The sequence below is a fragment of the Nycticebus coucang genome, chromosome 15, assembly GCF_027406575.1.
Source record: "Nycticebus coucang isolate mNycCou1 chromosome 15, mNycCou1.pri, whole genome shotgun sequence".
NCBI classification, from domain to species: Eukaryota; Metazoa; Chordata; class Mammalia; order Primates; family Lorisidae; genus Nycticebus; species Nycticebus coucang.
Window position 1 is genome coordinate 538,632 of NC_069794.1, and position 225,989 is coordinate 764,620.

The 225,989-nt window shown below is 47.4% G+C and overlaps 6 protein-coding genes and 1 pseudogene across 16 annotated transcripts; 5 read left to right on the plus strand and 2 right to left on the minus strand.

Annotated features, from left to right (window-relative positions):
* Positions 1-3,661: 3,661 nt before the first annotated feature.
* Positions 3,662-56,961, minus strand: TMCO3 (transmembrane and coiled-coil domains 3). 6 transcript variants are annotated; one of them, XM_053563027.1, is made up of 13 exons: positions 56,581-56,961; positions 50,302-50,846; positions 48,251-48,430; positions 46,727-46,918; positions 44,945-45,073; positions 41,825-41,917; positions 32,902-33,088; positions 25,694-25,811; positions 17,531-17,726; positions 13,432-13,582; positions 7,178-7,257; positions 6,105-6,254; positions 3,662-4,355 (listed from the first exon to the last, which is right to left on the minus strand). In XM_053563027.1, the coding sequence occupies exons 2-13, from the start codon at positions 50,743-50,745 to the stop codon at positions 4,242-4,244; spliced, it is 2,034 nt and encodes a 677-aa protein (XP_053419002.1). In that variant the 5' UTR covers positions 50,746-50,846; positions 56,581-56,961; the 3' UTR covers positions 3,662-4,241. The 6 variants fall into 6 exon arrangements, with proteins under 6 accessions (XP_053419002.1, XP_053419003.1, XP_053419005.1 ...); XM_053563028.1 differs by lacking the exon at positions 56,581-56,961 and adding an exon at positions 56,132-56,552; XM_053563030.1 differs by lacking the exon at positions 46,727-46,918.
* A 139-nt stretch (positions 56,962-57,100) lies between these two features.
* On the plus strand, positions 57,101-94,487 carry DCUN1D2 (defective in cullin neddylation 1 domain containing 2). Of its 5 annotated transcripts, none has more exons than XM_053563040.1 (7): positions 57,101-57,239; positions 62,107-62,323; positions 64,058-64,226; positions 74,946-75,076; positions 88,484-88,566; positions 90,944-91,040; positions 92,380-94,487. In XM_053563040.1, the coding sequence occupies exons 1-7, from the start codon at positions 57,237-57,239 to the stop codon at positions 92,439-92,441; spliced, it is 762 nt and encodes a 253-aa protein (XP_053419015.1). In that variant the 5' UTR covers positions 57,101-57,236; the 3' UTR covers positions 92,442-94,487. The 5 variants fall into 5 exon arrangements, with proteins under 5 accessions (XP_053419015.1, XP_053419013.1, XP_053419017.1 ...); XM_053563038.1 differs by having other exon boundaries at positions 57,102-57,239; positions 92,931-94,487; XM_053563039.1 differs by lacking the exon at positions 57,101-57,239 and adding an exon at positions 57,246-58,211 and having other exon boundaries at positions 92,931-94,487.
* Positions 94,488-97,052: 2,565 nt separating this feature from the next.
* On the plus strand, positions 97,053-114,254 carry ADPRHL1 (ADP-ribosylhydrolase like 1). Its single transcript, XM_053563034.1, has 7 exons — positions 97,053-97,386; positions 102,054-102,218; positions 105,739-105,864; positions 109,819-109,959; positions 111,264-111,391; positions 111,529-111,661; positions 112,836-114,254. The coding sequence occupies exons 1-7, from the start codon at positions 97,173-97,175 to the stop codon at positions 112,991-112,993; spliced, it is 1,065 nt and encodes a 354-aa protein (XP_053419009.1). The 5' UTR covers positions 97,053-97,172; the 3' UTR covers positions 112,994-114,254.
* Positions 114,255-120,523: 6,269 nt separating this feature from the next.
* Positions 120,524-134,194, plus strand: LOC128566978 (uncharacterized). Its single transcript, XM_053564113.1, has 7 exons — positions 120,524-120,618; positions 121,223-121,410; positions 124,117-124,301; positions 126,058-129,480; positions 129,517-129,768; positions 129,949-130,680; positions 130,981-134,194. Exons 1-7 carry the CDS (start codon positions 120,524-120,526, stop codon positions 131,743-131,745), a joined length of 5,640 nt encoding a protein of 1,879 aa, XP_053420088.1. The 3' UTR covers positions 131,746-134,194.
* Positions 134,195-148,271: 14,077 nt separating this feature from the next.
* Positions 148,272-154,733, plus strand: LOC128566979 (cytochrome c oxidase subunit 4 isoform 1, mitochondrial-like; annotated as a pseudogene).
* A 12,408-nt stretch (positions 154,734-167,141) lies between these two features.
* Positions 167,142-195,374, plus strand: GRTP1 (growth hormone regulated TBC protein 1). 2 transcript variants are annotated; one of them, XM_053563037.1, is made up of 8 exons: positions 167,142-167,274; positions 167,556-167,707; positions 174,526-174,684; positions 177,678-177,802; positions 181,022-181,118; positions 192,384-192,556; positions 192,631-192,816; positions 195,024-195,374. In XM_053563037.1, the coding sequence occupies exons 1-8, from the start codon at positions 167,228-167,230 to the stop codon at positions 195,111-195,113; spliced, it is 1,029 nt and encodes a 342-aa protein (XP_053419012.1). In that variant the 5' UTR covers positions 167,142-167,227; the 3' UTR covers positions 195,114-195,374. The 2 variants fall into 2 exon arrangements, with proteins under 2 accessions (XP_053419012.1, XP_053419011.1); XM_053563036.1 differs by having other exon boundaries at positions 167,155-167,301.
* A 2,230-nt stretch (positions 195,375-197,604) lies between these two features.
* Positions 197,605-225,773, minus strand: LAMP1 (lysosomal associated membrane protein 1). The gene is made up of 9 exons (XM_053563033.1): positions 225,245-225,773; positions 214,514-214,632; positions 210,430-210,649; positions 210,140-210,298; positions 201,178-201,365; positions 200,424-200,549; positions 199,641-199,707; positions 199,385-199,555; positions 197,605-198,558 (listed from the first exon to the last, which is right to left on the minus strand). Exons 1-9 carry the CDS (start codon positions 225,291-225,293, stop codon positions 198,419-198,421), a joined length of 1,239 nt encoding a protein of 412 aa, XP_053419008.1. The 5' UTR covers positions 225,294-225,773; the 3' UTR covers positions 197,605-198,418.
* Positions 225,774-225,989: the final 216 nt, after the last annotated feature.

The following is a 225,989-nucleotide window of genomic DNA, read 5'->3' on the forward strand; positions in this document are numbered from 1 at the left end:
AAGCCCATACTTTAAAGTACCTGCTAAATAACTAAGTTCAATAACAATGTACCTGTGTGGTTTGACTGTTTTTGTCATCTTGTAGACTCATGTCAGAACTTAAATCTCCAGGGTGAGTGTTGGGCCCGGCGGGTGTATAGCCTCAGGAAGGGCTCTCCACTACCCTACAAAGGGCAGTGTAGGAGGAGGTCACTGTCTGCCCTCACCACACAGGGACCACCAAGCCTATCCTTGATGATGCAGCATTCCAGGCACCCTCTTAGAAACTGCCTATACCCCGGTGTTGGACTTCACAGACTCCAGAACTGTGAGAATAAATTTTGGCTCTTTACAAGTCACTCAGTTTCAAGTGTTCTTTTCTAGCAGCACATAGTGCACTACAGCTGTGCCCCTAGAAAAATCCCCTTAGGACCACATCTTTATCTGTGTGGTTTTCTATATAAATGGGGCACATTATAGCCAAGATTCACTTTTTAAATGCCAAAAGTTAGAGAACTTAAGCTTTTCAAATGGTAATGTATTAATCTGGTGTCCTGGAGAACAGTATGGTAACACAGAAATCATCTTAATAAAAAAAAAATTGGCTATACAATCAGGCAAGAGAAGGAAATAAAGGGCATCTGAATAGGGGCAGAGGAGGTCAAACTTTTGCTCTTTGCTAACATTATGATCCTACACTTAGAGAATCCCAAAGACTCAGCCACAAGACTCCTGGAAGTGACCAAATAATATATTAATGTCTTAGAATATAAAATCAATGTCCACAAATCAGTAGCCTTTTGTCTATGACAATAACAGCCAAGATGAGAAGCTAAGCAAAGACTTAATTCTCTGCATAGTAGCTTCGAAAAAAATGAAATGGGAATGTACCTAACAAAAGAGGTGAAGGACCTCTACAAAGAAAATTACAAAACCCTAAGAAAAGAAATAGCAAAAGCTGGGTGCAGTGGCTCACATCTGTAATCCTAGCACTCTGGGAAGCCGGGATGGGTGGTTCGCCTGAGCTCATGACTCTGAGACCAACCTGAGCCAAAGTGAGACCTTGCCTCTAAAAATATAGCCAGGCATTGTGGTGGGTGCCTGTAGTCCCAGCTACTTGGGAGGCTGAAGCAAGAGAATCACTTAAGCCCAAGAGTTTGAGGTTGCTGTGAGCTGTGATGCCACAGTACTTTACCGAGGACAACACAGTGAAACTCTATCTCCCCCCCACCCCCCCCCAAAAAAAGATGTTAACAAATGAAAGACAAAATACTAGGCTCATGGCTGGGAAGAATTAACATTGTCAAAATGTCTACACTTCCCAATCTATAGGTTCAATGCACTCCCCATTAAAATATCATCTTACGGGCGGTGCCTGTGGCTCAGTGAGTAGGGCGCCGGCCCCATATGCCGAGAGTGGCGGGTTCAAACCCGGCCCCGGCCAAAAACTGCAACAAAAAAGAAAAAATGGCCGGGCATTGTGGCGGGCGCCTGTAGTCCCAGCTGCTTGGGAGGCTGAGGCAAGAGAATGGCGTAGGCCCAGGAGTTAGAGGTTGCTGTGAGCCGTGTGACGCCACGGCACTCTACCCAAGGGCGGTACAGTGAGACTCTTGTCTCTACAAAAAAAAAAAAAAATCATCTTACTTTCAACATTGGAAAAAATAATTCTTTGTTTTTTTTGAGACAGAGTCTCACTATGGCGCCCTTGGTATAGTGCTATGGTGTCACAGCTCACAGCAACCTCAAACTCTTGGACTTAAGTGATTCTCTTGCCTCAGCCTCCCATGTAGCCAGGACTACACGCACTCGCCCCAATGCCTGGCTATTTTTGGTTGCAGTTGTCATTGATGTTTGCCTGGCCTGGGCTGGGTTGGAACCTGCCAGCTTCAGTGTATGTGGCTGACGCTGTAACCACTGTGCTATGGGCACCGAGCCTCTTCGTTTTATATGGAACCAGAAAAAAACCCATATAGCCACGGCAATTATTAGTAATAAAAACAAAGCTGGGGGTATCACCTACCAGACTTTAAGCTATACTACGAGGCCGATACCTCAAAACATCATAGTATTGGCACAAAAATAGAGACATTGATATTTGGAACTGAATAGAAAACCATGAGATGAAACTAACATTTTACATTCACCTAATATTTGATAAACCAAACAAGAACATACACTGGGAAAAAGAATTCCTATTCAACAAATGGTGTTGGGAGAACTAGATAATCACATGTAAAAGACTGAAACTGGACCCATACCTCTCACCACTTACAAAAATTAATTCAAGATGGATAAAAGATTTAAATCTAAGGCATGAAACAATAAAAATCTTCGAGGAAAGTGTGGGGAAAACACTTGAAGATATTGGCCTGACGAAAGAAAAAAAAAATTTTTTTTTTTTTTTTTTGCAGTTTTTGGCCGGGGCTGGGTTTGAACCCGCCACCTCCAGCATATGGGGCCAGCACCCTACTCCTTTGAGCTACAGGTGCCACCCCTGATGAAAGATTTTATGAAAAAGACTTCTGTGGCAATTGCAACAACAAAAATAAACAAATGGGACTTAATTAAACTGAAAAGCTTCTGTACAGCTAAGGAAACAACCAAAGCAAAAAAGATAACCTTCAGAATGGGAAAAGATGTTTGCATAATATGAATTGGACAAAAGCTTGATAACTAGGATCTACAGAAAACTCAAATTAATCAACAACAACAAAAAAGTCAACAAACCCATATATCACTGGGCAAAAGACATGAATAGAACTGTCTCTATTAGAACTGAACTAGAAGACAAACTAGTGGCTAACAAATATAACAAAAAACGCTAGTCTCTAATCGTTAGAGAAATGCAAATCAAAACTATCCTGAGATATATCACCTAACCCTAGTGAGAATGGCCCACATCACGAAGTCTCAAAGCTGCACATGCTGGCGTGAATGTGGAGAGAAGCGAACACTTTTACACTGCTAGTGGGACTGCAAACTAATGCAACCTTTTTGGAAGGAAATATGGAGAATCCTCAAAGTACTCAAATTAGACTTCCCATTTGATCCTGCAATCCCATTACTGGGCATCTACCCAGAAGAAAAAAAAAACCTCTTACCATAAGGACATTTGCACTAGACTGTTTATCACAGCTCAATCTACAATCAGCAAAATGTGAAAACAACCTAAATGCCCACCAACCCAGGAAAGGATTAACAAGCTGTGGTATATGTATACCACGCAATACTATTCATCCACTAAAAAAAGATAGAGACTTTACATCTTTTATATTAACCTGGATGGAAGCAGAGCACATCCACTTCCAAGCATCACAAGAATGGAGAAGCAAGAATCCAATGTATTCAATTCTAGTATGAAGGCAGTAGATGAAGTAATACAAGGGGTGGGATAGGGGAATGAGGGAGTGGGGAGCGGGGAGGACGATGGGGGTCATGATGTATGACACACCTCTTGGGGGAGGGACATATTATAAGAGAGACTTTATCTAACAAATGCAATCAGTATATCCTAATTCTTTGTACCCTCAATGAATCCCAAACAATAAAAAAAAAATTGGCTGAGATTTAAAGCAAAGACACAAAACTTAATACAATTTTTCAATAAATTTTATCAATTACTTTTATCAAAGAATGTATATTCTTGTGATTTAAAGCCAAATATTAAGTGATATACCTAATAGAAATTGACAGGAAAGTATTTTATTTAAAATAGTCAAAATAAAAGGCAAATACACATCTATATTCATCTCATTTTAGAAAACATAGGCTTTAAAGATAAAAAGCTTCCAAACTCAAAGCCATAATTAAAATTCCATCTCACAGCAATGTTTAATAACAAATATTCAACCAACAGATCGAATAGTTATTGTTATTGAATACTGAACATATTTTAAAGTTGTACAATAAATTTTTAAAAGCTTTCTAATTTTTTCTCTTCACCAGAAAAAAAACATGAACTGATGAATTAACAATAGGAAATCAATAATTTCAGGAAAAAAAGGCACATCCAGGCAAAATAGTCAAGGCGATTTGTAAAATGCAGTGTTACAGTTCTACTGTGAATAATGAATTGACTGCAAATAAATTACTCTGAAAAATTTTACAATATGACAGAAATATTCTGATAAGCCAGGAAACACCATGTCTTTGCTAGAGTGTTTTTCTGTTCCTAAGGAATAAGGCTCCAAGGACTGTGTAACTGGAAAAGCTCACTTCTCACCAAGCTGCCCTTCCCAAGGTCCACTGTCACCTCTGTGCCATCAAAGACTGGACCGTCTTTCTGGTCTCGGCACACATTTCATAATTGCAGCTCTCCACAGCACTGGGGCAAGTAAGAGGCTGAGTGTAGTCACACTTAGTATAAGGAGGTACACCTGCAATAGGGAAATGCAGAGAGGTCACATAGAGTATCAGCAGGTGCACCTGCACAGTCCAAGGCTGAGTGTTCACACTAAGCACCAGCAGCTGCACCCGCACAGTGAACACTAGGAGGTATCCCTATAAATCAGAAGTTCAGTGCTATATTTAGGACACATCAAAGTTCAGCCAGAGGTGAGATGACCCTCGGATGTGGGATGGACTGAGATCTGACAGTCATCGCGTGGTGTGGCCAGTCTGATGAATTACAAGGTATCATCCTGGAGTCTGTGTTTGCACAAGGGCCTCTCGGGAGTCCCACTACAAACAGACTGACCTGCACAGAACACATTATAGGAAGGGCACAGCCATGGTCAGTCTCAGATGGAGCATCTTTTACCTCACCCTTCTCTTTAGCAATCACATCTGCACCACTCACCACTATAATTGCTCGTGTCTTTTTCACACACAAGATATAGGGAGACGACCATCTTACAGCCTTATGGATTTCACAGTGTATTAACAGGAACCTTTATAAAGCACTCAGCCCACATTTATGCTTCATGTTTCATAGATGCTATTAACATATTAAATAAGTTAGCAGTTTATCTTTTTTTTTTTTTTTTTTTTGAGACAGAGTCTCACTATGTCACCCTCGATAGGGTGCCATGGCATCACAGCTCACAGCAACCTCAAATTCTCAGGCTTAACCAAGCCTCTTAGCCTCAGCCTCCCAAGTAGCTGGGACTACAGGTGCCCACCACAATGCCCAGCTATTTTTTTGTTATAGTTGTCATTGTGGTTTAGCAGGCCCTGGCCTGCTTTGAATCCACCATCCCCGGTGTATGTGTGGCTGGCACCCTTACCACTGAGCTACAGGCGCTGAGCCAGCAGTTTATCTTTAAAAAATTAGTCTTTTTTTTCCAGAGTTGATATCAGAGTGGCTTAATATAATTGTTGTAAAAGATAATGATAACAGTTGAAGCAGTATTAACAGGTAACTTTCTTTTTTTTTTTTGAGACAGTCTCAAGCTGTCACCTTGGGTAGAGTGCTACAGCATCACAGGTCACAGCAACCTCCAACTCTTGGGCTCAAGCGATCCTCTTGCCTCAGTTTTTCTATGTTTAGTAGGGATAGGGTCTTGCTTTTGTTTAGGCTGGTCTCAAACTTGTGAGCTCAAGCTATACACCAGCCTCGGGCTCCAAGAGTACTAGGATTACAGGCACGAGCTGCTGCGCTTGGCCAACTTTCTTTTTCTTCTTCTTTTTGAGACAAGGTCTTGCTCTGTCGCCCAGGCTAGAATGCAATGGTGTCATCACACACAGCTCACTGCAGCCCAGGATCTTTGACTTCTGGGCTCAAGGATCCTCTTGCCTCAGCCTCGTTGGTTGCTGGGACTGCATCACTATGCCCAGCTCAATTTTGTATTTTTGGTAGAGACAGGATCTCACTGGGTTGCCTAGGCTATTAACTGGTAACTTTCATCTACAGAATTCCCCATCCTGCGTGAGAAGAGAGCAGCAAAGCCACACTATGTGCTCCCCGTGAGATAGACACTCCATCCCAGGCCAGGCTCTGTGCTGACTGGGAGCCAGAGAAAGCTGCTACCACTGACTCTTGGACCTTCTGTGCCTGGATATCTAACTCAAACCTGGAGCAAGGGTTGTGAAACTTTACCAGGGACCTAGCACTGTGGTCCTATGCTGACCTCTGCAGGACTGCACCCGAGTTGTGCTCTGGACACAGAAAGTGGATGGGAACTCACCTCCCGAGAGATGATGCCGGCTCTCCGTGCTCGGCTCCCCAGGACAAAGGAAAACTCGCTGACCTGCGCAAGCCCTGCAGAGACGATCCACTTGATGTACCGGCTGCTCTTCGGCAGAATGAGTGACAAGACCAGCACTGCCAGAACAAACTGCAGGAGTGGTCATCACACCAGTGTGTAGACAGAATCCCAGACATGAAGCAGCACATAGACAGAAACATCAGAATGCTATGATCATTCTTGGACAACATACAGAGAAAGGAAACACACAGGGGCACTACCAATACCCAGAAGGCACCAAATAAATGCAAAATATCTTAAATAAGTCCACACAGAACAAGAAGGCAAAATCAGTGTTTTGGCAGAAAATGAGCCTTTACCCTAAACTAAATTAATAGCACTAAACATTATACAGCGCTCAAGATGGAAATTAAAACAAAACATGGCAGAGAGATGATTGTCTCTGAGGCAAGCAGCCAGGAGCTGGCGGGGCGCCCAACAACTAGTCGTGATCAGGTTCTTGAAAATGGAAATTAAGTCAAGTTTTGTAATCCAGAAAGCCAGATGCCTCCCAAACAGGTTATCATGCCTTAAAGTAAATGCTAACACAGGCAGCCTGATGACCTGCAGTCATCAGAAAGAGAAGAATGGGAAGCATCCAGTGTTTTCAGGCATTGGAGGTGCACATCTGCATCTGTCATAAGATCAGAATCACACCATAAGGACCCATCTTGCGGACCCAGAAAGGGGCTTCTCCCATCCCAACTTTTAGGAATTCCCAATTTTCAGCATCCTCAATTCTGAGACAACAGATCACATTAACAAACCAAACCCCCCAGACCCAGAACCGCCGAGCAAGCACCTCCTCTGAGATGAGAGCAGGCGGCCAGGGGAAGAGGCAGGGTCCCCTTCAGCCAGACCCTCTTGAGATGAGGCTGGGCTGGACTCCCTACAGGGGATGTGCACGCTGGCTGGAAACCAGGCCCTGGGCAGGAGCCTGTGCCATGCAGCATGTGAAACTCAGAGTGTGTGTTTCCTGCCAGGCAGTAACGACTAGAAGGGAAAGTCAGTACCTTCATGACCACCACTGACAGAGTGAGGAACACCAACACTGTGAGCTCGTACAGTACAAACGTGGGGAAGACGTGGAGCCCTGTTGGGAAAACGGGACAAGTTACTCATAGCCACAGGAACGTGCTCCCACAAGCTCACATCCACCCCTCAAATACACATCTACAACTCCAGGGTGCATGAGGCTTGTTTCAATAAAATAATTAAAATCCTAAATTCTTGGCTGGGTGTGACAGCTCACACTTACAATCCCAGCACTCTGGTAGGCTGAGGCAGGTGGATTGTTTGAGCTCAGGAGTTTGACACCAGCCTGAGCAAGAGTGAGACCCCATCTCTACTAAAAATAGAAAATTTATCCAGGTGCAGTGGCAGACACCTGTAGTCCCTGCTACTCAGGAGGCTGGGGCAGGAATTGGAGGCAGCAATGAGCTATGAGGACACCACTGCACTCTATCCCAGGCGACAGAGCAAGAGCTTATCTCCAAAAAAAATCCTAAATTCTCATTAAGTATCCTTGTGAAAGCACTAGCAAATGCTCGGTAACCCAGGGAAAAAGCCACCCTAAGGAGGCCACTGGGATTGGTGCAATCCCAGCTATACCCCCCTCAAACGGGGAGAACACAGGCACTGCAGGGGACACAGGGGACGTAGGGAACCACCTGGGAGGCACTGGCCGTTCTCCTTCATGGAGTATTCAAGCCCAAATGCAGAGGAGCCCCAGAGCCTGTCTACACAGCCTGCCAGTGCCCAGAGTACCACATGCAGAGGACATTTATTGTCAACATTCTTTTTCACTATTTGTTTGGCTCATGAATTTTGGAAATCAGGAAATATTTTCCCTAAATAAGTTTCCTCTCTGCTGTCAAAGCTCAGCTACTCATTCTGAAACCACATGTGGAATATGTATGGGGCTACGCGGGCCCTCTGTCCCACCAAGTGACAGAACATTACCTCAAAAAAGCAGATTCAAGATTATAGGTATTTAAGGTGTTTAAAACATACTACCAGAGAAAATCACAAACAAGGGCAGAAGCTTATTCACAGAAATAAGGACAAAAAACTTTCCAACTAGAGAAAGATATATATATATATATATATATATATATATATATATATATATATATACACATACATCCATGTACATACGGAAAAGTCTGAGAACACCAAACAGATCTGACCCAAAAAGAGTACCCCAGGGCATTTAATAATCAAAGTCTCAAAGGTTAAGGACAAAAAGATCTAGAAGCAGTAGGAGTAAAGTAGCAAACAACATATAAAGGAGATCCAGTTAGTTTGACAACAGACTTCTCAAGAGAAATCACACAGGCTGAGAGGAACTGAAACAACATGTTCACAGCACTTAAAGTAAACTTCTATCCAAGAATACTGCATCCAGCAAAATTATCCATCAAACAGGAAGGAAAGATAAAGTCTTTCCCAGTCAAATAACAGCTGACAGAAGTTGCCACCACCAGACCTGCCCTACAAGAAATGCTAAAAGTTCTTTAATCTGATTTTTTAAAAAAGTAATGTACAAAAAGAAAACTTTAAGGTATAAGACACCCTGTAAAATCAAGTACACAGACAAATCCAGATGTCCAAGGAATGATGTGCAATAGGGCCCCCCAAAACAAATCTATCAAAGATGGGCTTAAATCTACAAATCAAAGTAACAGTTGGGCCAGGCGCAGTGGCTCCCAACAATTAGGATGTCAAGGCAGGTGGATTGCCTGAACTCACAGATTCAAAACAAGCTTAAGCCAGAGTGACACTCCATCTACAAAAAGAGCCGGGAATTGTGGCAGGCGCCTGTAATCCCAGCTATTTGGGAGGCTGAGGCAAGAGAATTGCTTAAGCCCAGGATTATGAGGTTGCTGTGAGCTATGATGCCATGGCACTCTAATAAGGGTGACAAAGTAAAACTCTGTCTCAAAAAAAATTAAAAAGTAATAGCTACAACAACCCATTAGGAGAGAAGCAATATAAAAATATGTAAGTTGAGATAACCAAAAGTCAAATGTGGAAAGAGATGGGCTTAAAGTATAGAATATTTGTTGGGTTTTTTTTGTTGTTGTTGCTTCTTTATTTTTGGCCTTTGTTTCTACTCTTTTACTTGTGATCTAAGATAAATTATCATCACTTTCAAATAATTTGTTTTATCTGTAAGATGTTTTTTGTAAGCAAAAACATGCAAGTTAAAATCTTATTAAAATAATTTGTTTTTTCTATGTTTTTTGTAAGCAAAAACATGCTTAGGGTAACCACGGTGAAACATACCTATAATAGATTCACCTAAAAATAAAAACCAACAAATTAAATCATACTACCAGAGGAAATCATTTAACCATAGAGGATGATACTAAGAAAGGAAGAAAAGAATCTCAAATTAACCAGAAAATAAGCAACAAAACGGCAGTAGTAAGTCCTTCTTTACCAATAACACAATGTAAATGGACTCAATTCTCCAACAAAAAGACACAGAGTGGCTGAATGGATAAAGAAACAAGACCAAACTATATGCTGCCTTCAAGAACACCACTTTACCTATAAAGATACATACAGACTGAAAGTGAAAGGATGGAAAAAGATATTCCATGCAAGAGGAAACAAAAAATGAGCAGAAGTAGCTATACTTCCATCAGATAAAATAGAACATAAATCAAAGACTATAAAAAAAAAAAGACTAGGAAGTCACTATATAATGAGAAGGTGGGTCAACTTAGCAAGAAGATATAATTATAAATATCCATACACCCAACACAACAGCACCCAAGTATATAAAGCAAACATTAATAGATCTAAAGGGAGAGATTGACTATAATACAAATTGTAGGGACTGTGACACCACATTCTAAGCAATGGACAGATCGTCTAGACAGAAAGTCGACAAACAGTGGAGTGAAACTACACACTAGATCTAACAGGTCTGACTGACATATACAGAACATTACAACCAACTTCTATAGAATATACCTTTTATTTTCATCAACACGTGAAATGGTCTCCAGAATAGACCATATCCTAGACCACAAAACAAATCTGGACAAATAAAAACACCAGAAGTCATTTAAAGTATCTTTTCTGACCATGACAAAATAAAACTTGACTTGAAAATATACTACAAAGTTGTACTAACCAAAACAGCATGGAACTGGCATAAAACAGACTGACAGACTAATATAAAAGAACAGAGAACCCAGAAATAAATCTACACATTTACAACCAATTTATCTTTGACAAAGTCACCAAGAACATATTAATACAATGGGGAAAGTATAGTCTCTTTAATAAATGGTGCTGAGAAAACTAGACCAACTATATTAAGAAGAATGAAACTAGGCTCGGTGCCTATAGCTCAATCAGCTAAGGCACCAGCCGCATACACCAGAGCTGGCAGGTTCAAATCCAGCCCGGGCCTGCCAAACAACAACAACTACAACCAAAAAATAGCCAGGCATTGTGGCGAGTGCCTGTAGGCCCACCTACTTGGGAGACTGAGGCAAGAGAATCGCTTAAGCCCAGGAATTGGAGGTTGTTGTGAGCTGTAATACCACAGCACTCTACCCAAGGGTGACAGCTTGAGGCTCTCCCTCCAAAAAAAAAAAAGATTGAAACTAGATATTCCACCTCTCACCATACATAAAAATCAAATCAAAATGGATTAAAGACTTAAATCTAGACTTAAAACTATGAAGCTACTAAAATAAAATATTGAGGAAATGCTCTAGGACATTGGTCTGGGATAAGATTTGGGGGGGTAAGACCTCAAAGCACAGGCAACCAAAATGAAAATAGAAAGGATTATATCAAGCTATAAGCTTTTGCACAGCAAAGGAAACAATCCACAAAGTGAAGACACAACCAACCCACAGAACAGGAAAAAAAATCTTACAAACTATCCACCTGACAAGAGATTTTTTTTTTTTTTTTTTTTTGAGACAGAGTCTCACTATGTCGCCCTTGGTAGAGTGCTGTGGCATCACAACTCACAGGAACCTCAAACTCTTGGGCTTAAGTGATTCTCTTGCCTAGCCTCCCAAGTAGCTGGGACTATAGGCACCGGCTACAATGCCCAGCTAGTTTTTTGTTGCAGTTGTCCTTGTTTAGCAGGCTGGAGCGGGGTTCAAACCTGCCAGTCCCAGTGTATGTGGCCAGTGCCCTAACCACTGGGCTACGGGCACTGAGCCCTGACAAGAGATTAATACCTGGAATATACTATAAGGAACTCAATAGCAAAAAAAAAACACAAAATAATCTGATTAAAAATGGGCAAAAGATCTGAACAGACAAAAAAAGACATACAAATGGCCAAAAGGTATATGAAAAAATGCTCAACATCACTACTCATCAGAGAAATGCAAATCAAAAGCACAATGAGGTATCATCTTACCCCACTTAGATGGTATTTGTCAAAAAGGCAATAAGGAGTGGTCACAAGGATGCAGAGAAAGGGAACCCTTGCAGACTGTTGGTGGGAATGTAAATTAATACAGCCTCTATGGAGACCAGCATGGAGGCTCCTCAAAAAACCAAAAGTAGAACTACCACATGACTCAGTAATCCCATTCCTGGTATAAGTCCAAAAGAAAGGAAATCAGTATGTCAGGGAGATGACTGCCTTCCCATGGTCTCTGCAGCACTATTCACAATAGTCAGGATATGAAATCAGCTTGAATACTCATTGATGAATGGTTAAAGAAAGTGTGATACACAGACTCACTGAATATGATGCAGCCATAAAAAAGGACCCCTGCCATTTGCAGGAACATGGATGAAACTGGAGGCCATTGTCCTAAGTGATAAGAGCCAGGAATAGAAAGACAAACATCAAGTGTTCTCACTAAAATTGGATCTCATGAAGTTCAAGAGTAGACTGGTGGTTACCAGAGGCTGGAAGTCAGGGGATGAAGGGGATAAAAAGAAAGTAAATGTATTTACTACCATGAACTGTACGCTTATAAATGGTAAAGACAATGAATTATATATATATTTTATCTCAATTAAAAAAAGGAAACCAGAACTGGTAGAGCTAATTTTGCACAATGGGGGAAGTCAGCAGGGGCATGGCTGGGGCACAGGAGGAGTTAGCAGGGGTGGAGCAGGAGGGGAGCTGGGGTCAGCAGGGGTGTTGCTGGGAGGGTGAAGGGGTTAGCAGGGGTACAAGCTAGGGCGTGGGGGTCAGGAGGGGCACAGGAAGAAGACAGCAAGGACTAGACAGTGAAAGGAAGGTCAAATGTAAGTGGAGGTCACAATAGACACAGCCACTATCTTACTCACCAAGAACTGCCAAATCCCAAAAACCCTGGTGAAATAGGCTTACTTCATTTGACACAGGCACAGCCCAACTCTGTGCCACCCTCAGGGAACTGCACTGGACATTCACGGCCACTCACACTACCAAGCACGTTTCAGACTCAGCTTCTCAAGTTTTTAGTCTTTGGGGACTATGCTGAGTCTGCGGGGCCATGGACAGAGGCCAGGTGGACACGTCATGATGCTGGATGCCCACATGATTCTGTCATTTTCTTTCCTTTATTTTATTTTGTTTTATTTTGAGACAGAGTCTCATTTTCTTGCCCCAGTAGAGCAGAGTGCTATGGTGTCATAGCTCATAACAACCTCAAACTCTTGGTCTCTGGCCATCCTCCTGCCGCAGCCTTCCAAGTATATAGCTAGGACTACAGGCGCTCACCACAATGCCTGGCTAGTCTTTCTATTTTTAGTAGAGACAGAATCTTATTCTTGCTCAGGCTGGTCTCAAATTCTTGACTTCAAGCAATCTACCCACCTTGTCTCCCAGAGTGCTGGGATTACAGGCGTTAGACACCACGCCGAGCCTATTCTGTCATTTTTAAGTTACTTCTCTAGACAGTGCAGACACCCTCTGAGACAGTCAAGCATCATAGGTGGACCTGCCAAGGAGGTTTCCAGAGAAGCTACCTGGACATGCTCCAAAATTCCTACTTCCTCACTACTCTGAGTGCTCCAAGATGCCTGTCTCAGTGCCCTATAGTGTGAACCTCAGCATTAATCGCTCCGGGAAGCACAAAGCTAATCCCTGGGGTCTCAGGCCTCTTTCCTTCTTTTAAAGGTCTTAGAACAATAGTTTCTGCCTACCAGCAATCCCAAATGAGATATATGGAATACTTCTAATTTTTAAGGTAACTGTTTTTGCCATGCACACATATAAACAGACTGTAGACCTAATCTACATGTGTTTAACAAATATGATCATAACATGAAGAAGAAAGATGACCTATCGATGCAAAGAAAACGATGGCCAGGAAGTCACGGATGGGCTCGATGTAGGAAGTGATCTCCTCGGTGGCCATGTGGCCTTGTGAAGAGATGAGCGCTCCAGCCAGGAAACAGCCCAGCTCCATGGAGACGTCCAGCAGCTCTGTGACCTGAGGAAGAGGAGGGCCTGGACGTCACGTGAGGACACAGTGCAGACACCCTCTGAGACAGTCAAGCATCATAGGTGGAGCCCATGTTTCCCAGCAAAGCCCCTAGGAGGGGCCTTAGTGAGGTGGCCTAAAAGAACTGGAGGAAGCCCCATGCTGTCAAAATAACCAGGAGAAAAATATTACTTTCAAATATTTGAAACATGCATGTAGATTGCTATGAAACTTTTAAATGAGAGTATTTTCCAAAACTTATTTCAAACATTTGTAACACATAGTCTTTACCCTGAATCAATGACCAGCCTAAGGTACCCTTAAAAACGCATTCCCATCGCCAACCTTAAACTACTGAAAGCAAGTAGGCAAAGCAAGCGAGCAAGGTCCTGGAACCAACAGAAACCAGAGAAAAGCACCAACAGATCCAGAAACAACTAACTTAATAACTCATATAAGTGGGCCAGATCAGAGAGAGGGATGGACAGATCCATCAGGTTTTGAACTACAGTTAACTTGAACTACTTGTTAACACAAGCCTTCAGGCACTTTTTTTTTTTCCTTTTTTGAGAAAGAGTCTTATTCTGTCATCCTCAGTAGAGTGCCATGGTGTCATCACAGCTCACAGCAACCTCGAATTCTTGGGCTCACGCGATTGTTCTGCCTTTGCCTCCCAAGTAGCTAGGACTACAAGCGCCCACCACAACTCCTGGCTAGTTTTTCTATTTTAGTAGAGACAGGGGTCTCATTCTTGCTCAGGCTGGTCTTGAACTCATGAGCTCAAGTGACTCTCCCTTCTCAGTCTCCCAGAGTGCTCGGATTACAGGCCTGAGCCACCGTGCCCAGCCCAGGCATACTTTTTAATGAGGCCTTTTAACACAAAACTCAAAAGATAGTTTTTATTTTAAGAAAATAATACTATAGAAGAGAGCAATAACAGACTAACAGAAAATGAACTTTAAAAGAAAAGACCATTTATAATAGCATCAAAAAACACTGAATCCTGGGAAATCAATCCAATGGAAGTGCAGCAAGCCACTGCTAAGAAATCCAGAAGTCTGTAATACACGGAGAAAAAGGCTCCACTTCACACAGGGCCCAACTCCCTCAACAGGAGTCAGATTCACTGGGGTGTCAGTGAAACTCCTTGTGTGTAAAAACTGGCAAGCTGACTCTAAAACCTCATGCAGAATTTTGAAAGACTATAAATATAACTATAACAATCCTGACACAGAACAAAGTTGGGGCCAGAATGTAACCAGATACTGAGCTATGGTGCAGCTTAAAGGCAGGTGAGTAGATGCAGGGGACAGAACAGAGTCAGAAACATGAACGCATACACACCACACACGCCACACACACACAACTCACAAAGCATACAGGAACATGGGCTGTGCACACACACATGCACATATATACACACACTACAAAGCACATACCACACACAAAAGCATACACATATACATGTACAATGCATGGGCACACACGGCCACCTGGTTTTCGACACGTGGAAATGCATGTGAAAAAAGAATTCCTGTCCTCTGAACACCACACCCACCTCCAGGTGGACTATAGCTCTAGAGAAGAGAATGGAACAAAACTTTGAGACGATGACACAGAACTTCCTCGTGGCTAGAGTGGGGGGACTAAGATCTTTTCTGCAGAACACAAAATGTGCTAACCAAAAAGAGAACAAGAACTGGATTACATTAAAGTTAAGAACTTCTGGTTGTCATAAAATGCCGCCAAGAGAGTAAAGAAGCCACAAACCAGAGGACACCAGCAAAGCTGTATCTCACGTAGAACATTGCCCAGCCACGGAGAGGAACGGGGCACTGGCACCCACTGCAACAAGGACACAAGCTGCAAGATGTCCTACTGAGCGAAAGCACCAGACACAAAATGCCCACAAGAAGCAAATCCACAGGGACAGTCAATTAGAGGTGATGCAGATGGCAAGGGAATATGGGGAGACATGGGGTTTCTTCTGGGGTGCCGGAATGTTCCAGAAGTTGGACAGTGGTGACGGTGGCATGGCACCATGAATATGCTGAAAATCACTAAATTGCACACTTCAAAATGGTTAGAATGAATTATATGTTATGTGAATTTCACCTTAGTTAATAAAAACTGCCAGAAAATATAAAGAATTCTAATAAATGAGTAAGAAAATCTCCACCTTGTGGAAAAACAGCCTGAAGATTTTATCAGGCACACCCAACGGTAATACCCAGACATCTCATGAAGTCAGGAAGATGAAAGCTAAATACCCAAGGCACCACCACACCCAAGAGCAAGTGCTGGTGCAGGTACCGGTGACTGAACTCTCCTGAGGTGTCAGTGGTATGAATTAGCAACAACTACTCTGGAGAAACAACCAGTAGTCAGCAAAGTGTGTAGCACACTCTGACCCAGCTGCATCACATCCAGGTATACTGTGTACGTACACCAGAAATGATACGGGGTTTCAAAAACAAGTGTGAGAATGTACCATGGCCCTAAATGGACACAAGCCCTAATATCTCACAGTAAAAATAAATTATGACACATGCACAGTGGAATACCACATGGCAGTGAGTGAGAAAGGGAATCTGACGTGTGAGTTACGAGAATATCTGGTCGTTGGGTGTCCAGTAAATGCTGACAAATGAGGGAAGTGAGAGCTAGTGAGGAGAGGACATCTCAACTGCATGGAGCTGACTGGAAGCAACATGGAAGTGTCCAGATAAGACAGGTTTGTTGGAAGTTATTTTCAAAGAGAAAAATACTCTGCAATGGTAAAGAAGGGTAAGCATTTAAGTAAGTCACATTCTTAAAACAGTTAAACTCATATCAGCAGCTCTGGGCAGAAGCGAATCAAGGTTTTCTCCCAAGATTATAAAATACCAGCATTTAAAAATGCATTTTGTTAATTTACTTTTTTAAAATTGAAAGTTCTGATTTTGAGATAATTACGTATTCATGTACAATTTTAAGAAATAATATAGAATTCTCCCATGCCTTTCACTTTACTTCCTCAGTGTTCTCTAACATCTTGCCAGTCATTGCGCAGGATCAGAGCCGGATACTAACACGGACACTGTGAGGATACAGAACGCCCATCCTCACAAGGACCTCCCCATTCCAGCCCCTCTCCAATTACTGCCCACCACAAATGTTCCCGCAATCCCTGAAATGCTGTCACTTCGTAAGTGGACTCGTGTAGTACACAGCCATGGGGATGGCCTTCTCTTTCAACACCCTTCTCTGACGTCCCCCCATGCTGTGTGCTCCAGAAGTTACTGCAAGCAAGGGTTCCATGATGTGGGTATCACACTGTTTGTCCAACATTCACCCTCTGAAGGGTGTTTGGGATGTTTCTGGCTAATACTAATAAAGGTGTGAGCATAAGTGTTCACATCTGTGGGGTAAATATCAAGCAGTGTGGTTGCTGAGCTGTAAGGGCAGAGTGTCCGGTAATGCTGTCCCTGGATCTTCCTTGGGTGTCTCAAAGCATCTCTGGATCTCACAGAAAGCTCATCCTCTTTATGAGGGGAGGCTGGGACTACTTTCCACAACAAACTTTCTTTAAACTGTTCACATTACAACAATAAAAGTTATACTGTTAACTGGCTTGTTATCAGCAAGGCATTTTAAAAACTTAACCTCATATTTCAGTTACAAAGCTACTTGAAAGTTTAAGACACAGAAACATGGTATGACACTGGTGTTTATAAGGCTCTTCATGACCATAAATGACATTTTAGCAAAGTACTGAGGAGCAGGAGTCAAAACAGGTTGAGCTCACCACCGTATTATATATCAGTGGGTAGAATAAATCACATATAAAATAAAAAATACTAGTGTCTCATATATTATAACCACTATTAAAATGAAAAGATTAAGAACTGATCACAAGCTTTCAGTGCAACAGATGATAAATGAGATTATACAAATAACACATAATTTGAGAATTACCGTTAACATTAAGAAGATGAAGGCAGATATTCCCAAAATAAGAATTTCTTTGTTCCCTTTGCTTTCCATATGCAGCTTTCGGTAATATGGTCCTATGAGGTAAGTCTTTATAACAAGACATAAAAGGAAAACAGCAGCTAGCGACAAAAGAACTTGGCCAACCAGAACCAGTATTCGCAGCACTTCCATGGCAATGCTAGGAGAGAAAAAGGGGGACATGTTAATTCGCTTCCAAAATACATTTTGCTAAAACTCAATAAAATGATTTTCACTTTTTTCTTTAACCTGTTACAAAATAAATTACCCAAATCATATTTATTCTTACTTTCAAATACTAAAATAAAACCCATGGTCATATTAATTTTGGAAATTAAGTCACTCGAATCAAATAGAGAAGGAGGACTGTTTTGCAATCAGTATTTGAAGAAAACACATTTTTTTCCAGATGTGAAACCCCCTAAGTGAAAGCTTCATGTGTCAGTCGATGCCTGATGACAAAATCTCCACAGGAATCAATTCCTTCCGTGTCCTTCCCAGGCAGCTGCCCTGTTACGGTCACAACGCAATCTCAACGTCAGAAGCACCACTAAGAACCCCAGTGACTTGTAGCAGAATGTTCCTAATCCCAATCTAGAAAGTCTAAAGTTTAAGTCAGGCATTTAAACACAGGGAGTGATTCTTTAATAAGCTCTGTCTATAATATGCCATACCCATCTCAGGATGTACTAGGATCTCAGCCTACAGATCTTCACAAGAAAGGCACTGCTGTGTATCTGTCACCTTTAAACACACAGGCCTCTTTTTACTGTAGCTATCCACCACTTAGTGCCTACTGGTTTCTTCAGCAGGAGACAACATCACATTCTCAACAGCTTCTGCACTGCAGTCAAGCATCAGCCCGCTGGAAAGATAAATCTCAAATTGCCAAATTCCAGGGGAATCAGAACAGAGTCAGGCCTGACGCAGAAAGAGAAGGACCAAAGACTCATGATGGGTGTGTCAGAAACCCAGGGGAAATTCCTTGGGGTTCCTCTGTGACAACAAGGGGGGGACAAATCTCTCAGGGTCCCTCTGTGAGAACAAGGGGGAGCGAATCCCTCAGGGTCCCTCTGTGACAACAAGGTGGGGAAATCTCTCAGGGTCCCTCCATGGACTGGCAGGGAGAATGGTTTTGTGGATCCCCATATGGAAGGAAGACAGAACAGCTAGTAGGCCTCCCCCAGCACCTGCCTATCCCTCTCCTGGTAGCCAGGCTCAGGTCCCCAGCTGTCCTCCCCATGCCAGCCACCTTGGTGTGGTGAGCTAAGTTGCTAGCCACTCCCTCCACGGGTAAGTGATGTTCCCATCCACCTTGTTAAGCATGGACCTGCAGAGGGGACCAGAGGCCCTACTCCCCCCAGCCACAGAGTGGGCTAAGCAACCTCACTGGAATAGCCAATGAGTTATTTTTCCACATAACAAATTTTGAAGAAGGTTCTGTATTAGCACTAGCCCCCTTTATTTGAGCACTACATAAGTGTGCCTGAAATGTGTCAAAATTTACTTAGCCAGGCACAGGCTAGTGTAGGTCCTTGCTGTATTGCAGTGATGTGTGTCCTTTGTCATGATGGACACTGTCTGAGGGGCTCTGAGAGGGAAGTGTATCTTACATCATGGTAACATCTGTCTGAGTTGCTGGCAGGAGGAATTTGCTCCAACTCCCACTACCAATCAGGACTCAAGAGCACCCTTCTCTTTTTACTAGGCAGCAACAACTTTTAATAGTTCACAGTCTGAAAGGTAAGAGTGGTGGTGTGAAGGTGAGCATTTTGTACTTTATTTGTTTGTATATTAACTGCTCATTTGCTTTGCTGCTTTTAAAATGTGTCATTCAGGCTCGGCGCCCGTAGCACAATGATTACGGTGCCAGCCACACACATCAAGGCTGATGGATTCAAAACCGGTGCCCACCAGCTAAACACCAGTGACAATTGCACCAAAAAATAGGCAGGTGTTGTGGCGGGTGCCTGTAGTCACAGCTATGTGGGAGGCTGAAGCAAGAGAATCATTTAAGCCCAAGGGTTGGAGGTAGCTGTGAGCTGGGATGCCACCTCACTCTACGGAGGGTGACATACTCGAGACTCTGTCTCAAAAAAAAAAAAAAAAGTGTTATTCACACACACACATACACACAAATGCAAATTAAAAATAAAATACAGTATTCTTTTTTCTTTTTGAGACAGAGACTCAAGCTGTCACACTGGGTAGAGTGCAGTGGCATCACAGCTCACAGCAACCTCCTACTCCTGGGCTCAAGCAATTCTCCTGCCTCCTCCTCCCAAGTAGCTGGGACTACAGGCACCCACCACAATGTCCAGCTATTTTTTGTTGCAGCCATCATTGTTGTTTGGCGGGCCCAGGCTGGATTCAAACCCACCAACTCAGATGTATGTGGCTGGCACCTTAGCCGTTTGAGCCATAGGTGACAAGCCAGTATTCATATTTTTAATTGCAGCATACATCTTTATAAAATAAGAAACATAACTCTGTTTAATATGTGCATAATCTTTTTTTTCTAATTTTCTTTTTCATTTTTTTTATTTTAATTTTTTTAGAGACAGAGTCTTGTTCTGTTGTCCAGGCTGGAGTTCAGTGATGCAATTAGAGCTCACTCAAACTTCAAAATCCTGCCTGGGCTTAAGCAACTCTGTCTCCTCTACCTCCCAAAGTGTTGGGACTACAGGACTGAGCCACCCTGCCCAGCCCCAGTTCTTTAGCCTTCTATGTTCTATTCTTTACCAGTGAACTATTTTGAGTGAAGCAGTTGATTCTTTCCTTTAGGAAAGATCAAGATTAGTTCTGGGCCAGATTGCTTGAGATCAGGAGTTGGAGACCAGCCTAACAAGAGTGAGACTCCGTCTCTACTAAAATTAGAAAAAACTAGCCAGCTCTTGTAGCCAGCACCTATAGTCCAAGCTACTTGGGAGGCTGAGGCAAATGAATGGCTCAAGCCAAAGAGCTTGAGGTTGCTGTGAGCTATGACACCATGGCACTCTACCATGGGCAACAAAGTAAGACTGTCTCAAAAAAGAAAAAAAAAATGATTAGTTCTAACTAAAGGTTAATAAGGAGGCTACTAATTTTATTTCTTTGATTTTTCAATATAAATATCCCCTGGTTATTAAAATTGGAAGATGGGTTCTCCTAAAATACTGAAAAATTATACATAGCGGGGGAAAATTACCATAAACCTACTAGTCTCCCAGTAGGAAATCACTGACACCTTGTTGAGATTATTTCTAATCTCTCTACTCATTTTTTTGCATGTGTTTAAAATAATATCATACCTAACTTTTAACAGCTTGGAGAACAGATTCACATAAAACTAAAACTCATTCATCTAAAATACACAATTCAATGGTTTCTAGTATATTCACAAAGTTACACAACCATCCCATAATCAATTTTAGAGTGTTTTACCACCCATAAGAGAAACCCTGCTACTGTAAGCACCCATTCCCCCTCATCCCCCATCTCCCAGCCCTGGCAACCACTAAATCCACTTTCTGTTTCTACAGACTTGCCTGTTATGAATGTTTCATATAAATGATAATATGACATATGGCCTTTGTGACTGGCTTTCTTCACTGAGCATCATGATGTTGGGGTTCATTCATCCACACTGTAGTATGAATCAGCAATTCACTTTTAACGAATTGATTAATATTTCATTGTATGCATATATCATACTCTGTGTTTCCATTTATTAGCTAACAGACATTTGAGTTCTTAATACTTTTTAACTATTATGAACAATGATGCTTGAACATTCATGTAGAAGTCTGGCTGGCAGACCAGGGAGGTTGTTCATACCAGTCACCAAACATATGAAAGGCACACTGTGCCATAGCACCATGACAGCCGTGATGTCATCAGCTCCATTATAATCTATGGAACCACCATCATATACGTGGTCTGCCATTGACTGAAAGGTCATGCAAAGCACAACCATGTGTAAAAAGTAGGGAAGGGGGAGTTCTTTCACAATGGCTTCCTGCGCCCAGCTCAGTGGCTCAGTCTGGTGCCCCAGACAATGCCCAAAGTTCTCCCCACTCATGCTCAAGCTCTCTGCAAGGCAGTTCAACTGAGTGCCAAGTCCAAGAACACTGAAACAGTTCACAGGGCTGGAGATAAGACACAGTGGAGTTGTATTCTCATCCGTTTTGTTGAACAGAACAATACAAAAGCAATATGGTAGGTGGTAGGAAGACCATCAGATCTGGACTCAGGCAGATAACATATCACATATTATTTTGGGGAAAACATAACGCTGACATGAGCAGCAGATGCGTGATAAGAAGTGATTAAGAAGAACTAAAAATGTGTGTTTTGGCGAAGTGATTTCCAATAAAGTCATTTATGTGAAAAAAAAAAAAAGTAGGGAAGGGGAAAGGGAGCTTTGGAACCTATGGAAATAAGGTTTCTTCAATTCAGACAAAGTGGTAAAACACTGATTCCAACAAACTCTGATAAGTTACGTGTGTCTACCATAATACTCAGAGCACTAAGAAAATTATACATGTCAATATATGCAAAACATTATAAATAAATCTAACTGGAACCCTAAAAAACATGCAAGTATCCCTTAGAGACATAAGAAAACAGAAAAAGAGTAAGAAGAAACAGAAAAGAAAAAAATAATAGAATGCAGGTTTAGGTCCTAACTTATCGATATTTACCTGAAATGTAAGTGGTCTAAACACATCATTAAAAGACAGAGATTGGCTGATTAGATTTTTAAAAGTCATCCAACAATATGGTGTCTATAAAAAACTCACCTCAAATACAATGGTGCAAGTAAGCTGAAAGTAAATACAGTAGAATCTCCACAGCTGACTTCCTCCCTGTGCTGACCACCTCCTTAAGTTGACCTAATTTTCACTAACTGGGCATGCACCACATGTACAAAGCAGTACAAGAGACCTAGTTCCTTATGTTGACCACCTCTGCATGTTGACCAGTTTGTTTCAGTCCCTTGGGTGGCCAACTTACAGAGGTTCTAATGTATAAGGAAAAGATATACCATTGCACACATTAATCAAAATACCAGGAATGACAATATTAATAATAGACAAGTAAATTACAAAAGAAGAAAAATTACAAAAAACAAAAAGTATATTATATAATACCCAGATCAATCCACCAGGAAGACAAAATGATTCTAAATGTGTATGTACCAGCAAGAGTCCCAAATACATAAAGCAAAAGCTGACAGCTCAAAAGAGAAATAGACAAATATCCTATTATAAGTGGAGACTTCAATATCATCTCCCTCAACAATTAATACAATTACTGCAAGAATGTAGAAAAGTGTATATATTACAGCCGTGGACAGTAGCTCACGGCTGTAATCCCAGCACTCTGGGAGGTCAAGGTGGCGGATCACTTGAACTCACAAGTTCAAGACCAGCCTAACCAAGAGCAAGACCATGTCTCTAAAAATAGCTGGGTGTTGTGGCGGGCACCCATAGTCTCAGCTACTTGGGAGGCTGAGGCAAGAGAATCGCTTGAATCAAGAGAGTTTGAGATTGCTGTGAGCTATGATGCCACCACACTCTACCAAGGGCAAAAAAGTAAGACTCTGGCTCAGGAAAAAAAAAAAAAAAAGAATACAGAAAAGCAAACAATGCAATGAAACAACAGGATCTAACTGACATAGTTTTTTTTCCCAAGTGATTTTGGAACATTTATCATAGACCACATCATAGGCCATAAAACAGACCTCAACAAATTTAAAGAACTAAAATCACACAAAGTGTTATCTGACCACAGTGAGTGGAATCAATATAGAAAGCAGTAACAGAAAGACAAAAGGAAAATCTCCAAATGATTAAAAATTATGCAGCACTTATAAGCAATCCATGGGTCAAAGAGGAGGCATCAAAGGAAATTCAGAATAAAAATAATAAAAATATGACATATCAAAATACATGAGATGCAGCTGAAACTGCCAAGAGGGAAATTTATAGCATTAAATGCTTACGGTAGAACAAACATATCAAATCAGTAATCTAAGTTCATACCATGAGAACCTAGAAAAAGCAAAATAAATCCAAAGCAATTAGAAAAAAATGATAGGGTGGCGCCTGTGGCTCAAGGAGTAGGGCGCCAGTCCCATATGGCCAGAGGTGGCGGGTTCAAACCCAGCCCCGGCCAAAAAAAAAAAAAAAGAAAGAAATGATAAAGATAAGGGTAGAAACCAATGAAATTAAAAACAGAAAAACAATGGAAAAAAAAAACAATGAAACAAAGAACTACTTCTCTGAAAAGATTAATAAAATTGCCAAACCCCTAGAAAGACTAACAAAGAAAAAAAGAGAGAGAAGATACAAAGAAACAAGGGACATCACTCCAGACCCTGCAGATATCAAAAGGGTGGGAAAGGAACACTACAGACAACTCTACATATAGGAAATCAACAATCAAGACAGAATAGAACAATCCTCAAAAAGCTAAACAACAGCTCTACAATACGAAAAAGATACTTTTAATAGCTCTTTTAACTATTAAACAAATTCAATTTGCAATTTAAGAAAATTTCCTAAAAAGAAATATCATGACTCAGATGGTTTTACTGAAGAATTCTACCAAACGTCATGGAAGAATTAACATCAATTTTATACATTTTCCATAAAATAAAGAGGAAGTAATTATTTCCCAAATCATTTATCAACCTAGTATGACTATTAATACCCAAACCAGATAAAAAAATATATAAAAATAAAACTAGATACCAGTATCACTCATGAACTTAGAACCCAAATCCTCAATAAATTAGCAACTGAATGCAGCAATGTATAAAAAGAATTATATACCTAGCCCAGATGGGATTCATTCCAGGTATGCAAGGCCAGTTCGACTTTCAAAACTCAATGTTATCTACCGTGTCAACTAGCCAAAGAAGAAAAAGAACACGATCATATCAATTGGTATGTCAAATAAAAAGTATTTGACAAAAATCCAATACTCATTCATGATAAAAACTGAGTGAACTAGGAACAGAGGAGAACTACCTCAACTTGACAAATATTTACAAAACCTTACAGCTAACGTCATGCTCAATGGTGAGAGAGTGAACACTCCCTGAGGTCAGGAACAAGGCCCTCACACATGGTCTTATCCAGGAAAGTGCTGGAAATTCTAGCCAGCGCAGTAAGGCAAGAAAAAGCCCAAAGCATTTGGATTAGAAGGGAAGAAATGACGTACATGAGACAGGTCTTAGTGTTCAAACTGGTTCCAAAAGAAATTTCCAAAAAAATCTAACTTTTGACAAGTTGTATCATTAGTGATAAGACTAAGAGATGTAATAAATGTAGTCTCTGAAGATACCTAAAGCACCATATTTATACGCATCAATTACAGCATATTTGCTTAAAATAAATCCAAGCTTACAGTCCTACCCCACATACAATCTACCCTCACATTTTATAGGGCTCCCTAGATTTCCCTTCCCAATTGTGTTCATTTTCTGGCTGGTATTCTGAGAATCTATTTTTACATGCCGCATAACCTACACCTAATTTCTCCCACTTGGATTCTTTCTCCACGTGAACCCCAGCAAGTGCAGTTTAGGTTTGGCATTGTTTTATTCGGAAAATGAAAAAAGGATCAAAGGAAATAGCAGTGATGGCAAAGGCAATAATGACAACCACCAAAATGACAGCTTGCATGACCCACACCACATATGCATGCAGATACATGCCCACTTACTCATGAACATAATGTAAGCACACATGCCACACATATCACACACATAAATATGCCCCCTCCATACACACAGACCTATCACAAACACAGCACATGTACAGATTTACACCCCACAGACACACTTGCACACATCATTACAATGTTCCAGGCATTGTTCCAGCTTGTTTACGTCTTAACTCATTTAATCCTCCCAAATGCCCTAGCACCACGGCCGCCCCCACGCATGAAGGACAGACTGAGGGTCAGTGAGAAGAGGTGACTTGCTCAAGTTGCCAGGATTTGTGCCACACAGGTCTCTGTGGGGCCTATGCCCACAAGCCTGTGAGCTCTGAGCATGTCTCTGGAAAAAGGCACTGAATTATGTTTTCATAGACAAAGCATTTTAAAGTAGGAAAACTGTGTGTACCAAACATTTACCTGGAAGCTGTGCCTGCTCCTGCCTGGATGAGCGTCGGCATGATGGCCATGAACAGTCCCATCTGCACGTCCTGCATCACCAACACCCCCAGAAGCACCATGCTGTAGTCAATGTCACCTGCTCAAAAAAAGAGGTCACTGAAGACCCAGGTTTGCCACAAGCTAACATACCCTCCATCAAAATATACCACTCTGCACATTCCCATAATAATTCAAATAATTTGGTACCTCAGACTTTAAAATCTGAGAACAATGAAGCACTTTAAAGACTAAAAACTTTTTGTAAAGCAAATCACCAGAATATTTTTATTACTAGTACTTGTTATTTATACAATTACAGAAAAATACCATTATGAAACGATAACATGGGCGAGTAAGGAGATAATAGGCTTGGACCGTCATGCCCATCTCATCTGTATCCCAGCAACATACAAAGCAGCTTCACTTCTGACCTGAGCTGCTCCAGGGAGACCTGACTTTGCCTGCCTAGGACTAGTGTTTGTATTCCACATGTTCAGCCTCTCCCCATTAGACACACAGGTTTGGTAGACAGACAGATGGTTGTCACCATGCCTGGCTGCAGAGGCCAAGCAACTCTTCTGGTAGGAAGAAAGAGAACTGATATGTTTTGCACATATTTCCCAGTATCTCCATGTTTAACACACAACTCTGGCTTTGGACTTTTTGTTGTTGTTGTTGAGACAGTCTTATGTTGCCCTTGGTAGAGTGCCATGGAGTCATAGCTCACAGCAACCTCAAACTCTTGGGTTTAAGTGATTCTCTTGCCTCAGCCTCCCAAGTAGCTGGGACTACAGGCACCCACCACAACATCCGGCTGTTTTTTTGTTGTAGTTGTCATTGTTGTTTAGCTGACCCGGGCCGGGTTCGAACCCACCAGCCCTGGTATGATGTGGCTGGCAACCTAACCACTGAGCTACGGGCACCAAGCCTGGCTTTGGACTTTCTAAATGTGCCTCTGAAAATTAAACTGGCATTCCACTACCCCACAAAAAAAGATTTTTTATTTTTAAAAAAGCTATTGGTATTAAAAACAAAACAAAACAAAGCTATTGGTACTAATAGATTTTTAAAGACCAATCTCATAGCTTTATATAAGCTTATATAAAAAGAATCAGACAGAACCAAACAAAATTTTCCATTCCTTTAATCAAACAGTTTAAATGACCAAAAAAAAAGAATATAACCAGGCTTGGCACCTGTGGCTCAAGCTGCTAAAGCGCCAGCCACATACACCTGAGCTGGTGGGTTCGAATCCAGCCTGGGCCTCCCAAACAACAATGATGGCTGCAACCAAAAAATAGCCGGGCGTTGTGGCAAGCACCTGTAATCCCAGATACTTGGGAGGTGAAGGCAGGAGAATCGCTTGAGCCCAGGAGTTGGAGGTTGCTGTGAGCTATGATGCCACAGCACTCTACCCAGGGAGACAGCTGGAGGCTCTGTCTAAAAAAAAAAAAAAAAAAAAAAAAGAATATAATCAATGCTCACATATCTAAAATTGAATTTTGCTGAATTTTAAACTTTTGACATGGTCACTCCAGATTTTTAGAGAAATAAACCACTCCAGGCACCACCAAGGAGCTGGGAGTGCGTTCCTCCACACTCCCAGCCATCTTTCAACTTCCAGTGTTTACTGTCCCCTTGAGCACATTTGTCCCTTATCATGACATCTGTGTATCTGAAAACAAAACTGAGTTCATTATTTCATAATTTTAAATTTTATACAGTCAACGTTTCTGCAACTTGCTTTTTGATTACCATGGTATCTGAAAATTATCCACATTATACCAAAAGCTGACTGATTTTTTTTTTTTTTTGCAGTTTTTGGCCGGGGCTGGGTTTGAACCTGCCACCTCCGGCATATGGGGCCGGCGCCCTACTCCAGTGAGCCACAGGTGCTGCCCTGCTGACTGATTTTTAAGACTGCGGCAGAATTACCCCAATTATCACCTTTTTATGGACATTCAGGATTTCAATTTTTCCACTATTTCAAATAATGACACAATGAAAATTCTAGTATATTAATTGGGAAAACCTCCCTTCCCCTTGCTTATATTTCCACAAGAAGGGATTTTCCTAGCACTTCTGGCCTCACACGCTGCTCAGCAGACAAGGGCACTCTGTCTGGGAATGGTCAGCAGTGCCTCTTCCCCTGGCCAACCACCCCAAAACCACTTGTCAGGGCATTCACTGGCAGATCCGAGTCTCTCAGGGCAGGCTCTGCCCAGGAGGCCCCTGCAGGTCAACACTGCATTCAGCTGAGTGGGTAAGCCTCATTCTGCAGTGAAGGAGGAGATACACAGAGCCCAGCCCTGCTATATACAAGCCACAGCTTCTATACCATGGTCAAGCTATTTTCACCCCCAGCTGCTGGCATCCTGTTTCTCTTTCTGTGGGTTTTTAGTACAAGCTGGGCAGAGTGAAGTTATTTATCAGACCCCTTTGGGATTTGGGCCCCAATATCTGACATACTGGCTAGACATCCTGAAAAGTAGAAAAGGAATAGAATTTGGACCCAAACCTACATAAACAGTGACTGAGGCTTCCAGTGTGTCCAGGTAGGTACCTCTAAGCTTTGGTGGGAGAATATCAAAGGTGGGCTACGTAGAAATTTTTAGTAAGAATTTCGAACTATGGGAAAATAGAAAGAATAATACAATGCATCATCTCCAGGGACAAATAATCCAGGTTCAATATCAACTCAGGACTAATCTCACTCCTCGACCCTGTCCCCTTGAGGGAACTCCCACACATCCTACTCCCATAAACCTCAGTGTGCATCTCTAGGAAATGAGGCTGGTATCTAAATCGTAAGGAAGAGTTAAATAATGTCTATAATAGAAGACATCACTTCACATGCAGAAAATTTAAGATTTAATACACAAAAAAACCTGTTAGGGTTAACAAACCAATTCACATAGTTGCAGGGTACAAAATTAACACACAAAAATTAGTTGCATTTCTGTATACTAACAATGAGCAATCTGAAAAGATTAACAATTCCATTTACGATAGATCAAAAGGAATAAAATAGGAATAAAGCTAAACAAGGAGTCAAAAAAACTTATAGACATTGCCAAAAGAAATGAAAGAAAACACAAATTAACGTAAAGATATCCTATGTTCAAGGGTGGAAGACTTAACACTGTTTAGATGACAATATTAGCCAAATTACTACTACGAATTCAATGCAATTCCCATCAAAATCCCAGCAATTTCTGAAAAATTGAAAAACACAGCCTAAAATTCACATGGAATCTCAAGAGACCCCCAAACAGCCAAAATAATATTGAAGGAGAATACAGTTAGAGGCTCACACTTCCTGACTTCAAGACTTACTATGAAACTACAGTAATATAACAGTTGGGTTTAGAAACAAACTACAATTACACTTCTTAGTGGTTCTCTCGTTTTTTTAATAACAGTCACAAAACACCTTCGCTGAAAAAGGTACAAAGCATGATGTAATGGGCAGCGCTCACCATTACGTGGTTTCTGATAGAGAAACATCCAGCTGAGCCACATGCCCCTTCCCTGCCAGCACACCTGCCCCGTCCACTGGGGCTTTCCACTCCTATTCTTCATGCTTTTAGTGTGTAAGAACTTGCAGGCTTTCCAACTTTACACACCCTATCACCTTGTACTTTTTCCTCAGTACTGTAAGATTAATTCATGCTTGCTTCTGTAGTATTCCAACATGCCTCCACCATAGTTTAATTATCCAGTGTATTACTGAATACTCAGGTTATCTGTCAATCTTTTTTGCTGTTAAAAATAATGCAACTATCAATATTCTTATACATTTGCAAGAGTTTTCTAGGATATGTATCTAGAAATGGAATTTTCTGTTTACAATACTCAAGGGCCTTGAGCTCCACGTCTGCCAGTGCAAAGGGCACAGTGCAGACTCTGCTGGCTGGGCAAGGTGAGCTGGCCCCTCCAGGCTCTCAGCCTGCATTTTCCTGACACCAGCAAGGTCAGTAGAGTTTCATGTCTTATTAGTCATTTAGTTTTTTTTTCCCTAAGTCATCTGCTCAGACATTTTGCCTATTTTCCTACTGGGCTACTTTTTTGTTTGGATTAATATTAGTTCTTTCATGCATTCTGAACATGAATCCTTTCCCCACATACATCTATCCATCTTCTATCCCAGACATCCTACTACCATAAACCACAGTGTACATCTCCGCCTAGCCTATGGCTTCTAAAAAACAGCTTTTAATAAAAGTTAAGAGTTTCATCTGTCATATCACTATTTTCTCTTTTGGATTCTATATTTTGAATCTTAAGAAATTCTCTCTATCCTAAGGTTATAAGACTATTTTGCCCCATTTCCTCCCTTAGTTCTAACTCTCCTTCCCTGATTAGCACATTTCTGCCACCTATTTACATTGCCTGGCCTGTCCATTCTCCTCCACCGACCCACCTCATCTGTGGTAATTCTGGCTGCCTGACCACTGCACTGTCACTACTAGTCTTGACATCTGGCAGTGCCACTCCTTACTTCAAATTAAAATTGGCTGTTCTTGACTTTTTGTTCTTAAATCAATTTTTTTTCTTTTTGAGACAGAGTCTCCCTATGTCACCCTGGGTAGAGTGCCGTGGCATCACAGCAACCTCCACCTCTTGAGCTTAAGCGATTCTCTTGCCTCAGCCTCCCAAGTGGCTGGTACTACAGGCTCCCACCACAATGCCCAGCTATTTTTTTTAGAGACGGGGGTCTTGCTCTGGCTCAGGCTAGTCTCAAACTCATGAGTTCAGGCAATCTACCCACGTCAGTCTTCCAGAGTGCTAGTTAAATCAATTTTAGAAACAAGTTTGCTGGGCTTGACACCTCTAGCTCAAGGGGCTAGGGCGCCAGCCACATATACTGGAGCTGGTGGGTTTGAATCCAGCCTGGGCCCACCAAACAACAATGACAACTACAATCAAAAAATAGCCAGGTGTTGTGCCAGGCACCTGTAGTCCCAGCTATTTGGGAGGCTGATACAAGAGAATTGCTTAAGCCCAAGAGTTGGAGGTTGCTGTGAGCAGTGACGCTACGGCACTCTTCCCAGGGCGACAGCTTGAGACTCTGTCTCAAAAAAAAAGAAAGAAAAAAAGAAACAGTTGGCTTCATAAAAAACTGTCCCAGATTTTTTACTGAAATAGCTGTGAGTTTATAAACCTGGGACGAAATAACATCTTTATGTATGGAGTCTTTATCCGTGAATATGAACTCCATTTTGTGATTTTATCCACAAAGGACACGCCTATCTTTTGAGAGATTTATTCTTCTTAAGTAGTGTTTTTTTGTTATTATAAATAAGCTTTTCCCCCATATTACACTTTCTAACTGTGCTGTTCATATATTACATTTTAACACATTTAATAAAAAAAATTTCCTATTGAAGTCTAAGTCCCTCCTATGCCTACCTACCCACCAACACGCACCCATTGACAACACTGCCTCTCTTCTACTATCTAGAGTTTCAGCATGGTCTTTTAAAAAAAAAATAACCAAAACTCTCCTTTTCTAACAGTCTCTTGTTAATTAAATGCTCCTGTTTTCACTTTCCCTCTGCTTCAGTTTCTTCCTGCTGCCACCACCTGCCCTGGCTCTGTGGAGGCCTCAGGGTGGTTAGTGTCCCCATCTCCTTGTAAGTCAGAAAAACCTTCGTCTCCTCCCCTCCTTGGCAGTATTTTTGCTGGGCACACACAGATTATTTTCCCCCAGTGTGTGGGGGTCTCTCCTCACTGTCCCTATCGCCCGGTACTGCTCGGACGTGGATGATCTTTTTAAACCACCTGTCTTTTCTAATTAGTGTCAAAATTTTACCCTTATACTTGAAGTTCTGCTGTATTATGACATGTCTAGGGTGAATTTAATTTCATTTTTCTACTTTTGGACAGAAAAACTGTCTGAAAACTTGCCAGGTGTTTTCTCTGGTCTCTCCCAGGACTCCTCTTCTGACCTCCTGTCAAGGCTCCCAATCAAGTCCCCATGTATCTTACCTGTTCCTTCCTATTTCTTCTGTCTGAACCATATTGTGTCTAATCTCATTAAACAGACATGACTCCTGCATGTATATCCCAAGTGCTTCCAGCATGCTCATCTTGAAGTCTTTATTAAGCTTTCTCATAACAAGGGGTATTTACATCGTGAGTGCTGAGTTTGGGAGCTGTCTTTTCTAGCAAGAGATCTCTTCACAAGTGTAAGTATTCCCGGGTGTGAACTGCTTTCATACTTGGTCCCGTGCGGGTCAGGCCCAGGTGATCCTCGGGCCTTGTCTTGGTCTCATGATAGGGTTTTGTTCATCAGGCCAGGAATACTTGGACCATCACAGATGGGGCCCCAAGGGCAGTGGCAGCTGGTCCAGAAACACCGAGGGGGCCTGTATCCACATCCCACTGCTCCCTCGGGTCCAGGAGGAGACAGCCACTGTTTAGAAGGGTTTCTCGGCCTCCTTTCTTCAGTGGGAAGTCTCCTAACCCCAGGTCATACAGTGCAGCTACCGCAATGCCTCTTCTCTCCTCCTCCTGTGTTCAGTATAGGGCAAGTATCCGTGTGAAGCTACTGAAATCTCGACCCTGTAGTTCACTGACTTTAACAACGTGAGAGCAAAATGGGGACAATTCATCTAACAAATAAACTGTGATGCTGCCAAAGCTCCATCATGATGCCCCAGGTGCCCGTGACCACCCTGAGATCCCAAGCAAGTCTGACTCCACCACACAGAGCAGTGACGTAGAGACACCAATGTCTTGTGAACACAGGTGAAACTACAGCCAAAGAATGAGAGTAGAAATGCCTTTAATCACCAAACACCTCAATTTTATAGTAAGAAAATATCAAAGTGTGTCAATAACACTTGCCAGCTTTAAAGCAGTGAAACAGTGGCCATGAATCTCTCAAACCCACCAAGAAACTCTACAGGACACTTGCTGCTCAGTGCAGACCAGCCCACTTTCTTTCAGGCCCTCAACACCCTAACTGTGCACACACCTTGCAGGCATTTTTGTCAATCAAGTGGAGAAATGGCATCTGGAGAAGCCTCCTGGGAGGAGGCGTGAGTGTCCGTGACCATTAGCAAGGTCCTAAGAAGGAAGAAAAACCTGCAATTCTTCCTCATAGGCCTACAATTGTAAATTCAAAGTCAGTCACAGATAAGCACTACTCACACACACACCCAGAACACACCTTCACCTACCTTCTTTCTCAGCCCGAGTGCTGCCCACAAGGAACCTGGACACTAAGGGTGTACTTGATAAGGACAAACAAGTAGAAATAAAGACGCTCTGAGTGGGTCTGATCTGCAGCAGGTGTCCCCACAACAAGCCAAATGCAATCATCAGTAGTGTCATATAACAGGGTCCTTGTAAGGAAATCTTCCATACCTTGAAGAGAACACATTTATTTATATACATGTTAATACAACAGGCAATCACTTGACCAGCATCACGCAGATTTCATGTATTTACAGGTCCAATAAAAGGTTATATGCCCGACCTTCAGGGAGCAAACCCAGGATTATACACTCAACATCACACTCTAAGCACACTAACATGCCAGGCATTGCTACAGGGGCTATACCCATGTGCACACACACCACACACACACACCCATCATTACATTCTAGGTTCTTCCCCATATATAGATAAATAAATGCCACAGCCTAGAAGTAAACCTTGGGAATGTGACTGATACTCAAATAAGCATGTGCCAGGTACCCTAGAAGGAACCAAGTACTGGGCCAGGAGGGACAAAGGTGTGGGAGAGCCCAGCTTTCCAGCTTGAACCTCGAGGATTTTCACTCTATCTGCAAAGATGAGGTAATAAAAGGCACCTTATTGGTAAACATGATCACATAAACATGATCAGTCATCCTATTCTATCTGAGTGCTTGCTTATTTCCTCTCTTCACTGCACACTCCCAATCAAAGCACCAGCTCCCCACTTCCAGGCCCTCTATGGAAGGGAGCAGGAACCGCCAAGGCCACACACAGCTGAGTAGCACAGGAGTCACACACGGCAAGCATAGGCCCTGCCTGCTAGCTGCCCACCTCCCTCCACCTCAACCTTGGGGTATGCAAGCTTTCCCCTGGCCCTTCTTAGTTCTTGGTAAAAAACAGTACTTCTTGCCAAATTACATGTTTTTTGAGAATCAGAGAGGTCTTCCTACTGCAGCCAAATGAACAGACTCCCCCCAGCCCTCTCTGCAGTTTGACCAGCTGCCTGCTAGCCACCCATCCACCAAGGGCATTTCAAACTCAGGTAGGGAGTCGTGGACACCTCGCCTCCCCAGGGATCACCCTGCAACCCCAGGCTCACTCCACCTGTAAGTCAGAGGCCGAGTAACAGGAAACCAGCACAGGCTGAGAGCTCCAGCTCAGCAACATTCACCCAGTTCCCTCCTCCACGGACCTCAGACTAACCCTGGCCATGCTCTCTCCTTCCACAAAGAGAAAGAACAGCTTTTCAAATGTTCAGGTTTCACTCTTCCACTTCCTGTATTTGGCAATCCTGATGGTAATCACAAAGCTGATCTCACATCCCTCCTCTTCTGCAGAGCACAACCAAAGGCCTAGGCATCAGCACCTGGGCAGGCTCCAGGCCAGCAGCGTCCCTGAGGTGACACACTGGACTTGGAGGTTCACAGGTCTCAGGGAGTCATTCCTGTGAGAAGTGTTAACTAGCTCTGGTTCAGGGTCTTCCTAACCTTGAGGGACAGCTGGCCTTGAGGTTGAGTCTGTTCTAACTAGCTGACACCTTTGGTAGGTAATAATCTCACTAGCTTTAGTTTCCACATCTGTAAAGAAAGAGACCACGCTGTTTCTGAGGTCATCACCAGAGTGGACCTTCTCTGACCGTTTTATGAAGTGTGTATCTTTCCACACCTTGGTCAGAGGGGCCAAGAAGCCCATTTAGCCCAAGAATCCAGGTGTCGAGGTGCCCATGGTGGAAAATAACTCAGGAAAAGACCACACAGAACTGGCAAGAGTTAACTGAAAACAAAAGAATTATACAACAGATCAATAAATCAAAAAGTTGGTTTTTTGAAAAGTCAATAAAATAGATAAACCTTTGGCTAACCTAACCAGGAAAAAAAGAGTAAAATATTTAATTTCATCAATCAGAAACGACAAAGACGAAATACCAACAGACTCCTCAGAAATTCAAAAAATCCTTAAAAATACAAGAAACTTTATTGTCAGAAATATGGAAATCTGAAGGAAATTGACTAATACTTAGAAGCATGTCACCTTCCAAGACTTAGCCAGAATCAAGTGGAAATGTTGAACAGGCCTATATCAAGTTCTGAAATAGCATCAACCATACAAAATCTCCCTAAAAAGAAAAGCCCAGGACCAGATGGCTTCACGTCAGAATTCTACCAAACCTTTATACAGGAACTAGTACCTATATTACTCAACCTGTTCCAAAATACAGAAAAAGAAGGAAGACTATCCAACATGTTCTATGAAGCAAACATCACCTGATCCCCAAACCAGGAAAAGACCCAACAAGAAAAGAAAATTATAGACCAATATCACTAATGAATATAGATGCAAAAATATTCAACAAGATCCTAACAAACAGAATCCAGCAACACATCAAACAAATTATACATCATGACCAAGTCGGTTTTATCCCAGAGTCTCAAGGCTGGTTCAATATACGTAAATCTGTCAGTATAAATCAGCACATGAACAAATTAAAAAACAAAGACCATATGATTCTCTCAATTGATGCTGAAAAAGCTTTTGATAATATCCAGCATCCCTTCATGACCAGAACACTTAAGATAATTGGTACAGAAGGGACATTTCTTAAACTGATAGAAGCCATAACCCACAGCCACTATCGTATTGAATGGAGTTAAATTGAAATCATTTCCACTCAGATCAGGAATCAGACAAGGCTGCCTATTGTCTCCACTGCTCTTTAACATTGTAATGGAAGTTTTAGCCATCGCAATTAGAGAAGAAAAGGCGATCAAGGGTATCCATAAAGGGTAAGAAGAGATCAAACTTTTGCTCTTTGCAGATGATATGATTGTATATCTGGAAACACCAGGGATTCTACTACAAAACTCTTAGAAGTGATCAAGGAATACAGCAGCGTCTCAGGTTACAAAATCAACATTCATAAATCGGTAGCCTTTATATATACCAACAATAGTCAAGCTGAAAAAACAGTTAAGGACTCTATTCCATTCACAGTAGTGCCAAAGATGATGAAATATTTGGGAGTTTATCTAACAAAGGACGTGAAAGATCTCTATAAAGAGAACTATGAAACTCTAAGAAAAGAAATAGCTGAAAATGTTAACAAATGGAAAAATATACCATGCTCATGGCTGAGAAGAAATCAACGTTGTTAAAATGTCCATACTACCCAAAGCAATATACAATTTTAATGCAATCCCTAATAAAGCTCCACGGTCATACTTTAACGATTTTGAAAAAATAATACTTCGTTTTATATGGAATCAGAAAAAACCTCAAACAGCCAAGACATTACTCAGAAATAAAAAGAGAGCAGGAAGAATCACGTTACCAGCCTTAGATTATACTATAAATCGATAGTGATCAAAACATCATGGTAGTGACACAAAAACAGAGAGGTAGATGTCTGGAACAGAATAGAGAACCAAGAGATGAACCCAGCTACTTACCGTTATTTAATCTTTGACAAGCCAATTAAAAACATTCAGTGGGGAAAAGATTCCCTATTTAACAAATGGTGCTGGGTGAACTGGTTGGCAACCTGTAGAAGACTGAAACTGGACCCACACCTTTCACCATTAACTAAAATAGACTCTCACTGGATTAAAGATTCAAACTTAAGACATGAAATTATAAAAATACTAGAAGAGAGTGCGGGGAAAACCCTTGAAGAAATCAGTGTGGGCGAGTATTTTATGAGGAGGACCACCCAGACAATTGAAGCAGCTTCAAAAATACACTACTGGGACCTGATCAAACTAAAAAGCTTCTGCACAGCCAAGAACACAGTAAGTAAAGCAAGTAAACAGCCCTCAGAATGGGAGAAGATATTTGCGGGTTATGTCTCTGACAAAGGTTTAATAACCAGAATCCACAGAGAACTCAAACGTATAAACAAGAAAAGAACAAGTGATCCCATCGCAGGCTGGGTAAGGGACTTGAAGAGAAACTTCTCTGAAGAAGACAGGCGCAGGGCCTACAGATACATGAAAAAATGCTCATCATCCTTAATCATCAGAGAAATGCAAATCAAAACTACTTTGAGATATCATCTAACTCCAGTAAGATCAGCCCGTATCACAAAATCCCAAGACCAGAGATGTTGGCGTAGATGTGGAGAAAAGGGAACACTTCTACATTGCTGGTGGGAATGCAAACTAATACATTCCTTTTGGAAAGATGTTTGGAGAACACTTAGAGATCTAAAAATAGATCTGCCATTCAATTCTATAATTCCTCTACTAGGTATATACCCAGAAGACCAAAAATCACATTATAACAAAGATATTTGTACCAGAATGTTTATTGCAGCCCAATTCATAATTGCTAAGTCATGGAAAAAGCCCAAGTGCCCATTGATCCACAAATGGATTAATAAATTGTGGTACACGTACACCATGGAATATCATGCAGCCTTAAAGAAAGATGGAGACTTTACCTCTTTCATGTTTACATGGATGGAGCTAGAACATATTCTTCTTAGTAAAGTATCTCAAGAATGGAAGAAAAAGTATCCAATGTACTCAGCCCTACTATGACAATAATTTATAGCTTTCATATGAAAGGTATAACCCAGTTATAACCTACGAATATGGGGAAGGAGGAGGGGAAGGAGAGGGAGGGGGAAGGATGGGTGGAGGGAGGGTGATTGGTGGGATTACACCTGCGGTGCATCTTACAAGGGTACACGTGAAACTTAGTAAATGTAGAATATAAATGTCTTAACACAATAATTAAGAAAATGCCAGGAAGGCTATGTTAACCAGTATGATGAAAATGTGTCAAACGGTCTATAAAACCAGTGTATGGTGCCCCATGATCGCATTAATGTACACAGCCATAATTTAATAAAAAAAAATAGGAAAAGTTAAAAAAAAAAAAAAATATCACATGTACCCCCCTACATACAGACACACATTATTGTAACAAATAAAAAATAAATACATACATTTAAAAAAAAAAAAGAACTGGCAAGAGTTCTTGCTCAGTGTAAGACTTGTGGGTTCTGTAAAGGCAGTACAGGACCACCCAGGCCAGAGTCTGTGTCTAGTAAGACACCCAGGTCACCCTGCACACATCACATGCAGGAAGCAGGCACAGTGCACACTCGGCTATGGTTCTCTGTCCTCTGCTCTGGGATCCTGGCCTTAAATAGTGCTTCTCAGGTTGTTTTCTTTTTCCTTTCCTAAAACACATTGTTTTGAAATCCCAAAATGTCATCCATGGGGTAGGGGCATGTCTGTGTCACCCTTTATGTCATATAGCTTCTGGAGGGTCTGGAAGACAACAGGTACTCAACAAGTATTTGTTGGAAGAACAAGTAAGATACGAAGGACGAGAAAACTTAACTGTGCCCTCGGTGACTTCGTAATCTATTTAGAGAGAGGCAGGAATGAACAGACTCTTCAGAGAGATTCGAGAAGAGTCATGGTGAGCTAGAAGGGTGCTGGCAAGGTGGTGTGTGCCAACTCCCACACTGAGACCCAGACACAGGTAGGACCAGCAGCCGGACGGGGCTTCAGCTTTCCTCGCTGTCCAGCAATGTGAGGTCAGTATTTGAGTCCTGTGTTCCAAGCTGGTGCCATCAAGACCTTCAGGAGATTCCACTGCAGTCCAAGAGGGGGTTTCCAGTAATTACTAATATATCAAAAAACCTAATGAAATAATTTGACTGCCATGGTTGGAGTTCCATCAGTTCAGAACAATGACCCTGGCTGTTTCAGGCTGTTTTAAAGCTCTGCCAGTTATTTACACCTGAGCAATAAATAGACTACTTAATAATGTCACTTGTTAGGTACATATAAATCTTCTGCAATCCAAGTCCTTGGACTAAAAAAGCAGTAATATGTGCCCTTGGTTAATCTAAGCACGAGCTACATTTTAAGGGCTACAGCTAGGTGACAGGAGCAAAGACTCAAGAACAGGTGACAAGAAGGTCCTCCTTCACAAGACAGTGTCTGCTCCACCTTCCAGACTACATGTTGCCTAAGGCAGAACACACACTTCCTTACAAGCCTCCCTAAGTCGACACCAAAAAGTACAAACTTAAGTAACTGGATGTGAAACCGTCCAAAGCATTGCATAAATAAAACCAACATTGACAAAGCTGGACTGCTTTATGTTGTTTAAAGTTATTACAGAAATACTATGTTATATAACATTACACTATTTAACTATAAATTCTATAGAGGAAAAAAATACAAATTACTTAAATTTAGGGCCAGAAGAAACTTTGCTTGTCCAAATTCCTCACTGAACAGAGCAGGAAAGTGATGGCCAGGTGGTAAAGCATCTTGCTGCAGCTCCTACTGCCCACAGAAGCAGCCTCCCTGCCATCTGCTCTCTGCCCCGGCTTTAAACTTCCCTAGATTAACTCACAGAAGCCCAAGGAGTCCACTGTGCCACAACATGCCTACTACCCTAAGCCTGTTCCCCCCTCAACAACACACACCTTGAAGTCACAGGAAGGATGGGGCCCTTTTCCTCATCTCACAGGTAACTGGCCAAAGTTCTTTAATCTCTACATTCAGAAATTAATACACGGGCACTTATAACACCAGAAACAAAAAAAAAGATGTATAAGTACATGGAAAAAACATGAAAGTAATTCAGAATGCCTTACGAAGACACCTAAGTGAGCGGTGTTCCAAGGGAGAGTGAACAACAGAAGGACAAATGGGGGCTTTAATGGAAAAAGGAGATGGTCAAAGAAAACAAAAAATCCTAAATAACAGATGAGCCAAAAATGTAAAAACTGATTTTGGTGAAATCAGAGCAATTAGTCTTAAAAGCAAACTTTTAACTCAAGACTTTAAAAGTTTATTTTTTAGGCTGGGCACAGTGGCTCACCTCTGTAATCCTAACACCCTGGGAGAACAAGCTGGTTGGGCTCACAAGTTCAAGACCATCCTGAGCCAAAGCAAAACCTCTGTCTCTAAAAAAATAGCTGGGTGTGGTGGCGGGCTCCTGAAGGCCCAGCTACTCAGAAGGCTGAGACAAGACAATCGCTTGAGCTCAAGAGTTTGAACTTCCTGTGAGCTGTGATGCCATAGCGCTCTACCGAGACTGACAAAGTGAGACTCTGTCTCAAACAAACAAAAAAAATTATTTTTCCTTATTATAACAAAGTACTGATTACTACAGAAAAATTAAAAAATATGAAGAATTCAACCACGATATATTTATTTGCTGTGTTTTCCCCACATATTTATGTTTCTTTTAGACTGCTATGGTCAAATTACGCTATGCTCATCTTTTTTCAAATTTAGAATTATAACAAATGTTTTTGTTATTACATATTCATGTAATATTTTAATAGCTACTTAATGTCCCATAAAGTAGTTATGTCACAGGTCAGCTGACCACTGGCTACTCAAGATTGCTTGTAATACATCTTGAAAATGAAGAGCTGAAAGTATTTGTAGGCAATTTTTTTAAACTTATATTTGATTCTTTTTTGGATAGAGACATAAAAGGTTCTAATCTTCTAAATGTGAACAAAGCCTATAGGTGTTCAAACAAGATGTTCTACGAGACCCTGTTGGCAGGGTTAATTTCTGAGTGCTCCACAAAGGGTCAAGTCAAACCACTGGATGGCTGTCCAGAAAGGGTACGTGGCTGTGCCTGGCACCAACCTGGTCCAAGACTATTTTATCACCCTCATGGTCATCTAGGAACTTCTGCTAACCTTATACTAGTATTCCAGTTAGTACTAAAGGCAAAACAGTATCTGATTCTAACTCACAGGGCTTTTGTTAACCAGTCATGTTCACTGTGTCACCCCCAATCCCTGCTTTTAATCAGCCATTTTCATCTTTTGTAAGATGTCTATTAAAAAGCAAAGTACCTTTTTTAATTAACTCACTTCTCTTTTTTTTTTATTTATTATTATTTTTTTTTTTGTAAAGACAGAGTCTCACTTTATGGCCCTCGGTAGAGTGCCGTGGCCTCACACAGCTCACAGCAACCTCCAACTCTTGGGCTTAAGCGATTCTCTTGCCTCAGTCTCCCGAGTAGCTGGGACTACAGGCGCCCGCCACAACGCCCGGCTATTTTTTGGTTGCAGTTTGGCCGGGGCCGGGTTTGAACCCGCCACCCTCTGTATATGGGGCCGGCACCTTACCGACTGAGCCACAGGCGCTGCCCAAACAGAGTCTCACTATGTCACCCTCAGTAGAGTGCTGTGGTGTCACAGCTCACAGCAACCTCAAACTCTTGAGCTCAAGCGATTCTCTTGCCTTAGCCTCCCAAGTAGCTGGGACTACAGACACCTGCCACAACGCCTGACTGTTTTTTTTGTTGCAGTTGTCATGTTGTTTGCTGGCCCGGGCCAGGTTCAAACTCCCCAGCCTGGGTGTATGTGGCTGGTGCCCTACCCACTGAGCTATGGGCGCTGCCAATTAACTCACTTCTAATTTAGGAAGTTTTTCTAGGGTAAAACACTTGACTATTCAGTTGTTATATTTCACCCTCTTGGCTCGGTGCCTATGGCTCAAGCGGCTAAGGCGCCAGCCACATACACCTGAGCTTGCAGGTTCGAATCCAGTCCTGGCCCGCCGAACAACAATGATGGCTGCAACCAAAAAATATATTTCACCCTCTAACAGTTTTGCACATTCTTGGAAGGACCCATATATTAAAGTTCAAACATTCTCAAACCTTTTCTGATATTAGCCACATGAAAGCTAATTCCAATTATTCACTGAAATTCAACTTTATCAAACCTAACATTTTTTTACCTTTTTGAATTTATGTTCCAAAAATAGTATCAAGGTAAAACATCATATTCTATTCTAAAAATATTTAATTGATTGCCAAGTAACCAACAAATGTTAAAAATGAATAAGCTGAAACCATATGATAGTAAGTTGCTTAGAAGCAATAGCAGGTAAATTGGGTTCTTACCTTTCTCAGCTTCTCTGGAGAAAATTCTAAGCCAACAAGAAAAAGAGTAAAAAATACCCCAAATTCTCCTAATGTCTCCACTTGTACAATAGACTGAAAAACAAGAAAATTTAAAACCATATAATTTTATATGCTTAATATATTAAGTATACTTAACAATCATATACTAATATATTCAGTGGAAATATCACCCAAAAAACACAGTATTTTTTTAAGAAATCAATTCTTTGAGTTTCTTCTAGACCTGAATAATTTTGACTTTCTAATTTTATTTAATTTGTTTCATTTTCTAAGAATTAACTCATAAACCTATTTTCAATTTGTCACCATGTTCATCCTCACTAGTCCCTCCGTTAGCTTTTTCTGGGGTATGGGAAGGCACTTGAGTTCAGTTCTTAATTAATTTATACTGTTTTATTTTTGTCTGGGCTTGAGCAAGTAAAAGATGTAAATTTTCTCCTAAGTCCCACATATGACCACATCCCACAGGTTTTAATATGTACTCTATTGGTTTTGATTCTCCATCTGTTATTTATTTTTGATATTATTATACTAGAGAATGTTGTATATAGCTATCATATTTCTCTGTACATTTGAGGGTTTTGTGGTAGCTATAACTGTTTAGTTTTATAAAATATTCAGCGGCCTAAGTGTCCATGTGTCCACACACTGCCCTGGCCCCACTGTGAGCTTGCTGAGTTTGTCAGCATGGTAAGTATGAACCAACCCTGCTCTTCTTTCATCTTTCCTCCTTTCACTTTCAACCTTTCTGAGTCACTTTATTCATACTGAACCATTGTTTATAATACTACTTTCCTGACACCATCTGTAAACCTTTGTCTTTTAACAGGGGAGTTTATTCCATTTACAGGCATTATCACAACAGCCATTTGCTTTTATTTCTTTTGTCTTCTGGTTCTCATGCTTCTTTACTGTCACTTTTTTCTTTGCTTCCCTTTTAAAATCAGACTGTGTGACACATCTTCAAAATAACATATCAAAATCTCTATTTCTCAACTTAATCAGTGAAAGTCTTTCAATTCCCCACTAGAAAACGATAAACATTTTGATACATTTGCTTACAGATGCTTCTCAACTTACAATGTATCCTAGTGAGCCTGTCAAAAGTATACCATCTGTATACTTTTTCCATTAACCACTTCCCACTTTTGCCCAGTACTGACTTAGAATTCTAACTTGGACTATTTATAGTTCCATCATTTTTCCACAGGATAGCTGATTAAGAATTACAGTATATACAGTATCCAGTTGTAAATATTACCCAGTTAGCCTTAATTCTTTGCTTATGAGCCTACTTGCTCTTAAGAAAAGAAAGGGGCTGGGAGTGGTGGCTTACACCTGTGATCCCAGCACCCCAGGAGGCCAAGGCTGGAAGATCATTTGAGTTCAGGAGTTCAAGACTAGCTTGAGTAAGAGCAAGACACCATCTCTACAAAAAACAGAAAAAATATCAGTTTGGTGTAGTGGTGTGCTCCTGTAGTCATAGCTACTCAGGAGGTTGAGGTAGAAGGATTACTTAAACCCAGGAGTTTGAGGTTGCTGTGAGCTGTGATGACGCCACTGCACTCTAGGTGACAGAGTGAGACTCTCAAAAAAGAAGAAAGAAAGAAAAGGAATGAGAAGGGAAGGAATTTGTGTTTGCTTCTGCTGCAAATACTCTAAAAGAGGGAGTTGGACAAGGGAGTGAGAAAGGACAGAAAGAAATTTCTCAGTTATGGCTTCTTCCAGGTCTGACAATTAAGTTTGAAAACTCATCCTAAAAAAATGCTACTTACTTCTTTGTGGAATATCACTGGAGTCACCTTCAAAGTATCCCCTTGGCCATTTGGTGACTCTAGAGATATTCAGCAATGAGGTATGCAGCACTTTTTCTAGGATAAGTGCACAAACTTAATTGTACGACATTGTATAGTTTTGAATCATGTGAAAAATAGATAGTCAAGGCCAGGAACGGATTACTCCTGTAATCCTAGCACTCTGGGAGGCCAAGGAGGGTGGATTGCTTGAGCTCATCAATTCGAGACCAGCCTAAGCAAGACCTAGACCTCGTCTCTAAAAATAGCCAGACACCTGTAGCCCCAGCTATTTGGGAGGCTGAGGCAAGAGGATCACTTGAGCCCAAAGGTTTGACGCTGCTGTGAGCTATGACACCATGGCATACTACCAAGGATGAGAAAGTGTGACTCTGTCTCAAAAAAATAAATAAATAAAATCTACTCAACAAACTAAATTAAAATAGCCTTTCCATCCAGATTCTACTCTGCCAAGTGACTTTGCCCACAGGGCTCTCAAGTAGCTTGCAGCTCCCCTTCGGCTATGTGAACAGCTGCACAGTCTGGACTCCCCAGCTTCCCCTCCCCTGCCAGAGTTCACCTGCAGCGATTTCTGGCTCTGTAATCTGAGGAGCCTGTGGAGGCTCTTCTGGTCAGTCCAGTCCTATTAGTCGGCAGCAGAGGAAATGAGGCTTTGGGTGCAGCATGCGACCCTCTGCTGGACCCACCCTGGGACGTCCGTGAGGGGGCAGGAAGTCCTCATCTCACTCCTACTCTCTTAGCAGCCTCTTTCCCTTCTGCTCATGCTGTGGACCTGTATTTAGATGACACCCCTGGAAGCTTGTGAGCTTGGGAATCACCCCCAATGCCCCATTAGAAGTGCCGTCAGTGAGGACGGACATAGTCAACCTGCTCAGCACAGCCTTGCTGCCAGTGGCCTCTGTTGATAGGGCTTGTAACCAGCCTTCTTGCACACTAGCAAACACTCGAAAATACATTTAATGTAGCATTATTAGTTGATTTCAGCGTGTGAATGGTGGCCTGAATAATCCAGTCCATCACATTAGTAGTAAAGGAAGCTTTGAAACTAATATAATGTAAAGAAATGAAAAGGGTTATTCTCTGTAGTTAAGTCACTTCATCAACAAACAAAATGACTTCCTTATGGTTCAGAGGTTTCTTATTAAACCAGAAAGGGTGTCTTCTTTTTTATGACTTGTAAGAAACTATTACTTTCATTAATTAAAGTAAAAAATTTTCAGTCTTCGTGAACGTTTCTTTAATATTCTGGTAAACAGATACCAATGAAGTTAAATTCTGTTCTTACCTTAATGCTATTTAGTCCTGAGGGTCCCAGAAGTACACCACAGATGATGTAGCCAAACATTGTAGGCAAGCCAATTGCTGTACACAACCAACCGCATGGCAGAGACAGTATCCCTATCGCAGCAAGGTCCTAGCACAGGAGGAACAGACGAGAAACACAGTGACCAGGAAGGTAGGTTGGCAGAGACGGCAGTTCCCTGGACAAAGGGCAGATGAGGAGACTAAGTCGGAGTGTTTTTACACTACTGTGTCATAGACCTGGTGAAAACATTAGGAGCAAATTGAGGAGTAGATGCAGGTCACTCCTGAGGGCCTAAGGATTACAAGCATCATTATCTTCAGGACATTAGTTCCAGGACCCTCCCAGAGCTCCCACCGCAGATAAAAAACCCTCCAATGCTCTATCTCCCGATGTCAAATGTCTAGTGTCTACATACAGCCTGCCCACCCTGTACACTTTATCATCTCTACACTGCTTATACCCACTTACATATTTTTTTTACTTTGTATTTTTCATTCCGTTGTTATTCTTCATTGTTTTTTACCTAATTATTTTCCATCTGCAATTGCTGAAACCTGGGAAACCTTCAGAGCTCTGTGTACCCTTCCCACTGTTCTCCCATCACATGAAATCAATGAAGCTGTCACTCAACTACAGAGAAGGGAGCCATCATGCAAGTGGACAACTGCTGGATGACCACTGATGAGGAGCAGGACATTTACAACAGTGTCAAACCATTTCTCCAGAAACTACTTATTCATTTCCAAGGAAGAAAGACTAACTTCACTGTAGAGATCCCCACCCCCTGTACAGGCACCAATATCATCAACCTGCAGAAGTTCCCAGAGTTCAACAAAGCCACAACAGGACAGCGATGCACCTGCTGACTTGAGGCCATCAGCATAAGCTCAGCGCTGCAGATGCCCTGAACATCTCTGATGCTCTTCTTCTCAGCCTGTGCTGGTACTACATATAAGACTAGAGTCTCTGGCTTAGTTTCTGCCTCTACAAAACACACCAGGAGCAGGGAGTCTTGCTAGACACTACAGGCTTCCCAGAGGGGCCTGCACCCTGCCCCTCCCATCCCCATCATCCCAGAGCACTCATCTTGAGCCCTGACGCTCTCAACTTCCAGTATTTAATTCCACAGCCTCAGACTAGATCCACAGCCTCAGACTAGATCAGTTTCTAGGGAGGCTCCAATCTGAATCACACTCCATGGTGTGTGGTGTCAGGCCTTACTGGAGGTTCCACACTCTGCACCCCAAGGCTAAGTGCAGCTATATATGGCTCCATAGCCAAAACTTCTCTGCCTTTCAAGGATTGTTTATTTTAGCAAGACCAGTTTTGAGATGGCAGAAGCTATAATCCCGTCACAATAACTCCTAATTTCAAAAAGTCTTCCAAATTCTTCAAAACAAGTTTTCATTTTAGGCTATTAGCCGCCTGGGCCTCCCAGAGTGCTGGGATTACAGGTGTGAGCCACCTTGCCCAGCCCCAGGAGAGCTTTTTTTTTGCAGTTTTTGGCCAGGGCCAGGTTTGAACCCACCACCTCCGTTATATGGGGCCGGCGCCCTACTCCTTAGAGCCACAGGCACCGCTCACCAAGTTTTCATTTTAAATATTAAAATGCCTTTTTCCTTTAGAAAGAAAAATAAGAACTTAAGACAGGAAATGTGGGGAGTTCTAGTGAATTCTCTCAAGGAGGATGCTATGCATCCAATGTAACCTTCAAAAGATGAGCCTTGTTCTCCCTGGTGCTGGGCAGCAGTGGCAGTCTACCTTTATGAAGTGGTGGTCTGCACGTGGGATGGTGGCATCTCTGGGCTTGGTCAGGATATACTGGTTGTTCTGGGAGTCGATCAGCATGCTGAGGCCCAGGCCACCCTCCACCTCTCCCCTTGTTATGTTGTGCTTGGCGCCTGCCTCTTCTTCTTCCACCCTCAGCACAGCCTCCACGTTAACCCCTTTCACCTAGAGGAAGGACCAGGAGTAACTACAATCAACTGAATGCTGCAAACTTAATTGTCAAAGGGTTAAGTGCTAAACATTAGGAGAACAGAAATATTCTTAGCATTCTTCAAATGTGATGAAAGGCCAGAGGACTTTTTTTTCAATTAAAGAAATAATTTAAGGGTAGAAAGGTTGAAAAGGTCTGCAGTTTCCAAACAACTGCCTTACCTGATATAGGGCAAAGTCTACCAAAAATTCATAGCCCTTAAAATACTTCTAGGTTTTCCTCTAATTCTACAATTAATTTTTTTAAATTTCTTTCACTGTATTTTTATTCTCTCCCCTTCTCTAATCTTATCCTGATTTGTTTTTATCACTTAATCATTTTGTAAGTCCATACCAAGACCCACAGTAAATTTTCCTTAGAATCTTTTTTTTTTTTTTTTTTTTGAGACAAGAGTCTCATTTTGTCACCCTCAGTAGAGTGCTGTAGCATCATAGCTCACAGCAATTTCAAACTCTTGGGTTCAAGTGATTCTCTTGCCTCACCCTCCCAAGTAGCAGGGACTATAGGTACCCACCACAACACCTATTTTTAGAGACAAGGTCTAGATCCTGCTCAGGCTGCTCTCGAACTCATGAGCTCAGGCAATCCACCCTCCTCAGCCTCCCAGAGTGCTAAGATTACAGATGTGAGCCACTGCACCCAGCCCCAGTTTTCCTTAGAATCTTAAACATATTATAACAACTGAGCAGCATGAATTTCTGCTTCAGACACAACAATCATTTTCCCTGAATTCAAACCCAACATCAAGACCTCTGGAGACCAGAGTCCCAATGCACCTGCGTGGCACAGCTGGGAAACAGGAGCAGCTGAGTGGGCTGTTAAATATAGAAAGAGGAAACACAGTGTCTAGCTCAGTTCCACAAGACCCAGTCAAATTATTTTCTCTATGACACAGAAGTGATTTGGCTTGTCTTCATTTTCAATCAACACTAAAAACATACATGAGAACAATTTCAAAAACACATCTTCTAGGCAGGAAGTAGCTCAGTGGGTAAGAAACTTCTGGGGCTCAGTGCCTGTAGCACAGTGGTTATGGTGCCAGCCACAGGCACCAAGGCTGGTGGGTTCGAACCCAGCCTGGGCCTGCTAAACAATGACAACCGCAACAAAAAAACAGCCAGATGGTGTGGCAGATGCCTATAGTCCCAGCTATTTGGGAGGCTGAGGCAAGACAATCACTTTTGCTGTAAACTGTGACGCCATGGCACTCTCTACCCAGGGCAACATAGTGAAATTCTGTCTCAAAAAAAAAAAAAAAAAAACAAAACTTCTAGAATGCTACTTACCGATTTATTGTCATCAAAGGCATGCTCTTCTATCTCCTCCTCTAAACGATCTGCTGCCCTCCTCACATCTTCCAGAATCTCGTCAAGTATGGACAGACTTCTGTTCTGATGCTGTATGTGTTTAAGAGCTTCAACTTGATGCTTTTCTGCTGCCAGAAGTTCCACATATTCTGTTTCTTCCTATTCATTTGTAAAAATGAAGTTAGTGTATTAAAAACAAACCAGGATATGACTTTCTTACATCCCTTCAGGAACCTGGCCCAGCTAGAATTAAGTCATCTCGTCTCTCAGTCAAAGGCCACCTTCACATATGTAAGATTCTGGTATCTTACGATACCAGCGAGGGAAAGTGTCCTAGTAATTCAGACATAACTGAGCTTAGCCACCTGTCCAGGGAACACTCTGTGTATGGGAACAACAAGGATGAGTGTGGCACGTGCAGGTCAAGTTGTCATGAGACAGTCATGCTCTCAGCACTGATTACATTACTGCACCAGGCCTGACACGCAGGCAGGTGCAGCTGCCCTGCAGAGATGTGATACATGAGTGCTGTTACTGTCCAAATTTCCAAGCAGAACACATACAAAGTCCAGTTATAAGGGGGGAACTGTTCCAAAAAGACATGTAGATTCTGATAGCATTATTTAATTGGGAAATCAAAGAGTGGTGTGGTAATAAAATTTAGTAAATGTATTTACACATCATATTTTACCAATAATGTCACCTTACAGGTATATTCACATGCAAAGGCGTGGGGCAGGGATGGGACAGAGCAGCAAGGGACATTGCCCAAGTATGGCCAACTCAGATCCTGGTGTAGCCACTCAATGTATGATGCCCCAGACATACGGGTGCAGGTGTTTCTACTGCACAACAGGAGGGCAGGGGTCCAACACACATATGGCACAAATGAGATGACTGAATTGGGATTATTGAAAACCATGATCAAACACTTGTCTGATGATCACATTTCTATCAAAAAAATACCACATTTAGGTAAAGATTAATCGGTCTATATTTTCTCTGCTTTCAAAGCTATGTAATAATGCCATAGACTTTTCTATAAAGATGACATAGTATTTTACATATTTACCAGGCTTGGCAAGGTGCCTAGCATATAACAGGTTCTCAAGAAACAATGACTATAAAGTTAAGTGACATAAATTATATCACATCTGATACGGTTTAAAATCCTTCTCGTCTTTATCAAAGTATATTTGGTCAGAGTCCTTAATTCAAGTGTATGTAATTTTTTGTCTTTCTTTTTTTTTTTTTTTTTTTTTTTTGGGACAGTCTGACTTTGTCACCCTTGGTAGAATGCCTTGGTGTGACAGCTCACAGCAACCTCAAATTCTTAGGCTCAAGAGATCCTCTTGCCTCAGTCTTCTGAGTAGCTGGAACTACAGGCACCTGAATGCCTAGCCAGTTTTTAGACACAGGGTTTTGCTCTTGCTCAGGCTGGTCTCGAACTCCTAAGTTCAATCAATCCTCCTGCCTTAGCCTCCCAGAGTGCTAGGAGTTGTGAGCCACCATGCCTGGCTTTGCATTTTTTTAAATTAATTTTAATTTTGTTTTCAGTATAGTCATATTAAAGAAACTTCATGTGAAAAGGACTTCCTGTCAGAAACTTGGCAAAATGTCAATTGAAGTTACTAATATATTTACTTCCATTTCAGTTTATTAGTACAATTTGAATAACTTTGAATTACCTAAGAATTTCCTCAAGAGAGGAAAGCATTAGAGACTGCCTCTTTCTAGAAGACACCTGCACTATTACCCAAAGGAAAAGATTCTCCTCACATCAGAGACTTTCCAGATGTGACTTCCCAGGATCAGACGACACCAGATGAGAGATCATGCCCCCCTGCCCCTGCAAGCCCCGCTCAGGAGAGCACTGGGTGTCCACGGCCCCCGGATGAGAGATCAGCAGTATCCAGATCCCCTTGCCCCTGCACGTCCCACTCAGGAGAGCACTCGGTGTCCACGGCCCTCACCCCTGTGTGCCCCCACTCAGGTGTGTACACTCTAAGGTGGTATGGTTGGGGACTGACCTTTATGGCTGCCTCTCTCAGAGCCTCTAGACGCTGTCGGCTGCTCTCTTTCATGTTCACCACATCTTTGTAATCTCCTTGCAAGGCTCTCTGCAGCCCATAGATTGCCTGGAAAACTGAATTCTCACTTTCATTCAGTTCCTTCTGGAAAATCTCAAAGGTGTGCACCTGAAATAGCTTCTCTTCGTTTGACAGGCTGGTGTCCTTCTCCACCACTTTGATGGCACTCTGCAGTTTGTTCAGAACCACGTTCTTTTGGCGAAGGAGCCCAGAGAGCCTCCGGCAGCTGTCCAGCACCCACTGCTTCCTCTGTGCCAGGGCTGCGCCCCTACCCCGATGCAGCTTGATCACATGCTTTGCCACCTCCACGTGGTCTGTGGCCTGCGTTGCCCACTGAAGTAATGGAAGCAGCATCCAGCAGAAGCCGTCTCTGAGAATCCTCATGATTCAAGTGCAGAGGGCAGCGCAGGGCAATCTAGAGTCCTGCAATCCAGGGCAATCCAAGGTCCCAGAGTTGACCTTGCATTTTAGATACACAATTGCAGCTGAAAGAGATGTATTGTTACAGTAGAACAATAACTAATACTGAGATCAAAGTATTGAACAATTAAGTCCAGAACACAGTCTTGAAGAAAATGTTACTTTTCCTAGATTAATGTCAACATCCGAACATAGACTAAAATCAAATGCTTAATATTCATGTACTTTTATGATGCCTGGTAAAGAACAGAGGTTAAAGGTTAGTTACATCTGAATTTAAAGGTTCAACAGTAACTTAAAGAAAAACTTAGCCTCATAAGTAGCAACTCTAAATCAATCTTTTAAGAGATTCCATGTATCAAAGGCCAGAAAATACCATCAACTTCCCCACCACAGGTCAGTGGGCTGTCTAGGGAAACCAGGTTCATGCTAGGAATGGAATCTTCCAAAGTACTATTAGCTTGCTCTGCCACTTTGCTAACTTTCTAAAGTACTTTGGAATTTTGCCAAATTTCCAAAGTCAGTCTACAGTTAAATAAATAAATGCTAGTTAAGATGTCAAAGATTAAAAAACAAATGACAAAAATATAACCATACCTGTTGGTGCCCCTAGCTCAGTTGGTAGGGCACCAGCCACATACACTGAGGCGGGGGGCAGGTTCAAACCTGGCCCAGGCCAGCTAAAACAAGGACAACTGCAACAACAACAGTACCAAAATAGCTGGGCATTGTGGCAGATGCCTGTAGTCTCAGCTACTTGGGAGGCTGAAGCAAGAGAATCACTTAAGCCCAAGAGTTTGAGGTTGCTGTGAGCTGTGACCCCACAGCACTCTACCCAGGGCAACATCTTAAAACTGTCATAAAAATAAAGAAAAAAAAAAAACCTGGATTTCTGGACAATTATTAAATTTCAAGCATTTCCTCCTATCATCCAAATTCATTCTCTTCTTCCTTTCTTTAAAAATGCCTAAACCGGGTGGCACCTGTGGCTCAGAGGGTAGAGCACCAGCCCCATATACCAAGGGTGGCAGGTTCAAACCTGGCCCTGGCCTAATTGCAACAAAAAAATAGCCGGGCACTGTGGCAGGTGCCTGTAGTCCCAGCTACTCGGGAGGCTGAGGCAAGTGAATTGCCTAAGCCCAGAAGTTAGAGGTTGCTGTGAGCTGTGTGATGCCATGGCACTCTACCGAGGCTGAGGCAAGAGAATTGCCTAAGCCCAGGAGTTGGAGGTTGCTGTGAGCTGTGTGACCCCATGGCACTCTACCAATAAAATGAGACTCTGTCTCTACAAAAAAAAAGAAATACCTAAACCAGGGTGGTGCCTGTAGCTCAGTGGGTAGGGCAATGGCCACATACACTGAGGCTGGTGGGTTCAAACCCGGCTGGGACCAGCCAAAACAACAATGATGGCTGCAACAAAAAAATAGCCAGGCATTGTGGCAGGCGCCTGTAATCTCAGCTATTTGGGAGGCTGAGGAAAGAGAATCACTTGAGCCCATGAGTTGGAGACTGCTGTGAACTGTAATGTCACGGCACTCTACCCAGGGTGACAGCTTGAGACTCTGTCTCAAAAAAAAAAAAAAAAAAAAAAAAAGAAAGAAAGAAAAGAAAAGAGAAAAAGAAAAAAGAAATACCTAAACCAATATATATTAATTTGTCCTGGCAGGTATGGCATAGACAAGAATCTGCTTTCTAAGAATTATTTTGGGATGAATGAGAGGTTTCAGTGCCCTGGCTGGGATGCTTAGATGGTGACAGACAGAGAGCAGGGCTAGACCCCAACAGGAGCATTGTTTGAGGACCAGGGAATCTACTGGTCGCTGGCAGCAAAGGTTGTCAAGAAAGTATGAGTTACAGGTTGAAAAACAGAGACTAAGGGAGGAAGAACTAATAACCCTAAGAAAAGCTGAGGCCTGTAATCCCAGCACTCTGGGACACTGAGGTGGCTGGATCCCCTGAGCTCAGGCGTTCAAGACCAGCCTGAGCAAGAGTGAAACACCATCTCTACTAAAATTGGAAAAATCTAGCTGGGTGCAGTGGTGGGCACCTGTACTCCCAGCTACTCGGAAGGCTGAGGCAGGAGGATCACTTGAATCCAGGAGGCTGAGGTTGTGATGACGTCATGGCATTCTAGCCTTGGAGACAGAGTAAGACTGTCTCAAAAACAACAACAAAAAAATAATTCCTACTCAATTGTCAAATATACCAGCGTTTCCCAACCTGGGGATCTAGTTACTAAAATATTATCTATACTTTAATTTCACCACTAACCCCAGTTCTAATAAATTTAATCTAGTTTCCCAGGCAAAGCAGATTAGATACAGCAAAAATAAGTATGGCATTTCCGGAGACAGCATTCTGACCATGCAAAAAAATAATAGCCGGGTGGCACCTGTGGCTCAGTGAGTAGGGCGCCGGCCCCATATGCCGAGGGTGGCGGGTTCAAACCCAGCCCCGGCCAAACTGCAACAAAAAAAAAAAAAAACAAAATAGCCAGGCGTTGTGACGGGCGCCTGTAGTCCCAGCTGCTCAGGAGGCTGAGGCAAGAGAATCGCGTAATCCCAAGAGTTAGAGGTTGCTGTGAGCCGTGTGCCGCCACGGCACTCTACCCAAGGGCGGTACAGTGAAACTCTGTCTCTACAAAAAATAAATAAATAAATAAATAAAATAATAGCCAACAGAAAAAAAAACAGTAAGTTTTAGGAGAAACAAACATGAGAACTCAAAAAGCCTACATGTCAGATTAGTGAGAGCTAAATTACAAACACTTCAGTAGATCCTGAAGATACTAGTGCATGTCATTGAGGTCCAGATATAACAAGGAAAAAGTCACCAAAAAAAGACTGTATTTGTATTTTTAAAAAGAGTTTCATTTTAATACAGTCTTAGAGACCTTGGTTCCAGAAGAGATAAGCCATGGCACAGGAAGAATTCAATTTAGGAGAACAGCCCTCTTCCAGGGTGGGACAAAGGAAAATACACTGATCCAATTACTCAATTTGATCTTAGTTTCAATACAACTTTAAGGGTTTCCACCTTGAAATTAAGCAATTAGCCAACCCTCAGTCACACCTGGCAACATTGTTATTTCAATGACTCACTAGATTGGTCAACTTCTGCTTGTTCCAAGGCAGAAAAAGAATTCAATTCTTTCAGAACCAAGAAAGAAATTTGAGATACTTTGTTTATAATTCCCATTTTCCCCAAAAGGTGATTCTTCAACATATTTTACACTTCAGAAGACCTTGCATGGCACTTTTTGTATGGATCACTTTCTACCCTCGTTGCTGGTTCTTTCCTCAACCAGGATCCAGAAATCTCTCTAGTCAATTTGCAAGGGAGCCATTACTTTTCAAAGAGAAATCTTTGAGGATTTTACTTGTCATTACAGTGAAATTTTCCACTGAAACATAAGTGTGAACATGAAATTGAAATTATGTGTACATTCTTAAAGTACAAATTATCTTTTTCTTTTCTTTTTTTTTTTTGGCCGGGGCAGGGTTTGAACCCGCCACCTCCGGCATATGGGACTGGCGCCCTACTGCTTGAGCCACAGGCGCCGCCCCCCCCCTTTTTTTTTTTTTTTGAGACAGTGTCTCACTATGTCCCCCTCGGTAGAGTGCTGTGGCATCACAGGTCACAGCAACCTCCAACTCTTGGGCTTAAGCAATTCTTTTGCCTCAGCCTCCCAAGCAGCTGGGACTACAGGCGCCTGCCACAATGCCCAGCTATTTTTAGAGACAGGGTCTTTTTGCTCTCACTCAGGCTGGTCTCCAACTCCTGAGCTCAGGCAATCCATCCGCTTCGGCCTCCCAAAGTGCTAGTATTACTGGCATGAGCCACCATGCCCAGCCAAAGAACTTTTAATACCTTTAGTTCAGTACCATTTTACATAAAAATCACATTGATCTATTCTATTCAGTAACATCACATGTCATTTACTACATGAAAAGCTCAATGGCAAAGCAGAGCAATATATCTAAGATCAGGCTTTTTCAAAGCAAAGCCACCAAAGTTGAAGACTCCTTCCTTCCTTCCTTATAGGCCATCTGCTGAAGCACCAGCAGCTCCTTCTCCTCCACGAGTCCTCAGGACACTCCAAGGCAGGCCTACAAGGAAGACTGAGGCAGCCCTTAGAAGGGCCCCTTTGGGGCTCATCCACTCCACCTGTTAGCAAAAGAGCCCTCCTTCCTCCCTTCCTCAGGCCTGTCGGACCCACTGCTGCAGCATTAACCAGACTAGACTACAGAAAAGGAATCTGATTTTTCCATCCCACAAGTATTTATTAAGCAGCCGCCCTCCAGCAAATGCTAAGGCCTCAGTGAAAAAGGAAAGGTCCTTCTCCAGACTGCCAGGCTGTGTCACACAGGGCAGGACAAGACAGCCTAGTGCAGAATGGGGGGGGGGGGGGGGGAGAGAGAGAGAGAGAGAGAGAAAATGAATGAGAATACACCCAAGCACCTGAACCAGAACCTGGGCACATGCTGACCAGGCATCACTACTGCCAGCCTGGAGTTATGGGGAGGGAAATTCCCGGGGCAAGTGGTGCAGGTATGGCCAGGACAAGATCAATGTGGAACAGAGTTATTTAGCTTCCCCTGAAAAAAGGAAAATGAGGATTATTTGTAATAAATGCCTTAAAATTTGAGATTCTTCATGATACCACAAGTTCAGCACAATACAGTATTTGAGTAGGCAAAAAAGAGATCAATGAAAGCAAAAAATTCTCAATAGAAATTTTCCTCAATCTAATCTGATAGACTTAACTTAAAAAACCTATTTTAAACTCTAAAGAATATTTCTTAAAGATAGGGCACTTATAATCCTATACATATAATTTATGGTTGCCAAAAAATTAAGTATAATAGAACCTCTGTAGTTGACCACCCAAGTGACCATAACAGACTAATTAGCATAGAAGAAGGTTGCAATATAAGGAACTAGGCCTACTGATACCTACATGTGGGGCATGTCCAGTCTAAGAAAATTAGGTCAACTTGAGGTGGTCAGTGTAGGGAGGTGGTCAATTACAGAAGTTCTACTGGATATTATATATATCATTTATATTTAATTAGTAAAAGATTGGAGAACGAGGTAAGAAAAAGGAAAGAAAGATAATTTTTATGGACATTAAAAAGCCTCAAAGTATTTAGTGTTAAGCTAAACCTCTAGAAAAATCAAATATTTCACCAAGTAATCCAGCCATTAAAAGACTCCTTTTAAAAAACTAGGGATATAAGAGAAATTTAAAAGACCAATAAGAAGCTCTAATCGAAATGATGGAAAACTTGTATTAAAAGGCTGAGAGTAAATAATTACGATTTATAATATGTGAACTTTGGCGTCCTACCTGTTCCAAAGGGATGTTTAAATAGCTATTACATTCATTCACGTTGTAGCAGATAAGATCCTCAAAGGACCAAGATAAGGGCCTGGCAGAGCAGAGGAGATGGAGGAGCCCTCCTCCGCCCGGGCAGAACCGAACCAGAGAGAAGGGAGAGCGCCTGCCGCGCCCCGGGGTCCACTGCGCCCGGGGGACCGTCCGCGCAGAGTCGTGTGTGGCTCCGGGAAGTCGCCGCTCGGCTTCGAGAAACCCTGCTCCCTGGAGTCCGGGTTTCTAAGAGCTAAACTTTCGCGCTACCCTCGGGCCAGACGCCCCCCAAGAATAGCAACAGGGCCAAGGCAGAGAAGGAGGGCCCTGGGAAGGGGTGCCCCGAGGAGGGGAAGGAAACCCCCGGGAAAGACAGCCCCCACGCCGCAGTGAGGTCTGAGCTCCCGGCACGCTTCTCCAGAACGTACCTCGCAGCGCCCCCCGGGGCCGAGGAGCCGCGCCCAGGGCGTCCGACTGGTCATCACTGTCCCCCAACCCGGAGCTCCGGGGCGGTGGCACAACCTGGGCCCAACTCCGCGGCTCCAGGAGCCGAGGGGCGCGGCGGGTACGGCCTTCCCCGCATCCCTTCCCATGCGGCCCCGGGGCCGGAGGGGAGGGCCCGACAGTCGCCCTCTCCGCAGCGCGCGCTCTCGCGACGCGCGCGGAGTCGGGACCGCAGCCCCTTTAAGAAGGCGGAGACCGGGCGGTGCTGTGCACGCCTGAAATTGGAGTTCCGTGCCAGACCTGGCCCGCGCCTGGGGTCCAAGACCTGTCTAGGGTGGGCGTGTGGCCCGGGAACCGCAGGCCAGCATAGGCCTCGGAAGTAGCGAGCTCGGCCCCCTCAGAGAGGGCTGCACGCAAGGCCCCGGCGGGGGCGGGGGGAGGCGCAGTGCACGTCGGGAGCTGAAGAGGGAGGGTGCGCGAGGTCCAAGTGGGGCCGCTGGTGGCGCAGTGCACGCCGGGAGCTGGAGTTCCGCACTCAACTGTGTCGGGTGTCCCGGCCCCTGTCCCGTAAACCCGAGGCCGCCGCCACCTGCGCCTGCGCACAAGGCTGAGGCCGGTGACCGCGGAAGGCGCGGGGAGAATGGTAGGTGGTCTCTTGTTGCCTTCTGCCAGTCCGGGGTCGCAGACCCCGCAGCAGGGCGTGGTCTGGGACCTGGCGGACTTGCGGCCACTGCAGGGAGGTAGTGGACGGGCAGGTCGCGCCGAGGGCGGCAGGACCTCAGCAGCGCAGGTTCCCATGCTAGAGGTCGCGGGCGCGCGCAGATCCGAGGCCGAGGGACGCGCTCTCGGCCAGCGAGGGGAGCCGGGAGGCTGCGGGAGGGATCGGGCAGGGACCGCCATGAGTCGGAACCGAAGCCCGTCTGTAGGAATGAGCGGTCGCAGGCTTTGACAGAACTGCTCAAAACCGGGAGTAGAGCCAGAGCGGTGGCGTCCCGGGCTGGGGCGTGGGTGCAGGTGGTGGCGCTGACCTGAGAGGGGTGAAGGAGGAAGCGCATGCGTGGGAAGGCGACACCGCGGCGGGTGGCGGGACAAGTCGAGGTAAGACCTGGAGCTCAGGCGCAGGTCTGGAAGCCACGTCAGTTACCTTGCAGTGTGGTGGGCACCTCGGGAATGGGCGGGCCGTCGGGCTCCGGGTCACAGGCACTGAGACGTTATGGGTACCAGGGCGGTGGTAGGTAGGGCGCCCAGGGCGGACGAGGCGTACTCTAACACGCAACTGTTTTGTCACAGTTCTGATAAGCGATAGGAGGGACACAGGTTCCAGGAACCTGTTTGATGGGGGTGACAGGTGTGGAGGTCGTGAAGGTTTAGCTAAGTTACACGCGTGAGCTGAACGCTCAAGAGTGAGTGGGAATTAGCCAGAGACAAAGCTGAGAACAGCGTGCACAGACCCTCCGGCGGCAGGAGACGGTGTGTTTGGGCAGTAGCACCGTCGTCCGCCTGCCTAAAGCACGGATAAGCCTTCTTGACGAGACCGACGCAGTAAGAAGCTGGTGAGGAGACTACAACCAAATTGTGCAGTCTTCCCCAACGGAATTTTGTCCTTGTCCTAATGGTAATGGGGAGCTGTTGAAAGGTTTCAAAGGAAGCGAGACTAGTCCGGGAAGAACAGCTAGGGGGAGGGGAGGGCTGCTCTGAGAAATGAGACTAGAAGATTGAGTGGAAATGGAGAGGGTGGTATTTAAGGAGCAGGGCTCAGTCGTCAGTGCTGAATAAGAGAACAGCTGAAGACGTCCCCTGGCCTCAGCACCTAGAGGGCTTCTGGTAACCTCATGAGACGGTTTCACTATGGTAGTGAGTTAGGATGCACACACGTGGGCAGGTAGCCATCACTCTCTCTAGCTCTTAGGAGGAAAGAGGCAGGGTGGACCAAAACGTGGGAAAACCTGTACGTTTTGTTATACCCAAGGGTACCTTTCAACCACCAGAGCGTTTGAAGGTTCAAGGACGTGAATGGGGATATTTGAATTTAATACCTTCACGCAGGCCTGCACTACACCAAAACAGTCAAGTGATTAAGTTTATGTAGTGTATTTGATCAAAAATGATTGCCCTGTCAAAGCTCTTGTAAGTTGACCCTAGAAGATAGATGATTTTATTGTATCAAGTGTCTCTGGAAGAACATCTCATGTGTAATTTTTCTTCATTTTATATATATATGGGCATCCTTGGTACTCGGATTATATAAGTGATTTTTCACAAGGTCACAGTTAAAATGTGGCTTTTTCATAGTTTAGAGATTTTATTTAATATTTCCACTGGGGGTTGTCCAGATTTTATTTCAAGAATTTTGTACATTTTAACTGAATAAAATAATGGAACATATCAAATGCCCCCCCCCACCTATCAAATTGTTTGATAATTTAAATTTCATGACATGTTAAGTGTCAGTGAACATTGTTGGAGCTTCAAGGATGGGCCCTGGTACTGCGCTTTATGAACCTTGATTAATTTTACATGGTTTAGTCCTCTCTACATGGGCTCAGAGCTTCTTTCTTTCCCCTGTAGGTATTTAGTTTATGAGCCTTTATGCCAGTTCCCTTTTTTACAAATTGCAGTTTGGTCTCAGTCACTTTTGGATGTGAAGCACATCTTTAGACTTAGCTATTGATTGTCATTTTAATCACTTATTTTATGGAGAAACCTATAGGGGTAACATCAAGTTATTGCAGCTGTGTTGACCGTTACCTTGCCTTTCATCTACCCTGAGTCTTGTTATGGGCTAAGCCTGGCCCCCACAGCTGCTATTGCTCTTCAGAACCAGCAGCTTGGCACCACCTTGCCGTTTAAGGTTGGTAGGAGTGTCTTGTAACAGATCAGGCAATTTGAGTAGATTGGAGAGGTATCCAAGTGTATCTATTTCCACTTGCCCACTCTGCAACTAACAATGATGGTTCACAACCACTTTGAACGGCCTGAGTCCATGTGCTCCTGTGTCTGCTCTTCTGGAGTTGTAGAAAGTACTCCTGTATGCTGTTGGTGTGACGATGTTGTCATGCGATGGAGGTGCCTCAGGAAGTGACCATCAGGAGCAGTAGCTCCAGATCAGACATCATCACATCTTCTAGGTTCCATGTTTGTTTGATATAGAGCCATCAGTTGTATAATGCAGATTAAATAATTCAGTTGCCTGAGAAGTACATTGCCCTGCTTATTAGTTTGGAAGTTCTAAGGGTGCTATGTCAAAATTCTTTTAGATGAAATTCATATAACAAAATTAACTTTTAGGGTGGTGCCTGTGGCTCAGTGAGTAGCGTACCAGCCCCATATACTGAAGGTGGCGGATTCAAACCCAGCCCTTGCCAAACTGCAACAAAAAATAGCCAGGTGTTGTGGTAGGCACCTATAGTCCCAGCTACTCTGGAGGCTGAGGCAAGAGAATCACCTAAGCCCAAAAGCTGGAGGTTGCTGTGAGCTGTGATGCTACAGTACTCTACTGAGGCCAACAAAGTGAGACTCTGTCTCGATGAAAAAAAAAGAAACAAACAAAAAACAAAATTAATTTTTAAACTATGTAATTCAGCAGTGAGACTGAATCAGGAGGCTGAGGCCATGGCACTCTAGCCCAAGCCGCAGACCAAGACTCTGTCCCCCCACGAAAAATAAATTGAAACAGAAAGTGATTGATTAACTGATTGGCAGGGGCAGGGTCTCACTATGTTGCCCAGCCTGGTCTTGAACTCCTGGGCCCACAGGAACCACTGCCCCAGCTTCCTAAAGTGCTGGGATTATAGGTGTGAGCCACAGCACCTGGCCTAAAATATATATTTATGTATTTTTTAATTAGCAATAATAAACCTGTTACATATTTACATTTTTGTAAATACTACATTCTTCATGTCTGGCTTCATGAAAGGTAGCCTTCCAGATCCTCTATGTCAGTCTATTGTAACAGCACCAGCCACACAGCCCTAGAGGCCTCTGCTGTGAGGGCAAGAGAAAGGCAGGTCCAGCTTAGAGTTCTTATGAGGACAGTTTTCGTATCATGGAATCCGGGAAAGGTCTTAGGACCAGGACCCTCAGAGTACACGGGGTACTGCGTATCTAGACTGCATTATCTTGTTCTGCTGAATTCTATTTTGACATTTTGGCATAAGCATGGTTTTGGATAGCCTTAGGAAGAAACTCTGGGAAGCTGCTCTGCTGTGTGCTGGGGAGGAATAGGTCTGTGCAGAGGGGAAATTGTATATGATTCCTTTCTTGAGCAGCAGAGCCATTTCCATCTAGGTGTTGGATGGGAGCTGTAGCACTTCTGGGCCACTGGTAGCTTTCCCCAGCTAGTTATATTTTCTTTTCTGTGACAGCTGGGAAGCTCGGAGCCAGATTTTCAGCTACCTGTCAGCTTTCGTGTGTGCTCCACATGTCTGTACACTGATCATACCCTTGGCTTTCTTCTTTTCCTTTCCTTTTTTCCCTCCCCTCAATTTCTTCATCTGCATTTGTTGTCCATGTATTTGTGAGATATAATTCTGTGTTTTTATAAATTCTCATCTTTATTTGTATGAGATTGAGTTATAAATCCTAAGTAAAAAAATTTCCCTTTATCAGATTGTCTTAAAGCCTTTGTGTAAAAACATTAGCATCTAGTAGATTATAGTCTCTTTTGATTTACAGAAATTAGTGAATCGCTTTCTTTTCTACTGTTGCTTTCATGGAATTATCTTAGCTAAGTGGAAACTTAAAACTATACCATATCTGAAAGTATTAAGATGTTATTTTGTCCCATTATATACTATATATAGTACAGTTACTTGGCAGTTTTGTTATTTATTACCTACCCACAACCTCTGGCCTATTTTTTCATTTTATTTCTGTCTCCTGTACACAGATACTCTTGTTAGTGTTATTGTTGTGGAGTTATAGCAGGCTTTGTGAAAATTCTGTATATTACTTTAACACTATTCTTAGTTATGTGAGTATATTTTCATCAATGTGGTTCTGCTGATTTAAAACTGGCAAAAATTTAATAATGTTTCCAAACCATACAGCATCCTTCTAGTCACTAGAGCCTGAACTTGAAGTTGAAGAAGACCCTGCAGAGAAGCCCCGAGTGGTGATCTGAGGGGTTTGTCTTGTTTCATCACGGGGCTGATCTGTGTTACAAAGAGGGAGTACTGAGATTTTTAGGAACGAGTACTGTCATACTTCATGCAAAGTAAACTGGGTAGAGATCAAACTATATTTTGTATACAATAGTCTCATAATTTTTTGAAGTATAGAATGCATATTTGTTGCTATTAGATGCTATCATTTCAATTTTCAGAAGACTGGGCAGACTGTTTGATAAAGAACAAGGCTTTGTCTTCTGTGATTCTGAAGTGACATTGAGTTCCTACCTACATCTCCACCTAGAAAACTAAGTCCAGTTGAGATGTAGGCATTGGGGATAGAGGTGGACACAGACCCCGGAGGGGCTTCACTGGCTTTCCTGCTTTTTTTGCACCCCAAAGCATAAGCTCAAATCATCTCAGAAGGACAAAGTCCGCCAGTTCATGGCATGTACTCAGACTGGTGAAAGAACCGCTATCAACTGCTTAACACAGAATGAGTGGAAACTAGAGGAGGCCACGGACAGCTTCTTCCAAAACCCAGACTCATTCCACAGGGAATCAACACGGAACGTGGTGGACAGGAAGAAGCTGGAGCAGCTGTACAGCAGATACAAAGGTAAGAGGTGGCACAAGAAGCCAGGCAGACATGCTTATCTCTAACACAGAGTAAGTGGTGTGCTAGTTTGTGGTGCCTCAGACGAAAGAGATCCTAGCTGCTGTGCCCTCTCTTCCTGAGACGCAGCTGCAGAGTCTTCTGTCTCCAGGGTAAACAAGACTGACTGAGCACAGGTGGGAGATTGGGAAGAGGCGGCCACAGGTTGGTCAGGTGCACACCCTGCCCCCTGCTCTGCCCAGAGTTTGACATGTGACCAGCTGGTCCCAGGGGTCATGACATCTTCATGGTGGTGACCTCTGTCCTGAAGTGATTTTCTAAGCACTTCTATATAGGCTGAAATACTTGTGGCAAGAAGTTTGTTTAAGAATAATGCCGAACCATGGAAGTGATTCTAAAGCGGGGGCAAACATCAGCATTCTTCTCGTTCAGTGCTAGTGTTTTAGCACCAAAACAACTTCAGTTGGTAGATAAGCTTTGGGAAAAGCTCTTGGCAAAGTAATCTTTATTTTGCAGATTGGGGACAGTTGTTGTTTTTATTAATCAGTACTTAGTTTGGAGCTTTATCAGCTCAGTCTGGCTGCTGTACACCCCTGTCAGTCATGAATGCGTGTGCCTCGTATGTTATAATGACGAATAGCCTATAGGCCTCAAATTAAAATATACAACATTATTGTATTGAAATTTACCAGTGTCAGTAGACAGAAATGAATAAGAGAATAAATGTTAAACTTTTAGGGCCTTTGTCCCATAAACTCTGACTGAGGTGGTTTTCTCTTTAATGTAAGAGAATACAGTTGGAAGGGTGTCTATAGTTTCATTCCTTTAACTTATATCATAATTTTTCTTCGGTAGCAATATATACATAAATAATGTAGTATTAGTACTACATTAAATGACCAAAGTTAAATTTTTCATTACACCTAATCTTTATTCAAGCAAAGAAGCTGCAGGTTTTCTCTTTGTACCTTCTCTAAACCAACAGAACTCACATACACATACCATGATGTGTGATGACGGACATGACCTGAAATACTAAACTCAGCTTTGGGAAGTCTTTCTGGATGCTTTTGATAGATTTCAGTGTTTAATTTTCTATAGACAAATGCTAAGTTCTTTAATTTTATTTATAAACTAGAAGTAGGAGGTAGGGAGCCTGGATTTCTAAGCTGTTAACTGTGAATGCTTAAAATGATTTTCCAAAATAATTACTGTCTAGTAGCACTGGTGGAACTAGCAAATGAAATTATTTAAAAAGAAAAATATATTCCTTTATTTTAGCAGAGTTGTATAAAACTCAAAGCACCATAAAAAACTTATGAGGCCAGGCGCAGTGACTCACACCTGTAATCCTAGCACTCTGAGAGCCTGAGGCAGGTGGATTGCTTGAGCTCACAGGTTCAAGACCCGCATGAGCAAGGGCAAGACCCTGTCTCTAAAAATAGCTGGGCGTTGTGGCAGGCACCTGTAGTCCCAACTACTTGGGAGGCTGAGGCAAGAGAATCACTTAAGCCCAGGAGCTGGAGGTTGCTGTGAGCTGTGATGTCACAGTACCCTACCCAGGGCGACAGCTTGAGGCTCTGTCTCAAAAAAAAAGAAAAGAAAATTGCCATCATTGATCAATAAATTTGAAACACTTCTCTGAACTGTGTGGTAGAGTGGTTTGGATCTAACCGCTTATGTTAGGATTACTTTTCAAAAACAGTATAATTTCTTTTCCCCTAATTTTAATTACAGACTCACAAGATGAAAACAAAATTGGAATTGATGGGATCCAACAATTTTGTGATGATTTAAGCCTGGACCCTGCCAGTATCAGTGTTTTGGTCATAGCGTGGAAATTCAGGGCAGAAACTCAATGTGAATTTAGCAAAAAGGAATTTGTAGATGGCATGACAGAGCTTGGGTAAGTAAATTGCTGTCAGTTTAAATTTTTCACAAAGATACTTTCAATATTACTTATTTTTCAGCAACCTATTATTAATTTCATATCTCTTTATTTTCTTCGTATATCTTTCAGATTTCTTAGGCTTCTGTACTATTAAGCCTTTGATTTCCTTTCATATTCCATCTTAAAGTTTTATTTCATTTCACATTTTAATTTTTAGTCATATTAATCTCTTAAGTAACTCATTTTCTTTTTAATTTTTTCTTCTAATTTTGAATTTACAGTAAATATCAGATTTTTTCAGCCATTCAAATTATTTTATAATACTGTATGCTAAATATAGGATTCATTATGTTACTGTATTAAACATTAATAAAAGTGTCATTTTGGTTTTTGCTTGTAACATTTCTCTATTCTACCTACAGGGTTGGGATAAAAGCTCCATTAATAACTTAAGATATTTCTCACTTGTCAGATAAGTCATAAAAGTGAAGGAAAGCACCTCTGCAGCTGTCCTGTAGTCATTAAGCTCACTGAGCCACGCCAGGCCCTGCACAGTGATGTTCCAGTCAGCGGCAGAACACGCATGTGACAGTGGTCCCATAAGGTTATAATGGAGTTAAACATTCCTGTCACCTAGTGATGTCACAGCTGTCACTACATCGTGGCACCACGCATTACTCATGGATGCTGGTGTCAACAAATCTGTGCTGCCAGTCACATAAAAGTCTAGTACATACAGCTACATATGTTACATATACTTGATAATAAATGACTATATTACCAGTTTATGTTTGTATTACACTCTACTTTTTAACGTTACTGTAGAATGTACACTTCCTACTATAAAAAAATGTTAACAGTACAGCATCAGGCAGTTCCTCCAGGAGGTGTCCAGGAGAAGGCCCTATTATCACAGGAGATGAAAGCTTCGTGCGTATTGTTGCCCCTGAAGACCTTCCAGTGGGACAAGATGTGCAGGTGGAAAACAGTGATAGTGATAATCCTGATCCTGTGTAGGCCTAGGCTATTGTGCATGTTTGTTTGTGTTATGGTTTTTATTGAAAAAGTTTAAAAAATAAAAACATTTTAAAATAAAGTGTATAGAATAAGAGAGAAAGAAAAGATATTTGTGCAGCCATTATGTTTGCGTTTTAAGCTAGATGTTAATACAAATGAGTTTTAAAAATTAAGAATTTAAAAAATAAAAAATGGCAGTAAGCTAAGGTTAATTATTGAAGAAAGAGAAATGTTTTTTAATAGATTTAGTGTAGCCAAAGTGTACAATGTTTATGACGTCTACAGTAATGTCCTTGGCCTTCACGTTCACTTACCACTCACTCACTGACTCACCCAGGGCAACTTGTAGTCCTCAAAGCTCCGTGTGTGATAAATGCCCTATGCAGAAGTACCTTTTCTATCATTTCTACCCTATTTTTACTGTCTTTGTATGTTTAGATGTACAGTGTTTACCATTGTGTCACATTTGTCCACAGTATTCAGTGTGGTTACATGCTGTGCAGATTCACAGCCTGGGAACCATAGGCTACATAGGGCCCAGGTATGTAGCAGGCTATGTCATTTGGGTTTGTGTAAGTTCACGCTAATGTTCACACAGTACAAAATCACAGAACGACATGTTTATCAGGATGCATCCCTGTCCTTAAGCAATGCATGACTATATTTCATGCAATGGTATAAAAGCCAACGTGTTCTACTTGCTATTTTTTCTGACTTGCTGTAATTTCTGATGTTTTAGTCTTTAAAACTTAGTATAGCATATTTTTACCTGCTGAAAAGAATATAAAGCCTTACAGTAAACATGTTTTTAAGCCAGTTACTTATAGCAACCAAGGGAAAAGAAAAAAATGGCACTTATTTTTTCCACTAAACTGATGAATCTACATTTATCAGCCTTGTCTCTTTAAATAATAAACTTTATAAGACTATTTCTAATACAGATGCTTCTCAACTTGTAATAGGTTTACATCTTTGCAATTTATTTTAAGTGCTGCCAAAATGAGCACATGATGTTACATCCTGATAAACCTGTCATAAGTTGAAAATGCATTTAATACCCCGATAAGCCCACTGTAAAGTTGAAAAACCAGAAGTCAAATCTTCATAAATTGGGGGCTGCCTGTAATATCTTCCCATATTCTTGGTGGCTTTGTAGAACCAAACCGGTAATGAATCATTATGACAATGATACCAACATATTTCGTTTTGTTCTTTTTACTTAGGAAAGCCTAGATGAATACATTATCCCTTCTGCTAAAATCTCCCCCAAATGGGAAATTTTGGAAATGAGTGCTGCTTATGGAAATACTTACTGGCATTTCTTAGTCATTATCTAAAAGCTCAAGGAAAGTTTTTAAATGCCTGTCTATTATCCTATTGTGTCATAATGTATTTTAAGGATTTTAAATTTGAATCTTCCCAAAATACATTAGATACTTTTGTGTCCTCTTATCTAGAGTATGCAGAATGTGATCTAAGGTGATAAGTTCACCATAGATAATACTACTGTTCACATCTCACAGGGCAGCTAAAGGTGAAAGCATTTTGTAAATATTCAAGTTCCATATTAAAGTGTTTAATACAGATGCTTCCTAAAATATTAAAGTATCATTAATGCCTTACTTGACTATAACATGGAGCTAACACCAGTGCTTAGTACTATTTAAACTAACTGCTAAGTGCTCCTCAAAAAATACTTTTGCTTTTGTGTCTGTTTTTATTTTCCTCACACTTTCTTCTGGCCATTAACTCTCTTGATTAAGATTAGAAAATGTGGTTTTAACAATTAATACTACATCATTTCAATGGAAGGCCTGAGTATTTTTAAAGATGGTAAAATTTCTGAGCACGGTGTTTAAAAATGGTAGAGCAGGTAATTTGGATCAATTCTACTATAGGAAAACTAGAAAAACTGGATACATTTTTAAAAGACCCAAAAGAGGTGAGCCTAGAAGGCATTTGCCAATTCTTTTGACAGCCTTTTGTAAGCAGAGGAAAAGCAGGTCTGCCAGGTCTTCAGGGTGGGGGACACTTCAGTTTGGAATGGGACAGCCTGTACTTTGGGAGTAAGGGTGAACTGGGAGTGCTCACGGGAAATGCCCCTACCCTGGCTAGGTCATCTGGGTGGCCTGGAAGACATCAGTCCCTGAAATAGGATTAAGGCAGTCCCACATTTCTGGTGCCTGCAGGGCCTGGCAGAGGAATAGAATGCTGCTTGGGAGAAGCTGCTTACAAGTGCTTGTTTTCTAATGCGGCATTTGACACAAAGTCAGAAATAAGCAGGCCTAGGAGGAGACAGACTCACATGAAAAGAGCCAGCAGAAAACACAAATGATAGAAATGAGCCACGAGAGTTCCGTCTATGTGGGATAGACGAAAATAACTTTGTCACTTTGTTCAGTTAAGTGACCAAAAAGTTGCCAGAGAACTGGACATTTAGAAGTCTCGTAATATAACTAGAAACAATAAAAATTGGCAACCTTGTAGGGCGCCGGCCCCATAATACCGAGGGTGGCAGGTTCAAACCCGGCCCCGGCCAAACTGCAACAACAACAAAAAGCCAGGTGTTGTGGCGGGCACCTGTAATGCCAGCTACTTGGGAGGCTGAGGCAAGACAATTGCCTAAGCCTAAGAGCTGGAGGTTGCTGTGAGCTGTGATGACACAGCACTCTACTGAGGGCAACAAAGTGAGACTCTGTCTCAAAAAATAAAAAATAAATAAAAAATTGGCAACCTTGAAACAAGAACAAAGCAGGAAGACTTACGCTGCCTGATTTTAGAACTTGCTGTAAGGCTGTAACAATCTGGACAGCTAGCTTGAGGAGAGACACATCAACCCATGGAATTCAATAGGGAATCCAGGAATAGATCCACATGGATGTTTTGTTTTTACAGAGATGTCAAGGCATTTCAGTGGAGGAAGGGAAAAAAGTCTTTTCAACAAATGATACAGAAATAACTGGATAAACATGAAAAAATTTAACCTCAATCTCTGTATTGCACATAAAAATCAACAAGCTAGATTGGAGAATTAGACAAATTGAAAATTATAAAGCTTTTAGATAAAACATAGAATATCTTTTTGACCTTTTTAGAGAAGATATAAAAAGCACAAATTATAAAGGGAAAAGTTGCCAGATTGGACTTCACCAAAATTAAAAACTTATTTGTCAAAAGTTACTGTTCAGAAAATGAAAAAGGCAAAATGCAATGGGAGAAAATATTTTCTATCATAAGAATATATAATTTTCTTTTTCTTTTAGAGACAGAATCTCGTGCTGTGGAGTCACAGCTCACAGCAACCTCCAGCTCCTGGACTCAGGCAGTTCTCTTGTCTTGCCTCAGCCTCCCGGGTAGCTGGGACTACAGGCACCCGCCACAACACCCAGCTATTTTTTTGTTGTTGCAGTTTAGCGGGGGCCAGGTTTGAAACTGCCACCCTCAGTATATGGGGCCTATGTCCTACCCACTGAGCCACAGGCGCCACCATTTCTAAATAGAATAGAATAAAATTTTTTAAATTAAAAAAATGCAAGGAAAATTAACTTAGGCAGTACAAATATGCATATGATAAAATGCAGGATGTAAACCCAAATACATCAGTGATAAAGTATGTTAATTGTAAGCAAACCAAATGTTACATGGATTTTTTTAAAAAATCAACTGTGCATATTGTTTAAAATGCACCTAAAACATGAGGGCACAAACAATTGAAAAGGACAAGAGTTTATATAACATACAAACATTAACTCAAAAAAGCTGGCATGGCTATGTTGATATGAAAATAAGCTTTAAAGCATAAAGCAACTCTACAGATAACGAAGGGTATTTCATAATGATAAAAAGTTTATTTCACTAGGAAGGAAATTGCTCTTGTATTTGTATGCGCTTACTGAATAATCCCAAAGTATTTAAAGCAAAAATAAGCAATTGCAAAGAGAAAAATACAAATTCAGAATTCTCACATCTTAATAACTGGTAGAATTAATAGATTAAAAATAAATAAGGAAATAGAAGATTTGGACAAACAACAAAAGATCTAGTGGGAATATTTGAAACATTGTTTTTGATTCATTGCTTTTGATAGATATTCTTTTCAAAGAGATGCAGAACATTAGTGACAATAGGCCATAAACTGAGCCATAAAGTGAGTTGCATCAGATTTCAAAAGATTAAAATATTCAGAGTATGTTTTCTGACCACAATACAATTAAAGTGGGACTATAACAAAAAGGTAACTAGGTTAAAATAGGTATGGAGATTGTATGCCTCTGAATAACCCTTAGGTTGAAAAAAGTTAGAATGGAAACTAGACAATATTTTTAATTGAATGAAGAAAACGCTGCATATGAAATCACAGAGTCTCACCTTGTCACTCTTGGGCTCAAGTGATTCTCTTGCCTCAGCCTCCCAAGTAGCTGGGAGGTGCCCGCCACAATGCCTGGCTATTTTTTTTTTTTTTTTTTTTTTTTTGCTGGGTTGTGGGTTTGAACCCGCCACCTCTGGTGTATGGGGGCCCCATGTCCTACTCCTTTGAGCCACAGATACTGCCCAACACCCAGCTGTTTTTTGGTGGCAGTTGTCGTTTAGCAACCCCAGGCCAGGCTCAAACCTTCCAGCTTTGGTGTATGTGGCCAGCACCCTACTCACTGAGCTATGGGCGCCAAGCTAGAAAACAATTTTCTAAACAAGCTGTAACTTGACAGAAATAATAATTAAATAGAAAAGAAGTTGCCAATGGAAAGGATCAATAGGCTCAGCACCCGTAAAACAGTGGTTACGGCGCCAGCCACATACACCGGAACTGGCGGGTTCAAACTCAGCCCAGGCCAGCTAAACAACAATGGCAACTGCAACAGCTAAAAAAATAGCCGGTATTGTGGCAGGTGCCTAAAGTCCCAGCTACTTGGGAGGCTGAGGCAAGAGAATTGCTTGAGCCCAAGGGTTGGAGGATGCTGTGAGCTGTGATACCACCGCACTCTACCAAGGGCGACATAGTGAGTCTCTGTCTAAAAGGATCAATAAAACCAAAAGCTTGTTTGAGAAGACGTGTGAAAGTAGTAGCTGACTAGATGAACAGAGGATCGCAGTGACAGACCAACCTGATATTAAAATGGGAGTCTGACACGAACAGTTTCATGCCAGTGAATTGGACTGCCCATGTCAAGGGTTCTCAACCTTCCTACTGCTGCGAACCTTTAATATGGTTCCTGTGGGTCTCAACCCACAGTTTGAGAACCACTGGCCTATGTGAAATAAATTATTTTTAAAATACAACTTAGTAAAACTGACAGATGAAGAAATAGAAAATCTTTTTTTTTCTTTTTTTTACCCACAACAGGGTCATGCTTTGTCTTCTGGGGTAGAGTGCAGTGGCCACCTCTAAACTCACTGTAGCCTCAAATTCCTGGGCTCAAACTATCCTCCCTCCTCAGCCTCCCAAGTTGCTGGGCCTACAGGTACCTGCCACCACACCTGGCTAATTTTCAGTTTTTTTGTAGAGACAGGGTCTTGCTCTTACTCAGACTGGTCTTAAACTCCTGAGCTCAAGTGATCCTTCCACCTTGGCCTCACAGAGTGTTGGGATTACAAGCATGAGCCACCATGTCTGGCCTAAAGAATCTTAATAGTTCTATAACTCTAAGAATTTGAGCCTATAATTTAATATCTTCTCAGAGAGAAAACTCCTAGTTGGGATGGCTTCACTGGCAAATCCTATCAAACCTAGTTAAAAAAAAAAAATCAATTTTAAACAACCTCTCCCAGAAAATAGTATGGAAGAAAGATTCCCTCATTTGGTTTAAAGCAAGCATAACCTGGTAATGTAACTTTTAGAGACAGCCTCAAAATTGGGCAAACCAATTTGAACTTTTCAATTGTTTTGCCTTATGTTAACTTCTAGCATAACCCATAAGTCCATTTTGAGAAGGGAACATGGTAGGCCACTCTCAGTCAACAAGAACCAGAAGATTCATAAGACAAATATGAGATGCAAACATCCTAAACATTATTTGCAAACTAAATCCAACCCAAAAGACAAATCAATAGCCAAAAACCCCACAGTAATACATCATGGCAAGGTTTGTTACGGCCTAACATTACAAAGGCAATTGATGTAATTAATCCACCACATTAACAACAGGAGAGATAAAAGGATCATTTTAATGCATATGATGGATTTGATAAAGTTCAGCATTCATTCATGATTTCTTTAAAATGCTCATAGAAAACTAAGAATAGAAAGGACAATCCTTAACCTGACAAAAGAAAATCCTACAGCAAACATTATACTTACTGGAATTATAAGCCACGTTCTCTTTGACATGAGGGATCAAAACCCAAAGCCTATTTTTCCAACATCGATTAGGAGATCATAGCAGGTCCCATCTACAGATAAAATGTTAGAAGTGAGGTTAGCCAGAGCATGGGATCCAAAGCCAATAAACAAAAATTAAATTCCAGGACACCCCATGCCACAATACCACGAAATGCTTTAAAGATATATGTCATATTCAGTATCATCAAAGATACAAAATATCTGTGATAAATCTGATTAAAAATGTTGGTGGGAGCTGGGAAAGAAGGCCTGAACAAGTGAGAAACATACCTCATCCACAATATTTTATCTCTAAGTTTATAAATTTAATGTGATCTTAATTAAAAATCCTGATAGACAATGAGTTTATGTATGCAAAATTGGACAAGCCAATTTGAAATTTATATGAAAATGTGCAGTCAAGAATAGCCACTTGGGCAGCGCCTGTGGCTCAGTGGGCAGGGTGCCAGCCCCATATATTAAGGGTAGCAGGTTCGATCCCAGCCCTATCCAAATTGCAACAGCAACAAAACATAGCCAGGCATTGTGGCAGATGCCTGTAGTCCCAGCTACTTGGGAGGCTGAAGCAAGAGAATCACCTAAACCCAGGACTTGGAGGTTGCTGTGAGCTGTGTGACACCATGGCATTCTACCGAGGGTGATAAAGTAAGACTGTCTCTGAAATAAAAAAAAAAAAATAGCCACTTAAAGAACAAGGTGGTATTGAGTGCCAGAATAGATAAATGGACCAGTGGAACAAAGTGGAGAGTTCAGAAGCAATGTAAATCCATGTAAATGGAAGCATTTGATTTGTGACAACAGTAAACAAGAGGAGTCCTAGGAAAATTCGTCATACAGAACAAAGTAATATTGATCTATATTTCACACCATACATACAAATGAGTTTCAAGTGAATTGTGGATTTTAAAACCAAAGGCAAAAGCAAAAATCCCGTAGAAAATAATATAGTAAGAAAATCTTTTTATGACCATGCAGTAGGGTAGGTTTTAAAACATCACAAAACATACACACATACGCTCTCTCTAAAGGAAAAGACTGGTAGAGTGAATTATAGTAAAAATCAGAACTTCTAGTCATTAAGAAACACTGTAAAGGTAATCCACATTCTGGATGAGAGTTCTTTAAAAATACCTGACAGAATTGTGTTTCTCTAGTCTAATTTCTAGAATTTCTGTAAGACAATGAAAGAAAGCTTAATTGAAAAATGCACAAGAGGGCGGCGCCTGTGGCTCAAAGAGGTAGGGCGCTGACCCCATATACTGGAGGTGGCAGGTTCAAACCCAGCCCCGGCCAAAAACAGAAAAATGCACAAGAGATTTGAAGAAGCACTTCACAAAAGAGGATAACCAGATGGCTAGGGAAAATCTAAGAAGGTGTTCTATGCCATCCACCTGGAAAGTACAAATCAGAACCACAAGGAACTAGAACCCCACAACAGAACCTATCCTCACGAATGGCCAAAATAACACACAACAGAAATGTTAGTGCAAATGTGGGCAGTACGTATGCGCTCTCGGGTGCTGTTATAGCATGGGCTATCAGCCAGTCCCCTCAGGTTGGGATGTCTGGCCTTGAGCTCTCACAGGGATGCTGGTGTGCACACAGAAACATTGACAGCATTGCTCGTAACCAGAAAACTAGCAACAACCAGAGTGTTCTCCAACACTAGGAGTTCCAAATTATAAAGTAGGGATATAACAGTTGTGTCTGGGAGAGAAGATGAACCAGCTGGAGCTATGCAAACCGCAGGAATGAACCTCACATTCATGATAAAGGCAAAAAATACAGACAGACATGAAATGAGACTCACTGAGGTCCCATTCATATCAAGCTCCAAAGCACAGGAAGGAAGCCCCTGCAGGGGAGGGCGGCTGCTCTGCTCCCCCGGTGGGCTGCAGGGCAGGCTGTGGATGGCATGTGGGCTCACACTCATCCAGTCCCGTCCTGTGCACTTAGTGACCGGGATGCTGTCTGAGCTCTGCATCGTCGTGCAGGGGTCCCAGACGCACAGCTCACTGAGGCTGCAGGGCAGGGCCTGTTGCCCCAGGCTGCACACTTGCACAGCTGTGACACAGCAGTGAGCATTTGTGTGTGCAAACACACGTACATGTAGAAAGGCAGTGCCCTGTGCCAACACGCTGCAATGGCTACAGTGACAGAGCTGCCACTAGGTGATGGGGATGTGTCAGAGGCCACTGTCAATCTGTGTGCTCCACTGTGACCTACGCGTCACGCATGGCACGTGGCTGACTGCGGATCTGCATTAGTGCTTCTCTGGGTAGTTCATGGGCTTTTTTGTCCCACCCCAGGGCTTTCCTCAGCTTTCCTCAGCTTTCTTTCCTCAGCTTTCTTTCCTTAGGTTGCTTGTATTCCTTGCCATGAGTTCAAAATTAAAGATTTTCTTTCACTGTTTTAGATTTCTGTCTTAAAGAGCATTTATGTTTTTAAAGGTTATTGACTTTTTGGAAGAAAATCCCACTTTAAAATAATATAGAGTCTCGGTGCCTGTAGCTCAAGCAGCTAAGGCACCAACCATATACACTGGAACTGGCGGGTTTGAATCCAGCCCAGACCCACCAAACAACAATGACAACTAAAACCAAAAAATAGTTGTGCATTGTAGTGGGCACCTATAGTCCCAGTTACTTGGGAGGCTAAGGCAAGAGGATGGCTTAAGCCCAAGAGTTTGAGGTTGCTGTGAGTAGTGACGCCATGGCACTCTACCCATGGCAACAGCTTTAGACTGTCTCAAAAATAAATAAATAAAATAAAATAATATAGAGCTGTGTTTTATAATAATTGGATATTTAAAATCTAACCTGCTATAATGAGGAGAACCCTAAATACAGCAGCTTGACTAATATGGGCTCATTTTCCTCTCGAGTGACAGTGCAGAGGTGGCCATGGTCCAAGCTAGCAGGCAGCTCGGGTCCACGAGTCCTTCCATCCTGTCACCGTGTCCTCCTTGGGTATTGTGGAGGTCACAGCATGGCCACAATGCAGAGTTAGGCCACACCATCATTTCCAACTCACAAAGAGAGGGCAAACCATCTTGGTTTTGGTGTTTTTAGTGACATTTGTATTAAGAAATAATTCACACAGTCCCCCGTTCACAGTCTATAATCCAGGGCTGCAGCTTACTCAGATCCATGCAGCTGTGTTCACAATCCATCTCAGAGTGGACAGAGGCTGTCCACTGTAACTCACTCATAGACCATCGCTTAGAACTGGGCTCAGCGGCCCCACACTGCCAGGGAAGGTGGGAAACATGGTCTCCAGCTGGAGCCACGTACAGTTCACAGTTCCTGTGGGGGAGGAAGGAGGATCAACCAGGGAGCATGTCTGCCACAGGTAACAGGCCACTGTCTCTGTTGTCACAGGTGCGATAGCACAGAGAAGCTAAAGGCTCTTCTGCCAAGACTGGAACAAGAGCTTAAGGACACAGCGAAGTTTAAAGACTTTTATCAGTTTACTTTTACCTTTGCTAAGAACCCTGGGCAAAAAGGTTTAGGTGAGTATGGAACCCAAACATGCACAGAGCAGATCCCACCCAGACTGAGTAGACGTGGACAGAGGGCTTCAGCACAGCCAGCTGGGTGCCATCTTCCCCCTGCTGTCTTCCGCTCTGCCATTTGCTCTACATGTAGGTGGGCTAGTCTGTAATACCTCACACCTGACGATCCCAGCCAAGAGCGACTCTTCACCTCTGGGTTTACATACAGGCAGTCCCCAGATTGCTAACAAGGTAGGTTCTGTAGGTTTGTTACTAAGTTGAATTCACATGTATGTTGAAACAAAAAACCTATCACCTGTAATGACCTCCATTCAAGACTGCAAGTTGAACATTAGTTGGATTCCTATGACTTGGGATCGGCTGTATTTTCATTTTTTTTTTTTTTGAGTGGTGATAACAGTTTAATAATCTTTTTTTATTTATTTTTTTTATTAAATCATAGCTGTATACATTGATATAATCATGGGGCATCATTCACTAGCTTCACAGACCGTTTACCAAGTGTATTTTCATTTTAAAATGCTCTGTGCCCTCTCACACTGATGTCCCACTGACTAATGGGCTCAGGGAGCCAGCAATGAATATCAGCAGTTTGGGTGTAGAACTTGCTCACTGCCTGGTGCTGTGCCAGCCAGGCCTGCCATCTCTAAACCGGCATTGTTAACATTGGCCTGGTGACTTTAATCTTGACTGCCCCTGCACATTAAAGTTAGCTTACTTGAAACCAGTTCTCCTGTGCATTGAATTACATTTTAGTACTTCTTTGAGAGTTATATGGCTTTGCGGTATTATAATTTGTATTTTACTACAAATTGTATAGCTGGAAATTGTTTGTTTGTTTGTTTTTGAGAGTCTCACTCTGTCACCCAGACTAGAATACTGTGGCATCATAGCTCACAGCAACCTCAAACTCCAGAGCTCAAGGGATCCTCTTGCTTCAGCCTCCCCAGTAGCTGGGACTACAAGTGCACACCATGATGCCCAGCTAGTTTTTCTGTTTTTAGTAGAGACAGGGTTTCACTCTTGCTCAGGCTGGTCTCGAACTCCTGAGCTAAAGGGATTCTCCCACCTTTGTAGGCACCTGTGAGAAGTACTTTGGAAATAAGAGATTGGGGAAGGGATTTAACATCATTGGCTCTTGTTAGTGAGACCCACAAGAGCAGGAAAGTATGTACATCATTGGTTCGCAGTCTCCACACCTTTGGCATAGGTGGCCACGGGATTACTTCTATAAATAGCTTCAGGTGAAGTTAACCGGGGCTCTTCCTTTGGCTCCACTTCTTGTTCAGAGAACACCTGATCGCTGCTCTCCTACTAAGACTGCTGCTGAGATGCTCACTCCTACTAATATTGACTGTGACTTCTAAAGTGCTTTGGCACCTGAGACCTCAACGAGACCTAACCCAAGTAAGCTGGCTCAGCGGCTCACATCCAGACAGTTGAGTGGGCCGGGGCCAGAGACCTAGCATCCCGGCCTCGACAAGGCTCTGGGTCAGGGCCAGAGACACGGCAATGCAGACTTCAACACACCTTGGGCTCCCAGAGTGCTGGGATTACAGGCATGAGCCACCGCATCCAGCCTGTCTGGAAATTTTTTAGCTTAAATTTTCAGTTTGAGTTTTTGGTTTATTTAAGGGTTTTATTTTGTTTTGTACCTAAGTAGTATGTAGTTTATTTTGGCTTGTCTCTGTGTAAAAATCAATTTATAGGCTTAGCACCCATGGCACAGGGGTTACGGTGCCATCCACATGCACCGAGGCTGGTGGGTTCGAACACAACCTGGGCCAGCTAAACAACAAAAACAACTGCAACAAAAAATAGCGGGCTATTGTGGTGGGCGCCTGTAGTCCCAGCTACGTGGGAGGCTGAGGCAAGAGAATTGCTTAAGCCCAAGAGTTTGAGATTGTTGTGAGCTGTGACACCATGGCACTCTACCAAGGGTAACATAATAAGGCTGTCTCCAAAAAAAAAAAATCAATTCATACTGACCTATACTTTGTTTAGTTCAGTGAAATCTCTTACAAGTTTAGGGGGGAGTTATCTGGTATTTTAAATGGACTAAAGAGGTATATTAGAAACTACATTTTGAAGAACTCCTGTAAATTTTAAGAGGTCTAAAAATTATAAAGGAAAACAGAAGCAGGGAATGGTGGCTAATGCCTGTAATCCTAGTACTCTGGGAGGCCGAGGTGGAGAATCACTTGACCTCAGGAGTTTGAGAACAGCCTAAAGAAGAGCAAGAACCCAAATCTACAAAAAACAGAAAAATTATCTGGCCTCGATGGCTCACACTTGTAGTCCTAGCTACTCGGGAGGCTGAGGCAGGAGAATTGCTTGAACCCAGGAGTTGGAGGCTGCAGTGAGCTAGGCTGACACCACGGCACTCCAGCTGGATAACAGGCAAGACCATGTCTAAAAAAAAAACCAAACAAACAAAAGAAGATAGGGGCTTGAAAAATCCATAGATAGACAAGTGCACCCCAAGCACTCAACTTCTCATCCTGAATCCCTGTGGTGAGGACTATCTGCATGGTTTGTGCCTCCCAATGTCCCCCTGGTGTCCTTGTCCCACACTGCTGCCATCAGCGCAGCAGCACAGCCTAAGGGAGGCTCTCCTGCATCTCAGGGCCAAGGAGCCAGGCAGCTGTTTTCCCTCAAATCCTCTTTCTGGTTTGTGACAGGGCGCTCTTTCTGTGCATGTGTGTTCTCTGCAGTGCTGTGGGTCACTACATTCTCACTGCTGGGCAGCAATGGTGGCGAGTCTGAACAGCACCCTGTCCTGTGGCTCACCTGCAGAGTGACCACTCCTGTCCTATGTGCCCTTTTCCCAGAGTAGTCCCTGTGCCTCAGGAGCAGAAGTTCATGCTCTGGGGTCACTCGCACAAATCGAATAAAACTTCAAAAGCAGGGAGTGCCGTGGGCTCCTCTGGGGGGGTGGGGGGATGGGGCGTGTCTTCCCGTGTGAGGGGACAGGTGGGCACAGGGAGGCCCAGCGTGTGAAGGGGCAGCTTCCAGCACACTCAGATGGAGCTTGGCTTGTCCTTACATCGTTCTGAGTCAAAGCAGCTGAGATTGAGTAAAATGTTTGGGAAAGACATGATTGTGCCACACTTCTTGTGAAAACAGCTTTGGGGTGATGTTGCTGCAAGACCCAGGCCTCTGCCAGGTGCAGAAGTGAAAGCAAAGGAAGGCTCACCACTGGCCACAGCTGCCTCCTTTGTTCTTTCCACTTTTCAGAGACCAGCTTGTGCTAAAACAATTGAGACGAGGAAGAGAAGAGCCCACAGCTGTGGCTCCTGCCCTGGCCTTCTGGCACCAGCCAGTCCCTGTCAGAGCTCTGGGGAAGAGCTTTTGAGTCCTTCTGAGGGACTGAGAAGAGACCACCAGTCCCCAAGACAACAGAGATTGGGGCATTGGCCACAGGGCTCTGGTTGAGTCAGACTCACAGTGACTCAGGTCATATCTGTGCACCATGGAAAGGGTAAGCTCTTGGGGCACTGGCATCTTGGTAGTAAGAAGGTAATTCTCACAGCACCACAAGGCACAGTGCCCAGACCGGAGACTTGTCAGGGCTGTAGGGTGACAAAGTCTTACCCCTTCCCTCTCACCTGTTGCTTGGAATGAGCTGACAAAGAGGTACTATCCACTCCTGACTGCTGGTCACTGGAGGTGCAGTCCACGCAGAAAAGCAGGATAAATGCTGGGTTCTTGGCTGTTAAATCTCAGCTCTCAGTGGAATAAGCCAGTTCCTGGCATCCTTCAAAAACCAGCCAATGTTTGTTTTCACGTCATTGTGAGCTCATGGATTTAACACTTCGGGAGGCTTTCAGTCCATTGCAGTTAGTCCCCCATTTGAAGCTCAAATTGCCCCATCTGTGGCCAGCAGGAGCCTCTTCAGATTTGCTCCTGGGTCCTTTAGACATGACCTTGGCAGTCATGACCTTGGCAGTGTTGAGGGTTTGCTGGCTGTGTGCAGGGTATGACCCTGGCTGTGTCAGGACTTGCTGGCTGGCTATCATATGGCTATTTGGGGACTATCTATCCACTTGCTGCCCTAGACCCAGATATCACCTGTTTCTCAAACATCCCTGACTTCTGTTAGTGGAAAATGGATTCAAGGCCATAATCAAGTTACTAGGAATGATTGTTAATACTGAGTTGGTCCTTGTTACCCTGGTCCCAGGGTGCTCTGAACACTGAGCCTGTCCTTGTTACCCTGGTCCCAAGATGCTCTGAACAGTGAGCCCATCCTTCTTACCCTGGTCCCAGGGTGCTGTGAACAGTCACAGAATAATGATACTAACACCATCTCCACTGACACAGTGACACCTCCTCTCCTGTTCAGAACACAAGCTGGCTGTCCCTGCTCTGTGCACACAGGCGGGGCTCTCCTGGGCCTGCTGTCACCCCTCTGCCAGCCCATCCCTCTCACTCTCAGTTTGGCATCTCTCTGCTTCTTGGTGTTTAAAATTCATTCTTCCCTGGATCCCCAAAGTGCTTTTGGGGAAAATATTCTATGAGTCCTTGCATATTGGTAACAGTTTTGTTAGATAAAAATCCTGGCCTCGTGTTTTTCCTTCTTCGACTATCTTACATATGTTATTCTATTTTCTTCTGGTGGAGATCGTTATTGTTGGATAATCTGATGATAATGTAATTTTCTTTTTCTTATAAGTTACTTAGTGTTTTTGCCTAGATGTCAAAAGGGCATTTTCCCTCCTCCTCTAAAGCACAGTAATTTTACTAAATAGGTCTCAGTATTCTTCATAATTCAGGGTTGGTGTTCTCAGCTATGCTTTCAATATGTAGTTTCCAGTGTTTTTTTTTATTTCAGGAAACTGTTCTTTAATGATGGTTTAAAGCATTTGTAGTTTCTTTTATTTAGTTCTAGTTTTTACAGAGACTCCTGTTATCCATGTAATTGGGTTAGAGCTTCTTCACCTGTCTGCAGTGTTTGTTACTCATACCCTTTTCATCAGTTCCTAATTTCTTTATTTCAAAAACAATCTTCCTTTTTCACTTTCTTTTCCTCTGAAGTCATTACAGTCATGTCTCACTTAATAACAGGGATGCATTCTGAAAATGCTGTCATCAGGCAACTTTGTTGCAGTGGAACAGCAGGGTGTACTTACACAGACTGGCAGTGCAGCCCCCCTTACACCTGAACCTCAGCCTGTACTTACACAGACCGGCGGTGCAGCCCCACACCTGAACCTCAGCCTGTACTTACACAGACTGGCGGTGCAGCCCCCCTTACACCTGAACCTCAGCCTGTACTTACACAGACCGGTGGTGCAGACCCCCACACCTGAACCTCAGCCTGTACTTACACAAACCAGCACTGCAGCCCCACACCTGAACCTCAGCCTGTACTTACACAAACCAGCACTGCAGCCCCACACCTGAACCTCAGCCTGTACTTACACAGACTGGCGGTGCAGCCCCCCTTACACCTGAACCTCAGCCTGTACTTACACAGACCGGTGGTGCAGACCCCCACACCTGAACCTCAGCGTGTACTTACACAGACCGGCGGTGCAGCCCCCCCTTACACCTGAACTTCAGTGTGTACTTACACAGACCGGCAGTGCAGATCCCCACACCTGAACCTCAGCCTGTACTTAGGCCAGTGGTGCAGCCCCCAACACCTGAACCTCAGCATGTACTTACACAAACCAGCGGTGCAGCCCCCCTTACACCTGAACCTCAGTGTGTACTTACACAGACCGGCGGTGCAGCCCCCTACACCTGAACCTCAGCATGTCCTTAGACCAGCGGTGCAGCCCCCACACCTGAACCTCAGCATGTACTTACACAGACCGGAGGTGCAGACCCCACACCTGAACCTCAGCATGTACTTACACAGACCAGCGGTGCAGCCCCCTACACCTGAACGTCAGCATGTCCTTAGACCAGCAGTGCAGCCCCCACACCTGAACCTCAGCGTGTACTTACACAGACCAGCGATGCAGCCCCGCCTCCCCCTGATCTCTGCACACCTGGATGTGTGGCTGCCCTGTTGCTCCTCAGCTACAAACCTACATGGCATGTTACTATGTGAATACCACAAGCAATTGTGACAGGATGGTAAAAATTTGTGTATCTTGACATATCTGAATACAGAAAGCACACAGTAGAGACCTGGCACCAGGGTTACATGGGATGACTGGAAGGCTGTGCACAACTGTGCTCGAGTCAGCTTGCTCTTATGGGCCTTCCAGTCTGGTAATTTTTGGAATGACTCCTTATTTCCAATTCTTGAATTTTGGCCCCTAATTTCTGACACAAGGTCTCCGTGTTCTGTCGGACTCCTCCACGTCTCTCAGCCTGTTTTCTTTTGGTGTGTTTGCTGGCGAGCATTTGTTTCTAAGGGATCATCTTGTCTATAGCAGGGGTCCTCAAACTGCGGCCCGCGGGCCACATGAGGTGGTATGATTGTATTTGTTCCTGTTTTGTTTTTTTACTTCAAACTAAGATATGTGCAGTGTGCATAGGAATTTGTTCATATATATTTTCTTAAACTATAGTCCGGCCCTCCAACGATCTGAGGGACAGTGAATTGGCCCCCTGTTTAAAAAGTTTGAGGACGCCTGGTCTATAGTGTCATTGCCTTAGACTTGGAAGGAGGGTTGTTCAGAGCAGCTTTTTGTACTTGGTAGAGTCCCACCTTCTGGAGCCTGGGCATGTGTACACGTGCGTCACTCACAGAGACGTGGAGTGGCCTTCTCAGGGTTTCTGGCCTGTTCCTCTCCTCACCTTCTCTCTCTTTTCTGCCTCTGCCGTCCCTTCCTACCCAGCTTGTTCTCCTCCCAGGTGTGTGTCTACAGCATGGGCCCTGTTGGGAAGGTGGCCCCAACAGGTCAGTTGAGGCCCTCTTGGCAGAGCCCTGCACTCAGCCACCGCCAGCTTCAGGCTGGTCCTTGCCTGAGCCTGGCACAAGCCTCTGGCTGCTCTGCGGCCTCCGCTCCTCACAACTGTCAAAGATTCAGCACCCTCTGGCTTCTCCCTGCACCACCGTGCAGGTCTTGTGCTGGTAGAGGTTCATCCTCTGCTGTTTGTAACTTTGTCACTTAAATATACTGTAAGTGTGGCCTACAGGTTTTGCTATCTGATTGCCTTTTCTGTTTTATATGAGGATTCAGAGAAAATTTAAAACTACACTGCCTTTGCTCCCTTTCCAGAATCCTTTCCCATACCTTTTGGTGTTGAGTTCTCATAGATTACTTGTCTGAAGGAAAGAAAAGAGTGGCTGAGCATAGAACTTCTTGTTTTAAACCAGTCAACTGAGGTATCCTTGGGGATTTGCTTCCCGAAGACTTTTTTTTTCTTTTAACCATTTTTACTATTTTAAGTGTATAGTTCTGTAGCATTAAATGCATTCACAATATTGTGTAAGCATCACCTGTGTCTATTATCAGAACTTTTCATCTTCTAAAACCAACGCTCTGTCCCCATTTCCCCTTCCCAAACTCCTGGCAGCCACATTTCTACTCTCTGTCTCCGTGAATTGAGTACTCTTAGGACCCCACAGGAGTGGAAGCAACAGCTTCCTCTTTCCATGATGCTCGGTTCACGTAATGTCCTCAAGGCTCACTTATGGTGCAGCACGTATCAGAATCTCCTTCCTTCGTGAGGCTGAATAACGTCCCACATCTGCTCACCACATTGTGTTTGTGCATCAGCCTCCGTGGGTGTGTGTTCTGCTCCATAGCTGGCCTGTGGTGACCATGCTGCTGCGGACAGGGGTGTTCAGTCATGTGCTCAAGTCCCCACTCTCAGTGCTGTGGGTCATGTGGGATTGTGCAGGTGATTTTTTGAGGAGCCACCACCATATTTGCACAGTGGCTGCACAGGTAACATTCCTGTCAAGAAGGAATGGGTAGTTTCTGTACCTCCCTGAAACATTTAATATTCTCTGGTTTTTTTGTTTTTTTTTTTTTGAGACAGTCTCACTCTGTCGCCCTTGGTAGACTGCCATGGCATCATAGCTCATAGCAACCTCAAATCCTTGGGCTTAAGTGATCCTCTTCCCTCAAGCCTCCCTGAGTGGCTGAGATTACAGTTGCTTACCACAACACCCAGCTAGTTTTTTTCCTATTTTTAGTAGAGACAGGGTCTCACTCTGGCTTAGGCTGGTCTGGAATTTCTGAGCTCACACAATCCACCTGCCTCGGCCCCCCAGAGTGCTGGGATTATAGGCGTGAGCCACTGTGCTCGACTGTAATGGGCATCCTGGGGAGTGTGCCCCAGACTGTTCTCTTATGAGCTGATTTTTTACTTCGAGGACTAAAACCCTTGCTTTTTATCTTCTCTGTTCCACTCTTTCCCTAAGAGTCTGAGACAAAATAGTTGTTAAAGTTAAAGCCTATTCTAGCTTGCACCCTGATTACACAGTAACTGTCATCAGTATTTCAAAAAACAATTACTGGTCTTTTCTAGAAAGAAACCAGCAAGCAAGCAGATAGCAGAACGGCAGTGCCGAAGGAGATTTGGGTGGGCTTGGCATGTCTGTGCAGACCCATGGCTCGGCGGCGAGGCCAGGGCTGCCGTGGCCGGTGCGCCATCTCCTGCTCTCTGCTTTCCCACTTCTGTTTCTTGACGCCTTCCACTGTCCATGCTGATGTCACCCAGGGTGGAAGTGCTGTTCCCTTGCTGCTCTAAATCTAGCTAGTTCAGGTCTGAGTGTAATGATCATTATTCTTCAAAAGGAAAATTTAGGAAATGCAGTCTGATTCCTACAGGATTATCTAGCTTCCTTTTTCAAATGAGAGTTAGTCTGATTCAAATTTCAAAATAACAGCAACTCTTCTTTTTTGTAAATGGTTATTAGGAAGGACATCTTAAAATTTCAATGAATGATAAGATTTTTTTTTTCTGACTATGTTAATCTGTGACTTTAGTATTTTCAGTATAATTTTGACGTAATTTTGCTTCTGTTAGAAACAATCATTTAGGGCAGCGTCTGTGACTCATTGAGTAGGGAGCCGGCCCCATATACCAAGGGTGGCGGGTTCGAACTCGGCATCAGCCAAAACTGCAACAAAAAAATAGCCGGGCATTGTGGTAGGCGCCTGTAGTCCCTCCTGTACTCAGGAGGCTGAGGCAAGAGAATCACCTAAGCCTAAGAGCTGGAGGTCGCTTTGAGCTGTGACGCCACAGAACTCTATGGAGGGCAACAAAGTGAGACTCTGTCTCAAAAAAGAAAAAGAAAGAAAGAAAGAAAGAAAGGAACAATTATGTATGGGCAGAGCCTGTGGCTCGGTGGGTAGGGCACTGGCCCCATATTCCAAGGGTAGCGGGTTCGAACCCGACCCCAGCCAAACTACAACAAAAAAAATAGGTGTTGTGGCAGGTGCCTAGTTGCAGCTACTCAGGAGGCTGAGGCAAGAGAATCACCTAAGCCCATGAGTTGGAGGTTGATGTGATCTGTGACACCAGATCACATCAACCTCCAAGAATGATAAAGTTGAGACTCTATCTCTAAAAAAAAAATAAAAAATATTTAGCAAATTTATGGCCATCATTTTAATTGCAAGCGATTAGCTAATCAATCAGCAAACATTCAGTTAGTACCTACTTTGTGAAGCTGCTTAAGACAGACATTTTGGGATACGAGTAATTATAAGAGCAGCTGCCATGTTGTGGTGCTGATGTGATCCTGTAACCCTTCAAGTTTCTGAGGTCACTGTCATGGTCTCTATTGTGTAGATGAGGAGACTGAGGTATAGAGTGGAGAGCTTAACTCAAGGTGATGTCATCACTAAGTGTTCCCAGGTGGGTTTGAACTAAGGTCTTTCTGACTCCACATTTTATGCTCTGACCCCGACGTTTCTTTCCTCCCTGACCTCCCAGGCTTCCATCTTTATAACTTGAACCATAAAGGACTGATACTATTTTAAATGAAGTAGATGCCAATGCTTTCTACTTTTAAAGCAGTAAGAACCTCCTTTATGCCAACTAAATAGTATAGATAGCACAAGAAGCTCTATCAGCTAATATCTGTGGACGTGGCTTGGCTGATTTTTTTCAGTTGGTTAATGATAAATAACTCCACACACCAAATCTCTTCTTTTACTTAGAGCTACACTTCACAGCTGACTCACACTGGTATTTCCACTGGGAATTATGCTATTCTTATTCAGTCACATAAGAACGCATTACAGAAGTTTCCCTGCTGCCAGGATGGGGCAGTGCCCACACCCACTCTGAGCATTTTCCAAGTTAAAGTTGTTTCCACTAGGCTCTTTGGAGGAGTCTGGGGTCTTGATTAAATTTTTGAACCAGTGCTCAAGAGGCTTCCAGGCTTCTCTTGAGCACCCTGTGACTTTAGGAGTAGGTCTCCAAGAACACCCACCTGGAGAGAGTGTATTTTGCCCTCCCCTCCATTTTCCCTTTTCACTCTGCCTGAAAGGAGGCTCCTAGCCCAATCTTCATGATGGCATCAGGCTTTATAGCCTGTTCATCCCAACTTTTATGGTGTTAGTTCTCTAGTTTGACTTTATTATCAATACCCTAGACAGGTTTAGAAGAGGCAAGGCAGGCGGCGCCTGTGGCTCAGTGAGTAGGGCGCCAGCCCCATATGCCTAAGGTGGCGGGTTCAAACCCAGCCCCGGCCAAACTGCAACAACAACAAAAAAAATAGCCGGGCGTTGTGGTGGGCGCCTGTAGTCCCAGCTGCTCGGGAGGCTGAGGGAAGAGAATCACGTAAGCCCAAGAGTTAGAGGTTGCTGTGAGGCGTGTGACGTCATGGCACTCTACCTGAGGGCAGTACAGTGAGACTCTGTCTCTACAAAAAAAAAAAAAGAAGAAGAAGAAGAGGCAAGGCATAGATAAACATTTATTGGGTATTGACTCTGGTAGGTATTGTGGCGGGGGGAGGAACGATGTTCATGCAGAGTTGAATTAGACATGGAATCACAGTGAATCATGAAATAGTGAGCTCATCATTAAGGACGACAAAGGCAGACTGCATCTATTACCTTTGGGGGGATTTAGCCAAAAAGTTCTGGGTCTCAGAAAGGAAGAGGCACAGAAGTACATCCAAGAGGAATTGGTATTCCGTATTCCAGGCAGCATGGTATTTGAGTTAACATCGAGGAATGAAAAGGAATTCAGAGATGAGATGAAAAGGAAGACACAGTAGAGGGGACGCGTCCACTGTCGTGAGCAGAGATTGGCAAATTAAAGCTTGTGGGCTGAATCTGCCCCTCTGCCTGTGTATAGAGGGAGCTAAGGATGGTCACGTGGAACATATCCCCAAGAAGGACTCCACCTAACAAAATCAAATATTTTGACCTGGTTATTTATACACTCACATTAACCTGAAATAAATTTACTTAAAAAATAAATAAAAATAAAATAAAATAAAAAATAAAAAACATTTGTATTTGTTGCTATCTTGCAATCTATGGGATTTTTCCCTTTTGATGTCAAAATGAAAAAAGGGTTAGCATTTCATTTAACTTTCACGTGTAGGTGTTGCTTTTGAGAATGTTTATATTATGACATCGTGTTAACTTGCCAGACATTGAAAAGTCTTAGGAACTGTTTGAGGCTCTTCAGAGGGTGGTCTGCAGATGGCGACATGAGCGTGGCTGGTGAGCTTGCTGCAAGTGTAGACCGCAGGCCTCATTCAGACCCACTGGGTGGGTTCAAAGCTCAGTGGCTTCAGGTGGCATCACTTTTGGTAGCACATCATCCTTTGGGTTAGGAATTTCGGTGCAACTCCACCGGGCAGCCCTTCTGTCCCCCAGGGTATTGACAGAGGCATTTCAGCCAGAGCTGGGCCAGGTTGAAAGACCAGAAAGGAATCCCTGGCATCCCTGATGTCCTTGTTGGCTCTGCAGGGCTCCTCTCAGCTCTCACCTTCTCTTTTCCCAGGTGGGAGGAACAATTCTGTGGGGACTGCCCAGCCTGGGGACCCTGTGGCATTGCTCCCCTGGACACCATCCCACCTGATACACTTTTTAGTTCTATAGTAATTTCCAAAAGGTTGTAAATTAGGGTCTAAATTAATTGCCCAAACAAGAAGTTACAAAATATATTTTCTTTCTCCACAAATATTTTAAAGAAGTTTAGTATAAGGATAATGTTGTTTTTGTATTGTTTTGTTTTGTTTTGAGACAGTCTCACTATGTCACCCTTGATAGAATGCTGTGGCATCGTAGCTCACAGCAACCTCAAACTCTTGGACTTAAGCAATTCTCTTGCCTCAGCCTCCCACGGGCATTGGTGGATCCCAGATAGATGCAGTTTTCGGTTGCTTGAGAGTTACTATGAAAAATAGGCCTAACTAATTCTGTACCCCATACTATACCATACCATACCATACCATGAACTGTATTGACTTAATATGAAAATACACCAATTAAAAGCAAATTAAGGGCCGGGCGCGGTGAGTCACGACTATAATCCTAGCACTCTGGGAGGCCGAGGCGGGTGGATCCCTTGAGTTTGATACCAGCTTAAGCAAGAGTGAGACCCTGTCTCTATTATAAATAGAAAAACTGAGGCAAGAGGATTGCTTGAGCCCAAGAGTTGGAGGTTATTGTGAGCTAGATGCCACAGCACTCTACCTGGGTAACAGCTTGACACTCTGTCTCAAAAAAAAGAAAAGAAAAAAAAAAGCAAATTAAGACAAATAAAGGCAAACTTCACTTACTGTAACATAGTTTTTACTGCATTACAAAACAGCTGTGTAAATACCATGTACAATTTTAATGAAAATACACTTTTTAACTTTACTACATATTTTTTTAACTTCAGATAACACACATAACGGTTAAAACAAGCATTGACTTACTGATGACAGGGCACGCCAAGGTAAAACTATGATTTTTTTTTTTTTTTAAGCAGGGCCACCCACCAGTTGCTTGAGTTCCAGATAATGGGGAGTTTCCTATAGTTGTGAATCAGATTCTGTTTGGGCGGGCCTGTTTGGAGAGAGTGCATCCCTTCCTTTCTAAACCAGTCATCTGATTTGCAGTTTGACACATAGAGCAGTGGCCTATTTTTTAAAAAGATTATATTCATTTGTAGTATTCAGATAAGTCAAAGATTATATTCATTTGTAGTATTCAGATAAGTCAGGTTTAAAGAAAGCTCAATATACAGTATGTGAAAATTTGAGTCTCCAAAACAGATGAATTCAAGGATAATTATTTGTATGATTGAATAACTTTAATACATAAATCTTTTTCCAGTGAAGTTTCCCAGATCTATAAAATTAAAATATATGTGATTCTCAGGAGCCCTTCTGTAGAGATTAGGCCTTGTGTCACTCTTGGGTTAGATTGCCAAATTTTATTGATCACGTGAATATCAGTGTGCTAAGAAGTAGTCATTGTTTTGTGAAGTAGAAAAAGAGACTGGGATTTATTAACTGTTCTTTCTCTCTTTTGCCAGATTTAGAAATGGCTGTTGCATACTGGAAATTAGTACTATCTGGAAGATTTAAATTCTTAGATCTTTGGAACACATTCCTGCTGGTAAGCGTCCTTCTTGCATGTGCCCAGCATGAAGAGTGGGTCGTGCAAGTTTGGGGTGTTCATAATTGTGTGACTAAAGTCTCACAAGGGACATTTTGGATAAACTAAAAGTACCACACAGAGATCCACAAGCCCAGACAGGGGACCTTGTGGCTTTGCCACCTGTGGGAGATGGCCTCAGATGGAGGGGCACCCAGCAGCCCCCTAAAACTCCTCCTGGACGGGGCTTTCTAGGTCTGCTACAAACCTCAGCAACTCTGATCTGTCCTCTCCTCTGTGGGCCCTCAATGATTCTGTATTTCCACTGAGAAAGTTAATATCCTTTAAGAAAGGTCCAGTGCCACACTTTCTGTAAGTAGATTTGGGCTTTAGCACAGAGATTGTGTCCCATTGTTCAGGTAGCCTAGCCACGGCATGTGTGCCTGGTCTGATGCCTCTTTAAATGCATATGACAGTGCTCAGAAGGAAAGGAGACCTTAGTGGGCCCCCAGGAAAGAGCCATGTGACAGCAGGCCAGGTGCTGCTGTAGTGCTGGCCTGGCTGGCCAGGCAGCAGGTGCAGCTCTGGGTTGAGGGAGTGGATGGGGCAGTGGGACATGCCCCGACTCAGAGAAGACAGGCCTCTCACAGTCCCATCAGGAAGATGAAAGAAGGGGCTCTCAACACCCCACAGCCTGTAGCCTGGCCACCACCTTGAGTCGGTCTCTAATGCAGGTAATGTGTACTTTGCTGCCACTTAACTGGCTTTGTGGCCTCTGGCAAGTTACTTCCCAGTGCCTTCCTCATCTGGTGATAGTGCTCACAGACACAGCAGCATGGCAAAGGGTGGAAGCTGGTGGCCTGCGTGCAGGGGCTTCCCCACAGCCGTGTCCTCACTATGCCACTTCTGTGAAGACATGCGGAGGGTAATGGCTCCGTGCTCCCCCCACGCTGTTCACCTGGGGTCACTCCTGAATTCCACGTGCATAGAGATGGGGACCAAGGTGCTCACAGGATGCTGACAGCAAAATGCAGAGAGTGGCCAGAGGGATATCAGTGCCATAGAACTCAACTAGAGAGCAGTGAAAATGAACGATTAGATTTACATGTGTCAGTCTGGTTACATCTCAAACAATGTTATGTGGGAAAAAAACAAGTTGCAGAAAACTCTAGGTGTAATTTGCTAGGAGTTAATAATGTTTTAAAATATAAGGCATGCTTATAAGCTATGTGTGAATATATATACATGAAAATAATGTATGAAAATAGGCATGAGAGTGATTAAATGCTGAATTCAGAGGAAGAAGAAGAGTAGGCCCAGGGGAACCACAGGGTTTCACCTCCTCAGCAGGACGGTAAACACAAAGGTGATCCATACTCTCCACAGTTTTTGGTATATCTAAAATATTGAATAACATATTTTTAGAGAATTGTCCTATCCCACTGCAAGAACTGTCTAATATTTTTAAAAATAAATATATAGAACTAAAGTAAATAGAAATATCGACTTGCCTACTGTCCTGCATTGTTTTAGAATTGGTTTAGGAGGCAAATAACAAGATTAAAAATATTCCTCTTTTATTTGACTAAAACAGAAGTTTATAATTTTAATATTTAAGGCTCAGTGCCTGTGGCTCAAGCGGCTAAGATGCCAGCCACATACACCTGAGCTGACGGGTTTGAATCCAGGGCTCGCCAAACAACAATGGTGGCTGCAACCAAAAAATAGCCGGGCGTTATGGTGGGTGCCTGTAGTCCCAGCTATTTGGAGGCTGAGGCAGGAGAATCGCTTGAGCCCAAGAGTTGGAGGTTGCTGTGAGCTGTGATGCCACAGCACTCTACCCAGGGTGACAGCTTGAGGCTCTGTCTCAAAAAAAAAAAAAATTGATATTTAAAATATTTTGTTTTTTGACTCAGCGCCCGTAGCTCAGTGAGTAGGGTACTGGCCACATATACTGAGGCTGGCGAGATTAAGCCCAGCCCAAGACAGCTAAACAACAATGACAACTGCAACAAAAAAAATAGCCAGGCGTTGTGGTAGGTACCTGTAGTCCCAGCTACTCAGGAGGCTGAGGCAAGAGTATCACTTAAGCCCAAGAGTTTGAGTTTGCTGTGAGCTGTGATACTACGGAACTCTACCTGAGTGACAGTGAGACTGTCTCAAAATAAATAAATAAATAAAATAAAATAATTTGTTTTTAAGCAAGTCTACTTTCTGTATTTGTAGGCATTGTTTAGTTTATAACATCTATACAAAGCACTATTATTACTTTTAACAATTTTGTTATTTCTAATTGAATCAGGGAGCGTCACTCATTAATTAAAGAGCGTGACGCTCCTGGGACAGCTTAGAGTGGAGTCTATATCTTAATCTGGTGGATTTTCTTCTCATGTGTTAGGAACATCACAAAAGATCGATTCCGAGGGACACTTGGAATCTTCTGCTAGATTTTGGAAACATGATTGCAGATGACATGTCTAACTACGATGAAGAAGGTATTGAAAGTTGTAGTGCTTGAGATCTTCATCAACAAAGCTCCCCTCAACCTGCATGTCCACTTCTCAGAGCCATGGAGGGTACAGACGCTCCTCCCCATGGCCCGCTAGACTCCTGCATATACCCTGTCACTGAAGAAGGCCATTAAAATAATGGCCATTTCCTTATTATTTCTTACATGTCACACAAAAGAAAAGTAAGGCTTCATATTCAGTTTAGGTAAGAAGACAGTCCTCTGAACTACAGCATTTCAAACTGTCCGTGCAGAGGCCCTGTGGTGACACAGCGTTAGATAGAAATCACCTCTCCTAAATACCAATCCCATTCACTGCCTTAGGTTAGTGATTCCATGATGCTCTTGAAGCTTATTTGGAGGCTCCAACTTTTATCTGCTTGCATCAATATATTTATACATATAGTAGTCCCCTACTACTATATGTATACTACTCGAGACACTAAACCAAAGCATATTTGGATGCCCATGATGTGATGCACAGGCGCCCCACCACGCTGGGAAAGAGCACAGGGCAGCTCGGGACAGCTGCCATGATGTCATACACCAGGCACTCTACCACATTGGGAGAGAGCGCAGGGCAGATCTGGGTGGCTGCCCCTGATGTCATACACCAGCCCCTCTACCACAGCTGGGAGAGAGCGCAGGGCAGCTCTGGGCGGCTGCCTGTGATGTCATACACCAGGCACTCTACCACGCTGGGAGAGAGTGCAGGGCAGCTCTGGGCAGCTGCCCATGATGTCATACACCACGCACTCTACCACGCTGGGAGAGAGAACAGGGCAGCTCTGGGCAGCTGCCCGTAATGTCATACACCAGGCACTCTACCACATTGGGAGAAAGCACAGGGCAGGTCTGGGCAGCTGCTCATGATATGATGCATAGGCACCCCTCCACCCTCGCGGGAGCACAGGGCAGCTCTGGGCGGCGACACTTAGCCACCAGCGGTTATACAGGTCTGTCTTCTCACAGTTTTAGCTCCTTTCTCTTTATGTCCTCAACACTTAGCACAATACCCAGCCCATGACAAGCACCTAATGAAAGAGGGGATTGTTTTTTTTTTTTTTTTGGCCGGGGCTGGGCTTGAACCCGCCACCTCCGGCATATGGGACCGGCGCCCTACCCGTTGAGCCACAGGCGCCGCCCGAGGGGATTGTTGAAAGTAGACAGAAGCGTAGGTTCCGGGTGCTCTGACTGAGGGGGCGCGTCTGTTGGAGCTCTCGGGAGCACAGGCGAGGCAAGAGTGCTGATGATGAAGAAAGAATCTCCTTGCCATCCCCCCACCCCCTGGACAGATGAGTCCATTTCTTTTCATTCCTGCTCAGCTGGGCCTGATTGCCTGAAGCACTGGACAGGACATGTGGCCGCATTGTGCACATGGGGGTGATGGAGGTGTGTGGACACCACACCTGTGCTTGCTGGCGTGGCCTTGCTGAGCAGAAGATTTGGGGGACTTTAGCCAATTCATTCTGTAAGACACAAGCTGTGTGAACTTCAAATCATTTGTGTTCTTAAAATATAAAGGTTGGTTGATATTGTGGAAAAATGTTTTGACTAAAAAATATTGCTCTAGGCTCGATGCCCGTTGCTCAGTGGTTAGGGCACCGTCCACATATACTGGGGCTGCTGGGTTTGAACCTGGCCCCGGCATGCTAAACAACAATAACAACAAAAAATTAGCCGGAGTTGTGGCGGATGCCTTTAGTCCCAGCTACTTGGCAGGCTGAGTCAAGAGAGTCGCTTAGGCCCAAGAGTTTGAGATTGCCATGAGCTGTGATGAGCTGTACTCTACTGAGGGTGACATAGTGAGACTCTGTCTAAATAAATAAATAGCTCTAACACTGATTTTTAAAATGTATTTGTTTGCTTTCTTTAGGAGCATGGCCAGTTCTTATAGACGATTTTGTAGAATATGCACGGCCAGTAGTCACAGGTGGGAAACGCAGCCCTTTCTAGGCAGAAAATTCAGATGGATTGAGATTATAAAATGAACTTCACCCTGCAAGGAGACAAAGTGTGCAGCTGTGCTGACTGCAGAGGCCGGTCCCCCACGACCAGTCCTGGGGTGGAATAGCCATCGGCTCTGCTTCAGGACACAGTGGAGGTTTGTGGGCACTGTGAGCAGGTCCTCAGAAGACAGCTGCTTTGGAATGTTTGGAGATTTGTCATCGTAGCTGTTGCTAGGAGATTTCCACATGATTTTCGTACTTACAAAAAAGTGACAGAGCCCGTTTGCAGGAGCGCAGAACATGCTGCTTTAGTTCATGACTTAAGGCAAACACCAGCAGTTAGCAAAACTCCTGTCTACTCTTACCGTAACATCACTTAAAAACATTATTTGCATCCTCGGCAGAATGTTGTATTTTTATACAAGTCAAAGATGTTAAAAATATGCAGTAAGGAAGATGATCTTGCCACAGAGTCTAATGTTTTCTAAACTTAGTGCCAGTAATTCAAGATTTATATTTTATGATTACCAGATACATTTTTGTTTTCATTTTCTCTAGATGTTCATCTGAAATTTATTTTATCATTTTTGACAAACGTTGCAGTTTGCCCGGTGATGGCAGGTACAGTGGCTCCAGCAGAGCTTTATTTTAAACTGCATATAACTGTGGGCCTGTTTTACTTCCAGTAATGTTATTTGAACTTACTCAGAAATTTCATAAAGTATTTTAAAATATATTTTGTTACATTTGAAGAGATGTTTTTCCATGGAAAATATCTCTTTCATGAGTGATGAATTATAGATTTAAAAATCAAATGTGTTGGATCCTTTCCCCTACCTGTGATGTCATAGTGTCCAGCGTCCAGCCTTCTGTGCAGTCGTGCACGTTTGGAAGCTAAAATGTACATCGTTGTTCACAAAATCCCCACACCTTTATCCTATTTGTGGACCGAAGTCTGTCTTTGCACCATGTTGGCTTCTGTCCCTGGTGTTTGCCCGGTCAGGGGAGCACACTGGTGCAGCTCAGGCATGGAGTGCCGAATGGGCCTGGTCAGCTGGAGTCGTGATGTCCTCACTATGTTGACCCTACCTCACCTTTGCCAAGACCTTCGAGTCACCAGCATGCCTTGCTGCCCTGTCTTCAGCACCGAGCGGGAAGCAGGAAAGTTATCCCAGACCTGCCACTTGACTGGCTTTTGGAAACCTCTCCTGACAACCCAAGGCTTGTGCACTCGGTGGGGGTGAACTGGTGCTTCTAAACAGAGACCCTCTGGGGCAGCGAGCAGGGCACAAGGACAGGCTACAGGGATGGGCCCTGCCTGGATGAGGGACCTGAGGACTGGTCTCGGGATGGGCAAGTCACATGCCTTCCTCAGGCTCTGCGTCCAAACCCGCAAGAGGGAAACGTGGCCATCTCTACCTTTAAAAATCTATGATTCTCAGAGAGCATTTATTTAATATAATAACAACTTCAAAAATGTTAAAGCGTCTTCTAGGTTTTGTGAATTCTTGACACGTAATTATCTTGTTCAGAGATGTTTATAGAATTCTGATAATGTATACACCATGGAGATCTGCAATACTTTTTTTTGAGATTTAAAGTTCTATGGGATTGTCAATAGATTAATTGGAAAAAGGTTGTTCAAAAAAAGTGGTTTCTTTTTCTTCTATTATATACATTTGAGTCATGCATGCTATGAAATGCTAAGAACAGAAACGTGAAAATAAATTGTTTCTCTGGTGTTGAGGTGCCCTTTTCATTCTCTTCTTGGTTGCCTGGATACTTGGCTATCAGCTGTCAGGGTACTAATCTTTGTGGTGAACTGGGAGAGGCCCTCTCCCTGCGGCAGTGAACAAGCACCTCCCACAAGTCTCTTACCTGCCGCCCCAGCAAATCATCCTCTTTCAGGGTTGCATCATGTGCTAAATACGGCATTCCATAGGAGACTATAAATCTCGAAATATACAGAATTTACAGAAGAGTTGACGGAAATGTAACCAGAATATACTACTACAAACTAAAATATATTGAAAATGACAAGTTAATTGAACACAGTAGGCTTAAGAAGTCCACATTACCTGCACTTTCATGGCATCTCTTTCTGTCTCAGTGACGTAGCACATGTGTTATTTTAGCTCAGTGTTTAGTGTAATATTAAATATGTTCCCGACACAACGCTTCTGGTGTTTGCCGCAATATCCACAGTTCCTAGTACAAGCAGGGCCTCAGTGAACAGCTACTGAGTAAGCAAACCACGGGCTAATCTTGTCTCTTACTATCTGCTGACATTCTGCTGACATAGACCACACCATGTGGAAGTTGTCCCCAAGTGTCTTCAGTGGAGTTTCCACGGCCTCAGAATCAGTAACAGAAACCAGATGTGGAAAAAAAAAAAAAACAGATGTGGGCTGTGCCATTTCAGCCAGACGATGCTGCTCTCCCCTAGGCGGGCAGTCATCTAAGGAGAGCTGTCCCCACCTCTGGCCTCTGTCACTACCTTGTTTGGATGGGACATCTACACACCTCTCAATTTCGATGAACTATGTTTCAAAATCACAGAATTGTGCTGGCTGGAATAATAAATACTTCTTTTTTTTTTGCAGTGTTTAGCCAGGGCTGGGTTTGAACCCACTACCTTTGGCATATGGGGCTGGAGCCCTACTCCCTTGAGCCACAGGCGCCACCCTGGAATAAGAGTACTTACGAAGTGCTGGTGTGGTCCTGGGTTGAAGCATCTCACTGTCCTGCTTTATGCTAAAAAGAATTTATGTTCGGGCAGCACCTGTGGCTCAAAGGAGTAGGGTGCTGGCCCCATATGCTGGAGGTGGTGGGTTCAAACCCAGCCCTGGCCATAAACTGCAAAAAAAAAAAAAAAAAAGTATTTTTGGGGCAGCACCTGTGGCTCAGTGAGTAGAGCGCTGGCCCCATACACCGAGGGTGGTGGGTTTGAACCCAGCCCCAGCCAAACTGCAACAGAAAAATAGCCGGGCGTTGTAGTGTGCACCTATAGTCCCAGCTACTCGGGAGGCTGAGGCAAGAGAATCGCCTAAGCCCAAGAGCTGGAGGTTGCTGTTAGTTGTGACACTATAGCACTCTACTGAGGGTGACAAAGTAAGACTCTGTCTCTATAAAAAAAGAAGAATTTATTTTCCTCAGATACGTTTCTAAGTCCACATGTAACTCCCCACCAGGACCCAGGAGCCCAGTCCCCACAGAAAGGCTGTCTGGGGAAGGGCAGGGAGATGGACCAGGAGCCCTGTCCGTTCACACTTTGCTGCCCCGGCTTCTCCACATTTCTGGGTGTTCTTCCCTTGCGTTGGCGGGGAGGCTTGCGTGCTTGGTGACGGCAGACTCAGATTCTGAGGAAGCTTTGGCTCGGTGACACTTGTGGTCTGGAGCCTCTTGTGACCCTTGGATAGTAAGAAACCAGGATCTTTCACACAGGGCCTGGGTATGCTTTCCCCCAGCATACTGTATCTTTTACATTTTCTATCCTCAGCACGTTTTATAATCAAAAGTCAAACTTTTCTGAAAGCTAAAGCTGCATATCAGGGATGAATATTAATATTGTGCTGAGTAAAGACTCCAGACTTGAAGGCCACGTGGTGTATTCAGAATTTCTAGGAAATTTCTTAGTACACAGCAACTTAGTAAGATGCACTTATTTGAAATTTCTAGAAAAGGCAAAACTAGATAGAGATAAAGCAGATGGGCCACTGCCTGGGAAAGGTGAGGGGTGGAGAAGGTGGGCAGAGGAGACCTGGGGGCAGGCCAGCTCCAGAGCAGGCCGTGGTGACAGGGTGTATGCCCACACTCCCACACATCACCCTGTGCTGTGTGCAGGGACCTCTGTGCACACCTTCAGGGATGGTGGAAAGAGCCACTGCTCTGTCAACAGTCTCCGGTGGCCCTGAATGCTGACTGCAGCCAGCAGGCCCCTTTGCTAAAGGGGTGGTGCCTACCAGACACTGGAGGAAGCTGACACCTGCCACGTGGTGGCTCAAGAATGTCTTCTCACTGGTGCCACCTGCAGAGACAGAAAAGGACACTCCTGACAGCCACACAATGACCACTATAAAGGTCAACAGGGCAGGCTGACGGCAGCCCAGGAAGGGACAAAGGCCAGACGCCGCTAGGCAGCTGTTCAGTGAGAGGGTCTGCCTCCCAGAATGGAGAAATTTAAGGCTGCCATGCTCCTGGGGAGTGTTGGTGATGCTCTTGGCTACAGAAATGTCTGTGAGGAGAATAGTGCCTTGGGCACAAAGATCCGGGAGGAGCTGCAAAGTTCTGGGGGCCTAGACCACCTCGTGCTGTCACCAGGAAAGTGGCCCGTGAGTGACAACACTGTCATGCACATCACGACCGCTGAGGCCCTCACCACAGGTAAGGCCAGCCGGTGCTCTCGGCAGGTGGGTGTGGAAGGCACTGTGTGTGAGCCCCACGATCTCTCAATGTGATGCAATAGTGGTGATACTGGAGACACCTATGGGCCTGGGGCAGGTGTGGCCGTAGAGTTTGTCCCACAGTATCTCTTCAGGGAAGGCATTACTTTGCAGACAGTTAAGATTCAGTCTCTACAAAGCGACTTTTCACCTATATTTGTAAAGTTGCTAACTAAGCCAGCACTTTCTGCTCAGCCCCTTGCTCCAGAGCTGTCTGTGGGTTTGGGGTGCAGGTGCAGCTTCACTGCAGAGGTCCAGCATTCTTGTTCCAGACTTGCTACAAGTGAATATAAAATAAAAGCCAGTTTGAAATTTGGACCTATTAAGATAAAATTACTTGGAAATTACTTCTAAATTCCAATGAATTAAGGTTAAAATATTATCTACCAAAATAATTCAGCATAGGTAGCTGCCTATACATGAATGTGTTGTGAGAAAATGCTATAAAACTGATCGATCTGAGTGGGGGACAAAGTTCATCAAAGTATTCTTTAAGTAGCAAATTGATTTTAGCAGCAAATTTGTGATTTTGCAGAAATTTTAGGGAAACAGCAAGTGCTGTTTGTCCAGCTTTAGCTCAGCATATAGCCCAGCTTTCCCACAAATCATGTATGTTCTTTAAAATCCTATAGGTGTTGTTAGTTTATCGTTGCAAAATTAAAATCTGGGGCAACTACTTAGTGAGATTTCACTCACGCATCAGCCTCACGTTCCCATCTGCCTGCCGTGCATGCCCAGTTTAGTGCTGTGGTCACTGCGTAGGAATGTGGTCAACTTGTGGCCAATCCCTAAATAACCAGGGGAGAGCTTGGTGCTGTGATAAGATATGGCGCCACAGCTTGTCACACATGGCATGGTATCCGTGTCTGCCCAGTTATGGAATCCAAGTATTTCCTGCTTCTGGCATTTTCAGGCAGGTTCTCAGGCACCCGTATGGTCAGCAGCACTAGGACAGGGCCCAGCAGCATGGAGAGTGACACTTCCCCACACCTCAAGGAAAAACCCACTGGAAAGGCCACACCTCTGCAGTGTGGCCTCAAAACCAAGAGCAGTGTTCCATCTGCACACAGTCAGCACCTGCTCTTGAACTCTGCTTCTTGCGTTTGTCTGACGCTGTCTACACACAGTACATGCGTCCACGTGCCTCATCTCTGTGGGGCTCTTCAGCTGCACAAAGTGTCTGGGTCTGCAAGGCGACCCCGGAGGGCGTCTGGCTCAGGTGGGCGCTCTGTGCTGACAGCTGACTCAAGGCCACCCTCCCAGAGTGTGCATTTAAAAGGGCTAAATTGGGGTGGTGCCTGTGGCTCAGGGAGTAGGTTGCCAGCCCCATACACCAAGGGTGGCGAGTTCAAACCCAGCCCTGACCAAACTGCAACAACAAAAAAATACAAAAATAAATAAACTTGATTAAAAAAAAAAAAAAAAAGGGCTAAATTGGCTCAGTGCCAGCCACATATACCGAGGTTGGTGGGTTCGAACCCAGCCCGGGCCAGCTAAACAACAGGTTTAGAGGTATACTTGCCCTGTGGTCTGGCCTTGAGTCAGCTAAACAACAATGACAACTGCAACAAAAAATAGCCAGGGGTTGTGGCAGGTGCCTGTAGACCCAGCTACTTGGGAGGCTGAGGCAAAAGAATCACTTGAGCCCAGAGTTTGAGGTTGCTGTGAGCTATGACACCACAGCACTCTACCAGGGCGACAGAGGGGGGTGGGGCCTTGGTGTGTGTCACACTTTATGGGGGCAAGACATGATTGCAAGAGAGACTTTACCTAACAATTGCAATCAGTGTAACCTGGCTTATTGTACCCTCAATGAACAATAAAAAAAAAAAAAAAAAAAAGAATTGTAGCCCACAGAAAGGGTTTTTCATCTACGCTAGTGATAACAAGAGCGACCTCCCCCACAGCACTCGCATACCAAGCGCTTATCTGTGACCTTCCACGCCTGTCTTGTCACATCATCCTGAAGCCAACATTATCATCTCATCTTAGAGAGGCTGATCACGCCCCTGCTGTGCGGCCCCATGAGTGGTGGAGCTTTGACAGGGACCTGCATGGTCCCGCCTGCAGCCTATGCTGTCTCTGACCATCTAAGGTCACTGTGGTGGGGCTGGGGCTGGGTGTGCAGCTCACAGCTGCAGGCTGCCCACAGAAGGGCAGACGCAGACGAAGTGCAGCCACCTCTCAGCAGACTTAGTTCAATCAGTCCCTACCAACCACATGGGTCTGCTGCTGAGTGCAGTGGAGGTGGGTGCAGCCCTGAGGCCCTGCTGGGACTGTGGGTTTTTTTGTTTGTTTGTTTGTTTTTTTCGTCAGGGCCGGGTTTGAACCTGCCACCTCCAATATATGGGGCTGACGCCCTACTCCTTGAGCCACAGGCACCACCCGGACTGTGGGGTTTTGACCCAGGAGACAGCAGAGTCCTACCTTTTATGGGGCTTGTGAGCAAGGCAGCACATATGGCCACCATCCAGCCAGGTGGGGAGCACCTAGGGAGGTTTACTGATTTATTTTCCAGGAGACAGAGAAGTGAGCCGGACAGCCACATCCCACAGCAGAGAAACAGGGGAGGCCTAGGCTCAGCAGCTTTGAAAATCTGTCCCCATGTTAAACTCTAACCCAAGAGACAAGCTTTTTGTTGCCATTTTGTTTTTATGAATTTTTTTGCTTTTAAAAGGTTAAATTTCAGTTGTGATGACATTTCATGGTATCTGATTCCAAAATAAAATAAAATATATTAGGCTCAGCGCCTGTGGCTCAAGTGGCTAAGGTGCTAGCCACATACACCTGAGCTGGTGGGTTCGAATCCAGCCTGGGCCCACCAAACAACAATGACGGCTGCAACCGAAAAAAAAAAAAAAAAAAAAACATAGCCAGGCATTGTGGCAGGCGCCTGTAGTCCCAGCTACTTGGGAGGCAGAGGCAGGAGAATCGCTTGAGCCCAGGAGTTGGAGGTTGCTGTGAGCTGTGATGCCACAGCACTCTACCCAGGTGGACAGCTTGAGGCTCTGTCTCAAAATAAAACAAAATATTTTAGGGGGCTCAAAAAGGTGAGGTTGAGTTGGGAGCCATCACGTGGTGAGCCTCAGAGAGCCTCGACACAGCATGCAGCAAACACACCCAGCCAGCACGAGCACCCACAGCCAGAGTGAACGTTAGCTCTACAGGTCCCCCATCACCCTACTGTGTGACTTGCACAATCATTTCTTGTCCTGCTCCATCCTCTCAACTCTGAGCTGAGCTGGCTCACAGTGTCTTGTGTGGCCTCTGGCTGCCCTCACTGTGGGGAAGTGACACTGAATGGGGTGGGGATCAGGAAGGGGACAACCCTCAGTCCTGTGCCTGAACATTTCTGGGGTTTGCAGAGGCAGAGTGAGGCTTCTTGTCTCAGAAAAAGGGGCGGTTTTGTCACACACATCTCCTAATCTCCCCACCACCCCCACCGGGTGTTAGGAGCCCAGCGTAGTGGGGTGGAAGGTGGAGGTGGTCTTGGGCTCTCAAAACCTGCCCCTGAGCCACAGATAGATGTCACCAGCAAAAACCGGGCAAAGTCGTCTCCGGAGTCGACCTGGAAGCTCTGAATGCATTCTGGTACAGAATAAAACGTGTTGTGGGAGAAATAGAGGGAATTGGGAGGTGCACCCTCCTGCGCCCTGCCTGTCACAGCCCTGTCCCCACATGACCAGGCCTCTCAGACTCTACTCTTGAGGATGTGTAGACTCTCCCCATCATGCTGTGGGCTAACATAAGGACAAAAACACCCAGGCTTTGCAATCAAAATGCACTTACCAGGTGGCACCTGTGGCTCAAAGGAGTAGGGCACCGGCCCCATATACTGGACGTGGCAGGTTCAAACCTGACCTCGGCCAAAAACTGCAAAAAAAAAAAAATGCACTTACCATCATCCCTGGCCTTGGACAAGACGCCTTATCTCAGTGAGCTCATTTGAGAAGCTTATCTGGGAAAAGTGGCAAAACGACCTGACATTTTTGTGGAGAGGATAATACTTGTCCATCTCAGGTGCAGATAGTCCATAGTGCAGAGTCACTGTGCAGGCAGAGGTTGGGCTGTGGCGGCTCCTGCCTTCCCGCTGTCCTGCCTCCAATGGGGGACTCAGGCCCACCTGTGCCCAGAGCCCTGGGGCAGGGATACAACTCCTGGGCTCCCCCAAGAGGAGGGAGCTGGAGACAGGGGAGAATCGGCCTCTGTCACCTCAGACATGTGCTCCCCACCAGCCCAAGGAACAGGCACTTTCAGTCCATCTTATTCTCATGTGGGTAGAACTGCTGGCAGAAAATGTGATTGTCGGTTTTTTCTGGATCCTCCTGTGTAACTGGGGTAATAAGCATATGGCAAATTGTAACGTGTGAAATCAGAGTGAAACTGAAAGTGAGTTGTCCCCACGCTAAGTCTCTCTGGGCAGCCAGGGCCTGTAAGGTGCATCAGCAAAGTCTCCACATCCCAAAAGCACGTGCCTGTCCCACTGACAGCTATCCCAGCTGTGATCGGGGCTGCCCAAGGGTGCTCACATGGCAGTTCTGAGCCTGCCTGGGGATGGCTGGGCTCTGGTGACTCTGACGTAACATCTGCCCTCCTTTTTCCTCCCAGACTACTGGTGCCTGGATGACCTCTACCGGGAGATGGTGAGGCGCTATGTCGACATCATCGAGAAGCTTCCAGAACACCGGCCAGACCCAGCTACTATCGAAGGCTGCTCTCAGCTGAAGCCAGATAACTACCTGCTTGCCTGGCACACGCCCTTCAGTGAAAAGGGTCAGGGAAACCCCTTCTCCCCTCAGCTGCCCCACCCGGAGTCCCGCATGCACTGACCTGCTGCTGTTCCCACTAACCCTGGCGTCTCTAGTGTGCCCGACAGGAGATGGGCTTGCAGCGCTGAGAGTCCACGCAGGGGTCCTCAAACTTTTTAAACAGGGGACCAGTTCACTGTCCCTCAGACCGTTGCAGGGCCGGACTATAGTTAAAAAAAAAAAAAAAAAAAACTATGAACAAATTCCTATGCACACTGCACATATCTTATTTTGAAGTAAAAAAACAAAACGGTAACAAATATAATCACACCGCCGCATGTGGCCCGTGGGCCATAGTTTGAGGACCCCTGGACTCTACAGGCTGCTCCATGGGGTTTTTCTCAACTGTTCCTGGTTTATTTTAAGGCATGTTTTCCACTGCTTTCCGTTTAAGTCTGTCTTTTTTTCTGTAATGCCAAGAAAAACATGTAGCATCCGCGCACCTGTCTCTATATCACTGTGCCGTGTCCACTGCAGCCCATTCAGGGAGCCGTGTCCACCCTGACAGCCTCTGCCCTCTGTACTCATCTTGAGCAGGTGAGGCCGACTGGCTCTACTGCAACACAGGCCCTCTTCCAGGCTGGGAACATGGACTCATTTGTAGCAGAGGAGGAAATGGCTATAGGCTAGTTTCTGAGAGAAGAAATGTGCTCTGTGACAAAGTAACAGAGACATGTGTATCCCTGAACACCCGCAGCAAGAGGGGGAGGCCAGGTGAGCAGCTTTGGCAGCGCACATGGACCAGACCTAAGGAAGAGCACTCCAGGTGGCGGAAGGGGCTGTGTGGACAGATGTAGGCTGAGTCCTGCCAGGATGGCCCAGGGCATCATCCCCTCTGGGGTAAAGACCATGAGCTTCTTTAGGGGCAATCTGGGTTACCTGTCAAAGTCTCTAATGACAAATCCTTTGGCCTGCCAGTTCCACTGCCAGCAGTTCCGAGGACCCATGATGACGAGGTGCTAACGCAAGTGAGCAAAGGCATGTGTACAGGGCGTTCTTGGCACCTCCTCAGTGTTACCTGGTGCCCTCTGTGGGAGACAGTGACTGCACTGAGGCACGCAGAGACCAGGGCACGGACCCTCGGGTCTGGTTCCCCCCGCCAAGGGTGGTCAGGCCTCTCTGGGGGTGTCTGGAGCCTGCACCCTATGGAAGGTGCTTGTTGTTTTCTTAATTGCTTTTTAATTCATATGCTTTTGTTCTTTTTCTGCACCATATACATGTACAGTTCTAAAATAAAAACCTAATTAGGCTCAGCACCTGTAGCTTAAGCAGCTAAGGCGCCAGCCACATATACCTGAGCGGGAGGGTTCAAATCCAGCATGGGCCCACCAAACAACAATAACAGCTGCAACCAAAAAATAGCTGGGCATTGTGGTGGGCACCTGTAGTCCCAGCTACTTGGGAGGCGGAGGCAGGAGAATCATTTGAGCCCAGGAGTTAGAGGTTGCTGTGAGCTGTGATGCCACAGCACTCTACCCAGGGTGACCGCTTGAGGCTCTGTCTCAAAAAAAAAAAAACCTAATGTAAACAGTGTTCTTTTCAGGAACAGATTAGAGTCAGGCATCCTGCTTCCTAGCCTGAGTTCTGAGAGAGCTCTTGATACTGGGCAGTCACTACCCGATCTAAGCCACTCTTTCCTCTTTGAAAACGCACTTGCGGTGGTGCCCTCACACAGGCTGGCCTGGTTGCATTCCAGATGCCTGGGGAGCCGCGGAGGGTGCACTGGCCTTGCGGTCTTTCCCTCTGAAGAATCAGAGGTCATCTCTTTGTATTTTCCTATCTCAATTTCTAGAACTCTACCCCGTAAATATATGTGATTGTTATTTGTCAATTAGAGTTAAAGCACAATTTTTTAATATTTTTTTAAAGTAAAAAATGAAAAGTTTTATAGGGAGGAAGTTAAATATTCAGGAAATTAATGACCACCTACCATAAATCTATTGAACAGAATCATGTAATAAACTTTCCATGAGTCAATGAAAATAATAAAAAAATAAAAAAATATATAAGATTAAACCGACTTACCTTGCTGGCAGCTCTTTCAGCAGGACTCCTGTAACCTCAGTGATGCTCCAGTGACCTGTCTCAGGTACTCTCCTACTGAAATTATATTGTATTTTTTAATCTGAATGTTATTTATTAGAATACATAAGAATTTTTTGAACTTTTTGTTGTGGAAAATTCAAGCATATGCAAAAGTAGAGAGAATAATTTAACAAAGTTGGGCCGCTTTTAGTGTTTGCAGATGGAGCCCTTAAGCCAGCTGATGGTGGGAAGTCCTCAGCCGAGGCAGGGAGGGTGCAGAGGCCAGGCACGACTTACGCTCTCGGCCTCCCTGTGCCTGAGCCCAGGCGCAGCTGTCCACAGCCACAGTCATGACTGCGCTCACCCTGCTGAGCTCCTACCACTGCATGTCCTCTGTTGGGTCAGTTAGAGCAAACCGTTTCAGTTCAGCCATAAACATGTCCCTGTGCATCCCCAGAAAATGAGAAGATCCTTTTTAAAACAAAACAATAAAAATTCATCATATCTAAAAAATTACTAATCTTTTCATTAACATCATTAAATGTTAAAATTTCTTATTTGACCTTAAAATGTTTTTTTCATACAATCTTACCACCCTATCCAAATAGGTGTTTTTATTTTTCTGTTCTTGTTTTGTCTGGATGAAAATATTGTCACATAGCAATAGTCATTATGTTTCTTGAATTGGGTACTCTGATTTTTTGAGACGGGGTTGCTCTCTGTCACCCCAGCTGGAGTACAGTCATCATAGCTCACTGCAGCCTCAGACTCCTGGGCTAAAGAGATCCTCCTGCCTCAGCCTCCCAAAGTGCTGGGATTATAGGCCTGAGCCACTGCCCCTGGTCCTGTGTGATTCCATTTATATAAAACTCCAAAAATGGCAACTAGAGTGTCTTCTCAGTGGCTGCTGGCGTGAGGCAGGAGAACAGATTCAAAGGACAGAGAAAGCTTTGGGGATGACAGATGTGTACCTCTCTGCATCTAGGCACAGGTTCCCTGAGTGTTCATAGTGTCAGAACTTGGGAGTGTGCATGCTCTGAGTATGTGTAGTTTATTGTATGTTATTAGAAGTCAATGAAGCTAAAAAAAAAAAAAAGAAGTCAATGAAGCTGTTTTTAAAGATAAAACTTGTGATTGATAGCGTGCACAGTTCCATCTTCTACATTTTCCCCAAGTAGGAGCCTCTAATCAGCGTGTCCCCAGCCCACACAAAAAAATCTGTTTTTAACAGCTAAACAGAGCTCCAACATGTGGACACAGAGCCTGGCTCACCTCTGCTCCTGTCTGCTATCAGCTGTGTGGGTGGCTTGCCATTGCTCATTAATTTAAGTAATTTTCCTATGAAAAACGTGTTATTACACAAATTTGTGTACTTTTAAAGTTATTTACAAAAGCTAAATAGTCACAGGTGGAATTGTTGGAGCAAAAGTCTAAACTCAGGAATTTCGTTTTCCATGTAGGTTCAGGATTCGGAGCTGCCACTAAAGCCATGTGCATTGGCATGCGGTACTGGGAGCCGAGGCGTCTAGAGACCCTCGTCGAGGTCAGCCTTGAGTGTGGCAGGATGACCCATAACCACCCCACAGGTAACCTCACCAGGCTGGTGCTGTCTGGCATCTGTGTGCATGCAAAGGAGCCAGTGTGCAGGGGAGTCTGAAGCAATCATATTTGTTTTTGATTTAGTCATTTGTTGGGGGAGTTGGCTTATTTCTTAATCTTCAGCTTTGCTTAAACTCTGTTTTGCACCTAACAGCTAAGTGTGGCATTGATAAAACTGTGCAAGGGAAACAATCCTCATGGGTTTTGCACTGGTCAGGTTGGGGTCTGGCGAGTCGGGGATCAGGGCTTGTGTGATGCCTCTGATGGAGGCTAGTCCAGGAAGTCGACAGCATCTCCCACTAAGGCTGATCAGGGAAGTCAACAGCATCTCCTACTAAGGCTGATCCAGGAAGTCAACAGCATTTCCCACTAAGGCTAGTCCGGGAAGTAGACAGCATTTCCCACTAAGGCTAGTGCGGGAAGTAGACAGCATTTCCCACTAAGGCTAGTCCGGGAAGTAGACAGCATTTGCCATTATGGCTAGTCCAGGAAGTAGATAGCATTTCCCACTATGGCTAGTCCAGGAAGTAGACAGCATTTCCCACTAGGGCTAGTCTGGGAGGTAGACAGCATTTCCCACTAGGGCTAGTCCGGGAGGTAGACAGCATCTCCCACTAAGGCTAGTCCGGGAAGTAGACAACATCTCCCACTAAGGCTAGTCTGGGAGGTAGACAGCATCTCCCACTAAGGCTAGTCCAGGAAGTAGACAGCATCTCCCACTAAGGCTAGTCCAGGAAGTAGACAGCATCTCCCACTAAGGCTAGTCTGGGAGGTAGACAGCATCTCCCACTAAGGCTAGTCCAGGAAGTAGACAGAATCTCCCACTAAGGCTAGTCTGGGAGGTAGACAGCATCTCCCACTAAGGCTAGTCCAGGAAGTAGACAGCATCTCCCACTATGGCTAGTCCAGGAAGTAGACAGCATCTCCCACTAAGGCTGGTCCGGGAAGTAGACAGCATCTCCCACTAAGGCTAGTCCAGGAAGTAGACAGCATCTCCCACTATGGCTGGTCTGGGAAGTAGACAGCATCTCCCACTATGGCTAGTCCAGGAAGTAGACAGCATTTCCCACTATGGCTAGTCCAGGAAGTAGATAGCATTTCCCACTAAAGCTAGTCTGGGAAGTAGACAGCATCTCCCACTAAGGCTAGTCCAGGAAGTAGACAGCATCTCCCACTAAGGCTAGTCTGGGAAGTAGACAGCATCTCCCACTAAGGCTGGTCCAGGAAGTAGACAGCATTTCCCAGTATGGCTAGTCCGGGAAGTAGACAGCATCTCCCACTAAGGCTGGTCCAGGAAGTAGACAGCATCTCCCACTAAGGCTGGTCCAGGAAGTAGACAGCATTTCCCACTATGGCTAGTCCAGGAAGTAGACAGTGTCTCCCACTAAGGCTGGTCCAGGAAGTAGACAGCATTTCCCAGTATGGCTAGTCCGGGAAGTAGACAGCATCTCCCACTAAGGCTGGTCCAGGAAGTAGACAGCATCTCCCACTAAGGCTAGTCCGGGAAGTAGACAGCATCTCCCACTATGGCTGGTCCAGGAAGTAGACAGCGTCTCCCACTATGGATAGTCTGGGAAGTTGACAGCATTTCCCACTATGGCTACACCCTGGTGCCGCTGCTCCCCACCTATAGCGTGGCTGTGACGATGTGCTCACATCTGCTTACTGAGGTGTGTGAAGAAGAAACAGCCGGACAGTAAATAACCCCTGAGCAAGGCATTTCCATGTAGTCCGTGCAAGGAGTAGTCCCACCACACAGGGACACCCCGGGGGCAGAAGCATTCCGAGACCTGGGGACTGACGTGGAAGGCTGAGGGGGCAGTTTGGTCAGCTCCTCACTTTCCACCCTCACTCAGTCCCAGCCAGGGATGCCATGCTCAGCCCCAGGACTGCCCAGGGCCCTGCGACTGCTCTCTCTCCAGCCACCGTCAGTGTGGGGCAGGTGTTGCAGGCCACCCCCAAACTCTTAGGTAACCAAAAAGGGACCGAGGCTGGACCCTGCCAGGTGACTGCTTCAACCGGGAGCAAATGAAAAGTTAAAAATCTTCAAACCCAGAAATGCTGGACATTTGAAAACAATGTGAGCACAGGAGTCTGAGTTGAGAATTTAAATTTCTAAAACTCAAATACATTTCCTACTCTTACCAAAAAATGCCACTTCACATGTTTAGTGCTTGGGAAGCTTTTGTGTTTCTCTGATGTGACTGAAATGCGGAAGGGTTGATCTTACACACTGGGTACCTGGAAGTGCTTCCGGCTCACCCTTCTCAACTTTCAAAGCACCTTTTTTCCCCCTCCCCTCCCTCTCCCCTTCTGCGTGGGCTATAATTGGATTATAGCTTTCATAAGAAAGCTATAAACTGGTTTCATAGTAAGGCTGACTACATTGGATACTTTTTCTTCCATTCTTGAGATACTTTGCTAAGAAGAATATGTTCCAGCTCCATCCATGTAAACATGAAAGAGGTAAAGTCTCCATCTTTCTTTAAGGCTGCATAATATTCCATGGTGCACATATACCACAATTTATTGACCCATCCATGGGTGGATGGACACTTGGGCTTCTTCCATGACTTAGTAATTATGAATTGGGCTGCAATAAACATTCTGGTACCTGTATCTTTGTTATAATGAGATTATTGGTCTTCTGGATATATACCTAGTAGAGGAATTATAGGATCGAATGGCAGGTCTATTTTTAGATCTCTAAGTAAAAAATAGTTCTCCAAACATCTTTCCAAAAGGAACATATTAGTTTGCATTCCCACCAGCAATGTAGTAGTGTTCCCTTTTCTCAAAGCACCTCTGACAGCAGCTTCACAGTTATCACAGCGGCCTATGTCTTGGAGCCTAGCACCAAACACCCAAGAGGTGGTGGCACGCGCCCCAAGGTCAGGGCTAGGGTCCAAACCCTGGGCTTGAGGATTAGCCTCTTCCCCAGGGCTGCAGCTCTCAGCCCCAGCCAAGATACTATCCAGGTGCGCACTTCCACGCATGGCCCAAAAAGTCAAGGGAAGTATCTCCATATCGTGGCACCAAGTCTGAGGAGTTGCTGTCTGGAGTGGCCACTGTTCACCATGCCTCCAGCCTATGTTTAAATAGTCTGGTCCCTACACGGCCCTGGCCAGGCCATATCACACCTGCATCGTGTAGGGGGTGGAGCAGGAGGGCCAAGCACACAGCACTTGCAGGGGACCCATGCCAGGTCAGCAGCACCAGGACTGCCCTTTGGCCTACAGGGTGGGTGTGGGGCCTCGCACACCAGCTTTGCCTCACACCGAGCACTCAGCAGGGACAGCCGCAGCCCCAGCCCTTCTGACGTCAGCACCGCTGTGTCATGGAGCCGCACATGCTCCCGCCATCTCACACTCCTGCCCACTGGCTTGGGGAAATCTTCGTGCCACACAGGCCCCATGAGGACAGAGGGCAGGAATGTCCTGCAGAGTTAGAGCTCATGTGGCTCCACACAGAGCTGCATCCACAAAGGCAGATGCCGCCCAGCATCCCTCCTCAGAGGACGGCTCAGCCCTGGAGAGGGGGGTCCTTTCTCGTGACATGGATGAGCCTTCAGGACGTACTGCTGAGTGAAGAGAACCAGACACAAGAGGACAGACACTGCTACCCACTGCCATGAGGTCCCAGGACCACCAAACCCATAGAACCAGAAAGTAGATGGTGGGTGCGAGGTGGGGCGGGCATCTATGTTCAGCAGGGACAGGGCTCCAATTTGAGCAGATGAGGACATCCTGGGGTAGGCAGTGCCATGGCTGCACATGGCAGGGTATGCTCAGGACCTCTGACCTGTTCCCTTAGACGCGGCCAAGGTGGTGAGACACACTGACCCTTCCCTACTGTCCTATGCTACACAGTGCCCAGAGACCACCAGGCCCTGTCCAAGTGGCCTATGTGACAGTGTCTCTCTCTTTCCTTGCTGCCCCCAGGCTTCCTTGGGTCTCTGTGCACCGCCCTGTTCTCGTCTTATGCTGCACAAGGAAAGCCGCTCGTGCAGTGGGGCAGAGACATGCTGAGGGTGCTCCCACTGGCCGAGGAGCATTGCCGGAAAACTATCCGGCACATGGCAGGTGAGCCAGCCTCCCTCTCTGGCTGGCCTGCAACCCGCTGGCGACAGAAAGAGGCTGCCCTGGGTTCACACTGGGCATGTTTGGATACACTCAGCTCCTCCCTGACTCTCAAATAGGTGAAACCAAGAGAACCCCTGGGTGGTAGGAGGGAGCAGGGCTGGCCTCCCGGAGAGGTACCCAGAGTAGCCAAAGGATATCTGTCTCCCAACAGAGAGGCAACAAGACACTCACTCCAGGCCCCAGTGTGAGTGCAGTTGGCCCGAGTCCCCACCTTAGGCCTGGTGATCTGGCCCCAGCCTCACTACCACCACCACCACCACCCCTGTGGGGAAGCCCCCACTTCTGTGACTATCACCTGTGACTGTCACTAACCAAGACCATGCGTGGCCTCCATCCTCATGCTATACAACCAAGTCAGACGATCATTTCCCAGGGCTCCTGAATCCCTGGGTGACAGGAATTGCATCCCAGGCCCATCCCAGGCCCCTCCTGGCTTCACTGTGGCCAGGAGCTGAGTGTGCCCTCTGCAGCATCTCAGCTGCGCCCTCCAGCATCCAGGGCTCTCCTGCCCTGCACGGGCAGCGGGCCTGTGCAGGTCCCCCATGCCTCCTGTTCTCTGGCCTTGAGGAAGAGATGGTGCGAGCAGCAGGGCAGGGCAGGCCAACTTTGCCATGCCCCGAGGGCTTTTGGGTAGGGGTGCCCTCCTGTCCTCTGTAGGGCAAATAGTTGCAGACTCAGCTCATTTCTGAGCCAGCACTCTCTGTACCAACTGACCCTCTGCAAAAAGTGACTCGAACACTTCAAGCTATTATAACAATTAAACATAGTGAAACTCCCCCTCTCCCTGCTTGGGGGCATGCTATTAAATTAATTAAAATGTATAGGTTCAAAATTTTTCAGAGAAAGTACTTAATATTGCAGGCATCCTCTTAGCCTAGGATACCAGAGGCTTTCTAAGCTGCTCCTGCTGCCTCTGTCTCCCTTCCTGCTATTTCTAAGAGCTAGGACAGCAGTTCTCAACCTGGTGGGTCATGATCCCTTTATAACAATGAAAATACATCCTGCATATCAAATATTTACATTATAATTCATAGCAGTAGCAAAATTACAGTTATGAAGTAGCAACGAAAATAATTTTATGGTTGGGGGTCACCACAACATGAGGAAGTGTATTAAAGGGTTGTAGCATTAGGAAAGTTGAAAACCACTGAGCTAGGACATTAGCCCATCCTGGGGCCTGTACCCACCCTGTGCCTCTCCTCCCTCCCCAGCTGGGAGCCACTCACCCTGCTCTTTACCTTTAGAATACCAGGAGCATTGGTTTTACTTTGAAGCTAAATGGCAGTTTTATTTGGAGGAGAGAAAAATCAGTGAAGACACAGATGATAAAGCCACCTTTCCCAACAATTATGATGCTGAGGAGAGGGACAAGGTAAGGCTGGCACTAGGTGGGCTCGAGGGGTCCACAGCCAGCGGGTGGGTGGCAGGTGGACCTGGGAAGCTGTGCCATCTCGCACACGGACATGCTACCTGTGGGCACGTGTGTCTGACCCTTGGCTCTCTCATCAGACCTACAGAAAGTGGAGCTCAGAGGGCCGAGGGGGAAGACGAGGCCACGATGCCCCCATGATTGCATACGATGCCCTCCTAGGAGCAGGTGACAGCTGGACGGAGCTGTGTCACCGAGCCATGTTCCACGGAGGTGAGATTTTCCTTTCTCAGAGGTCGTGGTCTTCCAGGCACCCTCAGGGCATCCAGGGCCCTCCTGGGCCAGTGTGTCCTTCTCTGCCTCCACAGTGCACCCTGGCCCGAGGCACACATGGAGGCCACAGGCCCATTTCCTCCCAGCTGCTCCCACCCCATGGGGTCGGTGTGAGTGGGGAATAAATGGTTACAAGCAGCTGCCCAGCTCCGGGTTTAGCACAGAATTCTCATTGTCCAGTGTTGTGTTTACAAGAGTCGTGTATGTTTCTCCTGCTGAAACCCAATGCCTTAACAGTGCAGGTGGGGCCCCTGAGAGGGTTGGGAGGCCAAGGGAGTGGTGGATAGAGCCCACAGAGCACGTGGAAGGGGAGAATGTAGGTGCAGCACACTCATGGGGAGCGCTGGGAACAAAGACTCAAGAGACAAAGTGGGAGGCTGATGGGAGCCTGGTGGCCTCAGAGCGGCCCAGCAGAACTGCCCCATTTTCCCTCCACCCTGGCTCCAACTCATCCATGCCAGCTTCTCTGCCTAGCACATGTGTTCACGTGCATACATGTGTGTGCATGCAGAGCTGACACAGCGACAGCCTGAGCATGAAGTTGTCTGGAGAGAGAAGCCATAGGGGATGTAGGGTGCAGTGTGTCTTTGAGATCGGAAGTTTGTTCTTTTTATCTCTGAGCTGGCAAATCTCTCAAGCCTACAAAAGATACTATAAATGTTGGTTCCAATATCTGCATTTCACAAATTTTAAAAAACTGCCTGAGGGCAGAGCTGGGTAGACTTGGGACCTAGGGCACAGCCCAAGCTGAGGCCTTGGCTGGGGCCCTTCTGCATGGTGGCTTGTCCTCGGGGCGGGAGGAGGAGGCTTTCTCCCTCAAGGATACGTCAGAGGGTGGCTATGGGGCTCTATGCACCATCCTGGAGTGTCACTGGCTCTGGCAGCATTGTGACACCACTGGGGACCTCACACCCACCTTGGGGAGGGAGAAGGGGACACGCCTGTTTATCCCCCCCCCAAGAGCAGAACTGGGGGTTGGTAGGGGGAGCGGTGCCCCCACCCCACCCTTGTGGGTTCAGCTGGCCTAGGGGTTCTCTGATGGGTTCCTTGGAAAAGAGCAAGGCCCCAGCTAGGTGGGTGTGGAGCCGCATCACACCTTGCCTTTGTGTTCCAGGTGAGAGTGCAGCCACAGGCACCATAGCTGGCTGCCTATTCGGACTGCTGTACGGCCTGGACCCTGTCCCCAGAGGCCTATACCAGGAGCTGGAGCACCGGGAGCAGCTGGAGAACTTGGGTGCAGCCCTGCACCGCCTGTCCTCTGAGGAGAAGTAAAGCTTTCTGCCCCTGCAGGCCTCCCTCTCCCTGTCCAGCCCCACAGCCCTCACGGCCATACACAGTACATTGTTTGTCCTGCTCTTGTTCTCCAGTGCCTGCCTGGGGCCCAGACTAACACCTAGACTAACACTGCTTGCTGAGTCCTCCAGCAGCACTAACTGCCCTCCCGAGCTGCCCTCCCGGCAGCAAGTGCGTTTGTGTCCTAAGGGAAACAGATGTGCCGAACCCTGCCCTTAACCTTCCAGCCCAGGTTTTAATCACACTAGATGTTTAAGATCAACCTCTTTTGGAGCAACTTACTGAGAAAACCAAGAAATAAATGCCTCGTGCCGTCTTCCTGGTAGTCAGCCTTTGTGGCAGGTCAGTGTCACAAGTTAGTGGGCCTTTGGCCTGCTGCAGCCCTGCTCCCTCCAGCTCCCTGATAAGGAAGCAGCTGCACCTGTGGCTGGTACTTCTGCTCTGGAGAGGCCTTGAAATAGAGAATACTTAGTCTTAAAATAAGTTTGGACACAATTTTTTCAAGTAGCATCTGGTGTGAATAAAACAGCAGTTGTGACCGATGTTCCGCTCTGTGCTTGGCAGTACAGCTGAGCCTGTCTTGTTTCTTGTGATGCACTTTCGTCTAAGGGCCTCTGAGCAGGGCCAGAGCCCTCCATGGAAGCTTCCTGCACTCTGCAGAGCAGACGAGGCCAGGCAGAAAGCGTCTACCTGCTGGGATCTGGGATAGCATCTGAAATGCAGACATCTGACTCCCATAGGATTTGTCTTCTCTTAAAGGTTGATTTGGATGGGAAAGTGCTGGATGTCTTTATCTTCTCGCTGGGTCTGTTTATTTTTTTAATAGACAGAATCTCACTCTGTTGCCCTGGCTACAGTGCAGTGGTGGAATCATAGCTCACAGTAACCTTGAACCCCTGGCTGAAGCAATCCTCTTACCTTGGCCTCCCAAAGTGCCGGAACTACAAGCACATGCCCCCACCCTCACCTAATACTTTATAGAGAGGGGCTCTAAAGATGTTGCATAGGCTGGTCTCAGACTCCTGCCTCAGTAATGAGATTACAGGTGTGAGCCTCCGCACCTGGCCTCACTTAGGGTTTTTATGTGAGTGGACAGATAGATAGGAAAGGCTGGCGGACTCTGCAGGAGCCGGCCCCAGACTCTCTGCTTACAGCTAGCTGGGTGAAGCCTTCTGGGAACTGCCGTACTCCATCCCCCAGGCACCACCCCATGCCCCTTGCCCTGGAGGAACTGCCCCTGTATTCAGCACAGCAGCAGGTATACCCTGGCTTGGGGCGGAAGGGGTGGGGGTCCTCAATAGAGATGAGTCTGGTCACTCTGCACTGTGCAGATGCAACCAAGCATCTCCTTCATGTGTCTCTGAATAACTGAACTAATGTGCACTGCTACTGACGCTTTTTAGTCCAAAGAACCAGAAAGACAGACACATAGGGTAGAGGGTCTCACGCTATACACTGCCCACTGTGAGGACCCAAACAAGAGTACTGGGTGTGGAGAAATTGAGAATTATCTTTCAGGAAAAGAAGCCCAATTAAGGTAAGTGGGGGTTTCTTAGCATGTAACACAGTAGCAGTGTGTCTTAAAGAACCTCCCAGGTCACCAGCCTGCCCCAACAGTGCCCTCCCTTCAACCTGCTATAAAGGAGAGAAGGCTGGTCTCAAAGGAGTGTAGGGTGACTGGAGTGGAATAAGGGCCTTCTCAGGCTCCGTCTCACTGATGATTTCAGAGAATTAAATCCTTCCATGAGAATCATAAAGTGAGTCTATTCATAAATTAATTATAAACTAAAACAAAAATTCATAGGCATCATAACAGAAAATTTTCTTATTACACAGAAATGCAAAAGTTGAAAGGAAAAAATAAAACAAAGTACAAGATAAATGCTATACCTACTCTGATTTTTTTAAAACTTAATACTTGCTGGTTTCATTTTTATTATAAAAGTAACATGTGGCTCAGTGCCTATAGCACAGTGGTTACGGCACCAGCCACATACACCAAAGGTGGTAGGTTTGAACCCAGCCCGGGCCAGCTAACCAACAATGACAACTGCAACAAAAAATAGCTGGGTGTTGTGGCGGGAGCCTGTAGTCCCAGCTACTTGGGAGGCTGAGGCAAGATAATTGCTTGAGCCCAAAAGTTTGAGTTTGCTGTGAGCTATGACGCCACAGCACTCTACCAAGAGCGACATAGTGAGACTCTGTCTCAAAAAACAAAACAAAACAATGACATGTGCACACAGCTTCAGAAATCCAGATGCTGTAGATGGTGGCATGTGGGAAGCAGGTGCTCTAAACCCACCTGATTTATGTCACCAGTCCCAGCAATACAAGGTCACAATTCCTCATGCTTCCCCCCATCCCTGGAAATTCTCTCTGCACATATCAGCTTTTGTATGTCATATACACGCACACATGATTTCTTCCTGCAAATAGGATTTATAGTATATTTAATGGTTTGCTCTGGCTTTTTCCACTAATCTGGGTTTTTTATATTTTTCTATATCCCTATAATGTAACTATCTCAGTCACCTAGTGTCTCTTGTATGCCCACGCCCTGACTCAAATACTCAACCCCACTGATTAGGGTTAAATTTTTGCCATTCCTTTTTTTTCTTTCCTTTTTTTCTTTTTCTTTCTTCTCTTTTTTTTTTTTTTTTTTTTTTGAGACAGCCTCAAGCTGTTGCCCTGGGTAGAGTGCTGTGGCATCACAGCTCACAGCAACCTCCAACTCCTGGGCTTAAGCGATTCTCTTGCCTCACCCATGGGTCCCTGGTGGAGGGAGTGTGTCTGTCAGACACAGTTGTTTGACCTTGGGCTGATTTAGATCAATTCATTTTCCCAAAGTCTTTGGTTAAGAGGCTCTGCATTGCTGGTCGAGGTGGCTCACACCTGTAATCCTAGCACTCTGGGAGGGTGGGTTGCCTGAGCTTGCAGGTTCGAGACCAGCCTGAATAAGAGCGACACTCTGTATCTAAAAAATAGCTGGGCATTGTGGCAGGTGCCATAGTCCCAGCTACTTGAGAGTCTGAGGCAAGAGAATGGCTTGAGCATAGGAGTTTGAGGTTGCCTTGAGCTGTGACGCCACGGCACTCTACCCAGGATGACAAAGTGAGACTATCTCAAAAAAAAAAAAGAAAAGGAAAGGAAAAAAGAGGCTCTGCATTTATGCTTTAAGCCACTTTATCAACATTTTTATATCTAAAAACCAGACAGGAGGTAGGTTTGGCAGACGCTGTCATTCCTTTCTGATGGTTTAGAGCAGGCGTCCTCAAACTTTTTAAACAGGGGGCCAATTCACTGTCCCTCAGACCATTGGAGGGCCAGACTATAGTTAAAAAAAAAAATCTATGAACAAATTCCTATGCACACTGCACATATCTTATTTTGAAGTAAAAAACAAAATGGGAACAAATACAATTCACACCACCGCATGTGGCCCACGGGCTGTAGTTTGAGGACCCCTGGTTTAGAGGGAACAGACTCAGGGAGATGAAGCAACCTGACCAGATAGGGCAAGCCCACTCAGAGGGTCTAACAAGAGGAAATGGCAGACAAATCTAACAAACAGCAAGATAACAGAGCCATGTGACCACCCTGCTTCCCTGACGACCACTATACTCATGTCAACCACTGCTTATGAGGTGTTTATTGCCCTTAATCTATTTTCCCCGTAAGGTAGATGAGGAAATCAAATGTCAACTGATAAAATTGGTAGTACCCAAACTGATGTTCAATCCAAATATCTGGGCTTTAAAATCTCTGCCATTAAAATTCATTTCTAAAGTTCCTTTAAACTGGAAATAACCTTTACGTAAAAGTGCAGGCACTGCAACTCTTCTGGTTAAAATCCAGACATGTCAACTATGTCCAGCTGATGCATAGAAATAAATTACAGACACTCTCAGAATGTTACAGAGGGCATAGAAATAACTTCTGGAACCTAGTGGATTCAGCGTGCCAATCTCTGTACAGAGACTGCTCAGCAAAGAAGAGTTTGGCAGTGAGGTAGACAGAACCCATGTGTGGCAAGCCTGCTGAGCACGTCAGCTGTTGGTCTGGTGGCCATGGGAGGTGATTCCCAGGGTCATAGGCCATCCCTTGGCCTTGGGCGTCATCTGGCCCTGGCAGTACAGGCTTCCTGACCTGGTGACCCTGCAGTGCCAGTAGGAAGGCAGCAAGAAATCCCCCACACCAGAGAACCCCAGAGAGCTCAGAGGCCTGAGTGCATCTGTGGGTACCAAAGAATGTCACCACTCACCCAGGACACATCTGTGCTGTCAAGGTCATGGGATACTACTTGTGACTCCATGGCTTTGCTTTCTTCCTTTCCTATTTTAATTATTTGTTCTTAAGTGCTTTCAGACATACAAAAAATTCACAAAAATTGCTCAGACAACTCCCATATTCCCTTCACCCAATCTCACCAACTGGTATCATTTGGCCCCCTGGCTTATTATTTTCTCTCTCTCACTACACACTCATTCACACACACAAGAACGTAGCATTCTTTTCCTGAGCCATTAGAGAATGACCTCCCAACCTTGTGTTCTTTCATCATAAATATTTCAGATTAACTTCCTCAGACAAGAACATACTCTATGCTTATTCAAAGTCGGGGCATTTATATGCTATAATTATATGCTATAATTATATGCTACAATCCAACATAATATTATTCTATTATAATATGCTATATATTTTATTTCATGGGTTATAAATTTTGCCAATTGTTTCATTAGTATTCTGTTTAATATATTTCTTTATGCTATAAATTCATCATAGAAGCTCATTAACCCATTACTCCACATGTTTCCCCCAATCCTGAACCTACCACAGTTACCAAGGGTGGGTGGGCAAAGCAGTAATTGTATTTAGATATCAGGGGAGCATTCTAGAGAACACTCTGCTTGCTTACTCATATCTCAGGCCTGAAAGACTGCCCAGTGCTTACAGCCTGAGTCACAGCTGATTGACCAGACACCCACTGTCAGTACCAGATGGGTTGACTAGACACCCTCTGTCAGTCACAGCTGGTTGACTAGACATCCTCTGTCAGTCTGAGATGATTGACTAGACACCCTGTCAGTACCGGATTGTTGACTACACACCCTCTGTCAGTTCTAGGTGGGTTCATAGACACCACCTGTCAGTACCAGATGGTTGACTAGAAATCCTCTGTCAGTCCCAGATTGTTGACTACGCACCCTCTTTCAGTCCTAGATGGGTTCACTAGACATCCTCTGTCAATCCCAGCTGGTTGACTAGACACCCTGTTAGTACAAGAGTTGACTAGATATCCTCTATCAGTCACAGCTGATTGACTAGACACCTTCTATGAGTCACAGATGGTTGACTAGATGTCCTCTGTCAGTCACAGATGATTGACTAGACACCCTGTCAATTCTAGATGGTTGACTAGACACCCTGTCAATACCAGATGGTTGACTAGACATCCTCTGTCAGTCACAGATGGTTGACTAGATGTCCTCTGTCAGTCACAGATGGTTGACTAGACGTCCTCTGTCAGTCACAGATGATTGACTAGACACCCTGTTAATACCAGATGGTTGACTAGACACCCTCTGTCAGTCACAGATGGTTGACTAGACGTTCTCTGTCAGTCCCAGATGGTTGACTAAATGTCCTGTGTCAGTCCTAGATGGGTTCACTAGACACCCTCTTTCAGTCACAGCTGATTGACTAGACACCCTCTGTCAGTCACTGCTAGTTAACTAGACACACTCTGTCAGTCACAGCTGATTGACTAGACACCCTCTGTCAGTCACTGCTAGTTAACTAGACACACTCTGTCAGTCACAGATGGTTGACTAGATGTCCTCTGTCAGTCCCAGATGGTTGACTCTAAATGTCCTCTGTTAGTCCTAGATGGGTTCACTAGACATCCTCTGTCAGTCCCAGGTGATTGACTGATATCCTGTCAGTACCAGATGGTTGACTAGATGTCCTCTATCAGTCCCAGATGGTTGACAAGACACCTTCTGTCAGTCCTAGATGGATTCACTAGACACCCTCTATCAGTCACAACCATAGTCACACATGTGATGTTTGGGTGTAAGACATTGGAGTATTCTATCCCAGAAGGCTGCCCATCTGTCTCTAATCAGAGTTATTTCCAGAAAAACAGATATTCAAGTTCTCTGACTGATTCATTAGTATAGTCTCAATTATTAGGTATCTAGTTACTCTCCCTCCCCCAAATAGGGAACAATTATCAAATATTTGTTATTGACTTTACTAGACTAATAGCTACTATTAAAATGATGCTTACAAATTGTGACCAAGAGTCAAAATTAAAATTGGCTATAGCAGCTCCCAACTGTAAAGGTCACAGTGCGCTGACTCACCACACTCACACGCTGATCTCTGGCCCTGGCCTTCTGGGCTTTTAGAAAGTATTTCATTTCTTGGTATTGGAGATTTCTTATTCATAAATCTAAGAATAGATTTATTTGTGAAATGTTGGCAACTTTAACTTAAAGGAGCTATGTTATTTAAAACCTATCTTATTTTTAAAAGAGCAACTAAAGAACCTCAATTGCTTCTCTCTCTCTTCTTTTGCTTTTCTTTTTATAATAACAGTTTGGCAAACCCCTTGGTGCAACTTGGTGCCCTGATGCAGGCCACTGGCCCCAAGCAAGGCTGGACTCTGAGACAGGCTGTTGTCCACTCTGGGAAAGTAGTCAAGCCGGGGAGGTTGACTATTGAAGGTCTTTTGTTAAAATCTACCCAGAGCCACACCCTGTCTGGGAACTGAATCATGGGCAGGGTGGGTATCTCACTTTCCTCAGCCCCTAACCTGATACCCGTGTCTTTACGGACCAACTGTCCTCCAGACTGACCAGTGGGGTTCCCATGGAGCCCAGGAGGAGCTGCCCAGGCCTATCAGTGAATCACAGACAAGGCTGCACCACCATGGCAGGCATGGGCAGCAAAGGCTCTGCGGCAGGACGTGCCAGGGGCTGGCGCATCTTGGTGGAGCAGAAGGGCTTCTGCCCCTCCCTCATTTCCATAGCTTCGTAGAGAGGTGGCACAGAAGCAGGGAGTGATAACCACAGAACATGCTGGTCCTTCAACACACTCACTGAGCGCCAGTCATGCACTAGGAACAGACAGCAGTGAGGGAAGCGTGGCCCTGCCTCTGCCCTCCACTTCCAAAGGGCTTAGGTCAGAACATTAATACAACAATTACATGAAACACTTCTGGAAGCAGATATGAAGTCACACCTGGGATCAGTCCTACATGGCCCAAGAGCAAGTGGCAGGAGGTGCTGGTGCTGATCCCCACGAGGAGGGGGCAGGATGGTGTCAGTCATTCCCTCAGGGCTGGAAATTGCAGTGTGGGCCCCTCACCAGTAAGGCCGACTGTATCTCATAGTCACTGTTGGCAGGGCCCCCATGTGGCTGCGGAGGGTCAGCAGAATCTGGGGACACGCTGAGGCTGGGTGTTCTGAGGAGGCACCTGGCACAGCCGGACAATTTAGGACCATGCCCTGGGCTTACTGTGGGGCCCACCACTTGGGGCAGGATGAGGTCAAGGAGCACTCTCTCCATGGGGCACGCACCAGGTTAGACAGGCTCAGGTAAACCCAGCACGGCCAAGCAGGTAGAAGAGTGAGGCGAGGCCCTGTTAGCCCATGAAGAACCAAGGGCGCCTAGGGACCCTGGGGCACTTGGGTGTGTCTCCACCATGCTGTGACGGTGTCTGGTCTCCTAGTATTTTTGTTTATTTATTTATTTATTTATTTATTTTGTATAGACAGTCTCACTGTATGGCCCTCGGCAGAGTGCCGTGGCCTCTCACAGCTCACAGCAACCTCCATCTCCTGGGCTTAAGCAATTCTCTTGCCTCAGCCTCCCAAGTAGCTGGGACTACAGGCGCCGGCCACAACGCCCGGCACACAGCTCACAGCAACCTCCAACTCCTGGGCTTAAGCAATTCTCTTGCATCAGCCTCCCAAGTAGCTGGGACTACAGGCACTGGCCACAACGCCCGGCTATTTTTTGGTTGCAGTTTGTCCAGGGCCGGGTTTGAACCCGCCACCCTCGGTATATGGGGTCGGCGCCTTACTGACTGAGCCACAGGCACCGCCCTGGTCTCCTTGTATTTTTGAATGACCTTCTGGCCTTTATGTGCCCTGCTGTAGATATGTGCCTGTGGGAGTAAGACATTCCATTTTGTCCTAGGCTGCGCTCTGCAGTGGTCCAGATGTCCAAGATATATTGTGGGCAGAAGGCAGACACACCAGGCAGCAGCCGGACTGGGGAGTGTGAACCAGGCCAGGAGTCTGCAGGGAGCTTTGGAGGCAGCAGCAATCCTAATGCAATCACACATGCACTTCCCCGCTCAGCCATGACCCCTACACTCACCTCAGGTCAGATGTGTAGGTAGTGCTGGGGAGTCAGAGGGCAGCTGGGCCCGCCTCCACATCCTGCACAGTCCTGAGATCCACACAGTGGCTCCCCACAGGGGCTGTACCGCACAGGGCTCCAATCTGGACCCTGGGAGAGACTCCCTGCAGAGGGTGTCTGAGCTGGGTGATGAGGAGGATGGGAGGTGCCAGGGAGACCCAGCATGGCCAGGCATGGAGCTGGGAGCAGACTTGGGAGACTGGAGCCAACTGGAGGGTGGAGGACACAGAGATTGCCTGGTGGGATAGGCCTGGCCTGTGGGAAGCCTGGAGGCCTAGAGGAGCAGGGTCCAAACAAGGCTGTTTCCTGAGTCTGCCAGCGTCTTCAAGAACCTGCTCCCCAAGACACTGCACCAAGCACTGGGGCAATGCAGAAAGTGGAGTCTGTGTTCTACTGAAGACAGCACACGAACAGCAGTGGCCTGTCTGAAATGGCGCTCAAATCTCAGAAAATGTGAGTGATATGCAGGTCACCTGGACAACGTGCCCAGGACTGGCAGCGGGTAGTGGGCTCAGGAATGCCCCCAGATGGGACACTGAAGGTACTGACTGAATGTGCTGAGCCTGGGAACACCTTGTGCAAAGGCCCTTGAGGTCATTTGCATTGATGGGCTCCAGGAACCACTGTGGTGCTCCAGGGCTAGGAAGGATGGGGCCCGGGTCTCACAGCCTGGCGCCCAAGTGAGGGAGAGCTGGGGAGGGCAGAGCCCAGCTGGGCAGCGGAAGAGAGCATAAGGAAGGACTTGAACATGCCTGGGGCAGGGAGAAACTCTGGCTAATGATTGTTAAACTGGCTTGTTGAGACTGAGAGACCCAGCACAGCATGAGGGTGTCGCCTTCCCCAACAGCAGCTCTGCCTGAGGCCACCTGGGCAGTGGGGCTCAGGCAGAAGAGCATGTGGAGAGCGACAGAGTTCCCCTGCCCTCAGCCTGGAAACCAGGGAGCACATCCTGACCCCTGTGAGTGAGGGCAATGCAGACAATCATGATGGCTTTTTGGAGCTTTGTGGGTAAAAGCCGTTGTGTAGCCAGTTACGTTTTGGGGACACCCTGAACTTATCACTGGTTAACAGACATGAATGTGACATAGACAGAAGGCTTAGCTGGCACAGCCAGGCCAGACTGAGAGCCACTGCAACTCCCGTGATGTGAGAAGGGCCTCCAGCAAGTCCCACCAGGATGGGCACCAGGGAGCTGCGCAGCATTACCGCGTCCAGGATGTCCCTCAGCCTGAGGAATTTTCAAAATCCTTTTAGCACTTCATTTAATCCCCTTTTTTCCCAGACTCACCTCCTATCAAGGTGGGAGATGGGAATTTTTTTTTTTTTTAGAGTCTCATTCTGTAACCCTGGGTAGAGGGCCATGGCATTCCAGCTCACAGCAACCTCAAACAGCCTCCCGAGTAGCTGGGACTACAGGTGCCTATCACAATGCATGGCTAGTTTTTCTTTTTTTAGTAGAGATGCTCAGGCTGGTCTCAAACTCCAGATCTCAAGCAATACCCCCTGCCTCCCGGAGTCCTGAGGTTACAGGTGTGAGCCACAGTGCCAGGCTGTGAGGTGGGAATTTAATACAGCTCCAGTTCTTTCTATTTAGCCTGTGGTGCTCATAAGCCATCAGCAAGGAATGTGGAGAAGGCAGATCACCTCCCATGTGGATGAGCCTAGAGGCCTTTATTCAGAGGATTGGAATGTCTCTAAAGCAGTTGAGTCATCTGAGTGACCTACCTGCAAAGTCATTCAGATAATTTAAACAATCCAACAAGCAGGGATGGGCAGTGTCTAGGGCCTGGGGTATAGACAGTGACCAGGGACAGAAACAGGCAGTGACCAACTGGGCAGATTGCAAACTCCAAGGACTGTGGGGCTGCGGCCTCACTCCCACCCAGACTATGTGAGACTGGCCCCATTCCCTTCCTGGCCACATGTTGTTCACATTGTGGACCAGTTCTGGGAGCTGACCAGACACACCCATCTCGGCTGTGTCTCTTCACCATTTAGATGGGATTTAGGGGGTGGGCTGCTAGGTGGGTAATGGCCCATGGAGCCCCAGGCTCAGATCTGGGTGGTGGCTGGGGTCAGTGCAAGAGTCCAGATCTGATTGGTCACCAATTAAAAACCCCCAGGTTGTATCTACCCCCAGGAAATAAAAGGTGATTCCCGTTGGGCTGTCCCTCCAGGCTGGGAGGCCCAGAGGCAAGGGACAGAGCTCTCGGGTGAGGGCAATACCCAACATACAGCCTGGCCCCCATGGTATCCTTGCCTGTGAGGGCCAGGACACCAAGGTTGAGCTTTGGAGAAAGCCCCCCATATGCTTTCGTCTGGACCACAAAACCCCTTTCTCAGCCAAGGGTCACCCCTGGGTGAACTGATCACAGCATAGGAACTGCTGGGGCCTGCCTGGTGGTGCTCAGGGCCGGTCTGATCCTCTTGGTCCATTCTGGGTCCAGAGAGTATGAGCTGCTGCTGGACGGGCAGCTTACCAGCTGCAAGGACACAGAGCCACTCTGCCTGGGTGGCTCCTGGAGTTGGAGCACGTGGCTCTTTGGATGCCTCTGTGATGCAGACCGTCCAGCTCACGGCACACTGTGGCTCTGGTTCTGCGAATGTGCAGCCGTTTGAGGTTTGAAAAGGTCTCTGTGTAACTCAGGGGCTCAGGGGGCCCTTGCTAGAAATGCAGATTCCAGGCCCCTCTCAGACAAATGAATCAGAAATGCTGGTGGTGCTGCCCCGCAGCCCGGTTTCAGCAAGTCCCCTAGAGGTTCTGCATCCCTTGATGTTTGAGGATAGGCCACTGCATCAGATGTACTGGGGGAGCCTCAGGGAGTGTGAGGAAGCAGAAGCCTGTGTCCCATTGGTGAGGTGGCCCTTATTCCCGAAAGGAGAGACTCTCCATGTCAAGTCCAGCCTAGGTGCCAGGTGGGTCTTGTGGCCACAGCTCTCACGGCCCCATGTGCAGGGCATGTGCGGGGGGCGGAGGTGCTGTCACCTCCCCCATCACAGTGGCTCAGTGCCTACCATGTTTGCTTGTGGTTCCTAAAAACTCTCTCTTATAGAAAAATGTAGAAAAATACAAAAGAAAGATATGTTCATTCATTTCCTTCAGGTCTTTTTTCAGCCTGTTCAAGTTCTTAACACAGCTGGTCAGAAACGATCTCTAGTTCCACAGCTTGAGGTGTAGATGCTTCCCAACAACACAGATGTGCCATTAACTAAGGGTGTTCTCCACACCTTAGTGTCACAAAGAGCATGGCCAGGAAGCTCCTTGTGGGGCCTGAGTCCTTGTTCTGTGTCTCTAGTTATCCCTTTGGCACGAACAACTGGCAGGTGGGTGTGGGCACACTAAGGCCCTGGTGTGCCCCACTGCACCACTGCTGGGAGGGGTCTGAGATGGCTCCATGGCCACCTCAGTCTGCGCAGTCCAGGCTGCTCAGAGGCAGAGTTCCCAGCCTGACCAGCGAGGGAAACCTTCAAATACCAAGAGCCCCATCTGTAGGCCAGGACCTTGCAGGTCCCTCTCTAAATCAGGGCCAAGTGGGGGAATTTGTGGCTTGTGGAAGAAAAATACCCCATGTGGGAAAGGCCACACAAGCTGAGGGCTCCAGGCACCCCCAGCCTCAGGGAGCCCATTTGAAGGAGCGTGGGAGACCCAGCTGGTGACCTGACTCTCCCCCAACACCCTCTGCTCCACTGCGGTAGCTAGTTGCCCTCACTGTAGTAAGTAGCCCCTCCTCACACTCTGCTGAAATAACTAGTTCCCCTCACTGTGGTAACTAGTCCCTCCCATACCCTCCCACTCTACTGCAGTAACTAGTCACCCTTCACTGCAGTAACTAGTCACCCTTCACTACAGTAACTAGTCCCCCAGCTTTCCTGTAATAACTAGTTCCCCTTCACTGGGTAACTAGTCCCCCCCTCCCACTCCACTGTGGTAACTAGTCCTTCTCACTGCAATAACTAGTTTCCTCCTGCCCTCCCGCCCTCCCAATCTATTGCAGTAACTAGTCCTCCCTCACTACAGTCCTAGTCCCCCCAATCCTGCTCCACTGTGGTAACTAGTCCTCCCCTCACCCTCTTACTCCACTGCAATAATTTGCCCCTCAACCATAGTTACTAGTTCCCCAGCTCCACTGTGATAACTAGTCCTCCCACCCCTAACTCCACTGTAGTAACTAGTCTACCCCTCCCTCTACCATGGTTTGCCGAGACTATAACTTCAGTGTTAAGTTTATTTTTCATACGTAAAGTTAAGACATGCACATGCCACATGGAAAAAATACATTTTAATATTTAACAAGCAAAATATGTCCACTTTTTAACTTTAAAAATACCTTGCATGTAGACAGTGCTTTCTCAAAGCTGCATGATGTGGATGCTTCAGTGCCCTTAGGAGGAAATGGTCAGGGCCGCTGCTGAGGAGCGGGTGTGAGCAGGACCGGGACAGCACCTGCCCCAGGGCTGTCAGCAGCCCAGACTGGAACCCAAGTCTCTCATCTGCCAACCTCCTGCCCTCCCTACCTGGCCCCTGGTGCTACAAATATGAGGTTGCCCTGAGGAAATGTTCTGTGGAGTCGGCATAATACTGATGATTAATTTTTCCCTGCAGACCACAGAGAAGAAAGGTGTGCGGTGGCAGAATGTCTATTGACGTACACGCCCTGAAGAAGAAGCTCAGCAGGGCAGCCTGTGACCCAGTGACCTGCGCCATCCTGGGCAGCCTGCTACTGTATGTCTCGGGCCACCAAGACGGGCCCCCGGGGGCTGGGGGCAGCAGGCCCAGACGCCAGCCAGAGGCCCAGGAGACTGTCCGGCGACCTACACGCTTCCAGCTCCTTCAGGCCAAGTTCCTGGGTACTGGACGGGAGCCCCCCCTCAAGAGGACACGGGAGGTGGGCAGGCTGATTCTCAAGGACAGGCATGGGCCCAGCCGGAGCCTGGTGAGTGCTACCATCAGCAAGCTCCTGGACAAGGTCCAGGGGAGGGCTGGCGGCCTGAGCCAAGGTCCCCCCAGCGAGAAGCCCCGGTGGGGGTCCCCTGCCGGGAAAAGCACTGTGAAAAACATCCTGAAGAAGTTCTTGGCTGCAGAGGAGAAGGCTGCGAAGGAGAGAGAGGCAAGCGAGAAGCCCCCGGCACAGGGGCTCAAAGCCCCCAGGGGCCTCCTGCCCAAGATCACAGGCAGGAACTCTGTCCTATCCAGACTGCGTGAGAAGTTCGAGCAGAGCGGCTGCCTGTGCTCAGAGGTTGGGGTGCTGCCGCTCCGCACGGACACGAGGAAGAAAAAGAACCTGCAGAGGAGGAAGATGCACAGGCCGGAGGTGCGGGTGCTGCACACGGCCACCATGGCCAGCACCTGCGTCAGAACACCCCCTGCCTGGTTTCTGGCCTGCACAGCCGATCCCCTGCCAGCCTTCAGCATCGCTACCATCACCTGCGGCCCCCGGAGCTGGCTGTCCCACTGCACTAAGATCAGTCACTCGGACACCAGGCACCATCCCCAAGGAGAAACCAGGCTGCTCCCTGACACAGGGGAAGCAGAGCCCGGTGGAGACAAAGCACATGGGAAGGGGCCCCTTCAGAAGGAGCCTAAAGAACAGCCAGAGCCCTCAAGGCCTGGGACGGTAGCTCAGAGAGGCAGCCACACTGCTGTGCACGTGCCACTACCCTGTGCAGGGCTGGGGCAGGTATCAAGGCTGGACTCGCCTCATGCTCCTGGCCACATGCCTGCATTGTCCCCACTGGAGTTGGCCACCCCAGAAGGTGCCAGTTCAGCCAGAGATGACAGGACAGTGGGCAGCACAGCAGGGAGTGCTGTAGATAGCACCCGGGAAGTGGGGGGAGTGAGAGCTGCCGGGTCTGCAGGGCCCCCGGGGGAGGGTGCAGCAGCAGTTCCCGAAATCACCATGACTGTTTGCAGCTCAGAGGATGAGATGGAAATCGTGATGCCAAACTCAGAAAGAGACCCCTTCTTTGCCACCCAAAAGTATTTCCCAGAACAGAAAGGGCCGGAGCACATCCCACCGCTCTACATGCCAGCGGTCCAGGCTGCTTGGAGGGCACAGCCTGCTGTGGAGCCCCCGCGGATCACTATGCAGCGTCCCCTTGTCCATGTGATGCCCCTTGGCCCTGCCTCTCTATACAACACATCTCCTTGCAAAGACACACCTTCTTGTGTTCTGGGAGGAGAAAGTGCAGTAGAAAATGCACACATAGTGTTTCCCACTGTGACTGAGAACAAAGGGGTTCGGAGAGACGCAGAGGAACCCAGAGAGCCTGTCATGACACCAGCGGGACTTGAAGCTTCTTCCACACAGGGGGCACAGGCAAACCTGAATTCTGCACCACTGAGAGATGCTGCCAGGGCTGACAGCAGCACCCCAGCGACAGTTACGGTGCTGAGACCCCCTAAAAATCCACCTGGTGGAAAGGAAAACAAATACAGCTTTGAGAATTCCAATTATCTCAAGGGTCACAAGGGTGTTGCCAGAGAGAACATTTCTGAGCCCCATGGTGAGCTGCACCAGCTGCCAGAGTCAAACGCAGCCCCAAAGCACAATAAGGCCACCTGGTCAGATGATCCCACAGCATGGAAAACAAACCCCAGTGGCACCTCTGGCAGTCAGCTCTCACTGTCTGCCAGCAAGGGAAACATGATGGGCGCCCCAGTACTGTTGGCGGCCCCATCCAGGGAATGCGTCAAGTCTGAGGGTTTTACCACACCAGACTCAAGCCTCCCCCACAAGAAAGAACATCAAAGGCCACAATTAGCAGGGCCTGTGCAGCCCCTAATGATTGCTGAAGGAAACGCCAGCCCTGAGTTTGGCAAGAATAGACTGTCATCCTCAGATGAACAACCCAAACCAAGCATCAAAGGCCTCAGCAAGATGACAGGTGCAGACAGCATGCTGGGTCACACATCAGTGTCACCAGGGGATGGCCAGCACCCAGAGTACAATGTGGATGAAGAAAGGTGTGGACAACCAGCAACGAGTCTTTGTGTGGCCGAAGGGAGCAGCATTATGGGACAGCGTCTCCCAGGGGAACCGAGCCACCTACATCTCCGGGCGCAGTCTGGATCCGCAGAGCACAGGGGCGAAAGCAGCAGCCCCGCAGGCCAGGCCCCCCACACAGAAGGAGCTGCCCACCCCTCTCGACTAGGTGCCTCCCGCAAGCTGGCAGCAAGAGGAGCTCACACAGCAGTAGGAGGCAACGAGGCCAGAGCCATGGGAGCAGACCCTGCAGGCCACAGCACAGGGGCCAGGGGACAATGCCCAGCAGGGTGGAGCCTCAGACTGGCAAGGCCGCAGTCATCGCCTTCTGTGCCCCAGCAGGCCATCCAGTCAGAAAAGTGGCTTCCTTCATGGGCAGAGCTCGCCCACCCACCTCCCATGGAGCCATCCACAGAGGGTGACATCCAGCAGGCAGGGAGGGCCCAGGCACACAAGCCCCCTGACCTCCCAGCCCCCCAGGTCCCTGTCTGGGGCACTCTGAAGGCCCAGAGCCTGGGGTGTGTGGCCCAGGGGAGTCCACTAGCACAAGCAGACCTGGGAGGACAGGAAAGTCCCCAGGACCCGGAGAAAACTGCCTCAGGGTACTCAAGGACACAGCAGACTCCACAGCTACATGGCCATGGAGGGAGCACAGCACTGTTGGGCCTGCAGGTTGTGCAGAGCGTGGCAAAAGAGCTTCAGACACAGTTGCCGTCAGCCCAGAACCCAGATGCATGGGTGGAGAGGCCTTGCCAGCATGGTGACAAAGGGTGGGCATGTCCACCAGGGCCATGGGTGGAACAGGTGAGGAGTCTAGGTCAGGGACAGGGCACTTGGGCTGCCGAAAACCCAGTCACACTGGGAGGGAGCCCAGCAGGGACAGGAAGCCTGGTGGCCCAGGGACAAACTCAAGGACAGAAGCAGGGGCAGGTCCAAAGACATTCTCAGGGACAGGTCCAGGAGCAGATACAGGGACAGCCCCAGGGACAGGTGCAGAGACAGGTGCAGAGACAGACACAGGGACAGCCCCAGGGACAGGTGCAGGGACAGGTGCAGAGACAGCCCCATGGACAGCCCCAGGGACAGGTGCAGGGACAGCCCCAGAGACAGGTGCAGAAACAGCCCCAGGGACAGGCCCAGAGACAGCCCCAGGGACAGGCCCAGGGACAGGTCCAGGGACAGCCCCAGGGACAGGTGCAGAAACAGCCCCAGGGACAGACCCAGGGACAGGTGCAGGGACAGCCCCAGAGACAGGTGCAGAAACAGCCCCAGGGACAGGCCCAGAGACAGCCCCAGGGACAGGCCCAGGGACAGGTCCAGGGACAGCCCCAGGGACAGGTGCAGAAACAGCCCCAGAGACAGGCCCAGGGACAGGTCCAGGGACAGCCCCAGGGACAGGCCCAGGAACAGGTGCAGAAACAGCCCCAGGGACAGGCCCAGGGACAGGTCCAGGGACAGCCCCAGGGACAGGCCCAGGAACAGGTGCAGGAACAGCCCCAGGGACAGGCCCAGGGACAGGTGCAGAAACAGCCCCAGGGACAGGTGCAGGAACAGCCCCAGGGACAGGCCCAGGGACAGGTGCAGAAACAGCCCCAGGGACAGGTGCAGGAACAGCCCCAGGGACAGGCCCAGGGACAGGTGCAGAAACAGCCCCAGGGACAGGCACAGAGACAGCCCCAGGGACAGGTCCAGGGACAGCCCCAGGGACAGGTGCAGAAACAGCCCCAGAGACAGGCCCAGGGACAGGTCCAGGGACAGGCCCAGGAACAGGTGCAGAAACAGCCCCAGGGACAGGCCCAGGGACAGGTCCAGGGACAGCCCCAGGGACAGGCCCAGGAACAGGTGCAGGAACAGCCCCAGGGACAGGCCCAGGGACAGGTGCAGAAACAGCCCCAGGGACAGGTGCAGGAACAGCCCCAGGGACAGGCCCAGGGACAGGTGCAGAAACAGCCCCAGGGACAGGCACAGAGACAGCCCCAGAGACAGGCCCAGGGACAGCCCCAGGGACAGATGCAGAAACAGCCCCAGGGACAGGCCCAGGGACAGGTGCAGAAACAGCCCCAGGGACAGGCCCAGGGACAGGTGCAGAAACAGCCCCAGGGACAGGCCCAGGGACAGGTGCAGAGACAGCCCCAGGGACAGGCCCAGGGACAGGTGCAGAGACAGCCCCAGGGACAGGCCCAGGGACAGGTCCAGGGACAGCCCCAGAAACAGGTGCAGAAACAGCCCCAGGGACAGCCCCAGGAACAGGTGCAGAGACAGCCCCAGGGACAGGTCCACGGACAGCCCCAGGGACAGATGCAGAAACAGCCCCAGGGACAGGCCCAGGGACAGCCCCAGGGACAGGTGCAGAAACAGCCCCAGGGACAGGCCCAGGGACAGATGCAGAAACAGCCCCAGGGACAGGCCCAGGGACAGGTGCAGAGACAGCCCCAGGGACAGGTACAGGAACAGCCCCAGGGACAGGCCCAGGGACAGATGCAGAGACAGCCCCAGGGACAGGTGCAGAAACAGCTCCAGGGACAGGTGCAAGGTCAGCCCCAGGGACAGGTACAGAGACAGATGCAAAGTCAGGCCGAAGGATGGGTCCAGGGACAGCCCCAGGGACAGGTCAAGGGACAAATCCAGGAACAGATGCAAGGACAAGTGCAGGGACAGCCCCAGGATCAGGTGCAGGAACAGCCCCAGGATCAGGTGCAGGGACAGCCCCAGGATCAGGTGCAGGGACAGCCCGAGGAACAGGCCCAAGTACAGGTACAAGGAAAAGTGCAGGGTCAGCCCCAGGGATGGGTCCAGGGACAAGTTCAGACTCAGCTGCAGGGACAACCCCAGGGACAGGTGCGAGGACAGGCCCGGGTGAGTGGGATGGCCCCCCAGGCCTGGGAGCAACCCATTATTAGTGAGGCTGGAGGAACACCCCCTGCTGGTGGGAGTGAGCGGTGGGTGACCCGCCCACCAGAGAAAGGTCGCCAGCGGGACCCAGCTGCCAAGTGCCTGCCCCAAGAAAGCCAGCGCCCCCAGGGCAAGAGCAGCAGGGCCTCTGCCCGAGAGCCAGCAGATGGCCCAGCCATGCCCATGTCTGGTGCTGGGAGCTGCCAGGGCAATTGGGCCCTGTGCCAGGATGGGATCCAGAGCAAGCCTGGGGCAGAGAGGGGCCTTGGAGGGGAGGTGGAAGCGCCAGAACACGAGCATCACAGAAGGACATTGAGCTTGGCCAAGTACAGAGCCCAAAGCTTCAGTGACCAGAGAGCCTTTGATCTGTCCTTCAGACCAATGAGCCTCAGAGCTAATGACACATTCAACCTCCCAAAGTGACAGCCACAATTCTAATGCCTGGCACCTGTCCATGAGGCCTTAGATGTTTTCCTGCCTGCAAATATGCTTTGAACATCCCCATGGAGACATCTGTTTTCATCATCTTTCACTTTGACGTGACCTGATCCTGGGAGGATCCAAGTGACCTGGGGGCCTTCTCACTGCACCTACCACCCTCTCAGAACCTGCAGCAGGTCTGCCCATAGCCCCACAGCTTCTCGTGGCCCTGGAGTTTCCTGCTTTTCCCGCAGGGTAACTATTTTAAAGCACACCCCTCCCTAAGCCACACCTTGGAGCACAGGGGCACATGCTGAGTGTGAACATCTCCCAGGACGTGCAATGGCCTCTGCGACCTGGCCCAGGGGGCTGTCCGATAGCACCGCACACCACGGAGCAGCTGGGCTCTCAGCGTGCACAGACAGGACTGAGCGCACTGTTTCTGCAACTTGGCTGTTGCAGCCAAGTAGTTTCCTAAAATGCCCCAAGCTCCCTGGAGGATCCTGGGTGCTGTCCACACCTCTGCTCTCTGGCTCCATGTCTGCCTAGAGACGGGCACTGTCCATTGCACCTGTGAGAACAGTTTAGCAAGAGCGCCCTACCTGCCACAAGGCTGGGACCACAGGGCCTCTCCTCCCAGGAAGGCCTTCTCCATGTGCCAGGCTCATCCTGGGCTTTGTGTGGGGCCAGGCAGGAGACGTGACATTGTGCACACAGATGGTGCGGACATTCCCTTACCCCACCCCGATCCTCCCCTCTCCAGTTCAACAATTAAAGATCAGGCGGACCCTAGATGAGCTCCCCTACAAGGGCCCTGAATTCTGGTGTCTGGAAGGAGTGCCCAGTATGTGCTTGAGCTTGGGATCTCCAGAGCTGACCTCAGAGGGCACTGGGACCACCTGCATGCACCTGGGCCACTATCAGTTTCTGTGTGGTTTGCTGGCTTTTGGCAGCAAAGTTGGTGTCTGTGATGTCACCTGAGCACTGGGCACCACTCACCTCATGTGGGTGCTGGTGGTTCAGCCACACTCAGCACAGGTACAGCCTCCTGGGCAGGGAGGCCGCAGAAGGCGGCATGGCCTTGGCCACAGAGATCTTATGCTGATGTAGCTCAGCCTCTGCTAGCAGCATGGAGTATTCCAAGAAAAAGTGGCCCTGGACCCAGCAGCCTTGGGAGCCCCCACAGGATCAGGTTGGCTCTCCAGAGCTGCCAAACCCAGAAACTCAGGTGCATCCCAACAGAGGCAGTGCAGGGCCTTTGGACCTGTGAATGGCACCTGCTCACACCTAGCCGTCTTCCCTGGGGCCGTGTCCCCACCCCATGGAGCCCTCCCCTATCTCTTCGCCTACCCCCAGCTCGGTCCACAGGTTTGGCAAAAGACATGAGGACAGACATTACTGTCACTGGGCGTCCCCACCCTAAGTCCCTAAGAAACAGCAGGACTTAGGTTGCTGTTTTCAAGTAGACCAGAGGTCCCCTGAGAATGCAAGTGGAGGCGTAAGTGGAGACATGTAAGTGCTGAAGGGACGGTCAGAATCTCCTCCAGAAGGCAATTCTGGAGAAGCCAAGCCCTGGCTGCTCTCGGACAGCCGGGTGAGCACAGCCTGGGTGGCCAGCTGTCCCCCATTTGGCCGAGGCCATCCTTGCAATTTGCCAAATGTGGCCCAGTGGGGCACTGCCCTCAGCTCACAATGCCGGCAGCTCTGCGTGCTGGCCAAACCTGTGACGAACTCTCAATGAGGAGCAAGTAGTGAGCAGTGAGTTCACTTTGTGCCCAGACCCTGAGAAGTGGGAGACGGCGAGCACATCGACATGCCTGCACTGCCAATGGACTGTTATCTCCATACAACAGCCCTCCTGGGCTGAAGTCACTCTTGCCGGACAGTGGTATGCTAATCACCCTCACAGGCATTTCAGATAAAACCCAAAGAAAAACAATAAATATAAGGAAAGCAGGATGTTTATTTTTGCTTTTTAGTTGACTTTTTCGTTCATGCTTTTGATTCCGTATATTCGAGTAGCCTTTTTACTCACACCCTGCTGCAGAGTTTTACGTCCCTTCTACTGTTCATGGACCCATCTTAAGCCACACGTCTGCAAGTGCAGCAGGCAGACCCCTGACACAGACACTGGGGTGGCCCTCAGAGTGGGTGTCCTGCCGGGTCTACCAGAGAATGCCATCGTTCAGACTCTTATAAATTCAACGTCACTTCCTTATTGCTTTACTGAAGATGTCTCTGCCATTGGAGTTGTGAGCTTCTAATCATATGTTAGGTTATAGCTGCATGTTAAGTTGGTCCTATGTGGATTCTTCTTTGTATACAAACAGCTTTAATGGATTAGGCAGAAAAAATTACTAAATGTATTTTGCATTCTCTCCTTTCTATTTTTACTAACTTCACTCAGCTAGAAATGTCAAAAATGGAAATAAAATACATTTCCCATTATAAATCTCTTGTATCTTTGAAGTAGCTGAAAAAATTGAAGCAGGAGCCTCAGCTGGGTGACCAACCCTAGGTGAGAGGCAAGGCCCAGGCAGGTCCAGCAGGGAGGGGGCTGTAGCCAGTAGGTCTGAGCAGGGGAGCAGGACCCTCAGAGTGTGCACACCTCTCCCTGATGCCCTAGGTCCAACTACAGGGTCACGCCTCTAGCTGGCTGGCCACACTTAGGAGGAGGGTGTACACCCTGCCTGGTGCCAGGTAGCTGGGGAGCTGAGAGATGCTGGGGGGTGACTGAGCAGGAAGCAGCAGGAGTAGCCGGGCGTTGTGGCGGCGCCTGTAGTCCCAGCTGCTCGGGAGGCTGAGGCAAGAGAATCACATAAGCCCAAGAGCTGGAGGTTGCTGTGAGCTGTGTGAGGCCACGGCACTCTACCGAGGGCAGTAAAGTGAGACTCTGTCTCTACAAAAAAAAAAAAAAAGAAGAAGCAGCAGGAGCAAGAATGACAGGGTCCAGCAGACATAGATGTCCACTTCCCCACCCCTCTGCAGCTCTGCGTGAAGGAAGAGCATAGAAGGACTCCTTGGGACTCAGAGGCATCAGTGTGAGAGGACACTGTCCTGCACCCACAGATGTCTGGGCTCAGCTGCTGCTGTGCACATGGTGGGCTGTGGGACGTGGTCATAGGCCACCCACAGGTGAGCCACACCTGTGGTCCCTGAGAACACTGGCCTTGGCACCCCCAGGGAGCTCACAGCAAGGCTTTGGATTAGTCCGACCACCTCCCATCTTGAAAGAAAAATCCCTGTCAACTAAGTCAGTTAAGCTTTCTTATGACTTAGAATTTTTGCTTTAAAAGCTCTATTGAGGCTCTGCGCCTGTAGCTCAAGCGGCTAAGTTGCCAGCCACATACACCAGAGCTAGTGAGTTCGAATCCAGCCTGGGCCTGCCAAACAATGACAACTACAACCAAAAAATACCGGCATTGTGTCCTGATGAGCTTAAGGTAGACAAATCTTCCCCAGACAGTATCAAACGCTCTGACCACAAAAGGACATGTTGGTGCCACGGTGTGAACTCTGGTGTGTCTGTGCAACTCTTTGCCCTCCCAGCACAGTGGGTTTCTGAGAGGAAGGGTGCAGTGTGACTGCTGGAAAGCCCAAAGTTCATCAATGCTCCCCTTCCTCTGACCACAGAAGGCTGGTCTGGCTCAGCCCCCCAGGGCAGCTTGGAACTCACTAGCCCAGGGACCCACCCGAAAATCGGCTGTGGGCATGCCAGACACTTCTCCGCGGAGCCTGGACGGGCAGCCAGGACTGTGTTGTCCGGGTGTGCAGGCCTGAGAGTCGTGTTTCAGTCCCAAACCTGAAGGAGAAAGTGGTCAACCCAACAGCAAATCTGCAACTGGGGGAGAATTTTAAAATCTTTCAGAAATAAAGACAACATAAAATAAATTACTGTTTCCATTGTTCAGTCGATCAGCAATGAAGATGGGATAACTAAGATAATGGATTTATGGAATTCTTATGCTTGTGACAGAAGCAACTATGTACATGTAGGAAAAACAAAACAAAGTGTAGAAATGGGGGGCAGGGAGGGACACCATGGAGAAACACCTGCTCCTTCAGCTCTGTGAAATTAGGAAAAGGAAAGGGCTCACACATGCTAATGAGGCACAGCCCCTCCTGGGAGCCCAATGTTCTGAATACTTCTTCCTTTTGAGAATCAAAAAACCCCCAAACAGCTCGGCACCTGCAGCTCGGCTGGGGCTGGCAGGTTTGAGCCTAGCCTGGGCCTGCCAAACAACAATGACAACTACAACCAAAAAATAGCCGGGCGTTGTGGTGAGCACCTATAGTCCCAGCCACTTGGAAAGCTAAGGCAAGAGAATCACTTAAGCCTGAGAGTTTGAGGTTGCTGTGAGCTGTGACACCACCACACTCTATGGAGGGCAACATAGTGAGACTCTGTCTCAAAAAAAGAAAGAAAGAAAATCCCCCAACCCTATGACTGATCTTCTTTGCATCTAGGCAAAGACTCCACCAGTTCTACCTGCTGTGCTGGAGGGAGCTGACCAGGAAGACTCACTAGGAAAATCCCCCAACCCTATGACTGGTCTTCTTTGCCTCTAGGCATCTGACTCCACCAGTTGTACCTGCTGTGCTGGAGGGAGCTGACCAGGAAGACTCACTGGGGTGCAGAGAGGGTGTTTGTTGCCAGGTGGTCCTCTCCTGTACCAATTACTCTGGGGACCCAGGAGAAGGACGCCTCTCCTGTGGTGGCCTGCAAGGCCTTTCCTCCATTCCAACCAAGGAGGCTTTGAGCTTTTCAACTCTGCTTACTACACCTTTTCTGCTTAAGTTCTGTAGGAAAGGTTCCATCTCCTGTGGGTAAGAATCAGAAGAGTGGGGATACAGGGGCCTCACTGCCCACCTTGCCTCAGCATCTCCTACCTGGGGCGACCAGGGGGCACTGCTGGCCTCCAGGACAGGCTATAGCTGGCGTTCAGGTGGGACAAGTGTGGACCCTGCCTGGAATTGCCCTACACGGCTTTGTGGGAGTGAGACCAGGTCAGGTGTCACAGCAAACAGGAGCAGCTCACAGAGAACTCGGTGGGGCTGTCAGCTTGCCCAGACCCTTCCTTGTGCCGGGACTGACCTCCCCTGGTTTCCTGGGAGGTAGAGAAGGGCCCCAGAGAGGACAGCTGGAGAGGCAGGGGTGCCACTGAGAACCATCAAGGCTGATAAGGATGCTGCTCGAGCAGAAAAGACTAAAAGAAATACACACCACGTCTGTCTTAGGAAAACCGCTGGAAATCCCAGAAAAAGAGAGAAATTTAAAAGAAGTGAGAAGAGGGGGAGAAAAATTTGTGGAAGAAAACACACTAAACTATGGATAGTTACAGGACAGCAGAAGCCTGAGAGAAAGAAGATTATTTACTTTTTCAAAAATAGATTTTAATTTTTAGAGCAGTGTTAGGTTCACAGCAGAATTGAGCAGAGTAGAGTTCCCTGCACCCCTTCCCTAAATGCGCTCCCTTTGTCAGATTTGTGCCTATGCATTCTCCGACATGCTAATGTAAATAGCATCGTCCTTTCAATTTCAGGTTCCAGCCATTCTCTGGGGGCATCTAGGAGGAGATTGGTTTTGGCTATCTAGCCAGGGGTCCTCAAACTGCGGCCTGTGGGCCACATGAGGCGGTGTGATTATATTTGTTCCCGTTTTGTTTTTTTACTTCAAAATAAGATATGTGCAGTGTGCATAGGAATTTGTTCATAGTTTTTTTTTAAAACTATAGTCCGACCCTCCAACAGTCTGAGGGACAGTGAACTGGCCCCCTGTTTAAAAAGTTTGAGGACGCCTGAGATTGTTTCGTCAGGACAACAATGGAATTGTCTTGGCTGGGTACAGTGGCTCACGCCTGTAACGCCAGCACTCTGAGAGGCTGAGGTGGGTGGATCCCTGAGCTCAGGTATGAGAGAGAGAGAGAGAGAAAGAGAGACCAACCTGAGCAAGAGCAAGACTTCATCTCTACTAAAAATAGAAAAAAGCTAGCTGGGCATTGTGGCTGGTTCCTGTAGTCCCAGCTACTCGGGAGGCTGAGGCAGGATGATTGGTTGAGCCCAGGAGTTTGAGGTTGCTGTGAGCCATGATGAGGTCATGACTCTCTGGCTTGGGTGACACAGCAAGACAGTGTCTCAAAAAACAAACCCAGGTGGCACCTGTGGTTCAGTGAGTAGAGCACCGGCCACATATACCAAGGGTGGCAGGTTCAAACCCAACCCTGGCCAAACTGCAACAAAAAAATAGCCAGGTGTTGTGGTGGCTGCCTATAGTCCCAGCTACTCAGGAGGCTGAAGCAAGAGAATCGCCTAAGCCCAAGAGCTGGAGGTTGCTGTGAGCTGTGATGCCATAGCACTCTACCAAGAGCAACAAAGTGAGACTGTCTCTAAAAATAAACAAACAAACAAACAAACCCCAAAACAATGGCCTTCTCTTGATATATCCAACAGAGTAAGTCTTATTTCCAGCTCCTTCTGGAGGGTGGACTGTGGCATGAAATAGGTGAGTGGTTTCTCAAGACAGAGAGCTTGGGCCTGGCAGCAGTTGACATTAGAGTCAGAGTCTGGAAGGCCCAGGCTCTGGACGCAGGCAGTGGCCCCTCCCCAGCGCCCAGGACGCCTGTGCAGGTGCATATCTTCTAAATCTGCTTCCAAGTCAATCCCCTGGTAATGTTAGGTAGAATACCAAATTTGCAAAACAACTCCAAGTTTATAAAATAAAAACATGTGTATATATGTACTTATACACAGAGACACTCACAGAAAAAAGCTTCTTTAAAAAGCTTGAAAATGGGCTGGGTGTGGTGGTTCACGCCTGTAATCCTAACACTCTGGGAGGCCGAGGCAGGTGGATTGCCTGAGCAAGAGTGAGACCCTGTCTTTAAAAATAGCTGGGTGGGCGGCGCCTGTGGCTCAGTGAGTAGGGCGCCGGCCCCATATGCCGAGGGTGGTGGGTTCAAACCCGGCCCCGGCCAAACTGCAACAAAAAAATAGCCGGGCGTTGTGGCGGGCGCCTGTGGTCCCAGCTACTTGGGAGGCTGAGGCAGGAGAATCGCCTAAGCCCAGGAGTTGGAGGTTGCTGTGAGCTGTGTGACGCCACGGCACTCTACCGGAGGGCAATAAAGTGAAACTCTGTCTCTACAAAAAAAAATAATAATAATAAAAAAATAAAAAATAAAAATAGCTGGGTGTTATGGCGGGTGCCTGTAGTCACAGCTACTTGGAAGGCTGAGACAAGAGAATCACTTGAGCCCAAGAGTTTGAGGTTGCTGTGAGTTATGATGCTACCACACTCTACCAAGGATGACAAAGTAAGACTCTGTCTCAAAAAAAAAAAAAAAAAAGCTTAATGGGGCGGCACCTGTGTCTCAGTGGGTAGAGCGCTGGCCCCATATACCGAGGGTGGAGGGTTCGAACCTGGCAAACTGAAACAAAAAATAGCTGGGCATTGTGGTGGGTGCCTGTAGTCCCAGCTACCCAGGAGGCTGAGGCAAGAGAATCGCCTAAGCCCAGGAGTTTAAGGTTGCTGTGAGCTGTGATGCCACATTACTCTACCGAGGGCAATAAAGTAAAACTCTGTCTAAAAAAAAAAAAAAAAGCTTAAAAATGGCGGGGCACAATGGCTCATACCTGTATCCTAGCACTCTGAGAGGCCAAGGCAGGTGGATTGTATGAGCTTTGGAGTTTGCAAGAGTGGGGTTGAGTTTGCAAGCTTTTGAGGTTGCTGTGAGCTATGATGCCATAGCACACTACAAAGTGTGACAAAGTGAAACTCTGTCTCAAAAAATACATTAAAAAAATAATAAATAGAAAGCTTGAAATTGTCGCCCAGGCCACGATGGCTCGTGCCTATAATCCCAGCACTCTGGGAAGCCAAGGTGGGTGAATTGCTTGAGCTCAGGAGTTCAAGGTCAGCCTGAGTAAGAGTGAGACCCTGTCTCTACTAAAAGTACTAAAAACTTTTTAGCCAGGTATAGCAGCAGGTACCTGTAATCCCAGCTACTCAGGAGGCTGAGGCAAGAGAATCACTTGAGCCCCGGAGTTTGAGGTTGCTGTGAGCTGTGTGACACCACAGCTCTCTATTCCAGGGTGATGGAGTGAGAAAGAAAAGCCGGCGGCACCCATAGCTCAGTGCGTAGGGCGTGGGCCACATTCTCCCAGGCTGGCGGGTTCGAACCTGGCCCAGGCCATCTAAACAACAATGACAACCGCAACAACAAAAAAAATAGCCGGGTGTTGTGGGAGATGCCTGTACTCCCAGCTACTTGGGAGGCTGAGGCAAGAGAATCATTTAAGCCCAAGAGTTTGAGATTGCTGTGAGCTAAGACACCATGGCACTCTACTGAGGGTGACATAGTGAGACTCTGTCTCAAAAGAAAAAAGAAAAAGCTTAAAATGTCATCAGAGAATATTCTTTTTTTCTTTTTGTTTTTTTCTTAAATTTGTAAATTGTAGATAATTTTTTATTTTGGGTTATTACTATTTTCCCAACTTTGTGACCATAAACATGTATATAAAGTGTTATTTTAAGGAAGTTATATTAAATTTTTTTTAAGACTCATAGTACAATAGCAAATAAAAAAACAGAGGCTTATCCATTTGTGTTCTGTGATCCTTTACACACACAGGCACTTGAAGAAAAGAGTGAAAACAAATTACTGACAGTTTAACATTGTTATTTTCATTACCCCCAAAAGAAACCAGCTTTAGCTCCTCCCCTCTGCACCGCCCCCGCCACCTCCACCCACCCCTGCCCCGTGGGCTCTACCTGCAAATGGTGTCACACACTGTGGGCTCCTATGTCTGGCTTCCTTCACTGACAATTGTGCTGTAAAAGGCCCTTCCACGTCATGGCAGGTGTCAGAACTGCAATCCTGAATGGGGGAGGTCAGCCCTGCCTCATTATGCCCCCTCCATCAGCCTCTCTTCCCAAAGGGACAAACACAACCAGCCCTTTGGGGACACCTGCCCCACTCGCCTAACTCTGCTGCTTCTTTGGTGGCTTGGGCACGACTGACCAGCATCCCTCCTGATGAAAGGCCACTGGCCAGGAGCATGGCTAGCCAGCAGAGTACAAAGGGCCTTTACCCTTTGACATCAGACAGCTGGAAACTCTAGCCTCAGGTCATGCTAATGCTGCCATTTTTGAACATGTGGCCCACAAAGCGTCCTGAAGCTCAGTGGACATGCACGTCCCCCTCACCAGCACTCACGGCCCTTGCAGCTTGTTAGATGTGTGTCCAGCCACCCACTCGGCATCACTCACTGTTCCCTGCCCCCTGCCTGGATGTGCACTTGCTTGGTATTTGCCCAGCCTACCAGGAGAACCACCTGCACCTGCTCCTCTTTGCAGACACAGGCTTTATCATTCTGCTCAGTTGATACCATGACTGAGATACCACACACACCCCAACATGAGTGGCAGAGCAAGACCTCAGCTCTAAAATCTATGAACAAGACCTCCTGCCCCACCACAAGGGTGAGCCTTGGGCACACGACACTGAGTGAAATAAACCAGACGCAGAAGGACGCAGACCACGTGATCAAGCCCAGGCTGATGTCAAAGTGAGACCCACCCCATGCCCTGCTCTGGAGCTGCTGGTCATCACCTGCAGCTGCTTGCTGTTGTCACAGTTGCTGTGAGTTGTCCTGGTGGTACAGCACATAGCTCACACCCTGCACTCAGCAGCTGATCCTGGGGCATTGCCTCTGTAAGCCAGCGAGGTTCCTGCCAGGGGTCCTCAAACTTTTTAAACAGGGGGCCAGTTCACTGTCCCTCACACCGTTGAAGAGCCGGACTATAGTTTAAAAAAATGTATATGAACAAATTCCTAAGCACACTGCACATATCTTATTTTGAAGTAAAAAAAACGAAACAGGAACAAATACAATCACACTGCCTCATGTGGCCCCTGGGCCGCAGTTTGAGGACCCCAGTACAAACAGCGTGCACCAGCCAGCTCCTTGTCCTCTTTTTCCCCTTTAAAACCTGCAGGAAACAAAAACCGCTGGAGCTCATATCCGGGGTTACTTGGGTCTGAGCCTCTGGGTGGCTGGCTGTCCTCACTTTGCCTCAAGTAAACTCTCAATTATACAGGCATTTTGTCCTCAGCTCCTTCCTTTATGGCTGATACTTCATTCGCAGACTAGACAAACTCATAGAGACAAAGAGGAGATTGGAGGATGTGAGGGGCTGGATGGAGCTGTGAGAGTGCAGTGGGTACAGAGTTCCTATTAGGGAGGATGGACCAGGCCTGGCCCTGGATGGTGGCAAGTGCATCAGCACCCCAGATGCACACTTAGACACAGTGTGGACGGCAGATTTCATGCTGGCAGATATTTTACCACAATTGTAAGGAAGGAAGCTCGGCGTTCATAGTTCGGTGGTTAGGGCACCAGCCACATACACTGGGGCTGGAGGGTTCAAACCAGCCTGGGACTGCTAAACAACAATGACAACTGCAACAAAAAAAATACCTGGGCTCCTTCCCCTCTCCTTCCACTCTTCTTCCCCTCTCCTAAAAAAAATAAATAAATACCTGGGTGTTGTGGCAGGTGCCTATAGTTCCAGCTACATGGGAGGCTGAGGCAAGAGAATTGCTTAAGCCCAAGAGTTGGAGGTTGCTGTGAACTATGATGTCACAGCACTCTACAGAGGGCGACACAGTGAGACTCTGTCTCAACAAAAAGAAAAAAACAAAGATTATGCAAAGGAGATTATTTTGTATCCTAGGAGACAGCTACTTGGAGAAGAGAGAAGAAACACCTGTAAGGCAACCAAGCCAAAGCCCACAGAACCACCTGTGAGCTGCTGTGAGACATTGGAGGAAGCCCAAGACCGAACATGCCCGACCCCAGGAGAAGCTTCCCAGGAGAAGCTCCCCAGTCTCCAAGGCAGTGTGGACTGGCAGACTGAGCAATCACCATCAAATGCTGCCTATACTTGACATAAAAACCATCGTGGAAGATAGAAACTGTGGTGATTTCACAAATGACAGCAATGAGGCAGGTCTGTGTGGCCTGCTTCTAACACGGAGCATTTAATCAATCTTGGCGTCATTTCCCTGAATCCAATACAAACCTGGGCACACACAGAATGCCCACTCAGAGGAAGCAAGATGTCTGCATTCTGTTCAGGGTGATTCCCAATAAAATAGGACAAATCGTCACTTTTGAAATAGAATGAGTGACTCCTTCAAGGACGGAGGGTGGGGGAGGCTGGAAGACCGATAGAGGTAATGAGACGGTTCACAGAGCAGGGCTGCGCTGTGAAGCCCACGCAGACTCAGACACAGAGAACTGTGGAAAGCTGGCACAGTCTCAGGGCTTTTGCCAGGACATCTCAAGGCTGGTTATGACTTCACAGTCGGGGTTCATATTTAAATAGCTCACAAATAGCCACCGTCCCCAAATGTATTTAATTATCTTTTCATTGCAGGTGGAGGAAGCTGATGGCAATGCAAAGAGTCACACATTGTTCCTGTGTGACTACCAAGGACTTGTCCACATCTACATGGCTGTATGTCCTCAAAAGGAAAGAGCAGTGTGTCATCAGGGTGGGCAGTGGGCTAACATCTCTTGTACAACTTTCTGTATACTTGAAACACTTCATAATTAATGTTTGTAATCTTTTTTTTTTTTTTTTTTTTTGTAGAGACAGAGTCTCACTGTACCGCCCTCGGGTAGAGTGCCGTGGCGTCACACGGCTCACAGCAACCTCTAACTCTTGGGCTTACGCGATTCTCTTGCCTCAGCCTCCCGAGCAGCTGGGACTACAGTGTTTGTAATCTTAAGAGAAAATTATCTGGACCATCTTGTTGTCTAGTCATAGTTACTCAGTAAACAAATATATTGAGAACTTTTATGTTTTTTTTTTTTTATTTGAGACAGAGTCTCACTATGTTGCGTTACCCTCGGTAGAGTGCTATAGCGTAACAGCTCACAACAACTCTTGGTTTTAAGGGATTCTCTTGCCTCAGCCTCCCCACTAGCTGGGACTACAGGAGCTCCCCACAATGCCCGGCTATTTTTCTGTTGCAGTTATCACTGCTGCTCAGCTGGCCTGGGCTGGGTTCGAACCTGCCAACCTCAGTGTATGTGGCTGGTGCCATAACCACTGTGCTATGGGCACCAAGCCTAGAACTTTTATGTTTTAAAGGTATTAAAACATCAACGTGGGTGGAGCCTGTGGCTCAAAGGAGTAGGGTGTCAGCCCCATGTACTAGAGGTGGCAGGTTCAAACCCAGCCCCAGCCAAAAACTGCAAAAAAAAAAAAAAAAAAAATCAAGGAACAAACATTAAGATCTTAATTCCCCTGGAGTGCCAGCCCCAAGGTGCAGATGCGGCTCCCTGGGGCCTCACCTGAACTGCCTCTAGATGTAGCTGTGGGGAGTGGGCTTCAAACACCCCTATCTCTGGAAATTGCCACCTCTGCCACCAGTTGACCCCATGACCTGCCCTCTGACCACCATCAACTGGCCAGGGGGCTGAGGCTGGCCCAGCCACAGCTTTCACCCCAGAATTTATATAATAATTCAGAATTATTATAGAGAGGGATAATTCTCTTCAGAGACTCTGAGTTATTCCTGGCTGGAGATTCCGAGAACCATTCCTATGTTGTGGCCCCTGTTCAGTAAGGAAAGCCAGGCTGTGAAGGCTGAGTGGGGGTGGGGTCACACATGCAGGGGAAGCTGTGGACCCATGAGGTGTTGACCCACGCCTGTCTTTCCCAGTCCTGGGTGTCTCCCGGCCCAGGGATCCATGAGACATGATGAATCCATCAGTTTTCATCCACCCAAAATTGGAAATTGGTGGACGAAAACTGGAAATTTGGGGACAAATTTTGGGGACAGCTGAGTGAGGTCTTCTGGGGTCTCTACAGAAGGCAATGGACACAGCACAGGACTCACAAGGAGCTGCCTGCAAAGCCCTGTCCATTCAGCACAGCTCCCCATTAATAATAAAGTCTCCTAAGTAAATTGTTGGGGAAACTAATCTTTGTCAAAGGATAAGATTCTTGCCTTTTAAACCTTCTAGTTATGAGTTTGGCTGAGTGAATGGGTGACTTCATGGTAAACTGGGATCCTGTTTTTTGGGAATTGGGTTTTTGAGAGTAATAGAAATTAGACAGAAAGGAGAATGGCATTGTGTAAAGAAAGAATCTTGCATGGTAAATTTTGTCCTGAAACAGAATGGTTGGGTAAGAAAGTGGAAGGCTGGGCAAAAGTTAAAGAAAGTTTAGAATGTTTGTAGATGGTCTGTGCAAGTTAAATGAAGCTCATAAAAGAGAATTTGTGAAAGAATTTACATGTGATCCAGTTGACTATGCATTTCCTTTAAAATCTTTTGGCTTGTAATTTTGTTTAAACAAATGTTTTAGGCCTTTGATGTTTGACAAAACTTCCAAAATCAAAACTCTAAATTTGGGGCGGTGCCTGTGGCTCAGTCGGTAAGGCGCCGGCCCCATATACCAAGGGTGGCGGGTTCAAACCCAGCCCCGGCCAAACTGCAACCAAAAAATAGCCGGATGCTATTGTTGTGGCGGATGCCTTTAGTCCCAGCTACTCAGGAGGCTGAGGCAAGAGAATCGCTTAAGCCCAGGAGTTGGAGGTTGCTGTGAGCTGTGTGAGGCCACGGCACTCTATCAAGGGCCATAAAGTGAGACTCTGTCTCTACAAAAAAAAAAAACAACTCTAAATTTGGGGCTTGGCACCCACAGCACAGTGGTTGCAGTGCTGGCCACATGCACTGAGGCTGGCAGGTTCAAACTCAGCCCTGGGCCAACAAAAACAACAACAACAAAAACAACTCAACTCTAAATTTGATCTTCTTGAAATATTAAGACCACTGAAAGTCATAGGAAAACAAATTAAACTTATTCAATTTATTAAAAAATATATAGGAAACATCATCAAATATGAAATGGTAATTAATTTTGTATGGCTTATAGATATATGTTCCAATATTATAAAGCATTTGTCTGTCCTAATGTATAAAGCATTGGTCTGTCCTAACATATATTGTCAGTAATAATTTTATTTCATCTAAAAAAGAAAGTGTTTTTTGTATGTAACTGGCTAAGTCCAAAGTTTATCCTAAAAAGAAAAAGAAATACTAAGAGAGGCTAATGAATTCTCTCAAATTCAAATTTCTGATGTCTTTGGAAATTGAAAACCTTCTGGACTAAAAGCAGATTTTTAGAACTTTCACTGGAAAGTTAACATGTCAATGAGTATTGCTAACCTAACCTCAAAAAGAACAGAAATCAGTTACATGGAACTGGGCTAGTTTTTTATGGCTTTTTGTTTGAAATATTGTTGATTCCTTCTGTGTTCTATTTTCCAGAAGTCAAGAAAATAATTTTCTGTCTTTTGAGCTATTTGTAGCTTTTCAAGCAACATATGTACTTATGAGCAGAGTTTGAAACATGTATTTTTTCTCTCTCCTTGATTTCTCCAGAATTTGAAAGCCATTTGTAAGTATTCTTAATTTCTGACAATACAGTTATTTGCGTAAGTTCAATAAGAATCTGTTTTGTTCTATAGGACATGATGAAGGCACTGGTTATTTTACCAAGACTTTGACTGGAGTAGCATTTCTAGAAGTATCCAGACTGTGTTAAGGAATTAAAGTTGACTTTATAAAGCCAATAAAAAAAGTCCTTTGGAAAACTGGCCAGATACCCATTAGTAACATTTCCTGATCTGTGGTAAGTAATGAAGGTCACTTGCTGATGGGTCCAAGAATCGCAATGTGCTTGGGGACCTCAAGAGAAGAGGAATTTACCCAATGCATACAGGTATATAATGGCGCAGATGAAACCTAGGTTCATGAAAGGCTTTCAAGAAAGTCCAGCCTGAGATTCCTTATAAAACATTCCAGCAAAGCCAATTTTAAAGAAAGAAGAGTCTAGATGGCTAATAATTATTCTTATTGCACTTTATGCAAATAATCAAACCCAGTACACTGAAGGTACAGTTTATTTTGGCAACTAAGTTAGTTCTGCAATAATTTGTCTTTAGTAAAGAGAGAAATTAGAGAGAGAAAAATGATTCAAAGAGAAAAGAGGCTGTGGCCCACCTGCATTAAATCCCAGCCTTGTCTGTACCGTCAACTCATAAAATGAGACATAACTGTTTTACTAAATTGATCTGTTAAATGGGACTAAGAGACTGGCCAAAGAGTATAGAATTATATACTGTAGTTATATTTACTCTGAAGGCTTAAGACTCAACAAAGGTCGCCTGTTGGCTACACTGGAAAAATTTGTGCAGTATTAAATGTTATCTACTGTGTCTATATAGAAACCTCAAGAAAAATTAGGACCTGAACGAGAATTTCCCAGTAAACGGTGTAACTGTAACACTGCATCCTACTGTGCCTAATCCGTATACTCTGCTGAGTCTGCTGCCAGCAGAAGCCAAGTGGCCCACTTGCCTGGACTTAAAAGATGCCTTTTTCAGTATAAGGCTGGCTCTGGGAAGCAAGAGGCTGTTTTCTTTTCAGTGGAAGAGACCAGACACAAAAACTGCAATCCAGTACACGTGGACCAGGTTACCACAAGATTCAAAACACCCATGATTTTTGGAGAAGTGCTGGCTCGTGACCTCCAGAAATTCCCAGCTGAAAAATTAGAGTGTGTGCTGTTCCAATGTGTCTATGACCTCCTTTTAGGACACCCTACCCAGGAGCGCTGCGCCCGAGGCATGGACTGTCTTTACGGCATCTAGAGGTATGTGACTATAAGGTGTCCAAACAGAAGGCCCAGATGTGCCAGTGGCAAGTATATTATCTAGGATTTACTATCCAGCAGGGGAAGAGCTATCTAGGCATGAAATGGAGGCAGGTCATTAATTGCCTCCCCACCCCCATGAGCCCAAAGCAGGTTTGGAAATTCTTAGGCCTGGTCAGCTTCTGTCACCTTTGGATTCCCAACTTTACCATCTTGGATATTTTGGCTAAGCCCTTGTATGAGACAACTAAAGGAGAGGAAGGAGAGCCCTTAGAATGGGGAGGAGAACAGGAACATGCCTTCTCCCAGCTAATGAGGAGGCTGATAAATGGACCTGCATTGGGGCTACCAGACTTGGCCAAGCCCTTCACTCTGTATATCTCAGGGAGAGGAAAGATGTCTGTAGGTGTGTTAACCCAGCTGGTTAAGTCCTGGCCAAGGCCTGTAGCTTACCTCTCTAAGCAGTTGGATGGAGTGGCAAAAGGATGGCCACCGTCCTTACAGGCTCTAGCCGCTACTGCTCTCCTTGTGCAAGAAGCTGATAAGCTGACTCTAGGCAGGATCTCAGAGTGAAAGTACCCCACTCTGTCATCACTTTAATGGACATTAAGGAACATTTTTGACTCTCTAAGGCAAGAACACCCTGAACCCAGCCACGCTCCTTCCAGTCAGTGGAAGAGAGACTGAGCATGACTGTATGGAAGTTATAGATAATGTGTATTCTAGCAGACCTGACTTGTGTGACCAGCCTTGGACAGTTGCAAACTGGGACTTGTACATAGACTGAAGCAGTTACATGATGGTGCAAGGTGAGTGGTGGGCTGGGTATGCAGTGGTTACCTTAACAGAGACTGTAGAGGCTAAACCCATACCCCAAGGAACATTGGCTCAGAAGGCTGAGTTAATTGCCTTAACTCGAGCCTTAGAACTAAGTCAAAGGAAAAATGTGAATGCTTTTCTGACTCCCCAAGTATGCAGGGCACTGTACAAGGAGAAGGGACTCTTAAATTCTGGAAAAAAGGACATTAAGTATCAGCAGGAGATAACTTCAGTTTCTGGAGGCAGTATGGAAACCCCGGAAAGTGGCAGTGATGCACCATCGTGGATATCAAAGAGATGCTTCCACCATCATTAAGGGGAACACCAGAGCTGATACTGAGTCAAAGAGGGCTGCCTCTCAGCCATACCAGGTGTCGCGAGTGGCTCCCTTCTTCCCATGAGTTTTGGAGCTACCCCTATATACTCCTTAGAGGAGAAGGAATGGTTGGCAGTGGAGGGGAGCCAGGAAGTAGAGGGAGGATGGATAAAGATGCCAGACGGACGAGTAGCAGTTCCCCAGATTCTAGGAGCCACCGTGGTGACAGGAGTATTTTATGAAGTTGCTGGGCCAGTACCTCTACATCTCCCATCTGGCAGCCCTGGCCAAAACTGTCAGTCTACAGTGTGTCACCAGCAGCCAGTTCAACGCGTGCCAAGGACCAACGGTACCCCCAGGATTCCAGTCGTATGGAGCAACGCCCTTCAAGGACTTCCAGGTAGACTTTACTGAAATGCCCAGGTTTAGAGGAAAGAGTACTTGCTGGTGATGGTCTATCAGACTTGGAAAAGGTAAAAGCCTTCCCCACCGGGATAAAAAGGACTCCTGAAGTAGTGAAAGTATTGCCCAGAGAAATCGTCCCATGGTTTAGGTTGCCACTCTGGTTTAAATTTGAAAATGGGCATGCCTTCATAACAGAACTAGTGCAAATAATAAGCTAAGGTTTTGAAGAACTTATAAGCCTCAAAGCTTAGACAGGGTAAAGTGCATGAAGAGGAGCATAAGAACAGAAATTACTAAACTCTGCCAGGAATCAAAGCCTAATTGGATACAGGCCTTGCCACTGGTGTTGTTCAGAGGCCTCTGTCAATTCTCTGCAATTTAGCAGAAACTCCTAAAAGAACTGGGAAAGACTGAACCGAATAGACAAAAACTCTAGGAAGAGTAACAAGGAAAATCTCCACTGGGGTAATTAACTGTGTTCTGTTTAGTCTTTTGTGTCTGTACATCCTTTCTCTCTGGAGGATCAAGAGAACCAAGCCTAGGTCCAGAATCAGAACCTGGTCCCCCTGAAACCAAGGTAGAAAGGACTTTACACCATCATCCTGACTACATGCACAGCAGTGAAGGTAAAAGGAATACTCACCACAGCTGGCTGAAAAGGACTTCACTGCCCCTTGGGACATAAAGGTAACTTTTAAGACAGTCAACATGCCCTGCTCCAGCCACATACTGGGAGCTGGCTGGTCAACGCACAACTGAAGCCTGAGGAAACTCCTCGAAGGACTTGTCTTAATTGGACTTGGGGAAAAGGGGAGAAAAAATGTCACAGGGAAAACTAAAAACCCATATGTATATTAGCCCACCACCACCGTACTATTAAGTGAGACAGAGTCTCACTTTGTAGCCTTGAGTGAAGTGTCCTGGCATCATCATAGCTCACAACAACCTCAAACTTGTGGCTTGAGCAATCCTCTTGCCTCAGCCTCCTGAGTAGCTGGGACTATAGGCATGTACCACCATACCTGGCTAGTTTTTTTGTTTGTTTGGTTGTCTTGAAACAGAGTCTCAAGCTGTTACCCTCCGTAGAGTGTCACGGCATCACAGATCACAGCAACCTCAGACACTTGGGCTTAAGTTCTCTGAGTAGAGAACCCAAGAAGAGTCATAGTCCCTAAAACCTCAGTGCTAAAAAGTAATTAATATCGACACCTGCAGAAACAAGCTGATATTGAGACCCCAAATTAAAATATATTGGAGTCTCAAAAGGGGACAATGAGAGAAGATACCCAAGAAGGGTGAGGTCTAAGAGAACAGGTCTTCTCAAGGAGACCACAAGGATACACCTGCGGGGTCCTCTCCATGGTGACTCAGCTCTTGGGAATTTGTAAACTTAACTTCCTGAAACTTGGAAATTTCCAAATTCTATGAAATCCTGTAGTTCTATAGGGGCAGGAATAGCATCTCTCGCTTGATTTAAACTGGCCAATGAGAAGGGTACCTGTGGGGTGGAACTTTTTGACTGTCAATAAAAAGGGAATGTCCAAGGCAGTCGGGGAGTGGGGCCATTTGGAATTCTTCTATGCCATAAGCTCCCAGCTGGTGAATAAAGCCCTTCCTTTTATAAACATGGTGTTTGGGTGCTCTTTCTCTCTGTTGGGCCTTGTCTTCCTTCAACAGCATCATAGCTCATGCAACTTCAAACTCCTTGGCTCAAGTGATCCTCTTGCCTCAGCCTCCTAAGTAGCTGGGACTTAAGGTGCCCACCACCCCACTCGTCTAATTTTTCTATTTTTAGCAGCTAGGAAGTGGCTCCAGCACACTGGGAGGCAGACAAGTGGATTGCTTAAGGTCAGGAGTTTGAGACCTGCCTGGGCACAAGTGAGACCTGTCTCTACTAAAAATAGAAAAAAAAATGAGGTGGATGTTGTGGTGGGTGCCTGTATAAGACAAGAGGATTTCCTGAGCCCAAGAGTTTGAGGTTGCTGTGAGCTATTATGATGCCACAGCATTCTACCCAGGACAATAAAATGAGATTCTTGTTTTGGTTTTCTGGGGGGTGGGGGCGGTTTGAGACAAACTCCTGGCCTCAAGGGATTCTATCACTTTGGCTTCGCAGAATGCTGGAATTACAGGTGTAAGCCACCAGGCCCACATGGAGACAAGTATTTTGTTGTTGTTGTTGTTGTTTTGAGACAGAGTCTCACTCTGTAGCCTTGAGTGAAGTGTCCTGGCATCATCATAGCTCACAACAACCTCAAACTTGTGGCTTGAGCAATCCTCTTGCCTCAGCCTCCTGAGTAGCTGGGACTATAGGCATGTACCACCATACCTGGCTAGGTTTTGTTTGTCTGGTTGTCTTGAAACAGAGTCTCAAGCTGTTACCTTCCGTAGAGTGTCACGGCATCACAGATTACAGCAACCTCAGACACTTGGGCTTAAGTGATTCTCTTGCCTCAGCCTTTCAAGTAGCTGGGACTACAGGCACCCACCACAATGCCCAACTATCTTTTGATTGTAGCTGTCATTGTTGTTTGACAGGCCTGGGCTGGATTTGAACCCACCAGGTCACTCTAGCTGCTTGAGCTATAGGCGCTGAGCCAACCTGGCTAATTTTTTCTATTTTTAGTAGAGATAGGGTCTAGCTCTTGCTCAGGCTGGAGGAGACAGGGTTTGTAGAGACACTTTGGTGGGGAGAAAATTAGGCAATCAGGGTCTATAATTGGCTGGCTTCCGGGCCGAGCCAGCAGGCCTCTGTGTGGGCCACTGTTCAGTTATTGGGCGTTCAGTTATTGGAATGCAGGACCCTGGGTGGAGGGTCCAAGACCAGTTGAGTCAGTTCCTTGGTCTGGGTGGGTCCATCACCAGAATGCACAGCCTAGAAGTTATCTCCAAGAACTACCTCCAGGTTCCAAACAGGCGTGTTCTATACAGAGAAAGTTATGCATGACTTCAGGGCAAAGAAGAAAACAAGGGAGGCTGGGTGGTAGGTCACCCTGTAATCCCAGCCCTTGGGAGGCTGAGGTAGGTGGATCACCTGAGCTCACAGGTTCAAGACCAGCCTGAGCCAGAATGAGACCCCCCACCTCTAAAAATAGCCGGGCATTGTGGCAGGCGCCTGTAGTCCCAGCTACTCACTCGGGAGGCTGAGGCAAGAGAATTGCTTGAGCCCAGGCATCTGAGGTTGCTATGAGCTGTGATGCCAGAGCACTCTACTGAGGGCAACAAAGTGAGACTCTGTCTCAAAAAAAAAAAGGAGAGAAGAAAAGAAAACATGTGATTATTATCAGACAAATGAGGGGATAGAGGCTGATTATTATCACTATTTTAGCTGCTTTTGTAGAGTTTGGGGCCCTTACTTCAGCTCTCACCTTGCACCCCTTCCTCAATTTGAAAGGGGGTTTTCAGGCACTGCCTTCTTGGGGTACAGACTGAGAGAGGCTCCCTTCATCTCTCTAAAATACTTATGTGCATCTCAAAGGGGAAAGCGTTTATCAAGTTGAGTTTCCTACAGGAAATGCTGAAGAGGAAGGTGCATCCCCTTGGGCCCAGGGGAAGTTCAGAGTAAGCATTTCTTCTTTAAATTGCATTTACTCTTAGAGTAGTCATGCTGGTCTCAGATAAATTTTGTCGACTGAGCATGGAAATCCCTTAGAAGTTTGTGCTCTTGTATTTGAATGCAATTTTGACATGACCCTAATATTAGTAGCAACTCTTAATTTTTTTTGAGACAGAGTCTCACTTGTTGCCCTCAGTAGAATGTTGTGGCATCACAGCTCACAGCAACCTCCAAGTCTTGGGCTCAAGAGATTTTCTTTTCTCAGTCTCCCAAGTAACGAGGACAACAGGCACCTACCACAACACCTGGCTATTTTTTTTTTTTTTTTGTAGAGACAGAGTCTCACTTCATGGCCTCAGTAGAGTGCTGTGGTCTCACACAGCTCACAGCAACCTCCAACTCCTGGGCTTAAGCGATTCTCTTGCCTCAGCCTCCCGAGTAGCTGGGACTACAGGCGCCCACCACAACGCCCGGCTATTTTTTTGGTTGCAGTTTGGCCGGGGCCGGGCTTGAACCTGCCACCCTCGGTATATGGGGCCGGCGCCTTACCGACTGAGCCACAGGCGCCACCCAACACCTGGCTATTTTTAGAGATGGGATCTCGCTTTTGCTCAGGCTGATCTCAAACCTGTGAGCTCAGGCCATCCACCCGCCTCGGCCTCCCAGATTCCTAGGATTACAGGCGTAAGCCACCACTCCCAGCCCAACTATTATTTTTTTAAGAATTTATTTTAGGCTCAGCGCCTGTGGCTCAAGTGCCTAAGGCACCAGCCACATACACCTGGGCTCAAGTGCCTAAGGCACCAGCCACATACACCTGAGCTGGTGGGTTTGAATCTGGCCCAGGCCCACCAAACAACAATGATGGCTGCAACCAAAAAGTAGCCAGGTGTTGTAACACGCCTGTAGTCTTAGCTACTTGGGAGGCAGAGGCAGGAGAATCGCTTGAGCCCAGGAGGGCTCCTCCAACCTCCTGTTGGAGGCTGCTGTGAGCTGTGATGCCACAGCACTCTACCCAGGGCGACAACTTGAGGCTCCGTCTCAAATAAATAAATAAATTAATTAATTAATTAATATTAAAAAAATAATTTCTTTTAATGGCTGGGAGCAGTGGCTCACATCTGTAATCCCAGTACTCTGGGAGGCCAAGGGGGTGAATCCCTTGAGGTTAGGAGTTCCAGACCAGCCTAAGCAAGAGCGAGACCCTGTCTCTACTGAAAATAGAAAAATTAGCTGGGCATTGTGGCATCTGTAGTCCCAGCTACTTGAGGAGGCTGAGGCAGTAAGATCACTTGGGCCCAGGATTCTGAAGTTGCTATGAACTAGGCGGAGGCTATGGCACGCAAGTCTGGGCGACAGAGTGAGACTCTATCTCAAAAAATAAATAAATAAATAAATGAAGAATTTAGGCCTGCACTTCAGGCAGCTGAGGTGCGAGGTTCCCTTGAGCCTAGGAGTTTAAGACCAGCCTGAGCAACGTAGTAAGACCTCCATCTCTATCAAAAATAAAAAGTTAGCCAGGTATGGTGGTGCTCCCTGGAGTCCTAGCTACTCAGGAGCCTGGGACAAAGAGAAGGACTTGGCACAAAGAGTTGGAGACCACAGTGAGCTGTGATCACACCACGGCACTCCCACCCGGACAGCAGAGAGAAACCCTGTCTCCTTTAAAAAAAAATTGTTTTGAAGTTAATAATCCAGGGGCACTGGCTGTGTGGCGGCGGCAGCGGCAGAATGTTGGCTCCTGTGTCCATGAGCTCGTGCACACAGAAGTGTTGTGAAGAGTAATGACTGCTCTCCCCAGTTACCCTAGCCCATGCCAAGCACCTGTCCGCCAGCCAGAAGCCCTCCAAGAGAAGGAGAAGGGCTCCTGGAGCAACCTCTCCATGGATGAGAAAGTCGAGTTGTATCACATTCAGTTCAGGGAGAGCTTTGCTGAGATGAGCAGGGGCACAGAGGAGGGGTGTGGGTACCGCCATGCTCTTTACCGGCTTCACTGCCCAGCGCGCATTGTCGTCTGGGGGAAATGCTACTCATACGGCCCCATCTTGCACACCTTCGAGGCTAACTGGGCAGCCAAGCAGACCAAGAGGATGTTTACCCTGAAGGTCAGCTTTATCCAGGGCTTCACCACCAAGTGGGACTATGACCAGGAGTGGAAGAAGTGAGGCTCGCTGCCCGCACACCGGGATCTTACCTTGCTGTGTCACCTCCAGGCAGCTGGGCATATTGACTGGAAACCTGTTATCAGTATCAATGCTAATAAATGACTAGTTTACATGAAAAAAAAAGTTAACATTCCAAAACATTTGGTTCTTAATCTAGATTGTTGACATTTACCTTTGTGTATTCAAAACTCTCCCTGGAGGGCACTGCAGTGTTGCTTCTTAACCAAGTAAGTCCCATAACCGTCCACCTGAGACCCTGTGAGGTAGCAAAGCAGAGCCTCCTCTGCTCTGAGGGCTCTGGGGATGGGGGTCCATGAGGACACAGATGCTGTGGGAAGGCTGCCTGGGCACTTCAAAGGAAAAAAGGCCCAGGCCCATCTTGGCAACTCATGCCTGTAACCCCAGCACTCTGGATTGCCTGAGCTCATAGGTTCAAGACCAGCCTGAGCCAGAGCAAGACCTCATCTCTAAAAATAGCCGGGCATTGTGGCGGGTGCCTGTAGTCCCAGCTACTTGGGAGGCTGAGGCAAGAGAATTGCTTGAGCCCAAGAGTTTGAGGTTGCTATGAGCTAAGACGCCACAGCACTCAACTGAGGGCAATAGAGTGAGACTGTTTCTAAAATAAATAAATAAATAAAAAATAAACTGTTTTTTCTCTCTCTAATCTGTTTTTTATTGCTCTGTTTGCCAAGTCCCAGCTGCTGAGCCAGGTGTGTGGAGGGAACATCCGTGCCCCTCCCTGGGGGTCCTGTGTTTGCAAGTTTATCTGCTAAATCTGGCAGCCTGTTCCAGGCGTAAGCAGGTTTCTCTGGATATGCCACTTTCATCTCATTGAAGCTGTCCTCACAGGGTCAAGGAGCACCCCATACTAGGTTCTGGACAGAAACACGAGACAATTCAGCATTAGTCAGGCTGTACTTTGGTCCACTTCCTGTGACCAGCCGTCAGGCAGAGTGCATGTAGGTTCCTGCCGACAGCTCTGCCAATAGACACAGAGCTCTGGTTTAAGAATTGCTGAAGATGTTTTTCTGATTCGAAGCCAACAGGAACCCCACACTCTGCCAGTCACGCCTGCTACTCGCCCAAACCCCCAAAAACCCTCAGTCCCAAACTCCGAGGTCATCTCCTGGTTCAACAGCCCAATGGTTAAATCTTGTCCTCTGGTGTGGCTCTGTCTTGGCACATCGAATCTTTACATTTCTGCTCTTTGGTTCCAAAGTTGAGAATGCCATTATTATTTTATTTATTTATTTATTTATTTTTATGAGACAGAGTCCCACTATGTCACCCTCAGTAGAATGCCGTGGTGTCATAGCTCACAGCAACCTCACACTCCTGGGCTTAAGCGATTCTCTTGCCTCAGCCTCCCGAGTAGCTGGGGCTGCAGGTGCCTGCCACGACACCCAGCTATTTTTTTGTTGCAGTTTGGCTGGGCTGGGGTTTGAACCCCCCATTCTAGGTATATGGGGCCGACGCCCTACTCACTGAGCCACAGGCACCGCCCATGCCTGGCTATGTTTTTTTACAGACAAGGTCTCACTCTGGCTCAGGCTGGTCTCCAACCTGTGAGCTCAAGCAGTCCACTTGCTTCGGCCTCCCAGGTGCTAGGATTACAAGCGTGAGCCACCTCACCGGGCCCAAACGCCATTATTTTTCAACAATAAATGAGCCTTCCAGTTGCAATTTCCTTGTTTTATGGGGCAGACGAAGTATTCAAAGAGAGCAAGCAGAGAACTAAGGCATCACAGAACTGGCCTGTTCTGACCCACAGCTGGTTGCTGCCGCCACTCAGTCAGGCATCCAGAGACCCCTCCTTACCAAGACTCCGTCCTCCCTACTGACTCCTGCCCTCACACTGGTGTCAGAGAGCCAGCTACAGAGTGTTGAAGACAGTTTTAGAAAGGATAAAACAGACCCCATCAGGCCCCGTCAGATCCCACAAGGCCCTGTCAGGTCCTATCAGAGCCCACCCTGTTAGGCCCCATCAGGTCCCATAAGGTCCCATCAGGCCCCATCAGATCCCATCAGGCCTCCTGAGGCCTTATCAGATCCCATCAGTCCCCACCAGATGCCATCAAGTCACTAGCTTTACCTCTTTAGCAATGAATTTGCAAGGGTGAGATTAAATCATTCTATCATTGGACCAAAGAGAAAGGAAGGATGGAAGAGGCCAGGAGTGGGGGTGAGATTGTAAGAAGACGCTGTCCAGGGCCCTGGCTCTGTCCCATTTCCAGGGCTGCTGGTACCTGCCACTTCACCTTCTCTCATGACACCAGAGGCTGCCAACTCCAGGCACCCTGTCCGCAGCAATGACAGGTGGCACAGCCTCCCAGGTACTGGGCTCAGCAGCAGATCTGACTAGGGCCCGCGCTGTCTTCTCTGTGACATGCATTTGTAGCCAAGGCCAGTCGGAGACGACCCACAAGTTCAGTTAACAGACAGACTTGGCTGAGCAGGCAGCTTATGCCTGTGATCCTAGCACTCGGGAGGCTGAGGCAGGATTGCTTGAGTTCAGGAGTTCTAGAGCAACCTGAGCAAAAGCAAGACCCATCTATACTAAAAATAGAAAAATTAGCCAGGGGTCATGGTGGGCACCTGTGTCCCAGCTACTAGGGAGGCTGAGGCAGGAGGATCTCTTGAGCCCAGGATTCAGTTTGCTGTGAACTGCGATGATGCCACGGAACTCTACCCAGGGCAGCAGAGTGAGACTCTGTTTCAAAAAGTAAAAATTAAAAAAATAAAATAAAATAAAAAGAGTGTCTTCTTTAAGAAATGAGTTATGGGTCTTCCATCTCCTACCCTTTCCACCTCAGAGATGAAACAAGGCAGGGAGTCTGGAGAGGGGTGAGCAGTCTTCCAGGTGTGTAATGAAGTTTCTCCTCCAAGAGTTCTTGGAAGAGAAGGTGGACTCTGTGTGGGAAGCGGTGTCTTTTGGGGTGGCTAGTGTGAGGTCTTGTCCCCTGGTGTGACATTCCCAAATGATCCTGCAGCCCACTCCCTGGCCAGCGGAGGGAGCCCCAGCCCAGAGCCCACCGGCCCTCAAGGATGCACCCTCAGCAGGTGGCCAGTGCCTTTGCAGGAATTTCTTTCCCACCACTGTTTCCACTCCAAAATCTCGCTTACTGTCCTTACACGACACCATCTTTGTTGTCCCTGTAAGGCAATTTCATCACTAAACACACACTGTATTTCTTTCTTTTTTTTTTTTTAAGATTTTTTTTTTTTGCAGTTTTTTCAGCCAGGGCTGGGTTTGAACCCGCCACCTCTGGTATATGGGGCCAGTGCCCTACTCCTTTGAGCCACAGGCGCTGCCCTACACACGCTGTATTTCTTTTCTTTTTTTTGGAGATAGAGTCTCACTATGTTGCCCTGGGAGGAGTGCTGTGGCATCACAGCTCACAGCAACCTCAAGGTCCTGGGCTTAGGCGATTCCCTTGCCTCAGCCTCCCAAGTAGCTGGGACTACAGGTGCCCACCACAACGCCCAGCTATTTTTTGGTTGCAGTAGTCATTGTTGTTTGGCAGGCCTGGGCTGGATTCAAATGCCAGCTCTGGTGTATGTGGCTGGTGCCCTAGCCACTGAGCTACAAGGCCCTGAGCCTCCTTTTTTTTTTTAGAGACAGAGTCTCACTTTGTCATCCTTGGTAGAGTGCCATGGCATCACAGCTCACAGCAACCTCAAACTCTTGGGCTTAAGCTATTTTCTTGCCTCAGCCTCCCTAGTAGCTGGGACTACAGGCGCCCACCACAATGCCTGGCTATTTGTTGTTGTTGTTGCACTTGTCATTGTTGTTTAGCTGGCCCAGACCAGGTTCAAACCCACCAACCCCGTGTACGTGGCTGGTGCCCAACCCACTGAGCTGCAAGCACCACCCACATGCTGTATTTCTGACTAGCAGAGACGTCTTCCCCCTTGTTTTCTGTACTCTCAATCCCTGTGTATAAAGACCAACTCTGGGCTCAGCGCCTGTGGCTCAAGCAGCTAAGGCGCCAGCCACGTACACCTGAGCTGGCAGGTTTGAATCCAGCCCGGCCCGCCAAACAACAATGACGGCTGCAACCAAAAAATAGTCAGGCGTTGTGGCGGGCGCCTATAGTCCCAGCTGCTTGGGAGGCGGAGGCAGGAGTTGGAGGTTGAGCCCAGGAGTTGGAGGTTGCTGTGAGCTGTGACGCCATGGTACTCTACCCAGGGTGACAGCTTGAGGCTGTCTCAAAAATAAAAAAATAAAAAAAAAAGACCAGCTCTGCATTATAACGTGCGGCAGATATAAAACTGCTGACAGACACAGGAAAAGATGGCCAGCATCACCGGCCAGCAGGGACATGCCAGTCAGCCACAACACGCTCTCCCCACACCCCAAAGGACAACCACAATGAAACAAGACAAAACAGAAAACAGTAAGTGTTGGTTGGAATGTAAAATGGTGTGGTTGTTGTGGAAAACAGTATGGTGGTTACTTAAAAACTCAAAAATCAAGTCACCATACGAGCCACTCACTAATTCCACACCTGATATATACATGTCTCTAAAAAAATTAAAATCAGGATCTCAAAGAAATCCTCATACACCATGTCCACAGCGGTGTTATTCACAGTCTCTGAAATGTGGAGGCAGCCCAGGGCCCATGTGTCTGTGGAGGGATGGATGGAGGCAGCACAGCCTTGAGACAGAACGTTACTTACCCTTAAAAAGAAAGGAGGTCCTGAGGTCCTCTGCCCAGAGAGCATTGAGGACACTGCTCATGAAATACACCGTCACACCATGAAGCACAGGCACTGTGTGATCCCACTTTGTGAGGCCTGGGACCGTCAGACCCACAGACAGAACGGAGTCGTGGGTGCCTGGCATGCGGGGGCAGTCAACATCTGGTGGGGACAGGTTTCAAGTGAGATGATGAAAAGATGTGCAGATGGAGGGTGAGTGGACCTAATGCCCTTTAGCCCCATTTACACGTGTGGAGATGGTGCCTTTTCTTTCTTTTTTTTTTTTTTTTATTGTCAGGGATTCATTGAGGGTACAATAAGCCAGGTTACACTGATTGCATTTGTTAGTTAAAGTCCCTCTTGCAATCATATCTTGCCCCCCGAAGGTGTGGCACACACCAAGGCCCCACCCCTCTCCCTCCTTCCCTCTCTCTGCTTTTCCTTCCCCTGCCATGACCTTAATTGTGATTAATTGTCCTCATATCAAAATTGAGTACATAGGATTCATGCTTCTCCATTCTTGTGATGCTTTACTAAGAATAATGTCTTCCACTTCCATCCAGGTTAATACGAAGGATGTAAAGTCTCTATTTTTTTTAATAGCTGAATAGTATTCCATGGTATACATATACCACAGCTTGTTAATCCATTCCTGGGTTGGTGGGCATTTAGGCTGTTTCCACATTTTGGTGATTGTAAATTAAGCTGCAATAAACAGTCTAGTACAAGTGTCTTTATGATAAAAGGATTTTTTTTCCTTTTGGGTAGATGCCCAGTAATGGGAGAGATGGCTTCCTTTCTTCTGTGCGTGATATAGTTGGCCACAATAAAAAAACTGGAAAAACGTAGCAGGTAGACAGGGCCATGGCACACCCTGGCCGTCCTCAGTGCGGCCGCTCCTTCCCAGCACAGTGGGCTCCTGCCCAACTCAGCCGGCTCTGCCCCAGCACAGCAGCTGCCCAGGGCACAAGGGAAGCTGCAGGTGGCTGCAGACAGTGAGCAGGGCCAGCATTCTGAACAGACAACTTCCAGAGCCTGCCTCTGACCAGCCCACCTCCTGCTGGCCACAACAGCCTCACTGGACTCAGGCAACAGGTGCAAAGACAGTGACTACAGGCCCAGCTGACAACTGTTACCTCTCCAAACTCACCTGAACACCAGAAGGTGAGCACATTTGGAGACAAAGCCTTTAAAGGGGTCATTAAGGTGAAATGAGGCCTTGTGGGTAAGCTCTGGTCCAGCACCTCTGAGGTCCTGATGAGAGATTAGGACGCTATCACACAGAGGGACAGCCATGTGAGGACACAGGGTGGAGCTGATGAATGCAAGCCAGGAGAGAGGCCCCCCAGACAAACGCCTGCTGTTGAAGCCACCCTGGCCACCAGTAGGACACTGCAAGGTACGTCTCTGCCCCAGAGGAAGGAGAAGGTCGGGAAAACCAGCAGCACTTCCAGGGCAGCTGCCTGCCTCCCAGTGCAGCCTATGTGGCCTCCGGGGTTCCGCCCACCCTTCCCAAGGGTCCTCTGTCCAAGTGGAGCAGGTGGAGACCAAGCAGCCACCTCCCCGGGAGCTCCTCTCCCTCAGACCCGTGACATTAGTGCAGAACATCATTGTGGTTGTCATACATACAGACCATGTTGCAGCCCTTTTCCTTAAAACATTCATTTTACCTTATAAAAATAACACTTGCTCATTGGTGATACTCTGAATCTTTCCTCCTCAACCCAATCATAGTCTTCCTGCAATGCCCAGGCCCAGTGGAAACCAACACCCACAAAGCTGCGTGGGGAGAACGGAGGAGACAAAACCAACCAGCCAGCCCCCCAGAGGGAAGCTCACCATAGCTGCCACCTGGACCTTGCACAGGCCCATCTCCCCAAACCTGTTTTTCTTCCTCAAAGGTCTCCTGGGATAGAGGAGTGAGGGCCAGAAGGGCCAAGCCCTGAGCAGGAGGGTGCTGAGGAGGGGTCGGCCCTCACTCTCAGCCATGGCACAGCTATGCCCCGGCCTCCTAAGGTACCCCGCCCAGTCAGTCACCCCGGTTCTGACAGTCCCAGCAGAGTCACCCCTGGGCGTCCTTGCCCCTCACTCATGGGGCAAAGAAAGGGAGGGCCCCAGAACCCCAGCATGCTCTTCACTACAATTGGGATTGGGAGATGAGGACATTTTTAGGGTCACTGGACACCTTGTAGTCTCCCACAGGGACCATTTCTGTATCAACCTCTTAATCCCTGAAGTGTCTGCATGTGTCTTGGGTCCCACTGCCCCCTGATGAGAGGCTGAGGAAGGAGAGCCACTCCTTTCATGAGCCCTGAGCTGCCCACAGAAAGCCTCATAGCCTGGGAGGGCCTATCCCCGGCCCAGACGGGGAAACTGGGCTACACTGCAGGCCTTGTGGGGCTGTCCCTGCTGCTTAGAACAATTTTTTTTGTTTTTTTTTTTTTTTGTAGAGACAGAGTCTCACTTTATCGCCCTCAGTAGAGTGCCATGGTGTCACACAGCTCACAGCAACTTCCAACTCCTGGGCTCAGGCAATTCTCTTGCCAGCCTCCAGAGTGGCTGGGACTACAGGTGCCCACCACAACGCCTGGCTATTTTTTTGTTGCAATTTGTCCGGGGCCAGGTTTGAACCTGCCACCCTTGGTATATGAGGCCAGCGCCCTACCCTCTTAGCCATAGGCGCCTCCCTTTTGGGATTTTTTGGAGACAAAGTCCCACTTTGTCACCCTCAGTAGAGTGCTGTCACATCACAGCTCACAGCAACCTCGAATTCTTGCTTAGGCTTAAGCGATTCTCTTGCCTCAGCCTCCTGAGGAGCTGGCACTACAGGTGCCTGCCACAACGCCCGGCTATTTTTTCTTTTTTTTAAGGAGACAGGGTCTCGCTCTTGCTCAGGCTGGTCTCGAACATGTCATCTCAAGCAATCTACCTGCCTCAGCCTCCCAAGTGCTGGGATTACAAGTGTGAGCTACCTTACCCAGCCTGCTTAGAACAAATTGTAACAGAAATCTTCAGACATGCACAAAAACCACTTCACACACCCTCCTCCTCCTTCAATGATTGTCATCATGGTGATTTTTTTCCATCTGCCTTCTCCTCTTCATTTCTTTTTGCTTCTTCTTTTTTTTTTTTAGAAACAGAGTCTCACTTTATTGCCCACGGTAGAGTGCTGTGACGTCACAGGACTCACAGCAACCTCCAGCTCTTGGGCTTAGGCGATTCTCTTGACTCAGCCTCCCGAGTAGCTGCAACTACAGGTGCCCGCCGCAACACCCGGCTATTTTTTTGTTGCAGTTTGGCTGGGGCCGGGTTTGAACCTGCCACCCTTAGTATATGGGGCTGGTGACTGAGCCACAAGCACTGCCCCATCCTTTTCATTTCTTTGCTGAGTATTTTAAAGCCCATCCCAGACTTCATATCATTTTACCCATAAATACACTTCTCTTTTGTCAAATTAAAAACAAAGCAGGTTGCAGTGTCACATGACTATAACCCCAGCTCTGGGGGAGGGTCCCTTGAGCCTGGGAGTTTGAGACCAGCTGGGTGACATACTGAGAGCTCATCTTTAAAAGAAAACAAAGCAGCCAGGAGAGGTGGTTCATGTCTGTAATCCTAGCACTCTGGGAGGCTGAGGCAGGTAGAACACTTGAGCTCATGTACCAGGCCAGCCTGAGCAAGAGCGAGACCCCAATCTCTAAAAAAAGAAATAGCCAGGCGTTGTGACAGGCACCTCTAATCCCAGCTACATGGAAGGCTGAGGCAAGAGGATCTCTTGGGCCCAAGAGTTTGAAGTTGTTGTGAGCTATGGCGCCAGGGCATTCTACTGGGGGTAAGAAAGTGAGACTTGGTCTCAAAAAAAATTTTAAAATAAAAAAAAACAAAGCAAATCTGCCAAACTCAGAAGCAGAGGGGGGAAGAGTGGTTGCTGGGGGCAGTAAATATGTAAATGAATAAACAAATGTTTTAAAGAGAGTTTTTAAAAATCTGGACCTAGGGCGGCACCTGTGGCTCAGTGAGTAGGGTGCTGGCCCCATATACAGAGGATGGCAGGTTCAAACCTGGTCCCAGCCAAACTGCAACAACAAAAAATACAGCCAGGTGTTGTGGTGGGCGCCTGTAGTCCCACATGCTCTGGAGGCTGAGGCAAGAGAATCACCTAAGCCCAGGAGTTGGAGGTTGCTGTGAGCTGTGTGACACCACGGCACTCTACTGAGGGCGATAAAGTGAGACTCTGTCTCTACCAAAAAAAAAAAAAAAATCTGGACCTAGCATTGTACTAGCAAGTCTATCAGGTTTGCAGAGTTGGCAAAAGAGATTTTCTCAGCTGGGTGTGGTGGTCCCTGCACTGTGGGAGGTCAAGGTGGGAGCATCACTTGAGACCAGCCTGAGCAAGGGCAAGACCCCATCTCTACTAAAAATAGAAAAATTAGCTGATGTCCTGGCAGGTGCCTCCAGCTACTGGGAGGCTGAGGCAGGAGGATTGCTTGAGCTCAGGTGTTTATTTGAAGCCATAGAGAGCCATGATGATACCACTGCACTCCAGCCAGGGCAACAGAGTGAGACTCTGCCTGAAAATAAAAAAAAATAAAAAAAATAAAAAAGAGGGCGGCACCTGTGGCTCAAAGGAGTAGGGTGCCAGCCCCATATGCCAGAGGTGGCGGGTTCAAACTCAGCCTCAGCCAGAAACAGCAAAAAAATAATAATAATAATTAAAAAATAAATAAATAAAAGAGAGGTTTTCTTGCCTAGATTGGTCCTGGCAAGTCTGGAAGAGGAGGGATGGGCTGCAGGCACTGGGCCTGCTCTGGAGGGACCCTGCCCAGGCTGAGGGGCCAAGAGCTAGGGCCTGGCACAGGCAAGGTGGCCTCAGAAACCTTGGCTTCACTCACATATTTCAATTACTCCGTGACACAAAAGACGGGCTGGGGTGAGGGGGGGTCTGTGTCTGGCCTCCCACAGGTAAACAAGGGACATGTTCATCTGAGTCACATGCGGGACTGGGCTTTTTGCCATAAGCCACTGTCCTGAATACAAAAGGAGAGATACCTTTCTCCAGGATCACAGAATAGCAGTATGTTCAACAGTGCCATTTCCATTAAAAATAGTAGTTATTTCATGCTGTCATGTATCCATCCACAAACACAATGCCACTAGCACCACACTCTCCCTGCCTCCAGCCCTGGCCACGCAGCCTCTGGACAGTGGCAGGGCCCCCGGCAGCTGGTCAGAAATGCAGCCAAGGCTGCCCCAGGCCACAGCAGGTACATCAGCTGGCCTACTGCACTCTGCAGCATCTCAGGGCCTGAGCAGCAGCTCCACTAGTCCTGCCCTCCTCCCTGCCTGAGGCTTCTGGAATGGTGCCCTGGGGATGCCCCTCCATGGTGTACCACCTGCAGTGGGTTCCTGTCAGCTCTTCACAGGTCCTCATGCCACTGATGGACTCCCAGATACCCCCTCCTCTCGAGGGTCAGCACTCCAGAACTCAGGTATGCTGGAAGCACTTCTGACTTCCACAGGGTAACAGCTTTTACCAAAAAGCAATGAGATGCTGAATTCCTGAAGAAAGAAGGCCCATCCATTGGGTGGTGACCCCACCAAGACCCCGATGTGGCCCATGGGCTGGCCCCTCAGAGTGAAGGCACCTCCTCCTTGGGTGCTGGGCACAGGTTGGCCTAGAGCTTTAACACTGTAAAGCTATGAAAGGCTGCAGCTAGGTGGCCCAGGAAGCAGATTCGCTGGCCAGGTAGAAGTCTGGCTGCCTTGCAGAAAGGGATCAGCTGTGAAGGTTCTCACTTGGCACTGGGGAGGTATGGGGCACCTCTGGGACAGTGTGGTCCTGCTGTTTCCTGGGCTGGGAGGTGGGGCCTGGAGAGTTAGTCCCTGCATCTCTCCTTCCCTCTGTTCCTGGAAAGTGGACGGTCTTACCTGACTAGCTCCGTGTGAACGGTGCCCGAGTGCATGGCCCCTCATCTTGGGGGCAGTGGTAAGGAAGTGGGGCTGGAATCCCGTGTCCATCTAGAGGGCAGGGATGGAGGAGAGGCCCTGAGGTCGTGGGCCTGGCAGCCCAGAAGCCAGGGTGGTTTGGGGGCACAAGATACTGCATGGAGAGAAGTGGGGCGCAGGACAGTGGGATGTGGTGCAGGAAGTGGGGCCCGGTCAGTTCTAGAGAGGGTTCTGGGATCCTCTTCTCAGGATTGAAGAGAAGGGAGGCCCTGGGGGTACGGACACCAGTTAGCTCTGGGTATAGACTTGTATCCTGCAGCAAGGCCTAAAGGTTTGAGTCAGGAAATCAGAGCCCAGGCAGGGGCTGCCTGGTCTTGGAAGGGACTCTGTCTTTCAGAAGCAAAATGTGGAGGAACTGAGCTGAAGGCTTGAGTAGCTTCTCTCAGAACCAGCAAACAAGGACCATCTGAGTTGCAGCAGGGGTTCTGCTCAGCCCAGTGCTGGCTTCCTACAGCCCTTCTGGGCGCAGAGCCAGGCCAGGCCAGGGGTAGGGTGCTCCCTGGCTGTGAATTAGGCCCAGGATCCCTGTTTAGCGCTTAGATGGGACAACCCAGGAGTGTTCCCAGGTTAGTTCCTAGAAACCCGAGCCTCGGGGACAGTATGATTCCCAACATGGGGAGCCGTGGGTCCCGCCCTGGAAGACATGTTTTCCTCCTCCCCTGGCCACAGCACCAGTCACTCGCGTTTGTGGAGACAGGTCTTCCTGATGACCCATCTCTATGCACCTGCTTTTGGGGGCGGAGGGCTGAGGTCACCTCTTTTCTGCGCCTCATGGCCAAAGCAAAATTCAAACACCGACTCAAGGCAAATTTTTCACAATCTCCCAGATAGGGTGGAAGTGGAGTTGGAAGCTGTGATGGGGCCACACGAGAAACTTAACACCGGGGCTGCCCTGGAGACAGGTGGCGGGCCAGGGCGGGCGTTCCCCGGTAGGGAGGCAGAGGCTGGGCCGGAAGCTGCCAGGTCCAGCACCAAGGCCGGGAAGAGGCCGCGACGCCCAGACGTTAATCCTGGGCGCGCTTAATCTCGCGTCCATCTGCCGGGCCTCGCGGCCGTCCCACTCGAACCGGGCGCTGGCCGAGGGCGCTGCTCCGTTTTCCCAAGGCGGGGCTCGCGGCAATTGGGGCCACGCCCTTGGCCCCTGGCCTGGGTGGGCAGGAACAGGGCGGGCTTCCCAGGTGGGAGCTGGGACCTGGGGCATCTAGGATATTTGCGGTTTCAGCCTTGAAACGTAACGGAGCAAATAAGACTTGTCTTTTTCCGCATAAAGAAATAAAAATAGGAGTCAAACGTCCGAAGTCTGGTCTGCTTGGCACTGCGGTGTGAAGGAATCTCGCAAGAATCCACACGGGGTCAATCTCTCCAATCTTCTATCCGGGCTGCGGAGGGCTGCAGTGAGCGCCCCCGGTGCAGTACCCGCCCCATATCCCCCTCCTAGCATCCCCCAACCCGTCCCCTCCCCATCCCACCCACATCCCACTCCCATCCCACGCCCATTCCACCCACCTCGGCCGGCGGAGGGAGATGGCTCAGCCAGGACGCACTGTCTCCTGGGGCAGGAGCATGTCCAGCCGCACGCCTGACGCCCCTCCGCCCCCCAGTCGCTCTTCCCCGCTTCCCTCCACCCCTCCGGGTCAGCCCTGTCCCCACCGTCCGCCCCGCCCCTCGCCCTTGGTCCCCGCCCCAGTCCCTGCGCCGCCCCTCCCCCGCCGGAAGGACTGGAGCGCCCGGGAGCCGGGAGACCAACTGGGACCCGCTCTCCGGGGCTCAGTGCGCACCTCCCGCGGCATGGAACCCCCCGAGCGCGGGCAGGAGGCTCGGGTCCGGGTCCCCAGGTGGGCGGTGGGAGCCCAGGTCCCGGGGTGAGCAGCTCGAGGTGCGGGGCGCGGAGTGCGGGGCGCAGGGTCCTGGGCGCGGAGTCCAGGTCCCGAATGGTTGGCGCAGGGTCCGGGGTGCGGGTCCTAGAGTGGGCAGAGAGTGGGCCGAGGGTCCCCGCGCAAGCTCGCGTTGTCCCCGCGCTCCGAGCGCACCCCGACTTCCTGACTCCTTCGGGCGCAGGTGCGTGCGTGGAAACTTTATTCTCGGAACACAGGGATTTTGTGCGTCTGTGTCGCAGGGTTGATCCGTACGGATTTGAAAGGCCTGAAGACTTTGATTATGTAGCCTACGAAGAGTTTTTTTCCGCCTATCTGGTGATACTCACGAGAAGAGCGATAAAATGGTCCAAACTTCTGAAGGGAAGCGAGCGCGTCCAGAAGAGCATGACGGGTGAGTTCCAGAGTGCGGGCTGCAGACGACTCCCCGCCCCACCTGGGGCCAGCCCGCCGCCCTTGGCCCCCTCGCGCTGGTCATCCTGCGCCCCCGGCCACCGCGCCCACAACTCCCGCCCCTGCGCTCTCAGTCACCGTGCGTTCGCCCAAGTCCAAGGTCCAGCCCAGGCGCCTCGGTAGCACGTGTCTGCGGCAGGCCGAGAGGAGGCTTCCAGCTTTGGGTATAGTTAGGACAGGGCCTTCTTTCCCCTCTGAGACAGGCCTGCCGGTCAGATGAGCGTGAGAACCTTTCTTTTCACACAAGCAACCATGTCTGGGGGCTGAGAAGAGCGATTTCTTATTCCTTAACTTCAGGTGGGCAGAAGAAATGTGTCCTGAAGGGTCCTTAGGAGAGGGATGTACAGGACCCAGCTTGATCTGCTCCCCCCACTGCAGGTGTCCTGTCCAGAGCACCAGGCCACAGGCAGCCACCTCTGGCCTCAGAACTGATGAGGCTCCCAAGGCCAAGGGCGGGGAGTCTTCCCTGTCTTGAAAGGCCCCTGACCTGCCACCACCCATCCCCTGCCCTCCAGGCCTGAGCCACACAGGTCTGTCTACTGGAAGCAAATACCCCTCCCGGCCTGCTGTGTGTTGTGGGTGAAGGACTGAAATTTCAGGAGTGAATGCCCAAGAAGTTCACCACCTGCCAGGCCAGAGAGTGTGCAGTGCAGTTAGGGGGCTTCCCCCCAAGTGGGGGCACACTGGGGTCGCGGGGGCTTCCCAGAGGAGGGAACAGTAATGCAGCTAAGCCTCCAGGCCAAGCTGGGTGATCCGGGGATTAGGCACGTGGTGAGGAGGGGTGGGAGATGGAGCCAGGGAACAGGCAGGTGGCTGGAGGGCTGGAGAGGGTGTCAGCCACAGCCAGGCTGAAGAGGCTTCTTCAGCTAGGGGTGCAGGTTCAGCGTTTGGTCTTAAGGAGGGTGCTGACGGGGCACAGGTGCCCGTAGTGCTGGGCAGCTGCCAGGAGCAGCTGGGTGGAGGGTCTGTCTCCGGAACATGCTGCCTGACCGTGTGGATCAGAGGGAGAAGGTCAGAGCCCACCCTCCTTAAGGCTGTACGTGAGGGAGGAGCTTGAAGGCTCCACTGGGTAAATGGGTGGACCTAACACTCGGTAAAACCATGGGGCAGAAGCACCTCTAGGATTGGAGGGTTTTACTTCCAGAGCCCTGAGGTGGGCATCCTTTGCGTGTCCTGTGAGTGTGCTGGACACTCACGTGCTGCTGTCCTGTGCCACCTGTGTGTGTCCACAGGTCCCAGCGCATCCTGTCTCACCACTGTAGCAGAGCAGCAACCTTTATTTCTTCCTTTTGAATTATTCTTGTGTTTTTTGGCCAGGGCTGGGTTTGAACCCACCACCTCCGGCATATGAGGCCAGTGCCCTACCCCTTTGAGCCACAGGCACGGCCCCCCTTTTGAATTATTCTTAAAAGTCAACGGATCTTTTAATTTTGAAAGTTACATATATAATGTATATAAAATACATACTTAAAGGGCGGTGCCTGTGGCTCAAGGAGTAGGGTGCTGGCCCCATATACTAGAGGTGGTGGGTTCAAACCCGGCCCCAGCCAAAAAAACAGCAAAAACAAAAAATACTTAAAAAAGAGCTTGTGCACATGGCAAACATTTTAATCCTACTAAAGGATACGAAGTGAGATGGAGTTTCTCTCCCAGCCCAGGCCCCCATGGCTGGGAACTGTCCTGTGTATTCCCAGGGACAGAGGTGCACATGTGTGGGTGCTGCAGACGAAGGCCCTTTGTATTGTGACCCTGACTAGAGGGTCGCTCTGCCATAGAGATCAGCTAGAGAATCATGGGAACACTGGTCTGTGCATAAACCTTTGTTTTTATAGAAAACACGGATATATACCCATTCTCTCCCGTCTGTGATTTTGTCACTTGCGTGCTCTTTGAACAGTGTGGGTGTCGTCTCTGTTTTGGGGAAGCAGGAGGCATTTTGAAAGCAATCTGAATGCCAAATTCTAGATTTTTAGTCTTTCCGCCAGTCCTTTGCAACTTCTTGAACCGGATTTGATACTTTTATTTTTCTTTTTTTCCCCAGCCTTTGTCTCTTCAAATCTTCCTAAAAAGTCAACATGGTTTTTAGTGAAGTAACGACTTTCTTTTTTGCTTTAATATTTCTTTGGTTTGTGTAGTGTTAATTGGGCTGTGTAATTATGGTGACAGGTATAACCAGCATGAGCAGGTCTGGGAGCAAACACAGCTCCCCAGTTCCCAGTGAACCTTCAGCTGTGGGATGGGAGTGAGGTTGGGTAGGCGTGAGCACCAGCAGCCTGTCGAGTGTGCCTGAATCTCGCTTGCCGGATGTTAGGCACCAGGTGATCCCACAGGAGGTGTGAGGGACTCGGCGGTCCAGTGTGCCCTGCTGGCCAGGACCTGGGTCTGGGTGTGACTTGGTGAGAGCCTATCTGCTGGCAGAGCCCTGTGAGAGTGCACAGGTTCCTTGGAGGTGAGAGCTCAGTGTTCTGCCTGATGCTGCAGGCTGGCTGTGGCACAAGCAGGTTGGGGACATCTTCAAGGAAGAGACTGTGGTGTGGGGCAGTGAAGGAGCTGGGTTTGGGAACCACCCTTGGACCTCCACAGCATACCCTGGAAACCTCCATGTTGATCCTCTTCTTTGACCTTATTTTGCTTTTGTGAGTCAGATTTTTTTTTCTTTTCCTGGTGGATTTTTATCTGTACTTCCTATCTTAAGGTCTCCAGTAACAATTATCTGTACATCTTGGCATTCAGCATGTGTTATAATGATAGCTGTATTGTCTTCTGTTTGATCATGCTATTCCTGAATACAATAAACATTTTCTTTTTCTTTTCTGTAGTAGAAGCCTTTACAGTGCTTCTCAACCTTCCTAATGCCACGGCCCTTTAATAAAATTCCTGGGCTGGGCGGCGCCTGTGGCTCAGTGAGTAGGGCGCTGGCCCCATATGCCGAGGGTGGCGGGTTCAAACCCAGCCCCGGCCAAACTGCAACCAAAAAATAGCCGGGTGCTGTGGCGGGCGCCTGTAGTCCCAGCTACTCGGGAGGCTGAGGCAAGAGAATCGCTTAAGCCCAAGAGCTGGAGGTTGCTGTGAGCTGTGTGATGCCACGGCACTCTACCGAGGGCCATAAAGTGAGACTCTGTCTCTACAAAAAAAAAAAAAATAAATAAAATTCCTGGGCTGAGAACCGCTGCTTTAAGAAGACAGCTCACTGTTTCTCCCTCAGCCTAGAAAGACCAAATTCAACAAACTTCATCCTCCTGTTCCTGTTCATGCCCCATCTTGGTATGAAGAGCTTCAGCAGGGAATTGCAAGAACACATTTTCAAAGACCAAAACCAAAACCTGGGGATTTGCCTAACTTTGGGGCAGACAGATGGAAGTTAATGCTCTGCAATGTAGCTGCTTTTTTTTTCTTAATTTTAAATAGATTTAGGGAGTACTAGTGGGTTTTCCTCACATGGCTGAATTGCACCGAGAAGTCTAGGCCTTTAATGTGCTCATCACCTGCACCCAGCAGGTGATTTTTTCTTTTTAGAGACAGAGTCTCACTTTATCACTCTAGGTAGGGTGCCCTGGCATCACAGCTCACAGCAACCTCAACTCTTGGGCTTTAAGCGATTCTCTTGACTCAGCCTCCCAAGTAGCTGTGACTGTACAGGCACCTGCCACAACACCCAGCTATTTTTTGTTGCAGTTTGGCTGGGCCCTCGGTATATGGGGCCAGCGCCCTACCCACTGATCCACAGGTACCATCCACCAATGTTTTTTTTTCTTTTTTTGAGACAATCTCACTATGTCGTCCTCAATAGAGTGCTGTGACATCACAACTCACAGCAACCTCAAACTCTTGGGCTTAAGTGATTCTCTTGCCTTATCCTCCCAAGTAGCTGGGACTACAGGTGCCCACCACAACACCCAGCTATTTTTTTATTGTTGTTGCCATTGTCATTGTTTTAGCTAGCCCAGGCTGGGCTTGAACCCGCCAGCCTCAGTGTATGTGGCCAACACCCAACCCACTGAGCTACGGGTACCACCCCAATAGGTGATTTTTTATCTGAGTCTCAGTGTCCACTAGGTGACTCTGTCTGACATACCAATAGCTCAGCTCCCACTGGTGAGTACAGGCAGAATTCGGATCTTTGTTGTTGGGTTACTTTACTTAGAACAGGATGTGGCTTCTTTTTAGTGTTCCCCACTGTCTCCACGTTGTATCTTATGGGCCTCCAGTCTTAGCAGTGTGCTGTGGGTCAGGGTGCCAGTCTGTGAGCACAAGTCAGCCATTTTCATTCTCCCGTAAAGAAACAGTGAAATTCAGGTGACAAACTTATCATGAAGCAGCAGAAGTCTTCGCTCTGCAAACCTGCTGCCGTGGTGAGCGCTGGGGTCCCTTGTGTATTGGCAGCTCCTTCTGTGCCGCAGGGGAAGTTGTGCCGAGGATCTGACGTGGTACCCTCTGAGGGTCATGAGACCTCCAGCCAAACTTTGATGAAAATCACACTAACCTGGAGGGAAATTCAGGCTGAATTGTAGTCCTGGCAGAGCTTTAAAGCAAAGCCCGTGCTTGTTGTGCCTGTCCAAGTGTGAGTAGACTGGGTGTACCAAGCTTCTCTTGCCAGGGACCAGAGCTCTGAAGAGCAGAAAGGCGCTGGGTAGGTGTCTGTCCTCTGGGTCCTCCCTCGGTACCTGGCGTCTTTCATCACGTACTTGGCACTTCCTGCCTCACAGTGCCCGACAAGGAGTGGGGCCCTGCAGACAGCGGGCCTTGCCCTCACAGAGTCTGCATTTGAGAAGCTTACGTCCAGATGGTCCTTCACTGTAGCTCACCTTGGAATTGAGTTAGTATGGTTTTGCTCAATAGTGCTTTTCTTTCTTTTTTTCCCCCTGAGACAGAGTCATGCTCTATTGCCCAGGCTGGAGGGCAGTGGTGTCATCATAGCTCACTGCAGTCTCAGTCCTGGACTCAAGCCATCCTCCTATCTTGGCGTCCCAGAATGTGGCAGGGACCACAGGTGTGAGCCACCCTGCCGAGCTTCTGTAGTAATTTTTGTGGCTGCTGTCTATAAAGTTATTGTAATTTTTTATCTGTTAAATACAACTGGTGCTTCACATATTTTTCTTTTATGCAGCTTATAGAATGTCACTAATTCCAAAAGCATCGTTTCTTTTAAAATAATGGTTTTTTTTTTTTTTTTTTTTTTTTTTGTAGAGACAGAGTCTCACTTTATGACCCTCGGTAGAGTGCTGTGGCTTCACACAGCTCACAGCAACCTCCAACTCCTGGGCGTAAGCGATTCTCTTGCCTCAGCCTCCCGAGCAGCTGGGACCACAGGCGCCCACCACAATGCCCGGCTATTTTTTGGTTGCAGTTCAACCGGGGCCGGGTTTGAACCCGCCACCCTCGGTATATGGGGCCGGCGCCTTACCGACTGAGCCACAGGCGCCGGCAAAGCTTTAAGTATTTGCTTGAAAGGACAAATACTTTGAAAATTAACTCTTTTGCAGATTGTAGCCATTCAGGGCACAATGTAGCGGCCCTGGGCTTCACAGCCTTTATTTATTTGGGTGTTAGATTCACAAAGTTTCTCTGTCCGCCTGGCAAATTACTCAGTGTGGATGAATAGGGGTAGCTCATGGGTTTTAGTTTTTGTTCATAGGTGTTTTTGTGGTCATTAGATAAAAATGTTTCACATATTTACTGTTAATAAAAATATTCCTACAAAATGAAGTGGCCTGGGCTGGGCGCAGTGGCTCATGCCTATAATCCTAGCACTTTGGGAGGCTGAAGTGGATAGATTGTTTGAGCTCACAGGTTCGAGACCAACCTGAGCCAGAGCAAGACCTCGTCTCTAAAAATAGGCAGGCGTTGTGGCAGGAGCCTGTAGTCTCAGCTACTCAAGAGGCTGAGCCAAGAGGATCTTTCAAGCCCAGGAGTTTGAGGTTGCTGTGAGCTGTGATGCCATAGCACTATACTGAGAGCGACAAAATGAGACTCTGTCTCAAAAAAAAAAAATGAAGACTTGGTGCCTGTAGCTCAGCGGCAAGGGCACCAGCCAGCCATGTACACCAGAGCTGGTGGGTTCAAACCCAGCCCAGGCCTGCCAAACAGCAATGACAACTACAACCAAAAAAAAAAAAATCACCAGGCATTGTGGCAGGTGCCTGTAGTCCCAGCTACTTGGGAGGCTGAGGCAAGAGAATCACTTAAGCCCAAGAGTATGAGGTTGCTGTGAGCTGTGACACTATGGCACTCTACCTAGGGCAACATAGTAAGACTCTGTCTCAAAAAAAAAAAGAAAGAAAGAAATGAAGTGTCCCTGCACGCCCAGCAGCCTTGTCTTGCCCCAACCTGGCCTCTCTTCGTGTCCTCATCCTAGCCCTCGGCCCATCCTCTATGTGGCCTCCTCAGAGTGCAGGCCTCCAGGTTAGCACTGGACCTTGAGGTCTGCCCAGCTCTCAGCGTGGCCTCTGGTCCCTCCAGCCCCTCCCACACCTCCCCTTTGCGGCACAGAGCAGGGTATGGGGTGGGCCCTCCTCACAGCAGAGCTTCAGGTGACCTGGTGGGGAGCAGAGCTGCGGCCCCCACCGCCACCCTGAGTGAAGTGAAAGTACCAGCATGACATCCCCAGGAAGAGCAGACTTCCAGGGGTGCATGTGCCACTTTGGTGGGGACACTCAGAGCTTTGGGTGTTTCATACTTGATTTGGGAAGAGGCGTGGTGGTGAGTGCTGTGGGGCCTCCCTGGCCCGGCTCACACAGCTGCCTGTCTCACCGGTTGCAGTGAAGCGCTATGTCCGTAAAGGTGTCCCGCTGGAACACCGTGCCCGAGTCTGGATGGCACTGAGTGGAGCCCAGGCCCAGATGGACCAGAACCCCGGCTACTACCACCGACTCCTCCAAGGAGAGAGAGACCCCAGCCTAGACAACGCCATCAGGACAGGTGAGCAGCATCCTCCTCTGGAACGGAGCCCTGGGGGGTTGTCTCCACCCAACTCTCAGCTGCAGTGTTGAGGAAGCAGCTCACATCCTTAGTGATGCCTCAGTTGATTTAATGTGAAACCATATTTTCCTCAAAGGAACCATCAACACTGAAGGGTTCACAAGGAAAGACCAATGTTTTTAATTCACTCAGCAAATATTTGAGTGCCTGCTGGATGATTAGGAAAACAGGGCAAGCAGGTGATTCAGGCCCATGGTCCCAGCACTCTGGGAGGCTGAGTTGGGAGGATTGCTAAGGCCAGGAAGTAGAGACCAGCCTGGGTACACATAACGAGACCCCATCTCTATAAAAAGTTTAAAAGAAAACTGACGCTAGGAAGGGAAGGTTTCTTCATGAAGAGTCTCAGGAGAGTGAGCGGGCATCCTCACAGGCAGCAGTGGCCAGGGTCTATCGCTATCAAGGACTCAACACCTGGCTGCCTGCTCGCCTGCTGAGGCCACACACCAGGGTTTCCTGTTTAGTGTCAAAGTATCTTAATCACCTCGGGTGCTATGTTTTGGCTTCCACTTCCTTATCCTCTGATTTTCTCACCAGTCACACTGGCATAGTCACCAGCTCTCAAAAGCTACAACAGGCTCGGTGCCTGTGGCTCAAGTGGCTAAGGTGCCAGCCACATACACCTGAGCTGGTGGGTTCGAATCCAGCCCGGACCTGCCAAACAACAATGACGGCTACAACCAAAAAATAGCCGGGCATTGTGGCGGGTGCCTGTAGTCCCAGCTACTTGGGAGGCTGAAGCCGAAGAATCGCTTGAGTCCAGGAGTTGGAGGTTGCTGTGAGCTGTGATGCCACGGTACTCTACCCAGGTGGACAGCTTGAGGCTCTGTCTCAAAAAAAAAAAAGAAAAAAAGCTAGAGCACTAAAAATAAGATTATCCTAAATTGAATGCCAGTAATCAGATTTTTAGGAAATACACCTGCTTCTCGGATTTTAATGATTTTCGAGAAATACAAATCGGAACACATAATAACTTTTTTAGAAACCCAATTGCTTTACAGTGCTGAGTGGCTAGAGGACTTTGGGGTGGGCGGGCTGCTTCCCTTCAGTGAACTATGCCAGTGGGGAGGGGGCTCCCCAGGAGCATCTCAGAGAGTGCTGGCATGGCAGGTGTGGGGGCCAATGCAACCAAGGTTTCAGGACACATGTGGAGCCGGGGGTGTCCTCAGCAGGTCGGAAACACTGATCTAGGTTGGAAGAGGAGAACTGGGGTGCAAATTGAATATTGCTGTTTGAAAAATAAATCTAAATGCTCTGTTTGTGTGGTTTTGGTTGGACTTTCTTATTATAAAATACATAAAATAAAACCTGCCATTTCATCTTCTAAAACTCTGTCCCCATTAAACAACAGTCCCCTGTCCCTGTCCCCTGGCAACCCCGTTCCACTTTCTGTCTTTGGCTTTGACCCTTCCAAGGGCCTCCTGAGCCTGGTCCTCTTGTGACCAGCTCACTTCACTCAGCACAATGTCCTCAAGGGTCATCTGTGTAGTAGCTTGTCAGTCTCCTCCATGGTGAGGCGGAGTTATGTTCCACGTATGGCTGGACCATGTTTTGTTGATCCGTGAGTTCTCCCGCCCAGCTGTCACGGCACTGTTGCTGTGCACACTGGGCCCCGTTCAGTTCCTCAGGGTACACCTGAGGTGGGACTTCTGGGTCACATGGTCGTTCTGTGCTTTGGTTTTTAAGGCATTTGCACAAATCCTACAGGGACCGTATGGTGGATGTTTCATAGCCAGAGAGCCAGCTTTGTGCACATGAATGTAGTTGGGAGCCCATCCCTGCCTGCAGCCCTTCCCTTCCCCAAGAACAGCGTCTTCAAACACGGTAACAAATATTACACAGGAGTGGACCCAGCTGGTTCTCAATGAGGAATGATGTACTCGGAGATACTGAGTTTAGCATGCCTCCCAGATCTCGCTTTTTTGTTTTTTTTGAGACAGAGTCTCAAGCTGTCGCCCTACGTAGAGTGCCATGGCAACATCATAGCTCACAGCAACCTCCAACTCAGGCTCAAGCGATCCTCTTGCCTCAGTTTTTTGTATTTTTAAATAGAGACAGGATCTCCCTCTGGCTCAGGCAATTCACCCACCTTGGCCTCCCAGAGTCCTGTGATTACTGGCGTGAGCCACCACACCCAGCCTCGATCTCCCTTTTTATAAGCAGAGATTTGGCTTTGGGCCAGAGGTTGGGAACAGAATTGCTGTAGAGAGATGGGCGCCAGGACAGAGCTTGGGCCCGGCAGGAACAGAGGGCAGCGTGGTCTTGCCTTAGAGCTTCTGTTCTGCCTTCCTGCGGGTCTTGGGGAAGGTTGGCCACAGCAGGTCGTGGTGCTGGTTGGTGTAGCACTCAGTGAGCCTGTGGTCCACACACACCTGAGTCTCTCTGGCACAGAACAGCTTGGCCAGGACCACTGTCTGGCTAAGAAGTGCTGGGGAAGGATGACTGCAGCAGTGGGGCTGCCAAGGACGTGGGTGTCTGATGGGCAGAAAGAGCTGCACAAAGAGGATGGCAGTGCGGGGTCTGGTCACTAACCTGGTGGTTAGCCAGACTGTGTATCTCTAAAAAGGAGTCTCAGTGTGTCCTCTACCCTTTGTGTTTGATCCTCAGAACTATGAGGCTCTCCCGGCGTCCTGGCACAGCCTCCACCTGTCCACCCTGGTGCTCTAGTCTGACTCCTCCTTATCCCAGATAAGACCATGCCACCATCCCTATGAGGGGACAGTCTGGCCACCTCTGCCTCAGAATCCAGAGGTCGTCCCTCCTGCCTGGTGTAGGGACCGTGTCCTGCATGAGAAGCCTGTCCATGCATCCTGTGTCCAAACCGGTTCTTAATCCTAGACAGAACCCCAGGTGCCACGTAAGCAGCTGTGGAAGGAGTCTGAGGTATCTCAGAGCAGCCGCCTTCAAGTAATTCTTGCTTGTGAATTGCCATGCAGATCTGAATCGGACCTTCCCAGACAATGTGAACTTCCGGAAGACTGCAGACCCCTGTTTACAGAAGGCCCTGTACAACGTCCTGTCAGCTTACGGGCAGCACAACCAAGGTGTGGGGTACTGCCAGGTGAGCCCCAGGGCCTTGTGGTGTTCAGGAAGGAGGAGAAAGTGCACACGGGTGAGCTGGCAGTGGGGACACCCAAGGGTCCAGGCTGAGTCTGCCCGTCAGTCACCCCATGAGCCTCTAAGTCACAGGGCCTCAGAAGGCTCCTCCTCTGTTCCCAGTGTGGACAGAAGGGACATCTGCTTGATGACTTCTTTCTGGTGTCCGGTGGAAGACAGGGTGAGGGTTGGAAGTTGGGAAGCAGGAAAAGATTAGATTAGGCAAACACAGGACATCTGGGTCCTTGCCGACCAAGTGCGGGGTGCACATGGGCAGGTGTGTGCTGGGAGGTATCTTTCTCAGAGGTTGTCTCTGGAAGTCCCTCCTTTCTGACTCCAGGCTGTGTGCCTGGCAGGTGTGGTTGGGAAGAATTGTTTTGCAATCTATGACGCTGTCTCAGCCTGGGCACGCATCTAGGGGACACTTTTATTTATAACTGGGTCTGCAAAAGGAGCCAGACATAAGAATGGCCAGGAGCCATGCGGTCTGCCTCTCCTGTGTCTATGCATGTGGAGGTAGGTGTGATCCCCAGACCTGCCTGCATGGGTCTGTGGTGCAGTCTCCCGAGTTCACAGGGGAGCAGCATGGGCAGCCTGCGAGGCCACAGCCTCCCCAGCACAGTGGGCAGCAGGTTTCTAGAGCATACATGGAGTGGGACTGCCTGTGATGATGTGTAACTGTGTGTTAGCACCAGATGCTATCCCATCTCCGCGCTGGGCTCTCTGAGCCCATGTCTGGGTTAAAGGCATCCCAGTAGCACAGGAAGGGGATTCAAGTGCCTGGCTCTGACAGCAGAGGGACAGTAAAAGCCAGCAATCAGGCAGCTTGTTTGCTAAGCATGGTTTGAACAAACATCTGTGCCAAGTGCATCTTGCTTTGGCAGCTTGAGTTCCCTCCTGGAAGACCCTGGGTGTTGATGGCATGGGGGCAGTGAGGAAGACAGCCCTTGGGAAATGCCCGTAGCAGGGACACCTGCAGTGCCCTAGCTGCTCACCGGAAACGCATCAGGCCGCACCAGTGCCCTGCCCCACCACACGCAGGTGGTGCTTGCAGAGACATGGGGCTGGGCACGGCCCTTCCCAGACTGACTTCCTGTCATTCTCAGCCTCTCCATCTGTTGTTAAACTCACTGTCCTAGAGCAAGAACTTGGCCTTTAGGAGCTGAGGCAAAATGCTGAGAAATTGTCCTTAGATCATTTACTATTCTTTTGGGTTTTAAAAAATAGCTGTATTTAAAAAGCACACACATATAGCCCTGCATTGTGGTAGGTGCCTAGTCCCAGCTACTTGGGAGGCTGAGGCAAGAGCATCGCTTAAGCCTAAGAGTTTGAGGTTGCTGTGAGCTGTGATGCCACAACACCCTACCAAGGGCAACAAAGTGAGACTCTGTCTCAAAAAAAAAAAAAAGCATGCACATAGCTGGCACAGTGGTACACACCTGCTGTCCAACTACTCAGGAGGCCAAAGCAGGAGAGTGCTGTGGCCCAAAACTTCAGGGCCAGCCTGGGCAACATAGTAAGACTCCCATCTGTAGACACACACAATTTTATAGACCACCGTGAGGCCAGAACTCTGCTGACTTTCAGATCATGCATGTAGACACACGTGGATGTACATGCTGTGTGTTTGCCATGGGAGCCGTGACAAAGGGCCACAGCAGGGCTTGAGCTGCAGAGTATTGTTCTCTCAGAGCTGAGACCAAGGTGGGCAGGCTGGCTGCCTTGGGGCTGGAGGATCTGTTCTGGCCTCTGGCCTCCATCCCCACCGGTCTCCCTGTGCGACTCTGCCGAAGGATACCAGACCTGCTGGCCAGGGCCCACCCGCTCCACTGCACTCTCAGCTGGAATTGCATCTGCATCCATCTTTTTCCCAAATGAGGGCACATTCTCTCTTCATCATGATAATTGCGGAGGGGCTGACACAGTTCAACCCATAACATATGTGGGGAGTCAGAAGTGCACAGGCCCCGGGTTCTGCTTGCTGCTGTCTACAGGGCAGCGTGATCCGTGCACGTGTTGTGTTCTCCCAGGGTCTGCTCTGATGCAGAGATCTCGCCAGTCCAGTGGTCATATCCTCACACAGGCGGCCTCTGCTGTCATCATGGATGAGAGAGGCCGTGTGTGCTTTGGCTCCTGGTGACTGTCCCCACATCTGCATGCAGACCCAAGTGGTCACAGTGCTGCCAGCAAAGTGCTCTCAGCAGCCCACCCATCTGCATTTTGTATCATGTTAATTTATCATGTTGGTTGGCAAAGGCTGAATTTTTTTTCCTTATTACTCAAAAAGTGCATATTTATTTTAGAAAATACAGATGAGCAGGCAGGGCACGGTAGCTCACTTCTGTAATCTCATCACTCTGGGAGGCCGAGGCGAGTGGGTTGCCTGAGCTCACAGATTTGAGACCAGCCTGACTAAGAACAAGACCCCATCTGTAAAAATAGCTGGGCATTGTGTCAAGCACCTATAGTCCCAGCTACTTGGGAGGCTGAGGCAAGAGAATCACTTGAGCCCAAGAGTTTGAGGTTGCTGTGAGCTGTGATGCCACGGCATTCTACCAAGGTTGACTAAGTGAGACTGTCTCAAAAAAAAAAAAAAAGAAAGAAAAGAAAAGAAAATACTGATGAGCAAAAAAGAAAAAGGAATTCTTATGAATCCCAGTCTCCCAGAACAGATACTGACTTGTGGCTGGGAAGTCCAGGTCTGGCACTGACCTCTCTGGCATGGTCATACATGTGGCATCTGCCTGGCAGCACCGCCCTGGGTAGGCACAGTGTCCCCGAGTCCCCAGCAAAGGACTCTCTTAGGGTCCTGCGTGTCAGACCTGCTCCTCACGGTTTTTACAAACTGGCCCTTGTTAAAGTTCCCCCTTGATACTGAGAGTTGTGCCATTAGCATACATTAAATTTTTTATAAACCAATGGCAAGTGATACCACTTTATCACAAGGTTTCCATTGATTTTAGCATCCTAAGGTAGTATTCAGAAGAGTTTTGTTTAACTTCTTCCTTTGCTTTTTTTCCCCACAGTTGTGATTAAACACATTACTGCATGGTAGATGCTCTGTCTCTCTAAAGTCCTACTGTAGAATTACAAGTATTAGGGGAGAGCAATAGCATGAAAGCCAGTAGCCAGTGACTGTCAAACTGCACAGTGCTATAAACTGTTTCTGTTTTTCTAATTTCAGGGAATGAACTTTATAGCAGGATATCTGATTCTCATAACGCAGAATGAGGAAGAGTCTTTCTGGCTGTTGGACGCTCTTGTGGGGAGGATACTGCCTGGTATGTGGGACATTTCTACTCTAAGGCTGAACTGTCCTGAATCTGGTGTTACCGAAGTGGTTTGCTGATAACTCAAGCTTACTTAAGATACAATTAAATTGGGAGCTAAAGATAACGGTCTGCAGTTGAGTTAAAAAGAAGACTGCTTTTGTAGGTGAGTCCTGGCTATAGCAGACAGTCATTGCTGGCCCAGAGGCTCCCTGCCCTCTGACTCAGATCTCGGACATGGCTGGAAACACAGGTTGGGCTCTTCTGCCCCACAGCTGGCACCTTGTATTGAGCCCTGGGGCCTCGATGTTGGTGTTGATCACAACGTCTCTGAGAAGTTAACCTAAGTTTCTGCCTATGGTTGTTACTGGGTTACTGATACTAGTAAGAGCACAGCAGTGGTCACCTGTAGTCACTTTTCAAGGTGAAATCATTCTTTTCAAGTCTTTCTCCTTTTCTGTTTATTAGTAAATGTTTATTTTTTATTTATTTTTTTTTTTTTGAGACAGAGTCTCACTGTCTCCCTCAGTAGAGTGCCATGGCATCACAGCTCACAGCAACCTCAAACTCTTGGGCTTAAGCGATTCTCCTGCCTCAGCCTCCCAAGTAGCTGAGATTACAGGTGCCCACCACAACACGCAGCTATTTTTGTTACTATTGTTGCAGTTGTCATAGTTGATTTTAGCTGGCTAGGCTGGATTCAAACCCACTAGCCTCAGTATATGTGGCTGGTGCCCTACCCATTGAGCTATAGGTGCCACCCTATTAGTAAATGTTTAAATAGAAAATTTAGTGGCCGGCACAGTGGCCCATGCCTGTAATCCTAGCACTCTCGGAGGCCAAGGTGGGTGGATCGCCTGAGCTCACAGGTTCAAGACCTGCCTGAGCTAGAACAAGACCTTATCTCTAAAAATAGCCAGGTGTTGTGGCAGACTAAAAAGAGATTTAAAAAAAAAAATAAACCTAGCCAGGCATTGTGGTGGGCACCTTTAGTCCCAGCTACTCAGAGGCTGAGGCAAGAGGATCTCTTGAGTCCAAGAGTTTGAGGTTGCTATGAGCTATGATGATAGCACAGCACTCTACCCAGGGCAATAGAGTGAGACTCTGTCTCAAAAAAAAAATTCTACGTAGAAAAGCGAACAGCCCGGGCAGCGCCTGTGGCTCAGTGAGTAGGGTGCCAGCCCCATATGCCGAAGGTGGCGGGTTCAAACCCAGCCCCAGCCAAACTGCAACAACAACAAAAAAATAGCTGGGCATTGTGGCGGATGCCTTAGTCCCAGCTGCTCGGGAAGCTGAGGCAAGAGAATGGTGTAAGCCCAAGAGTTAGAGGTTGCTGTGAGCCGTGCGATGTCATGGCACTCTACCTGAGGGTGGTACAGTGAGACTGTGTCTCTACAAAAAAAAAAAAGAAGGAAAAGCAAACAGCCCAACAATATTAGGTGAAGAATATGCCTACCCAGCTGTCTACAAAACAGGAAGCTCAAGTGCCAACACCTGTGAAGAGACGTCTGCGTTCCCTGCAAGCACAGAGGTGCAGATTCAGGCAGAGAAGGAGGGGTGAAGCTTCAGCAGACACCAGATGATCTCCAGGCCAGCGCTGGAGAAACATGTCCCAACCTCAGCGCTGTTAAAACTGTCAAAGGTCATAGAACTGATGAAAACACAGTTTTTATTTTTATTTATTTATTTGTTGAGACAGAGTCTCACTTTGTTGCCCCCAGTAGAGTGCTCTGGCATCATAGCTCACAGCAACCTTATACTCTTGGGCTTAAGTGATTCTTTTGCCTCAGCCTCCTGAGCAGCTGGGACTACAGGCGCCTGCCACAACACCTGGCTTTTTTTTTTTTTTTTTGGTTTTTGGCGGGGGCTAGGTTTGAACCCGCTACCTCCGGCATATGGGACCGCCCTACTCCTTGAGCCACAGGCACCGCCCTACACCTGGCTATTTTTAGAGATGAGGTCTCACTCTGGCTTAGGCTGGTCTCAAACCTGTGAGCTCAGGCAATCCACCCACCACAGCCTCCCAAAGTGCTGGGATTACAGGCGTGAGCCACCGCACCTGGCCTTTTTACTTATTTATTTTTGAGACAGAGTCTCACTATGTCACCCTCAGTTGAGTGCTGTGGTGTCAACCTCAAACTCCTGGACTCAAACGATTCTCTTGCCTCAGCCTCCCAAGTAGTTGGGATGGCAGGTGCCTGCCACAACACCTGGCTATTTTTAGAGATGAGGTCTCACTCTGGCTCAGGCTGGTCTCAAACCTGTGAGCTCAGGCAATCCACCCACCTTGGCCTCCCAGAGTGCTGGGATTACAGGCATGAGCCACTGCACCCAGCCCAAAACAGTTTTTATTTCTGTTTTTCTGCAAAGGATGAGCCTGAGCCTAAGACATATTAAATGACTGAGACTCAGTTCCTGACTAGTGGGCACTGAGATTCACCCCCAGTGAGGCCATCCTACCACTGTGTGCACCTCAGCCAGCCCCCAGCTCGTCCCCCCACCTGCACCCTAGGCCAGCCCCCACCTCTTCCCCCCACCTGCACCAGGCCAGCCCCCACCTGCACCGCACATCTGCACCCCAGGCCTGCACCTCACATCTGAACCCCTGCCTGTGCCCCATGTCTACTCAACATGTCTGCCCCCCACCTGCATCGCACACTTGTCCCCTCAGGCTTCCTGTGCCCCATGTCTGTACCCCATGTCTGCTCTCTGCATCTGCCCCTCATCTGCACCCCACACTTGCTCCGTCAGGCCTCCTAAGCCTCTGTTGTTGCAAGAAAGCACTTCGCAGTATTCGCTGGTCACTTAGACAAGGTCTGTGTGAAGAAATTTCCTTTTGCTAGCAAATACCCCATCCCAGTTTAGCAGAACATTAGGGCACAATGTGAGAAGGTGCTACACGTAGGCTCTGTCCACCCACACTCAGGCTCCCACGGTCCTGAGCCCTCAACCCCAAAGTCCTGTGGTAACAAATGGGCTCTCCTAGAGTGACTGAGGGCACATGCGGGGTTTGTGGGAGGATGGTGCAGACAGGGCCCTGCCCCGGACAGGGGTGGGGGGAGCCCTGTGCTTGCTAATCTCATGAGGGCATGCAAGTTCAGGAACCTTCAGAAATGGGGAGAGAGCCATCCTGGAGGTCGAATCAGGCAGTGAGTAAAGGAACTGACACCTTTAGGTCCTGAAGAACTAGTCTAACCTGGTTACCCTCACAGAGAGGCAGGTTGATAGTTACTATCCCCCAAAAGCTCCCCTCAAGCTGGAGGGACTGGCCCAGATGTGGCAGGCAGGTACAGCCCATGGCGCCTGAGAACGGAGGTGGCGGTGAGAAGCCACGGAGCCCCAGCCAAGAGTTCCGTGTCCTCAAGTGGCTTCCCCTGAGGGTTGCATGCCCTGTTGGTCTTGCCTTGTCACTGGAGACACATCCCCGGGGCCAAGTGCATCAGTTTTGGGGTCGCCTTTATAGGTTTCAGTCCCAGCTCTACCACCGAATGATCCCCACCAGCGGATCTCTGAGTGAGTGGCCCTCAGCCTCTCACTGTAAATCGTGAACTGGCTGAACACAACAGCCCGCAGTCTGAGCTCTCTTCCTGTTGGCTGCCATAAGCTATTTCTTACAACTAACTCTGTATATTAGGAACGACCACTGTCTTTCCCATGCAGGGTCTCATAATTAAATTGTAGCAGATAAAGTTTATACTCTAATAAACTGCTGAGTTTAAGATAATTGTTCTAATGTAATGGGCTCTTAAAATAAGAAATTACCCTGGGTTTTGCTCAGTGTTTAGCCAGAGTTCTTAGGCTACACCTAAAGTTTAGAAACCTCATAATTTACAGAATATTTTCATTTCTGTGGGGGTACTTCAGAAGAAAGAGAAGTGAAAAGTCTTGGCAAGGGGTCTTTTCTACTTCGAAGAAAACTTTGCTGGCATAATGTGGACATTTAAGGTGATTTTTTTTTTTAAAGCACTGTCTATCAGAGGAAGAGGTGAGGAATGTTGAATTAGGAACCATAAGCTCTTTGGAAAAAAGCAATATTATTTTCCCACACTCACTAAATGGATGCAGCTTCATTGATTTCATAGTTACTTTTATGTCAAGAGATGATTTTATTACTGAGCAAGTATTTTTCATTAAAGCAAACCTTATTAGCCTAAATTCAGCAATAGAATTAAAGTAATGAAGAAGGGGTCAGAATATTTCATCCACTCCCTGCATTCTTGCCTGTACTTTACTAATAAAATTATAAGTGTGTTAACAGGATTCATCACAACTAGCCTGCAACTTGATGTGATTATCCCTGCTTTGTAGATGAGGAAGAAAGTGAGTCTTGAAGAGATTAAATATCTTTTGTTTGAGCCCCATTGGCTGACAGGTGTGAGCCATTGAGCCCAGCCACTTTATGTATTTTTCAAAAATGCAAGCATTTAAGGGAATCCTTTGTTGGGTGTGGACCACACACCACATGGTTCACCTGTGTCATGTGTACAACTCGGTGGCGTCCAGGGCATGAGCAGGGCTGTGTGGCCTTCACCACAGCCCACATCATGGCCAGGTCCTCACCACACATTTTTTTGCTGGCTGCTGCTCACATAGCTTCGTCTCACCAGCTTGAAATGTGAAATTCCTTTTTGGTGTCCTTGGTTTACAGAGGGGATACTCCGTCCCTCTGAGGTCCAGGCTTTCCTGGCCCCGGTGCACCAGGTGTGTCCTCTCCCACTTTCTTGCACATGGCAGTGGGATCTGGACTCACGGTCACCAAGTGCATTGAGAAAAGGCAGGATAATTCCTTGATCCTTTGCCTTTATGTTCCCTTCTCAGGATAATAAGTTGGTTCCTTACCATCATTTGAAAATGATCAGTTAGTGTGTGTCCAGTCATGGTGAGCTCATGGATTTAATATGTTGGGAGGGTTTCAATCCACTGCAGTTATTACTCCATTTGAGGCTCAGGTTGCCCCATTTGTGGCCAGCAGGAGCCTCTTCAGGTTGGCCCCTGAGTCCTTTAGACATGACCGTGGCAGTGAGTCCTTTAGACATGACCATGGCAGTGTTGGGGACCTGCTGGCTGTGTTGATGGTGACCCTGGCAGTGTCGGGGGCCTGCTGGCTGTGTTGGTGGTGACCCTGGCAGTGTCGGGGGCCTGCTGGCTGTGTTGATGGTGACCCTGGCAGTGTCGGGGGCCTGCTGGCTGTGTTGATGGTGACCCTGGCAGTGTCGGGGGCCTGCTGGCTGTGTTGGAGGTGACCCTGGCAGTGTCGGGGGCCTGCTGGCTGTGTTGGTGGTGACCCTGGCAGTGTCGGGGGCCTGCTGGCTGTGTTGGTGGTGACCCTGGCAGTGTCGGGGGCCTGCTGGCTGTGTTGGTGGTGACCTTGGCAGTGTCAGGGGCCTGCTGGCTGTGCTGGTGGTGACCCTGGCAGTGTCGGGGACCTGCTGGCTGTGTAGGGTGTGACCCTGGCAGTGTCGGGGGCCTGCTGGCTGTGTTGGTAGTGACCCTGGCAGTGTCTGGCCTTGCTGGCTGTGTTGGTGGTGACCCTGGCAGTGTCGAGCCTTGCAGGCTGTGTATTGGTGGCTGTTCTGTGCCCATCTGTGCACCTGTTGCCCCAGTCCCAGATTCACCTGTGCCTCCAAGAAACTCATTTTGTGTGCATCATGTATGCATCACTGTCCCATCCACAGGGATGTTTCCTTGTTGGAAAGGTGCAGAGAAGGTAGATCTTTCGCTCCGAGGTTGGGACAATGGCCATACAGGCTGCTGCTCTCTGGAGAGAGTGGCACTAATCGCAATCCTCCTTGCTGCTGCCTCTGCTGGCCTTGGCTGCTTTTCGAGAGATGGGATCTTGCTATGTTGCCCAGGCTAGTGTTGAGGCCCTGGACTCAGGTGATCCTCCAGCCTCAGCCTCCTGAGAAACTAGGTCTCCATGGCTCCACCACACCCCACTCCCTCAGCATCCCTGGAGGCTATCACTATGCCTGTCCTGCTCCCTGGCACCCGTGGGCTCTTGGTCGAGGTCCTTGCTGGACAGAGCAGCACTGCCCATCCTGGGTGCATCCCGACTCCATGGGGAACAGAAAGGCTTCACCCCTGCAGTCTGGATGGAAACCACAAGTGGGGTGCCAGGTGATTCCTACCCTGTAACAAGCCACACCACTCCTGCCCACTTGCAGGTAGGTGTCTTCCCTGGGCACTGAGGCTGCCATCTCTCCTGGGCAGTAGCTCCTCCTGGTTATTTTTCTGCATCACTCACATCTACTCTGTCAATACGGAGACAGGTGAAATCTCACTGAGCAAGTGAGTGACACGCCCTGCCCAGCAGCTCTGGTTAGTGCCACTGGATGCTGTCTCCCTGTGTCAGAAACATGTGGAGGGAACCTGTGTTCTGGGAGAGCTCCCCACGTCATGCGGTGATATTTGGAACTTGGTGCAGGGCCTGTAGCTCATGTGTCATCTCAAACTGAAACCAAAACACAGAATGTGGCCTCTGGGTGGGAAGGGATGAAGGGTGTGGCCTACGGGGGGGGGGGGGGGTGGTTGTAAAGTTCGTGATGGGATTCTAGCACCAGAGAGGAGACATCGCTATAGTGGAAATTTCCTTTACCGAAGCAGAAACTCAGGCCTTGCTCTTTTCCTGCCGATTCTCACTGCCTTTAGTGCAGCAGAATCCACCTGCCAAACTGGCACATTCATGCGGAACTTGGTGCCTCATCTGGGTCCTTCCATCGTTAACAGGGCAAGGTGACACACTTACAGAAGAAACTCCACTTGCTTGAGACAGACACCCCAATGGCGGGAGTTTGAGGTCAGAGCCTGTGCCTGCGTCTGAGGCTCCCTGCTGCCCTCTGAGACACCCTCCGGGTCCTATCCATACCCTCCGGTCTCCTCCCGCATGCAGATCCTGAGAAGCAACTGAGGCTTTGAGGCAGGATGACCTGGGTCCCTGCTGCTGGAGGCTGACAGGCCCCACCCCCCAGGGCCCTGCTGACTGGGACTGTGGTGTGCGCAGATGGGTGGAATTGAGGAGTCGCTGGGCGCCGACCCGGGGCCTTTCCCTGTGAGGAGATGTTTTCTGGTGGGGATGGAATGGCAGTCAATGACAGGAGTGTCTGTGTCACACAGCTGCTGGCAATTGTAGGGACGCTACTTTCTGGGTGCCTCTGATGCCATGTAAGGTCACAGGTGGGGTGGAGAACAGAGGCACAGACACTCGGGGGTCCTGGGGGTCCTGGTAGCACCTGGATTGGGCACCAGTTCCCTATGACCAGCCTGCAAGGCCTGTCCAGAGGGGCTAAGCAAGGCTTGCTGAGCAGGAACCTGGCGATCTGCACCATAGCCACCCAGGGTGTTCCCAGCTCACCCACAGCAGCAGGTGCCGAGTTGTAGATTGGCCTCCTAAAGCAGCTGCTAAACATTGAGGAGCTGGCAGCCGCCAAGGCTGGGGTGAGACACTGACCTGGATCTGGGTGGAAGGGACCTCTCCAACAGGCATTGCAACCTCAATGATGTCAAGGTCTGGGTTCCGTCCTCATTTTCATAGAGTCCCTCAGCAGGTTAGGTTTAGACTGAAGCAGACAGATGGCCTCCCTCCACAGAGCAGCTGTCAGTGCGGAGTCCTGCTTGCCAACTGCCATTAGGATAGTGGTAAAAAGTGGCTTGGCCCACACCTTGCACGGTCCAAAGGAAAACACCAGGGGACACCCAATGGGTCTGAGACAGCAGCCACAGAACACGTGTGTGAGTGGTTGTGTGAGTGTGGCCGTGCAACTTGGTGTGCTCATTATGGAGGATTTGGAAAGTAGCCACGGTGCATTCAGGAGGTGGCAGCCCTTGGAGGCTGCTGCAGCTGGATTTGGGCATGGCTGCTTCCCACCCAGCAGGCAGTCTGTCCACATCAGGGCAGTGTAGTTTCAGTTGTTTGCAGAGGTGTGGGTGTGCCCAGGACAGGGAAAGGGGCCTGGATGGGAACACGAGAGCCTGCCAGCTAGCTATGAAGGAAGAGCCTGATGACCTCTCCCTGTGCCCATGCCCAGAGCCTTCAGCATTCCAGAGAAGTATGTTGAGGAGTGAAGTGAGTGCCTGGGTTTACTTTAACCCCCCTGGGCCTTCGCTCAGCCTTTGGAGTGCAGGGCATGTGCTTAGTGCCTCTATTTTTAGAAGTTGCTCTAAGCTGCTCTGTGCTGGGCCAAAGCCACTTGGTGCCACTTGTGGATGTGGAACAGAATGCGCTCAACTAAGGAAGCGCAACTCTCACAAAGGTCCAAGAGAGGGACGCAAACTGGGCATCCCAGCACTCTGCTAGGCCAAAGCAGGTGGATAGCCTGAACTCAAGAGTTTGAGACCAGCCTGAGCAAGAGTGAGACCCTGCAACTCTAGAAATAGCCGGGGCATTGTGGTGGGCACCTGGAGTCCCAGCTACTCACCTCAGGAGGCTAAAGCAAGAGGACTGCTTGAGCCCAAGAGTTTGAGGTTGCTGTGAGGTATGATGCCAAAGCACTCTACCCAGGGTGACTAAGAGTGAAACTCTGTCACAAACAAACAGATGGATGCAAGATAAGGTTATGAAAGGGAAGAATGTTTTAGTCCTTGGAGTTGTGTGACTGAATTGGCTTTGGTTAAATTGCCCTCAAGTACTTTTATGTTAAACATACTTCACCATGTGCTCACTCTCTGAACATCAGTAACATCACCATCAAATATGTGATAACTGTATTTTTATTTATTTATTTCTGAGTCAGAGTTTCAAGCCGTCTCCCTGGGTAGAGTGCTATGGCATCACAGCAACCTCCAACTCCTAGGCTCAAGCGATTCTCCTGCCTCTGCCTCCCAAGTAGCTGGGACTACAGGTGCCCGCCACAGCACCTGGCTATTTTTTGGTTGCAGCTGTCACTGTTGTTTGACAGGCCCAGGCTGGATTCGAACCCGCCAGCTCAGGTGTATGTGGCTGGCACCTTAGCCGAATGAGCCACAGGCACCGAGCCTGATCATTGTATTTTAACCAAGCTCATCCCTCCTGCCAGGGAGAACTGCCAGACTGGATATGGCACAGGATAAGATGCCTTGTTGGTTGCAGTGTGTGCTAACAAACACTTATGACATAGATTACTACTTACTAAGTTATTTAATAGCATAAAGCAAGCAATAAAATTTATTGTAACACATGTTAACAAGCTAATAAATTAAGCAGGAACCCCAAATGCTTTGGTAAAACAAATGTTCATTCAAAATAAACTGTCAGAAGAAAAGAACCCAAACTGTAGAGTAATTTGTTTGTTTGTTTTTTTTTTTTTTTAAGAGTTTTTTGTTGCAGTTTGGCCAGGGCTGGGTTCAAACCCGCCACCCTCGGTATATGGGGCCAGTGCCCTACCCACTGAGCCACAGGCACTGCCCAACTGAGGAGTAATTTGAAGAGGTTTATTCTGAGCCTGGTATGAGTGACCATGGCCCAGAGCCACACTCATGAGGCCTTGAGCAAGTGGACTCCCTGTGGCTGGGTCAGTTTGGAGACAGAATTGCACCTAAAGTCACATCAGTATACAAAAGGCATATATTGGTTTGGCCTAAAAAGCTGGGACATCTTCAAGCAGAGGCATTACCGGATGTAGGTGGCTTAAAGACGCTTTGGTTAAAGAAATGAAGCTTTGGCTTGGCACCTATAGCTCAAGTGGCTAAGGCGCCAGCCATATACACCAGAGCTGGTAGGTTTGAATCCAGCCTGGGCCTGCCAAACAACAATGACAACTACAACCAAAAAATAGCCAGGCACCTATAGTCCCAGCTACTCGGGAGGCTGAGGCAAGAGAATCACCTAAGCCCAGGAGTTGGAGGTTGCTGTGAGCTGTGACACCACAGCATTCTACCTAGGGTGACAAAGGAGACTCTGTCTCAAAAAAAGAAAAGAAAAACAAAGCTTTGTCTAAAGGCTTGGAATGTTTCAAGATGAGGAAGCCTATTAATCCCAAGCCACTGGACATGCACCAAGATTTTTTTTTTTTTTTTTTTTGGCCGGGGCTGGGTTTGAACCCACCACCTCCGGCATATGGGACCAGCGCCCTACTCCTTGAGCCACAGGCGCCACCCATTGTTTTGTTTTTATTATGGGTAAATACGTGTAACAGAAATTCCGCCTGAACCATGTCCCAGTGCTCAGCTCAGTGGCATGGAGGAACATTCACACCCTTGTCCCATGGTCATCGCCCTCCATCTAAGAGGCTCCTCCCACCCTGTGCAGCAGAGATTGTCCCCTCTAAACACGGACTTTCCTTCCCTCCTTTCCACCCTCCCAGCCCCGGCACCACATTCTCCTTTTGTGGCTCTGGACTCAACTAGTCCAGGGACCCCACATATGCTGGTCCTCGTCTAGCCACTTCACACAGAGGAAGGGTTGCCCAGGCTGCAGCCCGTGTTGTACCCTATACTTCGTAAGGCTGAGTGATGTCCCTGGGTGTGGATGCTGTTTGCTTCTCTGATCATCTATTCCACCCAAACTTCTTGTTTCCAACTTTTGCCTGTCATGACTAATGCTGCTATGAACGTAGGTGTGGTGCCTGTAGTCCCAGCACTTTGGGAGGGTGAGGCAGGAGGATCACATGAGCCCAGGAGTTCAAGGCTGTGGGGAGCTATGACGACACCACTGTACTCGAGCCTGTACAATAGAGCAAGACCTTGTCTTAAACAAAAATACTGACCAAGAAAGAAGCTCACACCTGTAATCCCAGCACTCTGGGAGGCCTAGACAGGTAGATGGCCTGAGCTTAGGAGTTGGAGACCAGCCTGAGCAAAGCGAGACCCCATCTCTCTAATAAAAATAGGAAAACTAGCCAGGTGTTGTGAGCACCTGCAATCTCAGTTTTTCAGGAGGCTGAGGCAGGAGGATCACTTGATCCCAGGAGTTTGAGGTTGCTGTGAGCTAGGATGAGGACACAGCACTCTACCCAGGGCAACAGAGTGAGACTCTGTCTCAAAAAACCAATATGGGTGTGCCATCATGTCTGAGTCCGTTTTCCACCTGTAGATTTTAACTGACACCCATTGGGGTAGGGCTGAGCTGGGCAGCAATGGGCCTTACCCTCTGGAGCCCCCTACAGACCTTGAGGTGGGATGTGATCTCCAGGACCCTGTATAAGCAGGGCTCTGGCCTCTGCCTTCCTCTCTCTGGGAAGGGTCCTCCAGGACTACCGTTTTACTCCCCTGGCTCCAAGGGGACTGAGAGGAGGAGGCTGTTAGGGCTGATGGCTTGTGGAGTATGACATACATCTCCTGGTCTCCTCCCCCTCCACCTGGCAGATTACTACAGCCCGGCAATGCTGGGCCTCAAGACCGACCAGGAGGTCCTCGGAGAGCTGGTGACAACGAAGCTGCCAGCCGTGGGGGCCCTGCTGGATCACCACAGTGTGCCATGGACCCTGCTGGTATCTCGCTGGTTCATCTGCCTATTTGTGGATGTTCTTCCCGTGGAGGTGAGTGCCTCAAGCAGGCCCTAGAGCGGTGCAGGCTGCCTTGGGCCTGACAAGGGGTTTCTCTCTCTCTGCAGACAGTACTTCGGGTCTGGGACTGTTTGTTCAATGAAGGCTCCAAGATTATCTTCCGAGTGGCTCTGACCTTGATTAAGCAACACCAGGCGTTCATTTTGGAAGCCACAAGCACTGCAGATGTCTGTGAGAAGTTCAAGCAGATCACCAAAGGGCACCTCGTGATGGACTGCCACACTCTCATGCAGGTGAGTGCAGTGCTTGGCCAAGCATCTGCAGCTTTCAGGGCACTGCAGGGCTGTCTGCCTGCTGTGGCCAGCGTCTCTCCCCTGACCAGGGCCTGTGGCTGGTGCCTGCAGGGCCTTCCTAAGCGCCTGTCTACCTCGGCCTTTTCTTCTCAGTTCACCACACTGGATCTGCTCTCGGCCCAACTGGGGCTGATCCCTGAGGTCAGGGCATCCCCGCCAGGCCCCAGGCCCAGTGCAGGGTGTATAGACTAACTTGGAATGACCCAGGCCCTGCTGAGAAGAGGCAGAGGCTGTGAGCACAACCCTGAGTTGGGAGTTGCCCCAGAAGACCAGATGGACTGCTAGAGCCCAGGAGCCCAGAAGTCCATCTCACTTTTTCCTTTCTGAGACAAGGTCTCACTGTATGACCCAGATGGAGTGCAGAGGCATCATTACAGCTCACAGCACCTTCAGGCTCCTGGACTCAAGTGATTCTCCTGCCTCAGCCTCCTGGGTAGCTGGGATGACAGGCACCTGCCACCACACTCAGCTATTTTTTGTTTTTGAGACGGGGTCTCACTGTGTTGCCCAGGCCAGTCTCAAACTCTTGGCCTCAAACACTCCTGCCTTGGCCTCACATCCTGACATAACAGGTGTGACCCACCGTCTTCACTTTTAAACACTTTTGAGAAAGTGCCCAAGTGCACCTGCTGGCCCTCCAGCCCATGGCATGTGGGTTAGAAGCCCAGTGGGAGGGGGTGGCTTTCCATCAGGAGGCTGCGAACATTGTCGGGTAATGCAGGGTGGTGTTTTAGGGGCTGGGACTGTCTTCATTCAGAAAGAATCCAGGACACCCAGCCAGAAAATACATGTGTGGCCTTGTCACAGCTCTGAATGTGGGGTAGCTCCTGGGTGTAGCTGGACATGGGGTAAGTGAACCTTTGCCCACCTGCTACAGGGGCTGTGGTCACAGAACACAGCTCAGTGCCACCCCCAACCCACACAGCTGGCGTAGTGGGCCTGAGCAGTACTGCAGCTGTGCCATCACACTCACCACCCAGTGCCTCATCAAAGAGAGGGACATGGTGACAGATGAGACAGTTCACTCCAGATTCACTGGACAGTCACCACAGGCGCAGTGCCCCCTGCAGATGGTGGGCTCCCCAAGCCCTTCCCGGAGCATGCAGAGAAGGCACTTGGAGGTCACAGCAGCCCATCAGGGAGGATTTGTCCAGTCGAGACAATTCCTCCACAGCCTCTGAACTGCACTTCCCACAGTTGTGGGTGACCTGTGCACACAGGAGGGTCTCTTTGTAGGCTGTCCAGGGGCTGGCTGCAAGCCCTCGTGCTGCCCACACCTTGGATTAACTGGCTTCCACAGCCAGAGGAGCAGCCAACAGCTTCCTGAGTGAATAAAGGTGACACCACCCTGGGTGGTGTTTGGCAGGGACCCTGTTTTCCGCCTTGCTTGGTGATGCCTTAGCCCAGCCCTGCAGTTGGTCAAAAATTTGGGGTCTGCTAACAGTGGGCTTTTACTTCCTTAGAATTGGTGCTTTGTTCAGAGGTTAAGTATAGATCACAGACAGAAAAGGCACACAGGCCTTTGGGTTACCTCAGAACTTGGGATTCACAGATGGTGAAGGACTCATTAAAATGAAGAGCTATGGAAGAGAACCAAGGAAAACAGCTTGTGTTTGTCCTGAAGGAGAGGGCTGTTCCCCAAGGTGGCTGGACAGCACCTCTCCTCGAGATCAGCAGTCCACGCATCTCACCTGCTGAATGGCTGCTGGCTGAAGGGATCATCCTCTCCTGGGGAGCCACTAGCAGCCCCACAGGACTATGTCCTTAACCGGGACACCTGGCCTCCCCCAAACTACTCTCTTCACCTGTGGCATACCGTGTCTTTCTCACCCCATGGTGGGGATCACAGGGGCGTGTGCTGTCCACATAGAGATATTTCTGATTGCCACCCCGCTTCTCTATAACCCCGACTTCTTCCCGGATGTCCTGGGCCCCAGTGCAGGCAGAGCCAAGGGACTCCCAGGCTTGGACCACTCATCACTGCCTGCAGTGGGCTGGCCTTGGGGAACCACCTGGGGGCAGCCAGAACCTGCCCACACAGTTCATAGTTGAGACGTGTGGCCTTTCCTCTGTCTGTCCATCTGTTGGTCTGAAAAGCTAAGGCAAAAATGTGTTGTCGTTTTAAATTAATTGTATTTCCATTCTAGAAAATATTTTCAGAACCCGGAAGCTTACCCCTGATGACTGTGAACAAGCTGCGTGAGAGCTGCAGGGCCAGGCTGCTGGCGCAAGGCTGAGCTGGCCCCAGGCACTGGTGATGGAGCTGCACCAGTTTTTACCACCTTCCTTTTGGGCTGTAAATACTTGATGTCACTGCACTTTAGTTGTGAATTTTATAAAAGAGTAATTTAAAATGATGTCACATTCTGCAACCTTTGGGTTTTAGCTATGAAGTCATTTCTAAAGAAAAACTACTTTTACCAGATACAAAATATGAGGGACGTACATATGTATATAATAAAATATGTCACTAACTGTGAGTTTGTCATTTTCAGCTTCTCAGACAAATGTTAAATTAAAATCATAGTGGACTGTCACTGGTATAGCATGATGTACACACTGCCCTTTTTCTCTCTGTGGCACTGGCCTTTACATGAAGCTTGTACGTGTAACCAGAGATTTCTCTTTAGACGAAATGGAACAGACAAGCATGGATGATGGAGGAGATGAGAAAGTTTGACCAGGAACCTTGGTGTGGCCAACTTATCTTGGGCCTCAGCTGGGAAGCGACCCCCTCAGGGCTCAAAGCTCTGAAAGGCAGTGCTGCCTCCAAGTGAACAAACCTGCCACAAGGCAGAGCTGAATTCCCGAGAGGCCAGCCTGAGGCTGCAGGGATGAGCTGGGCACAGAGGGGAAGCGTGTGGGACATAACCCACGCCACCCGGAGGTCACCTGCCCTGCTTAGCAGTATGACCTATACATTCCCTTTAATTTCTTTGAATCGCTTTTTCTTTTAGCACAGTTTGCTGCAGTTTCAGACTCTTCTCTATACTCAGGCTAGTCCTGTTTGTGCCACTGTTTCATGTCGCCACCCCACAGGAGACAGGGCCTTAGGGGTACAGGACTCCAAGAGCCACAGCCAAGGGGAGGCGGTCTAAAAGGACACAGGGTAGATGTGCCCAGCAGCGGCCTGGGGGCCCCTCCTCACCTTTAGCACAAGGCATACAGGTCTTGGCACCAAGGCACTTACAACCCCTGGGGATGTACCACCAGTAAAGCTGGGTCAGGACTAGATAATGCACTAACACCCCAGGTCACGACTCCTTGTTCCTAGAACGGGGCACTGACGGGGTGGGCTACATAAGGCCAGCCTTTCACCACAACTTCCCACACTCAGGCAGCCTAGGTCCCACAGCGTGGTCACCTCTGTCCTCTGGAACACCCCTGGCTGGTGCCCACTACCTGACGTGGCCTCGGAAGCCCCTGCCACAGGTGTGTGGCCCCAGACCTTTCCCCGTCAGCCTTGGCCTGGGGCCTCCAAAGCTGTAGCCATCGAGGCTCCAACACAGGCCACTTTTAAAGTGTTCTTCACTCCTGGGACGCTGTAAAATCCTGAAATCTCTGCAAAGGCCTGAGCACTGGCACCACAGGCCCTGACCCAGGTCAGGCGCAGAGGAACCACAACCATTCTGGCTCACCTGCACGGCCCAGACTAGAGAGACCGACAATCTGGGAAGTACCTCCCCAAATCACTGCGGGACCTTCAGAATGTCACCAATACCACAGTATGCAGAACTGCACAGGTGGCTGGAGTCTCAGAGCCACCCAACTGCAGGCTCTTGTGCGGTCAGCAGGTTCTGGGACATGGCCTTGGGGAGCCGCAATCTCAGGTCCTGAGATTCTCTGACCACAGTCTATGGATCCTGACAGTGTGCAGGGTTTTGCTTTTTGCTTAAAAACAGCAAGGTTACACCTTAGACCTAAGTTCCCGCTTTGGAAACTCCTAGCACACCTCACAGGGTGGGGCCCATCTTCCTGGAGAGGAGGATTACAGTCCTGGGCTGACAGCGTGGCTCAGTGGAGCAAAGGCGCCTCCCTAAAGGGTGCTTGGGCCACCAGGGCCTCGGCCTGAACATTGTGGCTTTTACTTACTTTAAATCCAGGTTCTTAGGCCTTTCACACATCTTCTCAGCATGTGGAGGAAGTTGTGAGAACACCCTAAAGGGGAAGCTGGGTGCACATGGCAGGGCCTCTGCCTCGGCAGACAGGACAGAAGGCCCCCCAGGAGCCCTGGAAGCCTGTGTACCGGCTTTCTCCACACCTGCCTTCCCTTTTCACGTGTTTCTCAAGACACACTGGGTGTTTACAGAAGAGACCACACTATGGCTGTACTGTCAAAACATCTCGGCCAAGCGCAGTGGTTCACACCTGTAATCCTAGCACTCTAGGAGGCCAAGGCAGGCAGAATGCTTGAGCTCACGAGTTCGAGACCAGCCTGAGCAACAGCAAGACCCCGTCTCTACTAAAAATAGAAAAACTGAGGCAAGAGGATCGCTTGAGCCTGAGTTGAGCTTGCTGTAAGCTTCAATGCTGCAGCACTCTAGCCAGGGTGACAGTTTGAGACTCTATCTCAAACAAACAAAAAAATCACATCTCTTCAAACCACCACCCAGAAGACTTGCCACATCAACTCTCCCCAAAACCAGCCTGCGCGGGGGAAACCCCCCACCCCACCTTCCCTAAAATCATTCCTTCATCTCTCATCTCAGCTGAAAAAAGGACAAGGTCTAGACAAAAAGACAGGTTTTTATTAGCATTGTTACAGGCAACGCGTCACATGGAGCCGGTCCTCAGTGTACAACCCACCCAAGCCACAGCAGGTAAATCAGGAGTGAATTATCTATCATTGTACACAGCGCAGAAAGGGATCACCCTGAATGCCAAACAGAAGACTGAAAACCACTTTACAAAAAAAGTAAATAAAAACAACACCTATTTTTATATTTAAAAAAGTGCCAGCTCTTGAGTGGCAAGATGGAGACACCAGAGGACACACAGAGTGCCTTCCCAACACCCCCTTGCTGCCACCCAGGGCCAGCCCCTCCTGGCCTTAAAGCTTAATTTAAGCATTCCAGATGTTCATCTTTTGAAGTACTTCTGTTTCAAGATTTTTCGTCCCTACTATTTTTAATTTCTTAAGCGCATCAGCCTAACAATTAGCCAACCTTCACAGGTCCTAAGCGTGAGGACCAGAGAATGTCCCTTGTGAGGCTTAAATCTGAGTAAAGAGTGAAGAACCAAACACCAGAATCGTAAAGTGTCAAATGATAGTGCAGCCAGAGCCGGCTGAGAAAAGCACTCTTCTCTCCCTCAAGTTCTACTTTGGTAAATATTAACATTTAACCAGTTAGCAAAATATTTAACCCAGTTAGCAAAATTAACACCGTCATTTCAATAGTTACTCTTTTGTGCATAGTAAATGTTGCAAGATGAACTTCACATTTGATAAAGCAGATTTGAACAACAGTGTGCCTCCCGCCAACACGCCCTCAGCCCAGGGGAATACAGACCCTGCGGCTGCCGCATCTGTGCAAGCAGCAGCCTAAATTGTCTGATAGCCGGCGTGGCTCCTCTTCCGGCCAACGAGGTAGGCGATGAGCACTGTTAGGACCAGCCCGGCCAGGGCGCCCCCCACGGCCACTGGGATCAGCATGCTATCCTCATCCAGCAGACACTCCTCCACTGCGAAGGCAAGCAGGCACCAGCCCCATCACCCCTGCCATGCCACTACCCTCCTCCCTCAGCCAGCAAGGGGAAGGAGAGGCCAAGGCAGGAGGTGCCAGATCCAGGTAACCATCCCTCAGGGTGCATGACAGAGGCAGGGATCACAAGAGTGACTTCTCCCCCATCAGAACCCACAGCCACCACTCAATGTGGACGCAGCCAGTCAGGTGTGCTGTGTCTAGAGCCTCTGGGCCCTTCTACAACGTGGAACACAGCAGGTAACATTTTTACATTCGAATCTCATGGGAGCAAAGCAGATAGACACCATTTCCTAAAATGACTACCTTATTCTTACATGGTGTCAGGTGTCTGTATCTGTAAATGGCAATTTTCTCCAAATCTCTTCAACTGGGAAGAGCAAAGGAAAGAGGATCCTCCCCCTAAAACTTTACACACCCAACATGAAGCTGTTCAGTGTTCACAGGAAGAACCTAATTTCTTTCTTTTTTTTTTTTCTCTTTTGAGACAGAGCCTCAAGCTGTCACCCTAGGTAGAGTAGCACAGCATCGCAGCTCACAGCAACCTCCAACTCCTGGGCTCACGTGATTCTCCTGCCTCTGCCTCCCAAGTAGCTGGGGCGACAGGCACCTGCCACAACGCCCGGCTATTTTTTGTTGCAGCTGTCATTGTTGTTTGGCAGGCCCAGGCTGGATTCGAACCCACCAGCTCAGGTGTATGTGGCTGGCGCCTTAGCCATTTGAGCCACAGGCACCAAGCCCACAGGAAGAGTCTAAAGTGCTCTATCATCACCATCTCCCTAAATGCTGCCCACTGTGCTACTCACCAGATCCAAACTTGCCATCTTCCACCTTGAAGGCCTGGACCCAGACTTTGAAGATATTGACAGAAAATGCCTTCGTGACCTGAACATGCTCCTGGGCATTGCACTTGTAGGAATTGCCCAGGGTGGCCTGTAGCGCCATGAGCGAGCCATTGGAAGCTCTGAAGTGGGGGTCTGCAAGGCACATGAACATCTGGTTACGAGGGGACAGCAACCAGATGGAGTGGGGAGGGGAGGCCGCAAGAACTGTGAGCCTCACCTCGAGCGTCGGCAAGAGTCATGTTCAACTGGATTTCTTGCAGGAAAAACCGGCTAGAACTTGCATTCTTAAAAAGAAAGAAAAAACAAGCACACTGAAATTAAAAATAAAAATTAAAAATTAAAAAAAGAAAGAAAGAAAGAAAAAAATCCTTAACCACTTACTACATCCATACATTTATCACCAAACTTGAAAAGCCATTTGGTAGTGTCTGAATTCTGTATTTGTGTTACAACAGCACTGCACAATAGTCTATAAAAAGAACAGGATTCTCTGCCAAAGATGGGGATTCCCAGAGCACATGCTCAACAAGAAAACCTTTTCTGAATGGTATAGGGAAGCAGGATAAGGTACAGTTATTACAAGAGACTCAACTGTCATTCACTGGCACAGCATATTTAAAGAATCTGTAAGTGGCATTTATATCTTCATCTATTATTTTGCTAACTTTGCCTGAGGTTCTTCCCAGGCAAACGCAGCAGGGCAGTAATGTCTGCAGCCAGGAGATGGAGCAGCCTTGCAGCAGCAGGGCCTGGGCCTGGGCCTGGGCCCTGTACCCCTCTCCCCTCTGCAGCCAACCTCCAATGCAGAAGTGAATGGTGTTTGTGAATGCTGAAGGGTTCGAGAAGGCTGAGGAACCAAGCGGCCCACTACAGAGGGAAAGCAGACAAAAGTGAAGGCCCCTCGGGCAGCCCTGGCCCCCTGTGCTACAGGTACAGAGGTCATGGCAGAAAGCAAAGGCAGAGGAGTCCCCAGAGGAACAATGGCCTCAGAGCCTCTCACCATCCCAAACTGGAAGACCAGGAGGGCAATGTCCTCACTCCGCAGGTCCAGGGTCACTTGACTGGAGCTACAAGTCCCATTGGCCCAGGTCTTGTTCGGGTTGACGTTGAACACTCGAGTCACAGTCTGCATAAGGAATGCAAGCAGGTTGCCACTTCAGGCTGTGGGTCCTCTACACTCTTGAAAAATCAAGACAATTCTAAAACAGTAGATTCAGGCCCACATTGATTTTAACCAAACCCAGAAGTAAAACAACAAAAGTCTGCACTAGTGAAGACTTCCAAATTCTAAAACGAATTTTTCCCACTACTGATTGCCGCTTTCAGAATGCCGTGTCCCTGCGTGGAGGTGGGTGCAGTGCCCAACACCTGCCCTGCCCTGAACAGCCACATGCTAGAGACTGCCTCAAGCCATGCCCTGCTGCAGCCCGAGACCCACACCACTTGGGAGAAACCACATGGCTTCAAGTGAGACAGTGTCTGCCTGGGAGATGCTAGGGGAACTTAGGTTCTACCAGGTCAGCAAACTTTTCTGCAAAGTGCAAACACACGTCTGGGGCTCTGTGGGCCAGCTGGCGCCTCTGCCGCCATGCAGTGTCTGTGTCACAGGAAGCAGGTGTGATGATGCCAGCAGTGGGAAGTCTGTGTTCCAGAGAACTCACTAAAAAGCTACCAGCTCCTGTGCTATGACTCGCACTCTGCCAAGCAGGGCCCCGACACAGACCTGAGCTAGCGGTAAGAAGCACAGCCCCTACCTTGTTGTCCTTCCGCTCGTAGGTGAGGTTCAGCTGCAGCCCCATGCTGGCCAGCAGGCAGGTCCCGTTGCTGCCACTCACGTTGTACTTTTCCACTGAGGGGCTCTCAGGTTCTGGCGAGGGCGAGGGGCTGGGTGGCACAGGTGGTGCTGTGGTCGGGAAAGGACCATCCTGCTTACAGCGTGTCTCTGCAGGGACAGGGAGTTGTGCTGTCACAGGGAAGAAGTTCAGAGTCCAGGTCCTTCACAGCCCTCAGCAGTTAGAGAGAACCAAATACAGAACCAAATCCACGTCTCTGGAATCACTGCAGCCCCTGCTGACTCCCTCCCTCTCCTGCAGGCATTAGTGCCACTGCCCTCCCAGAAGCACAGGGCAGAAGGTGGTCTTGCAGACCATGGACGGCCTGTGGCAGCAAAGAAGCTCAACCTGCCACATGCCAACACATAGCTCAACAGGGTCCACTGCACCCTCTTCTTCCCACTGTGGAGCTGAAAGGCCCAGATGTCTGCTCACCCACACTCCACTTGATATGGGGATGATTTTTTGAATCATCATCAGGTGCCAAGAAGCTCTGTGCTGGAAACATCCCAGCCAGGACAGCAGCACTCGGGTCCCAGCGGGTAAACAGGCAGCCAGCTGCCTTGGGGTTACATTTGGGGGGGTCGTGAGGACACAGGCAGGTGTCCTCCATGGGGGAAAAGGTACAGCAGCTGACTGGGTGGCAGCCCCAGGCAGCAGAGCACCATCTACAAGTGAGGGCAGCAGGGTGCCCACCAAGGGTGGGATGGGGGGTTGCTGAGCACTGTGAACCCACCAAGATGGTTACAACTAAACTTTACATTCAAAATCAAGGCAGACTGAAGCAAAAGTAAAACCACCGAGCATACAGGATGGACAGTGGGGCCCCTGGGACACTGTCAACCACCACCTGCTAACAACTTCAAAACAGGTTCCTTTCCTTTACCACCTTCTTTCTGTGGATAATCAAGTTCAGAGTAACAATTACACAATTTCCACCCAATTCAATCCTTTCCACGTCTCTGCGGGGTTGAGTCATGGAAAACTGGTGAGCCCACAAGTGTTCACCTCTCAAAGCCACAAGGAAGTTCCATTTTAATTCTGTAACTCTTTTCCAGTTGCTAATTCCCACCTTCACACCCCACCTACTGGGGAGGAGAGAGAGAGGAAACTTAACTCACATGGTATTTCACAACCTCCCAGAAGTTCAGCTCACTCAGGATGCTGTCCCCAGTGAAGACTCTCTTTCTGCAGAGATGGCGTAGACGGCCCAAAGAGGACCCCACAGTAACTGTTCTCAGCTCTGAGAAGGAGGCAGAGCTCCCTTCTTTAAGCTCTGGAGACGTCTGGCCCCAGGATGTGCTGACACATCCCATGCTCACTACCCTTAGGCCAAGCAGCAGGTTGACCTCACAGTAGTCCTTTTAAAAACAGAACACGTGATCACGTGCAAAAGTTAACTGCACAAATGAATCAAAACAGGCCAGTCTTCTAATTCCAGTTTAGACAGCCACACTAGACTAATTTGACAATTATTCATAACCTTTGATCCACACAACACGTTCATTTTCCTACTTTATTTCTGTAAAGTAGAGTAAAAGAGGCCACTTTTGAGCCTGAGCACTGTGGCTCACCCCTGTAATCCCAGCACTCAAGTCCTTGAGCTCAGGAGTTCGAGACTAGATGAGCAAGAGCGAGATGCTATCTCTATTAAAAACAGAAAAATTAGCTGGGTGTGGTGGGGGGGCACTTGTAGTCCCAGCTACTTGGGAAGGAGGGGGATTGCTCAACCCCAGGAGCCTGAGGTTGTAGTGAGCTGTGATGATACTGCACTCTAGCCAAGGTGGCAGAGTGAGGCCCTGTCTCAAAACAAACAAACAAACAAACAAACAAAAAAAGATACCACATTGTAAATAGGAATAACATACTGTTAGGTCTAACTGCCTGTCAGAAAAATTTTAGACTTTAGAAATCTGTGTGGATAAAATGCCCTATTCCTTCTACCTGAATTACCAATGCAAAACCCACAAACCCCCCACACTAACCAATATTTCTTCCTTCCTTCTTCAAAAACACACTAAATACCCACGTCCTTCCTGCCCTGGGTCACAACCGCAAACAAGATGAATCATGAGGAAGCTCGGAGACTAAGGGAGCCACAACACAGATATTCAAACCAACCTGCAGGCTGCAGTTAGGAAGTATCTTAAAAGGTAAGAGACATTTTAGCCTCAATTCCTTCAACTTAAGGTAGATTAGGAGTGTGACACTGGTTCCAGTAGAATGAAAAACCATACTGCCCAATTGGGCAGGAGGTGGGATTTTTTTTTTTTTTTTTTTGTAGAGACAAAGTCTCACTGTACCACCCTCGGGTAGAGTGCCATGGCATCACACGGCTCACAGCAACCTCTAACTGTTGGGCTTATGCGATTCTCTTGCCTCAGCCTCCCGAGCAGCTGGGACTACAGGTGCCCGCCACAACGCCCGGCTATTTTTTTGTTGCAGTTTGGCCGGGACTGGGTTTGAACCCACCACCCTCGGCATATGGGGCTGGCGCCCTACTCACTGAGCCACAGGCGCCGCCCAGGAGGTGGGATTTATTTATGATAGTGTGTATTTAAAAGCAGTCTCTACCTTTTAATGGTCATACAAGCTCTTTGCTTACTTCTACAAGCACCCATGTTATCCAACATTAAAGATAACAATATGAAGAAACCCAAATTCTCAGGGTACACCCAAATACCTGGGCTGCAGGCCAACCCCACTGGGCATGGTCCTTTTTTAGAGACAGAACCTGTAATTCTAGCACTCTGGGAGGCTGAGGTGGGTGATTTGCTTGAGCTCAAGAGTCTGAGACCAGCCTGAGCAAGAGTGAGACCCTGTCTCTATTAAAAATAGAAAAACTAGGCTTGGCGCCAGCCATATACACCAAGGCTAACGGGCTTGAACCCAATCCAGGCTAGCTAAACAACAACTGCAACAAAAAATAGCTGGGCGTTGTGGCGAGCACCTGTAGTCCCAGTTACTTGGGAGGCTGAGGCAAGAGAATTGCTTAAGCCCAAGAGTTTGAGGTTGCTGTGAGCTGTGATGCCACGGCTTTCGACCAAGGGTGACAGTGAGGTTCTGTCTCAAAACAAGAAAAAAAAAAAAAGAAAGAAAAACTAGCTGGGGGTCATGGTGGGCACCTGTAGTCCCAGCTACTAGGGAGGCTGAAGTAAAAGGCTTTCTCAAGCCCAAGAGTTTGAGATTACTCTAAGCCAGCGGTTCGAGACCGACAGGAACTGTATTAAAGGGCCGCAGCATTAGGAAGGTTGAGAACCACTGCTCTAAGCTATGATGCTGTGGTATCCTACCAGAGTGAAACTGCCTCAAAAAAACAAACAACAAAAAAACCCCAAATACATACATTTTTATAGATATATATATATATACACACATAAACACATATTTAACATAACTGATCCAGGTATTTTTCTTGAAGCTGCTTGCAACAAAAACAGGCTCAGTGCTCATAGCACAGTGGTTACAGCACTGGCCACATACACCCAGGCTGGCGGGTTCAAACCCAGCCCAGGCCAGCTAAACAACGACAACTGCAACAACAAAAAATAACTAGCCAGGCGTGGTGGGTACCTGCAGCCCAGCTACTTGGGAGGCTGAGGCAAAAGAATCGCGTAAGCCCAAGAGTTTGAGGTTGCTGTGAGCTGTGATGCCAGAGCACTCTACTAAGGGCGACATAGTGAGAGACTGTCTCAAAAAAAAAAAAAAAAGAAAAGGAAAAAAACATAAAAAATGTAAGTCCTAGGCACAAAAGTGCTTGGGAAAAAAGAAATTAGCACAGAGAAAATGAAAAAGTAAATGACTTTTTTTTTTGAGACTGAGTCTCATTATGCCGCCCTGGGTAGAGTGCTGTGGCATCACGGCTCACAGCAACCTCAAACTCTTAGGCTTAAGCGATTCTCTTGCCTCAGCCTCCCAAGTAGCTGGGACTACATGCACCCACCACAAAGACCAGCTATTTATTTTTTGCAGTTGTTTTTTTAGCTGACCTGGGCCGGGTTCAAACCCACCACCTTCAGTGTATGTGGCTGGGGTCGTAACCACTGGGCTATGGGCGCCAAGCCGTAAATGACTTTTTTTGAGACAGAGTCTCACTATGTTGCCCTAAGTAGAGCGCCATGGTGTTACAGCTCACAGCAACCTCAAACTCTTGGGCTTAAGCGGTTCTCTTGCCTCAGCCTCCCAAGCAGCTGGGACTACAGGTACCCACCACAACGCCCAGCTATTTTTTTGTTGTCATTGTTGTTTAGCTAACCCAGGCTGGGTTCGAACCCGCCAGCCCTGGTGCATGCTGCCAGCACCCTAACCACTGAACTATAGGTGCCGAGCCTAAATGACTTAATTCTAATAAAAATATTTTAAAGTCATCTATTTTCACAGTGGCACATGTGGTCATCTCAATCTCCTATCTGTAGGGAAACTACTAGTCCCTTTACTTGCAAAGTAATATTAGTACCAACCACTATCAAAAACAGAATCAGCAGGACAAGAAATGGGGGAGATGCTAGGTATTCCAGGACTTGAGCTCTTTCTTTTTTTTTTTTCTTGTGGTTTTTGGCCGGGGCTGGGTTTGAACCTGCCACCTCTGGCATATGGGACCGGCGCCCTACTCCTTGAGCCACAGGCGCCGCCCGAGGACTTGAGCTCTTTCTAAGACTCAAGCCTTGTGGGTGCACAGAGCAGACCCGGGACACACTAACTATTGAGCTTTAAAAAACTAATTTGGGGGTGGTACCTGTGGCTCAGTGAGCAGGGCACCGGCCCCATATACTGAGGTGGCGGGTTCAAACCCGGCCCCGGCCAAACTGCAACAAAAAAATAGCCAGGCGTTGTGGCAGGCGCCTGTAGTCCCAGCTACTTGGGAGGCTGAGGCAGGAGAATCGCCTCCAGGAGTTGGAGGTTGCTGTGAGCTGTGTGATGCCAGGGCACTCTACCGAGGGCGATAAAGTGAAACTCTGTCTCTACCAAAAAAATAAATAAATAAATAAATAAAAAACTAATTTGGGGGCTGTGCCTATGGCTCAGCGAGTAGGGCGCTGGCCCATATACTGAAGGTGGTGGGTTCGAACCGAGCCCTGACCAAACTGCAACAAAAGGTAGCCAGGCGCCTGTCATCCAAGCTACTTAGGAGGCTGAGGCCAGAGAATAGCTTAAGCCCAAGAGCTGGAGGTTGCTATGAGCTGTGACAACACAGCACTCTACCAAGGGGACAAAATGAGACTCTGTCTCTAAAAAAAAAAAAAAAAAAAAAAAAACAACTAATTTGGATCACAGTCTACTGAGACCTGAGACCCAAGACCCATTTCGGCCAACACGTGGCCTTTGCCCCTGCACTCCAGGGAGCACCACCATGCAGCCCCCCACAACCCTTCCACTGACTGTCCTTCCACATAGGCCACAGGAGGCCAAGCCCCAAACCGGAGCAAAGTAAGAACTTCTTCTGGGAGAACATGTCAGCAATAAAACCTCAGAGTCCTCCACCAACTTAGGGGTTCAGTTTTGTTTTGTGGTCACTGTTTCTTAGCAACAAAGGCCCAACCTACTGAAGGGTTAGCGCAAAGGATGTGGCTTCAAAGGCCTGGAGCTCCCCTTTTCCAGTGAAGAGGACACAGACTCCCTGGGCCTTCACTGCCAACCTTACCCCACTTCTTGGACTCCCTAGGGTGAGGAGGACTGACACTGAGCCACCAGGACACAAATGGGTGGTGGAAGGCAGTCAGAACACCCCAACTCCCTCCTCACCCAGTGGGATTTACTAACACAGGGAGTGCTCCAGGGTCTCCAGCTGCCCTATTACAGGGCCCCACCTCCCCAGGAGTCTAGCCTCTGGGCAGCCCTACACCCAACAAGGCCACACCAGGACACTGGGCTTAGCTGTCAGGTAGACAGACTGGTTTCTGGATTTTTTCCACGTGAGTATGTCCTGCATTAAAATAAGGACTAACGTGGGATTTGGACAGTGGAGGAGGAAGGGAATATACAGGATCAGATTAATTTTGCTATAAACCTAAAACTACACAGAAAAAGTCTATCTTAAGAGAAATCATTAACCTTAAAAAATCACAATAATGACTAGACATAGTGGCTCACCTCTGTAATCCCAGCACTCTGGGAAGAAGAGCCAGAGTGACTGCTTGATGCTTGAGCTCAGGATTTTAAGACCAGGCAAGGCAAAAGTGAGACCCGTTCTCTACTAAAATAGAGAAACTAGCCCACCATGGTGGCAGGCACCTGTACACCTAGCTACTCAGGAGGCTGAGACAAGAGATTGCTTGAGCCCAGGAGTTTGAGGTTGCTATGAGCTAACACACCACAGCACTCCTACCCAGGGTGACAGAGGGAGATTCTGTCTCAAAAAAAAAAAAAAAAAAAAAACCAACCAACCAAATTAAAAAAAAACACACACACACACAGTAAGTCTCTCCAGCTCTGTGACACACCTATTTTTAAGCCAGAGAACATACCTACCAAACTCACGGCTCTCAAGACCCTTGCTGACCCCCACCATGAAGCCTCCCATTCCAGAGTACCATTCAGGCTGTGGGCCAACACCAGGGTTGGCCGAACAGTGTCTGCATCCAGATGCTCCAACTTCTATCCTCTTTCAATCTAGAGAGAACACTGATGCAGCCTGCTAGGTACATGGAAATTCATAACCATGAACATGAATGACCCCAACATCTGTTCCTCTACCTCCTGCACCCTTCCACACTCTGCTCAGCTGAAGTCACCCTTAGCTCTGGCTAAGGTGAATTTTAATGAGCACAGATGGACCCCAGGAGAGGCTGCCAGACAGCTGTCCTAGGACCAAGCTGCACACACACAAGCCCATCCCCAGCAGTCCCTCTGCAGCCTGCTCTTCCCAGTTGGGCAGGCACAATTCATGCAGAGCCTTCTGAAACAGGCTGTGCAGTGGGCGGTCACTCACGTACCCAGAAAGGGGCTATTGCTATGACCCTTGGGTGCTTGTACAGTCAACAGACCCACTCTGTGAGCTTCCTTCTAAGCCTCCCCGTGGCCCCGTCAAATCCATTTTCCCAGTCACACCCAAGTTGGGTTTCCTTTTACTCTGTCCCTACTGCTCTTCCAGTCAGGTCAGAGGAGACAAACTTTTGCTGTAAAGTGACAGTAAATATCTTAGACTTTACAGGCTGTGGCTTTCTGTCAAAGCAAATAAACTCCGCCACTGCTAACACAAAAACAGCCACAGAAAATGTATAAATAAGCGTGGCTGTGTTCCTTTATAAAACTTTATTTCTGAACACTGAATATTACATAATCTTCGTATGTCACGAAATATTCTTTTGATTTGTTGTGCTAAATTTATGAACACAAAAGCAAATTTTAGCTCTCGGGCTACACAGAAACTGGAGGCAGGCAGGACTAGTCCTCGGCTTTCCAACAAGACTACTGAGAAATAGGGCAAAGCAGAGGCCCCTGCAGCAGCCTCTGGGAGAAGACTGTGCAGTCTTATCATTCCTCCGACAGCCGGGAAAGCCCATCCTAATGCAAACCGTATCCCTTTCCCCCCACAAAATGATGATGATTTGTGATCTAGACTGGCAGGATTTGGAGTGGGAGCTTTCTTAACTGATGGTAAAATGATTTAATACATATTTGCTACTTATTCTGGCCAGACACTGAGATAAGCACAGTGTGCTAATTTCCTTTTCAAATCTTAACAACTGGCTGGGAATGGTGGGAGGCCAAGGCAGGAAGATTACTTGAGGCCAGGAGTTTGGGACCAGCCTGGACAACATTGTGAAACCTTATTTCCACCGGGGAAAAAAAAAAAAAAAGTTTTTTTTTTTTTTTCTCTCTTTTAAATGCACCAGGCATGGTGGCACACACGTGTGGTTCTAGCTACTTGAGAAGCTAAGTCAGATAGATTGCTTGACTCTCTAAATCCAGGGTTACAGTGAGTTGTGATAGCATCACTGCACTCCAGCTAGAGTAACACAGTGAGACATTATCTTTTAAAAATAGAAAAGCAGGGCGGCGCCTGTGGCTCAGTCAGTAGGGCACTGGCCCCATATACCGAGGGTGGCGGGTTCAAACCCGGCCCTGGCCAAACTGCAACCAAAAAATAGCTGGGCGTTGTGGCGGGCGCCTGTAGTCCCAGCTGCTCGGGAGGCTGAGGCAAGAGAATCGCTTAAGCCCAGGAGTTGGAGGTTGCTGTGAGCTATGTGAGGCCACAGCACTCTACCGAGGGCCATAAAGTGAGACTCTGTCTCTACAAAAAAAAGAAAAAAAAAAAAAAAATAGAAAAGCAGGCTCAGCACCAGTAGCTCAGCGGCTAGGGCGCCAGCCACATACACCAGGGCTGGCGGGTTTGAATCCAGCCTGGGCCTGCAAAACAACAATGACAACTAAAACCAAAAAATAGCTTGGCAGGCACCTGTAGTTCCAGCTACTTGGGAGGCTGAGGCAAGAGAATGGCTTAAGCCCAAGAGTTGGAGGTTGCTGTGAGCTGTGACACCTTAGCACTCTACCTTGGGTGACACAGTGAGACTTGTCTCAAAAGAAAAAACAAAGACTAAAGAGATAGGTCAGCCGAGCATGGTGGCTCACACCTGTAATTTCAGCACTCTGGGAGGCCAAGAAGAGTAGACTGAGCTCACAGGTTCGAGACCAGCCTCTAAAAATAGCCGGGCATTGTAGTAGGCATCTATAGTCTCAGCTACTCGGGAGGCTGAAGCAAGAGAATTGCTTGAGCCCAAGAGTTTGAGGTTGCTGTGAGCTATAATGCCACAGCACTCTACCAAAGGCAACAAAGTGAGACTCTTGTCTCACACACACACATATACAAAGAGAGAGAAATGAGGTCACGTACAGGCACTGCAGTCCCATAGTCAAACACCAGAGTCAAGGGTCAATGTCCTACCTCCCTTGCTGAAGTTGTTGTTGGAAAGGTATGCTTGGATGGTGGCCTCACGGAGAGTGAGGGTCACATTGCCCATGTGCACCTGCGTGCCTTTAACACATCTGTATTTTTTATCTATGTCTGCCTTGATGTCAGTTACGGATTCCACAGTCTTGGCATCTAGATCCAAAAAAGAAAAAAAAAGAAAAATCACAATTTTGACCAATTCATAGTACTTAGTGAAATGTAATTTTAGACAATCTTCCAACCCAGTTACTATCACTGTATAATCGGTCAGTTTTTGCTCTTACCCTTGAAGCTTGCATTGGGGAAAATATGTGTGTCTGACAAGTTATACACAAAACTCAGGCGCTGAACACTGTAGTGGTCTGCATCTCTTGTGAAATTGAAAGTCAGTTTATGTCCTCCTCCAAAAGCAATCACAAGACGGGGGTCAGAAGTGTTCTCTTTACCACAAGAGCTGCTGCTGTTTAACACTTTTGCAGTTGGTGGCAGGTTAAAGGTTATATTCTAGAATAAACACAATTACAACAAAATTCAATTAGAATGTAGGTTATTTAAAAAAAGGGGGGGGGGTCTAGGCGCCCATAGCATAGTGGCTAAAGCGCCAGCCACATACACCAAGGCTGGTGGGTTCGAACCCAGCTCACGCCAGCTAAACAAAAATGACAACTGCAACAAAAAATAGCTGGGCTTTGCAGCGGGCACCTGTAGTCCCAGCTACTTGGGAGGCTGAGGCAAGAGAATCACTTAAGCCCAAGAGTTTGAAGTTGCTGTGAGGTGTGATGCCGCAGCGCTCTACCAAGGGTGACATAGTGAGACTCTGTCTAAAAAAAAAAGGGGGGGGGGAATGTAGGTTACTAAAGAGATTCAAAAAGTCCAAATGAGAGAATCACTGTAACTCTGATGTAAACTCAGTTACATTTCAGGTATTACTGTTAAAGTAGTACTTTTTAACATACACACGCACACAAAGGATTAAATGCATTACATGTCAGTAACAGACTAAAGAATATATATAAGAGAAAGGTGACTTAATTATTCATATAATTCAAAATTTTTCCTTGAATATAATTTTAACTTACAACAGAATTAAAAACTAAAGTTACCTTGAAACAGAAAACAATTCATACTGGCTTCAGAGCAAGCTATATACTTATATTTAAAAACAAACTAGCACAACTATTTTGCTATAGAAATGTTTGTTGAAAGAACGTCTCTTTAAACCAGGAAAGTATTTATTGCATAATTGTCTGAATTTAGTATTTATCAGCAAAATAAACAACCAGAAAACTACCTTAATTGTCCATCAAAATGAACAGCATGGGCCAGGCGCAATACGGCTTATGCTTGTAATCCAAGCACTCTGAGTGGCTGAGGCAAGTAGGAGTTTGAGACCAGCCTGAACCAGAGTGAGACCTCGTCTCTACTCAAGAACTAGCCAAGTATTGTGGTGGGTGCCTGTAGTCTCAGCTACTCAAGAAGCTGAGGCAATAACATCGCTTAAGCCCAGGAGTTTGAGGTTGCTGTGAACTAGGCTGAGGCCACAGCACTCTACCCAAGGTGACAGAGTAAGACTTTGTCTCAAAACAACAAAACAAAACTGGGTGAGTTAAATGAATTATGGTAAAGCCATAGTTTTTAGGACACTAGCATGGTCCTAAAAAATAGAAACAAATAGAGGAGGTGGCAAAGATGTGTTTTGTGAAATAATAAAGCATATAACAGCATACAAACAATCTCATTTGTAAAATATAGTATAACACAATGATATTTTAAAAATCCAACCACCTGGCCAAGCACAGTGGCTCACGCCTGTAATTTCAGCACTATGGCACCATGGTACCCTACCAAGGGCAACAAAGTGAGACTCTGTTTCCAAAAAAATTCAACCACCAAAGTCAAACTCCCCAAAAAGTGAAGTAGAAATTAAATAAAAAGCACTCCAAGTATTTATATTTTGAGACAATTTTATAAAACAAAATCTTCCCAGCAGCGCCTGTAGCTCAGTGAGTAGGGCGCCGGCCCCATATGCCGAGGGTGGTGGGTTCAAACCCAGCCCTGCCCAAAGTGCAACAACAAAAAAAAATAAAATAGCCGGGCGTTGTGGCGGGCGCCTGTAGTCCCAGCTGCTCAGGAGGCTGAGGCAAGAGAATTGCCTAAGCCCAGGAGTTGGGAGGTTGCTGTGAGCTGTGTGATGCCACGGCACTCTACCCAGGGCAACAAAGTGAGACTCTGTATCTACAAAAATAAAAAAAAAACAAAATCTTCCCAATCTTCTGTTTTGACAGAAACCACATTTCTGTTTTCCCAGAGACTAGTACAAAAGAACAACAGCCCAGTCACTGGTACAATGCCCAGAGCTGTCTCAAGAACTACAGGTCTTCTGAGCAGTCCTGGAGTCCTCATGCCCCTGGAGTGGTAGTAAAAAGATTAGTGCTAACTGCTGTGAGCTGTGAGGCCACGGCACTCTACCAAGGGCAACCAAGTGAGACTTTGTCTCTAAACAGAAAACAAAACAAAAAAAAAAAAGATTAGGGTGGCGCCTGTGGCTCAGTGAGTAGGCGCCGGCCCCATATGCCGAGGGTGGCAGGTTCAAACCCAGCCCCGGCCAAACTGCAACAAAAAAAAAAAATAGCCGGGCGTTGTGGCGGGCGCCTGTAGTCCCAGCTGCTCGGGAGGCTGAGGCAAGAGAATCGCATAAGCCCAAGAGTTAGAGGTTGCTGTGAGCCGTGTGACGCCACGGTACTCTACCAGAGGGCCAAAAAGTGAGACTCTGTCTCTACGAAAAAGAAAAAAAAGATTAATGCTACAAACATGGACATAGGAAAATGGTAATTTCAACAAAAAAATTGAAAATAATTGGTTCACGAATATATTTAGAAGAATAAATATTAAATAGAATGAGTATGTGTATTGTCTATTAAAAGGTAATTAACATGGGAAAAAATACAATAAAAGCATGGTACTTATTTGTTAGAAATCTAAAAAATACAGAAAGCTTTACCTATCTTATAAAAACAAAGTTATTTTATTTTGTTTTATTTATTTATTTTGGAGTCTCACTCTGGTGCCCTCAGTAGAGTGCCATGGCAAAGCTCACAGCAACCCTCACACTCTTGGGCTCAAGGGATTCTCTTGCCTCAACCTCTGAAGCAGCTAGGACTACAGGCACCCACCACAGTGCCCGGCTATTTTTACAGATGAAGTCTCACTCTGGCTCAGGCTGGTCTCAAACTCGTGAGCTCAGGCAATCCACCCACTTAGACCTCCCGGAGTGCTAGGATTACAGCCATGAGGCACGGCAACCAGCCGACACAAAGTTATTATCATTATTATTTTAAAGAAACTACTAATGAATGTTTTAATCAAACTAGCACCTATATCAAACTGTTTACATATACATTTATTGGAGTATATAATTTATTTAAAGTAAATTTCTGTACATTAAAAATCTATATTCACACAGCTACTTATTGGGCATGAAAAAGAATATAAGAAAACGTACCAACTACCAACTTAAGAATAGGGGAACAGGGCGGCCCCTGTGGCTCAGTGAGTAGGGCGCTGGCCCCATATGCCGAGGGTGGCGGGTTCAAACCCGGCCCCGGCCAAACTGCAACAACAACAACAAAAAAAAAAATAGCAGGGAGTTGTGGCGGGCGCCTGTAGCCCAGCTACTCGGGAGGCTGAGGCAGGAGAATTGCCTAAGCCCAGGAGTTGGAGGTTGCTGTGAGCTGTGTGACGCCACGGCACTCTACCGAGGGCCATAAAGTGAAACTCTGTCTCTACAAAAAAAAAAAAAAGAAGAGGGGGGTGGCACCTGTGGCTCAGTGAGTAGGGCGCCGGCCCCATATGCCAAGGGTGGCGGGTTCAAACCCAGCCCCGGCCAAACTAACAAAAAAAAAATAGCCAGGCGTTGTGGCAGATGCCTGTAGTCCCAGCTGCTCGGGAGGCTGAGGCAAGAGAATCGCGTAAGCCCAAGAGTTAGAGGTTGCTGTGAGCCGTGTGACGCCACGGCACTCTACCCAAGGGCAGTACAGTGAGACTCTGTCTCTACAAAAAAAAAAAAAAGAATAGGGGAACAGTTAAATTATGGTGGTTAACGAACTGAAGCATCACACTGTGATTATAAAAGATACTCAGAAAGAAAACTAAAAAATGTATACTATAAAATAGTGACAAAATAGAAATGGTTTGTATGTTACGACAGCAGTCTCTGCACACATTAACAGCACAGGTCACTGAAGATCCTAGAAGGAAAATGCATACTTGAAAAGAACAGCTTTACATTGGGGTTGTTTCTCTAAGGGTTATTTGAAATAATCTTCACACATACCCCGAAGAGAGCAAGAAGTGCCCTATGTCTCCTACCTTTGAGCCGCTCTTAGTGTCATAGTTCATCTGGAAGGCAGCTGAGAAGTCGGCCATTATGCAAACTGACCCGTTGCCATTTTTCACCTCAAATATTGCCAGTGCACTGTGCAGGAGGCCTGCGAATTCCAGGAAAGACAGCGATCATCAGATACCTTTTTGAAAATACAACTGGGTACTTCCATTTTCTACAGCTATAGCAGTAATGGGATTTTTTTTTTAGAAAAAAGAGTTTCACTTTGCCGCCCTCGGTAGAGTACTGTGGTATCACAGCTCACAGCAACCTCCAGCTCTTGGGCTTAGGCAATTCTCTTGCCTCAGCCTCCCAAGTAGCTGTGACTACAGGTGCCTGCCACAACACCCGGCTATTTTTTGTTGCAATTTGGCCGGGGCCAGGCTTTAACCTGCCACCCTGGGTATATCAGGCTGGGGCCCCACTCGCTGAGCCACAGGCACCGCCCCCCCCCCTTTTTTTTGAGACAGTCTATGTCACCCTTGGCAGAGTGCCATGGCATCACAGCTCACAGCAACCTCAAACTCTTAGACTTAAGCAATTCTCTTGCCTCAGCCTCCCAAGTAGCTAGGACTACAGGCTCCTGTCATAATGCCGGGCTATGTTTTTTTTTTTGGTCATTGTTGCTTAGCAGGCCCCAGGTAGGTTTGAATCCACCAGCCCCGGTGCACGTGGCTGGCATTCTAACCACTGAGATACAGGCACCAAGCCACAGTAGTGGAATTTAGTAGAGGATTCCCCAGTGTTTCTTAAACCACTAAAGAACTAGAGAGGTGGATTATGCAGGCTGGGTCACCTGGGGCTCTGCCCCTCCTGGCTACTATTCTGAAATTGTGATCGCTAAGCCCTTCTGATCAGCCAGCCCACCCATCCTACAGCTATCCAGTACTCTATTTCAGGAGCCTCACCAGGAAGGTACATGCCAGGCTGTGGTCCAGCCTAAGCACACTACGCTCCATGTCTCCCCTGGTGAGCTTTGAATGCATCCCTCACCCTAACTGCTGCTCTTTTGCAAAAATCAGTGGAAGAGCTGGCAGTATCTGTCACTATAAGTTTTTACATCTCACAGATTAGTGGTATAGTGAGAAACGCCATGGACTCTGAGATCTTAGCTTTTCACCCAATTTCAGAAAGGTCATCAAGGCACAGTGATTCCACATAAACCTGAACATGGCCGTGAAGCCACGTGCAAATTACTCCACCTATCTAGACACATCCTGAAGTAAAGGGACAGTCTGGAAGCTCTTGGGCCTTTCAGGTTAAGAGTCATCACTGACTTCTTCATGTTTCACTGTCCTGATAAAAATGTTTAGCAGCAAATGTAAACTGATCAATACAGTAGAGAACTTGGTGATTTTACAAAGAGTGTGTTTCACTACATAGTTCTCATAGAGATTTGCAAAAAACAAGCCACCACTGTGTAGTGAACCATCCAGACACGACATGCTGTCACTTGTCTCTGCTGCAAGCCACACACACCTTTCTACCAAGCATCTGGCATCTGACAGGGCCAGGCTTGAACCCGCCACCCCTGGTATATGGGGCTGGCGCCCCTACTCCTTAGAGCCACAGGCGCCACCCAAGCATCTGGCATCTGGATCTGATCTGCCACCCGCATGAGCATGCCCTCCAATGACATTCAAATGCCTGCATTCTAATCTATCACTCTAAGGGTAAATATGACTCAAGCACACTGCAGGCAGCACACCAAAAGAAAATTCACTCAACTTTTCTTTTAGAATCCTATTCTCTGGCTTGGCACCCGTAGCTCAGTGAGTAGGGGGTTTGAGCCCAGCCGGGGCCTGCTGCTAAACAACAATGACAACTGTAATAGCTGGACATTGTGGCGGGCCCCTGTAATCCCAGCTATTCAGGAGGCTGAGGCAAAAGAATTGCTTAAGCCCAAGAGTTTGAGGTTGCTGTGAGCTATGACGCCACAGCACTCTACCCAGGGCGACATAGTGAGACTCTGTCTCAAGAAAAAAAAAAAAAGAGAGACTCCTATTCTCCAGGAAAGTAAATGACTCCAATAAACTCAATTCATCTTACCCTTCAGACTTTCACAAAGTAACATCTTTATAGCAACTACTAACCAAGCCGTTTACCAGAAACCCCACCTATCTTTCTCAAGCCTCTTGTAGAGGAAATACCAAAATCTACACCCACAAAAAAAACCACTATACGAGAATGAAATAAACTATGTCATGTCCTGAATTTATTGTCTGTTTTGTGCTCTGCTTTTTTAACTCACACCTCAAAATACCCTGGGGAGGGTGGCACCTGTGGCTCAGTGAGTAGGGCGCCAGCCCCATATGCCAAGGGTGGCGGGTTCAAACCCAGCCCCGGCCAAACTGCAACAAAAAAATAGCCGGGCGTTGTGGCGGGCACCTGTAGTCCCAGCTACTCAGGAGGCTAAGGCAAGAGAATCGCGTAAGCCCAAGAGTTAGAGGTTGCTGTGAGCCGTGTGACGCCACAGCACTCTACCGAGAGCAGTACACTGAGACTCTGTCTCTACAAAAAAAAAAAAATACCCTGGGGAATATAGTAGAAGTATTTTGGATGAAAGAATATTACATTAAAAAACGTAGAAGAGTCCGTAACTTATCTTTGACATAGTAGGTTTTAAAAACAGGTTTTATTCCTATCTGTGAGATGGCGCAGACAGACGTGGCAAGTGCGCACAGAAGCACTGCATATGGCCGTGGTGCTGCCCGCCCTGCCCAGGCCCCTCAGCTGGGAGCTCTCAGAGTTCATGTCCCTGTAGGCACAAGCAGGACACCCCATGAGAGCACACACTTAGCTGCCCTTTTAGGTTTCCCAAATTTAAAAAAAAAACAACCTTACTGAAGACCCAAAACACTTTATTAGGAAGTATTTCACAATCATACAACTTTTTTATTTAGTAAATATGCTGAGGGGCTGCACTTCCAAACGACAACAGAAGTATTACCAAAATGTATTTAAAATAAGCTTCAGCTGCACTATATGCCACTGGTTACTCTGGGGAGGACCAGAAATTCTGGATTAAAATTAAAATAAGAAACTTATCACCAAAAGCCTATTTTGGTTAAGAGAAAATGTCTAGGCTGGACACCCATAGCTCAGTGGTTAGGGCACTGGCCACATGCACCGGGGCTGGTGGGTTTGAACGCAGCCAGGGCCTGCTAAAACAAAACAAAATAGTCGGGCATTGTGGCGGGCACCTGTAGTCCCAGCTACTTGGGAGGTTTAGGCAAGAGAATCGCTTGAGCCCAAGAATTGGAGGTTGCTGTGAGCTATGAAGCCACAGCACTCTACCATGGGCAACAAAGTGAGACTCTGTCTCAATAAAAAACAAGAGAGAGAGAGAGAAAGAGAAAGAAAGTATTTACAAAAGCATCAGAATACACAAACGAAAGAGACATAGTAGTATTTATGCTAGTGGTCAGAAGTTCTTTCAAAATTCCACCCACAGCAGCAATTGATGAGTTGAAATGATTCTGGCAATTTGGCAGGTGTGACAGCACGAGAGAGCAGCTGCTGGTGGCACCCCTGAACCTCAGCTCCCTGGTGGAGCTCACGCTCATGCAGCCCTTCCCTCAGACACACAGTCATTCCTCAAGGGATAACGTAAAGGAGTGACCTGGGCTTGTTTCTTCAAACACAGCCATTTATATGAGTGCTATGCTCTCAAACAAGCGCACTGAAGCTTCCACGCCATTACTAGCCATCCAACCCGAACAGCAGCAACACACCTGGGAACAGGGATTAAGTCCACTGACACCTCAGGGCTGCAGAGCAACAAGTGAGTGGGCCACCAGGGGGCACACAGCACTGACACCAGCTCAAGCTGTTTTCAAACATTCTACTCTGTGTATTTATCAAGTTCATCATTTAATCCCCAGTGGCTGACACAAAGTATCAAAAAAGTATTCAGCAAGCATTAGGCTGGGCTAGGTGGCTCAGGCCTGCAAAAAAGGACAACAAAAAAAAAAAGTAGTGGGCGTTGTGGCAGTGCCTGTAGTCCCAGCTACTTAGGAAGCTGAGGCAAGAGGATTGCTCAGGCCCGAGTGTGGGTTGCTGTGACCTATGATGCCATGGCACTCTACCAAGGACAGCAAAGTGAAACTATCTCCAAAAAAAGAAAAAAGAAAAAAAAAAGTACTTAAGAAGCATTTTAATGCACTTAGTTTATGCCAAGCACTGCTCTAAGCACTTTACAATAATTTAACTACTGTGACAGCCTCACAGACACTCACGATTGCAAGATAGCTACCTGCTCAAGGCCATGAAGCTAGCAAGGGGTGCAGAAGCAGGTCTCAAAATGAGTTTTCTTTTTTTTTTCTTTTTTTTGGGTAGAGACAGAGTCTCATTTTGTCACCCTCGGTAGAGTGCTGTGGCATCACACTGCTCACAGCAACCTCCAACTCCTGGGCTTAGACGATTCTCTTGCCTCAGCCTCCAAGTAGCTGGGACTACAGGTGCCCACCACAACACCCAGCTATTTTTTTGTTGCAGTTTGGCCGGGGCTGGGTTTGAGCCCACTACCCTCAGCATATGGGGCCGGCACCCTACCAACTGAGCCACAGGTGCCGCCCTCGAAATGAGTTTTCTAACAGAACCAGTCCATGGCCTGGCTGCAGTGCACGCACCCTGTCTAAACGATTCAGCAGACTTGGCAGAGGCTTATGCCTGTAATCCCAAGGCTCTGGGAGTCTAATACAGGTGGAACTTGAGCTCATGAGTTCAAGACCAGCCTGAGCAAAATCGAGACCCCGGTCTCAACTAAAAACAGAAAAACTGAGGCAAGGGGGCGGCGCCTGTGGCTCAGTTGGTAAGGCGCCGGCCCCATATACCGAGGGTGGCGGGTTCAAACCTGGCCCCGGCTGAACTGCAACCAAAAAATAGCTGGGCGTTGTGGCAGGCGCCTGTAGTCCCAGCTACTCGGGAGGCTGAGGCTAGAGAATCGCTTAAGCCCAGGAGTTGGAGGTTGCTGTGAGCTGTGTGATGCCATGGCACTGTACCGAGGGCCATAAAGTGAGACTCTGTCTCTACAAAAAAAAAAGAAAAAGAAAAAGAAAAAGAAAAACTGAGGCAAGAGGATCGCTTGAGCTCAAGAGTTGGAGGTTGCTATGAGCTATGATGCCATGACACTACCCAGGGCAACAGCTTAAGACTCTGTCTTGTCTCAAAAAAAGAAAATAAAAAATAAACCATGCAGTACCTGGTAGGTAAAGGAATATGGTACAAATCAGGAATCACTTGCTTTTGACATTAAAGAGATTACCACCTGAAGGAAGAAGTCAATAAATTTATTTTTAAAAATTAATTTTCAGCTGGGTGTGATAGCTTGTGCCTATAATCCTAGCAATTTGAAGGCCCAGAGTTCTAGACCAGTTGAGCAAGAGTGAAACCCCATACCTATAAAAAATTAAAAAGGTAGCCAAGTGTAGTGGTGGCACCTGTAGTCCCAGCTACTTGGGAAGCTGAGGCAGGAAGATCACTTCCAGTCCCCCAGGAACTTAGGCTGCAGTAAGCTATGATGATGCCACTGCACTCTAGCCCTGGTGACAGAGCTAGACCTTGTCTCAAAAAATAAGGGGCTGGGTGCCGGTAGCTCAGCAGTTAGGGCGCTGGCCACATGTCCAGGGCTGGTGGGTTTAAAACCTTCTGGGGGCCTGCTAAACAAGAAGAAAAAAAAAATAGCTGGGCGTGTGTCAGGCACCTGTAGTCCCAACTACTAAGGAGGCTAAAGCAAGAGAATCGCTTGAACCCAAGAGCTGGAGGTTGCTGTGAGCTATGGCACCACTGCACTCTACCGAGGGTGACAAAGTGAGACTCTGTCTCCATTAAAAAAAAAAAAAATGCAATAAAATAAGGCTGGGCACGATGGTTCAGGGAGGCTCAGGTGGGAGTATCGCTTGAGCAACAGTGAGACCCATCTCTACTAAAAATAGAAAAAATTAGCCAAGCACCCATTACTCCTAGGTACTTGAGAGGCTTAGGCAGAAGGATCACGTGAGCTCAGGACATGGAGGTTGCTGTGAGCTAGGATGATGCCTCAACACTCTAGCCTGGGTGACAGACTGAGACTCGGTCTCAAAAGTAAATAAATACATTTTTAAAAAGAAATAGGCAGGCTGTCTTGGTGGCTCACACCCATAATCCCAGCACTTGGAAGGCCAAGGCGGGTGGAAGGCCTGAGCTCAGGAGTTGGAGACCAGCCTGAGCTAGAGCAAGACCCCATCTCTAAAAAATAGCCAGGTGTTGTGGCAAGCGCCTGTAGTCCCAGCTACTTGGGAAGCTGAGGCAAGAGAGTCACTTAAGTCTGAGAGTTTGGGGTTGCTGTGAAGTGTGACGCCACAGCACTCTACCAAAGGGTGACAAGCACCTGCCACAACGCCCAGCTATTTTTTGGTTGCAGTTGTCATTGTTGTTTAGCAGACCCAGGCTGGGCTCCAAACCGCCAGCCTTGGTGTATGTGGCCAGCACCCTACCCAATGAGCTGTGGGCACCACCCAAGTAAACATTTTTTTTTTTTTGGACACAGAGCCTCAAGGTGTTTACCTGGATAGAGTGCTGTGGTCTCACACAGCTCACAGCAACCTCCAACTCCTGGGCTTAAGCGATTCTCTTGCCTCAGCCTCCCGAGTAGCTGGGACTACAGGCGCCCGCCACAACGCCCGGCTATTTTTTGGTTGCAGTTTGGCCGGGGCTGGGTTTGAACCCACCACCCTCGGTATATGGGGCCGGCGCCTTACCGACTGAGCCACAGGCGCCGCCCGAAACATCCAATTTTATATCATTCTTAGGTGTGCCTCAGTCTTTTTAAAGGTCATTAATTAAATTGTTCTTAGAAGTTTAAAACGTAGTAAGTATATTATTTTTTTTACTCTTTTTTTTGATCAACATATTTAAGTGTGCTGCAGAAGTTTAACAAAGGTTGAAGTGTGCCATGAGATAAAAAAAAGGTTGAAAAACACTGCTCTAGAGGTTGAGTGCATGGGGCATGGGATGGAATCTTAGTCTCTCTCTCTCATTTTTTTTTTTTTTCCAGACAGAGTCTCACTCTGTTATCCCGGGTAGAGTGTCATGGTGTCATATAGCTCACAGCAACCTCAAACTCCTGATCTCTAAGGGATCCTCTTGCCTCAGCCTCCTGAATAGCTGGGACTGTGGGCGTGCATCACCACACCAACTAGTTTCTCTATTTTTAGAAAAATGGGGTCTCAATCTTGCTTGCTCAGGGTGGTCTTGAACTCCTGAGCTCAAGGAATCCACTTTTGGCTTCCCAGAGTGCTAGGATTATAGGCATGAGCCACTGTGCCCAGCCACCTTGGTCTTCTTTTTTCACATTTAAACCTTCATAGGTGGTTGTGCATCAGTGGTTAAGAAGAAATATACTAGATTTAAAAGAAGCCAAGATAAAAATCTAGGATCTGGTTTCTTATGGAAATTAATATTGTAAAAATATTTACTTGAGGCTCGGTGCCTGTGGCTCAAGCGGCTAAGGCGCCAGCCACATACACCTGAGCTGGCGGGTTTGAATCCAGCCTGGGCCCGCCAAACGATGACGGCTACAACCAAAAAATAGCTGGGCGTTGTGGCAGGCGCCTATAGTCCCAGCTTACTTGGGAGATGGAGGCAGGAGAATTGCTTGAGCCCAGGAGTTGGAGGTTGCTGTGAGCTGTGTGAGGCCACGGCACTCTACTGAAGGCCATAAAGTGAGACTCTGTCTCTACAAAAAAAATAAAATGAAATAAAATTGGATGTTTCATTTATGTGCTACCACTTACATGTTAAGCAAGGGAATACACATGCAAAAACCACCAGAGTACAGCTGATCCGATGCTGCCATGCAGAAGCATTGTGCAATGAAGTCCTGAGACTATACAAAGAAAGGAGGGCGAACACGTCCGGGTAGGTCTAACTTAAAGACAAATCCCAAGTTAGAAGGCCACCAACACACTCTGAGCTCAAACCCAGTGAAGACTTTGGCCTTCCACCTGCTTAAGTGACAAACTCCTCCAATCAAGGGTAATATTAATTGCTATAAAACTTGTCAAACTTCTGAAGCAACAGTTCATTTGGAAAGGGAAGGAGGTCATGTAGTCAGGAAGGAGGTCATCAAGGGTTAAAGGTCACATTGCACAATTACACTTAACTCCATGAGTCAAAACAAAGATTCAGTTCATAATTTCTGCATTTGCTACCAAGTATTCCAAAAAACCCCCACAGTGGCTTTAAGCAATTCCTAATCATTAATGTAGGAGAAATTAGTAATTTAAAGTCAGAATTTTGTTTCAGGAAAGATTCTTTCTGGTGAAGTTGCACATTAAAATAAATTTTAAGTATACCCAAATCCCAGTTGTTAAAAGACCTTCTTTAAGAGTGAAATGCTCGCCTGTAGTCCCAGCTGCTCGGGAGGCTGAGGCAAGAGAATCGTGTAAGCCCAAGAGTTAGAGGTTGCTGTGAGCCGTGTGACACCACGGCACTCTACCTGAGGGCAGTACAGTGAGACTCTGTCTCTACAAAAAAAAAAAAAAAGAGTGAAATGCTAACATAAAAGACGCAATGAAACAGACATTAAAAAGCTAATCACGGGGTGGCGCCTGTGACTCAAAGGAGTAGGCGCCAGCCCCATATACCAGCCAAAAATAATTACATGAACTATTACAATAGTGAACAATTATGGATTTTTAAATAAAAGAGAGTTTTAGGCTCGGTGCCTGTGGCTCAAGTGGCTAAGGCGCCAGCCACATACACCTGAGCTGGCGGGTTTGAATCCAGTCTAGGCCTGCTAAACAACAATGACGGTTACAACCAAAAAATAGCTGGGCGTTGTGGCGGGCGCCTGTAGTTCCAGCTGCTTGGGAGGCGGAGGCAGGAGAATTGCTTGAGCCCAGGAGTTGGAGGTTGCTTGAGCTGTGATGCCACAGCACTCTACCCAGGTCGACAGCTTGAGGCTGTCTCAAAAAATAAAATAAAATAAAATAGTTTTAAGCCAGGTCAAGCGGCTCACAGCTGTAATCCTATCACTCGAGGAGGCAGAGGCCGGTGGAATGCCTCAGCTCACAAGTTCAAGGTGAGCCTGGACAAGAGCAGGATCTCATCTCTAAAATTAGGTGGGCATTGTGGTGACTGCCTGTAGTTCCAACTACTCGGGAGGCTAAGGTAAGAGGGCTGCTTGAGCCCAAGAGTTTGAGCTATGATGCCACAGCGCTCCACTATAGGTGACAAAGTAAGACTCTGTCTCAAAATAATAAATTAAACCAACTCACTACACCTGCTGCTGTGCAGTATTACAAGGCCTGAGCAAGGCTTCAAGTTTACTAACAAAATTAAGTTTATCCACTCTGACAGGCCGAGATGGGTGGACTGCTGGAGCTCATAGGTTGGAGACCAGCCTGAGCCAGAGCCAGAGCCAGACCCCATCTCTCTAATAGCCAGGCGTTGGCTAGGCGCCTGTAGCTCAGCAGCTAGGGCACCAGCCACATACACCAGAGCTGGCAGGTTGGAAGCCACCCCAGGCCTGCTAAACAACAATGACAACTACAGCCAAAAAATAGCGGGCGCCTTGTAGTCCCAACTATTCAGGAGGCTGAGGCAAGAAAATCGCTTGAGCCTAAGAATTGGAGGTTGCTGTGAGCTATGATGTCAGAGCACTCGACCAAGGATGACTAAGTGAAACTTTGTCTCAAAAAAAAGTTTATCCATGTCACTTGTTCAGTTCAAAAGTATTTTTACACACTCAAGGCAAAAAGTGGAACCAAAATCTATACAATCTCAATAACAGCATTTTAGAGTTGACTGGGACAAGCGATTAAACTTAAAAGAATCTCCTTCGGCCGTGCGATCTCACTGGCTCCACTTGGCAGAGAAGTGGGCAGACCACGGCCGTCCGGACAACCCGGGTGTGTACCGGGGTTTGTATCTCCTGGCACGTCACATAAATCTTCCTATTTTCTGACAATACTTTAGAGGTGCGGTGTAAAAGGATGTCACAGAGCGGTTCCCCGAGGGCCTCCAATGACAACGGAGGCCCCAGCACGCGGCCCGCCGGAGGTCTGCAGAGCGACTCACATAAACCGCTCTTTTAATGCTGCTCGCTAGAAATGAGCGTTGCTCCCGCAAGCCTAAAGCCTAGCTTCGCCTTGTTTCAGTTGCCACGCAATCTCCTAAGATCTCAGCCATAACTTCACACCACCGTAACATAAAAGGGAATTCACACACGTGCACTGCACTCAAAGAGGCGTCAAGTCCAAGTACCGAGCGGGTACCGCGCCGCCCTCTCTATTTTCTCCCGGGCAATACTCACGTCGGGAGGGGCTCGACCGAGGTCACTCCCAGCCGGACTGAGACGACTTCAGTCCCCGCCGCCTTCGGGGGCGACCTCGCCGGCCCCACTTGCCAGAGAAGTAAACGGGCAGCCGCCAGAACAGCAGCCACCCCACCACCACCCCGGCACCCTGAACTCCACCCCGCAGGAGAAAAGGGGCGCAAGGACTGAGCACGAACACCAGACCCCAGAGAGGAACCAGGTCCTCGGGGAGACCTCACGGTCCCCGCTGGGCTGCTGGGCCGCCCCTGAGCCCCTCCGCGGGCGGGACCCGCAGCCCCGGACTCGTCCTGTCCCGTCGTCCCGGTCCCCCAGCTTCCGACCCCGCTACAGCCCCGTCCGTGCCGCAGCCCCCGGGTCCCCTCAGACCCCCAGCCCCAAGCCGGCCCCGACCCCTCACCGAGTAGCAACAGGAGCAGCGGCCGCCGGGCGCCGCCGGGGACCGCCATGGCGCGAGGCGGCCGAGGCCGGTGCGAGGGCCGGGCGGACGGCGGTTGGGTCGCGCACGGCCGGGGACGAAGGCAGGAGAGGCGCGGGGCCGGGGCGCTATGAATGGCGGCGGCGGACTCCACCGACTCTAGAAGGCCCGACCGCTGCGGCGCCGGCTCCAAAGAGACCCCGCGGCCGGCAGCGCCAGGCACGTGAGCGGCGCCGCGCCCGGTGGTCACGTGACACCTCGGATCTCGCGAGAGCGCGCACGGGGCCGCGACCAGCTCCCCCAGACGCCGCGGCGTCCTGCGCCCTCCTTGGCTCGTGACCCAGCGCAGCACGTGACCGCTGGCCCATGTGATCCGGAGGGGCAGCCCCTTGAGCTGCCGCTGGCGTAAGAAAGGGAAATAGGTTGGGGCCCTGGGAAAGGAAGGAGAGGAACCGCTGAGGGGAAAGTGCTCGGAGAAAGTGCGGAGGCTGGAGTGAGGCCCGGCTCTCCTGCCCCCGGGCCGGGCTGCTCATCCGCCGCGAGGAGCCCGGCCTTTCCCTGCCCCTCAGGGCAGTCCCGGCCTGGTCCCCGGGGGAGAGAAGATGGCGTCCCGCCGGCCGGGCTGGAGAAGAAAGTGCGAGGATGCCCCAGTCCAGTTAGTGTCCCGCGCAAGCCTGAGAGCGGGCCGAAGGCCTCAAGACCCATTCTAGTGGCATTACTCTCCCCG

Excerpts from the sequence above, each read along its gene's own strand:
- TMCO3 (XM_053563027.1), bottom strand. The coding sequence starts at position 50,745 with ATGAGGATTCTCAGAGACGGCTTCTGCTGGATGCTGCTTCCATTACTT. Across the intron at positions 25,812-32,901 it reads CACTCGGGCTGAGAAAGAAG|GTGACATTGACTACAGCATG; the intron begins GTAGGTGAAGGT and ends TTTTTTGAGCAG. Across the intron at positions 13,583-17,530 it reads TCATCTTCTTAATGTTAACG|GTCACAGAGCTGCTGGACGT; the intron begins GTAATTCTCAAA and ends CCTCTTCCTCAG.
- DCUN1D2 (XM_053563038.1), top strand. Across the intron at positions 62,324-64,057 it reads GCTGTACAGCAGATACAAAG|ACTCACAAGATGAAAACAAA; the intron begins GTAAGAGGTGGC and ends TTTTAATTACAG. Across the intron at positions 91,041-92,930 it reads GTCTAACTACGATGAAGAAG|GAGCATGGCCAGTTCTTATA; the intron begins GTATTGAAAGTT and ends TGCTTTCTTTAG.
- ADPRHL1 (XM_053563034.1), top strand. The coding sequence starts at position 97,173 with ATGGAGAAATTTAAGGCTGCCATGCTCCTGGGGAGTGTTGGTGATGCT. Across the intron at positions 102,219-105,738 it reads CACGCCCTTCAGTGAAAAGG|GTTCAGGATTCGGAGCTGCC; the intron begins GTCAGGGAAACC and ends TTTTCCATGTAG. Across the intron at positions 109,960-111,263 it reads AACTATCCGGCACATGGCAG|AATACCAGGAGCATTGGTTT; the intron begins GTGAGCCAGCCT and ends CTTTACCTTTAG.
- LOC128566978 (XM_053564113.1), top strand. The coding sequence starts at position 120,524 with ATGCCCTGGGCTTACTGTGGGGCCCACCACTTGGGGCAGGATGAGGTC. Across the intron at positions 121,411-124,116 it reads GACCCCTACACTCACCTCAG|AAATGCAGATTCCAGGCCCC; the intron begins GTCAGATGTGTA and ends GGCCCTTGCTAG. Across the intron at positions 129,481-129,516 it reads AGGGACAGGTGCAGGGACAG|GTGCAGGGACAGCCCCAGAG; the intron begins GTGCAGAGACAG and ends CCCCAGGGACAG.
- GRTP1 (XM_053563036.1), top strand. The coding sequence starts at position 167,228 with ATGGAACCCCCCGAGCGCGGGCAGGAGGCTCGGGTCCGGGTCCCCAGG. Across the intron at positions 167,302-167,555 it reads GTGGGAGCCCAGGTCCCGGG|GGTTGATCCGTACGGATTTG; the intron begins GTGAGCAGCTCG and ends TCTGTGTCGCAG. Across the intron at positions 181,119-192,383 it reads TGTGGGGAGGATACTGCCTG|ATTACTACAGCCCGGCAATG; the intron begins GTATGTGGGACA and ends TCCACCTGGCAG.
- LAMP1 (XM_053563033.1), bottom strand. The coding sequence starts at position 225,293 with ATGGCGGTCCCCGGCGGCGCCCGGCGGCCGCTGCTCCTGTTGCTACTC. Across the intron at positions 199,708-200,423 it reads TGGTCTTCCAGTTTGGGATG|AATGCAAGTTCTAGCCGGTT; the intron begins GTGAGAGGCTCT and ends TTTCTTTTTAAG. Across the intron at positions 199,556-199,640 it reads GACTCTTGCCGACGCTCGAG|ACCCCCACTTCAGAGCTTCC; the intron begins GTGAGGCTCACA and ends TGTGCCTTGCAG.